We start from the raw sequence: 227,543 nt of genomic DNA, 5'->3' as shown, positions 1-227,543 counted from the left end.
TACGTTCTGATATTATTAACTTATCACTCATTAATTCTAGATAAGAAAAACAATAAAATAAGTATGGTATGTTCAAGGCACTATAGCTTGTGAGATTGCATTTTACTACTTGGTAAGTTTGTCTTATAGCCAATATTAGGTGGTGTTTGGTTCATGATTAGTGAATCCAATTAACAAAAATCGAAACAAATCATTCCTTCCACACCTTTGGCACTCCCTTCATTTCCATATCTCTCATTCTTATTCCCATCTGACACGCCCCTTAATTTGTACATATTACATGCTTATTTGCCCATTAGTGAATAGGCTCAGGCATAAATCCTTCAAGCATTTGTTACAGGAAGATGGTTGGTGTTTAACTTATATCTTACAAAGATCGGTCAAGACGTCACGGTATTAAAAGAATGCATTAATGGATCATGTTTAATGAGTCCGGGTAACGGAAATCGAAATCTCTCGTACAGTCCATGGGATACCCATTTCCAAATCCCTCGTTCCCACCCACAATAGAAACACCCGGTAGGTAAATTTTTTGGTTTTAAAGTTCAAAAACATTGAAGTTGAAAAAACCTGTTTAAGAAGGAATTCGATCGAAGCCCCCCTCTGATAACCACAATACATCAGGATCTCCGTAGTTATAGGTATCAAGAATCGCCCCCTAGGATCCTGGTCACCGTCAAATCATCCAGAAGTTCTTGTATCTTTAGGGCGCAAGGGACAGGAACTTTCCGAACTAGCATATAAAAATGTGGTTCATATTATTGAACGAATACAATACTATAGAAACCCATGAGCACAGAACATGAGTTTGCTAGCTGGGGAAATTCCAAATGAAAACATAGATTCATGGAGAGGCTCTGAAAAACCTTATCTCAGAGAGCAAAATGACAATGATTTGGTCGGGTGTTGATCTTACCACCATCGAGCTTCATGGTCACATCAAACTGAAGACTGAAAACGAAAACTTATAATATACAGACTTGAATATAAAAAGTATGTCAAGAAATATTTATATATATCAAATCAGATCATTTTCATCTTTTGATTACTAGACATTTTGTTTTCTTCTTTTAATATCGCTCCTCCACAACATTCTTTCTTGGAATTCAACCATTAGTAGTACACTTGTTATGGGAGGGAATATTTGTTTATATATCAGGATAAGAAGAAAGGGAGACATATTCACAACAGTTTGCATGTTTTCAGGGCCTAAACTTTAACAACTTCTTTATTCTTTTTTTTATTATTATTATTATTATCTAGAATCCAATCAATTACGTAGAAACGCATAGATTGAATGCGTATCACAATATATGATATTGAATGAGCAGCTTCGAAGATCTTGCACCCATGAACTACTAGACAAGCACAAGTGCGAATCATTCGATGTGGGGCTTGGGCTCTTTTCACATTATTGTATAATTAGTGTGAAGGAGTCTGACAGAAAGCGCAGTGACCGTAAATTGTGATTAAATAGGCTTGCAGCTAAATTTCGACCAATTGTATTCGTGTGCTTATTCTTAATTCTTATTTTAGTTGTCTAAGTGGAACTGACTGATTGTATTAAAAACTCCTTATTGCCTGCCTAGCGAGGCACTCACATGGTGAAGTAAATCTTGATATGGACCAGTTGCATATACAAAGACTGAAATTAGATTCTTGTAACCGTGACTTGTCAATTGTCCCAATTATATGTTCAGCTAGATTAATCATGCTCAAACTCTGTTGTTAGTGAATATAGTTTTCCAAGTTTAAATTCAAATCTTCACATTTATACGGCTCCAATACCTTCAAAATAATGGAAAGTACAGAAACTATGAGCCATAACTCTTACTCAAAATTTAGTAAAATTTGATTTTGAGTTCGGGATTTACATTAGTCGGAGGTTTAGCTGATACATTAGTTCTCGTACCTGGTCTTTGTTGTCCAAAGAGACAGAAATTGAGAGATGCATTGATTAGTTGCTTCGACTCTGCGAGAGAACAAAATCGCATGTTTGTTGGAGAGCTTTCGGTGTTGATCGAGAAAACCCTTAGGGCTCGTTTGGTTAGAGAGAGGGTATGGTGTTGGAATGAGAAATCGAGTTGAGGTGGTACGGGGTTGAGGTATCATTCTTAATATCATGTGTTTGGTTAAGTGCTGGAATGAGCATATCTAATTTAAATATTTTTAAGTGATTAATTATAATTAATTTAAAAATATTCTTGAAATAATTTTTTGATATATATTTGAGTCATCAACTTTATTTGGTACTAATAATTCAAATTTAATGATATAAATAAAAATAAAAATAAGACAAACAAAGTTGATTCCTCAAATTTATGTTTCATACCCACCTCCTCCCTTGGGTATGAAAATCTCATATCTTATAGGTTTGAGGTATGGGTTTGAAAGAAATGAAAATCTAACCAAACACCAGGTATGGGTTTAGAATGAACGAAACTCATACCTGATACCAGAAAGACGTGAACTAAACGACCTCTTAATTTTGATGTAGTTTTAATTTAATCATGATATAGTGAACTTGTTTGATTTATGTTATCGGACTCTTCATTTAATTATATCAGACACTCGTCAACATATATTATCGTGCCCGACACTTGGGCGCACATGCCTAACAATCAATCGAGTCTATATAACATATATTTTGATAGATTCTTTAACCCACGAAAATTTATTCGAAACTTCACCCTAACCTGAAATTAGAAGTAAAATAAGAACAGAGTTGATGATTAACCCAAACCAGTAACCCAGCATCTCCAGAGACACTCAGCTTATTTAGACCCAAAAACAAAATACATAATAACGCATGTACAAAATATAGTCGCAACGTCGACTTGCACGTTGTGGGATGAAAATAATCCCAAGGCGTAAAGGTGACGAAGTGGCCCATTGTTTGTGCAGGTGGGAGTAAGCGTCGTTTTAGTGCAAACTAGTGGCACTCATATTACATTTCAGTAAAGATAAAGCTTTCTTCTTCTTGTATGTATACAACTCCATTTATATCTATACTGCTATGGACGACCGATTCTGCTTATAATTAAACATACATGCTGCTAACTATCGCTGATCAAAGTCTTATTATATTCTTCATTTCCCCTTTTTTCTTTTAGTCTTTTATATATTGTGTACTTAACCTACTGCATGTAAGCTTCATCATATCTTTACGAGTATATATTATTTGGGGATCACATTAGAAAATATAACCGAATAGAGAATGATTATGAGTAATACTTTATCAGATTCCTGTGTTCCGATACAAAAGGACATACCTAACCCTTTGAACAGGTGATAAAGTCGGGAATTTTAACTATCTTCGAAAATTGTAAAAAAAATTTAAAACTTGAGAAATGAGAATCATATGATTAGTTATAATCAGTATTGTAAAAAAATATGAATCAGACTTTACGCCGTACGGGATAAGGTTGAATCAGATGAATCTGATAATTAATTGAATAATCGATACTTTAACCAGTTTGACGAGTTACCGAACGACAACTAATTAGTAATTAATTTATAATAATTTATTATAAACAATTATCGATCTCCAGAATCATGATTGTAATTATGAGACGGATGATCTTTGTTTACTGTACTGATTCTTCTAAATCCATAATACGTCCATTCCAATTTACTAACTACGTACCGAACACTTATATTATTATCAATTACACATGCGAATCCACGTACTTGACAAATACTATACAACTTACTACTACATGGTCCATATCTTAAATCATTCATCTCACTCTCATTCTCCCATTCCATCCACATTTCGACTTGACTCACTGACTCACGTTAATTCCTTACCAAGCAACAAAAAGAAACCAACCCTCTCGTAATCTTCTCTCACACATTTCTTCTACTATCATATAACACAACTCCTCCATCTCGCCATACAATCCAACATGTCTGTTCACGCTATTTTTCTCTCCATGCTATGTATTTTATTAGGTCTCGCAAAACCATCGAGTTCTGCAACTGATACATTCGTTTTCGGCGGTTGTTCTCAGATAAAATACGCTCCGGGATCCCCGTACGAGTACAATGTTAATTCGATACTTAGTTCTCTAGTGAACTCGGCTTCCTCGACGAGCTACAACAACTTCAAAATCTCCCTCCCCGGGTCCACTAAAGCCGATATCGTTTACGGACTTTATCAATGCAGAGGCGATCTCAGCAACTCGGACTGCCGAGACTGCGTCGCGCATGCGGTTAGTCGACTCGGCGTCGTGTGTCCCGGGTCATCAGGTGGTGCGTTACAGTTTGATGGTTGTTTTATTAAGTATGACAACATGACATTTTTTGGTGTTCAAGACAAGGGTGTGGTGATGAAGAAATGTGGGCCGTCGATCGGGTTTGATTCGGATGGGATGACTAGCCGGGATTCTTTGCTGGGGTATTTGACGGCTGGGGGTCAGTATTTTAGGGTGGGTGGTTCGGGGAATGTTCAGGGGGTGGCTCAGTGTGTGCAGGATTTGAGCATGAGCCAGTGTCAAGATTGTCTAGCGGAGGCTACTCTGCAGCTCAAGAACCAGTGCGGCTCTGCTGCCTGGGGAGATATGTTCTTGGGGAAGTGCTATGCGCGGTACTCCAGCCGCGGTGATCACTCTAGGGATCACGGTAAGCCCTCCTTCCACCACCACCGCGAACACCCCCGTGGTTGATGGTTACTGAATTTTAGTTATGTGCGAATAAATTTATTTGTTTAGTACTTATTAGTTAATTGGTACTATTTTTGTATTGGTATAGTACTCGTGTAGATTTATAAAATGGATATTCTAACATTATTAGTCGATATATATGGAGATGAAGTGATGAAGCTCACATGGATTGTTGGGAATTTTCACTATTCTTTTAGTGCTACTTGGTTTAACTATTCGAACTTCAAAGATCGAAGAGGCATATTTGTCTAAACAGCAACATTCTGGTTTAGTATTTGACCTTTACCTATAAAGAAGAGATTTTAAAGCTTTCATTAGTCAATTACTACTTTTTCTTCTTACTTTTAAGCTGTAAACTTCTACTTGCGGTCTGGCTTTAACATTATGTAGGATCCAATGCCTGTAGGTTCAAATTTCGAATAAACTACCAGATCTAAGCCAAATTATGTTTAATGTCGTCAAGTTTGAGATAAATGTCAGATGTAAGTTTCTGTCATTACAATATTATTTTTCATGTATTTTTCATGTGGTTCGAAACCATGACCTAGGGAACGAACACTTCACCATCACTCCTATCACGACCCTTAAGGGCTAACAATTGAATAAGAATTCGACATAGTCATGTTCATTACAGAATTAAGAGCTCATGACCTACTCATTTACTAATTATTAGTATTGCATAACTCCGTTGCAGATTCTCATGATGATAATGACAACGACGACGAAATGCAAAAGACACTAGCAATCCTCATCGGACTCATAGCTGGCGTTGCACTGGTCATTGTTTTCTTATCTTGTTTGGCCAAGCTTTGTGACAGAAAAGGTGCAAATACACATCTTTTTCATATCATCATCCCTGTAAATCTAAACTTAGTTACTGACTATACTTGTAAGATAATATAAATAAATATCTCTGAGCCTGATTCTAATTCAAATCACTGCATTGCAGGTGGTGGTGGTGGTAAATAAAGTTGCATTCTTTTTATTAAAAGAAAAATATTCTCCATGCTCTGGTAATTGGCTCTCTGTTTCCTCTGTGGCTTTTAAAAAGGTTTCTTTCATATTTCCTCCAAAGAAGACCCTCACTCCCTTAAAGCTGAGATACAAGAGGACAGATACATTGAAGCAAGAGAAAGGAAATAGTAGAAATAACAGCTGAAAGCTTAGGAGATAGCTCTCCCCACACATACTTTTCCTGCCCTTTTTTATCCTGCAAACAAGTTGTAAATGAATAATAATGCCATCAATATCCTTGCTTTATCAAAGTGCATCCTTAATCAGACAGTACTCATCAGGAATTCCATTGTTTAATGTTAGCAAATTTTAGTTGTTAATCACTTCTTCACTTGTTAACTTTATTGTGTGAGGGGTTTGTGGGAGTCCACCAAAAATCTTTTTCTTTTTCTCGCACTTGTTAATCAGCACCGTGCTTATAATATTACGCTACTGTTTAGTTTTGTGTCTGGACTCTTGATGAAGTATGAATTTGCAAGATAAACATCAAGCGTTTATTGTCGCCTGATAGAAATATGTGGTGAGAAAACTTGCAGATTCAACTTTAGATGAATGCCAAGAAATTCAATTTAATTTCAAAGCTATCAGTTGGTGGTATGTTCTTTTTATATACATAATTATCAATCTCCATCCGTTCTTACTTTATTAAATTCATTTTGTTTTTTTTCCTGTCAATTTAGTCGCGCTCAAGGCTTGTCATACTCCAGAACCATTTGCAAAAGTTTTCTTTTCACTTTATATATGTAATGTAATTTCCCTCCACTTATTCTTCTTTACAGATTTCATATGATATGTATGCAGAGTATACAAGCACATAAAGAAACTCTCGCTCTCAAAATGGATCACTCATTCATTACTATCAGAATACATATTTGCAGAACTGCATCAAAGTTGTTATCAGGATCTCTGTCCTGCTACAATTATCATTCTATCAGTGTAGAAACTAACTGAAAGTCTAAAACAATTAGCGCTTACAATTGTTGAAGGTACCTAAGGAAACATAAGTACCCAGTATATCAGATTCGGAAGCAGAAGGTTGTCTGAGACCGGTTTTCTGTGTACCAGATGTTGGAGGATGCGGCAGTCAAAATTTCAAAATAAAATCTCTGCTTACCAACTGATAAGTTTAGGCAATACTGATGACTAAATTATTAGGATCAATACGATAAATAGTTAAGACAATATTCCAACATATTCAGTTTCACCAAACCAGGGCTGCTTAATAATTGAATTGGCAAAAGTGAACAATTATAAGAGTTAAACAAACAGATGATGATGATACTAGTGGGATAATTATCTAAAAGTATGCATGTAGAATATTCTCTTTCATCAATTATAAGCTCTCTTTATGTTCAAAAGATTTTATTAAGGTGGATTTGGTAACTATGGATTATTACGTGGTCATCATCAACAATGTTCATGTTTATGTCTATCCACACATCTGTTGCTTATGTTTGCAAACTAGTAGATGCATACGTAGCACCTCTAACACGCCTTTCTGTATATATCAGTACAATTGATTATATAATTATACAGTCATGATCTGTTGGATTATAGCTATTAGCATAGATATTAAGATCCTTGGGGCTAATGTTGAAGCTTGAAACGGAGTCTGGACTCATAAAGAATTAAGGATCATGCAGTGTTCTGCAATTTTTTTGTACAACTGAAATATTCGTTGATAATTCTTACTAAAGTATTTCACAAATTCTGAGCCTCTGGATAACATCTGAGTAATTAACAAATTAGCCTATAAGATCGATGAGGAACGAAGCCTCAATCAGTTCCCATCTCCATTTTTCACCCTCATTGACAATTTGCTAGCAAACTTGCTTGAATGTTCTTTGTGTTGTACAATCTGTGCAAAACCAACAATACAGTACGTGCGTTTGTGTGTGTGCGCGAGAAACAGTGTACGTAAGGAGGCAGTATAGAACGAAGGATATAAGAACAGAGATCCGAGTCCAGTGCGTAACTGTCTCCTTAAAGCGTATTTCGCCCTCACCGTGTGTGATGAACGATCGCCTCCCAGGATAAAACGGATTGACGATGCGAGAAGCACCTTCGACGAACTTGAACAAGGACTGAAACTATCACCGACGCGGCTAGGGTTTTTGGGTGCGAGAGAGGCTGTGTATTTTTCGTGTGTATAAACCCTAATCTATAATGAGTATATATAGACAATGCAAGACTTGTGTGCTACGCTTCGTAATTAATTAAAACGCGTTTAATTAATTTACGCGGTTATAAATTAAATCCGAAATCAAATCGGAATTAATTTAAACCAAGCAATTAATCCGAAATCAAATCGGAATTAATTTCTGCAATTTAATTGAGCCCAAGCCCAGTGGAAAAATAAATTCAGCAAAACTAGTCCGTAATTCTTCGGGCCCAGATTTTGCTGCATTCGTGTCCGCAGGTCGCACACGCGGAAAAGCCCGAGGCTTTCGAAGCCACGAAATTTCCCTCGAAATCCCACGATTTGCACCCCCCCTGCGCGCACGTAGGTGGTGGAGCATAACACTAGTAACACATTTGGACTCTACCAAAGTGTTTTACTATATAAAGCCTTTAAAGGCTCTTTATTGAATCTATGTGGGATTCAAGCTTTCTATTCCATTTTTTCCACTACCAAGGAAATAACTTTGGATCATCATAACTCATCCATTCCTTAGTCGTTTTGAGTGAATAAACATGCATTGGAAAGCTCTCTCGGAGGAGAACATAATCCAAGCATAACCCGCCACGAGCACGTAGCCGAGCCTCACTCAAATTGGTGCTCAAAATGACAAATTTCCAACAATCCCCCACATGGGTGAGATTGATGATTTTCAGTAGCACACACCAGATAGACAGACACGGGGTTTGACTTTTGGTGATAGTTTCTGCGATCAGATATAGCATACGATAGGTAGAGAATGCTCCTTGAACCTTCGCTCGATTAAGCACATCGACTTTACTGGTAGACAGTGGACGTGCTTGTCCTTGAACTGTTCGACCGTTTATGTAAACGATGATATACTTATCACTATATCCTTTCTGACTTGTTCAGTTCTCATGATTATGTCCATTTTGGCCATGGAACATCGTCCTGGTTCTGCAGGAGTTTCTAAAGAATTGTGCCTCGCAATTCTCCTTTGAAGCGGCCCCACTTCTCTCCTACATAGGTGATCTTTATCTTATAGAGTAACCCGCGTTTACTCAACTGAATTCCACGCGTGTACCACTCCATGTATTCACCAAAGATCATTAAAAGCTCAAGGCTTAACCTCGTACCTTACGGGTCTCACTGTTTCTTCATCATAGGAACAGGCCAGGGGTTACCCCCACAGTGATTAGATCATCATGATTTAGTTGTCCCATTGAACCAAGTTCTTGGGATCTCCAGTCAGCAATGGTTGGGTGTCCACCATGATGCCGTTAAGCTATAGGCTTAAGACCCATTCCTCTCGATGATTTCTCAACCACTTCTCTTGGTAACCCTTTGGTTAGTGGATCCGCAATATTATCCTTTGACGGTATATAGTCAATAGTGATAATTCCGGTTGAGATTAATTGTCTAATGGAACTATGTCGTCGTCGTATATGACGGGACTTTCCATTATACATTGTGCTCTGTGCTCTGCCAATAGCGGATTGACTATCACAATGTATCCCTATTGCAGTCACAGGCCTCGGCCATCTTGGAATATCCTCCAGAAATTGGCGTAGATATTCAGCCTCTTCAGCGCATTTATCTAAAGCCACAAACTCAGCTTCCATTGTGGAGTGAGTTATAACCGTTTGCTTGGAGGATTTCCATGATACTGCTGCTCCAGCTAGTGTAAACACGTAGCCACTCGTAGACTTTAGTGCCTTCTTGCTAGATATCCAGTTTGCGTCAGTATATCCTTCTAATACTGCTGGGTATCTGCCATAGTGCAATCCATAGTCTCGAGTTCCCCTTAGGTACCTTAGTACCCTTATGATTGCTTTCCAGTGATCATCTCCAGGATTACTCGTGAACCTACTCAACTTGCTAATTGAGTACGCAATGTCTGGTCTTGTACAACTCATTAAGTACATCAAACTTCCAATTATCCTAGAGTACTCCAACTGAGATACCCCCTCACCTTTATTCTTGGATAGATGTAAAGTCATATCCACAGGTGTCCTAGCTTTCTCAGTATCATCCTTAAGAAACCTCTCAAGGATCTTGTCAACGTAATGAGGTTGACTTAGTGCGAGACCCTCTGATGTTCTAGAAATTTGGATTCCTAGAATTACATTTGCGAGTCCCATGTCTTTCATGTCAAATCTTGATTTTAACATGTCCTTTGTGGATTTGATCACTTTTTCATTGCTTCCGGCAATAAGTAGATCATCCACATACAATGTCATCATGACATAACCGCTCTCGTCATCCTTGTAATAGGCACAGCTATCACATTCGTTGATCTTGAAGTTGTGTGCTAACACGACTTCATCAAATTTCTCATGCCATTTCATAGGCGCTTGCTTCAAGCCATATAGTGATTTCACTAATTTACAGACTTTCCTTTCTTGCCCAGGGACAGCAAACCCTTCAGGTTGTTCCATATAGATTTCCTCATCTATATCCCCATTTAGAAAAGCTGTTTTCACATCCATCTGATGCACTGTTAAGTTCCGCATCGCAGCGATTGCAAACATCATCCTTATAGACGTGATTCTCGTCACAGGAGAATACGTATCAAAATAATCAAGGCCTTTCTGTTGCTTGTATCCTTTGATTACAAGTCTGGCCTTATACTTATCAATGGTTCCGTCAGGTTTCAATTTCTTTTTGAAAACCCATTTGCTGCCTAGTGCTTTACAACCAGGTGGCAGGTCCACTAATTCCCAAGTGTGATTCTGTAATATAGAATCAATTTCGCTTTTGATGGCCTCTTTCCACATAGGTCCATCAGGTGAGGTGATTGCTTCCTTATAGGTTTTCGGATCACCTTCTTCGAGCAAATAGGTCATGAAGTCTGACCCAAAGGATTTCTCCGTTCGTTGTCTTTTGCTCCTCCTCACAACCCCCACATTTTCATCATCACTTTCATCATTCTCATTTTCATCATCTACAGATTCATGAGTTCGTTTAGATGTCGTAGGGTGCTCGTTTCTTGGATTACAAGGAAATGTAGTCTCAAAGAATGAGGCATTTCTTGATTCCATGATCGTATTCTTTTGAATCTCAGGAATCTTAGAATCATACACAAGAAACCGATATGATGTACTACGCGGAGGATATCCGATGAAGATACAATCCACGGTTTTCGGACCAATCTTCACCTTCTTAGGTATAGGGATCAGTACCTTAGCAAGGCACCCCCACACTTTCAGGTGTTTGTAGCTCGGTTTCTTTTTCTCCCACATTTCATAAGGACTCACATCCTTATTCTTGCGCATCGTAATATTTAAAATATTATTTGCGCTTAAGATGGCTTCCCCCCACATCGATTGCGGAAGTCCAGAGCTTAGCAACATCGCATTCATCATCTCTTTGAGAGTGCGATTCTTCCTCTCAGCCACTCCATTTGACTGAGGGGAGTATGGTGCAGTGACCTCATGGATTATACCATGTTGTGAACAGAATTCCCCAAAAGGTTCAACATATTCACCTCCACGATCGCTACGAATCCTTTTGATTTTCTCAGTTTGTTGTCTCTCGACTTCTTCCTTATAGATTTTAAATTTATCTATAGCTTCATCTTTGCTTTTCAGCAAATATACATAGCAGTATTTTGTACAATCATCTATGAATGTAATAAAATACTTATTTCCTCCTCTTGTTGGAGCGAATTTTAAATCACATATATCGCTATGTACTAGGTCCAGCACCTTGGTGTTTCTTTCCACACGTTTAAAGGATGATCTCGTTAATTTTGCCTCAACACAAGTTTCACACTTATGTTTTGAATCGATAGTTAATTTTGGTATGTATTCTTTTGCACTTAATCTTCGTAAAGTGTCATAATTCACATGTCCTAATCTAGCATGCCATAAATTAGGAGACTCAAGCAAGTAAGCAGAAGAATTCTTCATTTCATTCTTTTCCTTAACGGACATTACATTGAGCTTAAACAGCCCATCACTAGCATAGCCCTTGCCTACATACATACCACTCTTAGACAAAACAACTTTATCTGACTCTATTACAATGCGAAAGCCATGTTTACTCAACAAAGAACCGGACACAAGGTTCTTGCGAATATCAGGCACATAAAGTACATTCTTCAAAGTCAGATTCTTCCCAGAGGTCATCTTCAGAATCACCGTGCCTTCCCCTTCAATGGTAGAAGTCGCAGAGTTTCCCATGTAGAGCTTCTCACCAGCATCAGAAGCTACAAGGCTAGAGAAAGTCGCCTTGTCGGAGCAAATATGCCTAGATGCTCCTGTATCAATCCACCATTCTCGCGGATTTGATCCAACCAGGTTCACCTCAGAGACCGTAGCACAGAGGTCTATATCACCTATCTCCTTGGAGATATTATCAACCATGTTTGCTTCTTTCTTCTTGGTCTTCTTAGGCTTCCTACAGTCAGCAGACCTATGACCAACTTTGTCACAGTTGAAGCACTTTCCTTGGAACTTCGAAGGCTTCGAAACTCCTCCTTTGGGTGCCAGTTTAGCCCCTTTCCCGGAACTGGTCTTCTTGGACTTGGAGCTTTGAGCATGCTCCACCATATTTGCCTTTTCACCGGCAATATGCTTCTTTCCAGATCCCCTGTTATTTTATTCAATGCGAAGTCTAACAATCAGATCCTCCATTGTCATCTCCTTTCGCTTATGCTTAAGGTAGTTCTGGAAATCTTTCCATCCAGGAGGCAGCTTTTCTATTACAGCAGCAACTTGGAAAGATTCTGTGAGACCCATCCGCTCGGCATGCATCTCATGAATAATCAGCTGCAACTCTTGCACCTGACTGTCAACAGTCTTGGAATCCACCATCTTGTAGTCAAGAAAGCGTCCAACAATCCACTTCTTGGCACCGGCATCTTCGGTTTTATACTTACGGTCAAGTGATTCCCATAAGTCCTTAGATGTTACCTTCGAACTGTACACATCATACAGCGGGCCAGTCAGACCATTAAGCACAAAGTTCCGACAAATATAGTCGGAGTGCTTCCATGCATCAACGGCAAACACCGCCTGCGCATCGCTCTCAGCAGTGAGCATAGGTGTCTCTTCTTTCAGATAGCGAGACAAATTTAGTGTGGTCAGGTAGAACAACATCTTCTGCTGCCACTGTTTGAAGTTCGTTCCGTTGAACTTTTCTGGCCTTTCAGCGTGAGAAGTAGGCACATGAGGCACAGCTGGCGCAAAGGGCGCAACAGGCGCAACAGGCGCTGTATGCACAGCAGTCCCAATCGGCTGAGGAACATGTCCTGCCGGACAGTGTGTAAGTGGAACACTGAACTGACCAAAGGTCATCTGTCCCGCAGGACCATAGCCCGGAGGCGTAGTTCCAGAACCGTAGCCCGGAGGCGTAGTCCCGAAGCCGAAGCCCGCAGGCGTAGGTCCAGAACCAGAGCCCGCAGGCGTAGGTCCAGAACCAGATGGCACACCCCCATCTGGATTAACCAGTGCGTTGGGGTTACCTTGCGACTGCTGCGGCTGACCCCCATCTGGATTAACCAGTGCGTTGGGATCAACAGCCGTACCACTCGTAGGGATAGCATTATTAACATTCTCCATTAAATCTGTATTCCAACACGCAAACAAACCAAATCAATTACGCAATCAAACCAAACCAAAACAATCACAGTTGTAAAACAGAATAAAATACGCTTTAAGATTGTTGTACAATCTGTGCAAAACCAACAATACAGTACGTGCGTTTGTGTGTGTGCGCGAGAAACAGTGTACGTAAGGAGGCAGTATAGAACGAAGGATATAAGAACAGAGATCCGAGTCCAGTGCGTAACTGTCTCCTTAAAGCGTATTTCGCCCTCACCGTGTGTGATGAACGATCGCCTCCCAGGATAAAACGGATTGACGATGCGAGAAGCACCTTCGACGAACTTGAACAAGGACTGAAACTATCACCGACGCGGCTAGGGTTTTTGGGTGCGAGAGAGGCTGTGTATTTTTCGTGTGTATAAACCCTAATCTATAATGAGTATATATAGACAATGCAAGACTTGTGTGCTACGCTTCGTAATTAATTAAAACGCGTTTAATTAATTTACGCGGTTATAAATTAAATCCGAAATCAAATCGGAATTAATTTAAACCTTTAATTGAGCCCAAGCCCAGTGGAAAAATAAATTCAGCAAAACTAGTCCGTAATTCTTCGGGCCCAGATTTTGCTGCATTCGTGTCCGCAGGTCGCACACGCGGAAAAGCCCGAGGCTTTCGAAGCCACGAAATTTCCCTCGAAATCCCACGATTTGCACCCCCCCTGCGCGCACGTAGGTGGTGGAGCATAACACTAGTAACACATTTGGACTCTACCAAAGTGTTTTACTATATAAAGCCTTTAAAGGCTCTTTATTGAATCTATGTGGGATTCAAGCTTTCTATTCCATTTTTTCCACTACCAAGGAAACAACTTTGGATCATCATAACTCATCCATTCCTTAGTCGTTTTGAGTGAATAAACATGCATTGGAAAGCTCTCTCGGAGGAGAACATAATCCAAGCATAACCCGCCACGAGCACGTAGCCGAGCCTCACTCAAATTGGTGCTCAAAATGACAAATTTCCAACACTTTGTTCCTAGACAGAGGTAAAACAAACCTCTGTCAAGCTCCTATCTTTAACCCAGAACTGAAACTCACTAGGTGTCCTGTTTTATTAATCCAGATAAAGAATCCAATTAAGTTATCGATCCTAAAGGCCCAAAGTAGTACAATTCATTTCAATTAATAACTATAATGGCCCAAAATATAAATTATTATCTCGGCATTAGCGTAGTAATATCTCTTTGTCGAGGGTAGAATCTCCATAGAGGCAAGGTTTGTGTATTTAAAATTCTAAAATTGACCATTATCAGAATAATACTCTGTATAACACAGAAAGACAACTAAATACACTTGTTTCTGTTCCAAGTTTACAACTGTGGCATTTCGAAGTAAGGTATGACACCACATAAAAAATGACTATCGTCGTGACACTTCCATGGATGCAGAATGCGTGAATAGACTTGTGATGGCCGAAGTGTGTGCTATTTGCTACTCATCCCATTTTGTGGTATCATAATTTGTGGCCCATCAGTTTTTCGTCGCAATGAGAAGCTTTACATACTAGATTGTTATATCATCAGAACTATAGTTCTTGACAAGTATAGAGGACATATATTTTCTGGTATTTGCTTCAATTTATTCGTCTGGTTGATAATTGATTGAATCCAAAGGGGACTTCTCGTATTTAGAATCATTCTGCAATATGTTTTAATCAACTCGACAATTCCTGAGATTCTTGAAGTGAAATTGACGAACTATTGATGTAACAGAGTGACTTGTGTTCTGGAAGCTAAAACTACCAACCATTCTTCACGAATATAACGAATAAAACTCCCTACACATATGATTACAATTCAACCATGACTTCAGGCATCAATATCATTCACATATACTTTCAACTGCTAGTATGAATTGGTCAAGTAATAACAACAAGTTTTATATAGTACCATTTCCTAAAGGAAAAGGATCGTCTAGTCAACGCCGTGTGTTTTACATTGACGAGATTACATCGAAACTACTACTCCTTGTATCAGATTCTCAGTTCTTGCATTCAAATACTATTAATAAATCTTCGAAATCAATATTCACACCATTATTGCAAAACATTGATCAGTTATCACAAACCGAAACTTGATAAAATGATACCTGTTTACATTCTTGTTTTCATACTGTCAACTTCTTTATTTCCCGCAGGATTCTCCGACATAACAACCGATGGAGCTGCCTTGCTCCGCTTTAGAGACGCGGTTAGAGGCCGTACTCTTCTTTGGAACACGTCGGAATCCACCCCGTGTTCATGGAGAGGCATTACATGTGACCCTGGTAACAATAATGTCATCCAACTACGCCTTCCTGCTGCTGGTTTATCGGGTGAAATTCCAGTTAATACTGTTGGAAATTTAAGTAATCTTCGTGTACTGAGTCTCCGAAAAAATACTCTTTCTGGTGCACTCCCGGAAGATTTAGGCTCATGCACCGAGTTACGGTCTCTGAATTTAGAAGAAAATACGTTTTCTGACAGCATCCCGGTCAGTTTGTTTAGTCTGAATAAACTCGTTCGTTTAAGTTTATCGAATAATAATCTGTCAGGAGATTTCTCCTCGGAGTTTAACAAATTGAATCAGCTGAAAACGTTGTTATTGGGAAATAATCAACTCACAGGGTCACTTCCGGAGTTGAATGATCTTAGCGGACTTTCAAATTTTAGTGTTGCTTTTAACAATTTGACGGGGTCTATTCCAAGTTTTTTTCGGAGATTTTCTTCGGATGCATTTATCGGGAACTCACTGTGTGGATCCCCTTTGAATTCTTGTGAAGACGGATCAGAGCTTTCTAATGGAGCCATTGGGGGAATTGTTGTAGGTTCAGTGACTGCATTACTTGTGGTTCTTGTTCTTTCGTTTCTTTTACTACGAAAATATAGGATAAGTCCGCAATCTGCTACACCCTCACCAGAGATTCTGCCTGAAATTCGATCACGGAGTTCAAGACAGGCGACAGAAAATAGGGGAGTTGATGATGGGGTTTCCAGGTCAGTGAATTCAGAAGATAGTAGTGGAAATAAGGGGTTGGTTTTCTTTAAAGAGAAAATGAATGTTTTTGGTTTTGAAGATCTGTTGAGAGCTTCAGCTGAGGTCATGGGAAAGGATAGTAAACTTGGGTCAACATATAAAGCATATCTAGATGGTGGGATTGTAGTAGTTGTTAAGAGATTGAAAAATGTGGGTGTTTCTATAGAGGAGTTTACCGAAAATGTTGAGAAATTGGGAGATTTGGACCATGAAAATCTGGTTTCTCCCCGGGGATACTTCTGTGGGAGGGAAGAGAAGCTTCTGGTTTATGAGTACATGCCAATGGGAAGCTTGTCTGCTGTTTTGCACGGTGAGTTGTTATTCTTACATTATTTGCTAATTTATATTTTCTCCTGACGGACTCTGGTTCGGGTTTTTTTCTTTGTTCTTTAAATATATGACGCATGAAGAGTTTCTGATTCGCGAGGGCAAAGGCCAGTTCTTGTCGTAGTGTTGATGAGCACTGCCTAGCCAAATTATGTTTCTGAGAACTGAAATTTTACATTTTTTGATTCAAGGACATTTATGACACAACAGTTTAAACTTATTATTCTTCTACATGTGAAATTTTCAGGAACTAGAGAGGCAGCAAAGCAAGAATTGAATTGGGAAGTTCGAACAAGAATAGCTTTCCAAGTTGCCCTTGCCATCAAACACCTCCATTCCAATGACATAATCCACGGAAACATCAAATCATCTAACATTCTACTCAAAGACCGTGAATACAATGCGTGTGTCTCTGAGTTCGGGATCACACAGCTCCATTCTGCCAACTCTCCCCTCAGCTCTGCTGGCTATATAGCACCTGAAGTGACAAAGTACAATGAGGTTTCCCAACAAGCTGATGTCTACAGTTTTGGTGTTCTCCTAATAGAATTGTTGCTGGGCAGAGCCCCGATGAATACTATCACCAGGGCGAAACTCAACTTGCCTAAGATAGGTAGTTCAATGGCTGAAGGGAAATTGGAACTTGACGTCTTTGATCCAGAACTCATCAAGAACAGCAGCATTAAGGAGAAGATTTTCCAGTTTTTGTTTGTCGCGATTTCGTGCACCACTCAAGACCCCGAGGGACGCCCATCCATGGACAAAGTCACAGGACTTCTAAAGAGCATTCATTTATTCTCAAGACAAGAATCTTAACTGTATACATACTGTAAATAACATTAGAAAAGTATCGGATTAGTCCTCTTGGAAAAAATATTGATTATATTTTACCACTATCTTAGTACCTGTGTATTTGAGTTATATTAACATTTATATACAATTGATGTACATTTTCAAGTACATCATTTTTTTTTAACGTAGTCCCCCGGAAAGGAGAGGCTGCCGGAGAATAAGGTGTGTTTTTTCTTTGTCCACGAGGTGTGATTTTGTTGAAGACTTGGAAGAAAGAAAGACTTGTAATTTACAAATTTCCGCTCCTAACCACTTCTATAAGACTATAACCGTGTTTCCGAATGTGGAAGTCTGATGTTTGAATTTTGGTGAGGGGTCAAATGAAGACATGAGGAAATGTTCCAAGTATTAGGTGGATAGTTTCAAATGTGTATGAGCTATGAAGTCCACTTCATTAGGCCTCTTTTGGCCCAAAAAGCAAAGAACAGAAATGTTTGGGTGAATTTGGGTACATCCCCATTTGACAATTTCCAAGCGTGTATTTGACCTTGTCAAGCATCGTGCCTGGTTAATTACTCCCTCCGTTTTTTTCTTTCTCTTTTGTTTGACATGTTGAGACTGTTCATAGCATGAAATAAATTACTAATTTACATCTAATATATAAAATTAAATATATTCATTAGTGATCTTGTAGGTATCGTATTTACGAGATTTTAATATGGTGAAGTTTTTATATTTACAGAGTTTATTCGATTGGGATTTTAACGGATTATTTTTAATCCATGGATTTTAATGGATTGTATGTGATTTGGATTTTGTGCGGATTCTTGATAAAAAGTCGCAAAGTTGATAAGATTTAACCACAATGCATCAAAATCTCATTGATTTTGGTGGGATTTCAAAAAATTTAAAATACACTGAAAAATGTCACAAAATCCATCATTTTATGAAATCCAAAAAAATCCATCAGCATTTGAATACCATCAGATTTTAATGGGTTTTAAACAATCACAATCTAATACCATCGGATTTTAAAGCATAATTTAAAATCCCAAATGAATACAACCAGATTTTGTAGCATAATTTAAAACCTCAATTGAATACCTCAAGATTTTAATGAATTTCAAACAACCCCAATCGAATACTCTCAGATTTCATGATTGAAAAAAATGTTTTAATATTTCAATCCAATACACTCCTCTTAATACTAATACGAAATTAGAGATATTAATGATAAAAAATATGTGTTGATAAGCGTGATAAAGAGAAACATGAAAAGTATTATGAGACAGAGGGAGTATAGATTATCAGACTCTTTAAGATATTCATTTATAATAGTAATAATTTAATAATTTAATACCTTAAAATCTTCCCGTATTATTAACTTAAATGGAATATACACTAATTTTAGTAAATAAAAAAAATAGTGATGTAAAAATTTATGAATTATTAATAAATTTTGGATTAATTCTTAAAGAAATCACCAATTTACCGATTATATTATGATTTGGCTAAAAAAATCTCTAATAATTTCATGTGAGTCTTGGATTAATAGATCATTTGATTAATTCCCAATTTTTGATTTTTATAATCGTCAAAAAAACACAACCACGATTATATTATTTTTACAATCGATATTTTAATTTCAAAAAAAAAAAAGTTTGAGCTATATTTTTTGAAGTATACTAGGACTGTTTGGATAACTTTAAAATAAGTGCTTATTGCTTAAAGTAAAGAAGTGAAATAGTAGTTATAAGTAAGTTAAGACTTATAAGTGATTAAAGTGTTTGAAAAAGAAGTAGAAGTCGTGAAACAAAAGTTAGAATTCTCAAACTTCTTTTAATTACTTGTCGACTTTTTATACAACGCTACTCGTCATTTTATAGATTAAAACTATTTGAAAATATTATTCGGAAATAATAATATTGTCTCCTACTTATATCTTAAAAATAGATATTAATATTTAATAAATACTCCCTCCGTCCCAGTGAATTGTATACAGTTTCCTTTTTGGGACGTCCCATCAATTGTATACATTCCAAAAGTAGTAAATTTTTATAATATAAAATATCATTACACCACCTACTTTCCTCCACTATCTTCATTCTATAATAATATAAACACTATTACACCCACTACTTTACTCCACTATCTCAAATCTATTATTAAATATAAATGGGTCCCACCACTATAGCCACTTTTTATCTAACTTTACTCATTTCTTACACAACAATTTATTGGTCTCCGTGTCCCGGAGGGAGTATAAATTATATTTTAAAGTTATAAGTTTAAAATAAGTCTTGCTACTTATTAACTTAATTAACTTAAAACTGTAAATTCAAATTCCAATGTAAGAATAGAAAATTGACTTTAAATAAAACCAAAATGACGGAATTAAAGTCCATGGTAAAGTTTTCAATATATAATCCTGTTTCTTCATAAATACGAATTTTAGTGAATATGTTTATAAATATAATACATCATTTAATATTTTATAATAAAAATATGTTAAAAGAATTTAACTTAGTCTCAAACTCTGAAATTGTTTAATTTACTCCCACATGAAAATTGTGAACTTGGTCAGAAGACTCGAGACCAAAAAAAAAAGAGTACATAGATTCCAAAGCTTAAAAAACATACCAACTGTGTCTGGCATTACAAAGCTTACAATTACAACAAAACCCTTCCCACAACCTTTCTGTTGAGTTCTGTTATATTGTGTATCTAACACCAATCTATACATACAATCTCTTGAAGAGCTTCCATTCATACAAGAATGGATGAAGTCAAAGACAAATTCAAGGGATTCATGAAAAAAGTCAACAAGCCTTTCGCTGCTTCTCCTTCCGGCAAATTCAAAGGCCAGGGCCGTGTTCTTGGCGGCGGATCTTCCTCAACTCCTCCCGACCCGAACCCGACCCGTCCGGTGCCTCCGCAAAGGTATGTCTCTGATCAGCAGCCTCAGATTAATATTGATCGCGCTAAATTAGAATCAAATGCTAAAAAGGTTGATGATTCGGATGATAAGATTAGAGATGAGACTCGGATGTTAAGTAAATTGGAGCTGGAGTCGAAACCGAACCCGAAACCGAAAGACGGTTTTGATCCGTATGAGTCGTTAGTTACTACTGGTAAACGGAATAAAAACGGTTATGCTTTGGATAATGTGTTTGAATGTCCGGTTTGTGGAGGTGGTTTTACTTCCGAGGAGGAAGTTTCGGTTCATATTGAGAGTTGTTTGAGTAATGTAGAGGCGGATAATCTGCCTGATGAAGCCAAGGTGGAAAGTCGGAGTGAGCTGGAAACGCGTGTTGGTGCATATATGTCTGGAAATCCTAATGAAGGAGCGGTAGAGATTGTACGGAAGTTGTTGAGTAATATAGTTAAGGAACCGGAGAATGTTAAGTTTAGGAAGATTCGGATGGGGAATTTGAAGATTAAGGAGGCTATAGCCGATGTTGTTGGAGGAGTGGAGTTGTTGGAGTTTTTAGGGTTTGAGTTGCAAGAGGAAGGTGGTGAAATGTGGGCAATTATGGGAGCTCCTTCAGGTGATACGATCGCGGCTGTAAAGAATGCGATAGCTTTATTGAGTCCACAAATTGTGGAAGAATCTAAAAGCAATATTCCAGTTAAGGCAGTTGAACCGGTGGAGCTTAAGCAAGTTGACAGACAGGTAACGTTATTAGGCTACTTTGTTAATATCCTTAATTTGCGCACTAGTGTTTCTTTATCGTCACGACTTGAGCCTATAAGTTTTAATTTGCAATTATTTTGTCGTTTCTTTGAATGTACTTTGACTGTTATGGTGAGTTGTGCTCCCCAACTTTGCATCATATTACTTTGGGTCGCTCCAAGAAAGACGACATTTCTTGTTCTCTAAATTTTTTTTGAGAAAACATTTGTTGAACTCTGCGAGAAATAGTTTTTTGTTTCTATTTTTATAAACAGAACTTTGTAACAAAAACAATACATGTCTTACTTGGTCAAAATGAGGAAAGAGAGAGAGTAGTGGAGTTAACCTTTAGTAGTGTATAAAAAAGAATATGAAAACGTTATAAACACCTTAATTACACATGGTATTTATAGTGTGATATGGTGATGATATGGAAACATGTTATATACATTAAAAATGTCAGAATGGAAATGGGTTGCCTTCGCTAGCTTTGGTAAACTATTCTACTTAAAAGTAAGAGATGATTCACCCTTTATTTCATACTCTTACAACTGTGTAGATAATTTTGGTGGAACAATACAATCTTTAAAAAATGTGCCCAGATGTTTCGATAAGGTACTTGTGGAAGAAAAATCTAATCCAATATTTTACGATTAAGTGCTAGACCATAGACATGACCGCTGTGAACCACATCATTGATATATTAGTAGATCACACTTTGGATCGGCTTAGAACCTTAAAATGTTACTTATGACTACATGAGTTGTGAATAGAACTCAAAGAATTTATATTACACTTGAACAACTAGAACATTGTAATTTGTAAGAATGAGAAATATTCTAATTACCATTTGCCAGCACCCATATGGATTAAAAACATGTAGAACTTCTTGGTGGGTATTACTTTGACGAACAGCGGAGTATGAAACCTTGACGATGGAATTTTCTCGTTGACATTTGTACAATGACATAGTAACTATGTAGTACTGGACGAGGAGAATGATTGGTTATGTATTCTCTCTCTGACATGGGTGTCGCAAGTATTTTTGTTTTTTGCCCTTTCATAGGTTTCATTCTTGGATCAGCTATAATTTTTTGTTTTCTCTTTCTTGCTTTGTATTCTATTCAATTCAACATTCCTTCTTCAATTACCATTATGGCCTTCTAAGAATTTTTCCTTATTTGCAAGGATTGCTTTTGTTTGCAAATTTGACAAGGCCTTTGTGGAAGAAATATGTCATTCTAGTAACAGAATAATTATTTTAGAAAAAATAAATACTCAAATGACTAGAATAGGTATACGAAAGTCAGGCTCTCTTCTTTCATGCATAATTTGAGTAGTGCCCATTGGTCCTCGACCTCCTGGTATGTTTGATTAAAATCATTTCTACCCTTGCATTTATGCATCTGTCTTTTCTCCCCCTAAGATGCCATTAGTAGAAAGTTTTGTTCAAGTTGCAATATAAACTTCCATTTCACTGTGTGTTCGGACAATCTGCGTGATGTGATCTTTAGAAACCTTAAACTGGACTAATAATCTGCCGTTTTGGGGTTGCATACAAGCGAAGCCATTAATGAACTTCTCACTTCTGTCTTTTGGTTATATCTGATTGGTAACCCGTTATGCTTCGACACTGTTTAATTTGCTCATAGTTTCCCTAGAAGCCGTTAACGGAAGACGCCTTGTCTTCTTTCAACATCAGATGTTAATGTCTTGTTTCCAACATCAGATGTTCATGTCTTGTTTTTAACATCAGATGTTCATGTCTTGTTTTTAACATCAGATGTTCATGTCTTGTTTCCAACATCAGATGTCCGCATCATATAGGTTGTAGTACATCTCTGGACTCGAGGAGCCTATGCAATACACATTTAGTGTTTTTTTTTTAATTTTTGTATTACTTCTTCTCGGGTCTTGGTTGGTTTTCAATATCCGGTTAACCTTTGATATGAACTCTTATGATAGTGTTTATGGATGACTGAAAAATAAGAACAGAAGCTACTAACAAAGTGGTGTGAACAAATTCTGGCTGTGCATTAACAAAAATATTATTGTCTTTCTAATTTCTTGTTTTCTGACTTGACAGCTTGGGTTTTGATCACCATTTAAAAACTGTGCTACTACATTAGAGTTCATATACCATTTCCTCCTAGGTTTACAAAATTGTCTTGAAACCACAGAAAGAAGCAAATATACAGCTGTTTCTGAAATTTGAAATACATATATAAGAGTTTTCATAAGTTATTTGCTATCTCTTAAAACATTCGTGTAATTGCTTCTGATCATTTTTATTTTCTGAACATAATAGACACGAGTGTTCTTTTCCGTCTCTGAGAATATAGCAGCTAAGATAGTGCTGCCAGATTCATTTTATAAGCTCACGGCTGAAGAAATTAAAAGAGAAGCTGATATGAAACGGAAAAAGATTGCTGAATCCCAGCTCCTGGTTCCAAAATCGTACAAGGAAAAGCAAGTAAAAGCTGCAAGGAAGAGGTACACAAAAGCTGTAATTAGAATACAGTTCCCTGATGGAGTAGTGCTTCAAGGGGTCTTTTCTCCCAGGGAGCCTACTACGGCTCTTTATCAGGTTAGTTCACTGAGGAATCTTCTTGTTTGATTTATATTTTTGAATTCTTCAGTTTTGTCAAATCTGTGTGATACAAAAGTTAATTGGTTATAAGATTTGTTTGATCATACAATAACTAATTGGTTCCCAGAGTTAATGTCTAGTAACTTTGGAATTTTTCACAAGAAGTTAGATTAGAATTTACTTTTGTCCATTCTAGAAAGACAAGAAATTTTGCAAGGACTGCACCGTATCTACCAAGACTGCAAGAATATTTTAAAATGTGTTGCAACTTTATGGTGGAAGCTAATACTTGAGCAAATCTTTTTTGGCTTTCTCGCATGATGTATTAACTTCCTTTTTCTTCTTTTGGAATATATATGTCATGGTAAAAATCTATCGACTCCTCTGTTCATGACGCTACAAGATCTGTACGAACCACATTAAAGGCCCAACAAGTGGGAGGACCCAATGCAGAATGAGGGGAGGCTACAGCCCCACGAATTTCATATTAATCGTATTTAGTACTAGACTTATTTAATATATTAACCCTAGGAATCGCGGACACGGCAAAAAGGCTGCCGTATGCGTGTCGGACACGGCTGATACGGGGACACGGCACCAACAAGGTTGAGTACGTATCTGATACGCCATGTGGCGTGTCGGAACGCAAATGCAGCTGACATGCAACCAAAACCTCTGCCCAACTCTTAAAAAAGGCCCAGTAATGTTTATAACCTAATACCAGGCGTCTTTTATATGTATACAGATTCTATATGTATATAAATGTTTAGCTATCTCCCTCTGTTTTTTCATCTCTCAATCTGATATATATACACAAACGCCTATATTTACGTACATTCTATATATCTATTTGCTAAAGATCACTTGATTATATAAATATTCGAGTGGGACAATGAGTTCAAGTGCAAAGTTGTTTAATATTCAACATATATAAATTATATATTTTATATTACTTTTTTTTTTTTGCCGTGTCCCGTATCCAGGACTCTTTGCTAATTGGCGAATCCCCGTATCCCGTGTCCCTTGTCGCCGTTTTAGAGTTTTATTTTAGTAGTCAGTTACTTGTATACAGTCTTTAATGTTATGTCACTTGTTATATTAAAGCTCATAAAACTGTGCGATGCACGTTTCTTATGTTTCTTTAAATTAAATATCTATCTATATATGTATTGTAATTCTGTCCTTATATTTTATTGAACTTGTGTATAAACAGAATAAATATAGCATTCTTTATAAAATATATTATACTGTAGATATGCTTCTATATACTAATATATAAATATCATGTTACTGCCAAGTATTTAACCATAGAACTTGCTGTATTAGTAGAGGGTAATAATCAGTTCTCTTATACTTTTTAAAAATTATTAAGTTTTTTCTTTTTATAATCGTAGTTGACAGCTGTTGAACCCTAGACCAACAACCGCACAAGGAGAGTAGTTATGTTGTCTATCATTTGGCATCTTTTGAAACACAAAATATCCCATCAATAAACTGATGTTGCCTTAGAGCATCTCCAACCATACAAAACCCGTAGCTAAAGAATACTATGAATAAAAATTGTAAATATTATGTAAAAAATCTCAACTCCAACAGGGCATTCCCCTTGTCTACGATTTTAGCCAACCTCCCGATGTCAACTATATTTGTCGAAGCTCTAGACACGTGCAAGAAGATTCCACATCATCTGTTACGATGTTAAAATGATATATTCTTTTTACATCTTAAAATAATAATAAGATACTATTTTTAAAATATAGTCAATCAATATAATATATCCGGTACTATCAAAACACAACGCATTAGATGTTCAGCAAATTTTACATAATCAGTAGTTTATATATTTTCACCAACTATTTTAGCCAACCTCATTGGAGTTGCTCTTATGCCTGGATTGTGATGATTTATAATATATATAGGTTTTTGCAAAGCAATCACTATAGAACAAAAAATGAGGATGGATTAAAAGAGTGTTACATATATTTAACCATACTGTCATATGCATCGAATTATTTTGTTTGATCCTAGTTAACATGGTTCATATAGGTATAAATCTGAATGTAATTATACCAAGTCAGCTTGGTGGTAATGGTAAATCTAGTAAGAAACGCTACCTTAAACTATGTTCTTTTATGTGATTGGGGTAAATTTAGTACAGGGGCACTAATCCATATTAAGGACCTGGACATAGTTTCTAAATCAGTTACCTTCTTAATGATTAATTTATGTGTATAATACATATATTTCATATTGCTATAATGAGAATTTGGTTGTTTTCTTTGAAGTTCTGGAAATCTACTTTTTGTATATATTAACTAGTTTTAACCAGGCAAGTCATGAGAACCTGTTCAGTTTGTACTCTGCAGCAAGTTACTCTAAAATTCTGAAATTTTCTTCTGGTTTGTTCTTGTATTCAGTTTGTGAGCTCAGCACTCAAAGAGCCCAGCCTGGAATTTGAGCTATTAGATCCTGTTCTTGTCAAACGGAGAGTGATTCCGCATTTTCCTCCAGCAGGAAAGAAAGCCATTACTCTTGAAGAGGAGGATTTGGTTCCTGCAGCCCTTATCAAGTTTAGACCTATTGAAACAGATTCCATTGTATTCACGGGTCTCTGCAATGAACTTCTGGAAATCATGGAACCCCTTATACCTGACTCTGCGGTCCCTCCCTTGTAAGGTCCTTGTTTGCTAGAATTTATTGTATAAACGGAAGGAGGTTTTTTTTTTACAGGTTTCTATTGGTTCCCAGCCAGATTGGAAACTACAGTAAATTTCATCCTCTCTTATTTTGCAACTGGGTTAGATATAGGGAATATTCCTGCAAAATCTAAGCCGAAGCTGCAGTTAGATGGATGTAATCTTTGCATTTTTAATACAGAAAACATGTAAATGGTACTTTTTTTATAATATTTTATACCCGGGGATATTAGGAGATTTGCTTCCAAATTTTTTTTTTTTTTTTTGCTAATTTAGATTACAATTTATTACCTGAAATTTATACAAATCTTTCAGGATCAGTTGTAGACTTATAGCATGAGCCTTTCTGTTATTCAGGTTTCCGGGAATTTCATGTAGTTATATTATTCCACACGAGTCACTGGTCATCTCAGTTCTATTAATATTTACCGTTCTCCTGAGACTCTGATCTGCCTGACACAACGCTCTCGTTTTTAAATAGCAATTTACTGTGCATGTTGAAACCAGAAGTGAATGGAGTAGTTTCTTCTTCTGTTTTCTTTTGAAAAGCAGGAATTCATAGTACTTTATTAACGCATTCTAAGCATGTCTAAGTTGTCAGTGATGATTCTTTATTAACGCATTCTAAGCATGTCACATGCGTTCTAATCTATCTTATTCAGATGAAAACAAGCTTCACATGTAGCATAAAAAAAACACATGTAAAGTATCAACAATGCGACCCACACTTGTTTATTGTATTGACGAGGTACACTACCCAATGTTGACTGAACCATTAGTGTCTTAACACGGCGGCTTCGCTCCTACAGAGTGGAAAGCAAGGTGGTTTTTGTTGTAAAAGAACTAGCTGAGAAGCCGCGCGTTGCGGCGGCCTATAAAAATTATATTAACGATCTAATATTAATATTTGTAGAATGCAATAATTTTGTGGCTGTGTATAAAAAATATATTAATGATTAAAAATTGATATTTGTAGGATAAATTAAATTTTATATTATAAAAATATTGATGTAATGCCAATACTAATATATAAAATTACAAAATTAGACTATAATTCATATTGAAAATATGAAAATAAATTTCTACGCGTAATTAATAATTTAAAGCACGACAAATCTTAATTTTATTTGTGTTTTTTTTTTTTGAAAAGTAATCATGTTCTTACATTGTCACCTTACTCCAATTTTTTTGGATTGATTGTGCACACAAATATTTAACTTAAATCCGTGCGATAGCAGTATATAACTACCCTTACTTGCAACAACCTTTATTTTTTAATATTGTATGAACAATCTTCACTTAAAAGTTGTTTGAACGGAGCAAACAGATACTGTATGAATAATATTTTCTTATGTGCAAAGTAAATCATATAAAATTTAACAACAAAAAACATGTCCGATAAACAAAACAAATTTTATAAAAGAATAACCAACAAACATACATCACTAATAGTTAATTTATTGATATCATCCATCAATATCATGTCAAGACTATATTCTTCTCCCGTGTTTGGATTTGTCGACTCCCACATAGCGGTCTATAACTACTTTTGCTTGCAACAACCTTTATTTTTTTTTAATACTGTATAAACAGCCTTCACCAGAAGAACGGCAACACCGAGTTAGAAATCTAGCAATAGAACTATCACCAGAGTGAGTTAGGGTTGTGATGATACTGAGAGAGAAGGTTGTATTAAGATGATCCAAAACCCTACAACCTATAGAGGTATTTATAGGTGCAGGGAGACTTGTGTGCTACTCTTTCCCATAATAAAATAATCTGAAACAAAATCAGATTAAAATTTTCAAGCTGCTATATTCCATAAATAATCTGAAACAAAATCAGATTCTGAAACTTGCTTCTAATATATCCGAAACTAAAAAAGCCAGTTCTAATTTTTGATATTTTTCATCTGAAAATTTCAGAAAATTAGAAAATTAGAAAAATAAAATGGAGCGATGTGAGAGGCGCCACCTACACGCCCCTCGCTCCTCCTTTATATATAAACAAAATCAAATTAAAACTTTCAAGCTACTATATTTCATAAATAATCTGAAACAAAATCAGATTATATAGAAACAAAATCAAATTAAAACTTTCAAGCTACTATATTCCATAAATAATCTGAAACAAAATCAGATTCTGAAACTTACTTCTAATATATCCGAAACTAAAAAAAGTAGTTCTAATTTTTGGTATTTTTCATCCAAAAATTCCAAAAAATTAGAAAAATAGAACGGAGCGATGTGAGAGGCGCCACCTACACGCCCCTCGCTTCTCCTTTATATAAGTATATTGATAGAGAGGTCACAAAAATGCATGGCATCAAGATATAAGCAAATTTTTAAGGAAGGTTAGATGGTAACTTGAATAATGAATCTCAAGTTTGTGGAGTGGCTGTGGCATAAGCTTTCTTGATGATAACCAACATAGTAATTGTTTGATAGTTGAGATATCTCTTTGCCTTAGTCCTGGTGGTTAAATGTGGAATAATGCATGTTCCTCTAATAAAAGCTTAGCACACCAACAGAGACTTTACCAATCGTTCTAGACTCTCTTGATAAATATTTGCAGGACGGGAGTGGACCACTTCTAGGCATATAAGTATTAATTTTTTACGGAAATGGGAGACTTGAATCTGTGAGGACTATTTTTCGATGAACATTCTAGTAAACAGAAACCTTTATCTTGAGAGTCAAATAATTCATCAACTGCCACTACAACGTTAATCCAAATCAAATGGAGACACGGGTTCTTATTAAGAAACGATAAAATTTATATTCATCGCGAATCAGCGCAAATTGACCTTTAGTTTCGAAAAGAAAAAAATTGATTAATATCGACCCCCGGTAGCTGGGAACTATTTCACATTGTAATCTGCATTACTGTTAGCGTCACGGATCGAACAGGAATTCTCACTCTTCATATGCAGGTAAAGTTCTGTCTTTGAACAAATTTAAAGCGAATTTCACTAATTTGAAGAAGAAGAAAATTGGTCAGATGAATTATAATCGGCTATATAACTAGGTTAAAGAAAATAATGGTAAACAATTTATCTTCTATCGTTTTAGGTCCTGGGTTCGACCTTCGCTCATCCCGAGAGTTTCGTAGAACAGATATACTTAAGATAATTTGTAAAAATAACTAGAATGATTAATGGATTAATCGGAGATTAATTAGATTGATCGGGAATTAATGAGATCATTAAATTTATTAATTAATTAAAATTATTAATTAATCAAGATTAAATATAAAATAACATTATTATGTTGAGAATACAATTTTATAATTTAAAATTTAATTTAATTTTTATTTATCAGTTACGAATCTTGATTTTTGGTATTAGCTTTAAATCGATCAATTTGTAGAAAATAACTCTACTCAAATCCGACTCGTACATGCGTTCCTTGGCGACCCTACTCAGTACTCACGATCTTGACCTTTGTGCATTAGATCTCGATTAAGAGTGGACCACCGCACGTTTGATTGCATTCAACAGTGGCCGAAAAAAGAAATGCCAGAAAAATGAATGATGGCGAACGGCGATGAGTATATTTTCGAGTTTTTTTTCAATCACATAACATAATAAAGCCATCGCCCCTGTTTTTGAATTTAGTTTTGAATTTAAAACCTCCAATCTCTTGGTTGATTAGATTATAAAATACGCATGCATTTATCGATATGTGTATTTTTCACATCATTTTGCATTTCTTTAACGTGCATGTAGACTTGGAGGAGTATTTTGTATTGCATCAATCATGTTACTGAACAACCACTCAACTACCGAAGCGCACCTAATTTTCTAGACGAATGTCAACTCCTTGTCGATGCTTTGGTGTCGAGTTTTCTTTTAAGTGATGGTAATAAAAATTGCAAATAAATCTGGCGACAGACTTAAAATAAGCTTGAAAAAATGGAGCTCTTTTATTTAAAGCTGAGAATTTACAGGTTTATTAGTGGAAATTACTATGGTATATATGTATAGCTGAACTTTTAAGATATATTTAATTAATTCAATTTTTGGTATTTTGCCTCTTCCATTGGACGGATATCCCCCTGGTCACGTCCCGTTCGATCATGATGAACGAAATCAATTCAAGAAATTTTGCAGGAAGGGATAAGGTTTATAAAACCCGGATCTTCAGCCTTATTTCCATTTCTCAACCGGCTATCTATTTGTCGAAAACTCGGATATAATTAGAAGTAATGTATTTAGAAAAATGATATATCATAGAGTTGTGTGTTCAAATATAATTTTAAAAAATGATATATCATAGAGTTGTGTGTTCAAATATAATTTTAAAATATAATGCATAAATATGAATATGTGCAGTTCTCCTACATAATCCCGGTCAAAGGATTCCAATGACAATGTGAAACATCATATATATTATTTTATCATATTTGTATTATTAGAACTTTTAACTTTCAATTTATTTGGTTAATTTCAAATTTCATATCATGATATGATTTTTTTTTATAATAACTTGTTTTCACATTTATATATAATATAGATAAATGTTAATATAAATTTTAATATTTAAAATGTGATAATAAAATTCAAAAATAATTTTTTTTATCTTAAGGAATCTTTTTAAAATAAAAAACTGAATAAAATATTTTTTAAACCGCGTCGAAATATAGTATATATGCTGCAAATTGATAGTTAAACCGCGTCATATTAAAAAAATTAGGAAAACTCATCAATGGGCGAGAAATTTCTAATTAGAAATAGAGAAAAATATGTTGGATTTATATATTACATGATTTCAAAAACTGATACGTATATTTTTATTAAAAAAACCTATATAAAAAATGCTATGCTATAGGTTGCGATGAAGACAAGTAATCTAATTAACAAAAATATTATACAAATTGTAGTAATGTCTATGAAAGTACGAATGAAGAGTGAAGACACGAGAAATGTGAATTTGATTCACATGAATGTGCTCAAAACAAAAGTCACATGAACTCTACTGCTTTGCATGTATTCACACACGTGTTAACTCCTGAGAAGATAGACATGCAATGGAGCAAACACCACGTCCAATAAAAACATATGTACCAGCTTTCTCAAGTGTGTGGGTGACAACTCTACTAGATTTGGGAGCACGTGCTTGTGTTACCTGTCAAGCCGGTAACCAGTTTTTCCCACACAAGGCTTTGTACTATATTCCCAACATATCAAAAACACAAAGAATATAATAATATATCACCTTCATATCTCCCCCCTTTCTCTTTTGCTTGCAGTTTAAAGCAATTTGGCATGTCATAGTCTCTCTCTCTCTCTCTAGCAACATATTATAACTTTTGCTTTAAGTTCTTGAAAGTTTTGAGATGGAGAGAGATTTTATGGGATTGAATTCAAAGGAATCTGTGATTGTGATCAAAGAAGAGGAAGGATGCAAAGACTCTTTAGGTATATTTTTTATTAAAATTTTACTGTATTAATTCATGCATGGGTCCACCCTTTTGTTGAATTTCTCTGTTATTAAAAAGAGTTCAGATTTCAGTTCATGATGTTGTATTGCAATTGCTCTTTGCTTGGGTTTATGTTTACTGGTGGTATTGGTATGATGTATCGTGTTTTGTTATCAGCTTTGTTCTTACTTGAAATTAATCATATGTTGATTCTTAGCTTTGAATCTTGTGCTTTAAAAGCTAATTACAACTAATGGTTATCGTGGATTTTGTTTATATTTTAGAAATTTTCTTAGTTTGTATGTCTACAATAATTAACATGGGAAAAAGTAAATGATGCATAATCATGGGGCATTTTTGATCATATCATCAAAAAGGAAGATTTTCTGTAAGAGATTGAAGGGGTCTGTTTATTTGGGCGAAGTAAAATAAGTTACTACTACTATGAAGTTGGAAATCAAGAGGATGAATCTGGTGCTGTATGTTGCAAAGATAATTCGGGTTTACTTGGTTGATTCAAGTATTGGGCTAGTTCGTGATAATTTTGCATAGGTTGTTCTCAAGTCTTCCAACTACTTTGTAGTGTCATTAATCAAATTGCATAGGCTGCAATTGAAATTTATGAGCTTTCCTTATGGGACAACCAGGAGTACTGGCTTGTCTTCTTTAATAGTCTTAAACCATTTTGGCATCAAGCGTCCTCCCTGCAGCTGATTTTCTGTTCTCTTTAATTGCTGTTGCCCTTTATGCCTCGGAATTTTGTTTAATTACTAGAAATTATGGAGCATAAAGAGTGGATTGGGCAGTAGTGCATATAGAACTAGCGAATCAGAGGATGTGCTGATGCCTGATTGTATAAAATGTAAATAAAAGATATTCTGAGAGAAGAATCTTCTCTGGTTGATTTTACCTGGTTGTATATTTGCACAAGAATGAATGCATTTGATATAGTTTTGTCCAAGTACTTATCAACTGTCTAAACTATCTTAATAACAGCTTCCACTTGTTTTAGTGCTTAAATTGCTATAGGTAAATGTTTATAATTCGAACCGTTGCATTAGTACCTATATGAACCATTACTCCCGCTGCATTTTTGTAAAGACTGTTATGTTATTTTGAAGTAAATGCGAGTTGCTACCAATGAGAGGTATCTCATATCCGCCTTTCCTAAACTACTACTCCTTTTTAGTTTCTGCATTATGTATGACCCAATATTTTAAGCTGACTGAATCTTTGGTACTTGATTTGAATCAAAATCATGTCGCATTCATGTTTTTTCAAACAATGCACTTTCTCTATTACCGTGATCTGGTGTAATATGAATTTAGTTCTTGGTCTGTTATGTTTCAATAAAAAAAAATTAAATTTCTCTATATGTTTTTTTCTCATTTCTTAAATATTTTTACATTTTCTTGCTGAGCCTTTTATTCATCGTGGATTTTGTAGTATACTTTAGATGCCCACAAGCTCAGTGGCCATTGACAAGTAGTCATATTTTGTCTTTTAAAGTTCTTAGCAATGCACAAGTATAGAATTTGAACATCATTCTCACTTCTTCTTTATTATGACTACAGATACATTCAACCCCCCCAACAAGTTCCAATCGGGTGAAAACCAGGTGTGATGCTATTCATTATATTGTATGCATATTAGCTTCTGTAATGGCCTACGTGAAAATATGATGATTCGCATGCTAGTAGCAGCCGTGGCTGTGATTTCATATAGTTTTTTTTTTTTTTATAATATCTTAAATCATAGGTCATTTGTTTGTATTTTATTTTCAATTTTATTCAGGATGTTGCTAATCAATTTCACATCTCTGATATATTTTTACCATTATGGGAAAATTTAATCAGAATAGAGAAGGTGGAGCTTATTTTTCAATGACAAACTATCCCGTTCAGCAGAATGCACATCTGGTGCATCTTCCTTCCCATGATGCAAAGGCGGTCGTAGGTATGAACCAAGGAATTTCACTATCCATGAACAGCTCTTTCTTTAAGACACAGTTTGCTGGTGCTGGTCAGAAATTCACTGCTGCTTCCACAAAGCCATTTAATCTCGGAGGGGTTCCAATTACTGCCCCTAACTCACATCCTTCCTTTGCTTCTCAGGCAGCACAAAAAGAACAGTGGTGAGGATTATCTTATTTAGTATTTCTTTGTAAATAAAAAAGATTGTTGATGAACAAAACGGAAATTTGCAAAAATACCCATGTTTTCAAATTTATTTTCAAAAATACTGTCAAAGTTGCATATGAGAAAGCAGTTGTTTTTTAGGTTGCACCGTATTTTTGAAAGAAAAAAATTGCAACTTGGGTATTTTTTTTAAAAAGTCCTAAACAAAATTAGAATAAATTGTTTGATTAATTTAAGGGGAATCGTAATGTTATCTAAGACACTTCTGACTCATACAGGTTCGGTCCAAAAACTCCTAAGGCTCCTTCTCAGATGACCATTTTTTATAATGGTACTGTGAATGTCTTCGATGATATCTCACCTGAAAAGGTTCTCCTCCCCCCCCCTCTCTCTGCATATATATGTCTCTGCCTGTGCGTGTGTGTGTTTTTTTCAGCTATTGGATTTTTTTATCTCTTGTCCAAGAGATGATTTCTTAGTGTATTTGTTGCTGTGGATATCTAATCCAGGCTCAGGCTATTATGTTATTGGCTGGCAATGCACCTTCTGCTGCTTATAATGTTGCACAACGACGACATCACCTTCTGGCACCAAGCGCTATACCTGTGGCAGAGGATGTTAGCTTTGGGGGCCAGCTCATGAATATGCCACCAGGCTCTGGTCTCTCCAGCCCTATATCTGTTTCTTCACATCCTACAAGGAAGTCTGTTGGTGGTTCTACTAACATTGATGGACCAACTAAAGTGAATGGAAGTTCGAGCATACCATTTAACAAAGCTCCAAATACAGGGACCTCAGTTGGACATGTTGCTGCCACCACCATGATGCAATCAGGTACTCAGATTCTGCAATGCTGCTAGCCCATGCACAAAGCATTTGTTTGGTAGATTTTCCCTGTTGCCATTATTTACATAATTTATCGGACCTGTTTGCATATGCATTATCTTCATCATGAATGCGGGGAAAAAGTAAGTTTTGTCGACATGCAATTATTCAACATGCCTATAGAGAAACAAGATCATTCATGCTAGGAGGACAAGTGATTGATGATGGCATGTTTCATTAATTTGTTTGCCGGTTTCCTCTATCATATTTGCAGTCATTTATATTCTCCACCATTTTTCGCTAGATGGCTTCCGAATTTCAAATTTACTGATGTGTACATTGGAAAATATGATAAATACCGCGTCTGTTTCTTTAATAAGTTGTGATGACTTCTCTGCACACTTTTAAGTGTTTTGACCCGATAATTAAAATAATTCTTCATTTTTGTCATGAATAAAACTATTTACATATTTTAATTCACGAAAGAAAAGTAATTTTTTTAACTATGTGGTCAAAGCACCTAAAAGTGTGCAAAAAAAATAATCAGACAACTTACAAAAGAACGGACCGAGTTGATTGCTATCTTAGACTTAAGACTTGGGTCAGCCATGTCAAACTCACATCTCAAGTATTTTGTGCAGCTGTACCACAAGCGCGCAAAGCATCCTTGGCTCGATTTTTGGAGAAGCGCAAAGAAAGGTAATAACTTCCTCTATATATATATATAATATATTGCTTCCACTCCCATTATTCATCCTTGAACTCTTGCACCCACACCATTGCTAGTCTTTTAAAAGTACAGAAAATAATTACAGATAAGTAGTTTTAATGATTTCACCGAGTGACTTGCAATTGCTTGACATTTAGGACCATGAGTTCAGCTCCTTATAACACTCTCAACAAGAAAACTACAGAGAGTACCATTCCAGGGTCCAACGTTCGCACTTCTGAGAGTTCAGGTTTGGCTGCTGCTCAGGTTTCTAATGGCAGGGGTAGTAGCAACTAGTCGGGCTCAACGGGAAAGAGAAACCTACTTGTATATGTACTTAGCCCTGCTAGTAAAAAGGCTTTTGCTAAGTCCTTAGATTATATTTTATTAATTAATCTTTACTTAATGTAACTCATAGTTTCGGCCTTGAACGCATAGATGGTGAGCCAGTGATGTTCATCAAATCTTGTTATGTAATGTTTAAATCTGGAAGTCTGCATTGACATATTTGATGTATATGCATTTCTTGACGCACATTAAATTAGTTTCCTTCAGTGATTCATTAACCATATGTACTGGTATTTAATAAAATTATCGAAGGTTATAATGAAATAACAAGAACAGTTGAGAGGCGGAAAAGCATGTATGGAAAATGGTGTTTAAGTAGTTTCACCTGTACAAAGTACATGGTGAATGTACAGGAATAATACACAAAAGTTGCACAAGTGCTGCACAAAAAGTGCATCTCTAACAATGAAATACTAGGATTTGAACCAATTTAGAAGTTATAATTAAATAACACATTATTTTGTTCGTACAACTAAAATTATATTAAATAAATAGCAATTAATGTACTGATATTATTAACAAGTTCTTAAAAGTTTTCCGGATCCAATATATGCTCTCGTAGCCAAACGTCTATGCTACACTAGTAAAAAAATACATTGACTTTATGAAGTCATTTATAATAAAGATGGCCAAGTTTATAAAATAAGGTCAGCGGATTAAAAAAAAGGGGTTTAAGGTTAAGAAATAACGATGAAGTCATTTAGTAAGAAAAGTTTAAGGTAAAATCACGATAAAATCGTTTAGTCGAATTATAATAAAACTGGCTAAGTTTACAAAATAAGGTCAGCAGGTTAATGAAAGTTTAAGGTATGAAATCAGTCAAACTACCAAGGGACTTAAATTAAAATTAAAGTTAGCTGATCAAGGAAAGCTCTTGTTATGAAATAGGTTTGCTGCCGATCAATAATTAATTAAGTTTATCAAATTGTGATTCTAAAAAAAATGTGACGAGAATCTAGAATTAGACAAAAAAAATAGTCAGAGTTTTGGATACATACATTACTTTAAAAGGTGCAAAATCTATAGATACCGGAGCTGCTACAATTGCTATAGCAGGAGTTGCTATTGAGATAAACGACTACATGAAATATTGAGGGAATCTAATTCAGAGTGTAGTATGTGAGCAATGAGCATGCATAATAACTCCGTATCCAACTCACTAGTACGCTTCTTTAATATCTTTCCCGATAATTTTGATTCTGCTTTCTTCTTTTTTGTTTCTAGCAAAACACTCCCCTCCCATAGCATTAAAAATCCAAGGGCTGTCAATTTTTGTGCGAAATTTACCAAGTCAATGAAAGAAACTAAAGAAGACAACCCGGGGCTGCATCCCGCATATACCAATTTTCACGCACATTATCTGTAACTAAATCATTTGAAGACATTATCTGTAACTAAGAATTATGTTTTGGACAATGTAGAGAAAAGCGCAGCATCGATGCAACAGAGAACATTATTGAAGCTAGGGGTAAACCTCTGCTCGCTCTGATAGCATAGATGGAAAAAAAGTACTTTAACCTGATTCTACATTAGTTTACAATCTATTAACCTAAGCATATTTTCTACTAGTCCCATAATGGGGTCAGGGCCTCCGGAATACTCACCTAGCCTACAGAATTCATTGTGCAGCAATGGATCCCTAGTACTAAGGATACATAAATTACAAAAATGCTATGTGAGATATTTACAAGGGGTTCTGGACTAGCTTTGGATGTGTAGCAGCATAAATGGAAGAATTCACATCAGTTTTAAGGTGAGAAAGAAGATGCTGAACATCTGGACGTAAACTTTCCAACGCTCTTCCAAACAGAGCCAAAACCTCCACTCTAGGTTTGCTATTTTGCTGAACAGGCCCTCCTTGCCCTTCATAGTGGATGACATGATGTCTGATGAAAGCGCATATGTATAAATCATGATATGAGATTGCATATTAAACAAGAGAATTAATATTTCACACAGATAAACCATAAATAGGTTATTTATTCAATGACAGGACACTTGAATCTTACAGGAAGTCGATAAGATCTGTTATATCTGAGGCTTCCACTGAGGTTGATGGCTGTGAGTTCTTCCCAAACACATCCACCAGTACATTTAAAAGCATCGAGAGCAACTGGTACATACAAAACATAACTTGAGATCTAAACTTTGAAAATTTTAAAACTTTGATCTGCATTGTTCGAGACATTTAATGTATCGAATATAAGATGCTGATTATTAATTTAGCAAAAAAAAAAAGGTGCTGATTATTATGTGAATCGTTAAATTTATACTTTTTGAACTATGAGAAGCCCACCAATTGGACACAAAACCTAGCAACACTGGGAGTTCATCAACTGGCCACTAACAGCTTGAGCCAAAATCCATGTCCCAATTTAATACTTCAGGCCAAACCATTACCCAAACCCAGAAAAAAAAAGTAACAAATTCAAATTTATTTGTTGAATTTGACTGCACCTCCAACTTCGGTAAATCAAATATGCACAACAGACCCCCAAAAATCAAAATTACTGTCCCAAATGCACCAACTTTGGTGAATTCCAAACCCACCACAGCCCCTCAAAATATCATACTCTCTCAACATACTTGGTATGACGAGTATGTAACATGAACATAGTTCTAAAATTGTTATTTAGCAAGTAATATGACTTAAAAATATTTTCAGCATTTAGGTCAAAGTTCACAAGCATTCGGGAGTCTTTAAAGAATATAGGATGAGTGCCTTTTAATACCTTATTGAACAGACTGTGAGAATTAGCCACTCTAGGTAGCAGGGGGCCCATGATACGAAATGCTATTCTCAGCACAGCAACCGACGTGACAGGCCTGAGATGTTTAATGATAAGATTGGTTCCCTCTAGCCACTCCTGAGGAAGGTTACTAAAAAAAGAGTGAAGCAAAGACACAATATTGCCTGGAAACCAAAAAGAAGAAAGTTATTATTGGATAATAGTTGGAAAGGAGAAATACTTTACATATTTTGAAGAGGAAAACCATAATTATTACAAGCATTTTACTATTACTTGATTGTGATTATCTGAGGTATTTAAACATTTCTTCAGCTTGCTAGGAAATACAATGTGAAAAGAAATGCAGGTGTCAAAGATTTGATTTGAAAAGGCATATTTTAAACATTTAGAAATTAGTGAATATTCAAAATGAGTCTTTAAAGGAGCATTCGTCTTCAGTATAAAGAAAATATTAATCTAATTCTATAATATAAAAAGATAAACAATAACTGGTAGACTGTAGTTTTACCACTATATCACCAGTGTCAAACATACCAATGGCTGTAGAGGTATTGTCTTGAGCAGCCCAGGTTGGATCTAGCAAAGCATAGCCAACAGCTGAATCTAGCTCTCCCAGGGTCCTTTTGCCATCAGTAAGCCACCAACTATCTTTTATCACACGTGTTGCCTCAATATAAAGTTGTGCATGAAATTCTTGAGGAAGCTGAGCCAACAGAAGACCACAAGCTTGAATTAGCAAGCAAGATAACTGCTGGCACGTATAACCACTCCGAGACACAATGTTGGAGGAGTTCATCCCTGAAACAGAAGGTGTTGATCTACTAGCGCTCATGGAATCAGTGCTCCCCCCTGAGGGTGATGTTGGCAGAACAGAAAATACTCCACTAGAAGCTCCATGAAGGCAGTGACTGGATTGGATTAGGGTTGGTTGTATGTGAACAACAATTTGAACAAGCGATGTCACAATCTGTGACGCAGATACAGGAAGTGATAGTATCTCTATGACTGCTGTTTCAAGAATTAGTTGGGTATACGTCCCAGGATCTGGAATATGATAGAATGCCTTCTGACCTTCAACTGCATTTGTTGGTCCAGGCTGAGATGTTGTCGGGATCTTGTTATGAGGAACACGAACATCTCCTGGTCCGTATTTTAAGCTATGAAGAGGAGGAATGACATTATTGACGATGCCCAATAGAAGGGTGGCAAAGTACTCCAATGGAGGAGACGCTGCAGCATTTGAGGCATTGATATGTTGAGGGAATGACTCGGAAAAAGGGATCTGAAAAAGAAAAGCCAATTAACACAAAAAGGACAATACCATGACATAGTAAAAAGCACACTTAAACAAGGAAACTGGAAGCGAAAGAAAACCATAATTACCTTTTTAATATCTAGCACATTCAGTATACGAAGAATGAGTTTTCCTGGGAGATGACCATAGAAATATGCAAGGATGTCACGAACAAATGTAAAATTTAAGGGGTGGTAATGAAGAAATGTGGAATACAATTGAAGAACTCTATCAGCTGCATCTATGGCATCATTTTCAATGAGTCTATAGATAACTAAGGGAATGACAGGAAGCAATCGTGCAGCAATGTCATCGAAGAAAGGAGGAAACCTGTATAGCATACGAGAACAGAATGTATGAGTGTCATATATTCATATGAGTAGCAAGACCGTTTATAATATATATAGAGGAGAGACATGTTGCATATATAATGGTTCTATATACACTTTGTATCATTAAACTTACCTATCTAAATCTATGTAAACATGTAAGAAAATTGTAAACAATTGGAGGGTTACACCAATATCCAGCGCTCACATTTGCTAAATTCCTTTTCATCTTTGTTTCCATTTTAAAAGGCCAAGTGGTAACTATTCTCTCAAACTTTTTAAATGTTACTTTCTCTATTAATATATCTTCTACTTGCTAAGAGTGCGATATACTTTTAACGTCAAAAAGAAACAATGTAACAGGATTCCTGTTCGATTATATTTTATTACCTTGATTTACACGGTCAACTCCTTCCTAGGGAGGTCTCAGCAAACGAGTATATAAAAAAAAAATTAAATAAATGAGCATTTTTCATTTAATTCTAGCAGATTATTGCTATCAAGTTTCATATTAAACCTTAATTGAGTATTAACATCGTATATACATACCATGCCAGTTTCAACTTTACCTTTCTTTCCATGACAAATGGTTTCCAAGAGCCTTCTGCAACTCAACACGCTTAAAAGGTCCAGAGAAAAGCCAATGTTCAGGTGGGCCGCGATTATTAAGGTAAAACTTTACTTTCTGTTGAAGCTCCTGTCTCTCAAGTAGACTGATCTGCTCAGATGACAATTAACCCAAAGCCCATAAAAATGAATACTATTTACTAGAAGATGATGATCCATTATGCACCCTCAAGTAAGTCATTTTTGTACACATTAAACCCTCAATATCTTATTTTATTTTGTTTGAAATGAACTTAAGTTGCATGTTTTGGAAATCTTGACAATCAATCATCAAACTCGACGAACATTGCCAGTGATCGGCTTTCCCTGACTGGATTTATAATGTTTATGCAAAATGACATTACAGATTGACCCTGCATAATTCTGGTCAACTGCAGAGTCAATCTGTCCAAAACATGCCGTCCGGCATCCACATATTCATTTTTATGTATAAATTATAATGCAAGTAACAAGCATTTACATAGGATGAGAATGAAGACATAGAAGAGGGCCTGAAGAATCCTAATTGTTTGAACTAATTCTAATCATCCTACTGACCACTATAGTAAAAACCACTCAAAACTATTCAAACCTACTGTCAATTATTCTGGAACACTTCTCTCCAAAAATTTGACGATGCACTTCTCAGTTCTCACCAACTTTAACCATTAAAGCACATTTCTCCAAATTAGAAACCAAATGTGTATTATTGAACTTTCTTCGGTCTTAAATCTGCAATACTTTTAGCTCATCCCCCAAATTCGTGCACTTAAAACATCAAGTTTTCCATTGTGTCAATCCTTTTTTCATATAACAAAACATAAAACATAAAAAATATTATAAATCAAAGAACAAACATGTCATAAAAAAATAGGGTATAAAAAATACAGGACATTGTATTTGTTGTATTTTGTATTTTTTTGTTCTTCAATTTTTTATTTTTTATCAGTACGTGTCTACAGCATAGTTACAAGGAAACGGGTACGCTACCACGTACCGCGATCCAAATCGTTCGTACCCGAAACGCAAACGGAAACGTTCGGGGTCGCGACTTAGATCGCCGGAAGTGATGACCCGCAAGAACACACTTCATTCTTGTTCTGAACAATAGATCCATGTTTATGTCATATGATAAGTAGTTTATTTTATCAATAAATGTGTACTTTTATTTGTTATTCAACATCTTTTTCTTTAAAATAAATTATAAATTATCAACTAAAATTGTATATTATAATGGAATTTATATATATGATTATAGAATTCTTTTTAAAAGGACCAGTTGTACCCATACGTTCTATCGTACCCATACGTTCCATCGTACCGGATTCACTAAAACTAATGTTCCGCGTACCCGATTTCGTTCCCCGTTTCGAATCGAACCAAGTCTTATGTAACTATGGTCTACAGAACTTGTGGTACGTGTTTACAGAACTTAATTAGGTTTGAAGACAAGCACGTGTCTTCCTATTTTCACGCCGGGTCTTTTTTAACTCTTAAAACAGTTACCAAATTAATATTGAGTGGGGCTGGGTACACAGGGAGATGCCCATGTAATGCTCGGTATCATAACCCTAATTATGTTGGAAGTTGGCACAGCTGATGTCAATTCAAGAAGGTATGGGAAAACATATTCAAGAAGGCAGAAGAAGGTTCCAGGAAATAAGTAAAAATGTTCCAGAAAATACTAAGTTCATGATTAATTAATGAAGAAGTCCTAAAGCCTAAGTCTATTAGTCAAACAAGTCAAAAAGTCTCTTAGAAGTCTGAAGGTCCTTCGAATTGAATACATTAAATGTTATTCAGCTAGAAAGTTCCAAAGGGAGCTATAAATTCTTGTACTCAGTTTGTTTGAGGCAGATTGGAATGAATTGAGTTTTATTACTCTTCTTGGGTGTGAGACCTGAGTTCTATTACTTTCTTGGGTGTGAGACCTAAGTAATCTAGGTGTGAGGCCTAGTTTGTTCTCCCTTTCTGTCATAAAATCAGTTCATTTCTACTCTATTTTCTAGTATTAAGTTTCTAAGCTGTTCTGTATAAAGTTCTAAGCGCTGAGTGTAAAGATCCTGCATCAACAGCCCAGTTATAGTTAACTATTAACCAGGATTTGTTAAGGCGGGGAAAATGGTAGAGATAATCATAATTAAACATATACTCTTTTTATGTTAAAGCCCAATACCCATATATCATGAAGCAGAATCCAACGTAAACTAGTCACATCAAAGGGCTATGCTACAATACAGCTTGTGCTATAAACATTTGCATTCGATTGATGTATAAAACATTAACTATCCTTTCCACCTTAGTTGTACATCCTTAAATGTGAGTCCTAAAATGACTTCAAGACAAACCTGCATACAATTTTTTTGATGGTCTTTCAAATATAAGACATCACAATAATAGTCATTAATAGCTTTATTGATTGAATGTTCAGTTGTATCATAATCAAGTCCAAGGGTTTCTATCCCTAGAGTTGTAGTGTCGTAAATACCCCCTTTCCTTGGTAACCATAGGCCACAGGGCACCTCGAGAGTTGGGAGACATGTATATGAGTATTAAAATTTCTGCATTTGACCATTGCCAAGGTAAATTCTAAGGGTCTATCATAACAAAGTAGCCAACATTAAACCAGGGTACTACATGATTTATATTATTATATTGGACAAACTGATTACTTAAAACATCAGGTCTAACATATAGGGTAGATTTTAATTAATGGCCTGGTCAGGAACATGGATTTCATTTGAAATTTTGGATCTGATCAAATGACATGTTTGGATAAATAAAAGAACTAGGATGTCGATTTCATTTGATATATGAGACACTTAAATACTAGTATAAACTTGAGAATTTAGAATGAAAACTCAAATATGTCATTTGAAATCCATACTTTGAAATGAATTACATGTTCCCAAACACAATCTTAAGAACTATCAAATGTAATGTGATGCAGCAGGATATCCCCATAAATTGTACGAAAAAGTAAAATCAGGTTATTGAACCATCATATGGTCATCACCCAGAGGTACTGAAAAGAGTTTTCCGATCGTGCAAGGAAGGCGCAATTTTGGCACAAACGAATTTGAGATAATTCAGAGTGAATATATTATATATCTGACATAAGTGACAGTTAATGCACCATACCACAATACGCAAAGCATGGGGATCATCATCGCGGTCAGTTAGTGCCAGAAGCAATATATCTAGAGGCAGCAGCTCATGTGTCCATATAAAAAATGCCAAGTTTGCACATGCTTTTACCATAAGTTCCTACACAACATAAGAACCAGTTCAAATATTTAAGTGGAGGAGTTCGTTAAGAGAACGTTACAAAGAAGTTTGAGAATCCAGGTATAGAAGCAAGCAGATCAGAACCTGTAAAGAATGCCCACGCTGCAGCTCTAGTTGAAGGTGATGCAAAAGGACATCCACCATTGTGTATATATTTGCAGTAACTTCTTCCGGGGAAAATTCTCTCAAGACACGTGCCTGCATGTCATAAATCAAATTAAATGAAAGAGCAAAAAACATACAGGTAATATAGTGGAACAAAGCAATTAGAAATTTACAAGGTTGGCACTGTTGATATTCTCAGGGTGGCCGTGCATCAATATCCATGCTCCAGCACAAAGATAATGTCGGTGTTGGGGGAAACTATGACTAATATAAGTCATCACGTAAGTAGGATCAGCAGCTGGTGAAAGAAGCTGTGTGCATTGATTAATCACAGTTGTTTCAGCCTGTCGAACGAAAGTCACTATATGTTACAAAGTAGTTGTCCTGAATGACACACTTACTAAATCAGAACAATAGATAGAGAAATGATCAAGTGCATTCTCACTTCAGTTGGTTTAAAATCAAAATATCTAAGACAACTGATTACCAATATAAAGTACAATCCCAAATGATAAAACTAGTTGTGCAGAGTAGTCTAAATGATGCACTTCTAAACTTGAGCAATATAGAGAAATAATCAAGTATTTTCACTTCTGTTAGTTTAAAGTTAAAACAACTGATTAGCAATATTAGTACAATCCTCCGTGATTAACACTAGTTATACCAACAGACATTCTTCATAAATCTGGGTAAAACGTTGAAAAATAATCACTTCAATTGTAGTTCATATTGTTAACCAGTTGTTTCATTAGATATTTCAATTTTATAATTAACTGAGGTGACAATGCACTTGAATCATATGTGCATGACCCAATAGATTGTTACTCAAGACTTGTTTTTAACCAAAATCAGATATGTTGCACAAGAAAGATCATACTTAAACAATAGATAGAGAAATGATCAAGTGCATTCTCACTTCAGTTGGTTTAAAATCAAAATATCTAAGACAACTGATTACCAATATAAAGTACAATCCCAAATGATAAAACTAGTTGTGCAGAGTAGTCTAAATGATGCACTTCTAAACTTGAGCAATATAGAGAAATAATCAAGTATTTTCACTTCTGTTAGTTTAAAGTTAAAACAACTGATTAGCAATATTAGTACAATCCTCCGTGATTAACACTAGTTATACCAACAGACATTCTTCATAAATCTGGGTAAAACGTTGAAAAATAATCACTTCAATTGTAGTTCATATTGTTAACCAGTTGTTTCATAAGATATTTCAATTTTATAATTAACTGAGGTGACAATGCACTTGAATCATATGTGCATGACCCAATAGATTGTTACTCAAGACTTGTTTTTAACCAAAATCAGATATGTTGCACAAGAAAGATCATACTTAAAAAATGTAAAATCTAATCTTCGAGTCGAAATTTAACATGCATAGACTGAATGAATAACACTAGATAAAGATTTAAGTGTCAACACTCAACACACTGATAACATTTCTCGATCTCAAAAGCTGATAAAATTAGCATAAAACAAAATAGAGAAACAAGGCAGTATATAAGCAAACATAACCATGAAGTACAACTAGTGCCAGCAGCCAAAACAGATTGTACACAAAAGTTAAAAACATATAATCCTAAAGACAATCAAACTTTTGCAGGATGATAAAATTTATAATGTAACCTGCTGCCAGGCTTGTATCGCAATGCTCCGTTTATCCATGCGCCCAATCAATGTATCACGCAAAAGTGAGGGGAAATGACGAAGAGTCTTTTCAGACCATGTATGCGAACTATTCGTTAATATCTGTTCCAACATTGGTTGAAGATAGAGGAGGTGGTCAGCGTCAGCAACTCCACGTGTTTTGATGATGATGGCAAGGGACATGATGGTTATTCGGTTCAATGTTTCAGTAAATTCAGTAGGACCCTGAAATTTTTTTTAGTAAATGAGAAGTCCTAAGCAGCATGGGAAAACAAATTAGACATTAGGCAATTATTTGCACCTTCCCTTCCTTCTTCACGACATAGAAGTCCTTCAGTGACAGAAGAAGATTTATGCACAAATTTTCTGCTAATCTAAAAGTGCGATGTTCTCCACGTTTCCCTTTCAGATTAGCAATTATTTTTGTAACATCATACATCAAGGGTTTGCTCTTTCCTAGATACCTAAAAAGGTGAACCAAAAAGATAAGCTAGTTTAGGTCACAGATTCCCATAAAATATCATGCATCACATCATTTAAAAATCTCTAAAAAAACACATATAAAAACAGAAGAGTTCTAGAAAAAACCTTCGAGCTTATATCACTTAATTGCATATTAATTAACTCATATTTAAATAAAGAGTTGATGACAATATAATTAAACTATTACCTGTAAAGCGAAAGAAATCGGTAATTTAAAAGTTCAAGAACTAAAAGAGATGCCCCCGGCCTAGTTAACGTAGCTGGATTCCTTTGTGTTAAATGCTGCAGAAACACACAACATTGCAATTAACGTACGTATTCACAAGAGAAGCACAGGTGTCAAAGAAATAAGAAATATATAAGGTCCCAAACATTATTTCCGGGTAAACTATTTACAAGCAGTTTAAGCTAGCAAGTGTACACTATTGTAGATGGAGGAAATCCAACAGAAAAGATAATCAGGTACCAGGAATTAAAGAAGAATAACACTCAATTTATAACAAAGTACTCAAGCTGCAATGCTTGCAAACAGTGATCTACGAAAAGAAAATGGTTTTAACAACACCTGCCATGTGCCAGCAGCCAAGGTCAAATCAGTGAGACTCTTCAGCAGGGGAAAAAAGTCCAAACAAATAGGAGCAGGATGGGAGGACAATATAACCAACAAGCAAGCAAGCATTTTATTTCCCAGATACTTGTAATAAAACTTATAAGGAAGAAAAAAAGATACCTATAACAAGGACGTGAGCAACATTAATTAAGTTGACTTGAAAGTACATTCGTTGTAAGGATTTTAGCAGAATGATTTGAAATCGGCAGTGTAGAGGCTATTAGTAGCCATTAAAAAACAGCTTAAATGACAAAGTATTTCTTTCAACCAAACATTGTCACAATAATGCCAAAAGTGACAAATAAAGGTTAAACCTAGGACATATATCTTTTGCCTGATTCATAGGAGGCAGGGTGTTTCATGTACAAAAAAATTAGAGGTTGACTTGGTCCAGGACCTCAATGCTACAATCCAAGCAGTTATAGATGTTCTCAGAACACTAGACAAAATAACATAAATGCATAGACACTCATATTAGACCATTAATCTTATTAATACAGATAGAAGGAAAAGAAAAACTTACGCTTAAATGAAGACGGAATAATGAATGAGGCGCAATGAGAAGCAATCTTGCGTATGTTTCAACCAAGGCAATACTAGCCACAGCCTGCATGTGTAGAAATTAACATTTTCAAGTATAACTAACAGTTAATATCAGACTTGAAAGTGATAGCCTTTAACACTCAAAGTGGGAAAGAAACATTATACATTGACCGGGCACTATAGGGAATTAAGGGTATAAATTTCTAAACAGTGTGTATAACTTTGATGTTTCCTGACATGACGCACACTAAACTTTTGGAAAACATACTGCAGTCAATAACGGCCTGACACAGATAGTAGCAGTTGGAGGTTGTTCTTCAAAAGATTAGCTAGCAAATTAGTTGGAATAAAGAGACAAAAGATGCCTTCAAAAACTGTTCCCTGTAAGTGATTCATTTCAAATTTGTGGGTAAGGAAGGGATATTCATTGATCATCATAAGAACATATGTTTTGTGTTCTTTGCATTAGTAACGTAGAATGGAATTTATGAAACAATGAGTTAACTGTTGGAAATATGAGAACAAAGAATAAAAAGATAGAAGAGGCGGTGAAATTATTGCAGAAAATCTACTAAGCCTCTAATCTTTTCGAGCACAAAAATAGAAGAAAATATTGGTTGCAACCATATATCACCTATTTTAGTCTCACATTCCAAAAATAATCATGATTGTTATTAATATGTGGGGATGATGTGGCATGTATAAAAATTAAAACCTAACTCAATCGATTAACTTCCTTCACTTACCTAAATAATTAATTACTGATTATTGTTATTAACATGCGGGGATGATGTGGCATGTATAAAAAATAAAACCTAACCTAACTTAATCGATTAACTTCCTTCACTTTCCTAAATAATTAATTACCTAAATAATTACTACCAATTAACTGAACAATAATCCTTGTTGTCATACTTATCTGAAATCCCCAGTAGTTAAGAAGAACTAAATGATTTACTTAAAAAAAAGGATGAACTGATTTGAATATGAGTAGTAATAAAAATCGTGAAATATAAGAATGTATATTATTTGTCTTCTATTTATAATATTATTATATCTTTACTTATAATATATATAAAACGTATATCCAATCGGGTCAGAACGGATCGGTATCCACCGGATCTGATTGTTTTGCCATCCCTAAGTGAAGGTCAAGCTGCTACAAACAAAACTAGTAAACACTAAGCAGTTGCCTGTACCACACCAAACAATGAACAAAGGAGACACGCCTCAAGTCGGCCTTATATTCCTGGATTGATGGCTCAGAGGTGACTTGAAAAAACTCCAATCAGCACAGACCTTCCCACCAGACAATATTCTAACAGAAACTTAACATAACAAATTAACTATGGAATACGATTAAAAGGTAAAACCAGTTCCAATGCACGTCTTCAGTTCAGGTAACATGACCGAACATGCCTAATTGCCTACTCATGTGACAAAACCACTTCTCCTAATATTAAAAACTAATCACTTAATCACTTGTAACCCTCCGCGACTTCTTTGTATATTCTCAAGTCTAAATGGTTCTATGCATGTTCACTTAGGGACTTGTGTGAATTTTATGGCATACAGGAGTAAAAGCCATAAGATAAGTGACTGAACCACGAGAACGATTTGTAGGACAAGGGTAGAAAAAGGGTAAATAAAAGGATAAAACTTATCTCCGCAAACTTACATCCGCAAAGAATAGGCAAAACACACAATATATTCTCAGATATAACTCATATCAGATATAACTTTGACACATAAAGATGATTACAGTTGTATATAAGATATTCTAATACTTGGAGGACAAGTGAGATCCTAAGAAATTGCAAATTATTCCTAATTAATAACTAATACCTAATACTTATCTACTACAATATTTAACAAAGGGAACAAATATCTATATCTAATATTCTTATACAAACAAATTGATTACGACTAAGTTATCTTTACTTGTTCTGTTGTCCACAGAAGATAAGTGATAAGTATTGATCAAATCAAAGTCTTTAGCTCATGCTCCGCATCATAAAAATACTGAGTATTGACCCATAAGTTTATCAAAATTCATGTCTGCAAAAAATGATTGGAATAATGGCATCGTTGAGTAGATTTTAGTTGTAGCCGACTGAGACTCAAGACTTTGCAGGAGAATCCAGTAGAAGGTAAAAACTAGAAGAAACGCAGCAAGTACCTGTCCATTAAACATAACTTCTTCCAGCTGAGTAGCCAATTTCATACACATATTCATTGAAAGCCCTGATAAGAGGGATACTGGCACTGGGTTCACTTCCCGTATTACCGTAATTCTGTCATTAGCCTGTAGATTGGATGCTGGTAGCGACTCTGTTCCCCCTGATGTTAACCAACTGAGCACTGTATCACATGCAGGTTGCGCCATGGTGTATGAGACAACCCAAAACATGCCAGTTGACCTATCATCCATATTCATGTATTCCATCATGAATTCCCCTGATATTTTGACAAGGTCACGTATTAGCCATCTATTTAGAAGGAAAACAAAATCACAAAGGAATTACATAAAAAAGGGGATATAGGATAATAGGAATATCTACTATGTGATGTGCACGTGGAAACTAAGGTATGAATTATAACTAGCATTGGCAATATAACTTCATTGTTTTATTGATAAATGACATATAGCTCAGCTACAGATGCACAGGGGACAGCAGGAAAGGGATGGTTGGAGATGTTTTCTTTCTGTTGTGGATGGGGCACTTGAATCAGGTCCAAAGTTGAACCAACTCAGATTAGGCTATAAAGAGGAAAAGAAATTCCAGCCAAGATGTATGGACCATCAAATCCAATAATACAGACCTTTGTTGGTTTGCTTCCACCATTCATCTATTTGCTTTCCTTTTTGTAATTGTTCATTATTTAAAATTTCCCTGGTTGCAGTATTCAGTGACCAGACACGTAGATTCTGACAACTGCTAATATAATCAAGAAGGATGCTTTGTGGACTATTAGGGTCGGAGCTTCTCTCTTCTTTATGAAAAGATAGCATCTTTCGGGTTGTCTCTACCTGCAAAAAAAAAAAAAAAAAAAAACTTTTATGTCAAACTAAGAATCATATGGCAAAGTATTACGACTAGGAATCTAGGACGAAGAGTCGATGAACGTAGCTATAAATAATCTGAAAATTTAAGAAAAAACAATTTTCTTAAAAGTAATAACGTGGATATAATGATTTCTATTTTAGAAACACCTGAATAAGCAATAGTAAAAAAACATTAATTTATTACAAAAGGCTTAACGAAGAAAGAGATGATCTCTTAAATAAGAAGGAAATATAGGTGTAAAACTTTAATTGAAACAATAAGATAGATAATTTAATATATTAAACCTAACCTTTCTATGATCCGTATTCAACGCATTCAAAACAAGATCAACCCGAATAATTTGCGCAAGCAACCAAGTGACATGATTTGTTTTTAAAATAACTTGATCACCGTCAGCAAGGCGCACAACTAACTTGTCCACAAAATCAACAAAATCAAGGCACCCACTTTTCATGAGAAAATGGAATAAATCAGCAAAAATAAGCCACTCTTGCCAGCAATTTACATCTGCAATGAATCAACATGTCAAATCAGCATGGAAGATAAAATAAATTCCACTGCACTCATGTAGAAAAAACCGCATATCCTAGGTTCAGATGCTGCAATTTCATAATATTCAAGACAAACCAAGACCTAAACACATGTACGTAGACCTTGGCCTAATTTGGCTTTGAGGATCAATGTCCCATAAATTTACGGAACCAAGTTGATATATTTTGATCATATTCAAGCCTTATTCGACTGTGAAAAGATTGTGAGAATGTGAGAGAACAAAAGACTGCGAAAGAATATAACTGGTACTACCCTAATTAGAAAACCTAACCAGACATACTAGACTTTATCTGGAAAAAATACCATAAATACATCAGACTTTTACATGCCAACAGACATCCGTCATCAAGTTTTATATGTCTGCATATTTATATGTACATATGTGCTATGTACGTATGCTGCAAGTAAATGAGAAGCAGACAGAGACAAGGCAAACTCGAGTTTGATGAATGGATCATGAAGGATTTAAAAGTTTTTATATCAATATTATAAAAACTACCAATATTATATGCCTACCATACAAAGACCAACAAATATCCTTGTAACAGTGGCATTTGTTTAAGTATTAACAGCTTTATATATTCATCACATTAACTTACTAAATGATGCAGCTAAAAGATTGTTTAAAAATCAAGTAAGAACGTCATTGTAGAAATTAGATTTTGAGTAGTAACTTAATAGAAAATAGCACAAAGATGTATACAGTCATTAATACTATTAATATATCATGTTGCACTGGAATAAGTGTAATTAACGTGCACATTGCCTGAGCCTGAATTTGTCAACTTCAAAAGCTCAACAATTCTGTCAATTGCTGCCTCACAAATCATTTCAGTAGTAAAAACAGCTCCACCAGTAGGAGTTTGAGACTGTTGCCGATAGCAAGGAGCAACAACAAGCACGCGTTTCCACCAATCAGGTGATGGAGTATTACGAATAGCATGCCTAATACAACGCATAGCTCTCTCCCAGTCCATACTCCCTTTTTCAATAGAAGTAGCAAGATCCTAGCCAAAAAAGAATAGTTTAGTACATCTTTATGGCATTATCGTTTCATATTGAATTTCAGGCATGACCTTTGTACTGGAAGTAATGTACATGACAAACAATAGCATACACCTACATCTCTTTAGATCTAACTTGGTGTCACCACTCAGAAGGCCACCATAGTTGTCTAGAACAATGGTGCTCTGGTTCCAACATATAGACAAAATATAATAAAGCAACAAGGAAGAAAATACACAGAACCAATCCTCAGAACATAAAACAGCCCTTATGATAAGCAGTGCGAGTGAATGTATTAGCTTGTTTTAATTTTTCTTCTACTGGTCATTTGTAGAAATGAATATGCTAACCACGCCTTCACAGCTCCACTGAGGTCTAAATCCTGAACTTCCTATTACATTATAGGTGAGGGGCAATCCCTAGGCTATATCAAGAAATAAAAGCATCTTAATCTTCCCATCTGGAATATTAAAGCAGTATTTTCTGATTATAGAGTTATTAATACTAATGCCACTTAAATTATAAGGAAATTGCATTTTTCATCCACTTGTCTCGTGTGATCATTTTTCTGTTGCTCAGGAAGCAATCATAAGGATGTCGGACTCAGATAGAGTTATAGAGCCAAGTCGCAATGATCACAATCTTATACGTAAAGAAAGTAAGAACTTTATCTGCTTACCTTAAAGCCTAATCTTATAATTATTAAGTAAGAACCTCATCATACAGCTTAAAGTGAGATAACATATAACCAGTAATTCTATTTTAGTTCCATTACAGATGCAATAAGATACACAGTTCCACTAGCTACTGATCCTATTGCTTGAAATTTGCAATTCAGCCCATCAATCTTTATATCTAAGTTTTTTCTTTTAAAAGATGTTCCTTTTGCCAGTGCAAAGTATAAACTACAAGAGCTAAACATCACTTGTGGCTCGTAGATGTTTCTTTCTAATAATGTGAAATTTAATATCAATATAACTAATTTGGCTGCTTAGTTAATAATTCAAAGATTTATATCAGTAGTAACAAAAGCAAAGAGAGAGTTATATAACAGTTGTTAGAGTAATAACTACAAAACAGTATCACCTCTCCATGTAATGGCTCTCCAAGCACACTGGGATATGTGATTGGTGAAAATCGCACGCTTGTCACTTGATCAACTGCTATGTTTGTAATGGCCTGAGGGATATATCGGTTAGTTCCAAAGCTAGGGCAGTGAAGGTGTTGGTCTAGCATTTGCATGTGCATAGCCATCATATCTCGCCTCCTATGTACCTCTAATATGAGTGTGAACAATGCCTCGTCATCAGGTATATTTTCTATGAACTGTAAGCAATTGCGCAATAGTTCGTAAAATGGCACACGACACTTATCATCCTCAACCAGTAGCCATATCACATCCAAGCAACTATGAAGACATTCAATTAAAGACTTGTCAGGTTTACAGGATCTTATACTATCAGAATCATCACTTCCCTGCTGTCTTTGGTCCCAGTTTACCAGCCAATTCAGCATATGATAAAAAATTTCAGCATGAGTAACTGGTTTCAAGTTCGTCTTAAGCCCGATCAATATTATCTTGCAGCATAGTTGACGCAAACTACTTATGGCATTATCTCGTGCTGACATACTGACTCTGGTCATAGACTGTTGTCCATTGGATGTGTGATCAGATGAGTTCATAGGTATTGAAGGGCCACGAGAAGATAGTTCGTTGGCTGATTGAGCAGGAGATCCAATACCGTGAACTGAATGCAATGGAGATGCAGGATTTGTAGACTGATAGTTAGACACATTCGAAATCAAGCCAGAAGATGGTAATACCCCAGGATGTGAAGTTGAACCAGAGAGAGGAGACATCATTTGACTTCCCTGACTTACTGATAACTCAGCAGCAGTAACTGAGGATAGAAGTGAAGAAAGAAAAGTATCTAGGTTGATGTAACCTATACTACACAAACTACGCAAAGCAAAGAGAAGAAATTCAGCACGGGGTGCATGACCACTGCACTGAATAACAAGCGAAATGAGTACAGATTCTGTCACTGCACGCAACTGCTCCTGGTCCTGAAATTTTAGATAATTGCAACTATTAATGTTCTGTGTACCACGAGGTATAGTGAAGGACCAGAAGAAACATAATCAAGTAATAAGTCAATCATTCCCCAATGTGATGTAGGTATTAATCATGTAACTCACAGAAAATTGGCTTTGGAGCTGCTCAAAATCTATAAGAAATTGTTCGTTGCGAGGAGGAAGCTCTCTGTTCGCGGAAACACGTTTCTGTGATTTATTCCTGCAAATAGATATTCTTAATGTCATTATATGTCAAAATTTTAACAGAAGTAGCAGTGGAACAGGGTGGCGAATACAGCACAATATAGTGAATATTTCAATACCTGTTATTAGCTCTTATTCTATTTTGTGATAACAGTGTCAGCAGAATTGACCATTCACTCTGTTGTTTCACTACATATTTACTGTGAGTAGACTTGACACTATAAATAGGGAAAAGTTATATGGAGACCACTATTTTGTTGGAGACCTCGGAGACCATATATTTACCGTAAGCAGAACATGTTTTGTATAATTAATATATTTTGCAATGTTCTGTTTGCAAGCAAAACACATCTAGTCTCCAAGCTCTCCAATAAAAAAGTGGTCTCCATATAACTCAACCCTATAAAATATTATAATCACGAATGTAAAACCTAAATATATGATGTATTAAGTATATATGATGATAATTGATCTATCAATGAATTGTATTTTGTGAAAAATTTAAACTTACAAAAGATATTAAGAGATTATGAAATGGCTGCTTAGAAACGTAATGTGCTAAAAATATAATCCATATGCCGGTTTGAACTGAATACGAATCATGGATCATTTGAACTGAATACGAATCATGGATCATATTCCAGTAGGATCATTTTATATAATATGAACCTGATAAAACTTCCAGTTCTATCAAAAAAACTTCGGCGGAACTCAAACAATTCTAAGATCAGATAACTTAAAATTTATCAAAATCTCCCAGTTCTTACCTGATTATGATATTTATCATAATCTACAATCTTTACTAAAGATTCCTTTTAGTGCATTTCGTAACGGTTAGGTTTTCAGTTTTAAATTAGTTTAGTTGATAAACCCTATATGGATATAAAATGACTAAAGCTCACTAATCATACAACGAGACAAAATCACGAACACAATCAATAAATATCACATAAACCCTAACTAGGAAACAGAACTCAAACAAGCAAGAACAGAAAAGCAACTTACGGGGGCTCCCTGGCATCATCGGCCTTTTGGCGATTATTTCTCTGCATTAATCAAAAACATGTATATAATTCGTAATAAAAAAATTGAAATAATACAATTGAGTGAAAATCAAGTGAAGTAGACGTACTCCTAAGTAGAGATTGAAGAGATCAATGATAACGGGTCGGGCCGGGTGGAACTGGTAAGCCCGTGAAGCTCTTTGATGGTTGGTATCCATGTCCGGTGGGTTGGACTGTGAATTGTTCGCACTCGGAGCTCTCAGCATTTTTTCAGTTTCCTTATGTCTACTGTGCGTATAAATCGGGTGTCCAGCTGTACTGTATTATGTGTAAATAAATACGGGCTTGTATTTAATACATATGGATATGGTTGACAGCTGATATGAATGAGTTTAGAGTATTTATTACATCTATATGGTGTATTGAATTGAGATTTTAAAGATTTTTTTTTCATTCATGAGAATACTCAATTGAGATTATTTAAAATCCATTAAAATCTTGAGATATTTAATTGGAATTTTAAATTATATTATAAAATCTGGTGATATTCAATTGGGATTGTTTAAAATCCATCAAAATCTGATGGTATTCGATTGGTATTTTTTTAAATCCATTCAAATTTGATACTCCCTCCGCCCCCTCAATTCTTTACATTGGAGGGGGATATTTAATAATATTTAATAATAGAGTTGAGATAATGGAGAAGGTAGTGGGTGTGATAATAGTTTTTATTGTTAAATACGAGATAGTGGTGGGAAGATAGTGGGTGTAATAATGGGAAAAACTTACTGTTTATAGTAACGTAAAGAAATTAGAAGGACATCCCAAAATACCAACTGTAAAGAAATGAGAGGGACAGATGGAGTAGTATTATGGATTTTTCTGGATTTCATAAAATAATGGATTTTGTGACATTTTTCAGTGTATTATAAGTTTTTTAAAATTCCAAAAAAAACCATGCGATTTTGAAATATTGTACTTAAATCCTATCAACTCTACGACTTTTTATCAAGAATCCGCACAAAATCAAAATCACATACAATTCATTAAAATTCTGATCGAATACACCCCACTAGTTTTTTTTATATAAATCTGATTTTTCTATGGTGTGCAGTGTGCTCTTGGGCATATGCTCATCAATTCTATTTTTTGATATATTTTGATTGACTTATAATATTTCTTAATAATGATGAACCCTCTTCATATACAACAACCACAGTACCACACCAATCAAATGGAGCTAAAATGCATAGAATTTAGCTTTTATCATGTGCCTACGGGCACACACTGGACAAACCGATATAAATTATCATAACAATACATTAATTTATGTATAAATAAATACGGGCTTGTATTTAATGCATCCGGGACACTTGATATGAATGAGTTTAGAGTATTTATTACATATAGTTTTTTTATATATAAATTATCACAACAATACATTAATTATCAATAAAGACATTCAAATGTTCACATTTATCAAGTATATTTGATATTTTATTCACTCATGTATTGTATATGATTATCGTTATTATATTTCCTAATAATATAAAAATAATGAAAAACATATAAATTTATTATTAATTATCAATTTATTCTATATTTTTTGACATTTTTCTGAAATAAAATAATATTTTATTATAAATATAAAATTTTGAAAGATAAAGCATCGGTAAGCATATACTCCCTCCGTCCCTCGGAGTTATATACGTTTGGTATGGACACGGAGATTAAGAAAAGTGTATAAAGTAAGATAAAGTAATGAGAAAGAGAAAGAAAAGTGGGTAAAGTGGCGGGACCCGTCAATATTTAATGGATAGATTTGGAAAAGTGGATGAAAGTAGTGGGTGGTTGAGACTTTTATATTATAAAAAGTTACTATTTTGGGAAAGTTTTGAAATGTATAGAATTAAGTGGGACATCCAAAAAAAGAAAGTGTATAGAATTCAAAGGGACGGAGGGAGTAGTTGTTACTCCCTCCGTCCCTCCCATTTCTTTACACTTTCCTTTTTGGGATGTCCCATCCAATTCTTTACATTTCAAAACTTACCCAAAATAGTCAATGGATCCCACCACTTCTTCACTTTTCTTTCCTTTTCACACTACTTTTACTCCACTATCTTCTTTTTATACATTAAAAATCAATGGGTCCCACCACTCCACCCACTTTTCTTTCTCTTTTCCACTATTTTATACATATTTTTCTTAACCTCCGTGCCCAACCCAAACGATAAGAATTGGGAGGGACGGAGGGAGTATTTAATAAACGGCCCGGCAACATGTGCCCTAAGTTTAATTCACATCGATTATTGTCGTCAGCTCATATATAATAATAGCACTTATTATTTGTAAGTTATTCAAACTCAATTAATCCTTCTCTTTTCACCACCTTTCAACACTTTAAAAGATTTTTGTGTGGCACCAAATTTCATGTATTTGATTATTTTTATTGACCTCCTCCGTATATAAAAATTTTACCAATCAAAATAAATTAATACATCAAGTTGAGCATGTCGCTTGCACACACGACTTATGCTAGGATTTATAATTGTAGTGGAAGAAATGATACACAAATAGTCGGTTGTCATTCTTAAACAAATCATACTACAAAAAAGGGCAAAGGAAGTGGAGAGATACAAGTCCAGCTTTCACATAAGTTCTTTCTAATGGACAAAGGAATATGTCAATTTGTCAATGGCCCATAGGCTCCACAGCAGTTCTGAAGAGAAGCACATAAACCTTATCAATCGAAAAATATATAAACCCTCCTACGGAATGTGTGACATATGAGCCGAAACTAGTGCCAACAATGCAGTGCCAGGCCGGGCCATACATTGTATCGAATTCCTGAGATGTGACAAAAATTCAACATCAAAGACAGTATTGCACTTGGAACAATGAGTCACTGAAGATTAAATTTCTCCAAAAACATAACTGAAGTAGATGACAAACTGGTTTTAACATATGTAGAACCTCCTAGCATTTTATCGTTGATGCCAAACTGAATTCAGTCGCATTATAACACAAACATTTTCACAAAACAAAAACCAGACAAGGATTTCTCGACAGGAGGTGGTGTAAACACATCACAGCCTAATTTATGAGATAATTTTGACCATAACCCGGAACAAAACAAGGAGGCTGAATACATACGTTAACACCAGAGAACCAGAGGAGCATATAATAGGCTATATTTTCAGGTGGACACGAACCAACCAGTGCCACGGGGTACCAGTTACAACAACATAACAAGAACAACTGATTAATATTGATGGCCAAGTTTACAGCATAGTAAGAATAGCCTTAAGTGGTAACAGGGTTCAGAAATAATGAAATATAACTTTGTGTTGTTAAATACCGATACCTTAAGATCAAAATGGACCAAACAATAGACAAAGTTCTTAGTCAGCTCAATATAGACTTCAAAGCAAAAATAATTTGCAGCAGCAACAGCAGTCTCAATTCTCTAGTCATGTTTAATAGTATCAAATTGGATCCTTCAAAAGTGCATCTTTAAAGTGATTACAAGATCTTAACCCAAAACACTGAAACTACAACAAAAGACAATGGGAATAACGAGTCTTGAAGCAATTTACCTTAATCATTAAGGTTGTGTTCACTTGGTTGGAATGGAATGGAGTGAGAATGGAATGAATTTTGTACTCTAACATGAGGTTGATTAGAAAAAATGTGTATAGTTTTCATTCCTTCAATCATTCCATTCCTACTATCTAAACTAGATTTCTAACCCACATGTTCCGGAAGGAATGCTCATTCCATTTCAACATCATGTTTCCTTGTGATCTTTATCACAAGCAATTTAAATCCTTTCGTATTTAGTCATTATTATCTTATACTTTCTTCTTTCTTAATAAAACTTCTATATAATTTTTCATTCCATTCTCCCCTCATTCCATTCAATCCAAGTGAACACAGCCTAAAAGTGCAAGATAAGGTAAACATTGAACAAAGGAATATGTCAGTTCTGACATTGTACACCACTTCGAAACTTTAATTTAAAACTACATGTGCAAAAGAATAGTAATATGATAAGTATGTGTTATCAAAACATTGGCAACAGATTAGACGCCACCAGGAAATCTCGCAGAAGGAAAACACTGGAGATGTGGGAATGAAGAATTTCAATATTAAAACACAAAATGAAGAAACCTACATCCCGAAATATTCACCATAAAGTAACGTAAATGAACAAAGCAATAGGTTCCAATGTTCTCACAAACAAGATAGAAATTAAAGAAAACTCATCAGAAGTTACCTTCTTGAGGGCAAGAGCTAAGCTCTTGTTGTCGAGCTTTCCGGACATGGAGTCAAGGTTGCACCTAGCACAAGCGAAAGCTCTGTCTTGCAACGAAATGGGCATATCGGAGGCCCTAACTCGAACATTGAGCCGATCATGTTTTTCTTCTTGCTCAGTGGCTTTTTTTTTCTTTATTAGACTATTCAAGAAATTGCTTCTTCTATCTAGTTCCTTCTCTGCTGATCCCCCCTCCACCTCCATATCATTCCTCAACTAAATCTCTCCCTCTCTCTCCCCCCTCTCTCTAAAACTCTCAAAATACAGACTCAGTCAGCGGGCTGTTTTCACATATTTGAATCAGAAATTTAAAAGAGAAGGAAAAAGCACCACTTTTTGCAATTATCAAATGTTGGCAACTTTACTCTGCTTGTGTGCATTGGAGAATGCATAGGGGACAAAGTTACTATTTAAGTCTCCCTATACGGAGGCCGCACATTTTTGGGTGCATGATGCTTCTGTTTTTATATTACTGGAGTTTTGTCAAGGAGTATCATTCAAAAGTGAAAATTGAAAAACTTGCCAGGAATACATATGTATTAAAAACTTAAATATACAAGGTTCTTGACCACTCCCCAAAAGCACAAATGCATAATGTAGTAAAAACAGCACAAATAGATATATACTAGCAAATTTAGACCCGGCCAAACGGGCGGGCCGTGCCGGTTCGGGCCGGTTCAAACGGGTTTCGAACCGTCACCGGTGGAACCGTAACCGGCACGTCAAGATTGGCGGTCCGGTCCGGTCCGGGCCGGGCTGGTGTAGAAGGTAACCGGAACCGTGTTATACGGGTTTGGTGGGTTTGACGGGTTATGCAGTTCACGCGGTTCGGGCGGTTCGCGGTTCGAACGGTTCAGCGAGGCGGTCTCTGACAGGCGGCAGTGGTACAACAGAAAGCAGTGGACACTGGACATTTAGTTTAAAATTAAAAAAGAAAATATATAATATCGAGTGTATTAAAATATAAACTTTTTTATTTCGTTTTAAAATATAAAATTTTATGTTTTTCTAATATAATATGTATACTGCGGAAAGTATAGATATTATATTTTCTTAGCATATCCAAATATATTATGTAATCAAATTTTCCCCTTTTTTAATCAATTTAATTAAATGAAATTTAAATTAAATGAAATTTAAATTAAAAATGGATGATAAAACTGGTAAAGAAAAAGATAGATAAAACTTGGAAAGAAACCGTGAACCGCGGTTCCACGGTTCGGTCACGGTTCAGTCAAACCTTTAAAACTGTAAATCAATTTCACAGTTAAAGACATGTACGTGTGCCAAACAAAATAATCACAAAAATATAAAATTTGATGTTTTTCTTTTTTTCAACTTTTTTATTTCGTTTTAAAATATAAAATAAAATATATAATATGGTGTGTATATAAAAATAACTTACTTAATTTTATTTCATTTTAATTTTTGAATTTCTGTAATTTTCTTTACAAAATAATTTAGCTAATTTTGTTTCGGTTAAGTAAATTATTTATTAGTTTACAATTTATTGATAATTAATTACATAATAACAAAATAAAATAATTTTATCCCGGCACTCAGCATATTAAAGTTATAAAATTTTCATCAAAATAATTAAAAATATACAATTATAAATTAATAAAATAATTAAATTACACGGTTTACGGTTCGGTCCGGGCGGTTACAGATTCGACGGTTTTACGGTTTAAACGAGACGGTTTAAACGAATTCTAACGGTTTCGGGCCGGTTACGGTTCGGTTTTATATTTGATAATTCGTATTCGGCCCGTGTTGAGTAACGATTCGGTCGGTTTTGAACCGGACCGTATTTAGACGGTTCCGGGGCGGTTAAAAACACGGTTCGGGCCGTGCCGGTTCAATCGGTTCGGCCCGTTTGGCCGGCTCTACTAGCAATTACATACATGTTGCAACAGCGGGGTAAACAGAAGCCACATTCCAATTAAGGGTTGTTTTTCTTTCTTTATATGGTTTAGTACAGTCTTAGAAAAATACAAATGTTTCGGACAGCATCATATAGCTAGCTAGCGGCTCATTCCTCCCACTGGACCAACCGGTTCCATCTCCGTTTCACGAGTATGTTTCTCCGCATTTCCATGCCATCCTATTTTAGATATTGAAAGTATTTAGTTAGATTTGCTTAATAATTGATTCCGTGACATTTTTGAATGGCTCAACGAGTTCAAGTCTAAATTGATGGGAGATACAGAAGCATTTATATATATAAAAACAATTGTCCGATTAACCATTTATAAAAAGATACTCCCTCCGTCCCCCTCAATTGTTTACATTGGAGGGGGACACGGAGACCAAGATAATGTATGAAAAATGAGTAAAGTTAGATGAAAAGTGGGTAAAGTGGTGGGACCTATCAATATTTAATAATAGATTTGAGATAGTGGAGGAAAGTAGTGAGTGTAATAGTAGTTTTTATTGTTATATATGAGATAGTAGGGGAAGATAGTGGGAGTAATGATGAGAAAAACTTATTGGACATCCCAAAATAGTAACTGTAAAGAAATGAGAGGGACAGAGGGAGTAAATGGTAAAGGAAGTGAGTGTGCTTACCTATGGACAGTTCAAAGCCTTGGTTCTTGAGCTCACGATATTCTTGACACAAAGCACAGGGCTCGCAGCAACAATGCACCAAGCAGTCGGCACAAGGCGTCTCATGCAAGAAGAATTGCTGCCTCAGCTTTGTTCGATAAAAGCAGGAGAGGCAGCAAGCACACCCCGTCACACAAGCTATCAGGGCATACAGAGCTCCACTCGTTCCACAAGCTGCATAGATTATAAACCATCTTATTTACTTTTGTTCTGTATCAGGCTTTCTAATTTCAGTGAATACCAACACTTTGAATTGCATTGTACAACTTGGTATTACAAGTTTAGCAAATTAGCAGTCTTATGTATGTATCATGTATGTCTGCTTAACACAAAGATTTTTCATGTAAAAACCAACTTAATTATTTGGTAATTTTATAAAATAACTGACAACTTGAATCCGATTTATGAGTAAATATTTTCATTACTTGTTTTTAAGTTTGCAATTCTACTTGAACTAACCAATATGGGAATGATCACACATAGCTACAGTATTTATATTTAAAAGTACATTTGGAAAGTGAAAGTGAAGATTAGAAAGAATCCACTAATACCATATTCAAATAAAAGTAATTCATTATTAATTACTTTACAGCTAGCTAGTCAGGCAGAAGAATACTAAAATTGAACTTGTAACTTACATGAAGACCCTTTATCTACAATCTCTGCAATTTGCCCGAAAGTAATACACGGACACCAAAATGTAATGCAACCTGCAACATCAACCCAAATCCAATCACGAAGTTTCTTGTCTCGATAACAAGAGGTTAAAAAAAAAAAAAAAACTTACAGTTAGAGGGATCGGAGAAGCAGTCACAGAGACCAGTAGACCAAGGACCTCTAGTCTTGGGCAGAATTTGAAGCGGTACTCGTGGAGGAGCAGGACGAGTGTTACCGGAGTAAGTGCTATATTCGCCGCTGCTAGAGTTGACAGGAACTCCCGTGGCAATCGCTTGACTCTCTTGTGGTGCTGAGGGAGGTATGGTTGGTGGTGGGGTGCCAGAGTACTTCTCATACTCACTAGCATGTGCAGAGTACATCTTTAATTGCTGCGTATCCAAACCAGATTGATGCACTAATGTTGTAGCAAATCTATGGATCACAAGTCTTGGTCTTCAAGGACTGGTTGTAATTAAGTTGAACAAACTTATAGTATAACTGATTTGTTGACATTTACTTGGAATATTCCACCCATATGCATTACCACGCTGTTTCTTTGAAATGGTCAAACATGGCGAAAATTGAACAAAACCACAAATTAAAGGCTCTTTATTTTAACAATTTCGTAGCTCAGAAATTTCCTAGTACTGTATGGCAATCAGCGAATAAGGTGAGTACTAGAATGCAAAGTACAACAATTTATAACTGGATTAAGGACAAAAGATTTACACAGATCTGTACATACAAGTTAATCAGACGTGGTACTCCCTCCGATCCCTCTGATTTCTATACACTTTCCTCTTCGGGATGTCTCATTCAATTCTATACACTTCAAAACTTTCCCAAAATAATAAATTTTTATAATATAAAAATGCCAACCACCCCCACTACTTTTATCTACTTTTTCAAATTTATCAATTAAATATGTATGGGTCCCACCAGTTTATCTACTTTTCTTTCTCTTTCTCGTTACTTTACGGTTTACATTACCTTATACATTTTTCTTAGTCGCCGTGTACATTCCAAACATATACATCCGGAGAGAGTAATTGTTATCAACATGACTGAGACAGCCAATTCTTTTTGCGTTTTAGTAGTTTATATATTCAGTCAGTTTTGTCGATAGTCGAACATATTGTAACTTAACATTATTTTGTTTATTGAATTGGAACAAAAAGACAAAAGTTTCGATATTTATTCTGAAGTCCTCGTACCTCCTCAATTTACAAGTGTTTTTTTCCTTTCGTCTTTAGGTCTTAATGTCTTATTAAATAATTTACAAGTGTTTTTTCCTTTTGGATATTTTTATATATACAAAGGAGGCTGGGCTGAATTTAATTGTATATATTAAACTGAAGTGTGAACTTTGTAGTTTAAGAAATATTTTTTCATCGAGTTCGGAACACCTGTAATTTACAAATATAAATAGGTCCTCACTCTTCTTAAAACAAAAATCGTAAACGCCCTCTAAGAGTGGGGTGCCTAACCGATAGTTTAATACTTTGACTGGGCTTTCTTGTTTAACTTATGTTAAGTTCACCTCAGTGTCTATTAGGATGTAAGGCCTTTTGAATAATAGTAGCAATCATTTTGATTGGTGGGCCTGGAGACTCTGGCCCTGGGCCATATTTTACACTTTTAGCTAGACTGGTGTTGTGGGTTTACGTGTGTTTTGGGCTATGTATGTAGTTTATGACGGTGGTTCAGCTCTGGCCTCTGAATTACACTCATCACTGTCCCTCGTTGTGAATTTGATTTTTTATACCTAATTCAATTTAAATAATATATACACACACATATATATACACTATTGTCTGAAAATTATTTCAAATAGAAAAATAACCTTTACGTTTTTATTTTAGAAAGAAATCGAAAAATAATGAATAAGATACTTTTTTATGTAACTCAAATTACGTGAGAAAAATGAAAACAACATTTATTTTGGGACAGAGGGAGTAGATTATTTGATTTTTCGAAACATTGAAACTATTATACTGAACTTCTTTTGTGAATTAAAATATGAATTTGATATTTATATTTAGAAAAATTCAAAAATATATTTTTAACATTTTTGAGAATACAGTGACAAAAGAAATCAAATATTAATCCTTTTATGACAAAAAAAACATTAATTAATCCTTTAAAAACTGTTACATTACATATACTACTTGGATACTGTGTACCGAAGCAGGAAGTCTGGATTTTATTTTTATTCATTCTAATCAGAACTCGGGAGCCACCCTAAAAAAAATGAGAAAAACACCTCTGGCAGAGCCAATGACTCATGATTTTTTTTATTTTTTTTTTCCGGGAATGACTCATGATTTAATAATAGCCGGAGTTCAAAAAAAATAAAAATATTATCAGATGATTCTAATGATCAAATCCGGCCCAAACCCTCTATTTTTCTTTGTCAATTTCTGACTTCCGATGTGTGTTTTTTTTTTTTTTTTATCATTTCAGTTTCAGATGATCTTAACGATCAAATCTGGCCTAATCGCCTGACAAAAAAAAAAAAAAAAACTGGCCTAATAACGCTAATGTTTTTGGTCGCATAAGTGTGATACCGAATTTACATTTTACAGTATGGAAGTCTGTACGCTACGTCAATTCATTTTATTCCACCTTGTTTACTCCTCAACTCTAGAGATTCATATATTCGTCTTTACTCTTAAACTCTCTTCCTCCATATTGGAATTTGGAAACTATAAGACATTAAGACCAGTGTGGAGTAAAAACTATAATTTAAATAAATGTGTTTTATATTACTCTTCATTCTTAGCAATTGACAATTTGACATCCGTCTCCCCCATCCTGTTCCACATAAAATACCAAAGAAACATCCAATTCCATATTGTCACTTGATAATTACCCAAAAGTTTCTTAAACATGGCTTCACTCGAAGCACTGTGGTACATCCCATATAACTTACACTTGAAGTCTTCGAAGCTCGACCGACAAAACCACCTCAAATACATTCTGAGATCATTCGGTGAAATGTTAATTAACATATACGTATAGCTTTACGAAAGCATGGCTTTCATTCAACATGCTATAAACAACAAAACGGCCTTAATTTCTTCCTACGGCAATAGGGCTTTTGCCTATCACGTGTTAATCTGTTTTTTAGTGTGTCGTTAATTCCATATTACTACTGGTAATTTTGTTTTTACCTCATCAGTTTATATCGATCTCTTCAACTTGCCGACTGCTAATCGCTTTTATTGAAAAACCAATTCAGAAGCACCTGATTAATTGACATGCTGCACATATTATACAAATTACTGTCGATCGTCTGCGGTTAAGAGTTTTCGTAACTTGTGGACTGGACTTTTTAGGTTTTAGCTAGCGCCCTGTGCATGCAACAGGATGATGAGCCGACGAGAGAAATATATGTATCATAATACTTTCATCGTCAACGCCATATGTTTTAGACCAACTTATTAATTAGTGACCACTAATGAGCTGAGAGTTGTCTAATTACTTGGGATTAATCCTTCAACAGACAGTATTGTCGACACTACTAGAAAAACTACTAATTTAGCTAATTTTGACGGAAATTTTTCATAAAAAATACGCGAGTTTTTTGTAGTGCGAGTTATTGTTCTGAGATGTATATTTCTGCAATGGATTATATATAAGACAAAGAAGATGCTAGAGCCGGTCCTTAAAAATCTGAACCAAGGATCGACCAGCCATTGCATCATGCATTTATGAACTTTTGGAGAATTTATGTGGACAGTGGCCATGTACTAGGAAATAAAGTTAAAAAGGGTGATTATAAGAGAATCACGATCCTAGATAGAGGGACGGCTGTGGAAACTCTATCCACCATATGGCTTAGTGTTATCATACCACATATTTGCACGCCTGCCAAGTGCTGTCTGGCTCATACACTTCTTACATTAATTCTTCCATATTTTTTTAAACTTTCATGTCTCGCAAGCTCGTTCACATTTGCCATATCCGCAGAATCTGTGTTCATAAAATTAAGTTATTTACCTGTATTTAGAGGAATTGTATCATTTTCAACTATTGTAATGAACCGTGAGACATCGACATCTCTGATAAACACGGGGCATATAACTTAATTATTTTTTGTTCTGGAATCTAAAAAAAAGACAACCTCATCACGGGCATCTTAAGATATTACTGATTAGTTTCGTCAAAAAAAAAGAAAGAGATATTACTGATTAGTAAGATCATTCACGCACGGCAAGTTCGCAAGCGCATTGCTTATCAAAAAAATGAACCAATTCAGTAGCGGACCACTTATAGTTTTGGAGGACCGAAAGAGCATCACGCTCTTAATTAACAACCCACTCATACCCAAAACTCAAGTGCTCTTGCTGGAATATGCTGATTCTTTTATCTCACCGTTTTCTAATCTTGGAGAATTCCTTCCACGTATATAATCTATGTTGAAGTGGCTCAAAGGCACTTGTCTTTAGTATATATTATTATTTAAATTATATATATATATGTCCTGTTTGGGGATTAGCGGTTAGCTGTTATCTGTTAGCGGATTGAATTAGATGATTTGACCAGTTGATTGAAATAGATGATTTGACTAGCGGGTTGAATTAGCGGATCCTTGTAAAACTGTTTGGTAAATAGTTGTTTCATTATCTTTTTATGACACACACGCATCTAACCCAAAAATCTCCTCAAACTAACTTTTTGATCTCAAACCTCTATTTTAATCCGCTAACTATCAAACACCATCATTAACGGATTGAAATGGTCAAACTTGTGAATCACCACAAACACTCTAATTTTTCTCCAAACCGCTAACATCTAAACACGGCCATAAACCTCTTTTAATTAATTATCAATGCATATATATATATATATATAGGCCAACATTCCAGAGAGGGACTTCTTATATTGAGTTACATAGTGCGCTACTATAAATCATCAATTTTATTATAATTTCTATTATAGAATGCATATAAAACGTGATTCTAATATAGAATACTTTAAAATAAATCTATTTTAAGTAATTTAACACTTAAAATTTGATTAAAAAAAGTATATTTTCGAAACTGATTCCACAACAGAATAATTCTGGATGATTATTATTCTGTTATAGAATCATTTTGAGATCTTGCATAATTTTAGATGATCTTTGGAATAAAAAAAGTGTATAACTTCGTTTTTGGTTTAATAATCAAAATTTGTAATTATATTTCATAAAAAATATAATAGAATATATATTATGTATATATTTATAATGGTGTGCTCCGTAACTCCATATAAGAGGATATGCTATGGAGTGCTACTTTTTATATATATATATATATTATATATATATATATATATATATATATATATATATATATATATATATATATATATAGAGGAAAGAAAGGGACTCTACTCAATGAAACCCACCAGCCACTGAAATTGCGCAGCCATACCATAATTACAGTGATAACTATATTAAACCTGAATCGGCTTATCTTGAATCTTGCATAATGATACTTAAGCGAAGAAAGCGAAAACAAAGAAAATATCTAAAACCGGGTCACCGAGGTGATAAAAATATAGAAAAGACAAAGCTAAGTTAAAATCATTCCTCTTGAATTAAGGAATAGCGGTCCGCAACTAAAACGGTTTAAATGAGTACTGAAAGTGAAACAATATAATACTGGCCAGACGGCTAAAGACATAGAATCCCAAAAGTTGCAGCCCACAGGGAATGACCATGAAACTGCACCAGTTTATTGAGTTCATCATTTACCTTTTGTAGTTAATCCAGTTTATCATACTGTTTATCGGTGGCGGAAGTAGAGGGGTTAGGGGATGGTAGAGCCTCCCATAACCTCAAAAACAGTTATATTTTTTTAGCCTGAATTATTGATGTTAATATAATTTTTTTAGCCTCCGCTAAATTATAAATACCATAAAGAAGGACTTATATTGTCTTTATGTTGCATTTGATGAAAATTATCTTGACAATTACTAATGATTTGTCAGAAGTTTTACAACAAAAAACTAAGAATATTATAAATACTATGACAATGATTTGAAGTATGAATACTAAATTGCAGCTATTAAGGCAGGAAGTATGTATGAGAGATGTTTTTAGAAGATGTTCATTATTATAAAATTTGTTTACTAACCTTTTTATTTAACAAGTTATTGATCTCATTTTCCAAGAGATGGGTAACCATTTTACAGAAGGAAATACAGAGCAAATTATTAATCTCATTTTCCAACAGATGGGTAACCGTTTTACAGAAGAAAACACAGAGCTACTGTTTTGTATTAACTTTTTGGATCCTACAAATTCATTTTCAAGTTTTAATAACTCAAAACATGTCCGCTTTGCACAAGTTATCTTGACATTTTATCTGGATTTCAAATTATAGGAGATCTTTCTGTCATGGTTGACACACACACTGTTTATTACTTAATTTATCTTTTTGTTGAGTTAGCTCTCGTTTTACGTTGAGAGAGCTTTTTTGTTATGGGAAAGAATTAAAACTTATCGCGTAATAGAATAGGAGATGTATGACTGAATGATATAGTATGATTATATATATTGAGAAAGTTATTTTTAAAAGTTTATCATTTGTATAATATTTTGGTTTATGATTATAAATATAATTTGGTAATTAATATACCACTCATAATCCAAATTCATGTTATATGTATGTAACTAATTGTAAAACATTTTATTATTGACTTAATATTTAATTGGAGAAATAGTTAGCTTTTTTAACCATGTATTTAATTTAACATTTTATTTTGTAATAATTTAAGTTAATAATTAACACTTGATGATCAATAATGCAATGTTTAGATAAAAAGCTCCAAAGTAGCACGTAAAGCTCATAATCAGGATTGTATCATAAAGATTTGATATGCTCCTTGACTAATCAATTATCTTGGTACAAGTATAAACTAAAAAAATGGAGTCCTTGGCCCTGATTAATGCAGTCTAATATTAAGAAAAAACAATCAAATTATGATTAACAATCATCACAAGAGGCGTATCTTCTTTATTACTATCTAATATCTATGTAACATCTTAGCATTTTCCAATAAAATTAACACTTTGAGAGCTAGCTAGGCTAGCTTGCTTGAGTAATTTTGTAATTTAAAATAAAAAATGTGTTAAAATTGATTAATCTACCTCAAACAATTAAGTTCTATAATAAGAACTTTTGATTTATTTTTCTAAAATTATCCGGTGGCTTAGAATAGAAGTTCCTAGAAACAATTATCCACGTAATATACACGATTTCACGATATATTATATTTTAAAGTTGAAATAAAATTTGACTCAGTTTCGAATTATTATAGTATACCTATAGTACTAATATATAAGTATTCATAATTGTTAGAATATTCAGATTTTTTTTAATCATAATTTAGTTAGTTGGACAAATTTTTATTGATTTCAATTTCATAAATAATCATCATTTATGCATAAACAAAAGTGTTTATTAGTTAAATTTTCTTATTTAAATAAAAAATAATTGATAGCACAAGACTAAATAAAAAAAAATCCTGAAATATTTTTCCCAGCCGAGAGTTCAAAATTTAGAGTTAAACAAATCCTAGTCGTCCTTGGTTGCATGCTGCCTATAAAAACCCTTTCCTCAACTAAAATTCTCCCCTGCAAAACTAAACTCAACCAAACTTTCTCTCATTCTCATCCATTTCTGCACATAAGAATGGACACCCAACTATCACTTGCCATTCTGTCCTTACTCTCAATACTACTAAACTTCCACCATATCTCCGCTGAAACTCCGCCCGACGCCGCCCCGAGCGTCTCCCCAGCCAACAACTCCGAATTCATCCGCACAAACTGCCAAACAACTCTCTACCCCGAGCTCTGCTACAGGTCACTCTCCCGCCACGCCCTGAAAATCCAAGAAGACCCCGCTCTCCTCGCACGCGCCGCCATAGGCGTGAGCCTCAACCGCGCCAAGCGCATGGCCAACTACGTCTCCAACCTAACCCAGGAGGCCGACACCGGCGCCAACGAGCCCCGCGCCGTCTCCGCCCTCCACGACTGCTTCTCCGTCTTCGGCGACGCCGTCGAACAAATACGAGACTCGCTCAGGCAGATGCTCGTGATGAACGGCTCCGGCGAGTCGCTCAGGTTTCAGATGAGCAATGTGCAGACGTACATGAGCGCGGCGTTAACGAATGAGGACACGTGTACGGACGGATTCGAGGAAGTGAGCGACGGTCCGATGAAGAAGGACGTGTGTGATCGGACGGTGAAAGTGACGCAAGTGACGAGTAATGCGTTGGCGTTGGTTAATAGTTATGTTTCCAAGGTAACCAACCCATGATGATTCATCATCAGCCGTTACCCACAGTTAATAATTTTGTGCCCTAGTAAAAAGTTACGGTTAATTATATAATTATTATTATATTTATATCTTTTTCGTCGTGTAAAACTGTAAAAGAGTTGAAAGGAAATGAAACGTTAAACATTTTCATGAAGGTGTACTGTCTGTGTAAATATAATATATGTATGTATTTATGTTGTTAAGAACTTTGGAGTTGTTTATTAAAATAGAGAATCAAATTTGTGTAGGTGGAGACATGTGAATCGTAGATTTCTTACTTCTTGTTGTAATTTCGTTGTCCTTTTTAGAGCACGTTTTTCTTCTTATATGTGCCGATGATTTCTTCTTCGTTTATGTTCCAAATTGTAGTGCTCATAGCGACTACTTCTATGCTATTATGCATTATTATAACTATAGCATATTTTTGTGGTTCGAAATCTCCGAACATCGATAAATAAACGCGGACAAAATCGCATTTATAAGAATGAATGGAATGGAAAAAAGTTGGTGCGATGATACTATTAAATGAAAAATAATGTTTCACTCTTAATTGTTACTTAGTCTTTTAGGTTCGTCAAAAGTTTCAAGAATATTCACACAGTACTAGTTACTAGTTAAGCTAAATTACTGATCATTGATTTCTAATGTTAGCAATATTAATCCACTTTAATAAGCAAAAAAAAATCTCATAATTTGGCTACTCATTTTACAATAGTGAGTAGTTTGATTGTCATGCCAAATATGACATTTACGTATCAGAAATAAGTACGTAATTTCTGACTGAAAAGTTGATAACTATTTACTCGCTCGTGACAACAAATACTACTTTGTAAATCTTGAATATTTGTGCCTAGACATTCATTATATACCTGCACAAATAACGGCACAACTGAAAGTATTTTTGCTTTTAAGCTACGCATAGTGCGGCGCTAACCATAATGCGAAATGTAGCACTATGCCACTACATGAGAAGTGATCAAATATATGTAGATATTACTTACACGAGACGCCAAGTGAGGCATTGAAGTAAGAAGCACATCAATTTTTGCACAACTTTTTCCACATTCTCGGTGGCAAGGCAATTAACTTTCAGCATTCGGTAATTATACAAACTCGATTCATAATAGATGTAGCGAAACATACATGTATGGCCTAGCTGTATCTAAAACTCACATCCAAATATAAAAATGAGATAACTTTCCACTTACTTTTGTTTAAAAGATGGGTGTCATGGAGAGTATAGAAAAGAAAATGGGTGGGGAAGCGCCAAGCAGTATAATTTACATGATTGTTCTTTTCGAAGAATTCGGATAGAAAGGGACCATTTAACTGTATTGTGACGACAAAGTTTCTTTGAATCTTTCCTTCTCGTGAAGTGTGAACGTTGATGAGAATGAACACAAGGGAAAGTACAACTATTGAATAGTATTTTTATTTGCTAATGATGTTTGCGTTCTCTGTTTTCTGGGAACATTTGTTAATCACTTTGTTTGTAGCTTGCGACGATATACTTATTGTTACACACATATGGCACTAGCACTCTCAATTGCTATTATACGATATCCCCGATCGACATTTACATAACATAACTTATATATAAAATAATTAAACTCTTTAATTATGATTTAGTTAGAGCTGAAATAACAGAATTTCTATTTTGTGCGGCATACATCAATAATCACTTTATACTTGTGTAACAGATTTTTATTGTATCCCATCTTGTTGTTATTAATGATTGTTGTTATTAATGATGACCCTCTCGCATGCGCAAAAAAACTTTATCAATAAAAATTATCCATCTAAATAAAAAATAATTAGTGTGTATGATGACACAGAAAAGACTCATGCATAAACTTCAAAATCAGCTTCTCTTGCTAAATCTCTAATTAAAATTCGTGACACATTATAAAATAAACTTTGTATTAAATTGCTTCACCCTTCCATACTTGGAATCTTCGATGGTGATGATTTAGAAAAAGGTTGTTCTCAGAGCGAGTACAGTTGTCTGAGAATGAGACCAAATAGAAGACCGTAGACAAGGAGGCTGGACAGTTAATTCGTTGTAAAATAGATAAACCAGATTGATGTGTTTGTGTAAAAGACACATGAGTCCAAGCTAAGGGAACGTACAGATAAAAGAAGCGACAGCGTACATAAACAAATACGGTTGGTGTGTGTAGTGCACTAGTGTCGTTGTTGGAAAGGTATAGGGACGTTCACTTTTGGATTTATATACCAAAAACACTCCAACATAGTTTATATCAGAGGAGGAAGAGACCCCAAATTCGCGAGAAACCGATAGGTAGATGTGTGGACAGCTCGGTCTTTAAATTTTAATTGTATTCGGGGTTCACGGGTTCGATAAGCTGTTCTTTCCTTCTCTATTATATTTTCAGTTGGGACCGGTGAAGGCAGCACATTCATGGGTGTGTGCGTGCGCTGGCTGGCGAAGATTGGCTCGGGGAAAACTCCAAGTCCTGCATAAACTTGTTGATGGTAAATACTTTTTTCAATTATTTATTTTAGTTTTATAATTAAATGAGAAAATCTTATATCATCATTGTAATGAATAATTTGTCAATTTTTTTTTATATTTTTATAATTCATAAATTGTCCTACATGATACAAAATTTCTTACAAATATTTTTGTTCTAAATTTATTATTTTAAAAGATATTTAAAGTTTAACAATGGAGTTAACAACACAATTTGTCTGTGTTAAAGAGACAACAGATCTTTGTGAACATAGCAGGAGCCCACTTGTATGGATCCTTCACAATACCATTTGGGTTGGCCCCAGCCCAAGCCTTTGGATCTTTTAGTGCATTATATCTCGGAACACTGACTTACGGGCGCGTTGTTTTAAAGATTCCTGGGCTTTATGTTGGATCCCGATATTTGGCCTTTCTAGCAACTTGAGCCGGATACACGCTTATGTTTGTTTGCGCTTATTTTTCCGGTTAATGAAAACAAAGTGCTCTGTCAAAAAAAAAATAAAAAAAATGAAAACAAAGTGCAAGTATAAAAATACGAAATTAAATAAATATTATAGTCTTGATACATAACATGAAAAAACACAAAGAAAATAAATTATATTTAAGTATATAGATACATATTAAATTTAATTGTACAAAATAAACATATTTTCATAAATTATATATAAATTTGATATGATTTGTAGATATATTCAAGAATATAATATTATATTCATGTTGGCCCCTCTATTTTAATTTATTCATAAAAAAAAAGGAACCAATATGATAAATAGAATTAAGTAATTACAAGAACTCAATTTCTTCAACTTAATATTTTTAAACTTTCGAGTTTGAATCCCCCTCAAAGACTTTGATAATTATTGTAGTCATGCACCAATCATTTGCCATAATTAACACCCGTGAGACACAGAACATACATCAAACATTTGCACTAATAATTGACATGTATTTACTATCTGGGCAGTAGTTGAAACAGCTAGTATCCAATATTTCATGTATGATCCTACTAGTCATTCCATTTGGCATGGCTAATATGTGCAAATATGCTATATAGTTAGACTACAGTCTTTCATTATCTATCCTCCCTGTTGTTGCATATTCATTCACATGAGAGTTACCTATGATTAAAGTTTTCTTGCTACTAAAATTGGGTTCATCCTCCATCCTTTAATTTATTGATACATATGCCTTTTGCTGATTAGGAAATGAGAACATGTTATCGGAACACACAGGCAAAAAGGAATAAACAGTGCCAACCCTATCAAATGTATTCATTTATGTGGCTGATTGGTTGTATTGTGGTATGGAGAAACATCATCTTCTATACTTGTTGCTCAATCAACGATTTTACCAGATTCGGATGGAGTTAGGAAACCGTTGCTAGCATTTGAAACGGTGGCAAAGATAAAGAGCGTGTAAATTCGAATAATTTAGAGCGTGTAATTTGGAAGATTAGACGGACCAATTTTTTAATTAAATAAAACTTGACAAATAATAAAGTTGGATGCGGGTGCATATATCGTACATGAGTAGTATATATGCGGTATCGACAATAACGAGTATAATGGTCAAGGTAAGAACTCATTTTCGGTAGCGGCGAGATCAATATTCGGTTACGTAGCTAGTAGTAGTCTAGTACTGTTTCTAATAAACTAGTAGTAGCTCAGGGACCATAGCTATTTGAGTTTCGTGCTGCCAAGTTAATGCTATATACTAAACGGTTTAACCTGAGTGAAGTTGTGTATGCTTGGGAGCTCCGTGCAGCATACAATTTCTTTGGATATCTCATTCGAGAATTGTAACATTTTCTTTCCTGTTCAACGTTTTTTAATGATTGAATGTTTGAAATCAAACATCAAACATTCTTTTTTCACTGAATAGATAAATAAATTTTAGAATCTTTACGGCTAAAAACTGCAAGTTGTCATAAGCTTCTCAACCATGGAATATATTATAAACATTAGCAAATCCTGCAAAAAAAACCGTTTGACACTAGGCATTAATTCATCTATAAAAAATGCTAGATATGACGGAAAAATGCTATAATTCTAGTCATCGAATATTTCATGACTGAAATATAACTCTTTTATGTGATGATTTTTATAAAATTTTGTGGTGATATCAGTTTAGAGGTGTTCCTTTATCAAGATCAATGAATTATATTAATTTATTATAAATTCTATTATATTGAATATTAATTTATAAAGATTCTAATGTCATGGAATTTCTTTGGTGTGAATCGCTATCGCTTAATACATGAAATATTACTCTGTGCATGATACTGTACGTAAAGACTTTTCGATATTACACTTGACGAAGCCAATAGCCTATAAATACCTGGTGTCAAACTTCACATCCACAACTCAAATGAATTCTTAAATTCATCATCTACTATATCCTTATCGTCATATATGGATCATACTCTTCTTGTATCAACTTTTCTTTTCATCGTGTATGTTCCTTCCATGGCTGTGGCTGTGCATGGTGCCAAAACATCACTATGTAGCCAAACACCCTTTCCCAGTCTCTGTCATTCCCTCATAATCTCAAACAAAACCAACCAAGAAACCACCCCTTTCGTTGTGCACCGTGATTCGGCCCTTTCAGCCACAATGGCTGAGGCCCTGCAAGTCCACCATCTCATATCTTCAATGGACACCAGCTCTTTCGCAGACCGAGCCAAGTCTGCTTGGCCTGATTGTGTGGAGCTTTACGAAGACAGCATTCACCAACTAGACTCTTCCATGTCCTTAACTAACAGCAAGAGGCACAATATTAATGTCCAGACTTGGTTAAGTGCAGCCCTCACGAACCTCGAAACCTGTCAAAATGGCTTTGCCGAATTCAATCTATACAGTACTTATTTAAAATACTTCCCCTCCAACAATTTCTCAAAATCTCTTAGTAACTCTCTTGCCATAAATAAAGCCGTGTTGGCTTCCCAAACTTCAGGTCTAGCTAGTGAAAAATCAAAAGGGCGGGGCTTATTGGACCATGATCTGCCCGAGTGGATATCAGCAACCAATCGCAGGCTTCTTCAGACGAAACCACCTTTAGCTGATCTGGTTGTAGCGCAAGACGGGTCCGGTGATTTCACTACCATATCCGAGGCTGTTGCTGCAGTAAAAACCGGTACGACTAAGAGGTTTGTTATATACGTGAAAAAAGGAGTGTACAAAGAGAACGTCGAGATCAAGAAAAAAGTCAAGAATTTGATGCTTGTTGGTGATGGAATTGACGCTACAATTATTACTGGCAATAAGAATAATGCAGATGGCTTCACAACCTTTCGTTCAGCAACTTTTGGTGCGTACACATATTTTCTCATCACTAGATAAAAATAATTTATATATACTCATATTGACGAAGTGTTGTAAATGTAACGCAGCTGCTAGAGGACATGGACTGATTGTTCGGGGCATGACTTTCGAAAACACGGCCGGACCCCAAAAACACCAAGCTGTTGCCATGCGGTCTAGCTCAGATTTATCGGTTTTTTACAATTGCAGCTTTAAAGGCTATCAAGACACTCTCTACGTCCATTCTAACCGCCAATTCTACCGCAACTGTGACATCTACGGGACTGTAGACTTTATATTCGGCAATGCTATTGCAGTCCTGCAAAATTGTAATATTTATGTGAGGAGGCCGATGAGCAGACAGGTGAACACCATAACCGCGCAACAGAGGACAAATATTTATGAAAACACGGGCATTGTGTTGCATAATTGTTGGATCACAGCATCCTCGGATCTGAGAGTGGTCCAGGGTATATACAAGACTTATCTTGGAAGACCATGGAAGGCATATTCAAGAACAGTTGTTATAAAAAGTTATCTAGAGGATTTAATTGACCCGTCTGGTTGGCTCCCATGGAACGGGGAATTTGGTCTAAAGACGTTGTATTATGGCGAATATATGAACAGGGGAAGTGGTGCAGGTACCGCGGGGAGGGTGAAATGGCCCGGGTATCATATCATAACCAATGTCGAAGAGGCTGCAAGATTTTCAGTTGGGAGTTTCTTGGATGATGAATCATGGCTTGCAGCTACTGGAGTGCCCTTCACATCTGGGCTGTGAATCAATAATGTTCTGTTTGTTTAGATTTATGTAATATGTATAGCTGGGTAACAGTTTGAATAATTGGTAAGCTCATCTTGTACTCACTTATCAATGACCATGCATGCCATAGGAAAAACTTGCAAGAAGAAAAGCAAGATGGGGTCCTGCACCCAACACTTCAGCAAATTCTACCTTCTATTCACTATGACCATAACAACTATTAATAGATAGTCCTCATCTATGCAATGACAGTTTAAGATATCCACCACTAAATTCTTGCATCAGGGCCGCCTAGACATGTGATTAGAGAAGGTGAAGCTGAACCAGACAATTAAGAGCTTTTTAAGAATCTTTTCTTACCTTCAGAGAGTCCTTTTCATATTGCTTTTATACAGCCGAATGGTGGCACCTTTAGAGCCAGTTGAGGATAGCAGGAAAACCTGACATGAAGGGTGAACATATTTTTAAAACAAACTTCATCTAGCAAGCTAGTATAGAACTTAAAAAACAGGCTTGGACTGACTAGTGGAAATTCCTATTTACAAACATTGTTCTGTCGATGATAAACTTTGCAGTTGTCTGAATTTAAACATGAAACATAATATCTACACATTGCAACCACTACTTGACCAAGCATCTTGTTTCTGATGACTTGATCTCTTCTGAGCAATGTAGTGCAAACGCGGCACACTCCATATTCAAGCCTATGTTGAAGCCCTGATGCTTTGAGATAGAATTGTTCTCGGGATTCTATTCAAGGTCATGAACATTGCAACGTTGCAACATTATGCCTAAATATTCGGTGACTGTAGCATACTGCAATATCTTCATTTGTAATAAACTTTTGTTTTCTTCCCTCTGCTCAGATTCAGTTATTAGTATTGCTATCCTAAGAGCATTCACATTTGAACCCCCAAATCCAACCCCATCCCCATAATTTAAAGAAATCTACTAACTTTTGTAAAAATATAGTCTATATCCGGAACCCTAAAATAGGGTTTGGTTTTGGGGACTGGAAACAAATCCCCATATTTGAGGTTTCACTATTCATGCCCCATACACTATTCATCCTTCATTTCATTACCATTTCATTATTATTTTATTAAATATCAAGTCTTATCTTATACTTTTATGGGTATAGGGATTGAATATGGGGAATGGGATGGTAGAAACTTTTAAAAATTTGTAAAAAAGTTTGAGGAATTACTATTTTTAGTAAGTTTTTGGGGTTGGGGATTGGGAGCCGAATGTGAATGCTAAGTCCTAACCTCTCAAAGTTGCCTCAATATATATTACCTGCCATCGAACATTTAAACCTCTTCAGTGTTAGCTCACACCTCCGGTAACTATTTCATGATTGTGGAGACTTTGTACAATATCAACGTGCCTGATTCCACAGTTCAATGTTTATTTGTGGTATCTATATCACAAGAATACTTGGCAATCACTACAAATGATAATGATACAACTATTGGTTAGTAATTTAGTTCGACATTGTTGTCATCTAATGGAGAGAGGTCACGGAGCATACATGTTTAAGAAACCAGTATCACAAGTGGCTAATGAAATCCGATAGTCTATGTGCAGAATAAAAGTAAAAAACATCAACTAAAGGAGTTTCGATTATGCCACAGCGAACTGCCGTTGTGTTCTAGTATAACTTGTAATAAATTGCAACACAGAGATTGTGAATACGGTGAGATCACCTTGTCTAATGGAGTGCTAACAGATAACGAATGTAATTGAATTATATTTAGATCGCGCTCACTTCATAATTGAGATAGATTGAAATAGATAGATTGGAAGTATTTCTCTCCGTCAATAGCCCTTCGGAATTACAGTCTTACGGGCCTAACATATTCCCGGAGTATTTAATTCAGGACTCCATGGGGAAAGCCTACTGTGTGTTGATACTGATTGATGGCCCATCAAGTATAAAAAGGACTTCCCCAGATTAATTTAAACAACATAAAACCATAATACCATCCCAAAAAATATACGGTGTCTAAAATAAAGTTAGGCAAAGATGCTCATAAAACTTAATGAAGTACAATGTCACAATAGTGAACTCAAAAAGTGGTCGACAAAGGAGTAGTAGTAAATACTAAATAATATATTCGCATTCGAGTGCATCTGGAATCAACTCATGACGCCCTGGGTAAACAGTACTACTAGTAAAAGCTGAAAACAGCAAATATACTACGTCTGTTCTTTTGGAAAAAAGTTTATAACCAGTTTCAACTTTTTAGACCAAGTTAAATCGAAACAATCGCAAACACGAAAATCGAAAATTTACAAACGGTAACAGTCAGCAGCCTCAGTAATTCAATTTCTACTCGCCTGACTAATTAACCGACTAACACCAAGCTTTGAATACCACTAAAACCATAATTTTAAATTTTAAATTTAATATTACTACTAAAACATCGATTAACCAGCACTCCACCGCCTACAACTACAACTCTTTTTCTAAAATTACAATAAAGCCTCCACCACAGCAGTCGCCTCCGGCTTCACCTTGGGCGGCCGTCCTCTTCCTCTCGACGGTGCACTCGGCGCCGCCCCTGTCTCCGCCTTCGCCACCGTCTCTGTCTCCGCCTCCGCCACCGTTTCTGTCTCCGCCTCCACCACGTCATCATCTTTCTTCTCCGACTTCTTCGGCCTCCCGCGCTTCTTCCCACTCACACTCGGACTCTTCGCCTTCGCCTCAGGCGCCGGGGCCTCCGGATCTACAACCTTCGGCGGCCGTCCACGTGGCCTCACCGGCGACGCAACCGCGTCCGGATCAGGCAACGCTTTGGCCTTGGGAGGCCGGCCACGACCGCGGCGAGGCGGCGCGTTGGGATCAGGCTTGAGGTAGTTGTTCTTGTACAACACGAGCTCTCCTGATTGTTTCATCCTGTTCAAGTGGTGAGACAACAGAGTCGTGTGAGCTGCCGGTAGCTGACCGTAGATTCCCTCGATGTGTCTCGATATCGTCGTCTTGTTCGCTCCGTTTTTCTCGTCCACCGCTTCAATTGCAGCCAAAATCAGCTGGAAAAAAAAGTTTCCAATATTTAGTTACACTTCACATGCAATTACATTTACAATTACAATCACAATTAAATTAAAATTAAATTAAATATTTCTCGCACTAAATTTACCTCTGGATATTGAGGAAGAGGAGGGAGAGGAGCCGGAGCAGAGACGATTTCTTCGGTAGCCATTTTCTAGAGAGAGAGTAGAGAGATGGAGTTGATGTGGGTTTGCAATTAAGTGAAGGGAGGGATTTAAAAAGAGGAGGAGATTAGAGATGATTGGATCGAGTAAAGAGAAAGTAAGGAGTGAACTAGACAGGATCAACGGCTGGGGGTGTGTGTTTTTTAGTGAAATCAACGGTGGATTATGGGTTTCTTTAGTTTCACGCGGATTAGTGACGTGGAAATTATATTATTATTTAAAATGTTTTTTTCAAAATATTTGAGGCACTGTGGATAAAATATATGGCGCCTGGCGTGAAAATTTTAAAGAGGGGAGGGTGCGTATGTGGTGATGTATGATTGGATATGCTCGAAACAGGTACAAAAGGTGGAACAAAAACCGAGGGACATATAGTAAGTGGGGCCGGTGGGGCCAGTTTTGATGAGTTGACTCAAGGAGATAGAGGTCCAATGTTTGACTAAAAGTTGATAAGGATGTGTTCGTGGATGTTTTTGCATCTCCCTGTCAATGTCAAGGCCTGTGTCATCTGAACTGAACTTGGTACGCCTGGTGTGGCGATATTGGACCCGACCCAACAACCCGACACGAATTCGATCCGTAAAAATACGAATTCGGGTTGGAGTTTTTCGGGTTTGGGTCGAATTCGGGTTGATTAACCCGACACGAATTCGACCCGTAAAAATACGAATTCGGGTTGGAGTTTTTCGGGTTTGGGTCGAATTCGGGTTGACCCAAAATCAACCCGAAAAAATCGGGTCATTTTCGGGTTGAATTCGGGTTACCCGAAATTACCCGAAAGTTGATATATAGTATAAATATTATATATGTTTATATAAAATACATATATTTATATTATTTTTGTAATATTTATTAGTTAAATTCAATAAAAAAATTATTTAATTTAATATAAATTAATTTATTTGAATTAAAATATTATTTATTTATTATTAAAAAAATATATTTATTAGTAAATATTATTTTTCTGGTCGGGTTCGGGTTACCCGCGGGTAATGCGGGTCGGATTCGGGTTGGGTATTCTGACCCATTAAAATTTCGGATCGGGTAAATTTTTTGACCCGCGACTGTCAACCCGACCCGAAACCCAAAATTGCCAGCCCTCGTATGCCAGAGTCCAGACCAAGTTTTAATTTATGAATTTAAATTAGTTTTATATTTTTACTAATTCTAATTAGTTTTATACTTTTACTAATTCTAATTTCATTATAATGATGACTTTTTTTAGCACAAAAAATCTCTATTAATACTTATCTTCCATCTAAATAAAAAATTTTTGTCAGGATATACTAATATTTGTTGTTATATTTTATTTTAGTTTTGCTCTATTTCATTTCTACATCCTTTCATCTTATCCATTTCTTTACAATTTTTATATTACTTGACAAATATTTTGAAGTGTATATAAAAAATATTTTAAGAGATATTATTTTTGTAAAAAAATTTAAATATAAATTTTTATTCATAAAAAGAATTAATATAATTTATAAAATTATATTTTATAAAAAAATTTAAATACATATACTCTAATATAAACAATCAGACGAGAGTGAGGTTATAAGAATGATGGATAACTTCATATCTCTAAACTAAAATTAAATAGTATTCCCTCTGTCTTAATTTATAAGTGGGTGTTTGGCAACCTAAGCTTATGATTTATTTGGAAAAGAAGCAGCTTCAACTTATTTATGGACTGTTTGGCAAGTTAAGAGAAGTGCTTAAAATGAGACTTAAAAGTCTCAAAAAAAAAAGTTAGGAAACCTAGCTTTTTTTGGGTTTGTAGCTTATTATAACAAAATAAGTCACGGGTATCCAAACATTTTTAATAACTTATAAGTTCAAACCAACTTTTCACTTATAATCCACTTCTTTATTTTAAGCAATAAGTCACTTCTTTTAAGCCCCGCCAAACGGCCCCTAAGTCTCTTTTGAAAAAATTGCGCATCCTAAGAAAATGTTAATTGGGTATTTAATTTTCTTGTCAAATCTTGATAGTTGCACCAAATTAAAATGTGTTGTGAGTATAAATCTACTCGTCAAATACTAGAAATTGTGTTTTAAGAGCATTTCAAGAAAAATCATTTAAAACATTATTTTGAAAATGCTGAGAAACAAGTATTTGGAGATAATTTCTTTTTCATAAGGGACTTGTAAATTGACGGGGGACTATAATATAGAAGTTTGTTAGGCTAACTTGTGGGCCCATTGAGATAAAAATATTTTTTTCCTCAATTTGATCCTAAATATTGTTACATTCGTCTAACTGCTATTTTTCTTATAAAATATATTTTCAGTTTCTTTATATACCTTTTTTAAAAGATATTAGGTATCTTAAAGAAATGTGTTATTGTTGAATTTTTTGCTTGTTTGTTGATTTTAAATAATTGCGTGAATTAAATTGAATGCTTGCACATGTATATTGGTAAAATTTTAGAAATCATATCTGAAAGACATTTATATTTAGAAAATATTTAAAATAAATTTAAAAATAAAAGACAATTGTTTTGAGATAAATTTTTTCCTTAAAAAACCCATGTAAAAAGGGATAGATGAATTAAAGGATTTTTTATATGGAGAAGATTCGACTCAAGTGATACCAATCTGATACCAATCTCTGGTTATGGCAAAATTTAAAATTATTAATTCTAGGTATGTTGTCAAAAGGTCTAAATTTGTATGTAAAAATTTGTATGTAAAAAGCCATAAGTGACCGAACAATGTTCAGCGCCCAGGGAAAGTTTCCTCAGATTTTTCTTTTTCTTCCTTCATCTCGAAACTAAAATTCTATTATATACCTCTACTGTCCATAATGAAAGCTGTTAAATTATTGTTCTATTTCCTGTGATGCATAGGATTGCAAGAACTGGCCTCTACAAATACTAGCAAGTCATTTTTGCCGAAAATTTGCATTGCAATAACATAGATACATAATTTACACAAAGAATAAAATAAAATTTCAATAGATGATCCTATCCTTGCATGGGTCGCTTACCGCGATGGTTTACTGGTCTATCATTTGTAAGAGTTGATGTGCTTGCAGTTGCAGAGGCACTTGCGGTAGCTGATGCAGAGGCACTGCTGGTATTGTTGGTTAAACAAGAAGTTTGAGAACTAGATTTATTACTGATACCAGCAGTAGAAGATGAAGTATTACCCCTGTGAGAACTTCTATACCGTGCACCAACATATCCCGGTCTTGATGGCACTTCAAGTGATCCTAGTTTCTTTGACAGCATTATTACTACCCGGCCCATGGTGGGACGTAACTGTGGATCGGACTGTGTGCACAACAATCCTATTTGTATGCACAATGCTGCCTGATCAGGAACCACTGAAGAGGCCAATTTTTTGTCTACAATCTCCAGAACTTGGTCTCTCTTGTAAAATTTGTAAGCCTGCAGCCAAAAATTGTAGCGCATTTACTACACGTCACATTCCAAATGCCAAGAAGAACTTACTATGTATAAAATGTTCATAAGATTATAAACCACCCCCCCCCCCCCCCCCCCAAACACACACACACACTATAACATATAATTACATATACAAGTATTGCTTTAGATTCCACTGTTGGTACATGTTTTCTAGGTCATGATGAATTTTGACCAAGTTAAATAAAAGTTACACATTTGAGTTCGGTTTCAAGTTTGGGGTAGGACTTTATGAACAACATTTGGAAGACAAAAATCATCTAGAGTGCTTACTTTCTGTCATCCAATAGGCATCACCGCATTGATATGAAGTACTTCTAATTTGATCTACACTTCTATACTTCCACAATTTAAAACTATTCAACATCTCCAACAAATATGAACGGACGATTCAAAGATAGGTAAAGAGTACTCTCTTACTCTTTCCTCTTTCTACCAAACTTATCATTCGAACTTTGAAAGTGAGCTATGCTTTCTGTATAAATTAACCAACATTGACATCTCTTTCTCAGAAAGCATGAACAGATAATCAATGCTTTCTATCTAATGCTACCTAATAAAGTTAATCTCTGCTTTTGCATTTCATTAACATCAAAACTCTGCCTTTGCATTATATGATTTATAAGACACCCTAGGTATCATCAGAGGCACAAGGGTTTAGTTCATTGCGTAAGAAACTTACATCTGCAACTTGAGAGGTCAAAAGCTCCCATGAGATGGGGAAAGGACCATGGGATTATTCCCATCTCTGGATTAGGGTTGGGTAAACCATTTTTTCTTCCCCACGAAAATACTGTCAGCTCGTACGTGTCAGCAAATGACACAAAAATCCAATGTTGGATATACATTTATAAGAAATTCAAACTTCATATCATTTTCATTAAAATCAATGCAGATGGCTCAGATTTTTACCCAATCAAGTAAACTCTGGCAATCAGGATCTAAGTTGAAATTTGAATTCTTCTGACCGCTGATGATTTCCAAGAGTAAAACACCAAAACTATAGACATCTGCCTTGATAGATAGATTGCCATGCATGACATATTCTGGAGCCATGTACCCACTGTTTCATATTCAATTGCCATAATTAATAAAGTTATTTAATTTAAAAGGTCATTAATGTAGCAAAGTTATTAAAGCTAACCTGGTACCAGCCACACGGGTGTGAACATGAGTTTCATCTTCGGGATAGAGTCTTGCCATGCCAAAGTCAGCAATCTTTGGTATCCACCTATCATCTAGCAGAATGTTGCTCGCTTTAATATCCCGATGGATGATGCAAGTGTGCGCATCTTCATGTAGGTAAAGCAAACCCCGAGCAACACCTCTAATAGTGGCATACCTCTTCTTCCAATCATATTCTCCCCGACTTCCAGATTCTACAGCAAGATTCTCCGGATCAGCATTCACAATTAATATCTAGAAATTTCTATATTATTCAGACATTCACTTAGTGGTAGTGGAAAATTCTGATTCCATAAGCAATGTATTACAGCTTATGGGAGAGGTGAAACTTGTGGCCAACATTAATTAAAATCAATTTTGTGCATTGATTGCTAGGGCTGCTAAATGCTAATGGTATAAATCAATCAGTTAGTAGTACAGATTAACCAAAGTAGGACGCCAATTAATCACTGAATCTAGGTTAAAATACAATTCTGACAAGAAAAACATTGAATACAGAATTAGAAATGGGTTTAATCAAAGGAAGAATGACAGATTTTTACACAAGCTCATATATAAATACAGGTTGTGTTCTACTACAAGCCACCATTTGTAATTATAGAAATCATCTTATCCTTGCACAATCACCATTTGCAAATATAGGAAATTAACAAATAACATAGTACAAATCTTCACCACCGGTTACGTTTGTACAAATCACCTCAACCAATAATCAATATAGTACATATTCACCCTGAACATGATTTAAATTGATGAAAAGAACACTGGTAATCACTATAGGCAATGTATTAACATAATAAAGGATTAGGAGGAACTTGTTAGTGGCGATTTCAAAAGAAATGTAGTGTTTGTATTAGAACACAAGCCTATAATAGAGAGTTCAAAGTGGACTAGCATTTTTCTAGGGATCTACAATACTAGATGATAGTTTCTACTCTATCATAAAAGAATGTCATAACTAACAAGTTAAGTGAAAACTTAACTCATAGTTCAACAACTATATCAAGGTTATAAACTTTAATTATCCAATGAACTAGTGTCAAATTGGGTAAATTCCACAATTAGCATATGAAGTTCATCATAATATCCTTATAGAATCCAAGAAAACAGAACTCACTGAAGAGAAGCTTGTCGACACTCTCATTAGCTACATATTCATACACGAGTAGCTTCTCCACACCATAAGCGCAATACCCCAGCAAGGTAACAACATTTCGATGTTGAACTTGCATCAACAACTTGGCCTCATTCATAAATTCCTTCTTCCCTTGGGACGAGTTTTGTGAAAGCTTCTTTACAGCAATCTCCCTCCCATCTTCCAACTTCCCCTACACAAAACAATCCCAATCAATCAAATGTGATTACAGATCACCGATTCGAATCCTCTCTTCGACTATCTCCATCCCATATAATAACAGACAAAAACAACACAATACCTTAAAAACAGGGCCAAATCCCCCTTGCCCAAGCTTATTACTCGGATGAAAATTATTGGTAGCAGCAACTAGCGTATCAAAGCTGAATTGTTTCTGCTGTTCTTGGGCAGCAAGTGTCTCTAAATCTCCTTCTTTTTCTTATTAATCATAATTTTATACAGCCAAAAAACAGAGCAAGAGAAAATTCACAATCTTGATCAAAAACACATATCATATTGAAATATACACAGACAGAGATATTGTTGTACCTTTTTTGGAGTGAAATTTAAAAGGGTTGATGAAGGCTTGAAGAAAGCTTTTGGGCTTTGTTGTCATGCTTAATTTCCAGAGCCCATCAGAATAATATGTTGAATGCTTTTTGTAACTTTGTTAAAGAATTGTTGGATTTATCGTATAATTTAGAACACCAACAATTTATATCTCCCCGTGATGATTTTATAACTTTTGTTTACGTCTAAATGAAGAAGATGGCTATAGAACTCGGATATGAATAAAGCGTGTTGACCAGGGGTAAGACTCGTGAGGGAGCTAGTTCAAGCTTGCGCGTATTTTATCTACGTAAAAATAATTTTCCTGTCTTACAATTGGGATTTTTTCAAAAAAAAATGATTTCTTGAATTTAAAATATAACTGTTATTTTATCTCTTTCCTTTTTTTTTTTTGTAAGGCTCTTTCCTTTTAATTTGTTTTTAGATTAATTCGCATTGCGAACAAAATTACAATTATGCAACAAAGACACAACTTCGAAAATTATTTTTAAGACATTTTATGTGAAGTCACATAATTTTAAGATATTTGAATCATATGTTTAAAAATGAAACTGAAAATAATAGAAATTTTTAAAATGAGTCAGAATGATAAATATTATATTTGATATTGTAGATAATTTGGAAGAAAAATATCTTTATATTATATTAAAATATAGTAACACCAAAACGTAGATCCGTTAATTCAAAAAAATTAAGACCCTGTTTGGGGATTAGCAGTTAGCGGTTAGTTGTTAGCGGATTGAATTAAATGTTTTGACTAGCTGATTGAAATAGATATTTTGACCAGCGGATTAGATTAGCGGTTTCGTGTAAAACTGTTTGATAAATAGCTGTTTCATTAATTTTTTTTATGGCACATACCAAAACCGCTAACCCAAAAAACTCCTCAAACTAACTTTTTGAAAATTAGCTTTTTATGCCAAAACCTCTATTTCAATCCGCTAACGATCAAACACTGTGATTAGCGGATTGAAATGGTCAAACTCTAACTCACCCCAAACCTCTCATTTTTTTTGAAACCGCTAATTTCCAAACACGGCCTAAGAATAAATGACAAGGGCGTGGGTGGAGTTTTTGAAAATTGCAAAAAGAAAAAATTGTTCCGCTATTCTGTTATTTTTAAAAACCTAGCCACGATTTTGTAACTTTTGAAAATTCCAACCACCTCATTGTCATTTATTCTTAACTTTTAAGAGTTAACGTAGTTATATTAACGGCGGTTGTCGGACGGCATTTTATGAAAAAATGTATCTAAATTCCAGACACTATTTTACTATTTTTAAAGTCCAGTCAATTTTGAAAAAATTCCGACTATCCCTTTGTCACTATTTAATTTAGCGCAATTAGAAGAAGCATCGTCAAGAGAAAATACGCAAGTCATATATGATTGTAGATTGCTAAGAGTCTAATAAAATAAGAATAATTTGAAGAAAATTTTATTATCAAAATTGTTAGTTATGTCATTCTTTTTAAATGTTCATGTGTTTTCTTTTAATATTTTTTTGATTTTGACAGGGTTTTTTATAGATTTTTTCTTAAAAATTTATACAATATTTTGGGATTTAAAAGACCGGAACCGATTCAAAGATGGTGAATAAAGCTCTACTTTCACAGCAATAAATTGTTTATATTTTGAACGCATTCATTTCTCCGATATGAATTGACGTAATATAAAGGTGCGCTAGAGTATGTGCTTAATCTCAATTGCCTTACTATCAGTTTCACGCTTAGGATCAGGGGAAATGTCATGTAGGTTGGATTAGGGGAAATGTCGTTTTAATATTTTTTAAATTAAAAATTTTGAATATTTTATATGTTAAGTGATATGAAAACAAAATAGTTATTTATTTAGCTCGTATTATGTTTCAGAATTTTATAGTTAATAATTCGGGAGTTTGTCCCGACCAAATTCTAATATTTATTTTTTTACAAAATCAGTTATATGTCAAAACAAATAAAATATTTTAAAATACACAATAATACTTTTTACAATCCTCTCAGTAAACGTATTTATATAATTGTCAAAAACAAACACATTTATAGAATATAATTGCAGAAGTCCAAATATTAATATGAGTTTTGTGTACATAAAAGGATATGGGAGTCCATTTTTGATAATAGAGTAGTCAGTAGCATCACTAATTAAATAATCTGAAACCGCAAAGTATTTGTAGTTTAAGGAGAACCAAGCTGCCTTTCGGCTTGGTGCATTTGTGCACAAAATAAAATGATTATTAGGGCCAAGTCCTAACTATGTAATCATGACAAGTCTTAATCCAACCTACTAGCTGTAAAACAAACATATTTACAAGTCTCATATGCTTAATGGTCCATACCAATACTTTTGTTTACGCTTAAAGCAAAATCCACCACTAAGTTTATCTTAAATATCCCTTTTTCTCGGCAGAAGTATATTATAATACACACATAAATGATATATTATTTTTATACTCATATAGACAAACACAGAGAAAAGAATGAAATATGATGACTTTTCAGCCGCATGTAGAGAAACACTCACTTTATATTTATAGTTTACAAACAGATCCCTGTTTAGATGCACCTTAACCAACTTTAATGCCAACTAAGAAATAATTAGTTTGACTAACTAAATTATGCCAAGGCTAAAGAATGAAGTGGCTTGCTGCTCTATTTTCCCCCCTCCAGAAGATTCAAATAAAATCAAAGATGATATTTAATCTTAGCTTTCCGATATAACAACTAATCTTATTAAATATTTTAGCAATAATAATAATAATAATAATTAAAAGTAACTAACACTATGTTACCTGGCACTGGAGGAACCTTTGCTGTATCCACCAGCATTATCACTAGCCAGGATTCTTCTCTCAAGTCTCAAAACATGTACAAAATGACAGAGTGGAGCTTCATTATCACTAGCCTACACACACATACAATCATCACCATCCTTTTCCTCAAAAGGAGAGATGAACAGAACAATCCACAAAATTTTGGTTACTAAAGAACAAACAAGTAACATGAAACCAAAGCATAGATGCTTGGTTTTCTTGTCAACAGTGTACAAGACAATGGAAGAGATCCCATCTCCATTTTGGAAGGTTCCGATCCATTTTGGAAGAATTCTCAACTAATATGTTGGGCTTCCGGACCTTTTCTTACATTTTACTTTGAGAATGAACTCTGCAAATTGATGACAGACATATCAAGATATTCAGTTAAAGATAGCCATGATAAATTATACCGAAACATTATTGAGTACTAATTAAACTGATCAATGGTCATAAAAATATTACCAAGTGTCTTCTGGGACATAAGAGTTCATGAAGAATGTCATACTAGAGTGCCATCAGAGAGATCCTTAACGCGTAGCTCCATGTTCCTCAAATCGCGCAGGTGTTGTAAAATTTCCTGAAGCAGGTCCATACCCTTGTCACCTTTCTTCAAAGAGCTGAGGCAATGCTTTAGGAACTCTTTATCTGTCTCAAGAGCATGCATCCTGGCATAAAGTTGATCCACTTCCTCTTCAATGGCAACCCTCCTCTCTTCTAATTCGAATCTTGTGACAACCGATTCAAATACATTTTCATCACCACTCAGTTCCCCATTTGCATTTTCTGCAGCAATTGCATCGAAAAGAGGAAGAAGTCTTTTAGCATTTGCACCCATAAATCTTCCCTCTTGATGATGTATTCCGTTTGTTGGTTTTGAACAACCATTTGCCAATCCATTCAATTCTTCACCACTGGAATCAGAATTCTCATCCAAATGATTACCACTGATGTGCACAAAATCTTTAATTGGCCTTACATCTTCGTACCGATGCTCATCTTCACTTAAGGTAAAAAGCTTATCTTCTAAAACCTTTAGTTGCTCCAAAATCAACATCCTCTCTTCCTCAAATTCACCAAAGGAATCCCCCAAATGTTGAACTGCATCAATAGGTGTATTGTGATTTTCGCTGACTTGATGACTATAAAATCCATCTTCTTCCTTGACTTCATGATTCAAATCCATAGATATACCATCACTATCCTCCCCATTGCTAAAAGAAGTGGAGGAAAATCCACTTCTTGCACTGCCATCCTTACTTCTTTTCAACATTCTCATCTTCTCTTTGGCCTCATAATCCATTACCTTCTTCTGGTACAGATCCAACTCTCTTTCTAGTTGTTGTTTTTCTCTTTCCCTCTTTAACATAAGCTCATTCAAGAGTTGCAGTGCTTCTTGATCATACTCTGATTGCTCTTCCATCATTCTTTGATATTGTAAGGCCTCCATTTGCATAGCTGCCTTCTCCTCTTGAAGTCTGTTTATCATTGCCATTGTCTGGTTTGCAGCTACTGCAGAAGCACTTCTCTCCTCTTCCAGTTCTGCATATACCACATGTAAAGCCTTCTTTTCAGCCCTTAGTGCTGAAGTTAAACACTCGACAGTCATTACACCATCACCACTTTCAAAATCAGTGGCACTTCCATCTAATGATTCTTCAGTTCCGGATTCCTTTCCATCATGTAGTAGCAACTTCTTGTGTAAATGATGAAAACTGTCCAATGAAGTTGGTGTATCACAAATTTTCTCTTCATCTGTCCCATTGCTCTCTGTGCTTACAGAGAGTTGATTAGCTGTCATGTTTTCACTTATTTCGATAGCTAGATTCCCCAATCTAAGTGTTTCTTCCTGTTGCAGTTTGATCTCCATGCCTAGAACGATTAAGATGATGGGTTAAAACAAAATCTAATCAACCATGACAGTTCTAGACCAAAAAAAAAAGAGGATAAGCTTACCATGTTCATGTTCAGTTCCATGAAAATTAGCAGACCTTTTAGAAGGTTCTTCAGTAAAACATATGGTATCTTGAGCTTGAGTCTCATCTGCTGACTCCAGATCTGGAATCTCTGTCCCTATGGAGACTTCTACTTCAGTCTCATTGACTATAATATGAGATTCTTCTTCGGTAACTGTTTATTTGCATCATTTACATATAAATTAAAATAACACCTTACCCTATGTAATTTCACTCAACAAAATGTACATGATATTTGCACATTAGAAGTTGACAGTCTAATTACCTGTTTGAACATATGACACTATGTCTTCAGCATCTGGGGCTGAAATTTCTGCCCCAACAAAATTATCGAGCTCACTTTCTTTGCTCTGCACATGAGACCCTTTCTCGCAATCTACATAGCATAGAACAATGTATATCCATTTGATAAGCTCAGCAGAGAAACAAATGAAATATTAAACAAACACCAAACAATAAAGTTACCTGTGGGAGTATAACTGGACTCCAAATCTAGCCCCTCAATTGTTAAAATGCCTTGAAGATTAATGATATCCTGAAATGAGTTTCGGGTTGCTAGAGTAATATTATCATCTGAATAACTTTTTTCAGCATGAAACACCAGAGAATTCCCGGTCTCTTCAAAGTCCATGAATCTATCATCACTTCCGTATTTTGGAGAAGTTAATTTAGCATGAAAAAGCATTGAATTTCCAGTCTCTTCCATCACAGCTGATCTATCAACATTTTGATTTTCTGAATAGTTTTCTTTTGCATAAAAAACCAGAGAATTCTCAGTCTCTTTCATTTCCATGGATTCAAACACGGCAAACTTGGTTTCCTCTGCCACTGATGCTTCAACTCGTGCCACAACTTCACATTTAGAACCATCTTCTTCATGAAACTCACTATATTTCTGATTTTCCACGGCCTTAATTAATTCATTTTCCTCGGTGTTCAAATCTATTAATTCAACCGGAACCAACTCATGACCGCTGAAGTCTATAAAAAACTCCAGATGCTCAGGGTGAATTTTCATAGACACATTTTCTTTGCGACAAGCTTGGCTCATAATCTCATCAGAAATTAGATCTTCCATTACCTTACTTAAATCTTGCTCCTCAAAAAAATCACTTTCTTCTTGCAAAAGCATTTCAACTTCATCATCATCCCCTCCTTTCAGTTCCTCTAATCCAAATTTGGACACAGACACAGAGGAATCCGAGTCATCGTCTTTTCCTTCAATCAAACTGTAACCTCCATCAAAAGCAAATATCATATGCTCCTCATTCTTGCCTTTAACCCCTTGATCATCTTCAAAATGATCAACCAAGATATCCGATCCACTCCCATCCGAAAAATCATCTCTTTTGGTAACACTATCATTTCCTTCTTCATCAGGCATCAAATTCTCTTTTTTAGTACACTCCAAATCCAAAATATGAGGAGAATTAAGCTGCTTTTCCAAACTCACATCACAGCAAGAGCACTTGAAACTCAAAACCCCATCATCAAACACCTTTTCTGCATCATCATGAATCATCTCAATCTCTTCAACCCAAGAAAACACATTTAAATTCTTGGAAACCCCATGAAAAACTGGCCTTGAAGATGAGCAATCCTCACACATATTCTGACAGGCCACCAACTTTTGATGATTTCTACAGTAACCCAATACAGAAACCTCATTAGCATGAGCTTCACACAAAAGATCTCTGTTAAAGTTGTTACCTTTTTCAGGTTGAAGAAAATGATCAAATCTTGAGCACCAAAAACAAGGTGGTTTTAGACCAAAATAAATAGCAAATTTGACAATGAGATAAGAAAGGAGAGAATTGAGAAGGAGGAGAGCTATTAAAGTCCATTCAAGAAGTGCATAGACAAGAATAAGTGTGAATTTGTTTGTGTTTCTATTCAACATGCTTGCAAATGTGTTGGTGCCCATCTTTGATGCTCTGCTTTCTCTAGTGTATATGTACAAACAGAGAGGAGAGATAAAGAAAGAGATATGTTATGGTGATCAGAAATTGTGTCGTGGGAGAAATAAAAAGAAGCAAATATGGTATGCGTTTTATATGAGGAAGAAGATGGTCTGGGCTAGTTATATGATTATATCCAGGTGTTTAATGCCGTTAAATGTGTTAATAACTTAATATATGATAATAATGTATTTTTTAAAAAAAAATAATAATTTTAGTTGTGTTTATTTAATTTGATGAGAGACCAAAATTATAATTACATACGGGAAAAGCATTTGTATTTAAGTTGGATGTTATGTTTTTTTGTTTAATTTAAAGTTTAGAAAACCATAATTAAGAAATGAATTGGCTATAAAATGCTTAAAGAATTTCTCAACGGATGTGACAGGAGGTCTCCGGCGGAAGTTTAGTAAAGGGTTGTTATTAAAGATAAATCTTTGGATCCGAAAACACGCTTTTTTATTTTTCTGAATTTTTTTTTGCATAAACGCTCTTCCCACTCTCTTTTTCTTCTCATTAATCAAACGGTGGGTCCTGCGTACCAAAATTATGAGTTTGCGGGCCACACTACAAAGTAAGGTGTGGGGACCTGTAAAGGATGCAAGATGCTGGACTTCATCATTTATGTCTCTTTTATTATTTCATTTAATTATTATTTATTTCACTTTCTTGGACTACATTTTTAGGTTCTATTTTTGGTGGATGTTTACATTTGCGTTATAAATTCAGACTTATATACTTCGGTTTATAATTATGGATTTTTATATCAATCATAAAAAATTGTTAAAATTATTAAAAGTATAAATGCCAAGTTCATCTCAAGAATGTGTATCACAAGGACGGACTGTGAAGCCATGTGAAAACAGGAACATAAGCATAGGCCCCTCCCAGATTAGGAAGAATCTGATGTGTCGCATATTTTCAACACTTTCGTAGCTGTAAAATAATACAAATCTATCAGGCAAACAATAAATATTTATTACAGACGGCTCTCCTCTCCCGTAGAATCAACCACAAGTACAGAACAAACTTCTTATTCACAAATCTGCAACGTTCAAAGTTCGATAAACATTGATCAAAGAGGAACTGATTACAGAAACCTAGCACAAAGCTTCATATGATTCATAACGTAACCTATAAACATTAGCATCCTTATCATGTCAGTAACTTTTACAAGTTAACAAAAATGGCTCCAAGCACAAGAGATGCACAAATTATCACTACCATTCATGTACATCAAAATTAACCAAACCAGAGTAATTCCATGGCTTCATGTATCTGCTTTTTATATCTAGACAACATCATAGCAGGCCTGTGCTTCCAAAAGGATTACTTGCCTGCGGGTGTGCACCATTGTTGACTGGAAATGATCCAAAACCTGTATCACCAAACGGATTTTGTGGGGCCATCATTAAATTTGGTTGGTGTTGGGGTTGCGCATAAAAAGGTTGCTGATAAGGACCGAATGGATTGTCTTGATATTGAGCCACTGATCCCATTTGAACAGAAGGCGGAGGAGCTATGTTGTTTGAATAAGCAAACGGATCAGGCCCTTCGAACGGGTTGGGGGCTGGTGCTCCATATACTGGCTGCTGAGAAGCTCTATACGCCCCTTCATCATACAAGCTGCTCAGCGTGAGAGTGTCCAAACCACCAGCCTGGGGTTACGTAAAATACACAGATGCAATATTAACATATGATGCTCACCATTTGTAAGCCCTATGTTAATGTAAAATTAACACAAAATAGAGAAACTGATTTCCAAAGAGAACTAAACTAGTGTATAATACACAGATGCAATATTAACAAGTGATGCTCGCCATTTACTATTCAACTGAAAGTAATTATTTGAAATTAATCTGAAAGAATACTGATACATATATTGCCTACCAGTTGCCTATCCTGAACCGAAGATATGTTGCTTCCAGGAGTGTTGACCAACGCAAGTTCCCATCCTGTTGGATCCAGATCTTTAGCTTGCAGAGGTGAAGGATCAGATGATGAGGCACCTGCACCTATCAAATATGTACACCTATCAAATATGTATACTCCTACCATGACTTGGCAAATCATATCATGAAGCTGATAGTGGTCAAAAAGTAGCTAAAGATAACAAAGGTATAAATATTATTTGACAAATATATACCAGATGGGATTATCGCCAAAGCCAAAGCATTATTTTCCTCTATTGCTGACGCAATAGGCGTAGGAGAATTTAAACCCTAAACCACGACGGACAAAAGTTAAATTACAAGAAGATAATATGTGTGAAATTGAATGATACTCAAAATTGGGATGAAATTTAAAAACAAAGGAAAAAGTAGGATGTTCACCAAAAGATCATCAGAAACAAAATTAGCTGGAGGAGCGGGGGGATTAACAGGATCTTCAACATTTGAGACAGGTACTATATCCAAACTTATAGGTGTAGGCACGTCAGTTGATATGTTTTTCTCTTCTGAGGGCGAAGCATCTCCTTCAGGTTTATATGTCAACTGAAGCCTCTCAGGAAATTCCTAATGAACAAATGACACTTGCTTAGGTAGAATCGAGATCAAGTAACGTTTAAATGTGACGAATTAGAGATTATGGAAAGTAGCAAAGCATGCGTTCATAGTATTGCTGGGACCATAAATTGACTCACCAATGTCTCTCTAGGAGCACTGACCATCCTTGGTGCTTCTCTAATATACTCCTCCATAGTTAAAAGAAAAGATTGTGGAGGCTTCAAAGAAAGCAAGCAAATATTTAGCAAACTTCATTAGAAAATAAGACTATAATAGCTACAGCGCACATATCACTTGCAGTGTCATACCTCTCTCAACACTGGAAACTGGAAATTTCTGGCAAGTTCCAATCCTTTGCAAACATCATAAAACTCAGAGAGAGTGGAAGCCTGCAGTTGAATGGCTTATTATACACAAGCCTAAAGCTTTTAGGATATAATCACACATTAATTAAAATATATATAAAAAGACCACAATTTTCAAATTTAAAAATTTACTAAATAGCAAAGACGTTTGAAAAGTTCTCTAATGTATATATGACCTGCTGACCAGCCCTCTTATAAATATCCATAGCTTTCATGGCTTCATGTCTTGGCATCTCAAAAAACTGAATTCAAGGAGAAAGTTGCACTATGTTAAAGCAATAACTGCATCAAAATACATATTAATGAATCTCACATATAGCCAAATCAGTTCACCTTATCGATAAGATTTATTATTCCATCATTTATTGAGCAGTATAATTTGAAGCTCTCTTTAAGTACCTGAAAAACGACCATATATACTCAAATGTTTGATTTCAAGATATAAATACACAATGTCAAGACTAATTAGTTACAGACATTGACTTAATATTTTCATATTACAAATACCCATTGTTTTCATTAAAATATATAGTCTTACATATTTATACTACTATATAGACGGCTACCAAATTACAAATAAGCTGGCTATGTAGTCTTATTTCTAAAATTAAAACATATAGATGATTATCAAGGGTCATCTCCTACTTGAAAAACTACATTTTAGTTCATCCATGTTGCTTTACATACCAAAGCCAGTGCATACTGTATTACATAATTGCTTCCAGCTGCTCCTTCTGGCTGCAAAATAAAAGAGATAATATTTGGTTCTCAGAAACTTGCCCATACCCAAACAGCCTCCATAGATTAAAAGGAAAACAGGTTATGCGTGAAGCGATTAAAGAATATAAAAGGCAACAACTTCTAACAAAAAAATACCCGGCATCCAACAAGACGATACAGAAGCTGCTGTAAAGCAGGCAACTGCTCCATCAATTGTTCGCCGTCCAAGTCCCTAGTTCTACTGCTGTAAACCTGCAAGAAGATATGATAGCGACTGAGGGATGTAGGGAACTAGATAATAATTTCTTGGAATGCTATTAAAATGGTAAGTTTTCTATCAATATACATCTACTTCTGCAGCAGGATAATATTTTGTTATACATTTTCATTTCTAACAAAGGAGGTAAATGTATATCCAATTGAAAATCTGATTGCAAAACTACTACAGAGGCGAAAGGCCAATGTCAGCATGTTCTTAGGTTCCTTGTGCAAAAAGAAAAGTTTGAATTATAAGTTGATCATCGGGGAGGAGAGATGCCCTGTGTGTGTGTGTGTGTGGGGGGGGGGGGGGGGGGGGGGGGTCACTTGCCCCTCCAACATGAATAGCATATTTAAGTAATACAGATCTTGCCCCCATAAACTAATAGAGATACTAGAACCTATGTAATTCATACCGTGTTGACACAGTTTAGATCTCCTGGCATGCCATTTGCCTTGCTCCTCTATTATGTTTTACAATATATAACATTCATTTACTAGCCAGAAAGAAATCCTTATGGCATGTGAGTTGAAAAACTACCTTGTCTTTTTCCATTGCTGCTGTGCATTCTTTATTTAGGTCCCACTAGGTTAAGTTTAACCTTATATATCGTCAAAAGACCAACTGTGACATAACAGATAACAAGTAGGCATTTGACCATGACCTTCGGTCTGCATCATAGGTACACTCTATACGTTTAAGGTTTTTTCCTCTTTATATATTAGATGTGTGGTTGGGTTAACCACTCATTGGACTATATATTTGACCATATAAAACAGAAATTCTCCATTTTCATTATACTAGACAGTAATTATATTCATGCCCATTCATTCTGTAATTACCTTCTCTTCCCCTTGTACAGGTTTAGGAAGATTCTCTGCTTCAATATCATACTTCAGAACTCGAAAGCATTCAAGCCGTTCCTCTAAAAACAAACCATACGAACGTACCCAGGCAGAGCAATCCCAAGCTAAATTAAGACAAATATATAATCAACAATTTTTTCACTAAAAGTGATACTGTTCCAATTTAAGCAAGAATAAAACACTATGGAGGATGTGTGTGTGTGTGTGTGTGTGTGTGTGTGTGTGTGTGTGACTGCTGCATTAGTCTTAACCTATCGGGCTCGAATCATCCTTAAAATTCGAAAGTTGCAAAATATGTCCACGTTGATGGAAATTTAGTAGTTCTTCCCTAAAAGTGGGATCTCCGTCTCTCAGTGCCCTGTGTATGACTATAAGTGTTTTCAAAGCCACCTGTTAAGCACAAGTCCAGTAAAATTCAGGATTATATTTCAAACATCAGGAAAACTCACATCCACATGACATAGCCAGCAAAGATTATATTAAAATCGCATTTTTTATCTCATTTAATATGTGCATCTGCTTCATATTGCATAGTATTGTTTATACTTTTAACTGGACCAATATTATCAACATATCTGTCCAATGTATTTACATCACATGATCCAACATGTAACTTGAGTCATTTATCATTAATTCATCATAGAAAAACATGAAGTTATGCAAACATATACTATCACCAAGTTAAGCCTCGACTTGTAGTGACAAAAGCCGTGATAATCAAACTATCAAGTACAAACACATTATATCCCTCCAACATAATTATTAAGGAACTTAGGGCTTTAATCTCTTCAACATCCACTGTACAGGAACATATAATTATGATTTGGGAAGACATTACTATTTACCAGAAAGCTTATATATATCGTCCAACAAAGGGGCAGATCAGTATAGTGAGATACTCGAACATAGAATGAATATCCATAAACATAAACCTCTGCCAAAAAAATTCTTAATTTCTCAGTCCTAGCATTACATTTCCCTTATAACCGAACATACAGCAATACCAAATTAATTTCATATCCAAGAAATCGGTAACCTTATTCCGCCCTAGGATCATGTATATTCTATTTAACTCGTAATTTAAAAAGACCTAATATCTGTGACCATCAAAATGCAGTATTCTATAAAGTATTCCGATTGCTCCCAAACCTAGCACATTGCACACTGCGATAAATTCTAAAACCTGGATTCACACAAACCCAAAGACAAAAAACCCTAAAGTCATACCGTCCAGTTATGGGTCTTGGCTAATCTCCTAGCAAGAGCATGTAAGCAGTAAGCAACATCAGCCCGAGGCCGAAGCACCGATGTAGAAAGTAAAATCTCTGCACAAAAACCCACACCCACATCAAAAAAAACCCTAACATAGCAACCCAAAAATCCCAATACCCAAAAATCCCAATTAGATCTGTAAAACACAAAATCAACAGCACATATACGAAAAAGTAAAAAGCCACAAACTTCTGAGGTGTCGTTCTTTGGGAGGGCATTCCACATGATTCGTGGCTTTAACAATCGCAACATCCACTTCCTAATCATACACAAACACAAATTCAGACAACAAGTACGGATCAACAAATTACAAGTAAAATTACAGTGAACAACCTTAAAATCGCTGTTAACGTGGGCAAGGCCGACTTTAGTTTGGTCTTTAAGAGCGCCGTAGGCTTTTCGCCAGGACTGGAGAGTGGCCATGGATAATCTGCGTGTATATACTCGAGTAGTGTTTCCTTGTTTTTCTTGTTTTTAGAATTGAAGGATGAAAAAAGGGGAATACAAAAGAAACAAATGGGGTTGTTACTATTCGTTTCTTGCTTGGCTGGCTTTTGGCGGTCCCCCTCTTTTTAGTCTCGTCATGATATTATTCTTGTTTTTGCAGTTTTGTGATATAAACCGTCTCTATTTCTTGTTTATTTTATGTTGTGGTCAAGCTTTTAAACAAGGTGGTCTGCTCGCTGCTGGTTGGCTGGCTTGAACTAAAAATGTTTTATTTTTTATAGGGTCAATGTTGCAAACATTTTCTAGAAGACAAGTTTTGAGCAGGATGGCCATTTATGCATTTGACAAAGTAATAAACGGAGCATAAAAGTTGAATTGGTAGGTTTCTCTCAACTAGAGCATTGAATCGCTTTTGACAATTCAAGAAATCACATGCATTCTTTGGGGTCGTTTCGGTAAGCTTAAAATAAGTGGCTTCTTGCTTAAACTAGAAAAATGAGTAAGTGAGAAGTAAATAAATTAATATACTGTTTGGAAAAAAAGCAGAAGTTGTGAGAGAAGTTAGCATTCTCAGCTTTTTAAAAGTGCTTCAACTTTTTTACACAAACGGGTCAAGAGAAGCAGAAGCCAGAAGCAGAAGCTGCTTCTGTTAAACAAACAGACCCTTTATTTCTTTGCCCCTCCCTCTCTTCACTGTTCAGAGTCTCCAAGCAAAGAGGAGGGTCTTCAGTTTTCACCCGCAAAGTGATCCTAGCACAGCAGGCGCATTATACACAAGCATTACATTTACATACTGGTCCTATTCAATTTTGGACAAAGAAATTAAAAACATATATATATATATATATATATATATATAATAATATGAAATAGTAAGGAAAATAGATAAAATGACGAGACTTATTAATATTCAATAAATAATTTGGAAAAAGTGGATGATAATAGTTACCTTAGTTTTTATATTATAAAAATCCACAATTTAAAAAAAATGAAATGTAAATAATTGAGGGACAAGAATAATACAGAATGGGATGTATCAGAAGAAATACTTGTTTTCATTTGCTATTCATCACAGCAGAAGGGAAAAACTCAGCCATTGAAAGTGGGTTAATCATGTGCTCCAATTACTTAAACCAAGCAAAGGCAAAAACGATATGCAACTAAGTAATGAACATGTATTCAACCCTTAATGTAAAGCATGACAACTGAAAAACCAGGTAATATGTCTAATGTGTTGTAATTACTATAAATGTAAGAAAACCACAAGCCCACAAACATTGTATAACACATCTGCATCCACCTCAGTACTAACTTAAAAAATGCATCAAAGATGTAAAGATTATAAATTTGCCTAAAACCAACAGTTCTAACTATCTTGCATCCAATTTCACAAACGCCTCCACTTGCTCACAAAGTACTGCATTCTGCCACTAATTTATTAAGGTAAAGTTTAATTTTTTTTAGCCTGTGTTGTTGATATCCTCGAAAAATGATGTTTTTGGTCTACGTCATTTAGCCTGCATGCATGCCTCTTTAGCTCATCCTTTTAAATGGATTGGTGATTGAAGACTGCGGTAAGCTCCTTCCAATCAACCGAATCCAAGCTTGGGGAAAAGAAAACAGCACCGACACCAAGAGCAATCGCAATAAACGCAAGACCTTTCAAGCACCCATGCTCGCGTGAGACCCTTCCAAGCAGCCACTTGCAATATTTGTCTGCGGTCTTGACAAGTGATTGCCTAGAATCTTCTACTCCATCCGTTTGTGCTTTCTCATTCTACCAAGAAAATAAAATACATGGTTATTTCTTACAGGACACTGTTGTGCTATTTGAACAAACAGTATGCAATATTTGACTAATGGCTATTAAATTATTGATATGTACAACTGACACAAAAGAAAAAAGACAATACCTTATGCCTAAAGCTCTTGAGCATTTCCCGCAGACCCTCTACAGAAGATTGCTTTCCAGATAGCTGCTTCCACTCCTCCGTAAGCTTTTTCAAAACCGCAACACTCACCTCTAGATTATCCATATAGATGTTATCCTGGTAAATCAAAATTATGTAAATAGATGTACAAGATTAAGGATATTTAGATGCACGAGTTACTCAAAAAAACTGCAGATAAACATAACTCACCCATTGCTTGTAACAATCAGGGTGTTGAGTCAAACACCAAACAAAAATATCAGTTGCTTCTCTGGATAGTTCTGGAGTGCCTGCACAAAGTGAAAGAACACTCTATGTTACTTTATTGAACTTAAAAATATCAAGGAATTTCATTGAGATATAATGCACTTTGTTCTCTACCTTCCTCTGCTGCTTTTGCACAAATTGTGAGAATTTGCTGAGAAACAAGTTTCATTCCCTTGCTTCCAGGTACTCCAGCAAGAGCTACCTCTTTAAGGATGGGGTATATGGCCTCAAACCTCTCAGTTGCCTGTGTAATAGAAAACAGGTTAAAACAGTAATGATGCAACAACAGAAAAATATGCATCCAATGCATTTTTTTCAATCTTGTATGATTAAGAGTTCCACACACCTTGACCCTAGCTGATGATGTTGGAAAGTTTACACGCAACAGCAAATCAAGTGCTGAAGGTGGCATCAAGCGCTCCCCTTTTCTTACAGCCCCATTTACTAAAATAGTACGAGCTTTAGGAGCAGCCAAAATTCTGAAATATTTGAAAGTAGGAATATATTATGCCATAGAACATGAGTTACAGACTTGCATTTGAACAAGAAAGTATCACAATATATACATACCTTTCCACCAACTGTAAAACCAAGTCCCTCGTCTGAGGATTTGAGCCTTGTTTCCCACCAACTATAGGCAAGACAATACGCGACCATAAGTACAACCCTATAGCAAGATCTCCTTGACAAGCCTGGATAAGATACAAAATTATGTTTAGCATGTATACAGAACATAAAGCGTCATCTGCTCCCTCCAAGAAACCCAATGGTTTCACAAAATATATTTACTATTACCAGCTCACCTGAACTACCATCCACACTATTACAGGAAGCTTATCTTGTCCTTTGTACTTTGTGTTCTCGTTCAAAACCGGCAATATACTAATGAAGGCATCAGGTTTTCTTCTCAATACCATTGCTAGCACTAAGAAAATTGCAACCTGCCCATGCACATTACTTCATATATTAGGACATCACATTCTTCACATTAACAGAAAAACAACTATGCAACCAAATGAATTGTCTTAGAAGTAAGTATATGAATTTCATTGTATAAACGCTTTCGAGAAGGGCACTTCATTGAGCTGATGTGCAATAGAAAAGGGTGGTGGATAAATCCCTTAATCATTAAAGAAACAGAAAACAATCCATTTAAGGACACCAGAGGCCACCTTGTCTACTTTTGGTGTAGCATAAGGAACTAAGTAATATATGTCTAGTATTTAAGTACTACAACAGCTTTCTTCTTCTTCTCTTTTTCCTACTTCCACTTTTTAAAACAAAATACATAAAGCTTACCTGAGATTTAGAAGTTGTTTGTTGCACGGCTTTCTTTGCACCCTTACCACTAGGTTGTTGGCTGGCTAAGTCTCCAAATATGCTATCTAGAGACCACAATACAAAGGAACCTAGAGCCTCAGTGGATCTCTGATTGATCCAATCAACTGATGTCTTGTAAACAGTTTCTGATAGGTTGGAGACTGGAATCTGTAAAATAATATCATAAAATTATGCTCCTATCTAGCAAAGAAAACTAAATGGAGTACAAGTAAGATCCTAATCTAAAACACACAAATTATATAGTCCGCAGAGTGTAATCTAAGTACAGATAATACCACACATGAAACAAAAACAAGAGAATGAAACAAAAATCCTTTATACTTGTATCTATTTTCAAACTTTTTACTATATCATATATTCTGCGTAGACAAGTGTTTGTACTTGTATTTACAAGGGGTATCTATAATGATGCATGTAATAAGTTACTTTTAATATCAGAGATATAGTCATATACTTTTAACAACTACCAAATACATGTCGTTTATTGATAGTTCAGATAAAAAGGAATATCCGTTGTAGAATATGTAATGTATTTATGATATCCATTATAGAATATGTAATAATTACGGAACATTTTAATGTATGATTCTAACACCAATTACGATACATTTGCATTTGTATTAACAGCGTCAAAGAACGTTACCAACATAAATGCTGTGAATTTTATACATATATATCGTAAATGTATATATACACGTTCTAATACGCATCAAAAAGTGGACACTTAATGGTAGATATGATCCCAACAACCAGACAATTTTAATTCGACACATCAATAACAGGGACTAGATAAGATAAGTAAAACAAGAGTCTCAATAAAAACGAATCGCTACAGATATTCACAAATAAACATTTAGCACTAAAGTCTAAAAGAATCAACTAAATATTCTACCACCAAGGTCAAAGTTAATGAGTGCCAACATGAGTAATTAAATGAAAAGAGGAAATACGGACTGTTTAAAGATTCACAATTGAAATAAAAAAAACAACTCACGTCTGCTATTTTCCCAATAGCGGACTCCCTGAACAACTTAGTCCACGGAAACTGAGATGCAGTCACAGCCGAAAATGCCCTACCAAAATAATCCGCAAACCGCATCAGCTGAATATCCTGCTGAGATTCATAGGATGCCTGCAGTCACAAAATAACCAGCACTCAATAAAAAATCAACACCTTCAAGTGTTCATTGCATAAACACATCGAAGCTCCTATAGACATCTCTTAATTTAATTGATCAAAATACACAACACGTAGCATTCATTATACTCCAGATGTATCATTAAATCGAGACAATTAACCTATTAATTCATAGAAATAACTCACGGATATATCAGCGAGGAATGCAGCGAGATCATCAGCATCAATCTTCGCAGCAGCTTCCGCAATCGTGACTTTCGGTTTCTTCTGTTTCTTCACCTTCGGTTTCTTCTCCGCCACCGCAACTCCATTCTGCACACCTTTACCTACATCACCATCACTTTCGTCATCATCATCATCCGATCGGTGCTTGGACGATCTAACCGGCGCATCATCATAATCAATCGCCGCCTTCTGCGCCTCAATTCTCCGGCGCCGCTCCTCCGATTGCTTCTCCAGCGACGTGAACACGCTGTCGCCGCCGTGAAAGGCCGATCCGTTGGAGACGATATTTCCGGAATCCGGTTTTTTCGCCGGCTGTTTCCGCTGTTTTTTCGCGTAGGTGACCTTCTGCCAGCCGTGATTGTTGGTAGCTTCGGCTTCATCAATGTGGCTTGAATCGAATGAACTGAGCTTATCCTCCATCGTCATGTGTGTACAATTAAAGAGAGAAACGACGGTGATAAAGAGACGATGAAACAATCCGAGATCGCCGCGGAGTAATAAAAAGTGAGAGGAGGTTTGGATCGGAGAGAACGGGAATGATATACTCTAGCGCAGTTCACTCTTACATATTTGACCTTTGTCGTGCATCAATTTACGAAACTGCCACGGGACTAGAGTTTTTCTTTTTCAATACTTCTTTGGCAAATGTTAACGATAGCCTTAAGGGCTTTTGATAAAAATTTAATGTTCAAACCTTTTTAGTCAATTAATAATGAGAGGCGTCAAAATGAAATACACATTTTTATACTCCCGCGTTTTACTTCTCGGAATATTAAAAGTCCCTCTTTCTCTCCACTATCTATGCATGTATATCAGTACACAGAGTTTTCCTATCAGAAGCACTTGCTTTTCCAGATATTCTCAATGTTTAATCTTGACTTAAACATCCCTTTAGCTGAAGAAAAATATGAAGAACCATTCATTGGTCAAACTTTTCAAAGCATAGAAGAGGCACACATCTTCTACAAAAATTACGCTGAGGCAAATGGTTTTACGGTTCGCAAAGATCGATCAGCTACAAGGCATGGAAAGGCCATTAGACGTGATTTGTATTGTCACCGTGGAGGAAAGAAACCTTTAAAGCCTATTCATCCTTCTAAGGTTCAGAGAAACAGAGAGTCTTCTAAATGTGAGTGCAAAGCCCATATGCGTCTTACATTAAAACAGAGTAATGATATTTTTCCAGAAGAATGGCACGTCACAAAATTCATCAAAGAGCACAATCACAACCTATTATCACCTACTAGCATGCGCTTGCTTCCTATAAATCGAGTCATCACCACAGAAGATGAAAGTCAGATTTTATTATATAAAGAAGCCGGACTTAGTGTTATACAGATAATTCGAGTTATGGAGCTTCAGAAGGAGGTAAAACACGGGGATCTCTCTTTTATCGAAAGAGATGTTCGCAATTTATTTGTCAAAGTGAAAAAATTAGTTGAAGTCAGTGATGCTCAAAGGTTTATCGAAGCTCTGAAATGTGCAAAACAAAAGGATGAAAAATTTCAATACATATATACTATGGATGATGGGAGGAGACTCGAAAATGTGTTCTGGTGCCATGCTCAAAGTTTCGAGTGGTATAAAATGTACGGGGATGTAGTTGTGTTTGATACAACATATAAGGTAAATGCATATGACATGCCTTGTGCATTTTTTGTTGGCATTGACAACCATGGGAAATCGATTTTATTTGGAAGTGCACTGCTCCGAAATGAAACGACACAAACTTTTAGATGGCTGATGAAGGTGCGTGTCGTAATTCTTTTACTTGTTATTTTCTTTTGCTTTGTTCACTTTTTAATGAAGTCTTGTTAATAATTTTGTCATTCTTCTATTTTTATCAGACTTTCGTAACTACAATGAAAAAAGCGCCAAACACCATTGTCACTGATCAGGATCCTTGGATGTCTAAGGCGATTGCAATTGAAATGCCAACTACAAAACATAGTTTTTGTATTTGGCATATCACTTCAAAGTTCAGCAGCTGGTTCACAGCTTTACTAAAAAATGAGTATCAAAAGTGGTGTGCTGATTTTTATGAACTCTATAAAATTGAAAGTGTTGAAGAATTTGAGCAAAATTGGCCTCTAGTAGTCACAAAGTATAAAATGCAAAACAATAAACATGTTCAGGGCCTGTATAAAATTAAAAGATTTTGGGCGCCTTGTTATCTCCGTGACTTTTTTTTTGGAGGGATGACGACTACAGGAAGATGCGAGAGTATAAATGCCTTTATTAAAAGATTTGTTTCATCTCACACAGATTTGAGCAGCTTTGTTAAACAGGTATTACTTACAATAACCTATGTTTATTTACTTTTTTAAGAGTGCCAATATAATCATCTATGTTTTTATAGGTTGAACTTGCTGTCGAGGAGATAACTCAAGTGCAATCGCGTAATATATCGGCGGAATCATTAAAACCCACTTCTTTACTAACAAAGTCGCCATTAGAGGAACAAGCTTTTCAAGTGCTTACACCATTTGCTTTTAAGAAGTTACAAGAAGAGTTGAAAAGGGTAAATCAATACTTCTTATTTCAAGTTGAAGGTCACAAGTTTACGGTAAGATACCATGAAGGATTTCATTGCAAAAATCATCAAGTATTTTGGGATGGTAATACTGCATTATGTAGTTGCAAGAACTTTGAGTTTTGGGGGATATTGTGTCGACATATCTTTCGAGTATTTTTACACACAAACTGTTTCAAGATCCCAGCTTTTTATCTACCTAAACGTTGGTGTTCAGAGTCTACACTAATAGATAGTGAAAAATCAGAAGAGGTATTGACAGGAGAGACTTCTATGCAACTTGAAGCTGAGGCTGATCTGGATGCTGTAGATGTGTTGTGTCCTCCGAGATCAGCAACAAAAGGTCGTCCGAAAAAGAGACGCATCAAAGGTGGAAAAGAGGCAGCAAAAAAGAAAAGTAAGACGTGCTCTCAATGTAATACACCCGGTCACACCAAGCCTACATGTCCAAATAAAGAAAATAATGCTACCACTTCAAACATGTCCTCCCAAAGAAACAAAAGATCAGCAGGTGATTTAGGATTGAATCCCATATTTACTATTAAGTACTAGGTGATACTAAGTCATGGATGGATGAAACCTATTATATGTAATTTTTGCTAAAGTTTGTTCTTGATTTATTCTGATTTACTAATGAAAATGATCAAGGATATTGATGTTGAAATGCATTTTATTTATAATGTTATTCTTGTTCCAGAAATCAATTTGTGAAAGAAAGTCAACTATCATAATTTCTGGAGTTATGAAAATAACACATCTACCTCTTGGATGTTCTTGGAAATGATAAATGATAATAAATAAAATATGTGTAGTTAATTATTATCCATAGCCCTAAGGGCTGTGGTTAACAGGACCCTACTTCTTTTACTATTCAAATTCTATATTAAAAAAATCCTGACAAAGAAAAAATTCTATTTTAAAAAAATAATATTTTTTAATAATATAGAATTCTATTCGAACGTTAGAAAATAGAAAGTTCCAGGTTGTTGATTTCATCCTCGTTTGCTGTCATTAAACAATCAAAGAACCAACAAAACATAAACACTTTCGACGCAAAAGGTGAGTCTTCTTTGCTTATACATGAAACTGTTCCTCCTTTGCATGTTCTTAATATTAATAAAATCATGTATTGATTACTGATCCGCCAATTGTTTGTTCAAGTGCCCCTGTGAATATTGAATTCCCTCGATTGTGCTTAAGTTGTTTTGGTCTCCATATAAAAACAAATGCCTCAAGAGTCAAGAAGACTTAAGAGGTTGTTCCCAGATCCTACAGACTTGCAAAAAATCTATGCTAAATTTGGAGCTTTTCCAATATAAAATCGGTATTTAAATCAACCTCATGTCATGGAAGGGAGGATAACAGAAAGTTCAGTTTCTTGGCGGGCTAACCATAGAACCAGCATACCACATTACCACTGTTACAAGTTTTAGCATTCAAATTACTTGAACAACCAGCTTCTTTTTCATGTACGGAAAGAAATTGGAGTACTTATTCGCTAATCCAAACGGTGAAGAGAAACATGTGTGCAACATCAAGAATTGAAGGCTTAGTTTTTTTTTTGGCATACTAATCTCCGGGTGCTATCGCGCAAGGAAGATGAATATGTTAACAGACCTTCAAAATATCGGGATATTTGTAAGTCTATTTCAAGTTATGTATAGTCTTAATATATTTTTTTATTCGTAGTTATCAAACATTTTATTATCATCATTTTTAGGTGGAGACAGGTTTGATCCCGGTGGACATATTGGAGAATTTGCCCAGCTATCGCTTGATGAACCAGAATTTGAAGCCATGATACAGGAAAGAGAGGAGGATGACATCTAACTTGATTGAAGATTAGGTTGCTCTGTCTTGTTGCTTTCATGTTCTATCTTTTCGCTTCCATAATTGTGAGTACTGCTGTGCAATTTTATGGAACTATTATGGTTTTTAACAGTTTTAGCATGGAATTCTAGTTCTGGTAAATTAATTTTATGGTGGCTTATTAATGAAAGATATTTTGAATTAGTTTGGTTAACTTTAAGTTATTAATTCCACATATTTATGATTGGAGAGTTGATTTTTATGAGATATGATGATTGGATAGTTGATTATTATGAGATATGCATATACTTTGAATTATTTAAATTATATGACAAAAATTAGAAAGATTAATGATGTACTAAATTTACATGCCGAATCCCCGCACCCGTATCCTATATTCATACCCGGGTCCCCACATCCATGTCCAAATTCGAATCCACATCCAAGAATCTTAAATGTTTAGAAATGAAGAACCCGACACTTGGATCTACACCTGTGTCTGACACCCGTACCCAGAGTCCAGGTAAGTTAGGTACTCCCACTTTTGTTAGCGCATCTGCCCTAATGTTGTAGTTACTTGGAAGCATACAAATTAGATATGTAAATTGGATGTTGCTAAATGAGCCAAGTCTTGTGTGTCCATGTATATTCTGCTCTGTCATTTGAGATCTTGTTTAGTGCTTGTGAGTCTGAGAAAAGTAGTAGCCCGATTAGTAGTATTTGTGTGTGGTTCTAGAATTCCGATCATGTGCGTAATGGCTAATTTATCTGTTTGCATAGCCGTATTCCATTTGCAATGTCTAGAAAACAGAAAATGATTTTTTTTTTTTTGCAATCCTTAATATAACCCTTGACACATTTTCAAGTCAAATTATTTTTGTTGGTTTTCCGGGACTTGTCTCGAGTATGATCGTTGTTAAGCCAGTACTGTTAGTTCCACTGCACATTGTTGTTCGGATTGTGTACCCAGCTGTTCTTTGGGTAGGGTTGTAGAAGTCCTGCTTTCGCGCACCAGTTGTGTGATCAAATCTTGATGAGATGTAGAATTTTGTGATGTAAACCTTTTCACAATATATTATCTAAGTGGTTGGCTGTAATTAGATAAAAGTTAAAGGGAAATACAAAAATTCCTATAACTTTCCCTGCAACATATTAATCCTATTGTCGTACATTTCTTGTATTAGAAAGGAAATTTTATATATTGATAACCATCTTGGGACATTTACTTCTCTGCAATTTCTTGTACTTGTTAACTAGCAGGCTCCTTTGCTATACTTTTGGCTTGAGGTTTGGTAGTATACCTTTTGTTACATGTTGGGCCAAGTCATTGCTGTAGAGTGTTTAAGCAATCATAGTTGTAACATTTAGGGAACAATTGCATAATTTGATAGATGAGTGATGACTCAAAAGGTCCACTTTTTTCTTCCATAATATTCTTATAGCTTTTTAAAAAATTATTTCTCATACTCAATTTTCAGTCGATTCAGTTTGTTTGCAGGTTGTCATGCTCTGTTTTGCTTATTCCGGATTTGTCTTGATGCTTATGGTCCAGATGAACTTTCCTCCAGAAAACTTTGTTCTGGATGCTGGAATGAATTATTCTATGCATACAGAGGTATGAAATATAGGGTATCGAGGTGGTGTTAGGAGTAACGTAAGGTATTTTCATCTTATCTTCTAACACAATAGAATGTTATGTCTGATTTTGTAGCAAAATTTCATCAGATAACTTGTGATTTTGCAGATGCGCTGCATTTGTTAGTAATCAATCTTTATGAAGGGAAAAGCAGCTAAATGACCTTGAAAAGCCTGATCTCTGGTTGAGTGTTATGGGCCAAATTATACAGAGATGACATTGGGCCCAAAATGAACGAGTCGAGAAATTTGAGAGCAGCCCACCACTATCTCTTAATAAACGAAACAATCATGGTAACAAACGGTGGGTAGGAGGATACCCTCAATCCTGTAAAGTCTGTGAATGATATCCAACGCTGATTTTGGGAGACGGGGGGAGGAGAAGGGTCAGGAATCACATGGATGTTGGTCAGGGCCTCAGGAATCAGGGGTCACTACTCACTGTCCCATGGTCCTACATTTGTCATCTTATTTTTTCTTATTATGAATTTTTATACTTTAAATCTTTCTTTCATATTATCAGCAATAGCAAGTCTAATGATAGAAGCAAAGTGATCATGGGGATGGGGTGTTTGGCTCTTCTGGATTTATAAGTAGAAGCATTTATCTGTACTGTTTGGGTAAAAAGTGAATAAGCATTTATAAACAGTTAGGAATGTTAGATTTTGTTTCACGGGTTCTATTTTTTTCCAAAACACTTTAATCACTTATAAGTCTTAACTTTGCTTCTCGCTTTTACTTTACTTCTTTACTTTAAGCAAGAAGCACTTATTTTAAACTCAGCCAAACGGCCCCTATAATTATTGTAATAATATAATATTAAAAATTAAATTTGATATTAAAATAGAATTTATATTCCAATATCAAATACAGTTTACAATCAAATATTTTCATATTTATATAAAATTTATTATTATTATTTTTAATGGAAATATTTAGTACGCTAGCCCTTACTCAGTTGTTCCATATACCCTTCCTATTCTTCCCGATAGGTGCCGACGAAAGCAATAGTTTTTCATATTATTTATCTAATTTTAAATTTTGATCAGTTTAAGATCCTAAAATATAAAAATGATTATTATGAATTTTAAGATAATCCTAAACGGTTTTCGGAGACTGTACCAATAGAATAGAGGAGCTTTTGAAACGGCATCACACCCCATGTGTTCATTGTTTTCATTTAAAGTGACGCCACCTTAAACTAAACTGCTTAAGTTAAGTTGACGATACTGCCCGTCGCCCGTTCAACGTGCATATGAAGACATAATGCCGGCCGGGATCTGCCGTTAATCTAGTCCCTAGGCATTAATTATTATTTATCAGATTAGATATGTTTTAAAATATTACGGCAGAGCTTGAAGAGTAAGGAATATATATTATTCTTAAATGTATAGTTCCATGAGCTATCTTTGGGATTATTCGGAGATCCCAGAACACACATGATGATCAAGACGACAGCGAGGCAAACAATATAAAAGCCTCTATTTTATCGCATCAAAATATATACATTTGCAGTGCACCTAAGGCTGTGTGCAGCCGTGCAGGACAGAGTGCTCACAATTTGTACAGAATAGAAGTGAACGAGGAAAAAAAAATACAAAATTCGAATTGGATTATATATATGGTGTTTGGTTTGATTTTAAGTGCAGATTATATGGAGACAAATTATTCGTATCGTTTATATAAAGAATTTATAAGGGAATTTTTGATTTATAAAACAGAATTTGAGAATTTGAAATTTAGTTTTATAAAAAGATTAAGGATCATTTTAAAAATAATTTATAATATTTGATTGTCATATTAATAACTCTTATACTCGATTTATAAATGTTAAATTTATCCAAAAGTATAAAGTAAAAACTATTTTTCATTTCTGAAAACAATTTTAATTATAAATTATAAATTATAAATGTTCCTTTTAAGATAGCCAAACAGCAATGTATGAATAAAATCATCAAGGTTATGCAGCGAAGTGTAGGTAAAAGACCGTAAGCAAGAGAGAGTTCTGTTAAAGAAAAAAGTAGAGAGGCTAGTGGATGGGCCTGGCATCAGAAACAGAAAGTGATGGTGTGGGTCCCATTTATGAGCTGTCCGGATTTCCGTTCTAACAATCATGCATTCAGTTGGGCCGTCTTCCACTATTTCATGGCCCTCATCACTTTCCGTTTTCTTTCACATTGTATGTTTATGTATCCCTGTACAACTCTACCCGTACTATTACTAATTTACAGCATGCTTTAAAATTTTAATAATACAGTAATATTAAGTGTTTTAAATAAACAAACTTTTGTATACACAGTTGAGATGTTTGTAGTTTGGTTGAATCTTAAAAAACAACTGAATCTTTGGCAAAAGCATGTGCTGTATCCACAACTACCAGTGCAAATTGTTTCAGCAGTAAGTGAAACAATGAAACATGATGGTGGTTGCGAATGATAGCATATGTCCATGTTATCTGCGGGAAATACAGGGTTATCAAATGACGTACAAAATCACACATGATATATTTATGATTTTAAAATTTTTACAGGATTTTAAGATTTATAAAAATATTGATTATACACAATTCTTAAAAATTTCAAGGTAAGAAAAGAGTAAAATGCTCAAGCAGCATGAAAAGCAGGTCTACTCTGGTCCTGGTACCTAGGATTAGTAAAGAAAGGAAGGGGTGAGCACCGAGTAGTCTTCTCTCTCGTTCAACTTAAAAATTTATTTTTACGGTTGGGTAAAAAAAGCTGAAATAAGAAGCAACTTCTACTTCGGTTGCCAAACATGCAATATAAAAAATTTAAAAACATTTGTAAAATTATTTTCTACCAATTTTGACTCTATTAATGCCATTTGTAAAATTTTATAAAAAATATAAATTTTATTTTATATTTTAAAAGCTTATATAATTTTTTTAAAAATATATAGGTATTGAAGTTTAAAATACTAAATGAACTTCTATAATAAAAACATTTGTAAAATTATTTTTTACCAATTTTGACTCTTTAATGCCATTTGATGTGCCTGATAACCTAGTTCATTAAATTATTTTACCTTAATTTTATTATAAATATAATCTTTTTATCTAAATTATCATTTTCAATCCAAAACATTTAATTTCCTAAAAAAAAGCAATGACTTAATTTATTATGTATTTTATGCAGAAAGATTTAATTAGCAACACTAGTTGCAAGAAAGAATCTGCTTTTTGATAAGATATTTTAATAAATCAGAGGATACGTGTTTGATTTTGGTATGGGGATTCGCGTCCTGTCAACTATCACGATGCATTAGCTTCTTTCTCACACAGTATTGCACTATTTTATGCCTGCTCCATATTCAATTATTTACATGCATATTATTGCATCTGCATATAAATTATAGAGAGAGAGTCTACAAGCAAGCTTCTCTCTCCTCTCTCCTTCAACTACACTTCTCACAGCTCATCCAATCTCAAATGCCCAGATTCTTCACCCAATTATCACTCCTTTTCATCCAAACCTCTTTTTTCTAGAGAGAGAAACTAAAAATTTCAACCATGAAACGAGACCACAGCGCCGGCGCTAGCTCGTCCATGACCGGCGATATTTACTCACCGGGAAAATCAAAAATGAAATGGAACGACGCCGAACAAGACGCCGGGGTCGATGAGCTGCTTGCAGTTCTTGGGTACAAGGTGAAATCATCTGATATGGCTGATATTGCTGAGAAGCTGCAGCATCTTGAAACAGCTATGGGCCAGGCCCAACAACAGGAGATTTCGCAGCTTGGGTCTGATACGGTTCATTATAATCCATCTGATTTGAATTCCTGGCTTAATTCAATGATCGGTGAATTTAATCCCAATCAGCCCGATGACATGTTTGCTCAGTCATCTTCGAGTAAGATTATTTTCGATGATTCTGATTATGATCTTAAGGCCATCCCAGGGGACGCTGTTTTGTCAAATTCAAATAAAAGATTGAAGACGGAGCCGAGTTGGGAGGCTCCGGTGAGTCAGAGCCCGAGCGAAACTCAGAATCAGGCTGTTCAGGTTTTGGTTGATTCGCAAGAGAATGGTGTGAGATTAGTGCATAGTTTGATGGCGTGTGCCGAAGCTGTGCAGGAGAGTAATTTTAAGTTAGCGGAGGTTCTTGTGAAACAGATTGGAGTGTTGGCTGTTTCGCAGATAGGGGCGATGAGGAAAGTGGCTACTTATTTTGCTGAGGCCTTGGCTAGGCGGATATACAGATTGTATCCGCAAACTCAGAAGGATTCGGGGTTTAGTGAGATGCTTGAGATGCATTTTTACGAGACTTGTCCGTATTTGAAGTTTGCTCATTTTACGGCTAATCAGGCTATACTTGAGGCGTTTGCGGATAAGAAGATGGTTCATGTTATTGATTTTAGTATGAAACAGGGTATGCAATGGCCTGCTTTGATGCAAGCTTTGGCTTTGCGGCCTGGTGGACCGCCGACTTTTAGGTTGACTGGAATTGGGCCTCCTTCGCAGGATAATACGGATCATTTGCAAGAAGTGGGGTGGAAATTGGCTCAATTCGCCGAAACTATTCAGGTTAAGTTTGAGTACAGGGGGTTTGTGGCTAATAGCTTGGCGGATCTTGATGCTTCTATGCTTGATTTAAGGGAAGGTGAGACAGTGGCAGTGAATTCGATGTTTGAGTTGCATCAGCTTTTGGCTAGGCCTGGTGCGATTGAGAAGGTGATGGCTGCTGTGGCGCAGATGAAACCAGAAATTGTAACGGTTGGGGAACAAGAAGCGAGTCATAACGGACCGCTTTTCTTGGATCGGTTTACCGAGTCGTTGCATTATTATTCAACTCTTTTTGATTCGTTGGAGAGCTGTGGTGGCGGGGTTGATGGTGGTGCAGCCGTGAGTACGCAAGATAAGGTGATGTCCGAGGTGTTTTTGGGCAGACAGATTTGCAATTTGGTGGCTTGTGAAGGAGTTGATCGGATTGAGAGACATGAACCATTAACTCAGTGGAGAGACCGGTTTAACTTGGCTCGGTTTGAACCGGTTCACTTGGGATCTAATGCGTTTAAGCAAGCTAGTATGTTATTGGCTTTGTTTGCAGGTGGGGATGGGTACAGGGTGGAGGAGCATGAAGGATGTTTGATGTTGGGTTGGCACAGTAGACCGCTCATTACTACCTCGGCCTGGAAACTCAGTGGTTAACTCGGTCAGTTGAAACTCATAATAGCGGGTTATGTCACTCAGTGCCAGCGAATCACAACACAGAGAGGTGGTGCACTACTAGATAACGGCGATTATTGCAAGAAAGAGATATTACAAGTCTTGTGATGTTAGACATGTGTAATGTACCAACATTTGTGTGGTTCTACTTTTGTTTTGATGTTTTTGCAACTTTTAATTTACAATTTTCTTCCCTTATATTTTAATTTTTTTATATTGGAGGTAATGGGTAGAAGAATGGATGTGAATTTATGTATCTTCTCATTTCACATAATAATGGTTCTGCCTTTCTTTTTTTTCTTCTAGTTATTTTTAAAGATCATATATTACTTGTACTTATGAATTTCAAATCTTTAATGAATTAATTGTAATAGCTACAATCAAAATTGTCGATCACTAGATAATGGACGGCATCATTATTTATTTATTTTTAATATATTAGAATGTAGAATTATGTATTTAGAACCAAAAAATTAAAAAAAATTGTTAATACACAATGAGCTACATTTTATTTAATTTAATAATAAATATTTTTTAAATTATAGCCAATCAAAATAATTAAAATATCCTACATATTTAACAAATTTTATATAATGATCTACCAATCCAATTTAGCCGACCTTTATAACCATGTACAGATGGTGTCAACTTTTGCGGCAAATAATTAAACTTTTACAGCTCCCACGGCATAATCTTTCGCCATCACTTTGTAATTTGTATTTGTAGGCAAGTGTTGCTAGTGGCTGTCTTTTCATAACAATTTAGAACGGGTTTGTCAGGCATTATTTTCATTAAGAATTTATTTTGAGTATCTTTTTCTTCATATATAATAAGATGTAAAATTATGTACTTAATTTCAAAAAAGTACTCAATTTTTATTTATTTGTTAAAACATAAATGGCTTATTTTTTTATAAAAAAGATATCCTAAACCCCTGAGTTTTTAATCCCAATTACTGAAGATTGCGGGATAATGCCTTGTTGAAAGTAGTATCAAAAATTAAATCCATCGCTTTCACTGCTCAACTGAAGGCCGTGCTTGTTGGTCATGGTCAATTGTTTACTTGCTAGTTGCTACTACAATAAGCGTAATATTAAGAATATTCGTTTACATATGCTGGACGGCGTGATTTTTTACAACAATGCGAACGTTGTCTTTACTTCATTTACAGCTCCAGCAAAATCGATGGAAGGCATTCGATTCGACCAATTAAATATTGTTCAAATTTAGCATTGCGGCATTGCCAGAACCAAATTTTATCTTATTTATATTTGCTCGTTGTATACATAGACATAACAGTCTTCTAGCTCAACGGACCCTCCTTGGTCCCTGAGTGAATTTCTCAACATGTTAGGACCATGGAGAAAAGTGGAGATTCATGTAAAGAGAAGAGACGTTAAGTTCACGTCGACATGCCATTATAGGTTGCCGAAATTCACCAAGTCAACCTACAAGTGGAAACAGAATTGAGGGTCATAGAAAGCTCTGGGGAAAGCACTGTGCAAAGTGAATGATTCTGAGTATATAGACGTACAAATGTTGGTCAAATTAAATTTCTTCTTCTCAAATGAATATGATGGAGAGATTTGAAGAGTGTGCGTGCGGGTTACATGATTGAGATCGGTGGTTAGACGCTAATTTCATTTCTTTAGGCAATTCAATGGTTTACAATTTGTCTTTAATAATAATTTCTAATAATAAATTTCTAAAAAATCAATTCGCAATATGAACAAAATGTTAACGGTGAGTATTTAATTGGGATTTTAAATATTATTTTTTTCATTTATAAAATTCAGGTGTATTCAACTCAAATTTTAAAAATACATAACAATTATGAAATATCAAATTATAATTTTAAATTATCCAAAAGAATATTGTGATGCTCAATCATGATTTTTGAGATTATTTAAAATCTATTAAAATATGATGATATTCAATTGCCAATGACTTTTCTAAATTTCAAAAAATAATAAATTTTGTGAGATTGTTCATTATATTTTATATTTTTTGAATTCACAATTTACGGACTTTTGAAATATAGTGCATAAAATTCAAGTACTCTACATCAATTCTGTGACAATTTTTCTAGAATCCGTATAAAATTAAAATCAAATAGAATATATTAAAATTTATAAATTATTATTAAATTATTAAAATCTCTGGTAAATACATGTCATAAATTTATGCTTATTATGTAAATAAATATTTTCTTTTACAGAATTGTGCCGGTTTATATTTGAGCTGGACCATTTCGTCCCCAAGGAGGATGAAGCTTACGAGTGCCATATGGGCCTCTACAAGGTTCGGGCTTTTAAATTATTGGACTACAACAATAGAGATGAGCCAGAAAACATTACTACAGTACTATTTTTATATGATTTTTTAAACCAAAAAATATTACTCCCTCCGTCCCATTGGACAGTTTCCTTTTAGGGACGTCCCATTAATTGTATACATACCAAAAATAGTAAACTTTTATAATATAAAAACTTAACTACACCCACTACCTTCTTCCACTATACCCACTTTATACATTAAATATTAGTAGGTCCCATCATTTAACTCACACTACACTCATTTTACACATTAAATATTAAAAGGTCCCATCACTTCACCAACTTTTCTTACTTTTTTTACTAAATTACTCTTTTTCTTAACCTCCGTGTCACTTCCCATATGTATACTAATCAATGGGACCGAGGGAGTATTGTTTACGCATATAAACCCTGAATTATTTAAATCACCATAGATGCGGCATGGTTCCACATAGGGATGGCAAAATTTTCCGAACCGACGGATATCCGACCGAACCGACCCGAATGGTTTTTACCGAACCCGAATTTTATGGTTTGGTTATGGGTTTAGTTTTTATTTTTAAAAACCGATTGAATTTGGTATGGGTTTGGTTTTTAGGCCAACCGAACCGATACCGACCCGAATATCCGAAACCCGATTCGAATCCGAACCAAACCGAAACCCGACCGAACCCGATATACAATATATATATATATATATATATATATATATATATATATATATATCTGTGTGTGTGTGTGTGTGTGTGTGTGTGTATCATATTTATATAAAATAGTCATTATCACAAGATGAAAAGATATGTGTAAAAAATAATAATTATATTGTTATCTTTTTTTTAAAATAATTTTTCATCACTTATTCAAATATTAAATATGATACAAATTTATTTATAAATACTAAATACATATTCTTATAATAAAATAAACATAATCTAGTATTAAATAATATTTGAACAAAAGAAAAGTATCATAAAAAATTTTGTTCAACTAAATAAATAAAATAAAATCCATACAATCTTATATTAGAATATAATGTTTTATTTTCTTGTGTATAGCAATTAACTTATATTTATTTTTAATAAGCTGAATTAATAAAAGGATTTTAAAAAGCTGAATTAATAATACTTTACTAATACTTAAAAAAATGAAGCTTCTTATTAATTATGAATTATTGTAATTGCTAATTTAATCATGAATGTTTTGTAATAAATTGAGGATATGTTAATTTTTGAATAAAAGACTTGTTTATGAACCTATATTTTAGATATAATTTTTTAGAAATTTTTATATAGTTTTCGGTTTCGGTTAAAACCGAACCGAACCGAAAACCGGTGGTTCGGGTTTGGTTTTTGAACTTAGGGTTTCGATTCGGTTCGGTTCGAGTATGAAAAACAATATTCGGTTCGGTTTCGGTTTTCGTTAAAACCGAACCATACCGACCGATTGCCATCCCTGGTTCCACACGAATCTTGCACATGCCAACCACATTTTTCATATCTGTACGCCATGACTATTCTGCAAAAATGTACGATGACCACATATGATCGTTTGATTAAAAATAGTGTTTGTTCTTTTAAAATGTTTTAATTAATAAGTTTTAGTGGGTGTTTGGGAGTGGAACTTCTGGGCTTAAAAGCTCAGAAGCCCACTTCCTCTCTTTTCTCAACCGTTTGGCAAGGGATGTGAAGGGCTTAAAAAAGGGAAAAGAAGCTGATAAAATAAGCTACGAATCAGAGCTTTTTTTTGGACTGAGCTTATAACTTCTTTCGGCCGTTGCTTCCTCCTTTTCACTTCCTATTGTTTTTATTTATTTTTTATTCTTCTGATTTATGTTATCTCCATTCATAGGTGATTGAATATAAAGATTTTTTTTTAATTTAAGTTTTTGTCTTCAATTTTATGAAATATTTAAATATATCAATATTATATATTTATATTTATATAAATTTTTAAACACACTTATAGATCATTTAAATGTGAGACAAAGCAAACCAAAAACCATTTTTTATATAATATAAATATTACTTTAATCTAATATTTTCATCAACTTTTCTCAATTTATTTCGTAAATATCAAATAATTATATTACAAAATTACGAAACTATACCAACTTATAAGTTAAGTTATCCAAACACTTAAAAACTTATAAGTCACGGTGTCCAAACACTTGTAATAACTTATAAGTCTAAATCAACTTCTCACTTCTAATCAACTTCTTTACTTTAAGCAATAAGTCACTTCTTTTAAGTCCAGCCAAACGGCCCCTTAATTTAAGTAAAATACACTTTACCTTCGTACCTAATACATGCATTCACCAAAGTCAATTTTGCATTATGTATATCAATATCAATTATCATATTAGCAACCATCTAAAAAAAAAAAAAACAATGTACATCATTGGTTGGTGTTTACCATCTATGATCAAGTGGGAATTTCCTGACTTACCTTCATGTGGAAACTGCTTAACCAGTCCTTTGATAGTAATCTATATTCAAACCTCGTTTTTCTTCTAAGCTTAAATTCTTCGAAACACATGTTTCATTTTTCAAAGTATGGGTAATGCTAGGGACCCCAGTTATTTTCTCAAATTATATATTATGACAGATTTTAATTGGGTGGTTTCCTTCGAAGTATACATCAGAATATCTTCAAGAATCTGTTTAAATAATATCATCATAACCATCTAAGAGTTCCAACATCCTAGATCTTAGCCAACCGGACAGAAGCAGCTTATGTAAATTCTACGAGTATACAACAAATCTAAACCAAAGGCAGCAAAGGCCATAGTGGGCAAATTTTATTTAATAATGGAAAACGAAACCTCAGAAGGTTTACATATGTTGTTACTCAGACAACAGTTCTGACATTACTCGAAAGAACATGAACAATCTTTGAGAAGAAATTCAAATTGTAGCCAATAACAATAAATAAAACTGAATAAACTTCAAACACCAGCTCCACTATCCAATAACTTGTCTCAATTCAATGGGAAGAGATCTTAAGATTGAGAGACTTGTTGAACCATGCTTTCCAGCTGCCAGCACCCTTCCTAGTAATTGTTGCATCTCCCGCTTGCTTTCCGTTGTCGATAACCTTGTCCACCCCTGGCTTCTTGCACAGCATAAAATTTCGGACCCCAAATGAGCCAATTGTTTCCCATGGGCTCAAAGCTGCAAACATAACAAGTAAACAATAAGCAAAGTATCAACATTTAAGGCGTATGTATATTGTTTGGTACAAGTTTAACTTAAAGCCTTCCTACAAGTGATAATGACGTTGCCATCACAGCTCAATGCAGTAGAAAGTCAGTATTTCTCAATTATACCTATAGATTAAGCAATAAATCCAATTCAACAGAGTTCTAAACTCATTGATGTTTTGTGCAACTAGTAATCATCTAGTTTGTTGAACAGTATTAACATAGTCACGTTCAAAGTAAACAATTTTAGCCCCAAAACTCTTCAAACCAGCCATAAATCACCATTCATAGGAGCACAAATTAGCCATCACATTACTACATATTGCAAAACCAGCTACAAGTCAATCATGACAGCAGCACAAGCCACCCATGACACTACCAAAGAACATAGCTAAACAACCAAATCAATTCTCGCCACTCTTAGTAACACAAATCACCAAGCCAAATAAATTTGTAATTAATCGAGAAAGTATACACAAACACACATAACATTTCATAATTCACAATTACACAAAGCAATTCAATGACTTTTCATAAATTAAGACCCAAAACAAACTCGAAAAGGTTTATACCTTCAGTGCCAGCAATGGGGCAGTATAGTACAAAATGATCAAGATTGGATCCCAGAAGCGGCAATCTCCCCTCACGGGCATAAGACTTAAGAGCAGTATCCATAACACTAGCTACAAGCTCCTTCTCATTAACAACAAACCGGATGGGGCCAGCACTCCCCATAACCGTAATACTCACCAACAACCTATTCCCCTTATCATTCTTCTTCTGCTTAGAAAGCAACATCTTTGCAATTATCAAAAACAAGAAATTAACAAGCAATAACAAAAATTCAACAAAAGGGCTGTTTGATTATGCGAAAAAGATCCCAACTTTAAAGGAAAAACGAAAGATTGTGAGAAGGGGTTAGAGATCTCAGGGGTCAACACCGATGCAGCGAAAGTACCAGCCTTCTTTGCAAGAACCGAAAGAGAAAACAACAGAGACCCCCCTTGAAGGGAAGAGGGAGATCATCAACCAATTACTTAAGATTTCTACCATTCACAATCCAATTGCACAAAGAGAGAATAAAAGTGTGTGTGTGTGTGTGTGTTTGATGGAGGCTATTGAACAGAGGGGAATAATTATATATAGGCGGGGCTGTATGTATTGATTCTGATTTGGGGGAGGTGTGTTAGGGTTTGATAGGATTGATATCGGTTTTTACCACGTTTTTGTTTCGAGTGTGGTGTATAAATGACCGACCCGGCCCATTAATCATGCGCTTTGTGTTAGGTAAATTTGGCAGTAATTTACTTGGCGGTGGCCAGCTGGGGTAAATTACAGGTTGTTACCCTTACCGTACCAAGTTAGGTAAGTTTGGATGGATTATCTTTTCGACATTTTTTATTTATTTTTTACAGTAATATATACATGGAAATATGAAATTGGTAAATGTCATATCAAACTTTCGAATATAACAAAATAGGAAGAATAAGATGATCGGCACAGGTTCTAGAATTCAATGAAGGATGCAGCATGCAGGTCAAATTAAGCACACATGAAGAAAAAATGTGCACATGTATATATTCTTCTACTTTTAATCATAAAAATATAGGCTTAAATAACTTGCTTAAAGAAATATATATTCCTAGCCTGGGCTGTAATATTTAATACAATTATTAAGAGAAATAAGTATAAACAAAACATATGTGGATTAAAATTTGGTTTACATTTAATCAGATTCATAAAGAGGATATTCAATTAGGATTCAAAGAAAATATTCTCGAAATCCTGGGGTATTCAACTCGGATTTTAATAAAATATATCTGAATATTGGATATTTAATTGAGATTACTATGTTTGGTCTATCAATAATTTTAAATTAAATTTTAAAATTTGATTTAATTTAATTATGATTATTTAAAATTTATTAAAATCTCATCGTATTCAAATAGTCATGATTTTGTGTGATTATTTTGAAAAGTTGTATTTAAATTCAAAGACTGTATATGGGTCTACAGTACTTTATCTGAAATTCCTGTAGAATCAAATTCAAATAAAAAATTTAAAATAGTATACTCTCTTTGTCCCATTTAATTCTATACGTTTCTTTTTCACTGCTCGACACGCACTTTAATGTTTTTGTAAAATATATTTTTATAATTTATTTTTAAAATTTTCTTTTTCTGAATAAAAATATAACATTCAAACTTTTATTCATAAAAGAAAAATTCTAAAAATAAGTTATGAGACTATGGGGCCGTTTGGGTTAGCTTAAAAGAAGTGATTTCTTGCTTATAGTAAAGAAGTGGAGTAGAAGTGAGAAGTAAAGAAGTTAATAAAGTGTTTGGAAAAGAAGCAGAAGCTGTGAGATAGAAGCTAGCATTCTCAGCTTTTTAAAAGTGCTTCTACTTCTTTACACAAACGGGTCAAGAGAAGCAGAAGTCAGAAGCAGCTTCTGCTTCTATGAACCAAACAGGCCGCGTGCCGATGTATAAGGGGACGAACAGAGTATAATTTATTAAAATATCAATTAGACATATAGTGATTCAAGTTTTAAACAACCGTGACTAAACTAATGCAACAGGCTGCTGATCATTAAACTTTTCAACCACTTGAGATTTAACTAAGAACAGTACGGAGGATATTCATGACCCTGAGGCCTTAGCGAACATGACTCTACATCAAGATGAAAAGTTCTTTGCAATTTTACAATTTTGAATAGACACATCATTTTACAAATCGCAATCAGTGGTTGTACCTGCACGGCTGCACCGTACAATAATACAGTTTGGTGAAAAAACGCATTTTATTTCGAAGATAAATTAGTGTTTATCTAAGGCTGGCCAAGTATACGTGTTTATCACATAGCGTTCGATATTTCAAGTCCTCTGGAAACATCTCAAGAGTTATCAACTCAAGCAAGGCTCCCACTCATATTCCATGCTCTTGCTGTAATCGATCTGTTCTCTACCTATCTTTATTTTTAATTATTGAAGTTGACAACTTAAATTATTCATCGACATAGATTGACGGACGTTATGATCGATCTAATCGATTTTCGGGCCCCCAAATGTCTTTTTAATCTTTACGAATTCAGGAAAGATACTAAATAGTAAATACAAACAAGAAACAACAAATAAAATTTTCATCAAACTTTTCTTGATAACGATGATTTTGCCACAATTTTCATTCAGCACCGGGATGTTGAGAAATTTTTTAGGCAGGACCTCCCTACAGTACAGCAGTAGAGTCTAACCACCTACGGCTGCCACAGGCCCACCACTCGCAACTTGCAATATCGACAAAATTTATCCTCACCCATCTCATTTTATATAAGCCGATTCTTTATTTGATATTTGAAAAATAAAAAAAAAATATATTCACTTCTTATTTTTAAAATTTCATTTATCTTTCAATTTTTTGGTGATATTTTTCACACATATTTGGATGCTGTAAATATTATATTTTAATTCTCGAAATATTATCCTGGCCAGAAAAATAATTAATAAAAAAGTAAATATTGCCTTCTAATTTGTTTGAATAATCAACCAATTGTTGCCCTTCATCAGTTTTAATTTTTATTCATTTTTTATAATATCAACAACGTCACTTAATTATGTTATATTAGCAGCACTGCTTAAAAATAAAAACATTAGACGTTTTTGTATCATTTAAATCTACTTCTATATATTAAATTGCAACCAAGGACAAAAAGAGCAAAAGAATTTGGCGTGAAATGTCCATTATACCCCTATTTAATCTATATTTACAAAAATACCAATATGGTTCATTTATTATATATCTAACATATTAAATATCATTGATTAAGGTATTTGCACATAAATAAATATTTATGTTAATTACACTTTTCACTTATTTATGACCCCTCATTTATCTCAACTTATTTTGGAACATTTAATCAAACTATCATTTTAATTATAGATTTAAATTAAGATCTTGTAATTCTCATTTTATTAAAAAATAAAAATTATTTATATGTAATGGACTCAAGTGACAACTTAATTAAATTCTGTAATCATTATTTTAAAAATCAAATTATGATTTGACTCAGTGATTATATCGAGTACTCATTACTAGAGTAAATATAAAAGGACGGAGGGAGTAATAGGTTAGCAAATGATCGTTCAACCGCTTATTGTTCAACATATAAATATGTGTAGACCGGCTATAAGAAGACTGAGAGAGAGGAGGAGAGAAAGCGAGACAAAGGGAGATAACAACTATTATGTGTGTCTGAACTTTGATCAACTCGTGTAGTTAAACTTTTATATGTGCATGTGCTCGAATTCGATCATATCACTATAGGTGATCGTAACTTGTGAACATATTAAATCAATTTCAACTATTTATATGTTTTATAGATAAAAATATATAATTTGCGTCTAAAAATTTTACTTGTGTCATTATTAATTGGATTGAATAGTCCATTAGACTTCACTGGTTGTAAAAATCACTCATATACATATTATATCGTGTTAGTATGAGTAAATAAAAATATATTTACTATCCAGAGTTAGATATTATTGATGTTATTAGTTGGCTTCAAAATAAAAGTACACATAAAAGTTTAATAAAAACACAATTATATTATTAAAAACAAACAAAACTCGAGTTTTACTCGAGTGGAACTCAAAATTGAGTCATCATCCAAACAATATAAAATTAGCTTGGAAAAGAGTTCGAGTGCAAGTACTTAACCGAACTACAACTCAAATCAGCCGAATTTTAGACAATTGACTTTTAAATAAAATAATCACATATGATTTTATAAAAAATAATCAACTTATTAAATATTGATAAACTTTCATGATAAGATAGTAATATGGTAGCAAATGATCGTTCGACCGACTGATGATCATAGTATTGTTCGACATATAAATATGTGTAGACCGGCTATAAGAAGATTGAAAGACATGGTGAGAAAGAGAGACAACGATGGTGAGAAAGAGAGACAACGGGAGATCACAACTATTATGTGTATCCAAACTTTGATCGATTCGTATTGTTAAACTTTTATATGTTCATGTGCTTGAATTCGATCATATCACTAAGGGTGACTATAAATTATGAACATATTAAATCAATTTCAACTATTTACCTATTTTATAAATTGAAATATATAATTTGCGTGTAAAAGTTCTATCTATGTCGTTATAATTGGATTGAATAGCCCACCAGACTTCACTGATTGTAAAAATCTCTCATATACAAATTATTTCGTCAGTCTGAGTAAATAAAAATATATTTACTATCCTGAATTAGATATTATTGATATTATTAGTTGGTTTCAAAATAAAATTATACCTAAGAATTTAATAAAAACACAATTATACTATAAAAACAAACAAATTTATTAATTAAAATAAATAATATATAATTTTATATATAAGTGTTGGTCCGTGCCTTGCACGGGCTTCTACGCTAGTCGTAAAGGTTGTAAAGTTTGACGGGTGGCAAATTATAAATCTATCCGATCTAAGCATATATTTCAATATTGTTATCTAAATTTCTTTTGGTTCTTTGCATGTTTCTTGTTATCCGGTGAAGTCATCTGGCTCAAAAATCATCGAACCATAACTTTACATAATAATTCGAGATTTAATTTCTGGAGAAGCATCCGAATCAAAAAAATTAAAGATGGAGAATATGATGGGGCTTCTTCGGATTAGGGTGCGCAGAGGAATGGAGCTTGTTGCTCGTGATACAACTGGTAGTGATCCTTTTGTTGTCGTTACCATGGCTGATCAGGTCTTGCTCTCATTTCTACATCTTTCTTGATTCTTGTTTATATATATCTTATGTTATCCTTTGTGTGTACATGATATTCTTCGTGTATCCCAGTTTCTTGATAATTGACATTGTGCCATAAATTTTATAAATTTAATGAAATATTTTAAATCCTTTCTCCGGTCAAAATTGTCTGTTATCACAATGAACTGTGATTATGATTTTTAAATGGCGTAGATGATGAATATATGAATATATAATGATGCTCATGTTATTGGAACAAAAACTGCCTCCATCGATAAAAATACACAAGAATTTATAGTACGAGAAAACGAGGTCAGAATGAGTTACAATATAAGACATCGATGACAGGTTTGTAGATATAGAATCCGGCCGTTTACACAAATATTCCTAGTTTATTTTTTACTCTTTATTCCATTATTTAGGGCGTTTAACTTTTTACACCTATTTTTAGAAGGATGTCTAAGGTACGTATAAAAAGTTAAACGACTTATATAATGGACCAGAAAGAATATTATAATTCTTGTAAGCTCAGGATGGTAGCAGGGCAACCTTAGACTCAGCAACCTCACATCGTATTCATTTGATTTTGCTCATCTACACAAATATTACCGTGTCATGTTTGCTTATTCCAATTGGTTCTTCAGATTAAGAGGAATTCCTTTTTAACTTGACTCCTTGAGTGACACGATTAAGGCTTCTTTTATCACCGTCAGTTTAAAAGCTTTTTGGATTCTTCTATAAGAAGCTTCATGTACGATCTTTAACTCTCGAGCTCTAGCCACTAGATTATGTTTATACTTCTTTACACCAGTAGTATTAGATCAGGTGATCAGCTTTAAAAAAAAAACTTGATTGATGGCCATGGCCTAAAAACATGGTCCGGCTAATAGGTGATTTAAAAGTTGCTTTGAGTTTGGTACACATTCAAGAGGGGGAGAGTAAGCGGCGGAAATTTTCACATGCTAAAAACATGTGCCTCCAGGCTTTGGAATTTGGATAATTGGTCCGCGCTACCATTAAAGCTGCAATCGACACAGTTAGCTTGTTTTTATAATCAAAATTAACTTTGGTTTGGTGACTTCAATGGTGGAAGGGCTATTCTCTGTTCCTTCTACTGAAACTGAAGCATCTTATTAAATAATTGGGGTATATGTTATTTTTTAATGATCAGTCCTATTGGATATGAAATTATGAATTATATTATGTCTACCACAATGTTCAGCCTATGCTGTTTATGTTTTCTCGGCTGATAGCATATGCAAATATCTGCAGAAACTGAAGACTCTTGTAGTCAAGAACCACTGCAGTCCTGAGTGGAATGATGATCTGACCCTCTCAATTAAGGATTTAACAACTCCAATCAAACTAGTAAGCATACCTCCATACTCAGCTGAGTTCACTGCCCATCAGTGTCTGTTAATCGTAGCATGCATGTCTCATTGAAGTCTTGATTCAATTGGTTGCTTTTGTATAGTGAGAAAGCCATAGCTGCATCTTAGTAGTTTGTAGTTGCATTGACATGACCAAGTCTTTCACAATCAAATTTTATTTTATATTATCTCTACACATGTTTAGATATTAAAATTTCGTTCCTATCTCTGTTTGGGTGTGGATCTCTGTATCACTCTTAATAGTGTTATGCCATGCCTTTCCCAATCTCGCACATATACCTTGTTATATACATCTTGTAGAGATATCCACTCATCCATACAGTTGAGAACTTGGTCGTGCTTAGGTTATAACTGGTAAATTGTTCAAGTTGCCTTAATCAACATCTATTTTACATCCATAAATTTGGGCTTGATCAGCTTACTATTGGCTGATTACGAAGAAGAATTAAGTCTTTGAGGAAATAGTAATGGATGCGCTAAGCACTTACGCAACTAGTGATGACAAATTTTCTTTTCCAGACAGTATATGACAAAGACACATTTACTGTGGACGATGCACTGGGGGAAGCTGATATTGACATAAAACCATATATAGAATGCGTAAAAGCAGGGACAGAAAAGCTTCCAGATGGTAGTAAAATCCGCAGTGTCTCACCCAACGAAGAAAACTGTCTTGATACTGAAAGTGCTGTTGTCTGGAACAAGGGGAAAATCACTCAAGACATGGTACTCAGACTGAAAAATGTTAAGAGCGGCAAAGTAGAGATCCAAATTGAATGGATTGATGTTCCAGGTAGTAAAGGTCTCAGGTAGATAATTCAATTTATGTAACCTTGGATATTCTTTTGCGTATTAGACATGGTCTTAGAACCTCACAACCAGTTAAAACTGTAGCTGCATATTTCTTTGTCACTAACTGATGAGATTTTTGCAGAGTATGTTGTATTACTCTTTATAAATAAGATCTGTAACAATATGACATACGAGGCATCCATCTTATCACAATTTTTCAAAAGAATTACTTCTAGGTGGATACTGAATTCTCTTAATAAAAACAACACAAATCTTCATGCAAAATCTATTGTCTGCTACAGGTGAAGGCAATTTCACAAGTTCTGTAAATCTATCATGTGCTCATAGTATTAGATCATGATATTAGATAAATAGTTCAACTTATACAGCTTCCAATTATACATCCTCAATGTATACATAAAATAAGGTTACAGATAAAAAATAATGATGGTGAGAAAGATTAAATTGAAGGTTTGCTCAAGAAAATTTATAAAAATTATCAAAACTTACCTCAAATCCAAGAGAATGTCATTCATTATCAAATTTCCAGGATTGTCGAACATTCAGTTTTATAGAAAAACGAGAGCTGGATAATTTGTGAGCTTCTTGACTTTAACAATAGGACTTGCTCTCACAAAGGAAAACCGTTTGGTTGAGTAAAACGAATAAACGAGAGTTGGATTATTCGTGATCCTTCACTGGTCGAAATTACTGAAAATGTGAGGGAACTTTTTATTGCTATTTTACCTTCACTTCAAATGGATTCAGTGTAGTTTCATATCATATGCTTATTTACTCTATTTTATCTTGCTTTTAACATGTTATTCTGTTTATGTTTACTATCGGTAGAAAAAACAGTTTAAAACTGTGTTCACTTTGATGTAATAGAATGGAATGAAAATTTATATTTTAAGTTGAGTTAGTTGAAGAATGGAAGAGAGGACGAGAGATCTAACGAATCTATTATATATCTAATAGAACAACTATGAGTAATTTAATTCAAAATGACGAGTCTACCCCTCACTCATTATACATATATTTATATATTTGAAGGTCATTATTGACTTTTATTACAAACGTATTTATTAGACATTAATGTCTAATCATTAATATGCATTAAATTACTTCATAATTAAAATTCCAATACATATATGTGTAATATATTGATATTTATGATTTAATAATATATAAATAAATATCCAATGTTATAAAAAACGAAAATCAAAAAATTGGTGATTAATCAGAATGATGAATACATTATTCAGAATTAATTTTATTTTATATATGTAAAAATAATAAATATATATAATAATTTTTAAATTTTTAAATTTTTCCCACAAATTTTGTAATTTTCAACAAATTAATCCATTTTTTTCCCAATTAGTCATTGATTTTAACCGAATTTTGCCAAATTCTATAATATATCTAATACAACAATAATGAGCACTTAGCAAGAAAAAATAATGAGAAATTTTAGGTGGGTGATAATTTAATTATATAATAAAATTTTAAATAGTGTATATTTTTTGTATTTATAATTTAATAAATATCATTATAGTGAGTTTATGTTTACATATAGACATATAATATGACTTAAAATACAAATAAATTTTAAATTATTTTTACAATATAAATAATCTCAATTTAAAAAAGATGAACAAAAAATATAACATATATTAAAAAAATAATTTAAAGCAACCGTGCTTTGCACGGGTTAAGAAGCTAGTTTAATTAATGAGGCAATGAAAATCTGAAAAGTGAAAAAATAATGATTAGAAACCTAGTTACATTGGTCGACTCTTATAACAGAAGAAATAGGAGCTTAGAAATTTGAAACCGGGTGAGTACCGACCAACTGCTAATTTGATTATTAACTGTTCAACCCTGTGAAAACTGAAAAGCAATAACCAGTGATTTTTGCTGATTGACGTTTGCTGGACTTGAATAGTTAAAACTTGTAAACACGTTTACTGTGTACAATACGAAAAATCACTCTTGCATATATTCAGAGTACACTGAAAATCACACATTTACTAACAGCTACAATGCAGGCTTATCAATTTTTATTTTTTTATATAATCCGGTGTTTGACAACTTTCGCGCATCTTGACTAATCTGGAGAACTGCTAGCACACTCGTACCCACCAAACATGACAGTCCCCTTACATCCGTGCTTCCAAAATGAAATCGAACCTATGATCTTTTGTGATGAAAACTCTTTGCGGTCACGATCTCAACCAAATAGAATACCCTAGTGGGTAATGAAGGCCTTATTGTAGTACATGCAACTTACACTCAAATGGAAGAAATAGATGCATACTCTTAAAGAAACCACACCATTATTCATATTCTGCCCACACCGCATTACAGCGATCACACTGCATAACGATATCACGTGATATTTCTTACTTGTCAGGCGTGGTGAGCCTCAATATCTTTGGTGACATGGAGGCAAAACTCCATCAATGTGTGCGGATCCTCCACGCTCTCATTCAGCTTCTCGTATTCCAGAGTCCAGGTCACCAAATTCTTTTCCCCGTCGGTATCCACATGACAGGTAAGCGAAAAGCTCTTGTACAGCTCCAACAGATCTCCTTCTACAACCTTGAACTTCACAGACTTCTTCTCCTCATCAATTGATTCTATTATCTCTTTAGCAACCTTCTCCTTTCCATCTGTGCACGTGCATTTTTATCATTACCAAACAAACATATATTTTTGGTTATTTAACAAGTACATATGTGCATGTCAGCATGTATACAAGTACAAATGACGATATGTGGGGGCCGTTTGGGTGAGCTTAAAGTAAATGATTCTTGCTTAATGTGAAAAAATGAAGGAGAAGTTACAAACAAGTTAACACTTATAAGTGATTAAAGTGTTTGGGAAAGAAGTAGAAGTCATGAAACCTAAGCTAGTATTAGTTTTTACCTTCTTCAGTTTTTACATAAACAATACGAATAAGTGTTTCTAACTTATAAACCGAGAAACCCGTCTTAAAAGTAGCTGCCAAACACCTCCATAGTGATTTATAAGGAACATAAACTAACCATGGGTGTAGTTCCAAAAGATGACGGAACCAACAGTTCCCCAGTCACCTTCATGGAGATCGCAGGCCTTGATTTTAGTAGGACTCATCTCTGAGATCTGGTGTGGCCTGTGTCGAAAGATGTCATGAAATACATCTGAGCAGGAGTTGATCTCAATTGAACTCACCAGCTTCCCACTTAGACTACTCATCTTTTCGTTAATAATGTTACAGCGAGCTGAGCAGATTGATCAACTGGTTTATGTTACTGAATTTAAACAAGTGATGCGAATAACTGGCTCGGCTACTTGACTTATTTATAGTAGAAATCAGATCTGCAGTTGACATATACAGATCCCGCTACTGTCCCACAAACGTATAAAATAAATTCAAAATACAATAATTCACCAAAGTCCACAGCTAAGTAGCTAGCTATAATTCATAACACATACTCCCTCCGTCCATTGAGTAGTAAAAATTATCATATTATCTACTTTCTTATCTTTCATATTAATTATATAGAGTTGAGAGAATTAATCCTTAAAATGAAACCATAGAATCATTATGACTGACAAAAATTATGAACAAAAATAATAAAAAATTATGACTGCTAAACAGTTTGATTCATGAATGAAATCTCAGGCCAAATTTTTGCCCAGATCTTTAAAACTACTTATTCACTTTAGGAATCCATTCTAACTTTGCTGAGAGACAGAGAGACTGTGCTCCAATTCTGCATATACTTCTGATACATATTGTGGGTATAAATTTAATATATTGTAATGTTAATTAATTCTATAATCAAATATACAAAATAAATGAGATTTCTTTACTTTAAGACGTACAACCAGCTAATCCAAATCTGAATTAAGTTTATCCGCAGGTGTATCATATGCATAATGCAATCTCGTAGAGATAACGATAGATAATTAATTTACAAGGAAGCACGCAAGCATGTAACTGCTGATCGCAATCAATGCATCAATTATCTATCTACTCTTCACCCAAAACAATTTTATAGTAATTTTTATTCATATCACGGCCATTAAGTGGATCCCCCATAGATAATTGAAAAGAAAATGAAGGATGAAATACATGCACCGCGTGATGCACGACAAAAAATGCACTCTCTCGTTTTCTTGTCGACGTATTACAATAGGAACTTTTTTTGGTATTTTTATTTTAATTTTAAATTTTGAAATCATGCTATGTCTGGTTAACTGTTATGTTGTTTCTCTGAAGAGATTGGTTTAATATTTTTATCTGTTGTGAAGTGTGCCATGTAAATTATAATTTTTATTTTTGTCAGACATGTGACTTGTCACTTAACTTCTAGCCGTGTCCTTAAATTTGATATTAATAGTATTTGATATCTCAAATTTAATGTCAATTTAACTTTTTTTAAATGATATGACAATATTTAAAACTGATTCTCATAATATTATTATAAATATTACAACAAATTTTTCATGGACTAAGTTAATCATTACAAGCGAAAAGAAGAGTTCCTATGTCTTCGGTCTATAAGATGAGTTCTGATTTCTGATAATAAACACGACTACCATTGATAATTGCCTAATTTATTGTCAGGCGGGACGAAAATATCGATGATGTTATGTGAAATTTTAAATCAGAGCTTCTAATTTTATTTTAATATAAAATTAATTTTTTTAAAATAACATAAACAAAAAATTACGTTATAAATAGGAAGTACATTCAAAATTTAAAATTCATTATGAATACATACTTGTATATTACAAAAAATAATTAACAACACTTCTATTATGTATAAATAATTTTTTAGTTAAATTTCAATATAAATGTATACACCGATATATAAATTTACGACATCTCTATTTTCGCCGCACATGTCTGTCACGGGAGAAAGAAATATATTGCATAAAAACAAAAACAGGTGTATTGTATAAAGAAATACTAGCCTATAACCCGTGCAAAGCACGGGCGGGTATATAGTTCGTAATTTATTATTTATAATTTAAATTATAACATCATTTTAATAGTATTTTAGTATTAATAAATTGAATTTTAGGTTAAATAATATTATTCAACTGAATATACACACACACACACATAGACAAGTACATTTAATTCGAATTTAGTACACGTAGATTTAAAAATAAAAAAAATCAGAAAATTCAAATCTTTTCCAAACATAACCGATCGTGTAATACCTTTGAAAGATTCAGTAATCTAATTAATCGAATTTCAAACATAATTTCGTAATCTTGATTTTTTTTTTACAACAATAACTTTTAAGATTAGAGTTAGAAAGAGTTATGTAATGGTTCGTGTTTATATTGAAATAGAACACGTTAAAGTTAAAAAATAATTATATGAAGGTTCTTGTTAAAAAAATATATTCAAAATTGTATAATTATAATTTTATTTATAACATCATTATAATTTTTTTAATGAAATATTATATGATAATATATTGCTATGAGTGTTTTTAGTATTTGAAACTCTTTAACAATAGTGTTTTTAGTATTATACCCATGTTGGCTTATTATAGTATAGTATAGTATAGATACCTTTATTTTCGAGCATTTACCAAGTATGCGAGTCTTGATAGACTGCGATTAGTTACAGGAAAATTTGAGTAACACGTCTATCTTCCGACAAACAGATCGTATCCGGATTTGATCGAGACTTTCTTACTGATTTCGGGCATAAAATATAAGTGAGTAGTTATGTACCTTTAATTTGGGGATAAATATCAGTTGGTGACTCGTTTCGTCCAAATGTATCAATTGAGTGACAGATTCCTAAATTGACTCAAATGAGCCACTCATTAGAAAAATTTGTATCAAAAATATCACTATTTCGTTAGTCGAAATTTTGAAAGTACTATATATGGAGTTTCGCACATTTTTTGTGAATGGTATTACATCTAAATGAAAGATTCAGAGTTCTAGTATTTTAGATAATATTTTTAGATTTTTAAAAATTCATCTCCTATTTATTTTTATTTAAATCAAATAAAACAATCAAAAAATTAAAAATAAATAGTTGATAAAATTTTAAAAATCTAAAAATATTAGCAAAAATAGTAGGATTCGGAATCTTTCATTTGGATGTAATACCATTCATAAAAAATATGTGAAACTCAATATATAATATTTTTAAAATTTCGACTAACAATAGAGTAATATTTTTTATACAAATTTTTCTAATGAGTGTCTAATTTGAGTCAATTTGGAAATCAGTCACTCAATTGATACATTTAGACGAAACGAGTCACCAACTTGATATTTATCCCCTTTAATTTGTAATTAATCAGGTTCGAACCATTGTTTAAAACAAGTTGAGATTTCTCGTTTTTCTCATCTCGTTTAAAGTATACTCTTCACAAGTTTAAAAATACAACTTGCACAGTTGCAGGCTCTATCACGAATTTATATTGATTAAAAAAATAAATTTCTATACTCCTATATCATTTCTGGCATATTTTAATTGCTAGTAGATGTTTACATGTGTATAATACAAGGCTCCTGTAGTGAATCCTAAATGGATGTAATACCTACACCATATACATTTTACTATGTACAACATATAAGGGTCGTTATCTGATGATTTGTTCACTAATTCAAGAAAAAGAAAGTAATTATGGTTGAGCTATCTAAATACAAGTATACTGTGGTGTGGCTTTTGGGAACGGGTATGAGTTTTCTTTATCTTCAGAGCTTTTTATTCAGTGTGTTCTTCCTGGAGCTAACAACAATGGGGGATGCAGAAAGATTGCTCTGTTTCTCGAATATCACCATGGGATCTGCTATCTTGCCGATCACCTTGTTCTTTTCTGATAAACTAGCAGAGGAAGCCCCGAGTATCTGCACCATCAAACTTCCACCTGTGGGGGAAAAACACTAGTCAGTCGAGAATATATTTGCACGAATGTTTGAGATAGAAAACAATATCCCCAAAACTGGTGTGCCACACGAAATCACAATATACGGGAACTTATATATAACTTTGGTTTGCACCCCCAAACACCAGCAGATTCAGTTCTTATATATTAGGCAATGTATGGCATACAATTAGATTTTCCAGACTATACATATATACATAAGGTGACAACAAATCGAGCCTCTTTTTGGTAATATCACCAAGATGTAGTAAAACTTAAACCAGATTTGATAGTTAAGTGTAAAACAGCTTTTAGCTTAGACAGATCTCGATTGAGCATATGATCCGATAAAGGTATTGACTCAAAATGTTGTTTCTTGCACTAATTTTGGCAGGAAAAATGTCGAGGACAATAATATATGATGAATATTAGGTATCAGAATTATTTCAAAGAAGTCAGCATTAACCTCTTCTTAGATTTGTATATATATATATATATATTTATCATTCTTTCCAAATTACCTAGCACCAGAGCAGCGCCAATCCAGCCAGAGACGCCCCAACGTTCACCAAGAAGAAACCATGCAAAGCCAGCACCCCATACTGGCTCCAAACCATATATAATTGCAGCTTCCGTAGCAGACACGTCACACATTGCAGTCATCTGTAAATAAATTATTACATAACCATATCTTAGCCTATTTGTTTTGACTAAATATGATAACTCTTGGACCACGTCCGTGCAAGAATTAGAATTGCTTCTGATTTTTTCATATTCAATCCATTAAAATAATCCTTGGACTACTAAATCACTTTCTAATTTATTTTGGGGGAGAACTATTGAAACATCTCCTTCTACAAAACAAATGGCATCTCCAACGGTGTTGGTTAAAACTGGTTAGCTAAATTGGACATGTAAGACATTATGTAGTCGAATCTGTAAGAAATTGTACTCCGATGGGAGTGATTATATTGATAGGCTATATTTTAATAATTATATGCTATCATTATTTCAAGTTGTTATAAATAGAATATATTATTTTAATATGGTACTAGATGATGTGAAATCTTGTTACAAGTCTCTAGAGGTTGGGCAAATATAGCCAACATCAAGAGGTTGGCTATAATTATAAACAAGGGCTTTGTACCATGTGAGTGATGGAATTTATACATATTAGCTATAGATTTTATTTTTGGCATGCCATGTCGACTTTTAGCTAACGGTTTTGTAGGGTTGGAGATTCTCTAACAGATAGGAGTATCCCAATTCCCGTGAACAACAAATACCACAAACCAAATTGGCCCCTTGTTGTAATTCTCATTCTGGGATATTTAAGGAAAAGACATTTCCTAAGCAAAAATTTAAGTTCAGAATCCAAGACGTGCCTAATGAAAGATGCATAAAAATTTGTACCTCCACCCACAAGCATATCCCAGTAGACAATACTCCAGTATACAGAGCAGGTACCCATGGAAACATAACCATCCAATTACAGAACTCAGCCCATGTCCAGGATGACGGATTTATTATTTCACCACCAGAAACCCAGCCACCAAAAATATACCACAAAATTGAAAATACAGCAACAACACACACCTGTTTTTTATATGATGATCAAGATCCGAGGATTAGGTTATCTCATGCTAAATATAATGAAGAAACTTATTTCAGTTGTGTGAACTCTCACCTCATAACCAAGGAGTGGTAAAAAGTTTTGTTTGTCAGTGCGTCTAGAGATATGCTCAGTTCGAAGCATATGGACTCCAAAAAACACTGCACTTAAAAAGTTTAATAGATCTCCAACCTGAAAAAGCAAGTAACTGGATTCTGAGTGCAAGCAAGCACACATATATTGATCACAAAAGTAAGGATTTTATCATGACAACTTATACATATATATGGTTCTTGCGATTGTCATTTGTCATGTAAAACATCAAGTACAAAAAACTACTTACTGTTGGAGGCGATCCACTGGATTCCAGCAAGCCAACACCTGTAAGAGACATGAGCGCTCCAAACCATGTATGAGCAGGAACTACTGCTCCTAATATACCATCAAGCAACGGAACTACAATTACCTGGAGACAGTAAACCAATCTAGAGCTTGATGTACACTAACCGAAACTACTTTCAGCGATGAGTAGCATAGAAATATTTCCACTAGAAAATAACTTTCCGTAAACATCTAGTTGCTTACTGTAAACATAGAAAGAAAGGATGCACGTCCAGCATCAGATGTAAGAAGTCCAAGTGTTTGTGCAAGATAGCCTAAACTGACCCAGAATCCCAACTCTACCCCAGCATTTCGGGTCTGAACATCACATCTTGCTCGTAACACAAATGGGATGAAGGGAATGGCTGAAAGCGTAAATCTGACAACAGTGAAGGTGGCAGGGTCAATGATTGCTTCAACCTCTTTGAGAACTGGTATGTCACTAGCTACAAGATAAAAGTAAAAGATATTTCAGTTTTATAATTTGTGCAAAGCTATAAGCCTATAACCATAAAAAGTACCAGATATTAAATCAATAATTATCTACAAGCAAAAAACTCCAAGTAAAGCTAGAAAAGCAGAATCTATTTTATAATGCAATTAAGCAAATATGTGGTCTAAAACCCAAAACTTGTAACAATATCAACATCTTCATCCACGAACCCCCAATCTTAAGACTGGAGTTATTCCAATCATGCCATAAATCTTCCGAAAAGTTGAATTAGTATGCACATCAAATAAAGATGAAATACAATTTTATTTTTATCAAATCAGAGTAGTAATTGTGTGATAGTACCAAGCTAGCCCTTGTAATCTTTCTGCTGATATTGAACAAAAACCTTAACGTCACAATAATCTCTTCCCTCATAATATAAGACCAAATCGTACTTTCCTCATCTTCTTAAGTTACTTAGGTGTGGTTTAGCCTGTCAGGCAACTAAAATCCATCTTCATCCATCTTGATTTGGACACATTAATACCTTGTGTATCTTGATTTGTATATCATATACATCAATCATACGTCAAACACTTAAATCTGAAAGCATACATCTGATCAATGTGATCAATTATGCGTATGCAGCTTGTCTATGAAGTGTATTTTAACAGAATTTCATTTCTCTTTCCATTAACAAGATTGAATTAAAGTAAGAACCACACATGCACATATAACAAGCTATATATCTAAGAACTACGTAAGCTAGAGTACCTTGTACCTAACTGTAACACTAAACTAATTTCTATAATTAAAAAACATAGAGAAACACACTGAATTCTACGCAACAGGAAAAAAATATTAAACAAGATACACTACTACCAAGCCACTAAACTGACAACAACAAATTCAAACCAACTCAGTTAAATTCAAAAAGGGTTAAATATCGAAGTACTCATCAAAGTGAATAAAATGTCTCATTTAACTCACTAATTTCCACCAGGGCTCACTATAATCACTCAACTGCCTTTATATATCATACTAGCATCTCACTTCTTGTAATTTAACGGAAGCCGTTAACATTGAGATTACACTGTTAGATTAATTGATATAAATCTAAAACTGGTGACTAGACATGCCACCGTGTATCCTACATGGCTTCATATACGTAAACTATAGAAGATAAAGACAATTAAAAAAAGAAAAAACTGAAAACATACGAGCAAACTCGATCACTGCAAGTTTTAGAATGGGGCTAAAACCCTAATTGTATGCAATCATATTGACGAGATATTGACTAAAAACGTGGTGGTATGTCTACAGTGAAGATCAAACTTCACCATCATGGTAAGTTTCTCGACCATCCTGAATGTTATTATACTGGTGGAAATATAGAAGTGCTTAACGACATAGATACTGATTTGCTATCATTTCGAGATTTGGAAGATTGGGCTAAATTATATAAATACAGTTCTAATTGTTTGGTGTATTTTAAAAGCGATGGGCATAGTTTTAGAAATGGTATGAGACTTGTTTATGATGATAAGACAATCAGGGATATGATTGAGTTGTGTGGTCCTTATGGTATGATCGAATTATATGTTGATCATTCTTCTCCTGAATTTGCGGATGAAATTGATGATGAAAATAATTTGGGAAGTGATAAAGATTTTGATGATCCTAATTATATAGATGAAGGTGAAACTGATGGAAGTGATAGTGATTTTGATGTGGTTGATGAAAATTTAGATGTTGAAAGTGATGAAGAGCTATTAATCAACAAGCAAAATAAGAAACTAGTTAAGCATGAGATGAATAATGCTATGGTCGTCAACAATATGAGTGATGAGTCTGAATATGATTCCGATGAGCTTAGGTCTATTGGATCCTCCAGTGAAGATGAAAACTTTAAAATCGGCTATGTTGGGCCTCCTGTCATTAATAAGAAGAGAAGAAGGAGGGTTGTAAGTGTAAGTAACTTTAAAAAGAATGAGATTATTAAGTGGAAAGCGGGGATGTCTTTTGTATCCATGACTGAATTTAGGACCATTGTTAGGGAGTACGGGATTAGGGAGAGGAGGGCTGTGTATTTAGCAACAAATGATGGAGAACGATGCCAAGTAAAGTGTGATAAAGGATGCCCTTTTAAGATATGGGCGAGTAGAAGAAAGGATAGTGAAATTGTTGAAATAAAGACTCTACTTGATAATCATCTCTGTACAAAACCGTACAACAGCAGACTAGCAACTGTGAGATACCTCAATAATATTTATGGTGAGAGGATACGGAAAAATCCCCAATGGAGAGTAAAAGAAATGATAGAAGTAATGCGAACTGAATTAGAGATTGAAGTCCCCAGAATTAAGATTATGAGATTGAGAAAAGCTGCATTAGAGGGTGTGCACGAATCTTTGGTGGAGCATTATTCAAGAGTAAGAGATTTTGGACATCAAATTTTATTATGCAATCCACAAAATAGGGTCATTATAAGTGGTACAAGACAAAATGAAGATGATGTCAATAGATTTCAAAGGATTTATATATGTTATGCTGCTTTGAAAGAGGGGTGGAAAAATGGATGCAGACCCGTCTTAGGCTTAGATGGGTGCTTCTTAAAAACAGTAGTTGGTGGTCAATTGTTATCTGCTGTCGGAAGAGACGGAAACAATCAAATGTTTCCGGTTTGTTATGCAGTTGTAGAGTCCGAAAACACAGATTCATGGAGATGGTTCCTTGAGCTTTTAAAAGAGGACTTGGATCTTGGAGATGGCACAGGTCTAACCATCATCAGTGATCAACAAAAGGGTCTAGAAAATGCAATGAAAGAAAAACTACCCCATGCTGAACATAGATTTTGTACCAGGCATATATATAGTAACTTTAGAAAAAAGTAAGTAATTCTAATTAATGGATATTTATAATCATATATAATTACTTATGTTTGTCTTTTTTTATTTTTGCAGATACCCTTCTCAACTCCTAAAGAATGCATTTTGGATGGCTGCTACTGCTACACATCCTGTAGCACACCAAAATGCTATGAAGCAGATAGAAAATATCTCAAAACCTGCTTATGAAGCTCTGAAAAAGATTGATCCCAAAATGTGGTCAAAGGCATTCATTTCAACTCATTCCAATGCTGACAATGTTGAAAATAATCTATCTGAATGCTTCAACGCATGGATTGTAAATGAAAGGTACATAATTCTTAAATTACATTGAGATGCTAAAACAAATTGTTTAAGTTACAAGAAAATACAAACCAGAGTTTCTGCTTGTTTGCTTCCGCAGGTATCTACCGTTGCTAAACATGTTACAAGAGATTCATTTTAAATTGATGAATAGAATAAGAGACAAAAGAGATGAAATGTTGAGTAGCCAAAATCAGGTGTGTCCAAGGATTAAAAAGAGACTAGATAAAAATGTTACTCTATCAAGGGAGTGGAGAGCAGCTTGGGATGGACAAAGTAAATATTTGGTAACAAGTTCAACTCTTTGTTGATTCTGCTTTTCTCATTTAGTTATAGTATTAATTTATGATTATGGATACAGGTTAAGCAAAGCACAAGAGCTGTTAGAGTCGATCTATCTAAAAAATCATGTGACTGTAGGATTTTTGATTTAACCGGTATTCCTTGTTCACACGCTATAGCTGCAATTCATGACAAAAGGGAACAACCAGTTGATTATGTCTCTAACTACTACAAGAGGGATGCATATCTCACAACATATAGCTATTCTCTTGAGGCCTTAAAAGGAGAAGATTATTGGGAGGTTCAACCTACTGAAAAATTGTTGCCACCTGTAATTCCTAAAAAGCTACGGGGCAGGCCAAAGAGGTTAAGAAGAAAGGAAGGATGGGAGGGTGGAACTAGCAGACAAACAAGGATATGTCAAATTGATACAACTCAAGTTCAAAGATTTAGTCAGAGGAGGATTATGCATTGTAGCATTTGTAGAAAGTCTGGCCATAGAAAAACGAAATGCCCATTAAAGTCGGTTGATCAAGAAACTAGAAATGCTCAAAGTGAAGGTGAAAATGCTCAGAGTGTACATGAAGGTAATAGACAATGTGGAGATCAGAATGCTAGAAGGTCTAAATTGCCGATCAGAAAGGGTACCGCAAAAGGTGCAGTTTTGGTTTCAACTCCTGAAACCACCTGGGTCAATAAGTTACCAAGTGAAACCTCCAGTAGCAACGTATTTGATACTCCATTTAATCTTGCAGAAGACTAAATGATTATGTGAGAAAGAATGAATAATTAATTATGTATGGCTTGGACCATTTAATTGAATTTAAATGATTATGTATGGCTTGGAATTTTTGATTGAATGTTGCATAGCCTGGACCATTTGATAAATTTTGTATAATAAGTGCCATTTGCTATAATTTATATCTAATGACATAAATATGTTTGAGCTCACATCCCAGTGGGGAAAATGTGAAAATCTTACAAACATTGAGATGTCAAGAAACAAAATTTCAGGTGTGGTCCCTGTCGAGCTTGGAAACTTAAAGAATTTGCAAGCTTTGCAACTGGATTCAAATGAGTTGACAGGTGAGATTCCAGCTGAATTAGGAAATTTGGTCCTGTTGTTGAAACTCAACTTGAGCAATAATCATTTGACCGGAGAAATTCCTCAGAATGTTGGCAAATTATCAAAGCTCAACCAACTTGATTTGTCTACAAACAAATTGAAAGGAAGCATTCCAAAGGAGCTTGGAAATTGTGAGAGCTTACTGAGCCTGAACTTAAGGCAGAACAATTTTTCAGAAAAGATACCTTCTGAACTCGGCAATTTGGGTCATTTGCAAATAAACATGGACCTGAGTAGCAATTCACTTTCAGGCACCATCCCTTCTACCTTTGGTAAATTGAAGTTTTTAGAGAATTTAAATCTTTCACACAATCATCTGTCTGGTAGAATTTTTGGTTCATTCTCTACTGATATGTCGAGTTTGCAAATGATTGATCTGTCTTACAATAACTTGTCCGGCCCTATAATTTATATCTAATGACATAAATATGTTTTCCCCTGTTTAATATTATAAACTTTGATATAAGAGTTCATTTTATTTTGTAAGTCTAGTATTTTATTGTTTCTTTTCATAATATTAAGATACTTTCAGGTTTGTACCACTAGATTCATATTACCAATCTTCTTGTTGTGTTTCCAAGTTATTTTGGGTTGCAACTTGCAAATTAAATTTTCGATATAAACTATGTCAAGAGGTGAAGCTAGGCTAGTTAGCTCAGTGACAAGACTCATGTAAATTATGTTTTTATTACTATTACTTACAGCTTAATCATTCATAATATCAAGTTTGTTGTTGTAAAAATTGGGCTGCTACTCTCCTCTCATGATGATTCATTTTAATGAGTAGTCTGAGACTTCTTTATACTACATTTGTCTTTAACTCACTCACTTGACAGCATCTACGTATCTCAGTACAAGAAAAGAAAAGTTTCTGGAAAAATGCATATACATATGGATTTGTAATATTAGCTAGAAGAGTTAACGAAACTGTATAGATGGGTGATATATGACACAGAGAACGGGTTAAGCCACGTAATCATTCTATTCTTCACTTTACTTGCCACATCAGACTCTCTGTTATATCATGAAGTTTAAGATAACAGAATGATATATACATGGAGTTGAGTGATTTTAGTGAGCCCTCGTGGACTTTGATGAGTGAAATGAGACATTTTATTCACTTTAGTGAGCATCTCGATATTTAACCCAATTCAAAAAAAATATATTAAAAAAATTACCATAGATGAGAGTGATGACATTAAGCAAAATGATGCTTCTAACTTTCGTGGAAGCAAAGAGTATCCTTCTCCACAAAGCCCTCTTTCCAAACAAAGACTTAAAAGTAAGTGCTTGTTTCTTTCTAGCTGGAACTAACTTCAAATGGGCTTTTCTCAAACAATCATCCCCAATTGCAACCGGGTCTTTTTCGGGTCTGCTCAACTTCTTTGGCGCATTATTAGGAGACTCACTGCAGCAAGAGAAGGATGCAAACCGGGTCCGGGTGGTGTGAATAATAAAGAAAGGGTTGTATATAATTGAAGAGGGATTTAAAGATCTTGATGGGTTTGGGTTCCATGGGGATCCAATTGGGGGCTTTGAAGCCATGATCTTGAGCTAATTGTAATAAAGATCCAAGCTTTTTCAAGTAAATGTAATAAAGATTGAAGCTTTTAAGCTTTAGATTCAGCAGAGTCCACTGTGTGAATATTCTCTTGATATTTCTTGGAGTTTAAATAAGGAAAATCAAAGAACACATACACAAGTGACATGTAAAACGTGGATAATATGATGGTGATACGAAGCTGTAGAGTGAACTAATTGCATACAGTACATACAAAATATCACGAGGCTGTATTAGTTTCTATTGATTTTGAAGTGTGAAAGATGGGGAGACAATCTGGCGATCGGGTTTAGAGGGCTTTGACTCTTCTTGGTCAAATACATGTTTATTGATTTATTTTGGTGCGATTTTGTTTAGTAGTCCTAATTTGTAGCGGCTCTTTGAATAAGAGAACTTTACTCTTTGAATAAATTCAATGCTTTTTCTTGTTTCTTTTCCTTTTCTTCTTGGGATAATACTCTTCCTCAATTAACTCTCCTTCAAAAATTTGTATTTACTGCCAACAAGGTGCGGTGGTTGAGCTCGGAGACCCCTTACGGGAGGTCAGGAGTTCGACTATCAGGTGTGCGTGTAATCAATTAGCAAAAAAAAAATTGTATTTACTTTACAGATTGCTGATATTTCTTAAGCTAGAAATATGGAAAAAAAACACCGAGGAAATGTTAAACGTGGATACTTGGTGATACGGAGGCATGTTAACTGGCCAAGTGGAGCACGTTAGTCCCCTCAAGTCTGTTCTGTCGTGTCGACAGGATGATTTGTATATAGTTTGGCATCGACTGTAGTAGCTTTGAACTGTTTTTGGATGGCTTGTGGTCTCAAATCAAGGTCGCAAAAAGCTAAATATTTGCTAACATTAGTCTTACCTGTTCAAACGAGAAGGAAAACAGCCTTCTTTCTACTCATACTCCTGCTAAAAGTTTAGCAATGTTCATTAGAGCTTTAAGTTGCAAAACTTTTACTCAAGCATGTTACTTAATGCTGCGCTGGACGCCTGAACTTTTCTTGCTGGATCCCAACCGCGAGGACGAGGAGCAGAAAATGTTATGGTTGGCTGAAGATGATCATAACTCAATGTTAACTAAAGGACTCACAAGTGAAATATTGTTGTTCTTGAAGCTGCTCCAGAACCGGGTTCTTTCTACTCTTCCACTTGGCAGTTTCACTTCTTTAGTGGAAACTATCATGTTTCAATCAAGTAAAATGTAATATTCATAACATATAAAAATTCTTGTTGAGATTCACAGCAACCAAGAATTTTGGAGACAGGCCATGCATTCAGAGCTTGGATCCCTTAGTTTGCACTTGATTGGCAAAAACTAACAAGCATGCATCAGGAGGGGGAAAGTTAGTACCCAAATGGGGTCGTGCAGGGTACCACTACACTCCAAAGTGGCTAGTTCTATAAACTAGAATCTACATCACACAGAAATATATTGTAAAAATTAATACATATTATGGGGGAACAACAAATACTACCAAGTATTATTTGAGGAATTAGGAAATGAGGTGTTTCTTGTTATATGAACTTCAAACCAATTGCGTAAAGCCACATAAGGGAGGAGCTTGAAAACATATCTTACAAGAAAAAAAACCATCCACAAAGCATCGACAATTATAACAAGGAATCTAAAGCAGATAAAACTGCAACAAATTTTACAAGAGTTGTGACCTATATTATCCGTGTGAAGCCCTCAAACACAGTCCAGGTGATGTTGTTAAGCTACTTTAGATTTTATTTGATATAACAGACCGCTGCCTGCTGAAATAGGTGCAATCAAGAAACATAAAGTGGTTCCGGATCCACATTTCTTCTAATCCTGAAAAAAATATTTTCCTTTAACAAGTCAACATATGTGCATATTATTTAATGATAGAACTGGTAACGCGGTAAGCCTGTGTTTATCTGATCTCTCTCTCTCTCTGTGTGTGTGTGTGTGTGTGTGTGTGTGTGTGTTTGCGAACAGATCAACCATTCAAATATTCATACTAAAAAACACACATGAAATCAGGAAATGTCGCAAAGATGTTGAGAACTTCACTAAACTAACCAATTTTCTGCAGCCCATTTGCACCCATCAGTATCCACCACATGCAGGCTGTAAGCATGTCTTGACGTTGAGGATTGATTTTCAAAACTGTAGATGATTTAATCCAAATGTCAAACTACACATATTCTAAGCACGTCATACATTAAGCAAATCTACTATTAGCTAATTACAAGTGAGCAACCTCTGATGAATAAGATTGCCATGAATAACCACCAAGGTCCCAGCTTTCACTTCAATGGGGATGAAATCCTTTTGGTCATAGGATGGGGAGGGCCGATCGAAATGAACCCCGTTCTCATCTCTAATAAATTTCCTGACAAGGCCATCTAAGGGCAAAAGAAGAAGACCACTTAAGACAAAATATTAGACAAACCAGCTATAAAAATTAAGGTTTTTCTATGGTGTGCCCATGGGCACATGCTAAGCACCAAATTTCATGTATTTAACTCATTTTGATTGGCTACTACTTATTAATAATGGTGGACCCCCCTGATATACAAAAGCTCCACCAATCAAAATAAGCTAAATACATCAAATTTAGCACTTAGCATGTGCCCATGGGCACACACTTGCCAAACCCTAAAAATTAAAGCCGGAAGGACATACCTTTGTGTGATCCAGGAATAGCCCATAGGCAACCATTTGTGATGGTAGCATCTTCCAAAGCTAGCCACAACCCAGTGCAAGTCGCTGGTTCGGTAATAAGAAATGAGTTGTCCTGATGTGGTACTACTTCACCCCCAATACCTGGTTGCTGAAATAAATAAAACATCTTAGATTAACCTGTACAAAGCTTTGCAACTTCATAAAAGAAATGAAAAGTTATAGTGGATAAGTGGAATATATTAAAGCTTAGGTGCAAGGTTGTTATGCAATACTAAACACTTGTTTAGACTAAATATGCAGAGACAGGACTATAAAATCTTTGTTAGAGGTGCAACTCAAAGATAATCCAATGAATAATACTAATTAGAAATCGATATATATTATATATAGTTAGTTGGTTAATTAGTGTGTATGTGAGCGGCTGTGCGCGCACGCCCGTGCAGGCGTGTGTGTGTAAGGCTGTAAGCTTATAATGTGATGATATCATTAATTATATAAAAGAAAGTCAACTGCACATTATTTGTTCATAATTCCAAAGGAAATACCTGCTCTAGTTCAAATCATGAGAAGGTAGTTACTATGCTTATATTTTAGTTATCACTAGATTGAGAAGGTAACTAGTATGCTTATATTTTATTTATAACTAGATTCACCTATACTACTATACAGGAATGGTCCCAGCATCTAGAGAAAACATTCATGCTGTCAAATATGTTATGTTGATAAGATATACAATTTGCATTTATTAGAGAAGTACCTTGAAGATATACATCGACTGAATAATAACTGGCCTCTTGTAACCAAAAGAGTGCAGCAAGCTTGACATTTTATTAGAGCAAGAGACCTTCTTAAACACCGGTTCATTCTCATGTAAAGCTGTCAAACATAAAAAGTAGCTATCATAACGCCACATCCTACAAAAGGCATACTTCTACATAGACGATACGAGCGGATATGCATCTCACATTTGCACAACACCGAGTATGAAACACATAATCCAAATAGAAACTTTTAAAAAACACTAATATTGCTATATTCTTTACTTACCATGACCAACTTTGTTAATGGATAATTGCTTAGGTTGCTTTAAGTTACCATCATCATCAAAAGCTTTTTCTGTCATAGATCGAAAGTACAAAATCCAAATCATATAAATAATAACTAAAACCGCATAAATTGAGAACATGCTAAAGTTCATGAGCAAATTCCAACCGTATATACGTAGATATAACATGTACCTTCAAAGAAAAACGAAACCTTTTCAGCACTTTCATAGAAATAGTCATCACTAGTACGTTGCTGAAATAAAAACCAAGAAAAACAAATAATAAACCAAACCCTCCCTTGTAGCCTAATTGTCAACTGGGTATCAACTAATTATATAAAAAGTCCATAACTTTGAAAAAAAGATGCAATTTTAAAATAACCATTAATAAAAAAGAACCTGGTTCTTGGTAGAGAACACAGAGGCACTTGAGGAGGGATCAAATTCATTGAGCAACTGCTCCATTCGCTTCCTCATGGACTCTATCTCTTCTGGGCTTGAAAAAGATTCCATCACTAAATAGCCTGTTTGTTTTGTAAACAACAAAGGGGTTGATTTTAATTAACAGAGCAAATCAAGAATATATGTAAATAAGACACAGCAGAAGGAGGGTTAGTTATATTACCCTGAGAGTTGAAGAAGCTGAGTTGGTCGGAGCTAAGATTACCACCAATCCCCATTATGTTGTATAGATGATCGAATCCAGAATTTAAGATGATACTAGTGTATATAAAATGGCAGAGTTTGATAAGGAAGAAGAGTGGGCACGGGGCGGTGTTAGATTTTTTATTTTATTTTTTGACGGGGTTGCGTTGAATTGCAAGCAATTTGACTTATCTTAACATTTTCAGAAAAAAGATTATAGTTTAAAAAATGTAACTGAAAAAATTGAAACATGAATTGATATATATTCGGTAAATATCTGTTAAATATTTATTTTTAAATCAAATGCGAAAAAATGAATTGTATAGATGTCTTTGATGAATTAAAAATCCTTGTCAATAAATATTTGACAAATTAATAATCTCAATAAAATGATAAAATTGGGATTAGTTGGATAAATTATTTTTACTGTTATTATATGTATAAAATAATTATAATTATAACAGATTTAGTTAATCAAAATAAATATAAATTATGATTTATTAGAATATATTATTTTTATATAACATATGACAATTATACACATTACGTTACCTGCGTTTGTGTTAGAATATTGAGTTGAGGAGAATTAATTGATTAAAACACTAATTAGTGACATTTTAACATTTAATTAAAATGAATAACCACAAAATTTTAAAATCTTCCACAAAATTTCAAAGTTGTAAGATCCAGAACAAATAATTAATCGATTTTTTACCGATTAAGAGCAACTCCAATGCAATGCTATACTTGATTCTATTGCTATATTATAGCATCAAAAGTAAAAAACTCAACTTCAAAGGGGTGTTATATTTGGATGCATCCATGCATAGATGCATCCTTGGTTCTATATTTGAAATCAAGGATGGATCCATTCATGTTGCCACATCATCGATGACTTTAGCTATTTAATGAATTATACATCTACCCTATGTGATTCAATACCTAAAATGACTAAATTCAGTTCTTTTAATTGCATTTTACCTGGCACTGCATTTTTTCTATTACCTGGTGGCATTTAAAGGTTTTAAAATCATATTCATTTCCCCCACCAAACCACTGCTCAAGTTTACTTTTGCTCAAGTTTTGGCCGGCATGCTTGCAAATCTGTTACTATTTTTTAACTGAAATCTCCTCGCTGAACTCTTTTTTTAAGTTGCTCATTGGAGTAGTCTGGGGAAAAAACTAGACAAAAGAAAATGGTGACAATTTGTGAAAATGGGGAGAATTTGTTGAGATATTTAATAAAATTTATAGAAGTTAGGTAAAAGTTAATGAGTTGGTTAAATTTGAAACTAGTTATAGAACTTAGCATTGAAGTGCAAGTTTTATTTTAGCACCAAAAAACACTTTTTGGTGCTATATTATAGCAATAGCAATACATATATAGCATCTAGCATTGGACTTGCTCTAAGTACCAATTTAACCAATTTTTACATCAACTAATTTTTTATCTAATTTTTAAATAAATCATCATAACAAGAAAACTATTATAATAATACAACCATCAAATAATATTAATAATGTACTAAATCATAATATTATACTCCCTCCGTCCTCTCAATTGATTACATTGGAGGGGGACACGGAGACCAAGATAATGTATAAAAAATGAGTAAAGTTATTAGAAAAGTGGATAAAGTGGCGGGACCTATCAATATTTAATAATAGATTTGAGATAGTGGAGGAAAGTAGTGGATGTAAGAGCAAGTCCAATGGTGATGTTAAAATAGATGTAGCTATTTTTATAATTTGAAACCAAAAAATGATTTTTGGTGCTAAAATAGAACTTATGATCCAATGATAAATGTAAAATAGAACCAAACATATTCAAATAAATCTATATTCTCATTACATAATCTTAAAGTATATAACTATATTTGTAACTATTACTTTATTAATGTATTTTGTCAATTGCATGCTTATGTGGCAATTATAGCACCATCTATACCTGGTTCTATATTTAGAACTAAGTATAGCATTTTGTTATTTTACATTCAAGTTTAGCATCCCATTGGAGTTGAGTTTTGTGCTTGGATGCTATATTATAGCAATAGCACATGCTTTAGCACCTCCATTGGACTTGCTCTAATAGTAGTTTTTATTGTTAAATATGAGATAATAGGGGAAGACAGTGGGGGTAATGATGAAAAAAACTTACTATTTATAGTAACGTAAAGAAATGAGAGGGACATCCCAAAATAGTTAGTAACGGTAAAGAAATGAGAGGGACAGAGGGAGTACATGTTAATAACAAAATCCGATAAATTTACAAATACGTGCCGAATATAATAAAAGAGACATTGTACACGGTACTCAACTACCCATGATAGAAGAACTACAAATGTAAGATCATTTGAAATGCTATGAATTTAAGATCATTACAAAATCAAAACTGTCCTAAGATTTCTGTCGAGTAAAAAAAAAACTGTTCTAAGATTGCTAAATTGTGTGATCAGTGGAGACAATTTTCTAGCCGCCTGGCAACTACCATTAACACTCTACCTAAAAGTAAAAACAAAGATATGTGCACTTTGTATATTCATCACAAATTTGCAATATGTCATCTCACAGTTTGTTTAGCACAGCAGTTGCCACATGCCCCCGTGTGATGTTAGTTCCGCTCATGCCCCCTTATTCTGTTATTATTTCCAATAACAGAAGCACTTTCAGTTAAAATTTTGAGTATCCTTCCTTATGGAGTAATCAATCATTGAAGTTCCAACAAAACATATGTATCTGCCTCTTGTTGACGGAGAAGTGAAAGTATCAAAGGCCGGCTGTCATCCGCAAACACAAGCACTATGTATCTTCTGTTTTATTCACATGGCACATGCAATTTGGACACGGGAATGAATATATAGAGTCATGTGGTCGCCTAAGTTCAAACCCTTTCAAGTCACTATGAGTTCGCATAAATAGCATCTGCTGCTTAAAATTCGTCCACCTGGAAGAACACATGGTAAATTGCATACAGACGTGTATTAATGACAAAATAGAACTGTGAACAACTTCTCAACTAAATACGGCTTTTGTAACTGACGGCAACATCTAACTACATTCAATTATAGTGACCAAATACTCAAGCTATTTCACTGGGATAAAAAGCTGGAAATGCTGTTAGTTTCTTAAAGACTGTAACCAATATAATATACCAAATGGTAAAACTGTACAGTAGACAAGAGATAAATGCATACCCTATATTAGGATTGTCAAGAAACAAGACTAGCTTCCTCTTGTCAGGCCTGATTGTTTTTGAGTGTCCACCAAAAATATATCTTCTATGGCCCAACATAGACTGAGGGAAGTTACCCCCCTGAGTTGTCACAAACACTTCGCTATGAAGACAAACAGTATAATCAATAGCAGCCATCCTTGAAGAGAAATTCTAGAAAACAATACATCTGAGTCAAAGCAAGATATGTAACATATACAAAATGGAACTGTAATTATAACCTCTCAAACCTTAAATGGAGCTAGTTCCATCTCAGATGCCAGGGTCTCTTTTGTTTGTAATAGGGGAAACATTTCCAATAGTGGGTCCATATAAGTATCCGAGTTGTATATTTCTCCGGATGCTAAATATATAGATGTGGTGTTGTCAAACCCCATCCCTCTGAGCATCAAACCAACCTGATGACAGTGAAGGATACACACTTGTTACTATATCCGATTCTTGCTAAGTTATACTTTACCATTCACATTTGCACGAATATACACTTGAAACAAATGGATCGACCATAAATCCAAAAAAATCGAACTATACTCTCCATCAAAGGAAAGTAAAATGGCAACTCATTATAAAACTTTAACTTCATATGCTCCGCCTCCCTCCCTCAAGCACTCTCTCCTGCCTAAACACAATTGTTTTGTCAAATTTCTTATTTAAATCTTGGTTTTATGAGGCGGAGCAACAACAGTTGTATCATACCAAGTATGACCGTTCAAGAGAATTCATATTAAGTTACGTCATAATTTACTGTCTCGTGCTTAGAGGAACAGTGACCGACCCTCTTTCTAGATTCCTACCTTGCAATACCATGATCTCTAGACATGTGTTTGAATGCGGACCGACTACCGACTAACTAAAAGCATCAAACATCTAAAAAAAATATACACGGCATGGAATAGGCAATCTACAAAGTCATAAATAACTTTTTTATGAAACAAATAGAAGGAGAAATACAAGAATATGGTAGAGGAACACGCTCTGCTACATCAACCAAAATGCTCATTAAGAATCTAACAAAGTAACAACTCATACCTTTATCAACATCTATTCCTTTTTAATATTTTCTCCAGGTTATTTATGACATAGAAGCTTGAGTTGTCTTTTCCGACACTAACGATTAGCCCCTTGTGATTAGCATCCCCCCCCCCCCCCCCCCCCCCCCCGCGCCGGTAGCTGATGCAAATGATCTAACAATAACGGGTCGTCTTCAATTACAATTCCTTGACAAAGTAGTAATATATGTCTATTTGTTTGTTTGTGCTCTAAAACTAGTGGAAGTTGCCTACAAAAACATTGTCTATTCTATTAATTTGTGCATGAATAATGATGAAATAATATGTTCACATAAAACAATTCGTTTATACTATACTATTAAAGTCGAAACATTATAAGTTTTGGTCTCGTTCACGGGCCTCTTATTTTATAAAATATTTTAATGCGTCTTTTCGATTATATATAAAGCACATTTGACATCCTCATCAAAACATATTTCTCGGGTCAATTTATTTATAAATCTTTTAACTGACCTAATTATTTGAAACTTAAATAACATGTCGAATAAATATATATTAACCCAAACACGTCAATCAATTATTTAAAAAGTCTATCTAAAAATAAGACACATATTATTCTGAGGTAAATATGTCTTCAAAACAAAGTTAAATATTAAAACACATGTAACAAACAAACAAATATTACAAGTCACTGGTGCGATGCACGGGCTATAAGCTAGTTTAATTAATGAATACTAAATATTTTTTAAAAAATTAACTAGGTAAAATATTACTCCCACCCCATTCCACTCATTTCATTACAATTTTTTCCCTGTTTAACACGCATTTGAAGGTGAATATTAGACCTCTCAATTCGTGTCGTGTACCTGGTACACGTACACGAATGAATTCGTGTACTTGAAATCCAAACTCAAACATGACACGAAAAAAAAGAAATAACACGACACGAAGTACACGAATTTTTTGTGTGCTTGGAAATACACGACACAAATTTAACACGAAATGTACACGAAAAGTACATGACACTAAATGAAAAAATAGAATATTAAATTACATTTTAATATTTTAAAATTTGATATTTAATTAAGTTTTATATGTTATTTGATATTATATCTATGTTATTTATAAAAACTACTATTACAATTAAATTATATATGATAAATCATGTTATTACTATTTATTATCAATTATCTATTATTATAATTAATTAATCATATCGTGTACTTCGTGTCGTGTCGTGTACCCGATGGGTAAACCCAAAACCGACATGAAATTAAGTCATGTACTTTCGTGTTCGTGTATTTTCAAAAAAAATTATAAAACTATACTCTCTAGGACTAGGAGCCTTAAAATGCTTGTCAACTCTCTGTCCCAAACGTAAGAATCAAGAGTACATTTTTACTATTTTCAAAAAAAAAAAAAGAGTACATTTTTACTAACATGTAATTCATTTTTTTTGTTTGCAACTAAAAATGTAAGATTGATGTAATACATATATTAAATTTTGTGTCTATAGCAAGTAATTCCTACTTTTTAAATGTATTTAAAATAAATTGAAACTTATATTTACATATTTAAAATATATTTTGTTACATATAATTAAATATAAAAAGTTAATTTACGCATTTGTATTTAAATAATCCATTCATCTCAAAATACTAGTCAATCCATGTATCTTAATGATTTAAATATGACATCTTAGTAGATTTATTTTTTTTGAATTCAAATTTAAATCTTACTTTTTTATTTAAAAAAAATATAATTAAAATAATAATTTAGGTTCAATCAATCTTTTGCACTTTAAATTAAAATACATGCAAAAAGTCTAAGGAACTACTATTTTGGGACGGGGGAATACCATAATACTTGCATTGATGCCATCTATAAACTAAACCTACTCTAATTAAAGCACATTTATCAACTAATTTTAAGCAAATTGTAATTTTCTTTAAAAAAAATTGTAACGAGGAATATTAAATATATAATTTAATGAAACTACTAAGAAAAATATTCTAACTTGAGCACATTAAAATATAAATATTCAAATTTAATTATATATATAAGCGTACCTCAAATCTATCTTAACGAGATAAATAATATTATATAATTAGTCTAATTATAAAACATGTGTATTATTCAAATATAAAGACATGTCTTAAACAAAAGTAATCTTAAATTAATAAACACTATGAAAATAATAATAATAATAATAATAATAATAATAATAATAATAATAATAATAATAATAATAAAATAATAATATGAAAACATATTAAATTAACTCGTGCAAGCAATCTAGTAATTTATAATGAGTTAATATTTCATTTACAACTAAAACTGTTTAGATATTAAAACAAATCATTAAAATAAAAAACAAATAACATTAATCTAGACATTTCTTTGAAACTATAAATAGTATTCACCTTGTTTAAGTGGAAGAATAAATATAACAATAAAGAAAAATATTATAAACATATAAGAATAAATAAGAATTTTTTTTAGTCCAGATCAGACAAAAATGTCTAGTCCTCCCATGAGATGAAAACAGGAATGATAGGGGGGGAGGGAGATGATGCATTAGGGAGATTATTGACACCCAATTATATATGTATAGACCAGTGGCGGAGGCAGGAAAAAATGCGAGGGAGGGCCAAAATACACTATAATTTTTTTTTCTCAACTACAACTAGAAAAGTGCAAAAAAACAAATAATAAAAAACAGAATATAATTACAATTACATGCTCTCATGTTGTGTTTGGTTGGAGTGAATAAAAATGGAAGATATGAAATGAGATTTGAACTATAATTTATTTAAATGTATAATAACTTCATTCCTTCCACCATTTCATTCCTATCACCCTTAACTAGAGCTCAAACCCTCCATTTTGTGAAAGTATGCTCCATTCCTTATTATACCTATTTTCTACTCGAATATTATAATACAAAATTTGCACTCGCTCATTTTTTCAAAATCCTTCCTCATACACTCTATTATTATTTTTATTTATTTATACTCATTCCATTCCATTCACTCCAACCAAACTCAACATCAGTGTCTCTCTCAAAATTATTTGTTTTCTTTCTGTTACTACTGCTCCTTACTGGAGACCTGGATAATGTGTGTTAGGTCAAAGACTCAAAGTATGTTGTGGGCTGATCGGTCTTAATTAAAAAAAAAAAAACTGGCTTTTGGCCCAATTTCAGGGAGGGCCAAGACCTATTCTGGCCTCTTACTCCCTCCGCCACTGGTATAGACGGTATAATGGTTGAGACTTAAAAGAGAGCTAGAGGGAGGAGGTTGGATATGAGACTATAATATGTCATTGTTTTGTAAAATGTTGGCACTGCTACTCTCATTTGCTGTCTTGATATCTTTATCTATTTATGATTGAACTGATTATTTCATCAATGTTAATGATTAAATCATTCATTTTGAGACATTGATGGTTCATGTATATATTCGTGCAAACGTAAATGGTTAAACTGTAATATAGCAAAGATTTTATAGAAGTGTAAAACTGTAACGTGGGTTCAGCAGACAACCCGATATGTTATCTCTCAGGAGTGGCATAAGACACAAAATATATATATCGAGATAGAAAAACTCCAACTTTTCTCGCAGAAAATCTACTCATCTATTCAGCATAGACTCCAGTTTGTAGTAAACTACTGTACCACGAAGGGAACCAGATAAAGAAGATGTAGGTACAGGTAGGGAATAGATAGCTAAAAACTGATGTTATCAGGTAAGAATTGCGTGGTCTATTCAAGTTAGATCTCAATTGCCACATCTAGTTTTTTCCAAGGTCAAGAAAGACAATTTCTTTTGGTTTATTCAGTTTTATCACTCGACAATGGTCCCAATAAATTGAAAGCAAGAGGAAACTGTGACCCAGTATAGCTGCAGAGAACAAAAAGTTTAGGGGAGACCAAATTCTAAAATTATGGAATACTAATTCAGTACACAACAAACTAGGTTTATATAGATATGAAACTGTAGCAATAACAGGATTTCCCAACAGACAATAAAATTTATTAAAAAGCTAGCTGAAGTTTTCGATTTAGGCACAAAATAATTATTGGTGAGAACTGTGAAAATTGAAAATATTTAAATGCCATAATGTCTACTCGATGAGCTATAGAGAAAGCATGAAGTACCTCTAAAGGTGTTAGTGGACATTTGCCATCTATCCTGTTAGCTCCTGGGCGAATAACTCGACCAGCCCTTGTAAATTTCCCCCTCCAACCTCTCTCCCTCGCAGCTTTCATGTCTTCCTCTTCTTTTTTCCCGCCATCATATACGCAACAGGAAAAAGCAACCATATCCTGCACTAGAAGGACGATAAATGCTTGCTACAACATACTCTAGAAAAAATCCCTAGAATAGACACAAGGGAAAAGGCTTCAACACAGTGAAAACCAACCTCCTCAAAACGAAGATGCACGGAAATGTATGTGCCATTATTTTTCATGCTGTGATTTTTCATCCTTGAAACCAGAGATTTACCCAAACTTAATATAGGACTAGAAAACCGTAAAGCTTCATAATTTGCTAAGCATCTAATTCGTTGAACGGGTAGAGGAGCATCAGAAGACAAACGATTTGCAAAAGGAGAAATCCTTATCACCCTGTTTTAAAAAGAAAATTTATATCATTCAGAAGTCAGAGATATATATACCACAGACAGATTGCACTCGGGGAGAGATATATTAGAAAGAAAGACAGGTGTTTCACCCATAGTAGAAGACCGTAAAGATGAGACATATGATGTAGTACTAGTAAGCATGATACACCAACAGTTTTTAACTAAATGAAACATTCGATAGGCAATAGAAAAACTCCAACTGTCCACGAACACAGTAGATCGGACCAAATACCTAATATGATAGCAGGTGACATATAGGAAATGAATGTCGAGAACTTTAACATCAACCAAAGTCATACCCACTTAATGATAGAAGCATATAATCTCTCTTACAGTAATTTGGTTGTTGGAATACCGAGTAGAAATGACGATAATTATCAATAAGTAACTACATTATTCCAGAATCCAGATTCATTATCCACCTCAAGAATGTTTAACTAGTATATTTTGGTCCAAACAGCTGCGATTTGCGCAACCTGTTCAACCACAAATTTAACAGTAATTTGATCCACTTAGCACAGTGGTACCCTGAAAAAAAGTTTTAGAAAAACTAGACGTCCATATAGGAGTATCGCAGCTCCAAGAAGTGCATCCCGCATACATATCGAAGGTTAAGAGTGAGGAAAAGTGGGACAGAAAAAAAAGACAAATGCAATATGCATGTGAACTCACTTTTCTTCAAGTAGCCTGGGAAGAATTTCTTCCTTGTAGAACTGAACGGGGGCCCAGGCTTTTACTCTGAAATTGAGTATATTGCTTGTGTTTATGTCGTAGCGTTCCATCAAGTAACCAGGAATTTTATCGACAATTCGTACATCATTTTTCAAGGTCCTAAGGAAAAAATCTTCATCATAGATGTCTTTGAACTCACTGTCCATGGAAAAATGAGGCAAACAAATTCAAATTTGTAGTACTACAACCATCTACGAAAACAAATACGACCGAGAAGTGACTCAAGTAAATTTGCTAAGAAAATAAGTATAGCAAACAAATGTAAAATTTTTATTTATAAATAATGTCTACAGGCCAATATTCAATATTTTAAAGCGCTTATTACTTACTATCAATAGATATCCCAGTCGGCACAGAATAAAGGAGATAAAATGAAATTTTTCGGGAAATGGGAAATTAAGTTAGTACAGCTAATAGTGCATCAACCGTTTGTTTAACATTAAATCCAAATAAATAACGACTATATATGATCTCCTTTCGGCAGCTTGAAAGTCAGCTGCTTAAATTTTGACAGTAAAGTAAGTGAACACCATAATTACATGTTCAAGAATCAGAGAACCATGGCCTACACAAACTGTCTACAAATCTGAATATAGCAACATTTTATATTAGTGCAAAGTATGTTATAGCTTTGAGTATGATCCCATCTGTTTTTATTAGAGATTGTCAGTCCCATTTCTAATTATATCCATGTATAACATGCAATAACATTCAAGTCAGATATTAAACCATATACACATAGACTGTATATGTTTGTGTACATATATAGTACATCATAAACATACATCAGTTACATAGTTAAGTAAAAAGAGATCTACTCAAATGAAACTAATGCAAGATCGTATCAACTAGCTCAGCTGGGAACAAATTTTATCAAAACAAGTTAAGATTACAAAAATATTGCACATTCAGACAATCTATCACTGTAATCATCAAAAAAAAAAAAAAAAATACAAACATATATACACACCTAGAGTCTTTCCAAACGCTATGATAACGAAACTCCGGAATGACAAGCGTTGCATTAAGATACGCGGCCACAGCAACTGCATTACATATCTATGAGACAGATATAAACCATGCCAAAATGCAATACGTAAGCCCTTACGTGTAAAAGTTTAAGGCAGTTTTGGATATATATAAGCCATTGGCATAAAAGGCACATAAATTACCGATGACCTCTGTTGATTCAAGCCACCATTTGCCTCGACTAAAATATATCCATTTGATTCAGGTAATCCTGCAGTGATAAACTACCTTAAATCAATATTCATCAATAATGAAGCATAAATGTCGATATGTGCAACTCAGAGTGACTTGAATATGATCGGGCCAACTTACATGACTAGTAAATATGTTTATGCATACAAAAATTGTGACCAGAAGATCAAGATTCTATTCAGCCAGTTTTCTATCACGGATGAGAACACAATCGATTGATAAAGAGAAACCTCGACGAAGAGCACGTCATCAATTCCAATAGCATGAAATATGTTATGGTTGTTCTTAGATGATCACAAGACCTCCATTTGTTAACTGATCAACAGAGAAGTAATATGTTCGAAAAAACAACTAGTATACCTATCTGGTAAATGTGGTTAAAATCCATGGCGCGAGACGCATTCATTGAGTGATGTTAGTTAATACTTAATAGTATGCTATTATAGAAGTTATCAGCGTACAGAGTTATGCAAACCCCCTTTGAAGATACCAACTAAGAGATTTTACTACAATAAAAACATAATAGCTTCTTTATTTCGATGATATAATAATACATTTCCATACCTCCAGAAGGCTTGTTTAAACATGGCCTCCACTGACCGCCTTTATGGCTAAGTTTCCATATACTTGAAATCTATAGTTAATTCAATGGCTCAAGTCAAACATAGATACCAAAAGAAGAAAACAGTAAATTTCAAATTCCAAATCTTAAGGAAAAGTACGGCATGTTGGCATGTGCAAGAGTTATTCAACATAGAGTTATGCATGTTACAAGCTAAAACTAGAAACAGTACAACCTAGTCAATCCTATCCAAGTCATTGTCGTATTCGCCAATCCACTTTTCTCACTGTTCATATTCTTCTAATATATTTTTATTAGAAATTGAGAATACATTTCAAACGTAATGCTGATGAATGAAGCGAAACTTACGTCCATTGTTACTACCACCTTATAAGCTTAAACATGCTCTAACTGGAGTAGATCAGCACAGGATATCGGGATGTGATACTTATTTAAGTACATATACATGGACCATTTTACGTTACAGTTGGATAAGAAGTCCATTTTACACCAATGTGAGTGGTAATGGGTGAGATTGAAAGGCGGTTTCAAGTGAAAGGCCTTACTTATGCAGCATAGCATTTGATTATATTATTATTTAGATGCAAGCGTATTTGTATAAAGTAATATTTTTTAATTTTAACATTCAATTGGTACTAGACCTGTCAATCGTGCCGTGTACTTTCGTGTTTCATGTGCTTGGAGGTGAAACTCATATCCGACCCGTTTAGGATTCGTGTACCTAATCTTAAACTCATATCCGTTTCGAAATGTGCCCGGTAATTTTCGTATAAAGGATTTTAACAATAATCAAACACTAAACCCATATCCGCTTTCGATGCGGTTCTTCTAATTGACTAGATGGAGATGCTAATGAAGGATTTTAACAAGTAGTAATAAAATAATTAAAGCACTAACCGCATCGGAAGCGGAAGTATCGGCTTCCATCTCATTCTTGAGCTTCTCATAAAACAGAGGAGACTTATAAACAGAGCCAGGGGCAGGGCGGTGATTAATGAACGGAACGACGTCGAAAGAGACGGAGCCAATGTAAAACAACATACAGAGAATGTAAATGAGTGGAGCGAATAGAAAGATGCCCTGGCGACGGAGTAGGAGAGAGAGTAGAGTGCGAGCAATGCGGTGAGATGGAGTTCTGGGAGAGGCGGCGGAGGGGGAGGAGGCGGAGGGGGTGGGCGAGTTGAATCGGCCGTGTTTTGTACGGACGTGACGGAAGCGAGGAGAACGGCGAGGAGAAGCTGGGGGAGATGGCGAGGTGTGTCCGCTGTTCGGGAGCCTGTTGTATGCGTGCATCGCTGATTCACTAATCACATCGTGACTTCATCTCTCTCCTCTCTCTCTCTCGATCTCTCTCTCTGTAGAGATGCATTTATGTCCAGCATACAAATTCATATTGCGATAAAATATGACGTTGTCTATTATCCTTTTTTAGGAGCATTGTAAACGTAGTAAATATTATTTTTAAATTTTAAAACTTTTTTTTTTTGCTAAAATCAGTATAATTATATAAATCAAGCCAAACCAAACCAAATCAAATCAAATATATTCAGTATATCTCACCCGGGTTTAAGGACATACTCAGTATATCCCAGCAGAGTCTGAGGAGGGTAAGAGACCATGATCTAGAGAGGTTGTTTCCGTGAATATCCCGGACACAATTAATAAAATTGTGTGTGATATAATGGTAATTATATAATCAATATAATTATTGTTTGATGCAAATGTTTTGCATTTTGTTTAAAGAATATAAGTGCAAATTGTAAATTTTAGGCCTGATCCTCAATGATGTCTTATTTTATTTGTGCTCGTAAAGTGAATTACTACAATATAATATTACCCGGTCCGGGGATGATGGGACGAAAGGGGGCTGAAAAGGACGGCTGTTAAGAAATTGCGGCCTGTTTTTTGAACAATTACTATGTGGGCTGTGGATCCATGACTTTATGATTTGGGAGCAGGTGATACCTCCACTACACTTGTCGTCATTACTCTGAAAATAATGAAGATCTCTGGGATTAAAGTATGTGCAAGTGAATCTTAAACAAGCTCCTACAGTCCTACTTGCAAATTAAAAAAAATAAAAAAGGTTTATCAAATTAGATCTGAATAGATTTTCAGTGGGTTTAAAAAAATAGAATACTGTTCCCTCTTTTTTATTTCACTTTTTCTATTTTCTTTCCTGATTCTCGACTATATATATTTTAATTGTATTATACAATATAATCTTGTTTTTTAAATTTAAAATAATATAAAAAAGTTTTATTATAATTTAAATTGGGTCAATTTCAGTATTATAAAGTGAAAGTACTTTCAATTTCCAAATTCAACGACTCCTAATTTTGCTTTTTCAACGACTATAAAAATGAAAAAAAAAAAATCCACTACAGTAATAGACGAGCTTTCAGCCTATCAAGACATGTCAGCAATCAGCATTAAGCCCCTCGACAATAACTAATTAACTGCAGGTTACACGATACGGTGAAATCCACACAACAGTATTAATGTAACCAGTGGATCATTCGTTTGATACATGGTACATTAAAACTAAACGAGAATTTCAATTCGAATTATGCCAAAGGTAAGCCTTTAGGCAAGAATCAAATATAACTGACACTCGGGGCCGGCTCTACAATAAGGCAAACTAAGCATGGGCTTAGGGCCCCCAAACAAAAAAAGGGCCTCCAAATTTTTAAAACCCTTTTATATATATCTGCATACATAAATATTAATATTTGTTTTATCAAAAATTTGTTGAAAACAAACTTTTACCAAATAATTTTAATTTTTTTAATATATTTAATTAATATAAAAAATTTTGATTTATTATTTAAAAATGAGAATAATTAAGTAAAGTATCATTTTTTTTGAAAGATTCTTGAAATATAAATTATTTTTATTATGTTTCTATTAATAATATTTATCATATTTATATGCATATTTGTTCAAAAAAATTAAAATATATATACATATCATGAATAATTATGATGAAATTAGTGTTTGAGCTTGTCTTTTCAGTTTTCACTGTTGTGTGTACATCTATTTATAACTCTTCCTCAACGACTTGCTACTGAACTATTATAATCTTTTTTTTGGTATCTTTCTCATCTTCATCATTTAACATCCAATATTGAGATAAGGGTCTTGTATTAATAAATTTATATTATATCAAAAAAAAATTATATATAAATATGGAAGGGCCTCATTTTTAAGTTTTGCTTAGGGCCCCAAATTTGGTTGAGCCGGCCCTGCTGACACTTGCAGGCTTACCGCGGAAAGCAATTTTCTCTAATCTCAGTTTCAAATCAAAAGCGATAAATACCTGCTGGGTTACATGGTTAAGTTACTCCATTGCAGCGAAATCAAATACTACGCAAAGCTACAGCACATTAGTTATAGCAAAAACAAGTGATGCCAAAAACCATTTGAAATACTTTTCAAAGTGTCAAGAATCAACAAAGTTACACCTCACACACAATTTATTCTTTTCAATAGAATGAACTGGTATAGATGTGAAATGGAGTGTGCCAAGGATGTGATCAGAGAGGGGATGAAAAGACAAAAGATTTGCAGCGGAAGAAAACTATAACATGACTCAGTTGTAGACGAGACTCGTATGCTTAAATCACAAAAGACCATATGGTTTTATTCAAGTGTTTCCTACTAGTAAATAACACAGGATACCCACAACTTGACAAGTCCGACGTCAAAGCATACAGAATCTACTCTGCACCATACATCCAGAACATCTACGAATATATAAAACACAAAAACTATAAGTTATTTGTCATTTTCACTGAAATAGTTCATAAACAAGTGAAAGGTCTCCCAATCAATAAAGTATGCTCTATAATTATTGTTTTAGTACTCAACACTCTTAAAATATAATCTGAGCACAACCCACTTAATCATGAACATGATAGGTGAAATTTTAAAAAAAAAGTGAAAAATGCAGTATATAACTTTTAAGCAGTCAACATAACCTTCAATCATTTATCCAATAGTCAATTGTGATTCTATTTCACAGCTCTAACACTTTGGCAGTTGACCAAACTGATGTTCAAGTACAAAAATAGAAACATGCTCGTATCATAAAGTAAGTTTAGAAGTACGACACTTTTAAATCTCATATGTAAGACATATTTTTTTTATTTTTTTTTGCCAAGATATATGTAAAACATATAATTAAGTTTTAAGTTTATATGTAGTATCATATTCTTACATTATTGTATTTAAATTCCGGAGTGCTGCTAAGAATGTTTTGTACTCTTTGTGTGTGTTTCTACTTGCTTATTATCTGTACACCTATTATATATTTACACGACGACAGCAGCAAGCATAGAGTAAAATATCCATCGACTTTCTTTATGCAACAAGCAAGACTAAAATAAACTAGAAATAGTAACTCGTCAAGGGTTCAACATTTAGTAGACAAAAGCATCAACATGAAACATACGAGAAAAATAAGTACAGAATCGTCTTTCATCACTTTTATCCAATATAATTGGTGAATATTATTCCAATATCTGATACACTTGGGAAAGCTAAATTCAAAAACCAAAACTAATCTCTTGAAATAATTAAACAACAGTCTTAGTAACAGATAGAAACCTCAGAAGATTAACATTAACACAGTCCTCACTTAGAAAATCCAAACTGATCATCAATCAATCATGGAGAGTTCCCAAGATATCATCATCCCTGAACAAGTGATACCTGCACCATAACGCCACCCCTTAAATGAGCAACCACCAACAAAATGCCCTAATTATTATAATTTGTTTTCTGCTAAATTCCATTTTTCTATATTCAAAAGAGTTTATTGCGTTTTGCACCCCGCTGGTATTCCGAAAAGTCATTTAAGGCGTATACTTTGAATAATTGCAGTATGCACCCCGCTGGTTTGAAAAGCGCGTCAATTCGAACCCTTCCCACCCGTTTCTGTTAAAGTTGACTCAACTTGCCCCGTTAACGTTAAAATTTAAGGGTAGTCTTGACCATTCACCCTTTATTTTATGTTTAATTAATTTAATTGAATAAACAAACGTAAAATCCCTAATTCCCTCCAATTCCCCCATCCCCTTTAAGTTTTGTCTTCCTCACACCCACACACTACAAACCCCGTTACTCACACCACTACACCAGTACCCCGTAAACCTAAAATCAACAACGATCAACAATGAGAGGACGATTAAGGAGTGGTTCAAGCGTAAATGATGTAGGAGATGTGAAATCGAGCGACAATGCTGGTTCATCCGTATTGGTTCTTGGGATTCAGTCCAAGCCGTTTTTGCTACCAACCAATTACCACACACACATCTTTCAGCTATTATTGATGAAGAGGTAAAGAAAGGAGGGGATAGATATGAAGAAAACAGAGAAGAGATAAGAAGAGATAAGAAGGGAGACAAATTAAAAAAAAAATTAGTATATGTATACTGTTTTCAGATTTGGTACTACACAGATCAATCAGCTAAATTTGATGACTCTTATCAATTTTGTCTTCTTTATATACAATACATTCATTTTAACAGAATTAACTAAAGAGCACATTGCACATCTCAAACCCGCAACCCGAAACTGCCGCCTCCAAGTAAATCACAATTTTTATCCTGTTCATTTTATAATACAGTTGCTTCCTTCCATTTTGCTGTGTTGTTTTCCTGTTTTAGTGTTGTTAACTCTTTAAGGGGGTTACAAGTGTGTGAATGTGTTTGAAAAATGACATACTCTTTGTCGCCGAGCTTGACTTGGGTGCCACCATATTCAGGCAAGAGAACAGTGTCACCTTCCTTAACAGACACCGGTATCTTATTACCAGACTTATCAATATCCCCAGGCCCAACCGCCACCACTTTCGCCGAGTTCAACTACAGTCATACACACATACAAACAAACATCATTAAACACTTATGTCCACATCAAATCATATGAAAACAATGTAACTAGAACCTAATCTGACCTTGGAAGATTTCTCCGGGAGGAGAATTCCGGCGGTTGTTTTGGAAGGAGGCACGATCTTCTCCACCAGGACTCTGTTGAGAGTTGGGATCAACCGCTTTGCCATCGATCTTGCTTTTAATCCAAATTGTTATTACTTTATATTGGAAAAGATTGATACTGTTGTTTCTTGTGTATATGTATGAATCTGGAGACGATGATAGAAGGTTCTAGGCTTTGAGGGTTTAGGTAGGGTTTTGATATCGGACTCTTTGCACAATCAATCCGGGTTTTTCAATCGGGTCGTTACTTTTTTTTTTTTTTTTTTTTTTGAAACGCAAGTAGTATTATAAAAGAAGCATTACATACAATGTCCCCAGAATGCTTAAACAAAACAATCCCCACAGGAGATCCTACCAACTACTAGCAGCTATTCTGGCACAGCAGACAAAAGAAGAAGAAGCCTAGGGACATCGAAATACTAAAGCTAGGATACATAGAAAGAAATAAAATGCCAGAAGAACATAGCAGAGCATGGCCAACACTTAAACCGGCCCAGCAGAAGAGGATGCCTTCCCCTTGGTAAACCCCATCAAAGCAAGCACTTTGTCAACGGACATGAGTTTCTTGAGATCAAAATCTCTTGAGAAAGGGTTAGAGACATATAGCTTTGGTATTATAGACTGCAGAGAGCCTGTGACAGCATGGTGAAGCACATCCCTAGCATAGATGCCGGTTCCAACTGGAGCGTCCAGGTTGATGACATCCTTGCTAAACTCTGGAGAGTGGTCAGACAGATGATTTGATTCCAGTGCATGCAGCGCCCTGCTGCTGATCAACCCATTGTCATTGAAAGAGAAATGCTCATAGACTTTGTCTTTACCCTTATCCTTGAACACACGCTTCTGCATGGCATCCTGTTGAGCACATTTTCGCTTTTTGGACGGTGGAGGACCATCAATCACCTCCCCATCCCCAATGTTCAGGGCCACCTCCAGGGTTGGACGTGGGAGAGTCATCCCCATGTCACGAGCAAGATAGTACTCTAGTTCTCCCACCAGTCCAGAGATTTCACCAAATTCAGAAGCATGGTTAAGCCCATAGTTGGCCATGTAAGCAGCCGATCCATTCATACGCGCTGGTATGCAAGCAATCACTCTCTTTGTTCTATCTTTCTCATAGTGGTTCGCGTAGATGGTGTTAAAAGCACCATAAGCTTCCAGCTGCACATCGTCGAGGAAAAAGTGTTCCTGATGGGTAACAGTGTCATACACTTGCATGCTAGTGGTTTCGATGTGTGTCAACTCCCAACCCTTCTCCTGTGCATGGATGAGAGCCGCCTGGATACCCGTCATGATTGCTTGCTCCTCAGATTGAAGCGGCAGAGGGCCAAGGGCACCCCATAGTTTAGCCCCAGTAGAATCTCTGATAAGTGACGCAATGCTAACCTGGTTGCCGTTAGGCAAAGGAGCATCCAAGATGACACAGTGGACATTAATCTTTTTGTATCCCCCTTCAGGAATTTCCCAGTGAAGTTCCATTGGAAGAAAGAAGAGAAAGAAGAAAGAAGTAGCAGGAAGAAAGAAAGAAGAGAGAAGAAAACCCAAGAATGAAGAAGAAAAAGAGAAGATGAACAATATATAAGAAAGAGAGTATCAGTATATGGAAAACATCAGAGAGGAAGGATGACAGAAAGGTGATTGAGAGGAGGCCTGACATAGTACTAGTTCCAAGAAACAAACGGCTCGAAAAGCAGTGGTTTCGTGCAATGACTGGAGGTAAGAACCTTAGTCCCTTAGCATCCTCTTCTATGACCGGACTGAAGCCGTACACCTAACCTTGAGCAGTGCAACTAGAGATTTTCTGAGAAATCAGATTTTCCTTGGGCGAAAAGCCAGCCACCAATTTGAGTTACCAGCCCAAAGCCTGTAGAGCAAGCTAGTATTCTAAAGATCTATTGCCCAACAGGCCTTCACATAATGCTTTGTGATTCCATTCTTAGCAAGGGAATCCGCATTTTCATTCAGAAATCTAGGAACATATTGCACAAATATAGTTTTGTTTATAAGATTTTGATGTCTGAACTCCAGATGTAGTATCGGAAAATCGATGAGCACCCCTTTATTAAACGCATTTACCACTAAAATTGAGTCCGAGCAAATGACTGATCTTAAATGTGATAGTTTCCTTGCGACAATACAATCAATAGCATATATGACGCTTCTAAGTTCAGCCATGACAGCAGCATCAGCCAAAACTGGACCTGAAAAATTGAGAACAAGATTGCCCGACTTATCTCGAATAGTGCCGCCTATACCTCCACCAAAGGTCTTGTTTCCAGAATAGCCCCATGCCCCATCCACCGCACAGACTAGATCAAACCCAGCTCTTTTATGAAGCCAAAAAGCATTGGAGAGCTTGTATAGATGGAGGGCCACAGCCCCTTGTGGATTTACTTTCCAAATTGGGGTGTCACCATAACCCAGAATGCCTGACGCTTTCCCCCACACAGATACTCTACAGCGAATTAAAGCAAGCAGGACCCCCTTTTTTATCCGAACATTTGAGAAGATTAGTTCATTCCTAGCCAGCCATATCGACCAAAGGACTGCAGCTACCACCAATTGCCAAATACGACGAGCAGGTGGAATTACTTTAGCATTAAGGATGTTGGCCAAAGAAAACCCAGAACATTGAATTCTTAAAGATTTTACATTCCACCATGAGCTAATGAAATCCCATGCCCAAACAGATAATTCACACCCCCAGAAAATGTGGGAGATGGTTTCTGACTCAGTGCCACACCACGGGCATTCATCAGTGATCGAACTCGAACGGTAGTGCAGGAAAGATTTAGTTGGAAGGATTTTCCACTGGACCCTCCATAGGAAAGCTTTAATTTTTGGAGGAGCTTTAATCGACCAAATGTGGTTCCAAATATTGCTGCCATTATTTTCATGACCAGAATATTTTGAAAAGATTGCAGAGCAAGCCTTAGAAGAGAAAATCCCAGTGTCAAACTTCCAAACTATCAAATCTTCCCCTTCCTTTAATCGTATTCTTACGATCAGAGCAGCAAGTCGATCTAACTCTGTCTGAATCGAAGTCAAAGCGCATTTGTTGATAAAATCTAAAGTCTCAGATGTCCACCTATTGATAAATTCTTTGACAGTTAAGTGCTTATGCGGAAGAATGGAATAAATTTGTGGAAACTTGATTAGTAAAGGAGCATCCTCCTGCCAACAATCTTCCCAGAACAAGATCCTCTCACCATTTCGAAGACTCCATTTGAAACAATTAGTACCTAAGAAAGGGACTAGTGGCGAGGCCAAATGAGCGGATATTATACTTTTAACTATTGGAGAGCATTGATCTGAAGGAACTCGGCTGATATCATAGTTCCAACATCGTCCATATCGCTGTGCCACAACATTGTTCCAAAACTTATCTCGTTCCTTATAGGCTCTCCACACCCATCTTGCCATTAAAGCTTGGTTTTTTTGACGAAGAGATGCCAATCCCAACCCCCCATACTCCTTAGGTGCACATACCCTGTTCCAGCTTAGGTAGTGGAGAACTCTCTTAGCATCAGAGCAAGTCTTACCGCCCCATAAGAAATGACGTCTGATCCTTTCTAGTTTGTTAACAATCGCAGCAGGAATCTTAAATAGACTAAACCAATAGGAGGGAATGCTATCTATCATTGACTTAAGAACAACCGTTCTACCAGCTATTGACAGAGTCGAGGGGTCTATAGATTTAGCTTTCATCTGAACTTTCCGCAGTAACGGGTCCCAATAAGCCAGAGAAGAAGGTGAGGCACCCAATACTGCACCAAGGTATTTCAACGGCCCTTTCCCCACTTCACACCCTAAGAAAGATGCCCATTCTTCCACTTCTTTCGCAGATTTATCAAAGCAGTAAAGAGAGCTTTTAGAGAAATTTATCTTCAGGCCTGAGATGATCTGGAAGCACTGAAGGACTCGCTTGACACCCATTATTGAGTTGACATCCTGGCTTAGGAATAGGATTACATCATCTGCGAACTGGAGATGCGAGATTGGCCTGTGGACGTTCGGTAAACTAACCCCCTCAATGATTTTATGCTCCAATGCTCTGTCCAGCAACTTTGATAAAACCTCCCCCACCAGATTAAAGATTAACGGCGATAACGGGTCACCTTGCCTTAAGCCGCGTGAAGGGGTGAATTCATCAGTCGTGGCCCCATTTACCAGCACCGAGATTGTGGAACTATTGAATATGGATGTGATCCAGTCCACCCATTTGCAATCGAACCCCATATTACGTAGGACCTCGAAAACAAATTCCCATCTTATTTTGTCAAATGCCTTTTCGAAATCAATTTTTAGCACCATACCCCTTGACTTCTTTTTCTGTAGTGCGAATATGACTTCATTCGCTACAATGATGCTATCAGATATTTGTCTCCCTTGAATGAATGCAGACTGCACCGGGCTAACAAGAAAGTTCATTACATACTTAAGCCTCCTCGCCAAGACTTTGGACAGAAGTTTCATGACTGAATTCATTAAACTAATAGGACGGAAGTGGGAAGGTAGAGTCGGATTATCTATTTTTGGCACCAGTGCGATGAAGGATGCGTTATACCCTTTTGGCACAAAGCTTGTACTGTGGAAGTCAGAGAAGAATTGCAGTACATCTTCCTTGATAGCTGGCCACAAAGAGCGAAGCACCCCAGCATTGATCCCATCCGGCCCCGGGGCCTTTGATCCATCTGTAGCCTGTAAAGCCTCAAAAATTTCTTCCATCGAGAACTCTTTCACCAGGTCCTGCTGTTGTGTTTTGGTGAGGTGAAGCAGCAAATCAGCACTGAGATGAAAAACTTTCAGAGAGGAAGGCTCCTGAAGGATATGTTCGAAGTAACTGTGAAATACTTTTTTAATTTCTGATGGAGTGAATAGTGCAGTTCCATTCAGCACAATGGATGAGATTTTATTTGAGTGTTGCCTCCTAATTAGAGCTCTATTAAAGAAACGTGTGTTTCTCTCCGCATTGAGCTCCCAGTTTTGCCTCGATTTCTGACATAGAATGCTAACCTTGATGTGAAGGAGTTTATCCATCTCCTCTTTAATACCGATTCTATTCAGACCTACACCATTGCCTTCATCCAGCTCTGACTGTTGTTTCGCTAACTGCTGAAGGCGATCATCTAAATTCCCAAAATGACTAGCAGCCCATGACCTCGCCGCCCCTCTTATTGCTCGAAACTTGGAGACCAGGTTTGCAGAGCGACCCTCCCCCCAGGTGTGCCTCAATGTTTCCACTAATTCTTTCTCTTGAAGAAGGTAGTTAAAGAATTTATATGGCTTTGGACCCCAATCTTCCGAAGCTGTGGAGAGACTAAGCGGTTTATGATCTGACGTGTAGCGATCATGTGCCAAAGTGGACCAGTTACCTAAAGCCAGCATCTCTTGAGAGATTAACACTCTATCCAATTGACTGCATTTTTGTGCAGGACCAAACCAAGTATAAGTAGAGTTCCTAATGTACACCTCATACAACCCCGAGTTTTCAATGAAGTTATTAAACCGGAGACTATCCACCTTATTAAACGCAGTATTAAGTCTTTCAGACTTCTTTCGGACAGAGTTGAAGTCACCCATCAACAATACATAAGGCACCTGCGCAGAAGCAATTTCATCCTGTATAGCAGCCCATACCTCTTGTTTGTGATCTGAAATTTGTGGTGCATAGACATTGATTATCACCAAACATCGGTTGTCCAACTTACAGACTCCTCTAATCGAAATCCAATTGGACGATGTTTTGAAAGAGCATAAAGATAGGAATTTTTCTTCCCATACTGTGAGTAGACCCCCCGACTGACCTTGTGAAGGAGTTTCGATCCAGCCCGGGTTTGCCGAAAAACCAAGGGAAGAAATGCTCCTATCAGACCATGACCCACATTTGGTTTCTTGAAGACATAAGATAGAAGGTTTGAGGGAGAGTACTAGGTTTCGTACCAGGTGTTTACTGGATGCACTATTTGCACCCCTCAGATTCCATGAAATAAAAGTTTGTAACTCCATTTAAACTTGGTAGGAGAAAAGAGTACCGCAGGAGTCGGTCACTGCAGGTTCTCCTTGATGAGCTCCATAGAACGCTGCTTAGAATTGAGAGGCAACAACCCCATCAACACTCCCGTTTCGAACACTGCCTCTGCCTCATCAACATTCGCATTGAGGAAAAAATGAGAAACTTGCTTTAGGCCTTCGCCTCTGACCTTTTTCTTACGAGGGAGCTTAAAATGCTTATTCACCTGTTTTTTGTTAAATTTGCGCGGGCGTCCTCTCTTAATCTGAACCTTCAAGTTTTGTAGATCTTGAAGGACGTCCAAGCATTCCATTCCTTCATCCGAGTCGACCACTTCCGAGTCATCCAGATTTGGCTGTTCAATCTTATCTGAAGAGGTTACTTGTAAAGAGATTGACGAGTCTTTTTCCCTTGGCATCCAGTTGGATGTGCGCAACTCAACTTCTGGTTGATCATCCCTATTTAGTGATGGGATTTCTAATGGTACCTCAGGCACTGCTCTCGGAGTAACCGGGTTGATACATGATCCATCTTCCCCTTCTTCCTCAGTATGGATATCTAGCTCAGTAGTCATATCATTTTCAATTTGCACCACTGTTTCCTGCACTTGCCAATTGTCAGCCGTTCCATTATCCGCTTCCTTGATATCCATATTTTCCTCTACGTATATGTGACCATCTGAGGAGTAATCCGGCTGACTATCAGTGTCAACTTGCAGCTGGTCCCATGAACCCCATGTTTCAGTCAATGATATTTTCCAATCTTTGCCCTGAATTGAGGCTTTGACAGAGACATTGATATTCTCCTTGTGCATTGTGTCTATCACCATCTTCGGGGTAACATAAAACCCATCCTCATCAACGGTACGACCAAAGTGGACAACTTCCCCCCATGGCTTAATGAGCGACCTTAAATTCCCCTCTGTCCACCCCTGTATTGGCAGGCCCCTTACTTCAATCCAAGCCTGGCGAGGTGGAATAAGATCCTCGACTTTGACTCTACGTATTTCAATGAAACCTAACTCCAGGAATTCAAGGTCAATCTCTTCAAGACTTGCAGCATGTGGGAAGTAAGCTAAGAATTTGTTTTTGCTAATCCCCCGGATGATTACATCCTTGAAGCCTAGTCCCTTTACTATCATTTCCACATTAGAAACTGTCTCCCTTCTCATAGTGATGAGCATGACAGAGGTTTTTAGTTCTTCCTGAAACGCCTCATCATGTTTAAGCGAAACCACCTTCTCCTTGACCTGTTCAGTAGCAAGACTTACACAACCAATTCTTTCCCCCACAATGGGTTGGGAAGCCGGATGTTTTCCACTGGATTTATTACTCACAACACCGTTTTCCTTAGGATCCACTCCTATGTTGGTATGGCTTGAATCCTGACGTGAATCACCCTTGCGTGAAGATCGCACACTAGCATATTCCTTAAGTTTTGATTTTTTTGCAACTACTAGATATAGTTTTGATGCACCACTTTGTCTACCATTCAGCGTTTCAATGATTTTAGAAGCTTCCGAATGATTTAATGCAATAACAAACCCAAATCTATTTCCATATTTATCCCTTTTCCTTGGCAATATTATGTCTACAATTTTCCCCACCCTTTTAAACATTTGCCATAGTTCTCTCGCATGAACAGATTCATCAAACCCAGTGAAAAAGATAGAGATCTTACCATTAGGAGCGTCATGTATTGAAGACGAGCGAGCCTGGAACGCTGCCTTTGTAAGTGATCTCTTAGCAGGAGACAGCAGGGCTGCTTTGAAAGACTTCTTCCTGGTATCAACTCCCAGAGATGGAAGTGTTTTGTGGTGAATCTGGCCTAAAGCTAGTGAAAGTGCTTTGTCATTTCCTGACAGCGCATCCTTGAGTACTGAAGGCTCTACCAGTGTGCTAAAGGCCTCCAGAAATTCATTCAGAATCCGTACTTGGGACAAGTTTTTGCTACTGCGTCGCGGTGTAGGCTGCTTCGCTTCCTTAGACTTAGTTTGCCTCCTGGCTTCAATAGTTCCGTAGTGTATCTGATTTAAGGCCATCCTCACCGCCTCATTCTCCCCTTTTAGAGCACCCACCCTATTGTTTGGATGAATCATATTTTCGTGCGCTTGGAGAAAGTCGAATAATGGATCCTTACTCATGCCTTGCCCCCTGCCCATAGGCAAGTTTATCTTAAGGTTACAAGCCCTTTCCCACCACCCATTATTTAGTAGAAAACGGTGAACACGGCAAAGGCCCTCTTCTTCTCCAACAAACCCCTCAGCTAGCAACTCTGAAGGCACAACCTTTAGGAGAAAATCCACTCTTGCTAGCGCCATTGCTAGCAGCGCATGATTCCCCTTCCTTAACGCTTCCACCAGATCTGGTTCAAGAAGGAACCAGTGCTTGAATACCTTAGCCAGCTGGGAATGCTTATCTCCATCCAAGATACTAGTCGTCCATCCCTCCTTGTCTCTGTTGCGCTCATCACAGCCGTCGTCCTGTCCAAGATCGGCGACATTTTTCCTATTACCCAACGGTCCGTTATTGTTCCCAAGGTGTGTTACCGTTGCCATCCTAGCGATATTAAATCTGTACACCTACTATCGGGTCGTTACTTAATGGGCTGTTTGATTCGCATAGCCCACTAAAAAAATGTCAAAGTGCTTCTACTTGTTAGATTTACAGCCTAGGCCTACTATTTTTGTAAGGGTAAAATACGGGTAGAATTTTGTATTTAAATGTTGTTACCTAATTACTTATCCATTAATTTGTTGATAATTTGATTATATTGTTTTATTTATATACAATAAGTGTAATGAGCATAATTTGGTCATTTGTTCAATTACTGATTAATAAACGTTTATGAGTACATAATAATAGAAGTATTTCCGTATAATATCTTAATATGGAATAAAAAGTTGTGTATTCATGTCCTGTATCAAACAACTAGAAGTAGATTTTGTATATAAAATATATCTTTTAATAAAACAAAAAATTAGGTTTTGTAAAATTCTAATGGAAGTAAGTTTTGTAATTGAATACGTTTTTTATTATCTATATGTTCTAAATATCTAAATATACGAATGGTTGAATTTCGTTGTCTGATAAATTTTTACATTCATACCAATAAAATATATATATGTGTGTGTGATATCTAAATATGAAAATAATTTATATTTTCAATGGTACGTTCTAAAAAAAATCGATAGATGTTTTAAAAAAATTGCAATTGGAATATAAAATTTATTCTTTTTATGCTTAAATCAAAGACAGTGAGGTTTGTAAATAGAATACGATTCCTGTTGTAAAATTTACGACTATTTTTTAAAATTTTATTTTCTATTATATTCCATACCACCTCCGCCCCAGGTAGTTTACGTCCACTGTTTGCACGTATTTTGAAATTCTTATAAAATATAGTTTAATAATGTTTTTCTAATTTATATTTTCTATATACAAGTTTAAACATTGGCCTTTTATTTAGAAAATAATTTTTAAAAAATATATTATAAAACTATATTATATAGGAGCCTTAAAATGTGTGTCAAAAAATAATGTGAATAACTTGATGGGATGGACGGAGTATATAATTATTAAATCATTCTATTTATTTTCACTCATATGAAAATATTGAATACAGTCGTGTATAAATCAGCGTATTAAATATTAGTGAGATGGTTTATTTTACAAACATAATAATAATATCTTATATAATCTATATTAATACATATATATATAATAAAAAAATATTTATACATCATATGAATTATTAAAATAAATGTAATTAAAAAAATATCCGTGCTATGTTATAAGCTGTTATACAAAAGAAAATTGATAGTGGAAGGTAATCTTCATTGATACATTACTTATACTTATATATATTTTTTAAATTATATACAAATACGTGTAAATAGTTAGTTTTGAATATTTTTTTTTACCAAAGTAAAAGTGGATTTCATTAATACTTAGAAAGTAGCTCAACCGGACAAACCGCCAATTAACTGTACAACCAAGGTCAACCGGACAAACCGCCAATTAATTGTACAACCAGGTTGAATAAATAAATAAATTAAATAATTAGACGCGCCTCGTGTTATGAACAAATTTTTTAAAAGGCGAGCACATGTGATTTTAAAATAATTTATCTGTTAAAATAATTTATCTTTTGATCGAAGTATACATCATTCAATATATTTTACTAATAATATTTGTTTGCTTGCCGTCATGGAATTTGTAAAAAATCTATACCTAATCTATACTATACACTATAATAAGCCAGCATGGTTATAATTTGTAATCCTAAATTTTGTTTATATTTTTTTGGTTTGATCATATTTTTTTAATCATTTTTATATTATTATCTTGCTAAAAGCAAAAAAAATCACACTAGAAATCTATCTCTTAATACGTACAAGTATAAAACAATTATAAGACTAAAAATCTATCTCCTATAAATACAAGTTTAAAATAAACTACAATACTAAAAATCAATCTCATAATAACAAAAAAATATTTTTAAATATATAATAAATTGTAAAAACTAAATTTCTGCGAGAAAATATAATCTGTTGGTTAATATAATTTAATTAAAATTCAATACATTAATATTAAAATACTAATAAAATGATGTTACAATTTAAATTATAAAAAAATTACAAATTATATAACCGCCCGTGCTTCGCACTTTAATCCTAGTATTATAAATATTCCACCCTCAATTATTTAATTAATTTTAAAAACAATTTGGAATTTAAAAATTGAGACAAAAATTCATAAAATGTAAAATATTATTCACAGGAAAGTCAAAATACAGCTACGCGTCGCAGTATTGCACAACCATTTTTTACCGGGCAGCTGTGTACAGGCGAAGTATAAATACGAGAAACACTCCAGCACACATATACGTACTTCTCTCCGTAAAGATTTCAATCCAACTGTCCCAGCTGCAAAACATTAACTACGCAAATCCCGAATCACAAAATCGGAGATTGTAACGAGAGGTGAGAGTGATTGCGATGGTGATTGCCAATTCCAAAAGCTACGGCGTCCCTCTCTACGGAGCATCTTGGCTCCCGCTCAGCTTATCCCGATCCAAATCTGAGGACGACTCCGATGATTCTCCACCGTCGATCGACGCCACCAGACACGTCGTTCTCTCCGGCGGTGGCGGCGAGGGCAAGAGCGGGATCCCTAACGCTATTCTCGTTTCTCAATTCTATGCTGATTCTAATTCCCTCTCCGATCAACCTGTATGCATCTCTCTCTCTCTCTCATCATTCTTAACGAATCTCTCATCTCTCTCATTGTTTCATCTATATAATCTCTCTCTCTCTCTCTCTTCCTCTCTCCCCCCCTCTCGCTCTCTCTCATCCCGGGCATGTTCTGCTCTGAATTTCTCAACTGTTTGAGATGAATGTTGAATTGGCTCGATGTATAGAATGCGAATTAGCGCAAACAATATTTGCCTATTTGTTTTGTTTGGTGATTATGGTAATTTTCACAAGAGAGGGGTTTTCTTGATAAAGTTGCTTTACACTCACTGTTTTGTTTTATAATTTAAAGGCATTTTTGTTATGTTGCTGGACAGTTCAATTCGAAGCCAGTTTTGTGCTTTCTAATGCATGCCTTTAACTTATAAGAAGTAAATTAATACATGATGAATAAAGGGCATGGTCATCCAGCATTAGTATCGTCACTTGTGAGATTCAAACCAAAGTGTTTTTTTTTTTTTTTTTTTTTGTGCCTAAATAAAAAGATCATACCAGAATTCTAAGATTCAACTAATAAGCACGTTTCACATTATTAGTTCTTAATTGCCACTTGCCAAATGGATATGATAAGTTAATTGGGGTGTGTATGTTGGTTTCACCAACTTTTAGGGATAAACAAAAGTGTCCTCATTATACACATCTTTCTAATGAATTGATACTTAATACTTTTTGACTACTGAAAGATTAGAAAAAATGTACTTGCAAACTTATATTTGGCTTGAACCAAAATTTGTTTTTCACTCTTCACTCAAAAAACAATTAGTCGTATTGTTAGTACCGTCTTAGGAACCTTGCCCTATTGTATAGGAATACTGCTCTATTTGAAAAGAATTACCTGTATGAAAATCTATTCATGTCTTCACAGAACTTAGCACAATATTTCCCTATGAAATACAGAATATTACAATTCCTGAAACACTGTATTATGCGGAATAAAAAAAGGCTAAGAAAGGGAACACAATGCTTCCTTTAAAGTCACACCCGTCTCCCTATGTTTGATAAGTTGAATATTGTCTACTGTAATAGCACATTCACAAGACTGAGCAGTCATTACTGACAACACTGCTCTGGCGTTTGTTTTATGGGACTAATTATTCTTTCTGCTTTCAAGGTTGCAAAGCTTGGTACTGGGGCTGATCTGCCTTATAGAATGGCTGTCCACCCTAATGGAGAAGGCCTTATATGCTCAATGCCCCAAAGCTGTAGGTAAATTTCTATACTACTAAGTTATAGTACTGGACCCTAAAGTTTCATTTTACCATCTTGGAACTTGAGGGCTGGTGAAGGTTGTGAGAGGATGTATAATGCAGTTCTTTTGTGCTTTGTCTTAAGTGCCAACAGCTGGGTTTGAGGTGACTTTTCCATGAATTGGGGATTGTGTTGTTCTTTTGTGCCACTGTTCAGTTTTCTTTTGCAGCATCTGTGTTTTTTTTTTGCCTCCTGCTTAGCCTTGACATACAATTTTACTCACTTGCAAAATGAACTCAGTTCAGCACACTGGAATGTAATTAAAGATGATTATGAATTATCTGACTTAACAATATTACACCACTTAATTGCTCTGTTGCATGGCCAATTTTTTTCCCAGAAGAACAAAACATTACAGAACAAATAGTGGAGATTTTCCCTAATCATTATAGTTTTTTGCTCGTCCTTTGTAATCATATTACTTTTGGAAATAATCATATTCATTTCAAACCTAACAACATATACTATGAGCAGACTTATATCGAAGTAACACTTGTTACCATGATTTACTTGTATAGATGGTTTGAATGGGATGCAGTAAAAAGCGACGATGGTCATGGGTGGGGTCTTAAATCATCTGAAAAAGTTCTTAATCAACTAGAAGATGTTGGACAGCAATTAGCACTTACTTTTGATGATGAGGGATCTGTACTTGCTGCTGGTGGTGAGGTAGGGTTCATCATCCCTGTTATATCTGGTTTACTATGATTTGCGTCTATTGCTAGCATAAGAGAAAAGTTCAATGTTGTGTTATTATATGCATCCGTATTTAACACACTGTATTTGATCTGTGGAGAACAAGTGTCCTCTTAATGCTACAGAACAGAAGTATATTTGTTGATGATATAATTTTGGTACAGTACAGGATGGAAAATTGAGGGTTTTCAAGTGGCCCAGTATGGACAGCATTATAGATGAGTCGAACGCTCATGCCTCTGTGAAGGATTTATCTTTCAGGTTGGTTAGTTTATACTCTTCCAACTTGCAAATAACATTTTTAAAACCTCACTGAATTAGTAATTTTTATGGTTAGATATAAACGTCCTTCAAATTTTTGCAGCCCCGATGGAAAGTTTCTAGCCTCTGTTGGAAGTAGTGGGCCTGGTAGGATCTGGGAAATTGCATCAGCAACAGCTATAGCTGCTCTGCAGAAAGTAAAGGTCAGACACTATATTCAGTTATTGATGGTATTTACCAAATAGAAGAATGTGAAGTACACTTACTGAGGAAGCCATATGCTTGTCTTTGCATGTCTGATGATTTCCTATCCACTAATATATCATGCTTAAATATAGATGTTTTCAAACCTTGGCAGTATATAGTGCATGGTAGTTCCCAAATATCACATTGAACGGACTATACTAAAGTGCAGTAATTATAAATTATTAACAATGTTATACTGTTCAATGAATTGTTCAGTTATCTATTGACACTTCATTAGTTTCAATTTAACACACTGCACATGTATGTGTGTGTGCGTCTATTATTAATCATGATATCTTTTATCCCTTCAAATATTCCCTCACCTGCTTTGTTTATATACTTGATTGATTTTTCACTAGGATGAGCGGTTTGGCTTCTGCAGATTTTCACATAGTATCGAGAACCATCAAGTTCTCTATGTCACTGCAATGCAAGGTAAATACTACTCAGTAGAATTTTTGCCACTGTCCAAATTTTATCTATGTCTTAAAAACGGTCCATTTCATATGAGAAGGCGACGCTGAAGCACCCAAAAGCTTAAGATGAAAAACCTAAAAAAGTGGAGTTTTGCAAATAAATGTAAATCAGATCGGACTGTCATAAAAATATAAGTAAATCGGACTATAGTTGTAAGGATAATGAACTGTTTGTGTTTGGTTCCTTTGATGCAAGTAGAAGTTACATGGTTTTGGTAAATTTGCTAATCATTTTGTAATTAATTGACTATGTAACTTGTGGTGACTACTGGCCATGGGGGTTAGTTAACTAACTTTCTATGTTTTAGCCCTATTAAACTAAGTTACTATGTTTCGGCGGTGTGACTACGAAAAAAGTGCATAGTTGATGTTTATTTGCTTTATTAAATAGATATAGTAATTAGTCTCGGTACCAAGGAACTTGTATTTACTTAGCTGTGTTACATCAAACAAACGAGGCCTCAATAGATAATTATACAGTTTAAAACAAAGAAAAAGAAGTTATCTATGAAAAAAATAGTTTATGCGGTAATTAGTCCACAATACACAACCACTGTATGACACAACAAAAACACATATTCTAATGACATTAAATTGTCTTCATTCATCAAACATTTTCATCTTTGTGAAGATTCTTAGATCTATCTAGTTTCTTATATTTGTGACGTAAAATTTGATGACTAAGATTAAAGAGTAAGTTGATCAAACTCCTTGTAGAAAGCCCTAAGAGCTTCCATCACATTAGTCCTTAAGCTGTGCTCTCTGAGAGTTGCTGGACTTTTACATATCAAAGTGCAAACTGCAAACCACATAATTTGGTCATTTGGCGGGCTTTCGGCTTAAGTGCCTATTCACAATTATGAATTTTGCTTTGTGGCGTGATGAGGGCAAATAATATTTTTTTTCTTCCCATGGTATTTATGTTTTATGCATGAGCAGAATTGAGGGGACACCCTTATCCATATTATTTTATTTAATGGAGAGCTGTTGTTCTTTCTTTACATGTTTTTTCTTATTTTCTATAAATTTGTAAAAAAATCATTGATACATACGTATATAATTTTACCTTTTAACTTATATGCCAAATAGAAGCATAATTCAGTGTTTATATTATCTCTTGCTTATTAGGTAAAGGTGGAAGTATTATAAAGTGGAACACTACATCATGGAAGCGAATTAGCTCGAAGCATATAACCAGCGACTCCATAACCGCCTTTAATGTTTCAGCTGACGGAAAACACCTTGTTGTGTAAGAATTTCTTGTTTTTGCACGAGTCACATTTGATAATTTTATCAAGATTTTTATCATTGTCAGTTTGCTTAGCTGTAAAAGTTATCTGTATGTTGGAAGTTAGAACATTATATATGCAGTTCTTTTCACCAAGATAACCTTAAAATCTGATGACAGGAACCATATACTATAGATTTCTTTTTTTGTCTATTTGTGGATATAACTTGATAGTGGAAATACCTAATTAATAAAGCATAAGCTTTGGATAGCTGAAGTAATTGTTTTCAGGATTATAATCTGTTGCTTTTGGATAGAAATTACTGAAGCATGTTTTTTTTTAGTGTCTTACTTTCCTCTAGGTTTAGGGTCCCTGTGACCTCTGGTACACATGATCTGAAGAAACTGGTCTGGTATAACAAGTATGTGCAATAAATTGGTCTTGTTCGGGATGTATGTATGGTGGTTATTTTTCAGGATATTCTTTTTCTCGAGTTATTGAACTGATCTGGTGGTATATTTAATATTAGAAATAAAAAAGACCAAGTTGCACCTTTTATTTCTGGAAAATATAGAACTCATTCTGTTTAACAAAATTGAATTGCTTGTGTTTCTTTCTGCTATTTCATATCATGATTGTTCGAATTGCAGAGGGACAATGGAAGGTGACATTTTAGTTTTACATTCTTCCAGTATGCGGGTACATACGGTAGTTAAGAAAGCTCATCTTGGCATAGTTACATCCCTGATGTTTTCTCATGATTCAAGGTTCTTATACAACTTTGTTCCCATCATCATATAGACATTGTAAAATATTATGCACCTGCATCTTGATAGGTTTGATTGATTGTTAATAGCACATGATCTGTTTACAGGGCACTTTTGTCAACATCTTTCGATTCAAGTGCAAGAGTGACACTGGTTGCTGATAAGAAGGAAAGAGGTATATATAACTCGACAAACAGTAATATATGCTTTGTGCAAGTAAATGTCCAAAATACAAATTATAAGCACAACCAAATGTCAGTTAACTTGAAACCTAGACTTACTAAAATGAAGTTCAGAAAGTATATCCCTGTGAGCCATTTTAAATGTCGACGATGCCATTATGTTGTAGGTTTGAGACCTTAAACCCTACCATAACTAATTGTCCTTTTAGTAACATAAAAGAGAAGAACAAATGCATTAAGTGAGCTATTTAGACCAAACCCCCGAATTTAGGTTTGTGGCTCACGTAGGGCTGGCAATTTAGTACACCGACACCAAATAAAATGAATAAATTTGGTCTCTGATCTAGACCTGTCAACTGGTTTGTTCTCAGTGTTTTTCAAGTAAAATATGCATCTGACATCTTAGATTATTTTAATGAGTATTCAGTGTGCTGGTTTTGAAATGATTGTTAATTATTGTACTTTGAATCAACTGCAGGAACAAGCTTGTGGATCATTTTGCTGATAATATTGCTAGCGATGGCCATGTATTACACAAAATTGGTAGAAATGCTTCCTTAAAAGCAATCTTGCTGCTAAAAATGTGTGGAGTATCTCTGCCCTGTGGATCAGGATATTTAACTTTTCTATTACTTTAAATTACAGCATATCTAATTTTGTAAAACAGGGACGTTTAAATTAATTGAAGTCTTGGATGAGTGATGAAAGTATTATTTGTATTGCATGTTTCATATTGGACGGAGTCGCAACTATGGTTCTTATAAAGAAACGGTTCGGTATCTAGAGGCAGTTTGTTTGAGCTTTAAGTACCGGCTTATAGCTGTTTCTGACTTTTAACTGGAAATATTTGTTGGGGCCGGTTACATGTACACAATTGCACAGGAAAGGTAGGTGTACACCATCAGTGACTTGAAGTTATTAATGGTGTGCATTAAATGAAGTACATCAGTGACATGATCTTCCGGACGCATGAAAAAAATATTAAATAGTGACCGGAAGTCACATTAGTGACTGGAAGTCACGGATGTTGAGCGAAAAACCTAAAATGCCGGTATTATCCCTCTCTATGTCACTGATGTTGCATTTAATTTACATCAGCCAACAATGTACCAACACCCCAACTACCTACTAAAAAAATCAAATAAGGTCACTGATGAAATGAAATCGTTATATTAACTCCCAAGCTTAGAGCGGTGGAAAATTTTTTAAGTAAAGAACATCAGTGATTTCAAGTCACTGTTATAGTTATGGGGATATCCGTGACCTTAAGCCACTGATGAAAATGTTACAGTAGCTCCTCAAAACTAGAGGGCTGTAAAAAATTCTAAGTCAAAAACATCAGTGACTTGAAGTCACTAATGTAATTCTGGGGATATCGGTAACCTTAAGTCACTGATGAAATCGTTAAAGTAGCTCCCCAAAACTAGAGGGCTGGAAAATTTAAGTAAAGAACATTAGTGAGCTGAAGTCACTAATGCGTAATTTTGGAAAAAATTCTAAGTAAAGCAAATCAGTAACTTCAAGTCATTGTTGTAATTTTGGAGATTGATTTAGAGGTTTGGAAAGAATCTCAAGTAACAAATAAGCGACACGGGAAAAAAAAAATTCCAAGTAAATACTAGTAAATTCAAGTCACTGACATGATTTTAAGTAAAACTCAAAAAAATATTGATTTTTGTTTAGCATTTGATTAATATAAAGTATAGGAGTTTCGTTATATCTATAATTAACGAAAAAAACAAAATTCGTGATTTTTTAAGAACAATAATAAAATGAAAAGGATGGAATTTGCGCAAGTTCAACACAACACATATTATCTTTTCAATTTAGATGATTATTTTGCTTGACACAAAAACTCATCACTTATAACTAATAATATAATTTATATTTTTTTATTATCATCCATACATATTTTTGAAAAATAATTTTACTTACAAATAACCAAAATAAAAGTCAAACCACTAGTTGACTATTAAAATATCAAACGAAAAAAAATTATTTTTTTCTAAAACTTTTTTAATACCATCAAAATATATAAACTTTGACATCCGTACGGTTGGATCATCGAGATATATTTTCAAAAAAATTGAAACGACAATACATGATAAAATACTACTTACATATACAAGTCAAACCACTAGTTGACTGTTAAGATTTCAAACGAAAAATAGTTATTTTTTTCTGAAACTTTTTTAATATCATCAAGATATATAGACTTTGACATCCGTACGGTTGGATCGTCGAAAAATATTTTCAAAATATAGAAACACAAATACATGATAAATGTCAAGTTACTAGTACAAGTCAAACCACTAGTTGACTGCTAAACTCTCCATTCAAATGAAATTATTTTTTTTTGAAACTTTTTTAATATCATTAAAATATATAAATCTTAATATCCGTACGGTTGGATCATCCAGAAATATTTTTTAAAAATATAAGTTGTAATACATGATAAAACACTAGATGTTAGTACAAGTCAAACCACTAGTTGATTGCTAAAGTCTCCATCCAAATAAAATTATTTTTTTTCTGAATTTTTTTTAATATCATCAAAATATATAAATCTTGACATCCGTACGGCTGGATGATCCAAAAATATTTTAAAAAAATGTAAGCAGTAATACATGATAAAACACTAGATTCTTCTACAAGTCAAACCACTAGTTGACTGCTAAACTCTCCATCTAAATAAAATTATTTTTTTCTGAAACTTTTTTAATATCATCAAAATATATAAATCTTCACATCCGTACGGTTGGATCATTCAGAAATAGTTTTTAAAAAATGTAAGCTGTAATACATGATAAAACACTAGATGCAAGTACAAGTCAAACCACTAGTTGACTGTTAAACTCTCCATCCAAATAAAATTATTTTTTTCTGAAACTTCTTTAATATCATCAAAATATATAAATCTTTGCATCCGTACGGTTGTATCATCCAAGAATATTTTTTAAAAAATGTAAACAGTAATACATGATAAAACACTAGATGCTAGTACAAGTCAAACCACTAGTTGACTGCTAAACTCTCCATCAAATATAATTATTTTTTTCTGAAACTTTTATAATATCATCAAAATATATGAATCTTCACATCCGTACGGTTGGATCATCCAGAAATATTTTTTAAAAAATGTAAGCTGTAATACATGATAAAACACTAGATGTTGTAGCAATTCAAACCACTAGTTGACTGCTAAACTCTTCATTCAAATAAAATTATTTTTTTTTGAAACTTTTTTAATAACATCAAAATATATAAATCTTCACATCCGTACGGTTGGATCATCCAGAAATATTTTTAAAAAAATGTAAGCAGTAATACATGATAAAACACTAGATGCTAGTACAAGTCAAACCACTAGTTGACTGCTAAACTCTCCATCCAAATAAAATTATTTTTTTCTGAATTTTTTTTAATATCATCAAAATATATAAATCTTCACATCCGTACGGTTGGATCATCCAAAAATAATTTTAAAAAAAATGTAAGCAGTAATACATGATAAAACACTAGATGCTTCTACAAGTCAAACCACTAATTGACTGCTAAACTCTCCATCCAAATAAAGTTATTTTTTTTGAAACTTTTGTAATATCATCAAAATATATAAATCTTCACATCGGTACGGTTGGATCATCCAGAAATATTTTTTAAACTATGTAAGCTGTAATACATGATAAAACACTAGATGCAAGTACAAGTCAAACTACTAGTTGACTGCTAAACTTTCCATCCAAATAAAATTATTTTTTTCTGAAACTTTTTTAATATCATCAAAATATATAAATCTTTACATCTGTACGGTTGGATCATCCAAAAATAATTTTTTAAAAATGTAAGCAGTAATTCATGATAAAACACTAGATGCTTCTACAAGTCAAACCACTAGTTGACTGCTAAACTCTCCATCCAAATAAAATTATTTTTTTTTGAAACTTTTGTAATATCATCAAAATATATAAATCTTCACATCCGTACGGTTGGATCATCCAGAAATATTTTTTAAAAAATGTAAGCTGTAATACATGATAAAACACTAGATGCAAGTACAAGTCAAACCACTAGTTGACTGCTAAACTTTCCATCCAAATAAAATTATTTTTTTCTGAAACTTTTGTAATATCATCAAAATAAATAAATCTTCACATCCGTACGGTTGGATCATCCAGAAATATTTTTTTAAAAATATAAAATGTAATACATGATAAAACACTAGATGCTAGTACAAGTCAAACCACTAGTTGACTGCTAAACTCTCCATCCAAATAAAATTATTTTTTTCTGAAACTTTTATAATATCATCAAAATATATAAATCTTCTCATCTGTACGGTTGGATCATCTAGAAATATTTTTTAAAAAATGTAAGCAGTAATACATGATAAAACACTAGATGCTACTCCTAGTCAAACCACTAGTTGAGACAAATCTCTACATCCAAATAAAATTATTTTTTTCTGAATTTTTTTTTAGTATCATCAAAATATATAAATCTTCACATCCGTACGGTTGGATTATCCAGAAATATTTTTTTAAAAATGTAAGCAGTAGTACATGATAAAACACTAGATGCTGGTACAAGTCAAACCACTAGTTGACTGCTAAACTCTCCATCCAAATTAATTATTTTTTATGAAACTTTTTTTTATTATCAAAATATATAAATCTCCACATCCGTACGGTTGGATCATCTAGATATATTTTTTAGAATATGTAAGTAGTAACACATGATAAAACACTAAATGCTAGTACAAGTCAAATCAATAGTTGACTGTTAATCTCTCCAACCAAATAAAATTAATTTTTTTTGAAACATTTTTAATATCATCAAAATATATAAATCTCCACATCCGTACAGTTGGATCATCCAGAAATATTTTTAAAAAAATGAGCAGTAATACATGATAAAACACTAGATACTAGTACAACTCAAAACACTAGTTGACTGCTGAAATCTCAATCCAAATATAATTATTTTTCCTGAAACTTCTTCTTAATTAGCATCAAAATATATACATCTTCACATCTGTACGGTTAGATCATTGATCAATATTTTTAAAAAAATGTAAATAGCAATACATGATAAAGTACACGATAATAGTACAAGTCAAACAAACCATTACTTGACTGCTAAAATCTCAATACAAATAGAGTTATTTTTTTTCTTCTGAAATTCATATAATATCACTGATACATTTAGACCTTAACATCCGTAAGTATGGATAATTTAATAAAAATGTAAATAACATTGTACACATCAGGGACTTGAACTCACTGTTGTTATTAATTTATACACCATCAGGGACTTGAACTCACTGTTATTATTAATTTGGTAAGAGTATGATAGAAAAAGGAATTATGGAGGGGACATCAGTGATATAAAGTCACTGATCAGTGACTTTAAGTCACTGATGTACGCAACCAGCACCGTAGATCTCACCCAACCAACGATCACGATTCGTTGGTTGTAAAAGTGGGCTGTACAATTGTGTACATTTAATTTCCCCCTTGTTCGTTTGTGCAAGTTTAAGATATTTTCCCAGTGGCTTAATTTTTCTAATCTTTTCCTTTAAAAGTTACTTAGAATTCACTTTTAATTCTATTATTACATGTTTCATAACTTAAAAAAAATATTAATAAATCAAAATTATCACACTCGGTTTATCATATAAAATCAAAGTCGTAATTCATAATTATTAATTTTTAATATTTTTCAAAAGGAACAGCCGCTGTTTGGAGATTAAACAGGATAGTTGAAAACTTAAACTTGATTTTAACTTCTGCAACTAAATATGTTAGTTGATCAAACTAAAATTTTAGATTATGTACATGTAGAGTTTGTGAGCGAATATGCCGGTGTTAAGAGTCTATAGACTAGGATGAAGATCTGAAGCATATGCTGGTCCCCGTCGAAGTTGTGTTCTTTTATATACTCATTACTCATTATAAATTTATAATATATAGAGACAAAAGTTCTTTGGAGATCTGTAACGTTTAAATAAAATATTGAAAATATATTCTTCCACTAACATATCATATAAAGAATCTGAAGTATTGTCTATCACTTAAAAAAAATGTTTTTGCTGAAAGTAAATAAAAAGGCTAGAAGTGAGATTTATAAATGATTAAACTGTTTAGGAAAAAAAATCGAAGTATTGAAACAAAACTCAGGCTTCTCAATTTTTTATAAGTCATAAATCATATATGTTCAGCAGAACATGTACTTTTATAAAAACGAATTTTATAGGGTATATTCATAAGCACATGCTAAACATTAAAAATTATGAGTTTGATTCATTTTGATTGATTTTTGTTTGTTAAGTAATAATGAGAGACAACAATCAAAATGGTTGAGACATATAAAATTTTATGTTTAACATGTGCTCATAAACACGTGCAAGATAAAGTCATGTAAAAAAATAATTAAAAGTAATTTTAAGTTGTGCGTATGTATTGCATCATGAGGAGCATGTAATTTGATTAATTTTAGTGAATATTACGATGTATGGATGTAATAATGAGTCATCATTAAGATGCTTCCACCTCTATCTCTATTTCCACCTGCAAAGTCAACTCTCTTCCTTGCCACTATTCTCTGTCGTATCTATCGTCTTCTTGTTCCTCCTCCCCGTCGTGCACTCTTGGATTATTCTAATGCATCTTCCGCTATCATGCGCCACTTCCAATATCTGTAATTTAGGCCTTCTCTTTGTAGATAATATTAATTAATTGTAAATAATATTAGTACCAACAGTTTTCACACACCCTGATGTTGTGTTATAATCGGATTATCATTAGCTTTTTCTTAACATGCATCATTTGATATTATAATATCATATTTTTATAATTTGATGAAGTTGACAATGGGTTATTTTATTACGGATTGTGGCTGGGTATATAATTCAACAGAGTATGATCGCTCTCTAGATTCTTTGGTTTTTATAATTCTAAAATAAATTAATTCTGCTAATAAGTTATGACAAAAAATAAAAATTTTCCTCGGAATGCCCCGTTTGTCAGTTCTATTACAGACAACAGCAATAATTTTTTGTTAGATAATCGAACAATTATTCTTAATTCAAAAACTGTTTATAAAAAGTAGATCTATTTTTGAGAAATTTAATTTTCAGTATTTATAAAAGATTATCCCACATTCTAGAAAATTTTATTAATTTTAAATTTTATAATTTAAAATATATAAATATAAATATATTTTCTACCAACATTTTTTATGGACGTAAAGCACTTTGAACAGCGCTCACCACTAAGTTGTATACTCCCTCCGTCCCCCTCAAATGTTTACATTGGGAGGGACACGGACACCAAGACAATGTATGAAAATGAGTAAAGTTAGATGAAAAGTGGGTAAAGTGGTGGGACCTATCAATATTTAATAATAGATTTGAGATAGTGGAGGAAAGTAGTGGGTGTAATAGTAATTTTTATTGTTAAATATGAGATAGTAGGGGAAGATAGCGGGTGTAATGATGGGAAAAACTTACTATTTATAGTAACGTAAAAAAATGAAAAGAACATCTCAAAATAGTAACCGTAAAGAAATGAGAGGCACAGAGGGAGTACTTGTGTAACGGGGTGCACAGGATAAGGACTTGACAGAAGAACCCCACGTACACATTCGTAAAGTACAAAGTTAAACAGCACTACAATCTAGTCCTATATTAGACACACATGATACACCAACTCTTCTTCACATTTCATGTTGACTTTTACTTATGTTATTATTCTCAAATCTCAAGCCATCACCATCTCAATCTATCACTTATTGACTTTCTGCAACCCTCACCTTTAAGTACACTAGTGTCTCTCTGAAACTCAAAGTGTGCTCGAAATTCAATGGAGAATCTGCCTTCTGGCTACCGTCCCAACGTTGGTGTCTGTCTCATCAACTCTGATAATCAGGTAATTTCATATCATATTTTGTCTGTATATATCTGATTATGTCTTTTTAATCCCTAGATTCATACTTTTTATTAGCTCTGGTTTGGTTTGCAGTCTAGGAGCTTGTAATTGTTTTATGTAATTTTGAGGTATTTTGTTTACTTGCATGTTCCTAAACACAGGGAGTTCATTCGGTGTGATTGTGTTGTGAAACGATTCTAGACGAATATTGTTTGCAGTCTGCTCTTCAATTTTGTAATCTATGTATCTATGTTTGTTCCTCTTCTTTTGGAGAATCACCTGTGTGTGTGTTTCTGTAGCTTCCGAGTTCAATTTTGTTACCAGGTGAATTAGAAAATCCGGCCTTTTGGTATCAAACTGATTTGGATTAACATCACAGTTTAAGAGTGTGTGTGTGTGTGTGTTAATTTGGGTTGGGTCCTATCAATTATATCACAGACTAGTAGCTAGGTGAGGAAGTAAAATACTAAAATGAATCCTTGTTTATACATAGGCTTTTCTGGTACGAAATGAGCCACTTCAAATAGGTTCATTCTTAAGGGCCAGAATACGATTAATTCGGCATGGGCTACATGAGCCCCTAGTAGTTTAGCGGATAAATTGATAAATTCCCAGCCCACCAAGCGAAAAGTAGAATTTGATTGTTTGGACATAAGAAAGACAGGGTCCGGGTGTGGGTCTCCGACGTGATGCTAAAGTAGGAGATCGAACTAATTACTCCTTTAGGGGTCGTTTGGTTCGCGAGACGGTATCGGTTTTGAATCAGGAATCGGTTTGAGCTGGTATGGGTTTGAGGTATCATTCCTGATAACATTTGTTTGGTTCAGTGCCGGAATGAATTTATGTTATTTGAAATATTTTTATAAAATAATTAAATAAAACTAATTATTGTTAAATAAAAATATTTATTATTCAGGTGAGATTTACCAATTTTAATTTAAAATATTTTTGTAAAGTTTTATAATACTTTATATTAAAAAATAATTAAACTAAAACTGATACCCATACCCCCTTCTCATACCCACCTCCCCCCTAGGGTATGAGAAACTCATTCCTGGTGGGTTTCAGGTATGGGTATCAGATTAAAAAAATTTCAACCAAACATCAGGTATGAGGTTGGAATGAACCAAACCCATACCTGATACCAGAGAGGACCCAACCAAACGACCCCTTAGTCTTCTGGACTATATGTATTTTTCAAGCTATCCTGAATTTCTAACTTCAACAGTAGTAATAAAGTTGGATCTGTGTGATGTTATGCTGGTCTCGTTAGCGGTTTATAAATTTTCCCCTCCATTAAAGTTTAGCATCACGCCATGTTCAAAATGTGTTATTATATTAGACAGCAAGTTCACAAGATATAGGATTGGCATTTAGAGTTCATATTATCTATTCCCGTTACATGCAAAGAATTGATATACTCTTATTTAATAATCTTGTAGGTCTTCGTTGCTTCTAGATTGAATGTTCCAGGAGCATGGCAGATGCCTCAGGTATGACATTGAAACACAATATAAACTGACAAACTGTCCCTGTGATTTTTTGGATATTGGCATATTATCGATTGTCTCTGGATCTAGGAATGGAAATAAGTAAACATGAATGGCCTGTTTAGGTAAGTTACATAAACAGATCTTCAGGCCAGACATTTTAGTAAAGTAGTTGGATCATTCATCGAATGTCCTGCTTGTTGCACACTGGCAACTTCCCTATACAGAAGATTTCCAATGCCTATAATTGAGTATTAATGCTTGTGACAAAACAAATTATAAGCTGATGAAGCTATTGCTCTTCAACAGATTTCAAGAAATTGCTAATACACAGTAAACTTAATACTCTGTCAAAGTAAAATTTTAGCTGCTCACTTACCTTTCAATTTCATTTCAGGGAGGAATTGAAGATGGTGAGGAGCCAGTATCTGCTGCAATTAGGGAATTGCGTGAAGAAACTGGGATAGTATCAGCTGAAGTTATTGCGGAGGTTAGTTTGTCATTTCATAACTGTTTTTATTTACACTTGCTAATTAATGGAACAGAAAAAAACACGAGTGGGCGCTATGTAATAGGTGCTATGCTAGCTTCCTGTGCATACGAGTTAACCCTGATAATCACTTTTCAACATATTTGATGATAATTTCCAAGTTCCATTGCTATTGATCTTGATATTGTAGTTGTATACCTTTTACTCTTAAATCACGAGTATTTAAAAAGGAAAAAAATTTCTTTGGACTGATCTTTTCATGGATTCGGGTGGATCTAACGATGTAAGGGTTTCCTTAGTTATAAGATAATAAAGTACAATCTCTAGTTTATTTGCTTGTGGATCATAGTTGAAACTTGAAAGAATGGAGGATATTGTTGTGTCCAGAAATATTCACATGTATCCCAGTTTTATCAACTACTCTATGATATATGAATCACTTGCTTTTGGTAAATTAGAGTACACGCGTTAGATGCCTAAGATCATTGTGTCCATGAGTAGAGAGCTCTTTTTAATTTTATCCTACAATATTAGCAACTAAGAATTGAAATGGTTTATACATATTTCAGTTTACTTCTACGTACGTTATTAGATTGCTGATTGCAGGTGCCAAATTGGCTTACATATGATTTTCCACCCGCCGTTAAAGCCAAAGTAAATCGTCTATGGGGAGGAGGTGAATGGCATGGACAGGCACAGAAGTGGTTAGTTCCATTACTTAAAAGGCTCTTGTATGCTATTCTTTTTTACGTTATGTCTGATATAACCAAGTTAAAGAGTTCAGGATTACACGTTCAGTTAGTGGTACGATTGGACCAACAGTACCAGTGATCATATTAATTTGGCCAAATTTATAATTATGAAACAAAAAAAAGAGAAGGAAAATGTATGATTTTACTAATGTGAGCAAGTATTTAATGTGGCTACTGTAAATGTGAGCTAGGACATGTTTCATCGTAGTTCTTATATTGCATTCTTTTCTATCTCATGTGCCACAAGCTCCTCCATTTGAGTGTCTCTATCTGGTGTCATTAGATATGTGCAGCAATTATAAAACTTTATATGATTATGTAATTAGCAATCTTGCGGAACATATCTAAATTTGTGATGTGGATAAAAGAATTTGAATTTCCAGGTTCCTTATGAGATTTACAAAAGATGAGAGCGAGATCAACTTGGCCAATGGTGAGGTAGATCCGGAATTTGCAGAGTGGAAATGGGCAAACCCCGAAGACGTGATTGAACAGGTAACTTTAGCCCCGGTTAAATTCACATAATCATAACTTATGTAATTTAGAAACTTACCAGAGTAAAACTAAACAGGCAGTGGATTACAAGAGGCCAACCTATGAGGAAGTTATGAGAACTTTCAGGTCTTACTTGAGTGTAAACGGAACACCAGCTAAATGCCGATCAACAAAATGGTAAATAGTCTTTTCTGGATATGAATTTGTAACGATGTCCTGATTCCATCAGTAAGTTTCAAATTCAGAAACTACTTGTTTGTAAATGGATTTGTCCAATATATCACTCTAATATCATATCACTCTTTAAGTATTTCTCCCGGTTTAAGAACCTTCAAATATCATATCATTCTTTAAGTTTTTCTCCGAGTTGAAGAACCTTTCTTTAAGTTTTTCTCCGAGTTGAAGAACCTCAAGAAAATTTTGTTGCAGTTTAGAGAGATAGAGCTGCTATCCGGTCATTAGTGTCAACAGATGTAAATTGTACTCATCATCTTCTTTGAACAATGCATAAATTAATTTAAAATATAATTGTGAAGCATAACAAATTTATGATTGCATATACTGATTAAATAACATTTAATACAAAATGACAAAAAATAAAGAATTATTTTTAATAAATAATTTTAAAATGTTTTATATTCTTCCAAAGATAACAAAACTATTGTGACAACATGGTATTAACAGGCAGAGAATGCAAATGCAAGACACGTGGATGAATATGTATTCTAAATTTTATTTTAAAAATATTAAATATTATCGATCTCAGTTAAATCTCTTGAATATATAAAAATAAATCAAAAGAATTACTATGTAATAGCTATTACATTTTTACAAAACGGCCCAGAACAAAGCATCATAACCTCATGTTAATTTTATATACTTGATACATACTCTCATCAATAAAGTATTTCACAAAATTTATATTTTTTGATAAAGACTCTCACCCTGGTCAATAAAGTGTGTCACGCAATTTATCACGATAGTTGTAACAAAACTATTTGTGTGAAATGGCCAAATGGGACATGGTAATTTACACGTGGAGATCGTAGAATGCAAAGGCAATACACGTGGATGAATAACATAGGTCCCACCACATCCCAAGTCTCACATCTAAAGTCTCTTGAACTTAAAAAAGATAACTTTACCAAAATTAAGGCAAGAAAGAAGCAAGATGGAACCTAAACCCCCGCCGGAGGAAAACCGGTCACCGGTGCCGGAAAATCAAGAAAATGAACAGAAAGAGCATGCATTGGTAGATCATCAGAGTAAAGGAAGCCCCCATTGCGAAGGCGAAGATATAAAGAAGGCCAAATCGTTGGAATTTTTTAAAGCAAAAGTGTTTGAATTTGCTCGAGATTCAAGAATGTCACCAGAGCGTATCTTACTTATTGAACGCCGCTTGCCGGAATTAGTTATTGACCTGCATGTTCCCGATCATCCTCCTTACGCAACGGTAACCTCTCTTTCATTTATATAGTGTTTATATGTGTAGCCAGATTAAATAGCTAGTTTTTTGTATTTATATCATGGTTTGAATGTGATTTTTTGGTTAAGTGTTGACAAGATCATGGAGTTATGCTGTCATATTCAAAAAAATTTGTGCTAAAAATTTGTGCTGATTTAAATTATTACTAAAAAAAAGGGGTGTAACTTCCGGGGAGTCGGGGACTAGAATTAATTTCCGATGGAGCTCAATTGTTAACAGGGTTTATTTTCATCCGGTTTTAGTTATTTGTTTCGTGGACTGTGTATATGTTTCTTGAAGGCATGTGTATTTGTGATGTGTTCGTAAGTCATTATTGGGCCACAGTTATCAGCTTGTGCTCTACATGCAGATGATTCACAAGGCAATTACAGAACTTGATGAAACAGGAGGTTCCACCGAGGAAGCCATATCACTTTGTATAAAAAAAGAGCAGAATGATTTGCCATGGGCTCATGCTTCTTTGCTAAAGCACCATCTCAAAAAACTTTGTGAAATGGGTGATGTTGTTGTGACTGGTGAGAAATGCTATATGCTTAATAATGCTTGCGAAACCTATATTCCTGATCAGATTAAAGCCTTCGATCCTAGTCAGATTGTAGCCGTTGATCCTTATCAGATTGGTGCATCCCCTATTCCTAGCTATGGTCCTTATTCTAGTCCTAGCAGTAGTACTTCTGGTAGCTATTCTGACTACGCCCCATATGTTAATAAAAGGAAGCAGAAGAGGACAGGACGTAAGTATGGAAAGAAACGTCGCAGTGGTAGAAAGATGCAGGAGTCTGAAGAAGAATTTGATATCAATGAAGAAGAACATCCTGAAGATACGGAAGAGGAAGAAGACTCTGAAGAGTATGAAGATGAATTTGAAGAATTTAAGAACACAGAAGAGGAAGCGGAAGTGACTAAAGTAGAAAATCGATTAATAAAATATAAAAGGAAGCATACACATAGGACTGAAGGTGCCAAAAAGAACAAGACTGAAGATAAATCTGAATTTAAAGATGAGTGGTTAGGAGCCGTTTCGGTCGACAATCCAGTGATCGGAATGAATAACAGGGGGACAAAACTGGTAAGGGGACGCGGCCGGCCACCTAAGTATTCTAAACCGAAGACATATATTGGTCCTAGAGAAGCACAAGTGGAACTAATTGAAACACACAATCAAGTAGCAGAAGTTCCCAAGTTGCTTAAACAAAAGAGGGGGCGTGGCCGGCCATCTAAGATTAAAGGATTTGAGACACAGACTAGACCCAAAGAAACACAAGAGCTATCATGGGAAACACATAATCAACTGAGGGGAGTTTTGAATAGGGCAGAAGAGAGCATGGAAAGAGGCAGCCCACCTAAGAAACTTGGGACTAATACAGATTTTGGACCCAAGGAAGTACACAAAGAGGTGACGAAAGCATTTAATCAAGCAACAGAAGATTTGAAGATGCCAGGAGAGAAGAGGGGACGTGGTAGGCCTCCTAAAAATCTGGGAAGTAAGACATATGTCAGACAGAAAGAAGCACAAGGGGAAGTGATTGACTCATATAATCAAATGGATTGCATGGAGAAGCCGCAACAGAAGAGAGGGCCTGGTAGGCCACCTAAGAATTCTGGAGGAGAATTGGTGGTGATTGAGGAACAGAAGAGAGGGCCTTGTAGGCCACCTAAGAATTCTGGAGGAGAATTGGTGGTGATTGAGGAACAGAAGAGAGGGCCTGGTAGGCCACCTAAGAATTCTGGAGGAGAATTGGTGGTGATTGAGGAACAAAATCTGACAAACGAAGATGGGATGAAGTTGAAACAGGGGAGAAGACGGTTTAGACGCAAACATGAAAGAGAAGAAGTAAATAAATATCTAGACCAACTTGAGTTGACTGTGATACAAGAAATGTTTGAGAAGATGAAAATCTCATGTGATGACGGTGAGAATGTTTATGGTCCAGCTTCTCCATGTTTCTCTTCCAAGGCTTGTGAACCAGTGGTTGATGATAAGATGAGGAAAGAAAAGGAGCAGAACATTCAGAGTTCTGTGGGATGGGCAGAGTTATTCGATAAGCATGGCTGGGAAAAACTACGTGAGAAGTCCCAAGAACTAGACGATATAGAAAAATTGTCAGGGACGCCAATTCAGCTGCCACGAGAAGGTAAAGAGGATGAGGCATATCCTTGTCGGTTAGCTTCTAGATCTGAAACTGATGAATTTACAACAATGAATGAAATGGCACCTGCACAGTTTGCACATGAAGAGCAGCAACCAGGGTGCATTGGTCAGGGCGGGCCACCTGGATATAGAAACATGACAACTAAAGCACCACCTACTGTGTCAAATTATCAGCACGAAGATGTACAACAACAACATATACATACAGGAAAAGAGCCATTACTTGAAATTGAAGAAGAGACATCAACATTTATGGAATTATTACATTCTGGATATCGTTATCAATATAAAGATAAACAGTTGGATCAATCAAAGAATGAAGGCGGGAGGACGTCCAGTGAGCCAACACATTGCACCGGAGAAGATGATAAAAATTCAGAGTGCAATAAGTGAACAGGTATGGCATAGGTGTATGAAAATATGATACTATACTTATTCTCTGTTGGGTTATTGAAGTAAAAGATCTACTTATATTTTTTTTCTTGTTAATGTCTTCAGATGAGTGGAGCTTGGTGTCTCATGCCTGGACCTTACAATCATGGCAGAGAGTAAAGTTGGTTACAATATATTCCAAGCCTGTTGAATGCTCCACCAGATAATAATTTTAATGTTTTAGTTTGCTGCTATGATGTTTTCTTTTTATCCAGTACCATTGTACCAACTTGGATCTGAACCTCAACAAAAGCAAGGGCGTAGCCAGAAAATTATTTTCACCTAGGCTAGTTTCTAAAAAAATTTCGCAACTTTGATTCCGTAAACGAGCAATACTACAACAATATTAAATAATTGTAAAACAGAATAAAAGAGATTGAATATATTATAAACTATCAAACCATTCAAGAATATAAACTAAAAATTAATAAAAAGATGAACTGATGTCATGGTTAATTGCCTCTGCAGTTTTTTGTTTTAGATGTATAAAGTGACTGCATTGTATATAGTTGTTGCTCAACGATTAAACACAAAATAAAATCTTCCTTGCGCTTCCTTTCATCCTTTTCTTCTCGCCTCCTAGCATCCTCCTTTTTGAGAGCCTCGGCTAATTTTGCTTGGTCTAGGACCATATCATCTGGTATATCAGTTCCCCAGGTGGCAAATCGCTTCTCCTCAGCTGGGGCATCTACCTCTTCTGTAGCCTCTTTACGAGCAATATTGGCCTTGATGAGATCTGCTGCAGCTTCAGCAGCTTCAATTCCAGCTGCACCTGTACAATAGCTGTTTCGAATAGACTGTTTGCAGCACTTATATCCCCAGTACTGGTGATTATTCCACCAGGACCCCAAACAGTGGTATGGTTGTTGATGTAAACGTCTTCTTCATACTTGCTCTTTGGAAGGGCCATCTCCTGTCCTTTGACAATCCTGCCACGATCATATTCGACTTGTTTCTCACTTTGTCCTAGTAAGAGCTCCTTTGGAAGTGGATCTGCAGTAGCTGCATTACCATACTTGTCCATAATGGTATCCTTGGCTTTAGATTTCAGCTTTTCTTTGTTTACTTGAAAATTTTTATACAACAGTTGGGCTTGTGATGGAGCTGCTTGCATGTGAAGATCAATATTTCCTTTCTCAAAAGCCTCCCAAGCATGGATATTGAGCTGTTTGAACTCCAAAGCTTGACCACTTACTCTATTTTGATTATCACCAGCATAAAACTTGTCATTAGGATCCATATCCGGAAGAGGATCCTCACGCATGGATCGAGTCTTGGGATCATAGTGCGCAGAGTTAACATCCAGATTAAGAAGGTACTTAGCTGTATCTTCTCGAATACGGAGATTCCTGACAGTTCCAGTGCTTCCACCACCAGTGGTACGCACACGCTTCTCCACCTTAGCAAAATCCATCTGCTTACTTTCATCAACCTTTGCTTCGTCTACCCTGAAATCATCTTCATTCTCTTCATCATCGCTTAATTTTTTAAGCTGCTGATCCTTCAAATATTTGTTTCTAGCCTAATCCCGAGCTTCATATCGTTGAATAACGTGGGCATACGATGCTGCTGCGTCATAGCCGTTCCAGCGATCCCTTTTCCCATCATAACCAAGTTGAAAAGACTCAATTTTATCGTCTGGGGCAATGTTTTTGCTTGTCCACTTTGCTCCTAATTTGCGAGGCCTATACATGCATGCCTTTGCATTATGTGTCATTGCTCCACAGTTGTCACATGCACCTTTCCTATACTTTTCAGCCTGAAATATTTTTCCTCCTCTGTCATACCAAGCTGCTTTTGTATTATTCGGATCTGACTTCCGTTTCCTTTGATGTTTCAAACTCGGTCTTTTAGCATTAGGATACCAAGGGGCGGACTGCAGAGGACATATACTGAGGAATATGAGGATTAATTTCTTTCCCATCCTCGTCCACCTCAGCAGGGGCAAGTCCAGCTTTACGTGCTTCTTCCAATTCCATCAATGACTTAAACGCCATCTGTTTGCGAACCCTAGAAATTTACTTATTATTTGCTTAATATAAATTAAACAAAATAATTGTAAAATTAAAAATAAATAGTAAATAAATTTCTTAAAATCTGAATATATTATCATAAATACTAGAGTTGATAACCTTTCATTTGATTATACTAACACGCAAGAAAAATGTGTGGAACTCAATGAAAAATAAAATTTACTTCTCGAAAAAATATTAGAGGTATCTATCTGATATATTTCATGACAATAGTGATTCAAATGAGACCAAAAATTTCCGAGTGGTCCATTTGATATTTTCCAGTGTAATAAGTGACCTATTTGATAATTAACCCAATAGAAAATATGGGTCCAGTCCCTCGCATATGTATGTGGGGACATGTTAAATAACAGATTCCTAGTCAGTAGATAAATATCTCGCGGTCAGGATTAAAATATATGTTTAATACATCCCGTGCTTTTATAACCTTTTAAAACGCTGGACGGGAAACCCTCGTCCACTGGATGTATTAAACAGATGCTTTAATTCTGGCCGCTGAATATTCATCCAAAAACTAGGAACCTGTGTGTTATTTCACAGGTCCCCACATATATATGCTAAGGATCTGGACCCATATACATACAGATATTCTATTTCGTTGTTTTATATTCGATTAATCCCCCAAAACCCTCGGCCAGATTAATTTATCATACACATCATCATCGAACTGAAGGCGGCCGCATTGAATTGATCTAACCCGTCTAGCGTTTTAAAAGCGCGGAATGTATTAAACATATGTTTTAATTCTGGTCGCTGGATATTCATCCAACGACCAGGAAGCTGTGTGTTATTACATATGCTAGCACATGAACCATATATATGGGTAACACTCTAGATAGAACACTTTAAAAAAAAAGTAACACAGAACACTATCATAGTCCTTTATTTTTCGCAAAGAATGATTTGTTAAGGTTATAATTATATAATTAAACACCATTCAAACTTAATATATGAAATCTAACATTCAAATTCATCCACATTATTATTATGAAATATTATGAAATCCAGAATAGAATCATATATATAATTTTTTGCACGAATAATTTTACATAGAATCATGGTATTTTAACCCGAATTTATTGTTAAATATGATGAATTCTATTATTATTTATAACAAAAAGTTAATCAACTTAAAATTTGGGAAAAAAATTAAGTTTTAGATGAGATTCTATATTTATTCTAAAGTGTTTTGTGTTTTTTTTAAGAGTATTCTTTTTTGAGTAATGCCCCATATATATATGATTGGGGCTTTTAATTTTTTTTTAAAGTGTATGGATTATAAAGACACGTTATTAATAATATGTGAAGTATTTTAAAAAGATTTAATGATATATTCGATTAAAATTTTAAATTATATTTTAAAAAAATAATATTCTAATTATAATTTTGATAAATTCAAAATTTGATGATACTAAATTTTTATATATATTTCAAATTTTTTAAAAAATAATTTGAAATATATAAGAAGTTTTACCAAAAAACCATGTGACACCGAGTCCGTTTTACAAAATATTACTGTCAACCGAGAATAATTCTGCGACTAATCTGATACAATCTTATAAGAGCATCTCGAACGGTATTGGCTATAATCGTTGGCTAAACGAGACCTGTAAGACATTATGTAAAATTTGCTGAACCTGTAAGACATTTTGCTTCAATGGTATTGGATATATTGGTTGGCTATAATTTAAAAATAGTATGTTATTAATATTTTAAATTGTTAATATAGAATATATCAGTTCAATATGTTAATAAATGATGTGCAATCTTCCTATAGATTTCCTTACAGACTTGTAGAGGTTCGATAAATTTAATCATCTATAGGAGGTTGGCTAAATTTATAGATAACAACTAAGCATAGTTGGAGATGAGTTTTTCGAGCTGTTATCTAAATTTTTTTATTTTAAATATGACAAATCATCTTTTAGCCGAGGGTTTTCAACACAACATCTTTATCGATTAAATATCTAAAAATCTGCATTGAATAATATATTCCACAAGAAAATAAAATCAGAACACAAATAGAACTATTCTGAATTAACCAAACAATCCCATATCTCCGTTCCTTATTCCAACACAATTGTGTCCCATTTCCAGTCCATAATGGATTCTCAAGTATTATCAGTTACAAAACCCCCCTTTTCTCCCTAAATTTCACTACCCTTAAACCCTCGATTCAAAACCCAGAAATAAAGCATGAAGAAATTTAAAGACGTTGTGATGAAACTCGCTGAGAATGCAGCCCCTGAACTCAAAATCGTGATTCAAGAACAACTCGCCAAGTTCACCTCTGCCCTTCATACCCCTGATCATCCTCCTTACGCTGCTGTAAGTAATCAACACAAACATATACGTGTTTAATTGGTACTGTTAGTGTTTATAAAATCATTCAAATTTTATTTTCTTGATTGTTTGATGTATGAGGGTTATGTTATTTTCTTGATTTTAGTAAAGGTAGAAGCTTTCATGCATACTACAATGTGATGTTAATGAATTCGTAATTTATGAAGAACCCTTCGTAAAGTAGGGTGGAGAATTCCTTGTATGCGTAGGAATAGGAGTGAAGACCCCGAATCCCCAATTTTGAGTGATTTGATTGGTTAATTTATAAGACATGTTTGCCGAATTGGGAATTGACAAAGATTCAGTTTTTGCATGTGTTTTTGAACTATGTGTTCGACTCTTTAAGGTAAGATTTAGTGCATTGCGGCTTCTAAGCAAGACAACTAGTTGTACAAGTCCAATCTGCAATTAGCTTACTTACCTCAGGGGGGTTATAAATTATAATGTTATATAAGGGTGATGGTCACCAATTTATATTTTGTTTTATTTCCTTTTTCTGGTATTAGTATATTTTGTATGTATTGTCTGTTTTCATCTTGTTTCTCATGATTGTAATTTTAAGGCTTTCTGCTTAATAATGTAGATGATACACAATGCAATTATCGAGTTGAATGACAAGAGAGGTTCCAGTGAAGAGTCGATATCCGAGTATATTAAAAATCAGCATACTGACTTACCTTTGGCTCACAATTCATTACTGAAACATCACTTGGGTAAGTTGTGTGAATCTGGTGAGATTGTGGTGACCGGTAAACATCTATACTTACTTCCTGGCAGCAACCCTACACTGGAGTCTCGTGTTAGAACTGAGAAAGATAGGGTGACAAGAAAGAGAAAGGCAAGAAAGGGCCGCGGCAGGGTCGGTAAAAAATGTCGAACAGAGACTGATAAGCATGGGGAATCGCATGGTGAGGAACATGGAGAAACTGCTAGGTTTTATAAAGGGAATGATGGGATAATTCTAGACAACAATGAGATCAAAGTAGATAACAAAGTCAACGGGGTTGGAGAACTTGATCAGGTAGTTAAACAAATTGAGCTGGAAAATAGAATGCTCGATGAGCAAAGTCAGCTACACGAGCAGCTATCACATGAAATATGTGCACCTGTTGTTGACTCATTACAACCTGAACATTCAAGTCCTGACAGGCCCCCTGGTTTTGACTATATAATTCTCCAATCGAAGCAGAATTGTATAATTGTACAAGAACCAGAATTGATTTCTGATTCTGGAAGGCTTTCCGAGTCTGAAACACTGCTGCAGGTAGATCAGGAGCAATGGCGGCTTCAGGGACAAGCAAACTGCAAATATCATATTCGGTCTGAGGGTAATGCCTCTTTGCTAACTTTCATGAGTCATATTTTTATAATAATTGATAATTCATATAGTTGAATTTTAACTCGCTTGATTAGCTCACAATATTAGGCTACTACTTTCCCCAAAATCTTCTTATCATTTAATGTATTTAGTTAAGGCTGCGATGATATACATATATAATGTACTCTCTCTGTCCCAAAATAATAGTCGTTTTGACTTTTTGCACGTAAATTGAGGTGCACAAGAAACATATTCTACATATTATTTTTCAAATTTTCTTTTTTTTTTGAATAAAAATATAGATGTTGAACTTTTATTCAGAACAAGAAAATTTGAAAAATAATTTGTAAACATATTTTATTTTACCTTAATTTACGTGCAAGAAGTCCAAGTGACTATTATTTTGGGATAGAAAAAGTATATAAAATTATGCACTTAGAGCATCTCCGATGGGGCTTTTAAATCACTCTTTAAAATATAATATAATATTTGGCTCCTAGTAAGTTAAGACATTGAAAAAGATGAAAACTCCAATGCTCCTCTTTATACTTGCTCCTTATTCATATTTTATTCATATAAATGAGAGAGAAAAGTAAAAAGAGAGAAATGTTGGTGGTAAAGTTGGAGGGATAGTAATATTATATTCATGAAAAAAATGTTAAGAGCTCCTACATGCTCTTTAAAAGAGAGGAGAGATGATAAGCTCTTAAATTTTTAAAGAGCTTCTAGGAGCCCATTGGAGCTCTAATTCTTGCCTTGCTCTTTAAATTTGAAGTTGAGAGCTCATTTAGAGAGCCCCTTGGAGATACTCTTAGACGGAATATTTGAATTGTCAATACACATAATTTGGGTGGGTAGTTAGCCATTAAATTGACTTGATGGTTGAATGATAACAATAAATGACTGTCCTCCATTGATAATTCTATTAGTTTTCTTCAACATCTTTACTGTTCTTTTGTTATATACCAAACATATCATAAGTTTTGAGTTATACCTAAATTCAGTTAATTGTATCTATTAACTTCCAAAACTTTACTGAATGATTATGCTAGTCATTGCATGTGACTAGGAGAGGCCTACTACGATCTGCCAAAGTAGATAATTGCTACTGTATTGGTGGTTAAATGTTGTATATATGAATTATAGTGAAGTTAAATTAATAAGATATTTTCTAGTATCTGTTAGCTATGTCAAGGAAATATCGAGGAAGAAATAGTTCTTAGATAAATACATGTTCTGTAGTTGCAGTTTGAGGATTCTATTATCTGGAATTATAATATACTCTCTCTATATTATCAGGGTTTTACTAAAAAGTTTACAAATTAAAGGGCATTGTGATGCAATATTAAGATATAAAGCTTTATTGGAAAACATATATTACCTCTACAGGCTCTTAAAGTTTTGAATGGAAACAAAACAATCTTATGCTGTAAAAACTTTAATACATCACGGATATAAGTTTATAGTTTAGATATTGGGGTCTTAAACTACCTTGCGCTTAAATTGTTTTAGTCTGTATATGAAGCATTTGAAATTCACCGTTCCAGTTTGTTTGATTTTTTTTCCCCGATCAAAGTGATATTTAGATATGCCAAGATCTTAGAGCAATTCAATTTACAAATCATGTATATTCAACTTACACTTTATATTAAACAGGCTCCAAATCAGCATCATCAGATTTTTCAACAGAGTTGTTGACTCAAAATCAGCAGCAGCGAATGGATCCATTGAACTCAGATGGTTTACAAGGTGTAAAATCTGAAGATGTGAAACTTTTGGAATCACATCCAAAGAATCTAAAGCAGTATGGAAGGCGGAGGAAGCTGAACCCCATGACAAAGGAAAAAGAAATTCAAGACGTGACTGCTGAACTCGAACAGAAGACGAAACAACTGGATCTTTCAGATCTAGATAAATCGTCCCAGCCATTACCTGAATCTGAGCAGCAGGCAACACTGACATCTAATGATGTTGATATGAATTCAAAGCAGCAGCATATTGAACAACATGATAAATCAGTTTCAAATGATCATATCGAGCAACAGGGGACAAAAAAGGTAGACCAAGTGGTACGTCGTAGTCAAAGGCTTTCTAAATCTACACAAACATATACCTTGTCACTGGACTTGTTGCCAAGCTCACAGTCACAATGTCGTCGTCCTGCGCAACCGATCCTGAAAAATGATCAGTCATCTTTACAAGTTCAGGCGCCCCAGCTGATGAGAATGGATGTAGATTATGTTAACTTGGCCGAGAGAATTCAGCTATTGCAGCTTCCTGCTGTCGACAATATTCAGACCACAAAACACACAGATACAGGGTCCTCAGAATCATCCCTGGACCAGGTGCAGATGGTTAAGACAACCAAAGAATTGCAACAACATGCAAAACTTCGTAGTTGGCAAAAGCGGTGCACATCCCATGAAAATACACAGACTGCTTGTCCTGGTTCTTCATCGGCTATAGGGCCGACAGAGCAAATGTCACAAGTACCACTGTGTCTAGAGTATTATCAACAACCTGTAGCTTTGAAAGAGTCGATGCAGCAGCAAGCTCACACAAAACTGTCTGGCACAACTAAGTTGGTAGCAGACACAAGTATGAAGGACATGCCAACTTTAGATCAAAGATGGACACAAATGCCCCAAGGTCGAGGGAGAGGCCGCGGTAGACCTCCTAAGATGAAATTGGGACAGAGGTCAATGCAAAATCCTTGAATCAACTTACTGATTCCCAAATGAGGGTTATTACTTTAGTTAACTTAATGTTACCATACAGAAGTCTGTAAACATCATTAAATATAGGCAAACCCTGGGCATCCAGATTTCAAATTTGAAGAATTTGCATTTTCAAAATTATATGTTTGGATTTGTTTGTCGACGGTGAAGTAATCATGCTTCTGAGCTTATTATTTAAACTCATAAGCATATTATCCAAGTCCGAACAAGTTGTTAGAACCTTTTTTTTTTTTTTTATCTAGGTGGGAACACATATTTTTCCTGCTGGTGTTAGAGCATTACTGCGCACAAATTACTTTCATTTACATTCATATTTTTTACAGCGGTCTGCACAAGTTACTCTCATTTACATTCATATTTTTTCCGCTGGTCTTTCCATATAAGATTGTTGGCTTTGATATTGAAAAGATTAAGAAATTGTTGTTGGGGGTGTTTTGAAATCAATTATGGGTTTCGTTCATTCGAAGTATGTGAAAAAAACTAATTTAAAATTCATGCCTTGAACTAAAATTTTCATACTCAAGTGGAGGTGGGTACGAAAATAAATTTTATTTCCCATATTTTTATCTCTGTTTAAACAACTATATATAAATATTTAATATTAAATTAAATCAATGATATGAAATATATAATAATAATAATTTTATCAGTATTTTAATTAGTTTTAAAAAATTCTAAATAATAAGTTAGCTTATTAAAAATTGAATATCAAACTCTTAAAAAATACAAACTAAGCATACTTAAATTGCACATTAGATTTACAAATACATAATTTAGTTAATTTTATAAGTCATATCTCAAAATCTAAAATAACCTGAAAATTCGAAGTGAATCAATATAAACAAAATTATTTGTCATCTGTTTTTTCGGTGAAGTCGAAAAGATAGAGAAGAGAACGGTCAGAAATCAGAACTCCCCCATTCCACATGTAATTTATGCTCCACTGTTCTTTTTCTTCCTTCTTCGCCTACAAACCTCTCCCGCCCATACTAATATCTTATTCTGCAAGCCCTAGCTAAGCAAGCCTCTCAATTTACATGGTAATTATCTCCATCTCTATATAGTTTCGCTCAGTTTGTTTTTTAACTAGTCAATTGTTTTGTGTGATTAGTTGGAGCTTTACATAACCGGTACGAATTTTTCGATTCATTTTAAACTTCGCAATCGTATTTAACTACTTCTTATTATCACACTCCTTTACTGTTTAGAGATAATTGTTACTTATTTCATGCATTATAGCTATTATGTATGGTTTTCGGATGAATAACTGTGCTTAATTTAGGGGGTGTATTGGATTCAGATTTTTAAGCAAATATTTTCATTCATGAAATCCGAGGGTATTCGATTGGGATTGTTTGAAATCCATTAAAATTTTGGGGTGTTCAATTGGGATTTTAAATTATGCTACAAAATATGGTGGTATTCAATTAGGATTTTAAATTATGCTTTAAAATCCGATGTTATTCAATTGAGTTTGTTGAAAATCCACTAAAATCTGATTGTATTCAAATGCTCATGGATTTTTTTGGATTTCATAAAATGATGGATTTTGTGGCATTCTTCAGTGTATTTTAAGTTTTTTGAAATCCCACCAAAATCGATGAGATTTTGAAGCATTGTTATTAAATCCTAAAGATCCTATATCAACTCTGCGACATTTTATCAAGAATGCGCACAAAATCAAAATCACACAATCTATTAAAATCCATAGACTAAAAACAATTCATTAAAATCCCAATCGAATACACCCCCGTTAGTTGTTCTTGTTTTAGTCTAGAATATTGATAAGTATAGATCGAATACAGAGGACAAATTCAGTTGATTCGCTGTTAGATAACTAGCATAAAAGCCCGTGCGAGGCACGGGGCTCTAGTTTTTGCTGTATTTTAAATAATATTCATATATCATTATATTATTCTCGTACGGACCTTGAATTTGTATTATGTTTTAAATAATATCCGTGTGTCATCATATTGTTTCGAGCGTAACTATTATGTTTTACTTTTTGACAAAATATGTAAACATGAAAAATGTAATATATGCAACCTAATAGCATTAATAGTAATAATAAGTACTATTCCCTCCATCCCATTTTATATGACCCTTATTCCTTTTTGAGACATCTCTAAAATAATGAACTTACTATACTTACTATTTTTAAACACTATTTTTCACTATTACACCCATTACTTCTCTATTATATACTCTTTTATATTAAATAAACACTATTACACTCACTACTTACCACCACTATCTCAAATCTATTATTAAATTTTGATATATTCCACCACTTTACCCACTTTCCAACTAAATTTACTCTTTTTTACTACATTTTTCTTAATCTCCGTGAAAGTCAAATAAGGTTACTTAAAATCAGACGAAGGGAGTATATTTTAAAAAAAAATTATAGATTAAAAACTACATTTGAACTGATATTTCTATATTCAAATTCGTTAGGATATAGAGACCATTATCATATTATCAATGTTCAAAATTATATTCGAAATTAATACTGAAATTTTAAATTTTAAATATATTATACCTCATTAAAAGTATCTGTAATTTATTGTTGAAATTATTAAATTATTTCAACTAATATACCATGATTTTGATGAAAACTTGTTCTTGATATGTGAATTACGATATCCTAAATCATGATTAAATGAAGATGTGTGGTCCGCGTTGCCCTACATTTATTTCTTCTTTTTTGAGCGTACGTTTGCATAATTGTTAAAGTGATACATGATGGAGCAGATCATCAACACATTCTTTTTAGCATATGTTGCACACATTTTGTATAAATAAAATTTGAAACATATGTTGTACGTAAAAAGACATGTACCTTATTTTATTATAAAAGCATCAATTGAACTACTAACAGTATAATTGCAACCCAAAAATTTCTGACACTTTTGATGTGTCTTATCCTTTTATGTTTCATATCAATTATATAGTACTTCAACGTATTATATTTTTATTGTTAATTTAAAAATATTAGATGATTATTACTTTGATACAGTATGTTATAACATTATCTCGTTATAAAATTTTAATTTTCTAAAATTAGTTTTTTGAGCTTGTCTATTAAGACTTTTAATGATTTTTCATGTAATCGTTATAAAACAGATCTCAAAGAAATGATTTTCTAGAATTTCAAATAGCAAAAAGAGAGTAGATATGAGTTAGGCATCATGAAGTTCATAAAACCATAAAAGATTTAGTTCAATTAGTCGTGTAGTTACTTTTTTAGCTTTGTGCAAACTCACATTTTTAAATATTTTGATACTCGTATTTGTTAGGAGTGATCAATGTGGCATATCATATTCAATTGTTAAAGATCAAGTCATATATTCGATATTTTGTATTATGAAAAAACTATTCTTGTTCTAGTCCTGTTTAATCAGATATTAGTTTTCATCGTATCGCGTCAGATTATCCGGTTCAGAATTAATTATATTTTATTAGTTTAATTTATAAATGATTAATTTAACTATAGTTTGAATCATTTTATTTAACTGGTATGTTATATGTTGGATGATGGCATATTAAAAATTATAGTTTTAAGACTTTAATATATATATAACTTATTTCTCTGTGTTATTTTATTTAATAAAAGTAAAATTTATAACTCAAATCTTTTTAGTAGTTCTCGTAAACGCGTTTTATTATTATGTGGTTGACTTTTGATTAACAATATAAAATTTCCTTAAATTCACCTTCATATCACAAGTTATAGTATTTCAAATACATATATCATCAAAATTATATCATTAAGATATATTTTCCGACACCAAATTTGATGTATTGTCACTATTCTTATATCTATAATTTCTTTTAAAAAAGATTTAGTTACACATCAAATTCTGAATTCATATGTTTAAAATAAAAGAATATTCTAAATAGGAATATTCTTTCAGTCACCTTATTTCGTGTTCACCAAAATATTGTAATCTCTTTACAATTGTTAAAGATCAAGTCATATATTCGATATTTTGTATTATGAAAAAACTATTCTTGTTCTAGTCTAGTTTAATCAGATATTAGTTTTCACCGTATCGCGTCAGATTATCCGGTTCAGAATTAATTATATTTTATTAGTTTAATTTGTAAATGATTAATTTAACTATAGTTTGAATCATTTTATTTAACTGGTATGTTATATGTTGGATGATGGCATATTAAAAATTATAGTTTTAAGACTTTAATATATATAACTTATTTCTCTGTGTTATTTTATTTAATAAAAGTAAAATTTATAACTCAAATCTTTTTAGTAGTTCTCGTAAACGCGTTTTATTATTATGTGGTTGACTTTTGATTAACAATATAAAATTTCCTTAAATTCACCTTCATATCACAAGTTATAGTATTTCAAATACATATATCATCAAAATTATATCATTAAGATATATTTTCCGACACCAAATTTGATGTATTGTCACTATTCTTATATCTATAATTTCTTTTAAAAAAGATTTAGTTACACATCAAATTCTGAATTCATAAGTTTAAAATAAAAGAATATTCTAAATAGGAATATTCTTTCAGTCACCTTATTTCGTGTTCTCCAAAATATTGTAATCTCTTTATAAATCGCCTTTTATAATAAAAGAAATTAATATGACATAGCCCATGTTGAAAGCCCATCAATTTTTCCTTTCAAAGATGCTCGCTTAAATCTCAGTTTTTGTGCTTATTTCTCACATTCATGACTTAAAATTTCTATAATATTGTATCGGTGCTCGTTTAAACTATTAAGTTAGATTTGAATTCGTTCATTTTTATTCGAATACAAATTATATCTATTTTTTGAAATCTGAATCATGCCACGAACCCGATTATTCATATTCTTTTTCAATTTTAAATTTATTTATGTAAATAATTAATTTATAGATATTAATCTATCATGTAAACAATATATGAGACTAAACTGAAATAATAACTCATCCCAAATAAATAAGATATTGAAACGAATATAAATACAAAAGTTTTAAAGTATGTAATTAATGCTTTTGAATAACAAACTAATTGTTTGTGTAGCTCAAGTGGTTTCAGTGATGTATTTGTATTGGAGAGGTCTTGAGTTCGAGTCTCATGGATAACATCTTTTTTTATATATATATGAGAAGAGGTTAGGTTCGGAGTTAGGCTCAGGTTCGGAGCTAGGTAATTTATTTGCTCAGGAGGGAGGCTTGACACGAACCTGTTGGGCTACTATATATATAAGTAGATTTGTTGTAATATACAAATTGACATTGGATCTATCTTTGACAAGTTTAATTAGACGATGCCTTTGATGTATATATAGAGTCATACTCCAACACAAACCAAATTAGTCTACAAACTAAAAACCAGTCCTGACCCATTTTTAATCACTATTTCTAACTACACAAATCACTAGTTAATACATCACAAATCACTAATTAATATATAACATATCTATCAAAGATAAATATATGCATACATACAACATATATATTCATCATCTTCATACGGATCATTAGCGCTTTTATGGCTTGCCACCATCGCCTACCATCACTAATAGCAACCGCAGCTTGCCAAAATAACTTACCACAACTAGCGATTACTTACCACCATCACATACCTCCTCGTCACTTCTTACCATCATGAATCTCCTATAACTACAATTGATGATCAATAATCGACCTCCAATTGTTAACAAAACTATATTTTCTTAATTATGAAGAATAACAATTGTTTATTTTACTGTATGAAACAATGCTTAATGCAGTATAAATCAGTGATTTCTGCAGTTATAAATAGTGACTGTGGAACTGGTTTCTAGTTTGTATTTACGAATTGGTTTGTATTTGATCACTAGCATATATATATATATATATATATATACACACACACACACACACACACACACACACACACACATATATATATATACACATACCACTTTTATTGGAGACCGTGGAGACAACTTATGTTCTGCAATCAAAACACTATAAAATACATTATTTTGTGAAGTATGTTCAATAAATATCATGTATTCATTAAAATTATTGAAGATCATCTATGTTTCATAAGTATATAATGTATGTTCTGCAAGTTGAACAATGTCTTGCAAACTAAATATATTTCGTAGAATATAACATTTTGTAATGTTCTACATGCGAAACTTATATGATATTCAAGATTTTAAAGTGAAATAATGATTTTGTACAACATGATGGGGTTTTATATCAAACTGGCCACCCGTTTCGTCAAAATATCTCACCTGGCCCATCATTCTCATCGGCGACTCATTTAAGCCACTATAAATCAAATATATATCATTTTACCCAGATCACTATTTATACCTTTTTACTTAATCATTAATCAAAAATTAACCGTTTGTCTTTTTATTACAAAACCACTTCGAGTAATTTCATAATTGTCTCTAGTATTTATCAAAATAATTTAGAAATTTCTAAAACAACATAGCTATGCAATTAAAAAAATATATAGCTATGAATATATATTTATTTGATCACTCTAGCTATGTTGCATTAAAAATTCTCAAACTATTTTGATAAATACTAGAGACAATTGTGAAAGTACTCGAAGTTGTTTTATAGTAAAAAGACAAACGGTTGATTTTTGATAAATGATTAAGTAAAGATGATGAATAGTAGTGTGGGTAAAATGATATATATTTGGTTTATAGTGGTTGAAATGAGTCCCCGTTGAGATGGGTGGGTCAAATGAGACATTTTGACGTAACGAGTGGCCAATTTGATATAAAACCCCAACATGATGTGCAAAACTATACGTTTTGCAATGTTTTTATGCAATATTTCACTTGCAGAACATAAGTGGTCTCCACGGTCTCCAATAAAAGTGGTCTCCATAGAACTTTACTCTCTCTCTCTCTCTCTATATATATATATATGTGTGTGTGTGTGTGTGTGTGTGTGTATATATATATATAGACAATTGCTCAAATACAAACTAATTTAAGCCCTTTGATAAATCTAATCTAACGCCCCCTAGAAGTCACCACACATAATTAAAATACTCGCTCCTACATAATATTCCACAAAATCCTTCCATTCTAATTTGATTTTTCCCGTCACTCGGCGAGCTTTTCTTAAAATCTGGCTTTACTGTGTTTTTCTTTATCTCCCTACGATCAATTTGCATACCGTATGTGCTATATTTCGATGTGATTTAGAATTTTTTAAATTTTACTTTGTAGTTTTTATTTCAAGGAGGTTTGTATTGGAGTAAGACCCTCTATATATTGCCGCTGCTGAAGTATAACTAGTGTAGAGTGTTTTTTCATAGGTTTGTTGTGTTATTGCAATAAGCGTCTACGCGCAGGAGATCTGTAGCGGATGGCTCTGACTGTCTCCTTTGTGCAATCTTGTAGTGTGGTAACGTACTACCTTTAATTTGCTTCAAATGTTTTTCCGGAATTCTATATCGTCTGACCAGAAGTATAGCTATTAAAATATACTGTAATTTTATGAGAAAAGAAAGGTGATAGAATTTCCTGAATGTACATTATTGACAGTCTAGAAAAAGGATGAGTTGTTATAGTTTTTGAGCTGGGATACACTTATTGCAGGACAAGTTTGGGGAACAAAAATAAAGTACTACTAGCGGTAATCCGTAACTGAAATAGTACAAAATGATGAATTGACTTGGTTTTAAGTAAGGACAGAGTATAGGCAGGACAAGGATGAGAAATAAAGAATGGCTTGGGTGATTCAAGCAGAACAGCCACTATGCGTAAGGTTTCCTAAGCATAGAAGGGAGAAAAATTGATGGATCACAACCCATAAATGAAGAGATTGATTACCAATATTAGAATAATTCTATTTTATAAGTTATCTCTATTATGTGGGAGATTGTAAACCAATATTACTAACAAAATCTTGCATTTACAGAAATAGGCGAAAGGCCTATTTAAATGGAAATCAGAGTGAAAGAGAACCTTTTTTTTTTAATTATTAAGAGCATACTTCAGAGAAGCTCTTTTGCCTATCAAAGCTTTTGAATGTTAATAATTAATACCAGTTTCTTGTATGGACCAAATGTATTTTAAAGAGAGAATCAAGTTTGACTACAAATACAAATATGGACTATTAACTACAAATAAGAAATAAATATGTTCAAGGACACTGTGCTTTGACCGGTACATGAAGTGTATTGTGTGTGTGTGTGTGGGGGGGGGGGGGGGGGGACTTTATAGACTTTCATTCTTTACATTGGTTTTATCTATTATGAACAAGTTTGTTGATTGTTAAATTTGCAGTCTTTCAGTGAGAAATGTCTGAGAAGTGCTATCATATTTGAAGCTGAGAGAGGCTATACGAATGCCTTGGGAAGGAAAATGAGGTAATTTTGTTTCTCACCTATAAGCCGAAGACTCATAGTTTATTAATTTATGTTTGTTTGGTCTAAGCTCTACATTTCATAGTTTAATAGTTTATCATATTAAACTCTTTGGTTTTTATTTCAGGTTTAACAGTTTCCTTTTCTCTAAGGTTTCAAAATTGTGCTCTCGATCAAAGCATAAGTTTGCAGAAAGCTTGTTAAAGGAGGTGGGAAGTTATGAGCGCGCAAGCATTACAGACCGATCCAAGCTGCTAAATAAGGTTTGCGATTCAATTTATTGACATGGACCTTATGTCATAGCATCTTTTCTGGGATGCAACATATCACGTAGATTTGGTTGGTTTGTTGCTTCAATATATGCCAATTGGTACTTTTATGCATCATAATTTAGCATCTGTCACTTATATCTACTGTTCTACTGTGTTCTTGCCTCTATAATTGGTTGTGGCATCGTGCCCTGTCTTAACTAGTCCTATTTGTGTGAGCATTTTCTTAGTTAATCTTTCTTTTCTGTTTGTTATAAGTTTATGTAACCTTTCACATCAGTTTTTTTCTTTGTGAGGTAAACCTTTCAGTATTAATAAGTACATTTTGATTAATAGGTATCTATCCTGATGGGCTACAGTGATCTAAATGAGTTATTTGAGAATGAAAGCGTACCGACAATATCTGGCTTGAACCAAGAAGCTGCAGCTGGTGATTTTAGTTTTGCACGTAAACGTTTTCCTTCTATCATCTTAGGTCAATCTCCAAAAGTGAAGTTGTATGATGAGAACACCCTACATGAAAGGATTGACCATGCAGCAGGTCAGATTTGTAAGGATTTCTCCCCAAGCGCTGTCAATGCAATGTGGGTTAATCCTGATAGTTTCTACGAGGCATGGCCTTCTATGGCCAGCATTCATAAGTTAGAATCTCTTTCCTTGAGAGGAGAAGATAATTTTAACTTACCTTCATCTTTGGACTCTCAAACCGTGGATAATAATTCAGTTTCAGGTAGTAGTGGCACAGGTGAAATATGGCTTTCTCAAGCTGCCAGCCTTCGTGTTGAAAAATCTTCTTCTTCAAAGGAAGAAACATCTTATACTTCTCCTTTGCGTGCGAACTCCCAGACTTCGATGGCTGAACCTAAGCTAGTTCCAGAACCCTTGGTTGATGATGCTCCCAGTGGAACTACACTTGAAATTCAGCAAACTGCTTTATCAGTTAACTTATTTCTGGACAAACCTATAAGTTTCATCCCTAAATTGAGTAAGAAGCATAGCAGTCAGTTGGAAAATTGTGGTTTACACACGGTGAGGTGACGAGTTATTAAATGTTGTTCTGATTTTGGATGTTTTACTCTAATGAGCTCCTAAATTTAATATTATTATTCGACAATGTAGCTGCGAAAGCTGCTTCACCATTTCCCTAGGACCTATGCCGATCTACATGATGCACAAATAGGAATAGAGGACGGGCAGTACTTCAGCTTTGTTGGCAAAGTTTTATCCTCAAGGTGATCAACATCTTCAACTACAAAAAACAAGTTAATGATAGCAAATAATAACTGTTCATTTTAAATATTTGATAACAAAGAATAGACTTTCTACTTGTATAGCTCTAGTTATTTTGTAATTGTGGCACATAAATTTTGTCTTGCCTAAAAATTATTTTTTGATGAACTAAAATTAATTCTGACTTTTGACTTTGAATAATGCAGAGGAGTGAGGGCTAGCTTTAACTTATCCTTTCTTGAGGTTGTAGTGGGCTGTGAGATTGTGGAGATCAATTCAACTTCTGAACAGTTCACAGATGAAATTGATTACAAAAAAAAGAAAACTGTTTACCTACATTTGATGAAATTCTTCCGCGGGACTCGTTTCACATTTCAGCCATTTCTCAAAAGTCTTCAGGCTAAGCATAAGGAGGGAGAAATTGTCTGTGTTAGTGGTAAGGTCAGTTATGTTACTATTTTCAGGAAAATTAGAGTGCTGATGTAGGTCAAATAAAGAAAATTGCACCTACTGTCTTGTTTATAGTCTCCTCAGAACCCTAGACTAATTACAAAATGTTGGATTTCTTAAATTGCAGTTCTTGAATTCCATTTCGAGATGTCAGGAGTACATGATTTTCAATGCCCTTAGTAGTAGTAGTAGAAGAAGAATAGGCTACAAAATGCTCTACAAATGTTGCCCTCTTTGAGTCTGGTCCATGTTACTAGAATATAGTACAAGGGTATATATGCCAAACTCACGCAATGACAGCTATATATTAACTGTTGCCCCTATTCCAGGAATTATATCGCTGGTATAGTTTTATGCTCTTCCTCTTTGCAAGGACAAATGATAACAATATTAACTAGTTCTTGTATACCTTAAGCACACAGGGATATACTGACATATCCTTGGACAGCTTATGCTAAGAGGTTAGCATGTATCTTTCACATGCAAGGTTTTGATCCTGTGCCAAGGTTTATCTTTGTTTACCTGCCTATGTATTCTTCATGCAACAAGCAGAAAGGTTTGATTGCCGTTAGTCTATAGAATATAGATGTAATAATCTCAATACTGACTTCTGCAATTAGTCTGGTAGTATTATGGATTTATAATTCCTTATTCGTCCTCCGTTGTCTTGTTCAATTAGTTTACATCATATTTTATTTGTCTGAGAGTGATAATTGGGGAGACAATTTCTTAAGTGCTGCAGTTTTGATGCAGGTGAGGTCTATGCATGCCAAAGACCACTATGAGATGAGGGAATACAATATGGATGTTATTCCAGATGGAAATGCCTCAAATGCTTCTGGAACAGAGAGACCATATCCAATTTATCCTTCGAAAGGTGGCGTAAACCCGAATATTCTTAAAAGTATAATCTCAAGGTCTGCTCATTGAACCTTTAGTAAATTTAGACTTGTTTTAGCTCATTACGGCGTTGTATGGATTCCATACTTTCCTTTCACTAAGAATCTTCTCTAGCTGTTTTAAATTGAAAGTTGCTCCTTGCTTATTTTCTTCCTTCTGTACTACATTCTTCTCTGACACGTGCGCTCACACAAACACAAATTCTGACTAGCTTTCTGCGTCTGTGTTTATACCTTAATTTTATCCGCCTATTAGTCTTATAAAATTCAGATATATGTCTTGTTGCCATCGTTGGCTGGATTTACAAATAAGCTATAATGCCCAAACAATTGCATGTGCTTTCGAGATCCAAGTTTGGAGCTCTCTAGAGTCATTAACTGAGATTGAAAATTACAACTGTCTGGATGAATCATGCTGTCTGGTTAAATACCAAGTGTTTAGTCGATATCAATATAGAGAGAAGGCACTTTATTTTATTATGTAATGTGATGTAATCTTACAAGAGAATGATGCAGTTCACTCGAAAGTGCACCCATCTTCTCTTTTATTTTGTTTTTGTTTCTTGTTTGATAAGTTACTCGTGAAGACTGAACCATAATAATGGAATATAAATTTGGTTTTAACTTAATATAAAATATACTGATTACAATGTTATATATGTACCATTATGTGGATTACTGACAGCAGTAATAAGTTATGCACTTCCTGCCACATATAGCTGTCCACAGGAAATTACATGAGGGTGGTTTTTTTCTATCCCTGTTATTCTTTTATGGCTACATAAAAGATTGTGGGGTAAATTTCCTGCAAATTAATTTATATTTTTGATATTCTTACAACCTAGTTATCTTGATTGTACATTTGCAGGGTGCTACAGGTCTTGCCTGGCGAAATTGATCCTATTCCAAGAAATATCACTGAGGAATTTGGACTTGTACCCCTCCGGGATGTAAGTAGAATCTTTTGTAAAAGATGAACTGTGTAGCAGTCTGTTATATTAATCAGTGTGGTTATTTGATTAACAAGGCAACAGAAGCCCAACATGTCATAAAATTTCAACATCGCTTAATATGCAAACAATTCCAGTTCTGCTACACCCTAAAAATCCCCATTTTTATTATGATCTAAAGGATGTTGAAATATTAGAAACGTATTTTTACTTGCATAATTAAATTAATAGCAAAGATGTTATAACAAGTCAACGAGCAGAGCGATAGAAAAATTAAAGTCTGCTTCATGCCAGAAGATAAGTAGTGATTGATTTGGTATCATGTATATAATTGTCATTTAATGTTTCATATCTGAGGAGTTGGACTAAATTTATCGCTTGACCAAAAATAGGAGTATGACATAGGTATCTTGTGGTTGTTAATTTGAAATGATAACTGAGAACTATGTGGATCATGACATCTATAGGACTATGGTTAATACTTGATTGAATGTTTATAATCTGTTTATTGCTGGGCGCGTTGTCTTATGATATGTTGATGTTGGGGCCTGGGGGTCTATTAAAAGAAACCATTTGACATTGAGATGGATGTTGAGCTACTTTATGTAAGTTCTTCATGTAGTCAGTTTATAAATAATGTGCATGGCGGGTTTCCAGTCAGCCTAACTGTTTAATATAAAATTATACTGGGAGGCTGTAACATACTGCCAGAAGTTATGAAGCAAGGAAAATAACTGCAGTGGTGACGTGGTTGGGGAAGATGACCATCTGTGATGGATTACAAGCATGTCGTGTTAACTCACTTTTCCCACATCCATCCAGCATGAGAAGATGGGCTTTATGGGCTAAATAAGATTTTATCAGGACATCACTTTCCTGTGATCTTCACTGCTTGTTATTTTTATAATCTTGTTGATGAATTTTTTTAGCTTATACATCCTATTAAGATTCAGGAAGAAGCAGCCTTGCATATTGTTGTCATCTCAGACAAATATTTATCCATTATGATATCTGATTGTGTATATACTACATAAACACACTTGTACACAAATTAATGCCTTTGAAGATATTTCTACAATTAAATTGATGCATTATTGGGGTGTGAAATTTCACTTATCTTCTTTTCATAGAGTTTCTTGTTATAAAAGTTTGCGGTAGAAAGTCAAGGTTGATATTTCTGATGCAGGCTTATCTAGGAATACACCAGCCAGAGAACATAGATGCGGCTGATTTAGCTCGTAGGAGGCTCATCTTTGATGACTTCTTTTATCTTCAGGTGATTGGATTGTTATTGTTGTTAACAATGGGAAAAGTTTACTTTTAGAGTTTTGATACATCTTCAAGTCAGTCTGCATAATCACTAATGTATCATACATGCGAATATGCGATGCATTTTGCTGATATGGATGATGAAGAGCTATACCAATTTATGATCATTCAGAATGATTATGCTGTATCTGTTAGACATTGGCATTTACCTTCAGGTTCATGCATCAACTTGTTGCATGTTGTTAGGTGTCAAATATGGTGTAGAAGCACAGCTGCATGTTTTGTTTTTACTTTGTATTCATCTATTAACATTGGTAAGTGATTGGTGTATAGATACTTACTACTTGCAAACATATTTTTGAACTTTGTTGCATGCTTACATCATTTAGACTAGTCCTGTTCTCATTTAATTCTATACAATGCTATTGAGTTATCGGGTCACTGAAATCTTGACAACATTTGCAACCATTAGTCAACATGCTAACTGCTACATCATAAATATTTAACAGTTAGGACGTCTGTTCCAAATGCTTGAGGGACTCAGAACACAAATAGAGAAGGACAAATTGCTTGATAAGTACAGGAAGCCTGAATTGAATGTGGTTTTTGCTGAAGACTGGTGCAATCTTACCAAGCATTTTTTAGGGGCCCTTCCGTATTCACTTACACGTAGTCAACTGAATGCAGCTTCAGAAATTATCTGGGACCTTAAGCGGCAGATTCCCATGTATCGCCTTTTACAGGTCTTGATTTATATTTTTACTAAATTTTCATCAGTCTCATATTTTACTTTAGTACAGAACTGTTGATCAGCATGTCCTATGCGTGTGTGTATATCTCCTAGTTCTGGTTGTAACTAGAAGCTAAGAGTAATAGCCCCTCATGTTGAATGCTATTTATATAGTATTGAAGATTGTTCTGTAGTTGGCTGTCACGTGTCAAATTTATTTGATCTTCAGCATGCCTTTAACATCAAAATACTAGTAAACGAGCACAGCTGCATATGAGCTAATATGGGAAAAGATGCCGGTTTGCCAGTCATGTATGAGTATCCTTTAGTCTGAGAGATGATTGAGATTATTCATTAATATATTGTAATTGGTTGACCAAATACTGGTATATTAGAAATTAAATAATACTTATTTCGTTTTATGCGTATGCACTATTTCTCAATTTTAGAACTTTTTGTTTGTGCTCAGGGTGATGTTGGTTGTGGGAAAACTGTGGTAGCTTTCTTGGCATGCATGGAAGTCATTGCCTCAGGTTTTCAGGTTAAGCTTCTTCAAATCTGATATCTATAGTTACTGCTGTTAAGGATTGTACTTCATCTGAGCTTATTGTAGACAGTTTTTGTTGACATTTATTTTAGGCAGGATTTCCCTTCTTATCAACTGTTCAAACCTTCTTTTAAGAAAAGAGTGAATGAAAGAGTGGAATGAATTACATTTGGTTGGGGTGAATGATAGTGGGTAGAAGGAAAGACTTAAAAACAATGAGCGAACAAAAATTTTCTGTAATGAAATTTCTGTAGAAAATGGGTATATGATAGAGAATGGAGCATTTCTTCACAAAATAATTGTGGGGGGGGGGGGGGGGGGGGGGGGGGGTGTTGAGCTCTAGTTAAGGGTGATAGAAATGGAATGGTGGAAGGAATGAAAAATTTAAACATTTTAGCTATATTATAGTTGAAATTTCATTACATTCCCTCCACTTTAATTCACCCCAACCAAACGCAACATTAGAGGTGAAAGAGAGGGTGAACTTGGTAAAATATGATATAAAATAAGCTTGTGATGATGTGTGAAAGAATAGGGTTTATTAGTTTTTTCCTTAAAGCTCTTATATAAATTGGACTTCTATCTTTACTCATATGTAGGCTGCTTTTATGGTTCCCACCGAGTTGCTTGCGGTCCAGCACTATGAGCACCTTCTTAATTTGCTAGAGAATATGGGGAATGAGCATGACAAACCTTCTGTTGCTTTATTGACTGGGTCAACACCATCAAAACAGTCACGGCTAATTCGTGAGGTAATTCCCTAGTAACTCATTAATCTGCTGTTACATTTTATGATTGATTTGCATCTATGTCATCTTTGATTAACAGGGTCTGCGAGCCGGCAACATCTCATTGGTCATTGGAACTCACAGTTTGATTGCAGAAAAAGTAGAATTCTTAGCTTTACGCATTGCTGTGGTGGACGAGCAACACCGTTTTGGTGTGATTCAGAGAGGAAGGTTCAACAGCAAGGTGAGTTGCTTCTAGTGCCCTGTGGAAATGGGCCTTTATAACTCCCTCGAGGAGTATAAAAGGGAAGAAAGGGGGGGGAGGGGGTGATGATTTGTTAGCATGTAAGTAATTTTTTTTATGCAAGCATAATAAAAGAGAAAGGGGGTGAAGATTTGTTAGCATGGAAGTACTACTTCTATGCAAGCATAATAAAAGAATGTTTGTGCATTACTCCCTCCGTCCACTCATTGTGTCCTCATTTCCTATTCTGCTTGTCCCAAAACTATTGTCCACATCTAGTAAATATGGTGAATTAGGTATTTATTATGTTAATATCTTTAAAAAAACACTACAACTTTTTGGTAATTATCAGCTTATCTAATATGAGTGAATACAAGGTGGATTTCTTATTATGGACAAAATGAGTGGGACGGAGGAAGTATTTTTTTATATTTGAAGGAATGATTGTTTATCCTTGTGGCATGCATCAGTCATAGGTGATGATTTATAGATTCTGATCATGTTGCGTGGAAGAAAAGAGTGACTTTTTTAATTTTTCAGAATAGTGTTTTAGTTAAAGTTAAGATATTGTAGTTTTTTGTCTAATATATATATATTAATAATAATATTTGTTACTATATCCTATGTATCGTAATAATTATTTTTATTGTGAAAGATAAAATTATGTTAGGATAATATGCATTTTTTAAGTGAAATAGATTTTAAATAATTAATAGACATGTTTGGGTTAATCTATTTTTATTGGGTGTGTTAAAATGTTTTTTATATAACATGTTGAATAAGTTCTTAATAGTCAAGCCCGTCAAAAGGCTAATTTGGCCCGAATAGATAATGTTTTAATGAGAATACTTAAACATATTTTAATTATCATAAAAAGGCCTCATTAAAATATGTTATATAAATTAAGGAGGCGTGCCCAATACCGGCAGACCGACCAAACTTGTGGTTGGTTGTCCTATGGGCGTGTATGTATTGGGCTTGTGGATTTTGACTTTTGAGTTCGAATGGTATCAAGGCCTGTTGGGCTGGAAGTCCAGTGAATTTGGGCTTTAGGTTTTAGAAATGTGTTTGTGATTATTGGATCAAATAGAAAGTGAAAATCATTACTTTGTCAACTAACCTGTGTATAAATTTGTACTTATGTTCTGTAAGATATGAGATTCTTGGACTCTACTTCCAGTAGATTGCTATGAAGTTTTAGTTCCCAAGTATTTTGATTTCTGTTTATGACTGAATTTTGATAGTTAGTTGCTCAATGACTCCAAAATTATGCCCGACTAATCAAGCATGAAGGGGACGAGGGTGCTTGATAATATATTTTAAAGGGTGCTTTATAATATGTCTTTTGCCAGAAGTTCATGAGTTTTATTCTAGTAGTAGAAATATTGAATCCTTGCGACATGCTATTTAACTGATTGACTTATTAATGTTTTGCAGTTATATTTTAACTCTCTGAGTTCGACACTAGCTGGAAATGATTCAAGTGCCTCGCCCAAGGGCGAGTATATGGCTCCTCATATTCTCGCTATGTCGGCTACCCCAATTCCAAGGACACTTGCTCTGGCCTTGTATGGTGATATGTCCTTGACCCAAGTATGTATAAGTTCTATATATAACATACAAATCTTAAGTACTTATATTCTGTTAATTAATAAAAGACATTAATCTGGCTCAAACTGTTTGTGTCGTTATTGTTTATCTTAATGATATAGATCTATGTAGCAAAACATGTGTATGGAACATGGAGTCTGCTTGAAAACGGTTAATAATATTGCTGTTACTGTTACTTCTCTAGAAACTTGATTAACCTAACCGACATAGACGGTTTATTTTTTTTATTATAACCTCATATATTTTGTCTACTATAAGCTTATATATTCCCTTTTTAAGTGTTTTATGTTGACTGCTAATTTCTTGAATCCACAGATCACTGATTTACCTCCTGGAAGGATACCTATAGAGACATGTATTATTGAAGGAAGTGAATCTGGCTTTTCGAAGGTCTACCAGGTTAGTTTGTTTTCTACAACAAGAGACACTGATTTTAACCTTTGTGCAATCATTGCACCAAATGTAGGTGTATTTAATGAACAATTTAATTAGTTATACTTAAACCTCTACTTTTTGAAACAAACAAAAGCCAGCCAGTGCATTAACATGTACAGAAGGACTTGAACTATGGAAGGATGGTGTAGTCATAAGGTGGTGCTTGTATTCTTTGTGTATTCAGCTAGGGTCTAGAGGCTGATGTGGTCTTGAATCTTAAACTCCCCCCTCCAATAAGCCTTTACATAGTCAAAACAATCTAAAACTTACTACATGCTCTCATCTTTTGTCTTGTTATATGCCTTTCCCCAAAGATTGATTAGTGCTGTAATATTTTAATCACATGATGGTTCCTTGAAGAACTTCTCACAAAGTAAGAGGTGTCTTGATCCTTTTATAGTTATCCATGTTGCTGCTGGTCGCTTATTAACCAATGCTCGTGGGTTCCCCGTCTATACAGTTATTATCAATAGTTTTGTACTAAAAAAATGTAACTATATATACTGGCATTTAGTATATACTGCTTTATGCCCTATTGAAAATCAAACGTAAAGCAACACAAACTGATATATCTATGTTTAACGTGCTAAATTCTGGTGAATATATTTATAAAGCAGCATTCTTTGAACTAAAATCTATGCTTCTTTAAATTGCGGATGTGTCAAGTCCATGTGCTTGATTTTACTGACATTTTGCCAAGGATATGTGAAAGGGATCCGTAACTGACCTAATAAGAAATGATAACAAAAATGACGTGCTCCGCAATGAGTCTAAATTAACTTTTATAATCCTACACTTATCTGACGCAAGGATCTATAATACAACAGGTTATGTTGGATGAACTAGAAGCAGGAGGAAAAATATATCTGGTGTATCCGGTAATTGAGCTCTCTGAACAGCTTCCTCAACTTCGTGCGGCTTCTGCTGATTTTGAAACTATATCTAGTAAGTTCAGAGATTATAATTGTGGGCTGCTGCATGGGAAAATGAAGAGTGACGAGAAAGATGAAGCATTGAGACGTTTTAGATCTGGTGAAACTCATATACTGCTAGCTACACAAGTTATCGAGATCGGTGTGGATGTTCCAGATGCATCTATGATGGTTGTTATGAATGCTGAAAGATTTGGAATGGCTCAATTGCACCAACTTAGAGGACGAGTAGGTCGTGGAGTGCGAAAATCAAAATGTATACTAGTAGCGTCTTCCGTCAGTAGCTTAAGTCGGTTGAAGGTGCTTGAGAGCTCGCAAGATGGTTTTCACCTTGCAAGCATGGATCTTATTCTTCGTGGACCTGGTGACTTACTTGGTAAGAAACAGTCAGGACACCTTCCAGATTTTCCTATTGCCAGACTGGAGATAGATGGGAATATTCTACAAGATGCACATGCCGCCGCCTTGGTAATTATGATTCCTTTTCTTTCTAACTTATTAGTAACAATTTCGAAACCCTTGCTCCATAACTTAATAACTTCTTGATTAATATATGTGATTGCCTGAATGATAGTTGTTAAGGCCCAACGCCATCTTAATTAAGTGAACAACTTATTTTACGGTGCATATCACAGATGTCATAAAAAATAATGCTACTAGGATTTTGATTGATATCATTTAGTTCAATTTTTTTTTTGGGCCATATGTGCAGGAAACTTTAGGCATGTCCCATGATTTGGAGAAATTCCCTGAGCTTAAAGCAGAACTTAGCATGAGACAGCCGCTTTGCATTCTTGGTGATTAACACTAGATGTGACTTTTTTGTCTCTCCATCTGAAGAGGGTCTCTATCTCAGATCAAGGTACATTTGTGTTTCGAACATGAAAATTTGAGAACGAAAAAGAAGACCAAATTACAAATGAAGTTGAAGTCCTGTAGTTTGTGAATACGCACGTGTTCTGTATCTTATCTCAATAGTCTATACCTAACACTGTACCTGTATAGCTGATGCCCTTCCAGTACCAAACATTTTAGCTCTCTTTTAAATTTTATATAGATACGTAAATTATTAGAAGCTTGTGTGCTTTACTGCTTTGCAAAAGAAAGTAAATATGTTAAATTTGGTATCATGAAAAACATTAGTAAAAAAATATTGATGCAGATAGAAGATAATAGGATCCAACTATAGCAGTTCTGTTCCATGATTTGTTTTCTCCCGGGCATGTGATTATATCAGCATTCTTACTCCTAAAATTGCACCGTTTGGTATTTGTGTCCAGTTAGACTTGCTCCTAGAGGAATTTTTTTAGTCCTTAACTACATAATTTTGGTTCTACAAGAACTGCGATCCTGGGTTACTTATCAATAGGGGGAAGAATG

General features: G+C 34.5%; 27 protein-coding genes, 2 long non-coding RNA genes and 1 pseudogene across 36 annotated transcripts; 14 read left to right on the top strand and 16 right to left on the bottom strand.

Annotated features, from left to right (window-relative positions):
- The first annotated feature begins 3,686 nt into the window (after positions 1-3,686).
- On the top strand, positions 3,687-5,975 carry LOC108206062 (plasmodesmata-located protein 6). The gene is made up of 3 exons (XM_017376235.2): positions 3,687-4,623; positions 5,359-5,487; positions 5,614-5,975. Exons 1-3 carry the CDS (start codon positions 3,909-3,911, stop codon positions 5,631-5,633), a joined length of 864 nt encoding a protein of 287 aa, XP_017231724.1. The 5' UTR covers positions 3,687-3,908; the 3' UTR covers positions 5,634-5,975.
- A 9,394-nt stretch (positions 5,976-15,369) lies between these two features.
- LOC108206965 (probable inactive receptor kinase RLK902) lies at positions 15,370-17,746 on the top strand. The gene is made up of 2 exons (XM_017377418.2): positions 15,370-16,753; positions 17,018-17,746. Exons 1-2 carry the CDS (start codon positions 15,511-15,513, stop codon positions 17,584-17,586), a joined length of 1,812 nt encoding a protein of 603 aa, XP_017232907.1. The 5' UTR covers positions 15,370-15,510; the 3' UTR covers positions 17,587-17,746.
- A 2,457-nt stretch (positions 17,747-20,203) lies between these two features.
- On the top strand, positions 20,204-26,758 carry LOC108205873 (plant UBX domain-containing protein 2). Its single transcript, XM_017375989.2, has 3 exons — positions 20,204-21,235; positions 23,544-23,822; positions 26,243-26,758. Exons 1-3 carry the CDS (start codon positions 20,339-20,341, stop codon positions 26,498-26,500), a joined length of 1,434 nt encoding a protein of 477 aa, XP_017231478.1. The 5' UTR covers positions 20,204-20,338; the 3' UTR covers positions 26,501-26,758.
- Positions 26,759-31,707: 4,949 nt separating this feature from the next.
- Positions 31,708-36,176, top strand: LOC108205779 (protein TIFY 7). 2 transcript variants are annotated; one of them, XM_017375848.2, is made up of 7 exons: positions 31,708-31,940; positions 33,517-33,560; positions 33,799-34,076; positions 34,359-34,449; positions 34,590-34,914; positions 35,547-35,604; positions 35,773-36,176. In XM_017375848.2, the coding sequence occupies exons 1-7, from the start codon at positions 31,859-31,861 to the stop codon at positions 35,909-35,911; spliced, it is 1,017 nt and encodes a 338-aa protein (XP_017231337.1). In that variant the 5' UTR covers positions 31,708-31,858; the 3' UTR covers positions 35,912-36,176. The 2 variants fall into 2 exon arrangements, with proteins under 2 accessions (XP_017231337.1, XP_063943970.1); XM_064087900.1 differs by lacking the exon at positions 31,708-31,940 and adding an exon at positions 31,995-32,092.
- Positions 36,177-37,415: 1,239 nt separating this feature from the next.
- LOC108209007 (mediator of RNA polymerase II transcription subunit 23) lies at positions 37,416-55,866 on the bottom strand. The gene is made up of 21 exons (XM_017379684.2): positions 55,670-55,866; positions 55,543-55,583; positions 54,457-54,553; positions 53,344-54,324; positions 52,019-52,259; positions 50,990-51,207; positions 50,456-50,663; positions 49,812-50,089; positions 47,613-47,696; positions 46,667-46,761; positions 46,298-46,460; positions 45,976-46,221; positions 44,508-44,678; positions 44,314-44,427; positions 44,083-44,208; positions 40,905-41,053; positions 40,096-40,336; positions 39,247-39,994; positions 38,695-38,876; positions 37,972-38,075; positions 37,416-37,848 (listed from the first exon to the last, which is right to left on the bottom strand). Exons 1-21 carry the CDS (start codon positions 55,805-55,807, stop codon positions 37,647-37,649), a joined length of 4,827 nt encoding a protein of 1,608 aa, XP_017235173.2. The 5' UTR covers positions 55,808-55,866; the 3' UTR covers positions 37,416-37,646.
- Positions 55,867-58,104: 2,238 nt separating this feature from the next.
- LOC108208105 (uncharacterized) lies at positions 58,105-60,862 on the bottom strand. The gene is made up of 2 exons (XM_017378590.2): positions 59,818-60,862; positions 58,105-58,388 (listed from the first exon to the last, which is right to left on the bottom strand). The coding sequence occupies exons 1-2, from the start codon at positions 60,058-60,060 to the stop codon at positions 58,233-58,235; spliced, it is 399 nt and encodes a 132-aa protein (XP_017234079.1). The 5' UTR covers positions 60,061-60,862; the 3' UTR covers positions 58,105-58,232.
- A 915-nt stretch (positions 60,863-61,777) lies between these two features.
- LOC108206773 (protein PLANT CADMIUM RESISTANCE 2) lies at positions 61,778-63,620 on the bottom strand. Its single transcript, XM_017377175.2, has 4 exons — positions 63,251-63,620; positions 63,102-63,173; positions 62,425-62,637; positions 61,778-61,960 (listed from the first exon to the last, which is right to left on the bottom strand). Exons 1-4 carry the CDS (start codon positions 63,498-63,500, stop codon positions 61,881-61,883), a joined length of 615 nt encoding a protein of 204 aa, XP_017232664.1. The 5' UTR covers positions 63,501-63,620; the 3' UTR covers positions 61,778-61,880.
- Positions 63,621-70,722: 7,102 nt separating this feature from the next.
- On the top strand, positions 70,723-71,763 carry LOC108206193 (21 kDa protein). The gene has a single exon (XM_017376414.2). The coding sequence runs from the start codon at positions 70,806-70,808 to the stop codon at positions 71,433-71,435; it is 630 nt and encodes a 209-aa protein (XP_017231903.1). The 5' UTR covers positions 70,723-70,805; the 3' UTR covers positions 71,436-71,763.
- A 4,530-nt stretch (positions 71,764-76,293) lies between these two features.
- LOC108206192 (pectinesterase) lies at positions 76,294-78,199 on the top strand. The gene is made up of 2 exons (XM_017376413.2): positions 76,294-77,235; positions 77,318-78,199. Exons 1-2 carry the CDS (start codon positions 76,341-76,343, stop codon positions 78,007-78,009), a joined length of 1,587 nt encoding a protein of 528 aa, XP_017231902.1. The 5' UTR covers positions 76,294-76,340; the 3' UTR covers positions 78,010-78,199.
- Positions 78,200-80,293: 2,094 nt separating this feature from the next.
- Positions 80,294-81,291, bottom strand: LOC108206764 (HMG-Y-related protein A). The gene is made up of 2 exons (XM_017377164.2): positions 81,135-81,291; positions 80,294-81,024 (listed from the first exon to the last, which is right to left on the bottom strand). The coding sequence occupies exons 1-2, from the start codon at positions 81,195-81,197 to the stop codon at positions 80,467-80,469; spliced, it is 621 nt and encodes a 206-aa protein (XP_017232653.1). The 5' UTR covers positions 81,198-81,291; the 3' UTR covers positions 80,294-80,466.
- Positions 81,292-84,017: 2,726 nt separating this feature from the next.
- Positions 84,018-87,775, bottom strand: LOC108206320 (cysteine-rich receptor-like protein kinase 43). The gene is made up of 6 exons (XM_017376577.2): positions 87,508-87,775; positions 87,260-87,396; positions 86,941-87,151; positions 85,783-86,017; positions 85,551-85,701; positions 84,018-84,602 (listed from the first exon to the last, which is right to left on the bottom strand). The coding sequence occupies exons 1-6, from the start codon at positions 87,572-87,574 to the stop codon at positions 84,177-84,179; spliced, it is 1,227 nt and encodes a 408-aa protein (XP_017232066.1). The 5' UTR covers positions 87,575-87,775; the 3' UTR covers positions 84,018-84,176.
- A 2,468-nt stretch (positions 87,776-90,243) lies between these two features.
- LOC108205615 (myosin-binding protein 2) lies at positions 90,244-94,378 on the bottom strand. The gene is made up of 5 exons (XM_017375592.2): positions 92,780-94,378; positions 92,580-92,690; positions 92,295-92,468; positions 90,804-92,210; positions 90,244-90,690 (listed from the first exon to the last, which is right to left on the bottom strand). The coding sequence occupies exons 1-4, from the start codon at positions 94,236-94,238 to the stop codon at positions 90,841-90,843; spliced, it is 3,114 nt and encodes a 1,037-aa protein (XP_017231081.1). The 5' UTR covers positions 94,239-94,378; the 3' UTR covers positions 90,244-90,690; positions 90,804-90,840.
- A 912-nt stretch (positions 94,379-95,290) lies between these two features.
- On the bottom strand, positions 95,291-100,897 carry LOC108209905 (putative clathrin assembly protein At2g01600). 2 transcript variants are annotated; one of them, XM_017381112.2, is made up of 15 exons: positions 100,595-100,897; positions 100,451-100,520; positions 100,217-100,314; positions 99,241-99,379; positions 98,966-99,093; positions 98,021-98,116; positions 97,832-97,882; positions 97,478-97,543; positions 97,321-97,386; positions 97,088-97,168; positions 96,917-96,997; positions 96,606-96,788; positions 96,419-96,494; positions 96,163-96,287; positions 95,291-95,930 (listed from the first exon to the last, which is right to left on the bottom strand). In XM_017381112.2, exons 1-15 carry the CDS (start codon positions 100,682-100,684, stop codon positions 95,574-95,576), a joined length of 1,707 nt encoding a protein of 568 aa, XP_017236601.1. In that variant the 5' UTR covers positions 100,685-100,897; the 3' UTR covers positions 95,291-95,573. The 2 variants fall into 2 exon arrangements, with proteins under 2 accessions (XP_017236601.1, XP_017236603.1); XM_017381114.2 differs by having other exon boundaries at positions 95,360-95,930; positions 96,163-96,281; positions 100,595-100,824.
- Positions 100,898-101,863: 966 nt separating this feature from the next.
- On the bottom strand, positions 101,864-106,248 carry LOC108209586 (uncharacterized). Its single transcript, XM_017380571.2, has 10 exons — positions 105,572-106,248; positions 105,242-105,379; positions 104,206-104,394; positions 103,710-103,847; positions 103,477-103,598; positions 103,253-103,385; positions 103,021-103,150; positions 102,850-102,929; positions 102,622-102,756; positions 101,864-102,485 (listed from the first exon to the last, which is right to left on the bottom strand). Exons 1-10 carry the CDS (start codon positions 106,034-106,036, stop codon positions 102,255-102,257), a joined length of 1,761 nt encoding a protein of 586 aa, XP_017236060.1. The 5' UTR covers positions 106,037-106,248; the 3' UTR covers positions 101,864-102,254.
- Positions 106,249-109,080: 2,832 nt separating this feature from the next.
- Positions 109,081-112,260, top strand: LOC108209587 (uncharacterized). 3 transcript variants are annotated; one of them, XR_010289048.1, is made up of 4 exons: positions 109,081-109,781; positions 109,864-110,038; positions 111,451-111,567; positions 111,697-112,260. It is a non-coding gene; the product is annotated as an uncharacterized LOC108209587 (long non-coding RNA). The 3 variants fall into 3 exon arrangements; XR_010289050.1 differs by having other exon boundaries at positions 111,451-111,611; XR_010289049.1 differs by having other exon boundaries at positions 111,440-111,567.
- Positions 112,261-114,884: 2,624 nt separating this feature from the next.
- LOC108209571 (DELLA protein GAI1) lies at positions 114,885-117,077 on the top strand. Its single transcript, XM_017380550.2, has one exon. The coding sequence runs from the start codon at positions 115,114-115,116 to the stop codon at positions 116,752-116,754; it is 1,641 nt and encodes a 546-aa protein (XP_017236039.1). The 5' UTR covers positions 114,885-115,113; the 3' UTR covers positions 116,755-117,077.
- Positions 117,078-121,848: 4,771 nt separating this feature from the next.
- On the bottom strand, positions 121,849-123,528 carry LOC108205664 (uncharacterized protein At4g22758). The gene is made up of 2 exons (XM_017375668.2): positions 122,859-123,528; positions 121,849-122,257 (listed from the first exon to the last, which is right to left on the bottom strand). The coding sequence occupies exons 1-2, from the start codon at positions 123,082-123,084 to the stop codon at positions 122,070-122,072; spliced, it is 414 nt and encodes a 137-aa protein (XP_017231157.1). The 5' UTR covers positions 123,085-123,528; the 3' UTR covers positions 121,849-122,069.
- A 4,269-nt stretch (positions 123,529-127,797) lies between these two features.
- On the top strand, positions 127,798-130,358 carry LOC108207966 (protein C2-DOMAIN ABA-RELATED 7). The gene is made up of 3 exons (XM_017378429.2): positions 127,798-128,052; positions 129,328-129,423; positions 129,966-130,358. Exons 1-3 carry the CDS (start codon positions 127,942-127,944, stop codon positions 130,257-130,259), a joined length of 501 nt encoding a protein of 166 aa, XP_017233918.1. The 5' UTR covers positions 127,798-127,941; the 3' UTR covers positions 130,260-130,358.
- A 1,855-nt stretch (positions 130,359-132,213) lies between these two features.
- LOC108206672 (kirola) lies at positions 132,214-133,566 on the bottom strand. Its single transcript, XM_017377052.2, has 2 exons — positions 133,289-133,566; positions 132,214-132,913 (listed from the first exon to the last, which is right to left on the bottom strand). The coding sequence occupies exons 1-2, from the start codon at positions 133,476-133,478 to the stop codon at positions 132,651-132,653; spliced, it is 453 nt and encodes a 150-aa protein (XP_017232541.1). The 5' UTR covers positions 133,479-133,566; the 3' UTR covers positions 132,214-132,650.
- A 3,127-nt stretch (positions 133,567-136,693) lies between these two features.
- LOC108205888 (uncharacterized) lies at positions 136,694-145,971 on the bottom strand. Its single transcript, XM_017376008.2, has 7 exons — positions 145,338-145,971; positions 139,332-139,573; positions 139,090-139,212; positions 138,822-138,938; positions 138,548-138,730; positions 137,656-137,797; positions 136,694-137,137 (listed from the first exon to the last, which is right to left on the bottom strand). The coding sequence occupies exons 1-7, from the start codon at positions 145,702-145,704 to the stop codon at positions 136,965-136,967; spliced, it is 1,347 nt and encodes a 448-aa protein (XP_017231497.1). The 5' UTR covers positions 145,705-145,971; the 3' UTR covers positions 136,694-136,964.
- A 1,212-nt stretch (positions 145,972-147,183) lies between these two features.
- On the bottom strand, positions 147,184-150,219 carry LOC108206333 (phytanoyl-CoA dioxygenase). The gene is made up of 9 exons (XM_017376596.2): positions 150,048-150,219; positions 149,822-149,946; positions 149,616-149,676; positions 149,425-149,493; positions 149,135-149,253; positions 148,378-148,525; positions 147,953-148,097; positions 147,772-147,858; positions 147,184-147,540 (listed from the first exon to the last, which is right to left on the bottom strand). Exons 1-9 carry the CDS (start codon positions 150,100-150,102, stop codon positions 147,498-147,500), a joined length of 852 nt encoding a protein of 283 aa, XP_017232085.1. The 5' UTR covers positions 150,103-150,219; the 3' UTR covers positions 147,184-147,497.
- A 2,090-nt stretch (positions 150,220-152,309) lies between these two features.
- LOC108206160 (protein ESMERALDA 1) lies at positions 152,310-162,889 on the bottom strand. Its single transcript, XM_017376367.2, has 10 exons — positions 162,390-162,889; positions 161,474-161,543; positions 160,861-160,928; positions 160,659-160,747; positions 159,629-159,826; positions 158,735-158,939; positions 158,469-158,636; positions 153,530-153,697; positions 153,262-153,452; positions 152,310-153,011 (listed from the first exon to the last, which is right to left on the bottom strand). The coding sequence occupies exons 1-10, from the start codon at positions 162,783-162,785 to the stop codon at positions 152,867-152,869; spliced, it is 1,698 nt and encodes a 565-aa protein (XP_017231856.1). The 5' UTR covers positions 162,786-162,889; the 3' UTR covers positions 152,310-152,866.
- Positions 162,890-165,955: 3,066 nt separating this feature from the next.
- On the bottom strand, positions 165,956-167,686 carry LOC108206992 (10 kDa chaperonin, mitochondrial). The gene is made up of 3 exons (XM_017377449.2): positions 167,452-167,686; positions 167,220-167,359; positions 165,956-166,205 (listed from the first exon to the last, which is right to left on the bottom strand). The coding sequence occupies exons 1-3, from the start codon at positions 167,554-167,556 to the stop codon at positions 166,157-166,159; spliced, it is 294 nt and encodes a 97-aa protein (XP_017232938.1). The 5' UTR covers positions 167,557-167,686; the 3' UTR covers positions 165,956-166,156.
- Positions 167,687-178,379: 10,693 nt separating this feature from the next.
- Positions 178,380-184,598, top strand: LOC108192299 (SEC12-like protein 2). The gene is made up of 10 exons (XM_064087897.1): positions 178,380-178,737; positions 179,870-179,964; positions 180,525-180,675; positions 180,872-180,963; positions 181,067-181,166; positions 181,569-181,644; positions 182,814-182,934; positions 183,565-183,681; positions 183,789-183,856; positions 184,342-184,598. Exons 1-10 carry the CDS (start codon positions 178,504-178,506, stop codon positions 184,422-184,424), a joined length of 1,137 nt encoding a protein of 378 aa, XP_063943967.1. The 5' UTR covers positions 178,380-178,503; the 3' UTR covers positions 184,425-184,598.
- A 6,988-nt stretch (positions 184,599-191,586) lies between these two features.
- LOC108205592 (nudix hydrolase 25-like) lies at positions 191,587-195,332 on the top strand. The gene is made up of 6 exons (XM_017375551.2): positions 191,587-191,791; positions 193,234-193,284; positions 193,679-193,771; positions 194,378-194,475; positions 194,907-195,018; positions 195,095-195,332. Exons 1-6 carry the CDS (start codon positions 191,726-191,728, stop codon positions 195,197-195,199), a joined length of 525 nt encoding a protein of 174 aa, XP_017231040.1. The 5' UTR covers positions 191,587-191,725; the 3' UTR covers positions 195,200-195,332.
- Positions 195,159-195,530, bottom strand: LOC135150783 (uncharacterized). Its single transcript, XR_010289046.1, has 2 exons — positions 195,427-195,530; positions 195,159-195,394 (listed from the first exon to the last, which is right to left on the bottom strand). It is a non-coding gene; the product is annotated as an uncharacterized LOC135150783 (long non-coding RNA).
- On the top strand, positions 195,440-199,369 carry LOC108205591 (uncharacterized). Its single transcript, XM_017375548.2, has 3 exons — positions 195,440-196,471; positions 196,854-199,053; positions 199,155-199,369. The coding sequence occupies exons 1-2, from the start codon at positions 196,190-196,192 to the stop codon at positions 199,047-199,049; spliced, it is 2,478 nt and encodes an 825-aa protein (XP_017231037.2). The 5' UTR covers positions 195,440-196,189; the 3' UTR covers positions 199,050-199,053; positions 199,155-199,369.
- A 156-nt stretch (positions 199,370-199,525) lies between these two features.
- On the bottom strand, positions 199,526-201,085 carry LOC108207685 (pre-mRNA-splicing factor SLU7-A-like; annotated as a pseudogene).
- A 2,068-nt stretch (positions 201,086-203,153) lies between these two features.
- LOC108206907 (uncharacterized) lies at positions 203,154-207,799 on the top strand. Its single transcript, XM_017377337.2, has 3 exons — positions 203,154-203,449; positions 204,048-204,792; positions 206,439-207,799. Exons 1-3 carry the CDS (start codon positions 203,318-203,320, stop codon positions 207,497-207,499), a joined length of 1,938 nt encoding a protein of 645 aa, XP_017232826.2. The 5' UTR covers positions 203,154-203,317; the 3' UTR covers positions 207,500-207,799.
- A 589-nt stretch (positions 207,800-208,388) lies between these two features.
- LOC108209719 (ATP-dependent DNA helicase homolog RECG, chloroplastic) lies at positions 208,389-227,238 on the top strand. Of its 4 annotated transcripts, none has more exons than XM_064087896.1 (19): positions 208,423-208,560; positions 214,817-214,905; positions 215,790-215,872; positions 215,997-216,132; positions 216,475-216,679; positions 216,863-217,167; positions 217,258-217,370; positions 217,575-217,809; positions 218,572-218,735; positions 219,586-219,667; positions 220,854-220,943; positions 221,446-221,679; positions 222,136-222,207; positions 222,813-222,965; positions 223,042-223,185; positions 224,623-224,778; positions 225,112-225,195; positions 226,059-226,631; positions 226,876-227,106. In XM_064087896.1, exons 2-19 carry the CDS (start codon positions 214,867-214,869, stop codon positions 226,966-226,968), a joined length of 2,961 nt encoding a protein of 986 aa, XP_063943966.1. In that variant the 5' UTR covers positions 208,423-208,560; positions 214,817-214,866; the 3' UTR covers positions 226,969-227,106. The 4 variants fall into 4 exon arrangements, with proteins under 4 accessions (XP_017236268.1, XP_017236269.1, XP_063943966.1 ...); XM_064087895.1 differs by having other exon boundaries at positions 216,475-216,688; XM_017380779.2 differs by having other exon boundaries at positions 208,389-208,560; positions 216,475-217,167; positions 226,876-227,238.
- The last annotated feature ends 305 nt before the right edge of the window (positions 227,239-227,543 follow it).

The sequence above is a fragment of the Daucus carota genome, chromosome 2 (genome assembly GCF_001625215.2).
Source record: "Daucus carota subsp. sativus chromosome 2, DH1 v3.0, whole genome shotgun sequence".
NCBI classification, from domain to species: domain Eukaryota; kingdom Viridiplantae; phylum Streptophyta; class Magnoliopsida; order Apiales; family Apiaceae; genus Daucus; species Daucus carota.
Note: the sequence above shows the minus strand (reverse complement) of the source record. Positions and strands in the feature narration are given on the sequence as shown.

Bases quoted from the DNA above. Each gene is read 5' to 3' on its own strand.
- LOC108205592 (XM_017375551.2), top strand. From the start codon at position 191,726: ATGGAGAATCTGCCTTCTGGCTACCGTCCCAACGTTGGTGTCTGTCTC. The intron at 193,772-194,377 runs GTTAGTTTGTCA...TGCTGATTGCAG, and splicing joins CAGCTGAAGTTATTGCGGAG to GTGCCAAATTGGCTTACATA. The intron at 195,019-195,094 runs GTAACTTTAGCC...AAAACTAAACAG, and splicing joins CCGAAGACGTGATTGAACAG to GCAGTGGATTACAAGAGGCC.
- LOC108206773 (XM_017377175.2), bottom strand. From the start codon at position 63,500: ATGTACTCTGCACATGCTAGTGAGTATGAGAAGTACTCTGGCACCCCA. The intron at 62,638-63,101 runs GTAAGTTACAAG...TAATCTATGCAG, and splicing joins TGTAGATAAAGGGTCTTCAT to CTTGTGGAACGAGTGGAGCT. The intron at 61,961-62,424 runs GTAAGCACACTC...TATCTAAAATAG, and splicing joins AGGCTTTGAACTGTCCATAG to GATGGCATGGAAATGCGGAG.
- LOC108207966 (XM_017378429.2), top strand. From the start codon at position 127,942: ATGGAGAATATGATGGGGCTTCTTCGGATTAGGGTGCGCAGAGGAATG. The intron at 128,053-129,327 runs GTCTTGCTCTCA...AAATATCTGCAG, and splicing joins TCGTTACCATGGCTGATCAG to AAACTGAAGACTCTTGTAGT. The intron at 129,424-129,965 runs GTAAGCATACCT...TTTCTTTTCCAG, and splicing joins TAACAACTCCAATCAAACTA to ACAGTATATGACAAAGACAC.
- LOC108206320 (XM_017376577.2), bottom strand. From the start codon at position 87,574: ATGACAACAAAGCCCAAAAGCTTTCTTCAAGCCTTCATCAACCCTTTT. The intron at 87,397-87,507 runs GTACAACAATAT...ATGATTAATAAG, and splicing joins TAAATTTCACTCCAAAAAAG to AAAAAGAAGGAGATTTAGAG. The intron at 87,152-87,259 runs GTATTGTGTTGT...TGTTTTGTGTAG, and splicing joins GATTTGGCCCTGTTTTTAAG to GGGAAGTTGGAAGATGGGAG.
- LOC108206193 (XM_017376414.2), top strand. From the start codon at position 70,806: ATGGACACCCAACTATCACTTGCCATTCTGTCCTTACTCTCAATACTA.
- LOC108208105 (XM_017378590.2), bottom strand. From the start codon at position 60,060: ATGGAGGTGGAGGGGGGATCAGCAGAGAAGGAACTAGATAGAAGAAGC. The intron at 58,389-59,817 runs GTAACTTCTGAT...GTCACATCTCAG, and splicing joins TAGCTCTTGCCCTCAAGAAG to GAATTCGATACAATGTATGG.
- LOC108209571 (XM_017380550.2), top strand. From the start codon at position 115,114: ATGAAACGAGACCACAGCGCCGGCGCTAGCTCGTCCATGACCGGCGAT.
- LOC108205873 (XM_017375989.2), top strand. From the start codon at position 20,339: ATGGATGAAGTCAAAGACAAATTCAAGGGATTCATGAAAAAAGTCAAC. The intron at 21,236-23,543 runs GTAACGTTATTA...TGAACATAATAG, and splicing joins TTAAGCAAGTTGACAGACAG to ACACGAGTGTTCTTTTCCGT. The intron at 23,823-26,242 runs GTTAGTTCACTG...TCTTGTATTCAG, and splicing joins CTACTACGGCTCTTTATCAG to TTTGTGAGCTCAGCACTCAA.
- LOC108209586 (XM_017380571.2), bottom strand. From the start codon at position 106,036: ATGACGATGGAGGATAAGCTCAGTTCATTCGATTCAAGCCACATTGAT. The intron at 105,380-105,571 runs GTGAGTTATTTC...TTGTGACTGCAG, and splicing joins CATTCCTCGCTGATATATCC to GCATCCTATGAATCTCAGCA. The intron at 103,151-103,252 runs GTGTGTGGAACT...TCTATTACACAG, and splicing joins CATCATCAGCTAGGGTCAAG to GCAACTGAGAGGTTTGAGGC.
- LOC108205779 (XM_017375848.2), top strand. From the start codon at position 31,859: ATGGAGAGAGATTTTATGGGATTGAATTCAAAGGAATCTGTGATTGTG. The intron at 33,561-33,798 runs GTGTGATGCTAT...AAATTTAATCAG, and splicing joins TCCAATCGGGTGAAAACCAG to AATAGAGAAGGTGGAGCTTA. The intron at 34,077-34,358 runs GTGAGGATTATC...TGACTCATACAG, and splicing joins GCAGCACAAAAAGAACAGTG to GTTCGGTCCAAAAACTCCTA.
- LOC108206907 (XM_017377337.2), top strand. From the start codon at position 203,318: ATGAAGAAATTTAAAGACGTTGTGATGAAACTCGCTGAGAATGCAGCC. The intron at 203,450-204,047 runs GTAAGTAATCAA...TTAATAATGTAG, and splicing joins ATCATCCTCCTTACGCTGCT to ATGATACACAATGCAATTAT. The intron at 204,793-206,438 runs GTAATGCCTCTT...TATATTAAACAG, and splicing joins ATATCATATTCGGTCTGAGG to GCTCCAAATCAGCATCATCA.
- LOC108205664 (XM_017375668.2), bottom strand. From the start codon at position 123,084: ATGTTGCTTTCTAAGCAGAAGAAGAATGATAAGGGGAATAGGTTGTTG. The intron at 122,258-122,858 runs GTATAAACCTTT...TTATGTTTGCAG, and splicing joins CCCCATTGCTGGCACTGAAG to CTTTGAGCCCATGGGAAACA.
- LOC108209007 (XM_017379684.2), bottom strand. From the start codon at position 55,807: ATGCTGAGAGCTCCGAGTGCGAACAATTCACAGTCCAACCCACCGGAC. The intron at 50,090-50,455 runs GTCTGTATTATT...TCAAAATATCAG, and splicing joins GTGGAAGCAAACCAACAAAG to GGGAATTCATGATGGAATAC. The intron at 38,877-39,246 runs GTATGTTTGACA...TTTGGTTTCCAG, and splicing joins CAATACCTCTACAGCCATTG to GCAATATTGTGTCTTTGCTT.
- LOC108206192 (XM_017376413.2), top strand. From the start codon at position 76,341: ATGGATCATACTCTTCTTGTATCAACTTTTCTTTTCATCGTGTATGTT. The intron at 77,236-77,317 runs GTGCGTACACAT...AATGTAACGCAG, and splicing joins CTTTCGTTCAGCAACTTTTG to CTGCTAGAGGACATGGACTG.
- LOC108206764 (XM_017377164.2), bottom strand. From the start codon at position 81,197: ATGGCTACCGAAGAAATCGTCTCTGCTCCGGCTCCTCTCCCTCCTCTT. The intron at 81,025-81,134 runs GTAAATTTAGTG...TTTTTTTTCCAG, and splicing joins CTCTTCCTCAATATCCAGAG to CTGATTTTGGCTGCAATTGA.
- LOC108206333 (XM_017376596.2), bottom strand. From the start codon at position 150,102: ATGGGGATTGGTGGTAATCTTAGCTCCGACCAACTCAGCTTCTTCAAC. The intron at 149,677-149,821 runs GTTCTTTTTTAT...TTTTTATTTCAG, and splicing joins TGTTCTCTACCAAGAACCAG to CAACGTACTAGTGATGACTA. The intron at 147,859-147,952 runs GTTGCTCACTTG...AATCATCTACAG, and splicing joins GGCAATCTTATTCATCAGAG to TTTTGAAAATCAATCCTCAA.
- LOC108209905 (XM_017381112.2), bottom strand. From the start codon at position 100,684: ATGGCCACTCTCCAGTCCTGGCGAAAAGCCTACGGCGCTCTTAAAGAC. The intron at 100,521-100,594 runs GTTGTTCACTGT...GTGTATGATTAG, and splicing joins ACGTTAACAGCGATTTTAAG to GAAGTGGATGTTGCGATTGT. The intron at 96,998-97,087 runs GTATGACACTGC...CTTTCTTTGAAG, and splicing joins AGTTTCCAGTGTTGAGAGAG to CCTCCACAATCTTTTCTTTT.
- LOC108206992 (XM_017377449.2), bottom strand. From the start codon at position 167,556: ATGGCAAAGCGGTTGATCCCAACTCTCAACAGAGTCCTGGTGGAGAAG. The intron at 167,360-167,451 runs GTCAGATTAGGT...GTATGACTGTAG, and splicing joins TCCCGGAGAAATCTTCCAAG to TTGAACTCGGCGAAAGTGGT. The intron at 166,206-167,219 runs GTATGTCATTTT...GTTATGGTGCAG, and splicing joins GTCAAGCTCGGCGACAAAGA to GTATCACTTGTTCAGGGATG.
- LOC108205888 (XM_017376008.2), bottom strand. From the start codon at position 145,704: ATGGCTTCAAAGCCCCCAATTGGATCCCCATGGAACCCAAACCCATCA. The intron at 139,574-145,337 runs GTAATTTTTTTA...TTTATCTTGTAG, and splicing joins TGTCATCACTCTCATCTATG to CTAGTGACATACCAGTTCTC. The intron at 137,798-138,547 runs GTACAAATTTTT...ATTTATTTACAG, and splicing joins GGATATGCTTGTGGGTGGAG to ATGACTGCAATGTGTGACGT.
- LOC108206062 (XM_017376235.2), top strand. From the start codon at position 3,909: ATGTCTGTTCACGCTATTTTTCTCTCCATGCTATGTATTTTATTAGGT. The intron at 4,624-5,358 runs GTAAGCCCTCCT...ACTCCGTTGCAG, and splicing joins TGATCACTCTAGGGATCACG to ATTCTCATGATGATAATGAC. The intron at 5,488-5,613 runs GTGCAAATACAC...ACTGCATTGCAG, and splicing joins CAAGCTTTGTGACAGAAAAG to GTGGTGGTGGTGGTAAATAA.
- LOC108206160 (XM_017376367.2), bottom strand. From the start codon at position 162,785: ATGCACGCATACAACAGGCTCCCGAACAGCGGACACACCTCGCCATCT. The intron at 160,929-161,473 runs GTATGGAAATGT...TTATCACTGCAG, and splicing joins TTTAAACAAGCCTTCTGGAG to GATTACCTGAATCAAATGGA. The intron at 158,637-158,734 runs GTTGGTTTTCAC...CTTCTAGTGCAG, and splicing joins TGCATCTTCGTTTTGAGGAG to GATATGGTTGCTTTTTCCTG.
- LOC108192299 (XM_064087897.1), top strand. From the start codon at position 178,504: ATGGTGATTGCCAATTCCAAAAGCTACGGCGTCCCTCTCTACGGAGCA. The intron at 178,738-179,869 runs GTATGCATCTCT...TCTGCTTTCAAG, and splicing joins ATTCCCTCTCCGATCAACCT to GTTGCAAAGCTTGGTACTGG. The intron at 179,965-180,524 runs GTAAATTTCTAT...TTACTTGTATAG, and splicing joins TCAATGCCCCAAAGCTGTAG to ATGGTTTGAATGGGATGCAG.
- LOC108206965 (XM_017377418.2), top strand. From the start codon at position 15,511: ATGATACCTGTTTACATTCTTGTTTTCATACTGTCAACTTCTTTATTT. The intron at 16,754-17,017 runs GTGAGTTGTTAT...TGAAATTTTCAG, and splicing joins CTTGTCTGCTGTTTTGCACG to GAACTAGAGAGGCAGCAAAG.
- LOC108209719 (XM_017380779.2), top strand. From the start codon at position 214,867: ATGGCTCTGACTGTCTCCTTTGTGCAATCTTGTAGTGTG. The intron at 216,133-216,474 runs GTTTGCGATTCA...TTTGATTAATAG, and splicing joins GATCCAAGCTGCTAAATAAG to GTATCTATCCTGATGGGCTA. The intron at 217,168-217,257 runs GTGAGGTGACGA...TCGACAATGTAG, and splicing joins AAAATTGTGGTTTACACACG to CTGCGAAAGCTGCTTCACCA.
- LOC108206672 (XM_017377052.2), bottom strand. From the start codon at position 133,478: ATGAGTAGTCTAAGTGGGAAGCTGGTGAGTTCAATTGAGATCAACTCC. The intron at 132,914-133,288 runs GTTAGTTTATGT...GCACGTGCACAG, and splicing joins CTTTTGGAACTACACCCATG to ATGGAAAGGAGAAGGTTGCT.
- LOC108205615 (XM_017375592.2), bottom strand. From the start codon at position 94,238: ATGGGCACCAACACATTTGCAAGCATGTTGAATAGAAACACAAACAAA. The intron at 92,691-92,779 runs GTAACTTTATTG...TATGCTATGTAG, and splicing joins GTCCAGTTATACTCCCACAG to ATTGCGAGAAAGGGTCTCAT. The intron at 92,469-92,579 runs GTAATTAGACTG...GCAAATAAACAG, and splicing joins AGTGTCATATGTTCAAACAG to TTACCGAAGAAGAATCTCAT.
- LOC108205591 (XM_017375548.2), top strand. From the start codon at position 196,190: ATGGAACCTAAACCCCCGCCGGAGGAAAACCGGTCACCGGTGCCGGAA. The intron at 196,472-196,853 runs GTAACCTCTCTT...CTCTACATGCAG, and splicing joins ATCATCCTCCTTACGCAACG to ATGATTCACAAGGCAATTAC.